Source organism: Pinus tabuliformis, chromosome 8 (assembly GCF_031772625.1).
Source record: "Pinus tabuliformis cultivar Carrire ecotype Pingquan chromosome 8, CPIR1, whole genome shotgun sequence".
NCBI classification, from domain to species: Eukaryota; Viridiplantae; Streptophyta; class Pinopsida; order Pinales; family Pinaceae; genus Pinus; species Pinus tabuliformis.
Window position 1 is genome coordinate 1,802,641,291 of NC_142294.1, and position 288,358 is coordinate 1,802,929,648.

Sequence of the window (288,358 nt, forward strand, 5' to 3'; positions counted from 1 at the left end):
TATTCATGGTAGTTGAGTCTTGGGAGTTAAGCCGGAGACTTAATACCTTTCCAGCGCATTCCGTTTGAGCTGAAACAGAGAACAGGCCCCTGTTTGGGATAAAATCTCGAAGGGGCATTTTGTCAAACATATGCCCCGCATCCTCCTCAAATTTGGCGACCTTTGCAACGGCAAGCTTAAATGCTTCCGCTCTGGTCGTCTCGTTCACATTAGACCACCAATCGACGCAGGCTTTCTTCCTCCAGAACACATTTGAAGCAAACCCTGCCAAATCTCTTCCATTTTTGTGCACTTCATGGCTATTCGCCGTAGAATTCATCCTGGAACTCCATTTCTTGCCGTGAGAATGAAGCCACGAGAGCCTCAACGAGAGCTCCAGCTTGTTGGCCACGAAAGCAGCGAGGCTGTAATAACCCTTGGCCTTCAGCCATGGCAGCTCCTCCCACTTGCAAGCCGACGGAGGAGACTTCGCACTTTTCAGAAAATCACAGTTGGAAATCGCGTCCATGTCTGTGAGAAAACTGTCACACTTGGAATTCCTGTAACCAATGTTACTAGACAGCGCCTGGCCATCTCTTACAGCGCCGACGACAGACGGATTTTGAACGGAGGCCATGGTTGTCGAAACCCTCGTTTCAGACGAGTTCACTATTCTAGTTACCTTTTGGAGTGTGAAGCTTGTTGAAAGAAAAGAAAAGAGAAATTTATTTCTTTATTAGAAGTTCCTTAGAACCTTGTAGAAATTTATTTTCATCGAAGAATGAAACAAGTGCATTTGCATATAGTTTGGTTTTTATTAATTTTTGTTGTGTTGACAAACACCACAAGTTTCACTTTCGTTTATCAAGAACAACCAATTTAAAAACAAGCACTAAATAAAATATACTAGAACCTTTTTATATTGTCAATTTAGACACACCAACAAGTTTTAGGATATTTACAGCCTTGGATTAGGTGAGTGGAGAGAAAACTCTCCAAGGCCACATTAAACTGTCAAACATAGAAGTCTGAATAATGAGTGCAAATCTAATAGCGTTAGGAAGACCAGGAAAGCTCCGGATCTGGGAGTTAAGCATGAGGGTTTTTGAAGATAAGGAAGAGAGATACCTCCTCTCCTACTTGTCGGATCTTACCTCAAGACTGTTCCGGCTGGCTTCTGACACGAGTTGGTAACCTTAGTTGCTTATCCTAGGGATCTACACAAGTGGCTACGGAGGGGAATCTTGTGGCACTTGAGGTTGACATTGTATCACTCTCAGCAGTACTTCCGGAGGGCACCCTTACGAAGCTTGGGGGCTTGCACTGGCACAAGCTGTTGTTTGGAGGTCAGCGTAATTTCCTCTGATACCTTCACTAGTAGGCTTGCGCCGTCATTATCCCAGACTATCTTTGGAAGGCCCCTACTTTACTTTCTTGTATTTTGGTGTCCGATCCTCATCACCCGGAGTGGAAATACTCGAAAGTTGTTTGACTGGTTGATTTTTTAGGAACATTTTTAGTGTGTGCTCTATGCTCCTAGTTGGCCTAGCTTTCATCTTTCTTGAGTCTTTAATTAGATCTTAATAAAAAATTCAAAGTGGCTGATTGATCACCTAGACGGTCTTAAAGACTTCATGGTCTTTCACCACCAAGTTCAGAGTTCTCTCCTAGAAGGCATAGGGGCAATACTGCCCGTGGTTTACACCCCATGGCAGCCGAGGCATCGGAGATTGATCCTCCTCTCAGGGGCATTAGTGTTCAGGATAGGCCTGGTACTTCCACAAAGCTAGAGAGGAACACCCGAGTTCTTTCTCGAGTTCTCTTCCAGTCGGAAGATAACATTGAGGTAGAAGAATTCTCAGAGTCATTAGCGGCTTCGAATTCTCCTCTAAATTCTGATCATCTAGACGTATTATTATATGTTGGGACTTCAACGTATAGACCATAAAGTCCAGGTTATTTCACGCACTTACCTTTGATGACCACCATTGGAAGCAGGACATTTATCACGAGTGCTACCACCATGCAGACTCCAACATCAGTACAAGGGGGAGGAATTGTTTCCATCCCCTCTGCATCCTTATTTGGGTCTATTGCTAGCACATCCTTAGTTGGGTCTACCTCCATTCCGTCTACGAGTGGAAATTCCCAAGCCTATGCATCCAGTTCTGGATTTTTCTCATTTGGCACCCATTCTCAGGGTATTCCGTCAGCTCCATTTAATGCCTTCACATCCATGATGAGTGGATCAGCTTCATTTTAGGGTTTTCCTTTTGGAAGTGGTCATATACCACATTCCAACCTGATGATAGGATCTATGCCTTTCTCTTCTACAGGTCAAGGCAGTAATCCCTTTCAAGGTTGGACTAACCTTGCGGTTAGTGGCATAGGAACTGGGAATCCGTTTTTCGACCAACAAGGGAATAGGTCATACTCCATAGTTAGTTCATTCCGAAGTATTCCTCCCTTAGCTACCGCTTGGAATCCTTATCAGGGGTTATCGGCTCCTTATAATTCTTTAGGAGGGAACTTTGCTGGTTATGGAGGTTTTTCGGCTAGAGTTGGTCAAACTCCAAATTTTGCTAGACCACAAGGATCACCCTTTGGTTCAGTGGGTTCTACTAGTTACTTCAGGCAGCCTAGTGCCTTTCAAAATCCAGGCCAATCTTTTCAGAACTTTGGGACCTCTGCCCAATCTAGGTGGAATCCCAAAGTTCCTCCAGGCTTCCTTTTCTGGCAACCCTGAATTTTCTAGATCTCACAAAATTGACAAATGATCCAATCATATACAATCTGGCCTATCCTCCATTCCTAACTAAACTCCCATTGGATATTCCAAAATTTGAGGGTAAGGGTGGTGAAGACCCAGGCGACCATGTAACCACATTCCATTTGTGGTGCTCATCAAACTCCCTCATCAATGACTCGATTAGGTTTAGATTTTTCCAACGCACCTTAACTGGCAATGCGGCTAAGTGGTATATAGAGTTTCCAAGGTGCAGCTTTACATCTTTCACCGATTTGGCTAACATTTTTCTAAACCATTTCCAGTTTCCCATCTGTTATGATGTCGGAACTGAACTTCTGGCCAATTTCTGTTAGGATACGACAACTCACATCTCTGATCATATTCAAGAATGGAGACGAAGAAAGAGGCTCATTAAGGCCAAAATTCCTCCTGAATACCATCTTGAATGGTTTTTGAAATCGTTACAACTTGAGATCTCCAAGGATGTCTCTCTGTCTGGAGTATATTATGAAGAGCAAGCTATTTTTCAGGCTTAAAAATTAGAATTGATTTACTCTCAGTCTGGGATTTTTTAGAAAATCTTCCATGATGATCCAAGGTCTAAGGTTGATATATCCAAGTCGAAGCCAGGTCCCCATGCAGATGGTATAGTTGGATCAATAGACACCAATGCGGTGAACCTGTTGAGCCAATTGCAGCAGTTGTCTTTACAAACTTCTCCTACCAATCAGGTCACATCGTCTAACCCTTCACCTTCTCAACCCTCTTCCATTAACACCGTCCAATATTCTAACCCCAAAGAAAATCAAAATTCCAATGGGAAGAAGAAAGGACAAGGTAAGAAGAAGAATCAAGATGGGAAGGCTAACATAAACAAACCTAGCAATAATGCTGGTGAGGGTGGAAAGTAGTCCAAAAAGAAAGTTAAGTTTCCATGCAAGTTATGCAATGGAGACCATTTGACTCATCTCTACCCCAAAATTCAAGAGGCTCCATGTCTTTTAGTGTAGCAAGGGTATTTTAGCTCTCAAGCTATATTAACCAACCCTTTTCCCTAAGGGTAGCAGTTACTTGCTGACGCAAATTCAAGCCCTGGTACCTCTACAGGGGGCAACCAGGAGGGGGACCATTCCTCAAATGTTTTTATGATGGGTTCTGACATCAATGTGGCCACACAGTCACATGATTATGGTGAAGCTGAAACATCCAAGGATAAATATGTTCCCGGAACTACAGACCCACTTCATATTGAGTGACCCTCTATCGAGTCTATACCTCGGATACCAAAAGGTTTCGCGAAGTGTGCTACTGTTAACTCTAATTTATGGCAACGTAGAACTACTCCATTGTAGAAGATCTGGCTCAGAGTCCATGTGCGATGTCTGCTTTAGAGGTACTCCGGTCATGTCCAGCTCAAAGAAGTGCTTTACTTTCGGCAATGAGGGCAGTAGATCTGAATAATTCTTTAGCTCTCACTTTTGATATGCACAATGTCAAAAAGAGACTTCCTCATCATATGGCTTTCCAGATAAAGTCTACTTACCAGAAAACCAATATTTTTCGGATGGTTATTGATGAGGGAGCTTCCACATGTGTCATGTCTATGTCATGTTGGAAGGCCATTGGATCCCCTTTGGCTGTTCCTTCACCTACCCTCCTGACAGCATTTGATGGGCATTCTCATAGGCCGCACAGGTTTATCCTGGCCTTTCCTATATGTGTTGTGGGAAAGACCAGTAATATAGAAGTATAAGTCGTTGATGCTAACCTAGATTATAATCTCCTCTTAGGACGAAACTGGATTTGCGAATTGGATGTCGTTGTTTCGACTTTGTTTCGTGTCATTTTCTTTTCTCATGAGGGGAAAATTGTTAAGGTTGATCAATTGGATTATTCTCTAGTTGATCCTCGAGCAAATTCAGATTATACTATTCCATTGGTGGATAACCCCCGTCAACCTATCGAGAACCTAGGAGTTGGGATGTATTCTTCCTTGATGGGTGTTTTTGATCTCCCCCCCCTACAGCTAGAATCGATACAATTTCATCCTCCAAGGAGCCTTTACGGAAAGAGTTTTTTTCGAAATCACTATTTTTCAGATCCTGGGACCTTATGTTCATCCGCGACCACATCAGATGAGGGGAAGGTGGGTGGAATAGAATCTTCTATGTCTACAACAAAACTTAGATATGAATTTATCGATAACTATGTAGACGATCATCTGACTCCTTTTTCAGAGGAGAAGTTAGATGGTAATGTGGCCCCGGTCTGGACCTTTGACTCTACTTCTGCTATGGATTGCTTAGATATGGTTTTATCATCTGACGAAGAAATATTCGAAGCAATGACGATGGTAGATCAACCATTGGGAAATTTACATCATCATTCATATTTTCATCCTCCTTTGCATGAAGTTGAATCTAGGTCTTCCAGTTTGCCTACTAGTGATGTTTGTACGATTCCTTTAGCTCCAACACAGTTATCTGCCAAAGGTAATATATTGATTGGCTCAATAACTATACCTATAAACATATCTAGGAGCAAACTGGCCAAGCGCCCTGATGGGCTCTACCTCAAGAAGTACTTTGCCTAGGTTTCGGCCGAGTAATGGCTTCTTTATATATTTTGTATTTTTTGTACATATCTCATTGGGAGTTTTGATATCAACACTTTTTGATCTGTTGTGGCAGGTGTTGATGGATGACTTGGTCTATTTTGGATTCACCAATGGTGCTAGTTGGCACACTTGGAACCTCGCTTCCGCAGCTTGGGTGATCTACTATCTAATTGGTCAGTTGATGGTTTCAAGGGGAGTATGCATTGGTCCTGCATCAAATAATATGGCTGAGTATACTACTGTGATTAATCTACTATTTGAAGCTATTTCTTATGGAATTGATTCATTAGTAGTATATCTTGATTCACAACTAATAGTGTCTCAACTGAATAACATTTATCAGGTTAGGGATCCATGTTTATATCACCAATATTTAAGAGTGAGGTTGTTGCAAAGATCATTTGTTTATATTACTTATTTGCACTTTCCGAGATCTCGTAATTGGTTAGCAGATTCTATTGCTAATCAAGCTTTAGATTGGCACATCATTCATTCATCAACATAAAATCAAACATCAAAAAGTCAAAACTATATATATATATATATATCTATATCTATATATATATATATATATATATATATATATATATATATATATATATATATATATATATATATATATATATATATATATATATATATATATATATATATCATAAAACATCTCGAATGTACATAAGTGTGTCCAAAATAATATACAAAAATTGGGACTAAAATTCCCATAATCATGTCCAGACTATCTATGACCCAGCTCAGGATGAGTGGCCAAGTATGTGACTACAGCGTTAGCCACACGCCTAAGAGTCCAAACCTAGTCCCATGGAATTCCAACCACACAACGTTGCATGTCCTCAGGGAAATCCTCTACTGCCACCATCGGTACTCGGTGAGTCAATCTCACCAAGTTCCGCTGAATTGTGTATAGGACCCGCTCTGTATCGACAGCCACCTCTTTGACACCTCGGCTGAAACGTCCATGTCATGGGAAACCATCTGGTCATACTGGCCCAATATCTGGAATATGATCATTACATTAGTCATTTGAATACCATCAAAAATATTTTTGAGTTCATTTTCATAATTAAAAAAAATCATAAAAATCATAAAATTAAAAATATTTGTTACCTATATCTCCTGATGCCACACCCGGTGGTAATGCTAGATCAGGATCTGCCCAGAATTCCAAGCCAGCATAGGGGTAATCATCCAATGTGATGATTTGCTGCTCCCACCAGGAGAAGAAATCATCGTCAAAAGTTGTCCATGGTATGTCCCCACATCCTAGTCATTTCATCAGATCGGCCCACCTGCCCATCCATGGATCTCGCGGGCTGCTGATCGGAACTGGTACTCTAGGGCGTAACACTGGGACCTTCTCGAAAAACAAGGAGCAAAGAATAGGCCCATACCCAAAGTTTTTGGTCTGGCCCTTTTTGATAGGTGATAGCTGGCTCTTCAAGTTGGTGAGAAGAGGTGTACACCAATCAAATATTGTGGTGAGAGAGTCTATAACCAAGCTCATGGCGAGTCGTCAAGCCTGGTGTAGGGAGGCTGATCCATTCACTCTGGCTATAATGAACAGGATGATCCTCAATGAAAAACTCTCTACGTGCTTGATTGGAATTTGGATTCCAATATTTTCTGGATGGCCCGAGCAGTATATATGCACATAGTCCTCGATAGAAAGGCTACCTCGTGAACGGCCCGTAGAATGGACTATCTCTCCCTTCTGGGAAAGGCGTGTCATAAAATAGATATCCTCAATCTCTATCCTCAATGGCATCTGATCAATCATGAATGAATCATCCTCGATACTCCAGTAGTGAATGAGCATTTCGAGTAAGCAAGTATTTGCCTTCATATTTGGCATTTTGAATTTTTTTAGCAAACCACATCCTCTTAAGGCATCCAAAGCTTGTTGATCGTTCATAACCTCATCATCAATAGTGGCATGCTCCCTTTCCCTCCATGTGATTGTCATCCTAAGAAAAGAACAAGTTTGGACCATTATTTTTTTGTTTTGAAATCAAAATGGCGTATACGTGGGTCTGTTTTATACATAATCGTGTCTAGGGCTTTTGTATATGCAGGTTGCATAAAGCCAACCTGCGTATATGCTACGACAAATCTTTTGACATAAATTCAATGATGAAACTTTAATTAAAATTCTTAAAAACAATCAAAAATTGATGCAAACTAAATTTGGGGGTTACCTAGTGGTTTTGAGAAGATTTGAACAATCGGATTCAGCAAAAGGCAAGCTTGCTTCTTTTTCTCCACTCGTGCTCTCAACTCAAACGGTAATAATGGTGAGTCAAAAAATTATTTTATAGACTTTGAAAATGTCAAATTTTTTTTCAAAATTTGATTTTTTTCCTCTCATGTATCTTTTAACTTGCGAGCTTGAATTGTCGAGGATAGGTTGTTTTTTCAAGACTTTTTGGATGCTTCTTCGAAGATTTCAAGTCGGTTCCATGACTGCTGACCCGTCATGGCAGGTATCATTTACTTAATGGCATATAGGTTAGGGAAGCCATTATTTCATTGCATTTTGCATAACTAGCCTCCATCTACCGATATACTTGCCATAGGGTCAATCCCATCATGTCATTGTTAGTAAACCAACTTCACTCGCCAATTTTTTAAACTTTGACACGATGGTAGAGCCATATTTTTCATGGGCATCGTCGTTAGCAACTCACTGACATTTGTTGCCCATGCTGCTTCATTTGAGTAGGCTCGGGAGTCCTCTTTAGTCCCGCCATGACTTATGCATTGAATACTCATTCCTCTTTGCTTCTTCGCTTTATTTTGGCCTTATACCCTACAGGCTCCTTCGTGTTGAGTTGTACTACTGCATTGCATATTGACTATTTGCACCTTTTTGCCTTTAGCCGCCTTCACTTGGACTTGTGTTTAAGCCAAATTTTGACCATGACGTCTGCAAAATCAAACTTGCATCCCCTTGACTTCTGCAACTTGACACACAATGACCCGTGGAAGGAACACACCTTTGAGTGTCTTTGACCAGTTTTCGCCTCCCTGCATTGAGCATAGGATTGTTCCAATCCCAGGAACTAGATCATCTGCTTCATCGACACTCGTTCTTTCCACTATATTATAACGTTCTTTTATTATTTTTCAAGCTTAATGAAAAAGACAAAAAAATTATATATTCTAAAAAAAGAGCGATAATGGACCATAGTTACATTTATTGTTGGCAACTAGAGTCGTGTCGCCCTTGAACAAAGCACTCAAACAAAGTCTTCTCCGTTTGGGTGGGATTTAGTTTGGATTAGGTATGCCATAACCTTGTTATTGAGTTAGTCCTCCTCTGATTGGTTATCTCTTCCAATCATATGGAGAGTTCATTCATGCATCTTGCGTGGTGAACTTATACAAAGTTATCATATGCTACCACAAAGTAAGCCTGAGTCAGCCTCTCTGCAGTGTCTCTTGACTCATTCTTTAGTCAGCCATCCCTGGTTGTTAGTCTCTTGTCTATCATCACATCAGTTATATTGGTCCTTTACTTGTGCCAGTTTGAGAAGGTCTTCATTGACTTCTTGTTGGTGGGTCTTGTCCTTATCGACGATGACACCTTGCTTTGAGGACAGGCCTAGAGCCACACCCTAGCCCTATTTTCATTATTGATAGGTCACCTTGTGCTCAGCATCAATCAGTATCATGGGTCTTTGACTAAGTGGTTTCCCTTGTGTTTGACGTCAACTTACATTATCACACATTGGGATTCGTGCAGTACCTTGGTTTCCATTTGACCCTATTGGTGGATACCTCACCTTTATGTCAGCTTTCATTATTGGTTTGTTTAGAGAGTTTCCGTCGTGCGCTAGCTACATCTTGTGTACACCGGAAACGTGCTTTGGTTGGGTTACTACATCTTTTTTGTCCGATTCCTTCCACATTATTGGCCTGCGGGTTACACTCACGTTAAATTGATGAAGGATGCCTTAATTCCTTCCTTCTAGCAGATCTTTCCCTATCGACTAAAACTCATTGCTCTTGGGAAAAGGTCTAGAGTCCATTTGGTAGTACCTTGGGGTTTGCAGTCATCAGTGGCAGATCCTTTGCTATCGACAGTGGGAAACCATCATTGTCTCCTGATCGATAAATTCTTACAGGTGTTCGACTACAGCTCATCTATTCACACTTGTTAGATTGGACTAGGTACCTTGAATCTCATTATCATTATCAGTGAGTAGTCTCGCGTTTGTTAACGGTATACATCAATGACCGGTAATCAAACGATTTCTCACATGGTCGACTTCAGCTCATTCATTTCCATTGTGTAGAAATGTACCACGGTGATCGGTGAAGACCTCAAGTTGCATCAGCATTCATTGGTTCACTGGATAGTTGCTTCTGTTGCTGCTAGTTGATACCATTCCACCTTATATGTTGTAGTCATTCATGGCAAAATTCTTATGCTGGCACCCAAGTTTGTAGTGTAGTACCATCTTATTCCATCATGTTCACTTGGTACTATTGGGATCAGTTTTTGACATCAGTGATCAGCTTCATCTTTCAGCTTCATTGATCTTCTTATATGTGATATTCAGACATGTACTTGTTCAATCGTGATCAGATGATCCATTATGTATTTCCAGTCTTCTATACTTGTATACTTAGTGGATCCACTTGTACTTGATATGCGGACATGCTTTAATTTCTCTGAGCATGGGTATGCCCGCCTTAGATAGTGTTTCTTTCTAATCTCCTTTTGTGGCTTGGTAGGCTGAAATCTGGTGAAGTCCTTCTTAGTTTTTGACAGGTTTCCTTTCCATGTACTTAATACATTTTGGCCATCATGTACCCCTTCTGACCTCATATATTAGGGGGCATCTGTTATAGCTCCAAATCTCACTCTTGATATTTGTGATGCTACATTTATGGCATATGGCAACCCCTCCTTCCAGACTTGGTCCAGATACTTAAAAATAGTGTTTTACTCCATGTACGCGACATTTCCCTGAGCTAAATGCATGTGTACGTGGGTCAATGTATACCCAACCCACGTATATGTCTTAAAACACTTAAAAAATTTAAATCTCCTTAATTTTGGGTGGAGATCATGGGTTTTACCTATTGATTTCCTATTAGTGCCCGTCGCCCAATTGTTCCCAATGAATTCCCAATTAAAAAACTACTTTGGAAGAAGTATAAAAAGGCTTCAATGGGAAGGCCTAAAGGAGAAGAGAAGAGAGAAGAATTAATCTGTTGAGATTATCCCTAATCAAGTCTGAAGATCCCTGTGCTTCCAACACTTCTCCCACTACAGGAAACCATTGTTTCCTTGAGTTATGATCTCATTTCACTAGTTGAGATATCCTTGTGTGAGTCATGGAAGGAGCCTTTTGAAGACTTGGGATTGGACAAACCCATAGGACGGTTCCACTTGGAGCCAGCGAGAGGAAGCTTCAGGTGATATCATTTCTTATTCTATTTTAGTTATCTGCAATAAAGAAACATTTTTCTTGTTCCCGAAATCAATCTTCTTTATGCATATGATGTTATTGTTATGGTTTACATATGAATAATTGTTTCAATGTATAACTAATCATCTTTCAATAAGTTATGAAGTTGATTTCTATATGATACTTTGTCCATATATTTCTATGCTTCTTTTAATTGGCTGTTTTGCAGGTTCAAGGATCAAGAGGAACTCTAAGAGGGCTTGGACCCTGGCTGGATCTACCCGAACAAAGGACCCCCAGGTGCACCTCTCTTCGCGTAGTTTTCTTATTTAAGTATCATGTCTGTGTGGAATGCTTGTCTTTTACTGTAGATAACCCTCCGCTCTACTAGGGTGTTGACCCAAAACCCTAGGGGACTTAGTCCCTCAACAGTATTTTGGAAATAGTTTTTTGGCAGCACTCATTCCCTTTAACATGGAACTCCCTCAAAAAAACCTTCGTGATGACCTCTCAAAATGAACCTTACCATCCTATGAGTTTAGCCTATATACCCTGATGTTATTGCATCTTTGTATCGTAACATTCTTTGGTGTTCATGGCTCTAGTGCTACATGGTTAAAACCTTTGTGTCGTGCCTTCTATTGTTCAAGGGATCCCTTTATCTTCTGTTTCCTCCATCAAACATATTCTTCCATCATGCCCTCTGTCGATTTGACCCAATGCTCAAACTATTCTTCAAAAAACAATCATTTTTGTCCTATTTCATGTCGACTGATGTAGGACACATTATTTCCTACAATGCGACAATTATCTTCCTATCAACTTCAACACTCTATCTAGGAATCATACAACAAAACACATCAATGCCTTAGAACTTGTAGACATCAGTGGTAGGTTACCTTGTCTTTGGTCAGGATTTTTCATCATTGGCTCTTGGTTAAATGATTCTACAAGTGTTCAATGACAAAAACATTATTCACACTCTATAGATTCTACTGTGCATCTTGGATACCATCATCATTATCGATGCCCATCCTTCCATTTGTTAACAATCTTCATTATTTATTGGTAATCAGATGATTTGTACATGTTCGACCTCAAATCCTTTATTCAAATGTATCGAAATATGCTGTTAAGGTGAATTGGAGATCAAGACCTTGGGTAAAGGCTTACATCACTCAACCTTGTTTCCTCTCCGAAGCTACGTATATTATTTTTTGGAGATAGCTCGTCAAGATGATCTTATTATGACACAAGTTCCACATTGTACTTAGCGGTGGACACGATCGTCATATCTCTTTGTTGAGAAATTTCTCTAACATAACTACCAAGCGTGGGAATGCCTGACTCAGGACATGATTTTATATTTTATATATATGTGTTGTATCAAGTTTCTTGTAGTCCCGAAGCTCCGATCCTCTCTCTCTTTTTTCTAGAACACGACAGTTATAAAGTATTTCGACCATCGTCTCTGCCTCTGATCTCACACTTTAGGGGGAATCTGTTACACAGGAAAATGACCTCCTTAACAGCTCAGAGGATAAAGGAAAGATGATTGAAAGATTGACCAAGTTCACGGGCCTATTTTCCAAGCTAACACTCTCCAGGAACTAGCAAGGTTCTTTATAAAGGTTCTGGCCATAAAACAAGTGCATTAGTCCCTAGGGTAACTCTCTGTGTTTCTTTAGGGGTGTGTTAGTCAACTTTAGTGAGTTTTTGGAGGTCAAAGGAGTGGGTGGAGTGAATTATGAAGTTGAGTTTGTTTACATGTTGATTGGTTGAAAAGATTATTGATGTTGCTGACTATATGAGGGTTCTGTAAGATAACATAATATTTTAGAATATCTCTGGTCAACTCTGTGTTTGATTCAGAATTACAAGATTTTATTTTTTAGTATATTAAAATCTGCACGCGGGTTTCTCTACAGAAAAGTGTGTATACATGCGGGTTGCCTTAAGTGAAGTAGCGTATACATTTTAACATTTGAATGATCAGGGTTGCAGTTGATTCTGTGTGTTAATGCAGTATTCTGAGTTCAGTTTTGTGTACTGGTTACAGTGATCTGACTATTCCAGTTGATTGGTTGAGTTTTGATTAAGTGTTAGTTGATTGGGTTTCAGTGATTGGTTGATTTAGTTATGTTATAGATTGATGATTGTATTACAATGATGAGTTATAGTTTGATTGTTGAGCTTAAGTGTTAATATCAGATCCAGTGTGAAAATTTATGAAACATGGTCCATAGATGTTACTGAGGGTTGGAGCCTTCAGTGAGGAAGTCAAAGATTCCTACCTGTAGTAGCGGGTGATCAGATAAGGGGGTTGGAGCTCCCTTCTTGTAGGAGCTGGAGAATGAGTGAAGGTTGTAGCCTTCATCAAGTGGGTGCCTACATATTGGTATGAGTCTGTACTAGTACAAGAATGTAATAAGTTTTTGATATTAATAAGTTTTGAAGACTGAGATGACAGCAGTGGTGGTTTCTCCCACATTGGGTTTCCACCTTAAATCTTGGTGTTCATGTGTGTTACTTATGTGTGATTTTGTTCTTGATATACCTATTTACTGCTTATCAAATTCCTACTAAATCTCTTACATTCTGGTTCAATTTTAACAGATAAAGAATTAGCTATTTTACAAGTTTACTAAGCATACACTAGTTTCTTTTACAACAGTCGTGTATATATGCTAGTTGGGTTTAGTCAAGCCACATATACATTTTAGAAAACAAGATTATTATTGTGAGTTTTATAAATACTGATTCACCCCTTCGCTCTTAGTATTTTCCCCAACAATTGGAATCAGAGCAGGTCCTTCAAAAGAAGCTTGATTGCTTAAAGGAATATCTCCCAAGATGAGAAATCAAGACAGAATGACATCTATCAGACCACCACTCTTCAACGGAAATAATTTTTTATATTGGAAGACAAGAACTAGATCATATCTTCAGTCCCTTGGAGCATATGTTTGGGCAATTTTGGAAGGAGGTTACCAATATCCAGTTGTAGTTCCCACATATGTAGCAAAAAAGGAGATGTATGAAACCAATGCCAAAGCTGCCAATGCATTATTGGGAAGTCTGACAGAATCAGAATTTGTCAAAATTATGTAGCGAAACACAACAAAAGAAATATGGGAATAATCATTCAAAGCTATGAAGGCAATACCAAGGTAAAAAGTGTTAAACTCCAAACTCTCATAATTCAATATGAAATTATCAGAATGCATAATGATGAAAGTATTGCCAATTTATTTCTATGTATAGATGAGATTGTAAATCGCATGAAAAATATGGGTGAATAAATAAAGGAAACTACTTTAGTAGAGAAAATCTTAAGGTCTCTAACTCCTAAATTCAAGTCAAAAGTGTCGGCCATTGAAGAGAAACACAATCTGCAGACTCTTACTGCTGTTCAACTTCATGGGATCCCGACTGAGTTTGAAATTAGGAAAGGAGGTCCCTCAAAAGTCAGAGAAGCCGCATTTAAAGCATTTTCAAAAGGAAAGAAAAGGAAGAACACAAGGAATCATGATACATATAAGAAGAAGATGAGGTGAACTTTATAAAGAAACTTCAAATAGGAATCAGAAGGTTCATAGGTAAGCTTCCCTTCAAATGTTTTTTTGTGGTAGAGATGGTCATTATGCTGCTAAATGTCCTCATAAAGACAACCATGACAAAGAGAAGGATACTGCAAATGGTAATATGAGATGGTTTGATAGTATAAGAAGTTATTATACTCATGAAGATAGTGATGGCTTGTCAAATAATGAAGAAGGTGAATCTGATCAAGATCTTTAATTACTCATGGCTTTTGAGAAAAATACTAATGATGCTAATGATAAATTTGTGGATGCATTAGAGGAAAAATATTTCCTTCAAGAAATTACTTAACACAAAATTTGCTTGGAAGAAAACAAAGTAGCCACAGATACTTTGAAGCATCAACTCATAGAAAATGAAAAGCATAATGAGAAGTTACAATGTGAAGTAGTAAGTCTAAGAAAGGAACTTGAGAAAATAAAAACTTTGAATCTTAGATTTGATAAAGGATCTGAAACCTTAGATGGAATTATGAAGGTACAACACTCTCCTCTTATGAAGACAGGTCTTGGATACACTGGAGAAACATATCAAACATAAAAGTCTTCAACCACCATCGGAAGCTATCTAAATGTAGCAAAAACTAGTCAGTAAAGCTTCAGTAATGCAACAAAAATCAATCAAGAAAGCTTCACTAATGTAGCAAAAACTAGTCAAGCAAAGTTTCAATCCTTAGCAAAAGAATAAAGGCATTCCATAGGTAAATCATGTTCACTCCAATCTAAGGATGAAAAACAATAGAAGCACCAATCAAAAGGCAAAAAACATGAGAATATTCTATGATCACAAGAATTTCTTCTTTAATAGACAATGTTTCTCATGTCATAATGTTGGTCATAAGGCTGCTCAATGTGTTGCATACAAAACTATAATGACTAGAGAAGCAATAAAACAAAGGAATGGCTGGAGTCAAGAAGAACACTTATAATATCTTCTCACCTCTTATAGATGAAATCAAATGCTCATTTTGCAATAACTTTGGACATGAATAATCTGAATGCTAGAGAAAATTACAACCAACATCCCAAAAGGCGAAAATATCAACAAATACCAAGGTATGGAAAAGGAAGGAGTTATAGTTTGAAAGTTGTGGCGTAACATTGTTTGCAGAAGGATAAGAAAATAAATGGTACATTAATAACAAATTCTCAAAACACTTGAAAAGTGATAAAGATAAACTTATTTCATACAATGCTTTAGAGAAAGAAAAAAATCTCACTTTTGGAAATGACTCAGCTGCCGTCATTAAGGTTAAAGGTTTTGTTTTTCTAAAAGGAAAAGTTAAACATGGTAACGTTATGTATGTTGATGGATTAAAACATAACTTGTTGAGTGTTATCCAAAAGTGTGACCAAGGAAATGAGGTGGTATTCCGATCACAAGAATGTGTGGTTCGTGAACTTGACATAGGAAGGACCACAATATAAGGAAAAAGAACCTCGAGCAATATGTATATATTGAGAGGTGGCCAAGAACAATGTTATCTAGGCAAGGTAGAAGAAAATTGTTTATGGCACAGAAGGTTGGGACATCTAAGATTCTCTCATAAGCAAATCAAGCAGGCTCAAAGTTGTTCCTGATCTACCCTACATCACCATACTAGAAGGTACCATATGTAAGTCATGTCAATTCGTTAAGAAAACTAGAGTTCAATTCAATTCTAAAGAAGGATCAGCAAGTAAGCCTCTTGAACTTATACATATTGATTTGTGTTGACTATTAAGGAAAAAGTCACCTTGTGGAGAACAATACTATATCTTATCCATTGATGAATTTTCTAGAATGTGCTGGATCGGTTTATGGACACACAAAGATGAATAATTTGATAAATTTAAAGTCTTCAAGGCATTAGCTGAAAAATAATTATATCTAAAAATAAAATGTCTCAGATCTGACCGAGGAGGATCATAAATATTAGATGAATTCTTTGATTTTTGTGAACAACATGGCATAAAACAACAATTTTTTGTAGCTAAAACTCCTCAACAAAATTGTGTGTAAAAAAGAATGAATAAAATTGTTCAACAAATGGATCATGTTATGCTTGATGAGTCTCGAACTCCTCACACCTTCTGGGGTGAAGCTGCACATACTGCAGTAAATATTCTCAATAAGGCTCATGTTCGTGTGAATAGTGATAAAACTACGTATGAACTTTGGTATGGTAAGCCTCCCACTGTAAAGCATTTTATATTTTTTGGAAGCAAATGTTTTATAAAAAATAATGATGAAAAACTAGTTGGTAAGTTTGAAGTTGAAGCATATGAAGGAATACTTCTTGGTTACACATATAGAAGCAAACGACACAAATGTTACAATAAGAGACTTTAGAAAATTTTTGAGTGCATTGATGTTGTGATTGATGAAGCATGCATTGGGCCCAAAAAGGTAACATCAGAAAAAGAGGATGATGATGACGAATGATTTCCCACATCAAATCAAAATGATATATAAAAGGAAACTAATGAAGTAGCAGAAGAAGATATATCAGACAAAGAAAAGGATCCATCCAAGTATGTTCAAAAGAATAATCCAAAGATTCAAATTCTAGGAGAAAAGGAATCTCAGGTACAAACAAGAAGAACCCTTGTAGGATCTTCTAGTTATCTAGCTTTATTACCCACCATTGAACCACAAAATGTAAATCAAGCTAGTAAAGATGAATGTTGGGTTAAGGTGATGAATGAAGAACTTGATCAAATTGAAAAGAATGATACTTGGGAATTGGTTCCAAGGCCTCATGATAAAAATGTTATTAGGAAAAATGGATATTCAAAAATAAGTTGAATGAAAATTGAGAGGTCATTAGGAGCAAAGCTAGACTTGTTTGTAAATGTTATGCTCAATAATAAGGTATAGACTTTGAAGAAACATTTGCACTAGTATCCAGACTTGAAGCCATAAGAATGTTTCTTGCATTTTCAAGTTTTCGAAATTTCAAATTTTATCAAATGGATGTAAAATATTCTTTCCTTAATGTATATGTAGAAGAAGAAGTATATATTGAACAACTAGAAGGATTCATTTTGGGAAATGATGAAAATATTGTATGGAAACTCAAAGGGGCTTTATATGGTCTAAAACAAGCTCTACGAGCATGCTATTATCATCTTGACAAATATATTCAACAACAAGGTTTCACAAAATGATCTGTAGACAACAACTTGTACACAAAAATTGAGGGTGATAAACTACTAATTATTGTTATTTATGTTGATGATATCATCTTTGGTAGTAATGAAGAATCTATGAGTCCAAACTTTGCTTTCATTATTCAGCAAGAATTTAAAATGTCTTTACTTGGTGAACTAACCTATTTTCTTGGTCTACAAGTGCAACAAGACAAAGATGACATCTTTCTCCCACAAAAAAAATATCACAAGTAGATTCTAAAGAAGTATGGGATGGAATATTACAAACCTGTATGTACTCCCATGATGACAGGATGTAGCCTCAATTCTAATGGTGATTTCCCTACAGCAAACCAACCAGCATACAGTTCTATGATTAGAAGTCTGCTTTATCTAATAGGTACCAGACCAGATATCATGCATGAAGTTGGGATTCTTGGACGTTTCCAAGCCAATCCAAAGGAATCACATCTTCAGGAAGTAAAGAGAATATTCAAATATCTCCAAGGAACCCAAGAGTTTAGTCTATGGTATCTTAAAGATGAAACTCTTACCCTTCATGTATACACATATTCATATTGGGCTGGAAATGTTAATGTCAGGAAAAACACTAGTGGAGGTGCAGTTTACATGGGCCCCCAATTGTATCTTGGTTCAACAAGAAACAAAGTTCCATTGCCTTATGTACAACAAAAGCAGAATTTGTAGTTGTTGCATCTTGTTTCACACAACTTCTTTGGATGATGCAAACATTACAAGATATTTAAATCAAATGTTCTCCACCCATCTCCATCCTATGTGATAATACAAGTGCTATTAGTGTTTCAAAAAAGCCTATTATGCACTCCAAAACCAAGCATGTTCCCATTAAATATCAATTTCTATGAGAACAAGTGCTTGAGAAAAAGGTTAAATTAGAGTATGTTCCCTCCAAAGAACAAGTTGCTGATATATTTAATAAACCCTTTCCCAAAGAAGCATTTGAATATCTTAGACAGAAAATAGGAGTTGCCTCTTGTTGGGTGCGGGATCCCCCAAGGAAAGTTTTGGGTCTTAAAGCCCAAGTTTTGACTAAGTCCGATGTAAAGATTCCGCGATTTGTGGGCGCGGAGCGCGAAGTTGTAATTGAGTCACAGGGTTGTCCACCCTTACTTTTGTAATGTAATGTCAGCTTGAGAGTTCTACCCATGGTCCATGGACCATGGGATTATATAAATAAGAGCAAGGCTCTAAGTTGTAAATGGACATCGAACAATCTAAGAGAAGGTGAAGCATTGAGTCTAAGTTGAAGTGTAAAGTTGAGTCTTTAGGTTGTAAAGTAGGAGAAGGCTCTGCAGTTGAGTGCGCAGAGGTCTAGTAGTTATCATCTAAGTGCACGGACCCCTGCAGCTGAGTGCATAGGGTGGGTTGAGTCTGTAACCGTTGGAGAAAATAATAAAGAGAAGTTTCTTATCAATCTATGTATCTTTTTCCTATTTTATGCATTGAAGTATATTGGGTATGAAATACAATTTTACTATTATTTTTCTGCAGAAACTTATATGAATGTGTTGAATATGTGAATATAAGATAACTATTTGTTTGTGCGAATTTAACTAACAATTATAAGAAGATAAGTAAGATCCACAATGTAACTTAGGGAAAGAGTGCAGATCATTGCCATAGCAGTGCGAAATCACCTTAGCCCCTGATTAGGTCTACGCGAAGCCGATTATAACAGAGCGTGAAGGCCTTGTAGGACAAGAGAGTGCATGAAGTGACCTGTGTGAAGTCATTCCTAGTTGGACTAATTCAACCCCTCAGACATCTCAAGGGTACGGAAACTTGGTTCCAACATCCCCCCATACTGCTTCGAGTGAGACCTCAGTCCATGCTTTGTGGGCTGTTGCCGAAAGGGCAAGTAGTACAGGGAATTGTTTGGCTAATTAACTCTGAACCTAGGTCAGGCCCCATTAAGCCAACACCTCAGCCTCATTTTTCTGTTAATTCAGTCTGTCCAGTCTACATGTGAAAATTTAGAATGTTGTTGTCTATACGTGGGTTTCATAAAGTATATTTGCGTATATATGGGAGTTTCTTTACAGATATTCGCGTATGTTTTTCTTTGGTAGAAAAACAGTGGGACAAACTCAAGATTAGCCTCCGACATGCTTCTGACAACTATGACTTGATTTCTTGGTCTAGTGTTGATGGGTACAATTTGCTGATATGGTATTGAGTTATGTTTTTCTCATTAATATTTATATGATTGATGAATATGCTTTTATGAATGAGTTGTTGAAAATGAACAAGTAGCACAAGTTTAGGGGGAGCATTAGCCTTGCAGAATATAATGCATTGTTGGCATTTTGGTTGTTGAATTATGCTACTTTTAAGATCTTTTGGTCTCATTTATTAATGTCATACCTTTCATTTGATGTAAAGGTAATATGGAGACCTATGATGTAATAATTGTCATATTCAGTCATGTATGGACTTTTGAGGTCATGTCAAATATGTAATCCCACTTGGTTGGGTGGTTGAGTCAAATATGTATCCCCACTTGGTTGGGTGATTGATGTAAGTATGAGTCCTTGGTGATAGAAAGGTCATACTTAGTTGAGTTATAGAGTCATTTTCTTCATTTGAAAATATTTATGAAGATTAAAAGTGAGCTCAGGGGAGCATGGACAGTATAGTTCAAATTAGATCAAAAGGGGGAGCTTTGGTCCGCCCTTTTCCCTTGATGTCAAAGGGGGAGAATATCTTGGTGTTTGAATAATGGTTATTTGATGTATCTAACAGGTTTCTACAGTTTGAGGTGATCAACACCAACATGGTTGCCATCAACTCCAAAGGGGGAGATTGTTTGCATTCTAATGCATGTGTTGTCTTTGATGGCAACCCACTTGTAATAAAACAAGTATATGGTAACTAAATGAATTCTCAGGTCAGTTCATACGTAACAAAATGTTGGAACAAAATACCAGATTTATGGGTCAAAGGTTTACAGATCAGAATCACAAGTTTGATACAGAAACATTTGAAAATCTATGTGCAAGTTTGTCAAGGCCAAGTCGCATATACACGCAAGTTTGGTGAAGAAAAGTAGCATATGGTTTTTGCACCATGGTATTCTAAATTCCAAGGGTCTTTACCATGGCATTGGCCCATAGTAATGAGCACGACAATGGATATTGATCACGTCAAGGATTAGCACTAGCTCTAGTGTAGTTTTGACCCATGGTATCGAATAAGGGCTAAACTATATAAAGAGGTGAAGGTCAAAGTGCTAGGTGTGCAAGTGAAAGGGTTTTTGATAAATACTTCAATTTGAAGTATATTTCCATTTTAAGGGCCATAATTGTCACATAGATCTAAAATAATTATGCACTGATGAAGACAATGATGGATTAGGATCATGAGACCTGAAATGAATTTTCATTGTATGATCTGCTCATGGATTGACTAGATCTAAGTAATGACACATGCATTTCCAGTACCACCTAAAGCTTTGATCCTCTCTCTCTTTTTGAAAGGAAAATTACAGTTTTAGTAAAGTATTTTGGCCATCGTCGCAGCCTCTAATCTCATACTTTAGGGGGAATCTATTATACAACAAATTGACCTCCTCATCAACTCAGAGAGGAAAGACATGATAGCTGAAACAAAGACCACAATCACAGGCCTTGATTCCACACTAACGCTGGCTGTGCACTAACAACCTTCTTTATAAAGCTTGTTACCAAGCTTGGATGTGCGTTAGTTGCTATGGGTTAAAATGCACGATGTATGGAGAATGAAAACTACCCTCAAAGGCCTTCCCGGGACCTTCGACAGACTGTAAGATTATCTGAAAAATATACCAAGCTATACACATGTTCATCTATCAAATATAAGTTAACAAAGTATGGAAAGAGGATTACCTCAAGTCTCCTTCTAGATTTGTTTGGAGATCGCTATGCAGCCAAGAAGAACTCCCTCAAAGCCGACTCCAAATCAATTCCTGCACAAAGGAAAGGAAAACACAATCACAACATACAATCTTGAAAACTAATATATGAATGCACAATGAACATCTATTTGCATACAACTAAACCACTCATCTAAACAAGTATCGAAATGAACAACTCAATGAACAATGTTACCGACACTATGGAGTAGGGAACACAACTGCAGTTCTATATTAATAATGGAAGAGTGATTACAACCATCCATTGTATCAGTCTTCCCTTTCCCCTTCTGCTTCTTCTTCTTCTTCTCTCTCTCTCTCTCTCTCTCTCTCTTCCAGCTCACTTCTTCAAGTGTATGACAGTTCACAACAACATAGTGGGATATCCTTTCAAATGCTCTAACCCTTTTCACAATGGCCCTCTCGCTTCTTATGTAACAATCGAGTTAGGGATGCCAACCTCCTCCTAGAGTTAATTAGGGAAAAATCCATGAACCTACCCTATTTTCAAGCTTTTTCCCATTTTCCTTTATTCCCATATTGGAATTTCCCCAAATAGTTCGATTTTTGGGACTTTCCCTGCTTTTCTTGAGCAAATGTAGGGATAAATATCTAGATATTTGTGAGCAGATTTGTTGGCTTAACCCATTGATTATCTCTTAGTTTCACTAAAGATCCCCCTGGTCTAACAACTTGAGTTAGCAAGGTGACTAATGCTCCTCTATGCTTGGTAACAAGATTTATAAAGCAAGCTAACAGTGCAAAACCAGCGTTAGTGTGGATTCAAGGCCTGCAATTGTGGTCTTTGCTTCAGTCATGTTGTCTTTCACCTTTGAGTTGATGAGGAGGTCGTTTTGTCCTATAACATCGAGGTACCATCATATCAAGATCATGCTGGAGGATAGAAGTAAGATGACCTTCGTAACTGAGTGGGGATGCTTTCAGTATATTGTAATGCCTCTTGGGCTGAAGAACACAACAGTGATCTTTTGATGCGTACTCATTGTGGCGTTCAAGGACTTCATTCAAAAGTTTCTAGAGGTATATTTTGACGATTGGATGGTGTTTGGGCTAGTGAAGTGCCATATAGCTAGCCTACACTTGATGCTGGATACATGTTGGAGGTATCAGATCGCACTCAATTTGAAGAAATTTTGTTCTGTGTTCCTTTCGGAATCTTGCTGGGCCATGTGGTATGTAGACAAGGATTAATGGTGGACCAAACTAAGATAGTAGTTATAATTAATTTGGAGGCACCAAGAAGTGTGAAACAACTGCATGCAACGTTGGGGCATACAAGATACTATAGAAAGTTCATCAAGAGTTATGCCCAGATTACCGCGCCAATGGAGAAGTTACTAAAGAAGGATGCTACATTCTGTTGGAATGAAGAATGTTAGTGGAGCCTAGATGTGTTAAAGGAAAAGATGGTCACCGCGCCGATCCTAGTCTTCCCAGATTAGAAGAAGGAATTTCATGTGCATGTGGACATGTCATGTATTGTGCTCGGAGCAGTATTGACACAGGTCGATGAGGGAGAGTTGGATCACCCTATAGCGTTTTCAAGTAGGAAGTTATCTAAAGCTGAGGAGAACTATTGAATGACATAATGCAAAGGTTTGGTTATGGTGTATGCACTCCATAAGTTCATACACTACTTTCTAGGTGGACACTTTAAGATGTATATAGACCATTCTGCATTAAAGTACCTGGTTAACAAGCCTATGTTGGGGGGGAAGATATGCAGATGGCTGCTGCGGTTTGAGGAATATGATTTTGAATTCATTGTGAAGCGAGGACGATTGAAACTAGGACCAGATCATCTGTCGTGCAATAAAACAGGAGAGGAGCCTACTAATTTGGAGGAAGGGCTACCTTGCACGCAACTCTTTGTGGTGCGTGTAGCTGACAATCACTTTATGGATATCATACACTTCCTGATGATGGGAATGACTCCAGAAGGGTATATTAGTCAAAAAAAGGAGTTGGTTGTGCCCGCGGCAAACATTTCTGTCATTGTAGGACATTTATATAAAATGGGATTGGAAGAAATTTTGTGACGTTATGTGCCTAAGTTTGAATGGAACAACATCCTTTCTGAAGCTCATGGAGGAGCTGCGGGAGGACATTATGTAGGAAAAGCAACAACGCAAAAGATTTTGTGCCCTAGCTTGGGGTGGCCAACACTGCATAAGGATTACAAGGCTTATTGTAAGGCACGTGAGGTGTGTCAGAGGATGGGAAAGCCATCACAGAGGGATGAGCTCCTCCAAATCCACAAGTGTCGTTACATCCATTCGAGAAATGGGAAATTGATTTTGTAGTCCCGATTCAGCCTCCAGGAAAGAAGATGGGTGCATGGTATATCATCACCGCCACAGAGTATTTGACCAGATGGGCGGAGGTGCAACCTGAAAAGGATTGTACAGGGGAAATAGTAGCAAAGTTCCTCTTTGAATATGTGCTAACTAAGTTTGGTTGCCCAAAGATTTTAATGAGTCAATGCGGTACACATTTCCTTAATGAAATGATCAGTGCACTGACGGAGGAATTCCAAGTTTATCATCAAAAGAGCATGCCATAACACCCGCAAGCTAATGGGACAGTTGAAGCATTTAATAAGATATTGGAGAACGTATTGATGAAGGTTTGAAATGCACAAAGGAATGATTGGGATGTGCGCGTACCTACGGTGCTATGCGCTTATAGAACTACTTGTAATAAGTTGACTGAACATACACCCTTCACGCTAGTCTATGGTGTAGAATATGTGATGCCAATGGAGTATATTGTACCTAGTCTATGCATAGCAGCATTCACAGGAATGGCGGATTGCGGAGCCCTGGAAGAGAGGCTCATGCAGCTAACAGAGCTTGAAGAAGATAGATTTTTGGCTTGATTCCATCAGCGAGTTCAAAAGGAGCACGAAACGGCATGGCACGATTGGCACATCAAACTACGCACCTTCAAGGTAAATGATTTGGTTCTATTATATCACAACATGTTTGATAAATTTCCAAGAAAATTTCAGATGCATTGGATGGGGCCATATGTCATCAAATAGATGACTGATGGTGGAGCAGTTCAAAGGTGAAATTGAATGGAGATCCCTTTCCCGGAAAGGTAAATCGTAGCTGATTGAAGCCATACACCGAGGATCTAGCCAAATGACTATATGATGGAAGTAAAGTCTTAGCACTCCAGGTAGCTGAAAGGAGGCATAACACTATAAACTACACTGCCTAGGTTGTCAAGCTGCATGACTGGGGGACTACACAAGATGGAAGAATGTCATAGCATCAATAGAAGCGCGATGGGAGCTACGCTATGGAAGGAGAGACCATGCAGGGCATCCATAAAGTGACCATTATGATCACTGTTCATGACCTAACAGTTAGAAAATGGCTAAGAGGAGCGGGGCCCAAGATTTAAGGCTGAAATTAAGAGTGAGATCTTTGAAAATCTATCGCCAATCTAGCATTTATGAGTGGATTTTGGGGGGAACAGTCGGATTTGAATTTGAATTTGCCTATAAATTATAGATGGCCACCCAATGAAAAACACTTTGCATTTTGAGAGCTTATGTGTCATGCTATCAGTTGTGCATGAATCCTGCGGTTTTTGAGGATTTGGTGGCTAGTTCAGTGTTTGACAAGTTACCTAAGGAAACCCAGGAGCTCCTTAATAGCCTCATGTCGGCACCCATGGAAACTGCTAGTGTTGGAGGATCTATGGCCTCTGAGGGAGCTTCCCTTGAGGTCGTAAGTGTGGAGGTTCCCGCCGCAGTACCAAAATCACCAAGGTCGCCTAGGCCGAAGCCTACGCCGGCAGGAGAGGCTTCCAAGACAAAGAAGGAAAAATAGAAAGTGACATAGTTGGTATGTGAGTCGCCAAGGAAGAATTAGAAGAAAGAGAAGCCCACCGTGTAGGAGAAAGGCAAGGTGGTAAAACTAGAGTCTGATGAGGACGCGATGACATTGATATTGAGGGAGTAGACCTTATATCAAAGATACCAGAATACATCCCTTTGTGTCAGGGTAAGGTGAAGGTCCTAAAGGACCCAGATGAGGGAAAGTTTCTACTTCATACACCCCTACTGGCAGAGAATATCACATTTAAAGGACCACACTTGGCATGCATCCCCCATCTAAAGCTTGAATATTGGGACTTGGCAGACACGGAGCGGTTCCCCCACTTGGCTATTGATACTTTTATGAAGCGCATGTTCTACGAAGATTCTGGGGTCACCACGTTGGAGCCAGTGAAGTGGATTCGGGGGGTGGAAAAGGTAGGATTGTTGAGTCTTCTATGGGTTCTGCATTTCCACCAAACCAACATAAATTTGATTGTTATCAAACAGTTGTTGTGCCTGGTGCACAATGGGTGCCTGTGGTTGGAGGAGCTAATCCCTATAACTGACATTCTGATCCATCGAATCCACTTGTTACCACATTTGGGGCTGAATTTGGCCAAGGTATTTGGTGGAAAACCAGGTGAGCGCGACCTCGCTGAGAGCATGAAGCACAAGTTTAATCTTGTCAAGAAACTGTGTGGATATTCAATTTCTAGCATAACTGATCCCGCGGTGAAGGTGGCTGCCCAGATTTTGGTGGGCAAGGTAATGAGGAAGTGTTGCATAGGTGAGGTGCCAACACCATTAATTTCATTAGCGGCCCAGTGCACGAAGGGCATACAATTCAATTGGGCACGCTATCTGTGCATCGAGTTCCTCGTGAACGTCAAGGAGGCACAAGACCAGAGCAAGACATTTCACTACTCATGGCTCTTATTTTCAATTGTGTTGGTTGCATGGCAGTTGCCAGAGGACAGTCGGTTTCCTTTGATCGTGAAATATTTACCCCAAGTAGTGAAGTTTGGTTCGCTATGGGCCACGAAGGATGTTGAGCAGGTTTGCAAGAGAAAGGTATTTTGGGTATTGATGGAGATGAGCATCAATATGGCCATCAACCGCAAGCCAAAGCTATCACCAACTATCTTTGAGAAGTTGTCAGGATATGTGGAGTTCAAAGAGGACTTCCACTGTATCTCCATTCGAGCATGCAAGGACCCAAAATAGAAGTGGTATGATCTACCATACCTCACGATGGATGATGCTAGAGTAGTGGTCCTCAATCGTTGGCCAGCCAAGTGGCACACGACCTCATATTTGTCCGCTGAAACTAGTAATTTGGTGAGAAAGTAGAAGAAGGAGAGGCCCGGTCGAAAATCCAACAGTTGGTTGAAAAGAAAAAGAAGGAGGCTTTAGAAAAATCCAGAGTGGAAGTGGAGCATGTTGCAAAGGAATGGGAGGAAGATCGTGACTCTGACAGAAGTCAGAAATATCCCTCACCATAGAAGGAGGAAGAAGAATGATTAGAGCAGGGTGGTGTGAATATGGAAAGCACTCCCTTTCGAGTGAAGCAGAACAGGGAGTAGGAGAAGGAAGGGCTGCACAAAAAGTCCAAGGCCACCAAGTAGTCACTAGACCTGATCACCTTGATAGAGGGCAACTTGGACAACATTGAGGATAAATTAAGGGATTCAATGGCGGAACTGCTGCAGTAGTTCAAGTAGAAACAGAAGCAAGCCTTGGTTTCTGCTATGGGGTAAAATTCACGGTGTATGGATAATGTAGATACCTTCAAAGGCCTTCCTGGGACCTTCGACAGACTGTAAGATTATCTGCAACTGCACAAAGTTACATGCATGTTCATAGACAATAACCAACTATCAAAGCATTAGAAGTAGATTACCTCAAGTCTCCGTGTAGATTTGTTTTGAGATCACAATGCAGCCAAGTGGAACTCCCTCAAAGCTAGCTCCAAATCAAGTCCTGCACATAGAAGAGACAAGCGTAATCACAACATACAACTCTAATAACTAATACATGAATATATAAAAGAACATTTAATTGCATACAACTAAGCTACTCATGATAGGAATTGAACAAGAAACTAAATGAATGATAGTATCAACAGCACGAGTAGATAGTACAACTGTAGTTCTATATTAATGTTGGAAGAGTGATTACAACCATCTGTTGTATCAGCCTTCCTTTACCCCTCCAACTTCTCTCTCTCTCCCTTCTTGCTCACTTCTTATGATATGAGTCAATGCTCAATATTCAAGTATGCTATCCTTTCAAATGCCCTGACCTCTTTCACAATAGCCCTCACTTTTCTTATATAGAAATTGAGTTAGGGTTGCCAAGCTCCTCCTTGAGTTCACTAGGGCAAAAGCAATGAACTTGCCATGCTTTTCATCTCTTTCCCCTTTGCCTACTTCTTTCAGATTAGAAATCCTCCAAATAGGTTGAATTTGGATGTTTCCTTGCTTTTCTTGAGTAATTTTAGGAACAAATATCTAGATATTTGTGAGTCAATTCGTTCCTTTGACCCTTGGAACTTCACCAAGTTTCACTAATGCTATTCCCATACTAGCAACATGCTTCAGTAGGGTCACTAATGTTATACAAAAAAATGACCTCCTCATCAACTCAGAGGTGAAAGACAGGATGACTAAAGCAAAGACCACAATTGTAGGCCTTGATTCCACACTAACGCTGGTTGCACACTAAAAACTTGCTTTACAAATCTTGTTACCAAGCCTAAAGGAGAGTTAGTGAGCCCACTAACTCATGTTACTAGTGAAGGGGAAGCATTAGTGAAACTAGGGGAAGTTCAATGGGTCAAGCCAATGACTAACAAATATCTAGATATTTATCCCTAAATTTTCTCAAGAAAATCAAGGAAACATCCAAAATCAAGAGATTTGGAGGATTTCTAATCTAAGAAAAGAAGGCAAATGGGAAAGAGCTAAAAAGTGGAGCAAGTTCATTGCTTTTTCCCCAGTGAACTCTACGAGGAGCTTGGCAACCCTAACTCGATTGCTATATAAGAAAAGTGAGGGTTATTGTGAAAGGGGTCAGAGCATTTGAAAGGATAGCCCACTAAGTTGTTGTGAATTGCCATACACTTGAAGAAGTGAGCCGAAAGAGAGAGAGAGAGAGAGAAGAAGAAGGGGCAAGGGAAGACTGATACAAGGGATTATTGTAATCACTCTTCCATTATTAATACAGAACTGTAGTTGTGTTCCCTAATCCATAGTGTCAGTAACATTGTTCATTGAGTTGTTCATTTCGATACTTGTTTAGATGAGTGCTTTAGTTGTATGCAAATAGATGTTCATTGTCCATTCATATATTAGTTTTCAAGATTGTATGTTGTGATTGTGTTTGCCTTTCCTTTGTGCAGGAATTGATTTGGAGCCGGCTTTGAGGGAGTTCTTCTTGGTTGCATAGTGATCTCCAAACAAATATAGAAGGAGACTTGAGGTAATCCTCTTTCACTTTGTTAACTTATATTTGATAGATGAACATGTGTATAACTTGGTAGCTTTTGTAGATAATCTTACAGTCTGTCGAAAGGTCCCGAGAAGGCCTTTGAGGGTAGTTTTCATTCTCCATACACCGTGCATTTTACCCCATAGCAGAATTTCCGACTCCACTGGGGACTATACATCTAGTTTCCAGTTTACCCAAACTCTTCTCTCTTCTCTCTTATTTCTAAGAGCTTTGTATTCTTCAGCAATCCTTTTTCTGATCCACCAAATATCTTGCTACATCCTACTAGTATACACTCATCTCAGAAATTGATCTTGGAAACCGTTGTTGTGCAAGATTTCCCACACTAACGCATGTTACCAGGCTACATAGAGCTTTATAAAGCACTGTGCCTATGTACAAGGAGCATTAGTGACCCTACTAACTCTCTATAACCATTGTTACAGAGCGTTAGTCTCCCTTTGCCTTCATTTCCAGTAGTATCTGTGGACCAAAAGGGATGGAAAATATTCTCATGGGCTAAAATAAGATCTGTAACTATATTATGTCAGCAAAATTGGTGTCCTAGAAATTTATTTTTAGGAAAAAGTTTTGGTTTTTCTCTCTTAAAAAACAAATTTTCTAAAGGAAAGACTGATATTTTGTATTCATCCTTCTGTTTAAATAGTTGTGAGTTGCTTCATTTTGGTTTTCATTAGTTGTTAGGAAATATTGGAAAAGAATATTTTGGTTATGCATGTGTTGAAAGACTATACATGCACAGACAAAACCATGAACATGTGAAAAATATGAATATGTAGAATAAGTCTTGTTTGCATCAAAATGAAAAAAAATTCAAAGCATTGTTTTTGCGTGATTTATTGAGTCAAGAGTCTCACCATATTTCATATGTCAACACCCCTACCGAAGAAAAATAATTAAGTACACATAAAATTTACATTAAAATCAATCAGTTACTCTTTTGAGCAAACCAACATTAGCTAGGCTAGGATCTTGGGATAAGCATGTGAGTGAACTACCCAAGGTTGAAAACCAAAACTAGTGTTGTTAACGAGCGAAAAATTCCTTCTGCACTCATATTACCAGGACCACTCCACTAATAATGGAGCAAAATATGAGACAACATCAGACTATAATTGAAGGTAGCCCACCTTCTCTTACAAATCGTTTGGTCATTCTGTGTACTGGGGGTCCCTTCGGGGATTTCGGAACTGAGTCGGGGACTCAGGTATCTTGCCCACACATCATGCTGTCTACGACTATGTCCCCCCTAGTGATGTCTGTGATATGAGGTATCTATAGTGGCCAAACTTATAGGGACTTACATAGGTGACTGGGATGGGCTGTCCTGGTACCTAACACGGATGGATCTACTCTGTCTTCAGTTTTTGGGAGGGTGCTTGTCTTCACGAGAGTACTTGGCCCCTCAATCTGAGGTTCGGGTGAAGCTCTAGAGTAACCGTAACCGTACATTTGGCCATCCTTCTCTATTATTCATTGAGATACTGCGTTTCATCTCCAGTGATCAGTGCTTATCAGATGAGGTACTTTCCCTTTGTTTGTTTATTGATTTATTTAGTGTATTTTTTATTTTTAGGTACCCAAATGTTATCATTTTGAGACTTTAACGAACATCACAATAAAAATTTATTTATAAACTTAACGGTCACCGTGGCTACATCCAACCCTCTTCGTCACTCTAGACGATTGTTAGGACTTCCTCCACTCATCGTGGAGGATCCGCCGAGCTCCAGTGAACCAGATTCCCCATCTTTGGGGAATCAGTCTCCCAAATCTCACACGGGATCTGTTTGGACAACTGACGATTCAAGTTTTCTGGAGGATTTCTTCATGGAAGGATTTCTTCCTCATTTTAACCCTCTACTCAAAAGTCAGTTGGACCCACTCTTGATTCCAGAGGCACTAGTACTTCCTGCTTCAGTAGTTGGAACATTTCCATCTATCCAGTCGATGACTAATGGGTTGTGGAACTTTAGGGACACTTTTGGTCCTTCACCACTCCCCCAGTCGACAGTCTCCACAACACCGGTAATGGCGAATCCCACTATCCTATTTGTCCCAGGTAAAAGCACTCACACAATACCATCTATGAGTGGAACCCAGCAGATGCTAGGTTCCACCCCTATGGTGCCACACTACATACCTTCAACAAGTGCCACATATAGTCCTCCTTATAACACTCAATGCGGCACTATGGGAGTGGTTCCTGTTTACCAACAATATGGTCGGCCGCCAATGTATTGTTCAAACCCCCATACTCATATACTTAGTGGGGTTCCCAATATGCACATGCCGGTAGGGAATGTAACAGTTCCCCCTCTGTTCTCAGGCATGCATGGTTAGTCGCTAATTTACATGAGTGTTCCCTCTGTCAATCAAGGACAAATGGTCAGTTCTGTGTCGAGCGGGAATCCCCAAGGGGTTTCCAACCAATCCATGGGGGAACCCTACTCACATACTCAAATGAGTCAAGGGGGCACCACTTATACTGGGGGAAATTTCATTCCCCAGTATCAAAATCCTCATGGACATCCACTCTACAACACCATACCGCAAAACAACTACTACACCACACAACCCATGTATAATATGGGGAACCAAACGATGGGAGGAGTGCAAAGCTCCTCAATTCATCCGTCATCACCATAGTTTGACTCAGGGGCACCTAACTCTCTACCTTTCTTAGAAATGTTGGATATACCCAACTTATACAAGTTGACAAATGACCCCATCTATCACAACTTATAATGGTCGTCGATCCTGCATAAAATACCAATGGACATCCCAAAGTTCGATGGAAAACAAGGGGAGGATCCGGGCACCCACATCACCACCTACCATCTCTGGTGTGTTTCAAACTCTATGGTAGATGATAGTGTCCAGTTACGTATTTTTCCCCACACCCTCACTAGCAACGCAGCGAAATGGTATATTGAGTTACCATGCGTGTCAATAAACACCTTTGACAATTTAGTGATGGAATTCCTAAAGCACTTCCAATTACCTATCCGCTATGAGACTGGGACAGAGCTCCTCACTTCATTTCGTCATGATATAGCCACCCACATCTCCGATCATATACATGAATGGAGACGTAGGTGGAGGTTAGTCAAAGCTCCCCTCCTAGACTTTCTCTTAATGGATTGGTTCTGCAGGTCCTTACTTCCTCAAATCGCTAGAGATGTCGCTCTAGGTGGTGCAGTCACAGAAGACCAATCCATACATAGTGCCTAGCACTTAGATTTGATATATTCACAGTCTGGCACTCTTTATGACATAATACCCAATGCTCCTGGTAACCCCAATGCTTTTGCCACTCAGCATCCCGGAGTGCATGCCTACGGGATTGTCGACGCAACCTCTGGGGCCACTATAAAACAACTCAGTGGTTCCATTGCCAAGATGGAAGTGGACCCCTCTACCAATACGATTGCTCTTCCTACCACTACGATAAGCTTTGTGCAGTCTACAAAAAGTCCCAGTGGTAAGAAAAAGAAGAATAAGAAAAGGACCGCTCCTTCTTAGGAGCAGTCAACAAAGCAGCCCAACCCAAAACAGAAGGTTGCTACACCTATTGCTGATGAAAAGGATACACTTGTCAGATTTCCTTGGAAAGTATGTGTTGAAGACCATGGAACTTGGTGTTGTCTGCAGCTTCAGGAATGCACAAATTACCTTGCCAAAAGGGATACTAGTAAGACCCCCGTTGTCCTTAGGAATCATTTTCCCACTCAGCAACAACAAAATCTTATTGCCAACCAACAACAACCCATGCGAGGGGGCAATGATGGTTCACAACATCCTTTAGGTGGTAAAGGATATTCTACCATTTACACACTTGAAATGGTATATCTCTCCACAAGAACCAAATCTTATGAAGCTCCTATCGCTCATGTAGCAGAACCATCCTCCAGTCCAAACCCACCCCCCCCCAATGATATGCAGATCGAAAGGCTGGTTGCGGACCTTGTAATTAGACCCCAAAAGGGGCACTTCGACGCACAATGCACAATACATCTGCTCATGCTATCCAACACTACAACATCGTAGAGGATTTGGCACAAGCGCTGTCGACTATGTTGGCGCTCAAAGTATTACAAACATGCCCAACACAATGGAAAGCTTTGCTTTTGGCTATTGGTGGTACCAACCCAAAGGATTCCACACTTGCTATTTTCGACGTGGACAAGTGTAAACCTCCCCTTTCTCACTACCTTGCATTCCAGGTGCATATAACTTCGAAAGGTAAAGGTATACATAGAACTGTCATTGACGAAGGTGCTTCTAATTATGCCATGTCGGCTTCATGTTGGCTCGCCCTGGGTTCTCCAACCCTAACCCTACCGTCGAACTCCCTGAAAGCTTTCGATGGTGACACCTTTATCCCAAAAGGATACCTATCTAGTTTCCCCATCACTTTGTTTGGGAAAACCATAACGGTGGATATAGAAGTCGTAGACAGAAAACTCGACTATAATCTCTTGCTGGGTCACAGTTGGACATATGCCACGACGGCCGTTGTATCTACTATTTTTCGCATCATCCAATTTCCATTGGATGGAAAGGTAGTTACAGTAGATCAACTATCTTTCTGCACCCCTGATTATTCACCATTACCAAGTGGCTTCGTACCCCTAGTAGGAAGTGGAATTGACTCTTATGTCAGTTTAGGTACCAGTCTACTAAAGGCCTCTTCCCTCATGGGTTGTTTTCCTCCTCAACCACCAAAGGTTTCATAGATGGTCAATATTCTTTCATCTATTCCTCATGAACAGACTGATCCATGGATCCTACTGGCTCCTTTAGACATTGACATGTACGGAGAACAAATGTCGCTGTCACCAGCTGAATTGGCCTACGAAGCCATTCAAATTTCATCTGAATCTCTGGTCACTTTGGTTTCGGCCAATGTTGCCACTTCCCCTCCCATAACCACTCCTTCTTTCGATCCACTCAATCAAGTCCTACATATGGATGAAGCTATTAGAGAGATCACGAGTTTAGAAGAGCGACCATGGGAGGATCCGCACCATCATGTTTCGATATCTGATTCGGAGATGATGCCTCTTCAAATCCTGCCATCTAACACACATGAAATCATTTCATCACCATATATGACTATCCAACCTGTGGATTTGGAAGGAAACAGGGGCAATATTTCAAAAACATTGCTCATCGATATTTCTATCATGACAGGAATCATGGAAAACATATAGATTGGAGCCAATCTCAATCCTGAGAAAATTATGAGCTTCACCTACCCTATTAAGGATTTCCACGATGTTTTCCCTTGGTCTTATGATGAAATGCATGGAATAGACCCTTCTATTGTCAAGCATGAGATCAAGAAGGACCAAGCATTCTTTTTATGGTAATTTTCTTGCTTGTTAATCCGAAAAATCCTCAAGTCTCCTTCTTCAAGCTCGTTAAACTCCCATGATGAAGATCGAGCATTCTTTTTATGGTATTTTTCTTGCTCGTTAATCCAAAAAACCTCGAGTCTCCTTCTTTGGGCTCATTAAACTACTACAATGAAGAATAGAATAGAGCACTTTTAGGGATATTTTATTGTTATTTAAAAAACATAAACATCTCTGAGTTTTCATCATTGCGCTCATTAAATCTGTACGACGATGGATAGAGCACTTTTTGAGATATTTTATTGCTCTTTAAAAAATATAAAGATCTTCGAGTTTTTATCATTGAGCTTGTTAAATCTATGCAACGATAGTTAGAGCACTTTTTGTGATATTTTATTGCTCTTTAAAAAATAGAAAGATCTTTGAGTTTTCATCGTTGCACTCATTAAATTCATACAACAATGCTCTGAGCAACTCTTTTTTGATCTTTTTCCAACTCACAAACTGAGAAATACCAAAGGAGCATTCTTTTTAGGTGCTTTTTTCTCTCTCTTTAAACTGAAAAAATCCTAAGCTTAGTCTTTCAGCTCGTTAAACTTGATGAAGATGACTCAAGCATTCTTTTAGGTACTTTTCTCACTTTTTAAACCAAAAAATCCTGAGTTTTTGTTACCGGGCTCGTTAAAAATATACAGCAGCAAGAGAACTTTCTTTTTTGGGACTATTTCTTGCTCTTAAATCGAAAAATCCCTAAGTTTTTCTCGTCCTTCAAGCTCGTAAAACTATGAAGAAAGGATGAGCCGTTCTTTTCCCTCTTTTTCTCGCTCACTAAACTGAAAAATATACCCTGAGTTTTCTTCATTTGACTCATTAAAAATTTTGATGAAGGTATTGAGTTTGTTGTCGCATGACTCATTAAAATTTCACGACGAAAAATGAGTTTAGTCCGTCACCTCGTACTCGTAACAAAATGAGGTCGACATCTATTGAAAATAGGTTTCTCTTTATCCGGGTTCAATAGATTAACTTACGGAAAAGTAACCGATCCGGGTATACTATTAACCTTTTGTCACACTCGGTTAACAACTATGACAAAGGGACCACCATGGAGTCTCTCTTTACGATCTTTTCAGACTCTCTAAATATGAAAATACCACTGAGTTGTCTAGTCTAGACTCTTTAAATTACACAGACAAGATATAGAGTCGTGCTTTTTACAATACTTTTTAGACTCTTAAAACATGAAAAAATCGACGAGTTTGCCTGTCTGGACTCATTAAACTAATTAGATAGGGCAAAGAGTTGTTGTTTTTTGCAATCCTTTTCAGACTCTTTAAACATGAAAATATCGATGAGTTTACCCATTTGGACTCATTAAATTAATCAGATGAGGAAAGTGGACAACACAACTGTATTCCGTATTAGAAATCGTAGTTTGGCAGCAGTCGTTCCCTTGAACATGGCACTCCCTCAGATAAATCTTCCTTTCGATGGCCTCTCAATATGAACCCTACCATTCTATGAATTTTAGCCTATATACCCTAATGTAATTGTGTCTTTGTATCCTAACACTCTGTAGTGTTCATGAGTCTAGTGCTGTCTGGTTAAAACCGTTGTCGTGCCTTCTATTTTTCAAGGGTTACCCATTTGTTTCCTCCATCAACTGATCAAACATATTATTTCATCATGCCCTCTGTCGTTTAGACCCAAATGCTCAAAAGATTCCTCAAAAAAAAATAAAAATCTTGTCCCGTTTCGTGTCGATTGATGTCGGACACATCATTGCCTACCTTTCGACAGGTTTCTTCCCATCGACTTCAACACTCTATCTAGGAAGATAACCCAGAAACACATTCAGTGCCTCGGTACTTGCAGACATTAGTGGCAGGTTACCATGTGTTTGATAAGGGGTTCTCATTATTGGCTCCTAGTTAAGCGATTCTATGGGTGTTCGATGACAAAGAAATCTTTCACACTCACTAGTTTGTACTGTGCATCTTGGAGACCATCACCATTATCAGTGGCCTTCCTTGCATTTGTTAATGGTCTCCATTATTGACTGGTAATCAGACAATTTCGTGCATGTTCGACATCAACACCTATTTTTCACATGTATTGATCTATGTTGTTCGGTGAAGTGGAAATCAAGACCTTGGGTAGAGGCTTGCATCATTCAGCCTTGTTTCCTCTCCCAAGGTGCGGATATTGTTTTTTGGAGACAGTTGTTTTAGGATGATTCTATTATGACACTAGATCTGCATTATGCATATTGGTAGACAGCCTTGTTATATCTCTTCAGAGAAGATTACTCTGACATAGCTAGTGTGCATGGGAATGCCCAACTCAGGACATGATTTTAGCAGTTTTATATATATGTGTTGTATCAGGTTTCCCTTGTCGCCTTAAGCTTCTCTCTCTCTAAAAATTTTGACAGAAAATCACAGTTTCAGTAAATTATTTCGGCCATCATCTCTGCCTCTGATCTCATACTTTAGGGGGCACCTGTTATACAAAAAAATGACCTCCTCATCAACTCAGACGTGAAATACAGGATGGCTGAAGCAAAGACCACAATTGCAGGCCTTGACTCCACACCAACGCTAGTTGCACACTGAAAACCTGCTTTATAAAGCTTGTTGCCAAGCCTAAAGCAGCGTTAGTGACCCCAATAACTCATGTTACTAGTGAAGGGGCAGAGTTAGTGAAACTAAGGGAAGTTCAATGGGTCAAGACAACAAATTAACACACAAATTTCTAGATATTTATCCCTAAATTTGCTCAAGAAAAGAAAGGAAACATCCAAAATCAAGATATTTGGAGGATTTCTAATATAAGAAAAGAAGGCAAATGGGAAAGAGCTGAAAAGTGGAGCAAGTTCATTGTTTTTTCCCTAGTGAACTCTAAGAGGAGCTTGGCAACCCTAACTCAATTGCTATATAAGCAAAGTGAGGGTTATTATGAAAGGGGTCAGAGCATTTGAAAGGATAGCGCACTAAGTTTTTGTGAACTGTCATACACTTGAAGAAGTGAGCTAAAAGAGAGAGAGAGAGAGAAGAAGGGGCAAGGGAAGACTGATACAATGGATGGTTGTAATCACTCTTCCATTATTAATACAGAACTGTAGTTGTGTTCCCTACTCCATAGTGTCGGTAACATTTTTCATTGAGTTGTTCATTTCGATACTTGTTTAGATGAGTGGTTTAGTTGTATGCAAATAGATGTTCATTGTGCATTCATATATTAGTTTTCAAGATTGTATGTTGTGATTGTGTTTGCCTTTCCTTTGTGCAGGAATTGATTTGGAGCCGGCTTTGAGGGAGTTCTTCTTGGCTGCATAGCAATCTCCAAACAAATCTAGAAGGAGACTTGAGGTAATCCTCTTTCCATACTTTGTTAACTTATATTTGATAGATGAACATGTGTATAACTTGGTAGCTTTTGCAGATAATATTACAGTATGTCAAAGGTCCCAGGAAGGCCTTTGAGGGTAGTTTTCATTCTCCATACATCGTGCATTTTACCCCATAGCAACTAACGCACCTCCAAGCTTGGTAACAAGCTTTATAAAGAAGGTTGTTAGTGCACAACTAGCGTTAGTGTGGAATCAAGGCCTGTGATTTTGGTATTTGTTTCAGCTATCATGTATTTCCCCTCTGAGTTGATGAGGAGGTCAATTTGTTGTATAATAGATTCCCCCTAAAGTATGAGATCAGAGGCTGCGATGATGGCCAAAATACTTTACTAAAACTGTAATTTTCCTTTCAAAAAGAGAGAGAGGATCGAAGCTTTAGGCGGTACTGGAAACCTAATACAACACATATATATAAACTGCTAAAATCATGTCCTGAGTCGGGTATTCCCATGCTCAGTAGCTATGTTAGAGTGATTTTCTCCAAAGAGATATGATGATGTTGGCCACCGATAAGCACAATGTGGATCCAGTGTCATAATAGAATCATCCTGATAAGCTATCTCCAAAAAAACAATATCCATAGCTTGGGAGAGGAAACAAGGTTGAATGATGCAAGCCTCTACCCAAGGTCTTGATTTCCACTTCACCGAACAACATAGATCGATACATGTGAATATATGCATTGACATCGAACATGCATGAAATCATCTGATTACCAGTCAATAATGGAGACCATTAACATATGTGAGGAAGGCCACCGATAATGGTGATGGTCTCTAAGATGTACATTACAATCTAATGAGTGTGAAATATGTCTTTGTCGTCGAACACCCATTAGAATTGCTTAACCAGAAGTCAATAATGAGAATCCTTGATCAAACACAAGGCAACCTGCCACTGATGTCTGCAAGTACCAAGGTATTGAATGTGTTTCTAGGTTATCTGCCTAGATAGAGTGTTGAAGTCAATAGGAAGAAACCTGTTGAAGGTAGGCAATAATGGTTCCTACATCAGTCAACATGAAACGAGACAAGAATGATTTTGTTTTCTGATGAATCTTTTGAGTATTTGGATCTAAACAATGGAGGGCATGATGGAAGGATATGCTTGATGGGTTGATAAAGGAAACAAAAGATTAAACTTTGAACAATAGAAGGAACAACAATGATTTTAACCATGCAGCACTAGACTCATGAACACTACAGAGTGTTAGGATACAGAGATGCAATCACATTAGGGTATTTAGGCTAAACTCATAGGATGGTAGGATTCATATTTAGAGGCCGTCATAAGGAAGGTTTATCTGAGGGAGTGCCATGTTAAAGGAAATGACTGCTGCCAAACCATGCTTTCTAATACTAAATGCAGTTGTACTATCAAATTTCCCCGTTTGATTAGTTTAATGATTCCAGATAAGTAAAATCATCGATATTTTCATATTTAAAGGGTCTGAAAGGACCGAAAAAAGTGCAACTCTTTGCCCTATCTGATTAGTTTAATGAGTCCAGAAAGACAAAATTGTCGATTTTTTCATGTTTTAGGAGTCTGAAAAAGTATCGTAAAAAAGAGTGACTCTATATCTTGTCTATGTAATTTAACAAGTCTACACTAGACAACTCAGTGGTCTTTTCATATTTAGAAGTACAAAAAGATCGTAAAGAGAAACTCCATGGTGGTCCCTTTGTCATAGTTGTTAACCAGGTGTGACAAAAGGTTAATAGTATACCCGGATCAATTACTTTTCCATAAGTTAATTTATTGAATCTGGATAAAGAGAAACCTATGTTCAATAGATGTCAACCTCATTTTGTTATGAGTACGAGGAGATAGACTAAACTCGTTTTTCGTCGTGAATTTTTAATGAGTCACATGACGACAAACTCAATACCTTCATCAAATTTTAACGAGTCAAATGAAGGAAACTCAAGGTATCTTTTTCAATTTAGTGAGTGAGAAAAAAGAGGTAAAAGAAATACTCATTCATCCTTCGTAGATTTTAACGAGCCCAAAAGAGGGAAAAAAGTAGGGGATTTTTCGATTTAAGAGCGAGAAATGGTCCCAAAAAGGAAAATGCTCTGGTTGTTGTCATATATTTTTAATGAGCCCGGTGAAAAAAACTCGGGATTTTTTAGTTTAACAAGTGAGAAAAGTACCTAAAAGAATGCTCGGGTCATATTTATAAATGTTTAACGAGCCTAAAGAAAAAACTCAAGATTTTTTCAGTTTAATGAGCGAGAAAAAGGCGCCTAAAAATAATTTCTCAATTGGTCTTTTTTAGTTTAATGAGCTAGAAAAAGATCGAAAAAGAGTTGCTCAGACCATCGTCGTATATGTTTAACGAGCCCAATGATGAAAGGCTTGAACCATCGTTGTATATGTTTAACGAGCCCAACGATGAAAAGCTCGGATATTTTTCAATATTTTTAGAGCAAGAAAAGATCCCATAAAAGAACAACACTTTTTAGTACTTTTTGGTTTTGGAATGTTTATGTAATGTTACAAAGTACATGCCTAGTGCAATACTAGGCATAATACTTTTTGAGATAGAGTCCATTTATGGCCTCCTTGAGTGGGACTCCTTCACAGTCTTACAGTTCATATACCCCTTTGGAGAGGACTTTCTTGATGACATAGGGACCTAGCCATAAGGGTTGAAGCATGCCTGCCCCCAAGAGATCATGTTTCTGGTCATAAAGCAACACAAAGTCGCCCTCTTAGTAAGAACGAATCTTAACCTTTTTTTCGTATTGGGACTTTACCCGGCGCTTGTGAGCCTCAAGTGTCAATTTGGCATCTCGATGGGTTTCTTCCAGCTGATTAAGGTATACTAAGCATTCTTCTTCGGCAGTAGTGCCGGGTAGGAGTTCAATGGCTAGTTTCAGGGAAGGGATTTGACACTCAATGGGTAGAACTACTTCTAGGTCATACACCAGTTGAAAGGGTGTGAAGCCCGTGGCAGTTTTTACTGAAGTTTGGTATGCCCATAGCTCCAAATATAACATTCAGTGCCAATTGGTTTTATGGTTTCCTACCGACCTATGAATCATGGTTTTTAAGATGCCATTTATGGCTTCCACTTGACCATTAGCTTGGGGATAGTAGGAGGATGATTGATCCTGACGACAACCAAGCAGCGACATTAAGTCAGACATCATATGGTTCTGGAAGTGAGATCCATGGTCTATAACGATTGTGCAAGGTACACCGAAATGAAAGATGACCTGATTGAACAGAAATAGCACCGCAGTTTCTCCATCGGCGCTGTAGGTAGGAAGGGCTTCGACACATTTCGTAAAATAGTCCATAGCTACTATGATATAATTGTGTCCAGCAGAAGAAATGGGATTACAGGTGACGAAGTCTATCCCCCATTTGGAAAAAGGGCCAACGGAGATCACCGGGTGCAGTAGGGCCGGAGGGGTGCACATTTTCTTTGTGAATACTTGACAAGGATGGCATTGCTGGATGGCCTTGACATAATCTTTGAACAAGGTCAGCTAGTAATAGCCTGTGCGCAAGATTTTCTGTGCAGTAGATATGCCAGAAAGATGACCACCACATGCCCCAACATGGCAGTCATTTAAAATGTGCTTTGCCTCTTCATGAGTGAGGCAACGTTGAAGAACTGTATCTGCACTGTGATGATATAACATATCGTTAAGCACTAGATAGTGTTGCGCTTGGTGACGGATGCGACGACAGTCGCTTGAAGTGAGTTCGGGGCGGAACTATTGTGCTTGGAGGTAGACAAGGATGTCTCCATACGAAGGGTCAGTGGTGTCAATAAGATAGATAACCTCATCTAGGAGAGGATCGTGGGATACCTCGTTTGGATCGACGATGGGAAGTTCTGATAAAAGTTCAGTGAAGACTAAGGAGTTCTTCACCTTGGCAGCTGTGAAAATTAGATCAAATTGTTGTAGGATTATGATCCATTTCGAATATTTTCCTCCAATTACTTGATGAGAAAAAATATGTCTCATGGGATTCTCCAAGGCGATGACAGTAGTCTATCGTAGAAATATGTAGTGTCAGAAACAGTTGATAGCAAAGACGACTGCCAATGATAGCTTTTCCACATGCGAATATCAAAGCTCGGGCCTAGCCAGGCCTTTGGACAGATAATAGATCACATGTTCACTCCAGTCATCTTGCATTTGAACCAAGACCATTCCAAGAGAGGATGGTGAGGCTGCCAGGTAAAGAATAAATTCGTGACTATAGTCGGGACCGCTAAGGAGTGGGTCTGATATAAGTTTCGTTTTTAAGGCCTCAAATGATCATTGAGCTTGATCATCCCACAAATATGGCACTCCTTTCTTAAGTAGGCGCATGAATCCTTTCATAAATTTGGCATAATTTATGATAAATCATTGTAAAAAAATTTCTTTCCCTTGCAAACATTGGAGCTGTAGAATGGATTGTGGTTCTGACAATTGAATAATTTCTTTTACCTTATCGAGATCAATCCTAATCCCGTACTTGGAGACAATGAATCCAAGTAAGCATCGAGATTTGATGAAGAAAATGCATTTATGTGGATTCAGGCAGATGTTGTAAAACCAAAACCTTAGAAAGATCTCTCTTAAATGGTTTAGGTGTTGCGTTCGTTACTTGGAATGGGCTGGAAGGTCATCCAAGTAAGCCTGAACAATATGCCTGATATCGTGAAATGTGTAGTCCATAGCTCTTTGAAAATTTGCTCCAGCATTCTTTAATCTGAATGGGATTTTTCAATAGGCAAAGACGCCCCATGGGCAGATGAAGGTAGTTTTATGCTGGTATTTGGGTTTTATAGCAATCTAGTTGTAACTTGAGAATCCATCCATGAATGAAAATGATTCACAACCGGTGCAATCGTCGATGATTTGGTCGATGAACGGTGTCAGATAATTATCCTTAGGACACATGGCGTTCAAGTCTTGATAGTCGACACATACGTGGATGGTTCCTTGTTTTTTATTGGTAGGAACCAGATTGGAAACCCATTCCATTAAAGGAATAGGATAGACGAAACCAGCATGTAAAAATTTTTCTACTTTGTTTTTTATGGTCGCTGTTTTGCAGGGATGGACCGGTCAAAGTCTTTAACGGACAGGTTTTTCATTATTGTAAAGCTTGATCTCATGCTCGATGATAAAAGGGTATATACCAAGCATTTCCTCATAAGACCAGGCAAATACATCGTGGAATTCCTTAAATAGGCAAGTGAAGCTTGCACTTTCCTCACGATTGCAATCGGCTCCAATCTGGATGTTTTCCACGATGCCTGTCGTGACAGAAATATTGATGAGCAATGTCTTTGAAATATTGCCCATGTTTCCTTCTGCCTCCAAAGTTTCGATGGTTGTATAGGGTGAGGAAATGATTTCTAGTATGTCAGGGGATAGGATTTGAAGAGGCATCGTGTTCGAATCAGATATCGAAACACGATGGTGCTAATCCTCCCAAGGTTGCTCTCCTAAACTCATGATTTCTCGAATAGCTTCGTCCATAGGTAGGACTTCATTGAGTGGATCGAAAGGAGGAGTGGTTATGGGAGGGGCAGTGGTACCATCGGTAGTAACCAACGTGACCAAAGATGCGGATGTGGATTGAATGGCTTGGTAGGCCAATTCAGCTAGTGACAACGACATTTGTTCTCTAAATGTGTCAAGGTCTGAAGGAGCCGATAGGATCCATGGATTGGTCTGTTCATGAGGAATAGATGAAAGCATGTTGACCATCTGTGAAACCTTGGGCAGCTAAAGAGGAAAACAACCCATGAGGGAAGAAGCCTTCAGTAGACCGGTACCTAAACTGACATAAGAGTCAGTTCCACCTCCTACTAGGGGTACAGAGCCACTTGGTAATGGTGAATAATCAGGGGTGTAGAAAGACAACTGATCTACTGTAACTACCTTTCCATCCAATGGAAATAGGATGATGCGAAAGACAGTAGATACGACGGTCATCATGGCATATGTCCAACTACGACCTAGCAAGAGATTATAGTCAAGTTTTTTGTCTACGACTTCTATGTCCATCGTTATGGTTTTCCCATACAAAGTGATGGGGAAACTGGCTAGCTATCCTTTTGGGATAAAGGTGTGGCCATCAAAAGCTTTAAGGGAGTTCGATAGTGTTGGGTGTGGAGCCTGATTATCTTCTATATGCAAAGGTATCGCCACATTGGATCCTAGTTCGATATGGGGGCGGCAACGCCGCCCATAAAATATTCTCTACAGGGGGGGTCCAGGGGGGGCGGCTGTGACCTTTGGGAGCCCCCCCCTGGCAGGGGGTTTCGGGGGCAGCGCCCCCAAAGCTAAAAACAGCTGTAAAATTGCCTTGTAAAAGTATAGTAATTTCTAGTCAATCTGGGCCGTTCATTAGGCGGATGATCTGACGGTAGAACTTATGTTTAGTTTAGGGTTTTTGCCCTAGAAGGCAACCGCTCTCTTTGTATGAGGGAATTGTATTTGAGGCTATGTGATAGATTTGTATTCCGTGAGCGGGAAACAGAGAGGTGAGACTGTGAGAGAAAATAGAGGATATTACAACGGATTTGCTGTAGGTTGTGTCTCTTCATTTTGCTAGATAATAGAAAGGAAGGACTGGCTATTCGGGGTGGACGTAGCCCAAACTGGGTGAACCACGTATATCTGTGTCTCTCTTGTTTTGTGCAATTTCTGTGTTTATATTTCTGCAATATTTTATGTGTTCCATTTCTCCATAATATATAATTTCCTAATAGACAGCGGGGATAGGGCTGGAGAACCCAGGGCGATCCAACACAAAGTCGACATGACGCAGCTATAAGCACCTTCATCGATGACAGTTTTGTGTATACCTTTACCTTTTGAAGTTATATGCACCTGAAATGCAAGATGGTGGGAAAGGGGAGGTTTAAACTTGTCCATGTCGAAATTTGAAAATAGCAAGCATGGAATCCTCTGGTTCATTACCACCAATAGCCGAAAGCAAAGCTTTCTTGTTGTGTTGGGCATGTTTGTAATACTTTGAGTGCTGACATAACCAATGGCACTTGAGCCAAATCTTCTACAATGTTGTAGTGTTGGGCGTCACGTGGAGATGTGTTGTGCATTGTGCGTTGAAGTGCAAGGTCTACAACTAGCCTTTTGATATGCAAATCATTGGGCAGCGGTGGGTTTGGACATGAGGAAGGTCCCGTTGCATGAGCGACAGGAGCTCCATAAGATTTGGCTCTTGTGACAAATTCTACCATTTCAAATGTGTAAATAGTAGAATATCCTTCACCAACCGAAGGATGTTGCGAACCATCGTTGCCCCCTTGTGGGCATTATAGTTGGTTTGTGATAAGATTTTGTTGTTTTTGAGTGGGAAAAGGATTTCTAAGGACAGCGGGGGTCTTACCAGTATCCCTTTTTGCAAGGTATTTTATGCATTCCTGAAGACGCGGGCAATGCCAGGTCATGTGGTCTTCAACACAGAGTCTACATGGATATCTAGTGGGTTTATCCTTTTCCTTGTCAGTAGGCACAATGTCCTTTTTTTTTGGGTTTGGCTGCTTTATTGACTGCTCCTCAGAAGGAGCGGTTTTTTTTCTTATTCTTCTTGTTCTTTCCACCAGATTTTTGCATAGACTGCACAAAGTTTATTTCAATGGTAGGAAGAGAAGTCAATTTGGTAGAGGGGTCCATTGACATCTTGATGATGTGACTACTAAGTTGTTTTATAGCAGCCCTAGAGGTTGCACCGACAATCCCGTCGGTGTGCACTCCAGGGTGCTGAGTAGTGGAAACATTGGGGTTGCTAGGGGCATTGGGGATTATGTCATAAAGAGTGCCAGACTGTGAATATATCATATCTAAGTGCTGGGCACAACATATGGATTGGTCTTCTGTGATGCACCACCTAGAGCGACATCTCTAGTGATTTGCGGGAGTAAGGACTTGCAGAACTAGTCCGTTAAGAGAAATTCTGGGAGGGGAGCTTTGACTAACCTCCACCTACGTCTCCATTCATGTATATGATTGGAGATGTGGGTGGCGGTATCCTGACGAAATGAAGTGAGGAGCTCTATCCCAGTCTCATAGCGGATGGGTAGCTAAAAGTGCTTTAGGAATTCCATCGCTAAAGTGTCAAAGGTGTTTACTGATGCACATGGTAACTCAATATACCATTTCACTGCGTTGCCAGTGAGGGTGCGGGGAAAAAGACGTAACTAGACACTATCATCCACCATAGAGTTTGAAACACACCAAAGATGGTAGGTGGTGATATGGGTGCCCGGATCCTCCCCTTGCTTTCCATCGAACTTTGGGATGTCCGTTGGTATCTTATGCGGGATTGGTAACCATTGTAAGTTGTGATAGATGGGGTCATTCATCAGCTTGTAAAAGTCGGGTATATCCAACGTTTCCAAGAAAGGCAGAGAGTGTGGTGCCCCCAAATTGGACCATGGTGATGACATATGACTTGAGGAGCTTTATGCTCCTTCCATCATTTGGCTCCCAATATTGTACATGGGTTGTGTGATGTAGCAATTTCTTTGAGGTATGGTGTTATAGAGTGGATTTCCATGAGGATTTTCATACTGGGGTATAGAATTGCCCCTAGGATAAGTGGTGCCCCCTTTACTCATTTGAATGTGTAAGTAGGGTGCCCCCATGGATTAGTTGGGAACCCCTTGAGGATTCCCACCTAACATAGAACTAACCATTTGTCCTTGATTGACAAAGAGAATGCTCATGTCAATTAGCGACTGACCATGCATGCCTAAGAACGGAGGGGGAATTGTTATGTTCCCTATTGACATGTGCATATTGGGAACCCCCCCAGGTATATGGATCTAGGGGTTTGATCTATACAATGGAGGTTGACCATGTTGTTGGTAGATGAGAACCACGCCCATAGTGCCACATTGAGCGTTATAGGGAGTGTTGTATGTGGCACTTGTCGAAGGTATGCAGTTTGACACTAAAGGGGTGGAACCCAACATCGGCTAGGTTCCACTCGTAGATGGTGTCATGTGAGTGGTTGTACCTGGGAAAAATGGGATAGTGGAGTTTTCCATCAATGGTGTTATGACGACTTTTGACTAGGGAAGTGGTGGAGGACCAAAAGCGTCCACAAAGATCCACGACCCGTTAGTTGTCGACGGGATAGATGGAAATGTTCCAACTACCGAAGTAGGAAGTATAGGTTCCAACGGATTTGTGAGCGGAGGGTTAAAGGGAGGAAGGAATCCTTCCATAAAGAAATACTCTGGAAAACTTGCATTATCGGTTGTCCAAATAGATCCTATGTGAGATCTAGGAGACTGATCCCCCAAAGATGGGGAATCTAGTTCAGTGGAACTTGACAGACCTTCCACAATGAGTGGAGGAAGGCCTAGCAATTGTCTAGAGTGACGACGAGGGCTAGATGTATCCATGGTGACCATTAATTTTTATCAATAAATTTTATCATGATATTCATTAAAGTCTCAAATGTTAGCACTTAGGTACCTAAAAATATAAAATACACTAAATTGATCAATTGTCAAACAGGGGGAAATGACCTTGTCTGATAAACAAAGATCACTGGAGATAAAACCAAGTATCTCAATGAATAACAGAGAAGGTTGGCCAGATGTACAGTTACAGTTACTCTAGAGCTTCACCCGAACCTTAGATTAAGGGGCCAAGTACTCTCGTGAAGAAGAGCATCCTCCCAAAAACTAAAGACAGAGTAGGTCCATCTGTGTTAGGTACCAGGACAGCGCGTCCCAGTCACCTTGTGTAAGTCCCTATAAGTTTGGCCACTAAAGATACCTCAAATCACAGACACCACCAGGGGGGACATAGTCGTAGACAGCACGCTGTGTGGGCAGGATACTTGAGTCCCCGACTCAGCTCCGAAATCCTCGAAGGGATCCCCAATACACAGAATACCCAAAGGATTTGTAAGAGAAGGTGGGCTACCTTCACTTACAGTATGATGTTGTCTTGTATTTAGCTCCTCTTTTATCAGAGTGGTCCCGGTAGTATGAGTGCAGAAGGATTTTTCTCTCTTTTAATGACACTAGTTTGGTGTTCGATCTTGGGTAGTTACTCACTCTGCATATCCCAAGATCCTAGCCTAGCTAATGTTTGTTTGCTCAATAAAGAGTTATTGGTTGATTTTAGGTAAATTTTATGTGTACTTGATTATTGTCTTTAGTAGTGGAGTTGACGTATGAAATTTCATGAGACTCTGACTCAATAAATCGTGCAAAAAACAATGCTTTAAAAAAAAATTCAATTCGATGAAAACAAGCTGTATTCTATAAGTGAGAGTTTTTCACATATTCATATTATTTCCATGCATTTCAGTCATTTAACACATGCATAACCAAAGAACTTCTTTCCGATGTTTCTTAATAACTACTTGAAACCAAAATAGAGCAGCTTTTAACCAGCTAAACAGAAGGATGAATAAAAAATGTGAGTATTTCTTATGTAAAAATGCTTTTAAGAAAGAGAAACAAAAATGATTTCCTAAAGAAAAAAATTCAAGACACCTATTTTGCTAGCAAAATGCAGTTACAGATCTTCATTCAATCCATGAGAAGGCTTCCTATCCCTTTTGGCTTTCAGACACTGCTAAAAATCAAGGTATTGGGAGACTAATGCTCTGTAATAGTGGCTATAGAGAGTTAGTAGGCCCACTAACGCTCCCTGTCAGCAGGCACAGTGATTTATAAAGCTCTGTGTAGCCTGCTAACCTGCGTTAGTGTAGGAAATAAGTTAAAATAAGGGCTTTCAAGATCAGATTTAGAGGCGAATACTTGTAGGCAAGATGCAGCAAGATATTTGGTGGGTCAGAAAGGGATTGCAGTAGTATAGGGAGCTCTTAGAAGGAGGAGGAAACAAAGAAGAGTCTGGGTAAACCAGGAACTAGATGTATAGTCCCTAGCGGAGTCGCCAATTTTTCTATGGGGTAAAATACACAATGTATGGAGAATGTAGATACCCTCAAAGGCCATCCCGAGACCTTCGGCAGACTGTAATATTATCTGCAACTGCACAAAGTTACATGCATGTTCATAGACAATAACTAACTGTCAAAGAATTATAAGTATATTACCTTAAGTCTCCATGTAGATTTGTTTAGAGATCACAATGCAGCCAAGCAGAACTCCCTCAAAGCTGGCTCCAAATCAATTCCTGCACATAGAAGAGACAAGCATAATCACAACATACAACTATGATAACTAATACATGAATATATAAAAGAACATTTAATTGCATACAACTAAGCTACTCATGCTAATAGGCATTGAACAAACAACTAAAGTAATGATAGTATCAACACCACAAGTAGATAGTACAACTACAGTTCTATATTAATGTTGGAAGAGTGATTATAACCATCTATTGTATCAGCCTTCCTTTACCCCTCCAGCTTCTCTCTCTCTCTCTCCCTTCTTGCTCACTTCTTATGATATGAGTCAATGCTCAACAGTCAAGTATGCTATCCTTTCAAATGCTCTGACCTCTTTCATAATAGCCCTCACTTTGCTTATATAACAATTGAGTTAGGGTTGCCAAGCTCCTCCTTGAGTTTGCTAGGGTAAAAGCAATGAACTTTCCATGCTTTTTATCTCTTTCCCATTTTCCTCCTTCTTTTAGATTAGAAATCCTCCAAATAGGTCAAATTTGGATGTTTCCTTGCTTTTATTGAGTAACTTTAGGAACAAATATCTAAATATTTGTAAGCAAATTTGTTCTTTTCACCCTTGGAACTTCACCAAGTTTCACTAACGTTGTTCCCATACTAGCAACATGCTTTAGTAGGGTCACTAATGCACCTCTAGGCTTGGTAAAAAGATTTATAAAGCAAGTTGTTAGTGCACAGCCAACGTTACTATGGAATCAAGGCCTGTGATTGTGGTCTTTGTTTCAGCTATCATGTCTTTCGCCTCTAAGTTGATGAGGAGGTCAAATTGTTGTATAACAGTTTCCATTCAGATGGGTTTGCATGAGCTGCAGATCCAAACTACTCAATTACAGGCCGGTGTAGGGCAGAGTAGCATGACATCGACTAGTTTGGTGCCAGGACCACTAGAGCAGCAGAGATGGTTCGCTCTTTGGATCCTCGAGCCATCGCGCTACCTGATGGAGCCCTAAGCACAGAGAAAAATGCTGACAAGGCTGCTTTAAGGAACATTGGTCTCAACTTGGCCACACTCCCAAGTGAATTCCTTCACATGCTGCAAGCAGGTGTGATCGCAGAACTTAGGGCCCGAGAGCAGCATGCGCTGAGTGTGATCAACGAGAAGAAGGTTAACAATGAACAATTTTTCGTTGAGAAAACATTTGCGATAGACACCTGGAAGAAGGTATAGGAGAAGAATGAGCGCACCGAAACAGTGGTAGCAGAAGCGTGTAGAACCGTTCCAGAACTGCACATCCCTGAAGAGGCACCTATGGAGGCCAAGATTCACAAGTTGGATACAGGTATGCGCGATGCACTTTACGAGATGGCCAAGGTTAAATTTGAGCTGAAACTCAAGATTACAGATCTCGAGTTGAGGGCACAACCTTCAACTTTGTCAGAGGTTAGAGGACATCATGAGGTAGCTATCAAGAATGCAGTCGATGCAGTGGATGTCGCGGTGGAAAAATGCACTATGTTCTTCAAGCAACCAATGGAGGTCCTCACAAGTTTGTGGTAAGATCCCACCCTGCAAAGGTTGAATATTGATGCAAGGGAATTATAGCCGTAGTATGAAGAAGCCAGAGTGATGGCGCGCACTGTCGCCATCACATAGAGATTGGCCAAGCTGCAAGAGGCAAATGAATTGAAAGAACAGGTGGAAGCAGCACAATGAAAAGAGGAAGTCCTCAAGGCTAGATTGGCACCTTGGCTGGTTGAGGCCTATGTACTCTTCACCACCATTGGGAAGTTGGTGAGCCTACAGACATCACAGCTGAAGATCCAGGCAAATAGCGGAGGACCAGCAATGGAGCAGCTGGTGGAGCAGGTCAAGCAAGTGGCTACGCAGTGTACAACTGAAGTTGTAGTTATACAAGTGGATTTGGGAGGTCTCCATAGCAAGATCTCCATAACCGTAGAGTGACTCAGGGGCAAGTCACCATATCTGTGTTTGGGGTCTCTTGGGACAGGGTCCCCTAAGGTCGATTTTGGGGTTAAAATCCAAAGTTTTTGTATGTAAAGTGTAAAGTCTCCGCAATTTGCGGTCGCGGAGCACATAGATGTAAAGTGTCATAAAGGGTTTCCACCCTTATTTTATGTAAGTTGTGTTGGCTTTAGAAGATCTACCCATGGTCCATAGACCATGGGATTGTATAAAGAGGAGAGTCTTAGAAGAGTCTAAGGGATTTAAGTCATTGATGGGCCAATAAGAGCTAAGAACAAAGAGTTTTAGAAGTAGAAGAAGGCTCTGAAGATGTGTGCGTAGAGGCCCTAGGTAGAATTCCACAGCCGAGTGCGTGGATCCCTGCAGCTGAGTGCACAGGGTAGTTAGAGTTTGTAAGAAGATCTAAAGTACTAATAAAGAAGATTACTCTGGAAATATTTGTGTTTTATCTATTTACTTCTGTTATGAATAAATATAGTTATGTTATGTTGAATAATGGTTTCATGATTTATTATTGTATTGATGCATGAATCTATATGTTTTACATTGTTATCTATACGTTGTTAGTGTCGGTATCTTCATCCCTCCGTCAGAGATCAAATCCTCTTGTTGCATTGCATATTAGGTGTCCCGCCCAGTCAGCTGCATTCCATTAGGTGCATGGATCATCTGATGGTAGTGGATTCTCCTACAGTTCCCCTTATGTCATTTACCTGTTGGCTCATGTTTACTCATCAATATCATGTACTGTCACTTTTTGTCTTAAAAATTGCAAAAGTCTTTTCTAGGGTTTCATTGTCATTTAGGTCTAGGGTTTCATTAGGGTTTCATCAAAAGGAGTTTCAAAGTGTCCAATAACAACCAGTAGGCCAATGAGGAGGTTACAACATCAATAAATTTCATCATCAAGTGCTCAAAAATGTGTCTTTCCTCAAAACTCTGTTTTGAGGAAAAACAGAGTATTTTTGCTTTTATGGTACAAAATTATGTAATTTGATTTTCTTCATGTGTGATTCACTCCATCTGTAACCCTAGTCTCTTTCCCTAGCCCCAGTAGCTCCAACTACCTACGAAACAAACAAAGCACAGGTCATTCAGTCCATCACAAGTACTAATAAAGTGAAAAATCTCAAAACAAAGTAAAAAAACCAAGACATTTTCAAAACATTGCAAAAATGGGTTTTATGAGCCAAAAATTTAAAAGCTCCATATATAAGTCATTTCTTCATTTGAAAAATTCATTTTCACTCCAAGACAAAGTGGAAGCAAGGCAAAGTCGAGTTAGTGAGCAAGAGAGAGAGAGGAATTGGTGAAAATCGGCCAAAAAATAGGGGCGTGACACACTAGGCAGGTGGCGCGGCGCACATAGTAGGTGCGGTGCACTGGGATTTGACCTCCAGTTCAAAATTTCACGGGTGCGACGCACTCAGCATTCGCGGCGCATTGGGTTTGATGCGCAGTGCATACAACCGGCAAGCCAAAAACTCCAAAAACTTGCTCCAAATCGCCCTAATCTCATGGATCATCACTTGTACAAGTAAGTTGGGCTTCCATCATTGCTTTTCATCCAAGGTTAGTGCTTGTTTGATGGTGGTTGTCTTATGGTGTTGGATAGAAAAATCAAACCCTACCAAGGAAAACAGTGCTAGGGTTTTGTATTAACTGTTTGGCTGCCAAGTTATTCCTCCCACCTCACATTCCCTTGCTCCATTTTTCCCTTGATTTCCCTATTCCCTAAAGTCACACACCCTTATATTCACTAATTCCATATCCCAAATCCCCTTTCCCAAAGTCCCAAATACTCTCTAATTCCCAAACCCTAGTCCTATAAAAAAACTCCCAAATCATTCCCTATTTCCCTAATTAAACCTGTCCCAATAGTCCCTAAATCCCTCATTGTTTCCCCTCCCTCATATCATTGTTTCCCTTGGTGGCAAAAGTCAAACACATCATAGCTCACCTATTTCTCATCAAGACAGCTTCAAAACAGTCCATCCACTAGCAGACATGGCATCTGATCCTTCATATGATTATGAAGAGGAGACCCACAGTGATTCACCTACAGAGGTACATGCACCTAGGAGGCCTCATAGAGGTGGCAAACATATTAGAGAAGAACCAACCACCCTTACTGAATTACAGGCCTGCCCTCTTGCCATCTCTTGTTTCCAACCTCAATCCTGCTATGCATTTTGTGAGAAGGTTGCTAGCATTCAGTTTCATCATGATTTGGCTCATTTGTTTGTGTTGCATTTAGATGATGGTCAAGCCACTCTAGCTGGTGTCACCTTTACATTAACACCAGAATCCATTTCACTAGCAACCGGTATTCCTAACATTGGAGAGCAATGGAACAAGAGGTAGCAAATTGACCGGCAGCATTATGAACCATACATCAAACCTAGCTATTTGAGACAACTTAGCAGAGTATTTCCTTTCCGGTACCTCAAAGATGCTTATGCTCCTTTGATGAAATTGATCATGAGGTATTTCAGCTATGAGGGCTAGTTTTCACGTTTATATGCTTATCATATCAGGCTGCTGATGTATCTTACCAGGGTAAGGATGATGAACATCCCTTACTTCATGTGCCAAAACATAGAGAAGATGACCACCCTTGTGCAGCACAAGATTCCTCAGCAGCAGTTCAATAGTATTTACCATTTTTCTCTCATTAAAATTGTGGTCATTCATCAGCTTGGCTTGCAGGGCTGTTATAGACATATTTGGGCACTGCAACCACAATCACATATGTCCATAAACCAAGGGCTTCTAAGTCCCTAAAAGTGTTGTTTCATACCCTAAAGGAGCAAGGTCAGCTGATTACATCATCTCCCAGAAGTTCTCCATGAAAAGCTACTCAGAACTGGTCAAAGAAGGACCATACAGACTGCCCAGTGCTAAAGGTGCAATGCATCTCACCTGCCACATGCAAAAAGTGTGATGCATACTAGAAAGCCCTTCTATAGGGTGTGATGAGCGAGAGCAGACAAATGGCACAAGTAGTTTGCTAGGTGGAAACCCAGAGAATCTTCTAGAAACTGCTCATTTGACACTTGCCTCTCTGAGTTCGCCCAGGGATGAGTAAGAGATCTGAAATCTCCATGTGGAACCAGGAACTATCAGAGAGATGACACTAATCAAAATCCCAGAAGCTGACTCACCCCCCTACAAATATCTATAAATGGATCCCTCATCCAAGAGATCCAAAGGTTGGAATTTGGTAATTTGCAAAGAGGTGCTGCTGGTTTCTCTTTGAAGACATTGTTGGGTGATCTTGCTTTGTGTGAGGTGAAGAGAGCTTTCAAGCTAGGAGGATGGTGCTGGGTCAGACCAAGTGGTTGTAATCCTCTCTTCTACTGCTTTTACTAATAAATCTATTTGAGTTTTCCTCCATATTCTTGTGTATCTCTAAATATTGTGTTGATATATGCATTTGTATGGTCAATATATATATGATCCTATATTGTTTACAGTGAAAGATCTCTATGCTTTGATGGTATTATGCTGCTATGAATCTATGGGTGCTCTTTGAAGCAAGACAAGTAAGGAAGCAGTGGCTAGATTCTATCAAAGGGGAAAGGAAACAAGCAAGGAGCCAAGCGGAAGACTGAGGTTTGTATTCTCTGCTTCTTTCTCATCTCTCTCTCGTAAAGGAAAAACAAGTGACTTTAATCTGTTTGTTTCTAAGATAGCTACCCATCTTAGTGGGACTAGCAACTCTGAATAGACACTAGATTTCCTGATAACAAATTGATGACTCCACATGGAAGCGATTAGTTTGATTTCTTGTCTCTATTTGTTTGATTCATAAACCACAGTTGGAGCCTGAAGTCAAGCTAGCTAGCCTTCGAACTGCATTTGCTATGCAAGTGCAAAGTAGATCAATGCTGCTTCAGTCAATCTCCAGGTTTGTTTATGAACTGAACAATTGACTTGCAAACATCCTAAGTTCCCTAGAGGTAGCTTGAGTAACCTCATTAGATCATCCCCTATAATTTGTAGTTACTGACTATCATTTGCTTGGCCTAAATCCCTGAACTAAACTGCAAACTGTGACCAAAAACCAAGTTAAAGTCTCGTTCCTTGACTATCGAACCCTGTCTTCTTGGAAATCTGGATGCATCACACCTCCCGTGTGCAGTAGGTGGGATGCATCCTTGTTTCCCTATGTTACAGGTGCGATGATCAGACAAGACTAGATCTGCCTCCAGATTTTGGTTTTTTCTTCACTCTCTTCAGTTTTATTCAGGCGTTTTGCTGTCTGTGATCAGTAGACCATTTTTGAAACCCCCTTCTTTGCAGCATCGAACCTCTATTGTACAAAGAATTGTGAATGTTTTTATGTATTGTGCACCATTTACAGTTCTCTTTTACAAAATAGTAGCTTAATCGAACTGTCATATTTTGATTTGAAAGTGTCGCAAGTGTCATTTTCAGTCAAAGAAAAGAATACTTCTCTTTTTTATAGTCGATTACATTGTTACTCTTCTATTTGATATGAATCTATAAGTATTTCGAGTGTCGAAAGTAGTTTTCAATTCAAAATCGCAAACTGTCGTCTTGCCTTCCTGTCGTTTTTTTGAAAATAAAATCATTAGTACTGTCACTTTGAAAGAAGAAATAATTCAGATTTGTATTTAGCATTCTTTTTGTCATTCACACATTAAGAAAGTGGAAAACAAATACATGCACGTGCATTTTCATTTAGACTGCTTGTTGATTTTGATTTAGGACAGTGCATCTAGTGTGTGTTCTCTACTCTATGTTGAAAGGATTTCATTTCTCTTTCCTTAGTAGCTAGGATTTTTCATTGCAAAAAGAAGATTAAACGACTGTTATCATCTTAGATTTCATTTTAGGAATTGTATATCTACATCACGCGGTGAACCTGAAAGGCAAATTTCTTAAGAAATATCAACTGTAAAATAAATTTAATGAACATAAAAACGCTTTGGAACCTAACGCACAACATCTAGAAGTCTAGGCTAGAGACGTATTTCGGCATCGTAAAGCCTAGTAACTGTCGCTTTCATCGTAGGTTGGGTGATTCCTCCTCTTTGAGATGATAAGTGCCAGTACAGACTTGTGCTCCCATGTACCGTCAAGTATATATTGGGAGACCACAATAGGCTATATCCTTTATCCTTAGGAAGCCATGTCTGCTGCCCTATCGATTGCAATGCACTGAACACAACATTCGGGAAGATTGACTGCCGTACCGTAAAAAGTATTCTGCAGTTTTGCGATTGGTTTGGTAATCCCTCTGTCTAGATTTCTAGAGCAGTCTCTTTCGTTCCTTTTCTGACTCCTTAAAGGAAAAGGTCCATCTCAACACTTGTCACTTCAGGCTCATTAAAAATCGAAGGCGACTAGAGTCATCTTTAGCTTTTTCTCGACACTTAAAAATTGAAAAAGCAAGTTGTGTCAAAGCGTCTAAAATTTATTTTAATCGGAATAACGTCACTATTCCCTCGTTGGTCATAGGTTGAGAAAATGGAGTCCACCAACCAAGGATTTCCCCTTGGGGGAAGTCCTAGTCCTTTCTCCTCTTGGGCAGATGTTGGTGCACCTCATATGGCCACATTGTCCCTTCCAGGACTAACAATTGGCCTGCCGGTATGGCTTTTCTCGACCTCTGTTGTTCAAAGCACCGTGATTCATGAACAATTGAATCAGCAACTAGATGATACCAAAGTTCCCCCCAACCTTCTACTTCATTTGACTATCCCTCTCCTTCTTCCTCTTCGCTTGGTAAAGATAGTAAAACTAAAAACCAAGTAACTGAGAAGAAGAAGAAGGGGAAGGAGAAGACGAAGAAGGAGACAACAGAAAAAAGGGGCAACCGTGCATTTTCTAGTGAAAATCCACACACTGCACCATCCAAACCTAAATCTCCATGTGTCATCTGCAAAGGAGACCACTATCACCAAGATTGTCCTTGCATCCCATGGATCCTAAGGGACTGGTCTCCCCGCTTGCACAATCCAGTGTCGTTAACCTCTGACGATCATGTTGAAAGTACACCGTCAACTAGTGAAAGCAAAGTCACCGGACAGAAAGGGAAATCTAAATTTCCTTGCAGACTGTGTGAAGGCGATCATGCCCTCCACTGTTGTCCCTTCCTAGACGAAGCTAAAAGAGTCTTGGATAATCATCTTGTATCACCGCAGCGACTCCCTCCTGGGTACAAGAAACTCTTTTCGAATCCATTGCTAGTTGAAAATCCAACTGACCCACCTTTGGAGTTGGTCGAAGCACCTATCATTGAAGATAGACCCTCTGAGTCCACATCAGACCAAAGTCAACAGGTCGAGATGGTAGTCGACCCCATCTTGACTTCAGAAGATTTACCTTCAGATGATACAGTCACCGAAGAGAATGAGAACGACACCGTTCAAATTCTTTTCGTAAACACAGACTCCGATGAACATGGGGGCAATCTGCCCATTCCTTTACCATAGGAAGGAAATTTGTCGGAGTTGTATCTGGCCGTTTATTCGGTCCCACCTCCAAGCAACCTAGTCGTTTCCTTCGATTGGAATCTACTAGGCAGACCCCGTTTACCATCTAATATACCATTTTGAATCATAGTGAAAACTTACAAAATGGTCATGGTTGGTACCATCATAGATGAAGGGGCTTCTGTGAGTATCCTTTCCTCAACTGCTTGGAAAGTTCTTGGTTCACCATCGCTTTTGCCTGAGATGCGATATCTGATAGGCTTCGATAAAGGAACCAGTCGGCTGTTAGGGATCCTTCCAAGTTTGCCTATAACTTTGAGAAGGAAAACCAGTTAGCTGAATGTAATGGTAGTCCAAGGACCTTTAGATTACAATCTACTCCTTGGGCATGACTACATTTATAGCATGGGAGCCATCGTCTCCTCACTCTTTCAAGTAATGTGTTTTCCGCATGAAGGCAGAGTGGTCCAGCTCGTAGACCAGCTTTCATTCCCCGGTTCACACATAGCTAATAGTCAAATGCCATCCCTAACAAGTATTTTTGCACAAATGATGTCTCATCAATCTCCAGTCCATCCACCTGATGAGCATGAGTGATTCGGTGGTCAAGACTGAAACCCAGGGGGCATGCACCCTGGTCTGCTTCGGCAGGAAAACTTCAGGTATAGGGTAGGTTTCCGCAAAGGATGTATGACTGGTCTAACACACCCGTCTGTTTAGGAAAATGGGATTAGACCAGACTAAGATACCTCTGTTAGAAGGTAGGCCTTTCCCGATAGAACAAATGTTTTGTCTGCAAATTGAAGGGTAACCTGGAAAGGTAGGCCTTTCCTGATAGAACAAGTGTTTTGTCTGCAAATTGAGGGGTAACCTGGGAAACTCTACTTCGCTATACCTGGGGGCATGCAAAATTTTTGCATGAAAGTGAAAAGAGACCATTTATTTTCTTAGTTTGTAGGTTCTTATCCCTTTAAACTCGTAGGATTGGTCATTCCTAGATTACATAATGAAAGGAGTTGGAGCATAATTTCGAATGGTGCGAGCTCCCTAAAAAATGAACCTATCGATGAGACATCCTTATTATACGACTAGCACGAGTAGTTTTACGCAAAGTTAAAGCTCGTTAAAAATTAAACCTAGCAATGAGTATATGTTCCACCAGAGTTTAAGACCATTAAAAAATGAACCCACCTCTGGTAAATAACCATTGTGAATGGATTATCATCAGATTTTGAGACTTGTTCGTATTCTTACCATCACCTCCACTCTGTTGTTTCCGATCATTCACCTCCATTTGATTGTTTACCCCTTTTTGAGGAACAGCTGCGACGAGTGATCCTATTAGCCACCTTTTACACTACTGTGATTGGAAAGTTCCAAACCTTACCTGGAACCAGATGCTATCTCAAAACATCACTCATTCCTCAAAAAACGAGTCTCCTTTAAGCTCTTTTCATCTGACTCGTAAAATATGAAAATATTGCCCAGCGATTGGCCTCTCCAACTTGTTAAAGTGATTGGAAGTGATATCCCTCCTCTAGATTTTAATCTTTTTGGACCTAAGGGATTATTACACAAAAATATCGAGCGTTTATCTTGTTCGGCTCGTTAAAACTATCGAAAAGTCATCCCTTTCACATTGTTTTATTCTTTTTCGGACTTAAGGGATTATGTTACGAAAAAGGAATATTGGAGTCTTCTTTCCATATCTTTTTAGACTATTTAAAATTAAAAAGAACCGAGTTATCCTTGTCATTAAACTTGTTAAAACAATAGCAACAAACTTGTCCATTTAGACAAGAGCAAGTTTCACCATTGCTAGGCTCGTTAAAACATAGCAACGGGTTTGCCCGAAGGGAAAATTATAGAACAAGCATATGTTATCCTCCTCAAGCTTGAAAAAAATAAAGAGGTACTGGTCAGAAATGACTGGGGAAAATTGCGAAGAAAACTTGAAGAAACTTTATTGGTAGTAGGTCGCTCTTGAACATGACACTTTCACTCTATCACCATGATTGAGTCGGGTTGTGTTATTCCGTTCACCAGTCATATTACCATTGGTCCACCGTACCATCAACTTTTGGGGTTAATGCTACCAATCCATTTCAGTGTCGCCGATATGTTCAAGAGAAGTTTCTCAGAAGATTCCCTACCTATCTTGTGTCTCATCCGCTACAATACCTTCACGCTTCATTCTTTCATGACCGCCACCCTGAACCTTGTATCATCAGATCATTTTCACCTCTACAAAATCATTTTCTCCGTTCCATGTCGTAGATGTGGGATCCATTAATGCCCTCCTATGACGGGTCACTTCTTGTCGACATCAGCTCATTATCCAAGAAGCCGATGTAGGGACAACCCTTCTAATACTTTGAAGCTTGCATGCCTCAATGGCAAGTTTCTCACTTCCGGCGATAGGTTTACACTAATGGCCTTCGACCGAAAGACTTTGCGTGGTGTTCGACATCAACTCATGTATTCACACCACGTGAATTGTACTGCAGTACCTTGAGGGTCATCATCATCATCGGTGATTCCTCTCGCGTCTGTTAACAGCTTACATCATTGGCTGGTAATCAGGCGATGTCCTTCCATGTTCGACATTAGAACATCTTTTCACATGGATCGACTTGTACTTTCGGGTGAAGATTGAATGAGTTTTGAAGACCCCAGATCTAGTTTCATCCATCTGGGCTACGATATAATCAGGAAAATAAAGACATCAAATGTACATCATTGCTGCACAGATAATCATCCAAACTAAGGGATGATGGCTCTACCAGAATCATCAGTTTGCACACAGACGGTTGTCTGTCCTATGTACATGAAAATGAATTTATCAAGCTGAGCATGGGAATGCCTGCCTCAGCTAGATCATGAAAATATTATGAAGATAATGTATTGTATTGTATCTTATTATAGGTCACCTTCCAGTGCGAAAAACCTCGGATCCTCATTATAAAGCATTTCACCCGACATCAAAAGATTTACGACCTCATGCTTTAGGGGGCAACTGTTATAGACATATTTGGGCACTGCAACCCCAAGCACATATGTCCATAAACCAAGGGCTTCTAAGTCTCTAAAAGTTTGTTTCATACCCTAAAGGAGAAAGGTCAGCTGATTACATCGTCTCCCAGAAGTTTTCCATGAAAAGCTACTCAGAACTGGTCAAAGCAAGACCATACAGACTGCCTAGTGCTAAAGGTACAATGCATCTCACCTGCCACATGCAAAAAGTGTGATGCATACTGGAAAGCCCTTCTATAGGGTGCGATGAGTGAGAGTAGACAAATGGCACAAGCAGTTTGCTAGGTGGAAACCCAAAGAATCTTCTAGAAACTGAGTTTGCCCAGGGATGAGTAAGAGATTTGAAATCTCCATGTGGAACTAGGAACTATCAGAGAGATGACACTAATCAAAATCCCAGAAGCTGATGGTGAGCCCCAGTATTGTAGAAATAATGCTACAACTCCTGGAACTCCCTTCTTTAATTTTATCAACCCGGTAGTTCGTAACAAACTTGGAAGCGACAGTGTTGTATGCACAAGTACTAGCTCTTGCCGCAGCTGTCACTTGGTCAGCTGGCACAAGTCCACTAGGAGCTTAAGCCAACTTCTATGAGCTCTGAGAAGAAGCTTTTTAATTGATGGATGAAAGCTAACTCGAAGGAAGCTAATCTAATCGCAAAAAGAAACTGAAAGCCAAAAAGAAACGCAAACCCTAGCAAACCCTAATTCTACCAGCTAGTCCTACTGACGCAAAGGAGAGCATGCAAACTACTAAAAGAGATGCCATTACTTCTATGAAGGTAAAATACATGTGTCTAAGTTATCACTATCTGAAGAAAACATCTTTTTGTATTTTTGATTAAGTTATTAGAATTATCATGCATGTGCTTTTAACTAGCTTTTCACTGTGCAGAGGTGGATCAAGGAGGAGAAGCACTTGGGAAAGGTTGGGAAGGTTCAGAGAGGGTCTAAAGGGTCCCTAACACCCTTCCAGAGAGTCTCACAAAGTTTGGCTACCAAGAAACCGTGTTTATGAGCTTCTACAGGAAGTCTGCAGGGGTTCTACAGGATGTTCAGGGATTTCTACAGGATGTTCTGTAATTTTTCTACAGGATGTTTAGTAATGGAATTTTGGAGCATGGGTGAGTGAGGTAAGGTGCATGAATGGATAGGGAGGCAGGGTAGGGGCTTGAAATGACTCAAGGACTGATGGATAGAGTTGAGGAGAAGGTGTAGATGGCTGGACTTGTTCCAAGAAGACTGAAGTAATGCTGCACAAAAGGTAGGGTTATGAGGGCAGTATGGCAACGTGAGGCAAGAAACCAAGTTAGGAGATGGAGAAGATGGGTTTGAGGGAGTCTGGGTAGATAGAGAAGTGGTACAGGTGCTCTGCAATTTGTGTTTCCAACTGAACCAACAAAGACATGCAAGAAAACAAAGATCTAGTTATGCTACCCTAATATGATCCAGCTAACAGTAACAAGAATGGACAGCAGCTTTATTTGCAAGGAAACCATGTATATTAACTATGTAATGAAGCATTCAAAGATCTAACATGTAACCAACTTCTGAAAATGAAAACAACACACTAAGGATTGCATGGTAAAGCAAACTAGTGTTTTTGTTTGGGACAACATGGTTATTCCAACTCCAGCCCCTGATCCAATAAGGAAGAGGTGAAACCAAAAGTGTTTGCTGACCCTTTTTTGGAGCCTTTTTCTTGTTATTATCCTACCAATCTATTCTAAACATGAGAAGCTACTTTAATCATCAAAAGAAATCTAAATAACAAAGCAAAATTTAAATATAAATAGCAGATTTTATTCTAAGAATGCAGCAAAAACACATAAATATAAACAAAGGAGGTACTGGGCGCTTGAGATGGGCCCAAACCCAAGAGCTACAGCCTCCCAAGAGAGATTTAGAGCTGGTGCAAAGCTGGATTCATCTTTATTGATCAAGAAATGAAGAGTTACATCAAAACTGTCCACAAGAAGAACTTGAACATGAGCTGAAAGCAAAGCTAACCTATTGCCTAAAAATCGAACTACAAAATGACTACAACAAGACTATGAAATGACTAACTACCAGCTACAAAATGACTAACCACTAGCTAACCAAAATGAGGCCCTAAGCCTTCTTATTTATACAAATTGAGGACCCCAACAGTCCTCCTAAAATTTAGGGACTCGGCTGCCCAAAACTTGTAGTTAACAGCAGTCCTACTTGACTTGCTTGGCTGCCCTTGTGCTAATTGATTTGGTGGCCTTTGAACTCCGAGATGATGGTGGAGAATTCAAGGTAAGGGCCCATAAATGAAGGGGACACCTTCCTACAAATCCTCTCCCTTGTTCTCCCACGAATTTGGCTGCCAAGTGCTCATTAAGACCTTCAATTTTGTCTCCAAATTGACCAAAAAGGCTACACAAAGCACCCATTAGACTTGTTGGCATAATGACTAACCAAATTCACTCTATTAGCATAAATATAATAAAAAACATGCAATAAACTAATGAGAATGGTGGATTAAGTCAAATTAGGAGGTTGAATGAGCCCAAATAATTATCCATTTTTGGGGTTCATCAGCTGACTCACCCCCCTGCAAATATCTATAAATGGATCCCTCAATCCAAAGGTTGGAATTTGGTAATTTGCAAAGAGGTGCTGCTGGTTTCTCTTTGAAGACATTGTTGGCTGATCTTTCTTTATGTGAGGTGAAGAGGGATTTCAAGCTGGGAGGATGGCACTGGGTTAGACCAAGTTGTTGTAATCCTCTCTTCTACTACTTTTACTAATAAAACTATTTGAGTTTTCCTCCATATTCTTGTGTATCTCTGAATATTGTGTTGATATATGCATTTGTATGGTCAATATGTATCTGATCCTATATTGTTTACAGTGAAAGATCTCTATGCTTTGATGGTATTATGCTGCTGTGAATCTACTGGTGATCTTTGAAGTAGGACAAGTAACGAAGTAGTGGTGAGATTATGTCAAAGGGGAAAGGAAACAAGCAAGGAGCCAAGTGGAAGGCTGAGGTTGGTATTCTCTGCTTCTTTCTCATCTCTCTCTCATAAAGGAAAAACAAGTGACTTTAATCTGTTTGTTTCTAAGATAGCTACCCGTCTTAGTGGGACTAGCAGCTCTGAATAGACACTAGATTTCCCAATAACAAGGGCATTACTTGGGAGGATTTCATCACTCGTGAGTTTTTCAGAGCCCCTCAGGGACCTTAATAGGCTTTGCATGAGATAGGTGGACCTTCTTATCAGCATGAGTGTCACACGGAATAAGTTGATCTTGCGGACAAGATAGACCTGCCTAGAATCTAAAGAAGACCTAATGACAAGCAAACCAATCACACACTATCTTTCTCTAAATATGCTTTTATAAACAAAGGCAAACAAGTGTTTTAGGGCCTACCTTAGGTCCAACGCGAGTATGTGGAAGCCTTCGCTCCTTCGATCCAAATGAGCTCCCTTGTTGCGAATCTGCAAACACAAACAAGCAAACAAATTAAATAGCACATGAAAAGCCAATATTATAAAGCATATTTAACATGAAAGTCAAGGAATTCATGAAACAAATAACATGAGATACTTGTTGAGAAAAATGAGTTTGATTGTATTAATTCAAAAGAAGAAGAACTTTACAACCTGATCTCTCCTCTTAAGCTCAACTAGGAAGTCTTAATTTCACCAGCATTTACCCTCAAAAATGTTCAGCTTCTAACCTCCCTAGCAACCAGCCCAATGCTTGAATTTATAGTGCAATGGAGGGAAGTTACTAGGTCCTCCTTCAAAGGGATAAAGCCCTCCTTCAAAGGGATAGCTCCTCTCATCAAGGGATTAGCTCCTTCTCTTTTGGGATGCATGAACCACCTAAGAGCGGCAAATCCACATCAAAATTCCTTCTAGAATCATCTAGAATTAACCCAAAGTGAGTTTTTTAGAATAAACTTGCACCTTTTTTACTTTCACAGGGGTCCGCACCCACACCTTTAGGGACAGAGCAGGCAGGTCCACAGTTTTTGTAAACAGAAGGTGCGGGACCGCAGGTAACAGTGAAAGAAAGTGCGGAACCAGAGTTTTATTGATTTTCAATGTCTTTCTCTCATTTTCAAACCTTGACTTGAAGAGCTGAGGTCTGAGACTTGCTTAGGAGGACAATACAAGTGATGATAGACTCATACTGACTGCAAATAATCATGGTGACGATATTTTTGTGTAACAGATTGCCCCCTAAAGTGCAAAGTCTGTAGTAGATGAGAATTTCATTTATCATTTAGGAAGAGTGAAGTACTTTATCATTTCAAGGATCATCTTGTGGAGAGCCCGGTTGGAACCTGTAAAAACATTCAATGCAAGATATATATATGAGATCATATCATCGCTGAGGTAGGCATTCCCATACTCAGATCAAAACTGACTTAGAAAACTAACTACTGCTCTGATACAGGAATGATCTTGTAAAACATCACAATTATAGACTCATGTGGACACAGTATGGACGCAACCATCTGTTTATGAATAGTCCATTGTATAATGAATACAAAATTCCTCGCAACCTAGATTGTGGAAACTAGATCCAGGGTCTTCACTTCTACTTCCCGAAACAGTACGATTCTATCCATGCGAATGAATGTGTTGATGTCGAACATGGTAGAAACCACCTGATTACCAGTCAATGATGTAAACTGTTAACAAGTGTGAGAGAAACCACCAGTGATGTCAATGGCTCTCAAAGTACCCAGTACAATCCATGAGATGTGAATAAATGTGTTGATGTCGAACATGTCACGGAATCCTTTGATCGAAGGTCAATGATGCAACCTGTCGTCAAAGGCGAGAAACCTGCCATTGGGGCATGCAGATCCAAGGTACTGACGATTTCTAGATCATCTTTCTAGATAATGAGCTGAAGTCGATATAAAGCGATTTGTCGTAGGCAAGCCCACAACACAAAATCATAGATCAAGTTGAAGAAATTTAGTTGCAAAGACTGACTCAGGGATGGTCAAGATGGATGACAGATATTTTGCAGATGAATGGCTTATTGGCAGTGACCTCTTGAACACATAACGACACGACAGATGGCTTGGTGACACTTGACCCAAAGTTAATACCCAGAAACCAGCTAAAGACTTTCAATGTGGTTTGATCAACTGTTAGGCAAAGGATTTCCCAACCCAGGTGAATAAAAGTGTCGTGTTCAAGAGTGGTTACAAAGCATGACAAACAGGCTCATTTTTCTCTCTTTTCCCCCACCATTTCTGGCAAGTACCTCTTTATTTTTGGCAAGCTTGAGGAGGATAATATTTGCTTGATTATAAGCTCATCCTTCGGATGAGTCCAACTTAGTTTAAATTCGAACCCTAAGAAGGAGTGGTTCGTTCCAATTTGTAATTGAACATGTCCTTTACTGTGAAATTTTAACGAGTCCAGTATAGGAGAAACTCGGCATTTTTCAATTTTAGAGAGTCTGAAAAAACTTAAGAAGACTCCAAGGTTGACCTTTTTCGTAAATTTGTGTCTCCCAAGCCTGAAAAAGTATAAAATAATACTTGAGAGAACCATTTGATCTTTTACAACCAAGGAGCACTTTTCGTAATTAGTGTCCCTAATCCGAAAAAGTAAAAAAGCGATCAACGACACGTCGTTTTATAACCAATATCGAATTTGAAACGACAAAAATCTGGCAATCTTTTCATGTTTTTACGGTCAGAAAAGAGTTGTAAGTGGACCGTCTTTTAATTCCATTTTAACAAATTTAAAAGAAAAACTCGGCAATCTTTTCATGTTTTAGGAGTCAGAAAAGAGCTTAAAGGTGACTCTAAATGTTTTTTCATCGAAAATGATAGATTTCGCCTGAATAATCCGTTATCCTGAACAAAAATGCAAACATTACTCATACCTGTTTGAAATGGATAAAAATGTTGCAAAAATACCTTTCCAAAGTGAAACATAAACAAATTTGCAATTTATTTACTCAAAAAGCTTATAAAAAGGGCCTTTGTAAATTCATTTTTACCGTTTGAGTTTTGGGTGAGAAAATAGTGTTTTTGTTCAAAAAACTTCCCGTGAAGATTGCGGAAAATCCAATCGTCGGAATCGAACGCCGTCTTCTCCAGGTAATCCACATCATCCTACTCTTCATTTTTAACCTTTTCATTTCTTGTTTTAGGCTTTCATTTTTTTTTGAGGGTTTTTAGGCTTAAAACCCGCGTGCGGGGGCCCGCAAGTGTACCACTGCTGACCCGCGGACCCCGACTTTTTCTCCATTGGGAAAAAGTCATGGGTCCACACCTTCCATGTAGACAAGGTGCGGTCCCACGCACTGTGTCTAACCCGGAGGGTGTGGTCCCCGTCGCAAGGGTCTTTAACCCAAAATTTCTCAAAATTGGCCCAAACAAAATAATTTCTAGCATCCTAATTTATCTTTCTACTTGATGCAGAGAGTACATCATGCTAGATTGGCATGAATGAGAGCATGAGGACGTGGATGCTGCCGCATGGAATCATCAACCTTCGCTTGATGCTTTGAAGGCATGCGGCCTGTACAAATTCTGGGCCATTCCTGGCATGAGGGCTCAGGTGGATTTCTTACAGTGGTTGGTTGACAGATGGAGCATACAGGACCAGTGCTTCTTCATTGGTGGCCACCAGACATATATTTCTTGACTGGTTTGCCTAAGAGAGGTGAAGACTTGACTCTATTTGGGGCTAGGCCGGGTGGCCAGTCTATCGATAGCCTCCGGCTAGAGTTCTGCAACAGCCAAGCTAGAGACAAAGGGATAGACATAAAAACCATATCTCGTCCTGAACTCATGGTGATCGCGTTTACTGTCACTAGACTTTGTGGGAGTGCCGCATTACATATTGCCACCGGATCCCAGATGTGTATGGCAGTTGATTGCTTTCGAGGCACCATCTTCAACTGGTGCGACGCTGTGTTGGCCAATGTGAAAGGCCAACTGACCAGGGCCAAGAACGAACAACTAAGACCTTTGGTTATGGGGCTTTGGTTGTTTGGTCTCGAGAGGGTTCCTATGTTGATCCCGCAGCACCTTACTGTTGGAGCTGGGCTTCCTCGAGAGCCCAAACTTTTGCGATGGGTTGCAGTTATGGCCCGTCATCCGGACGAGAGGACAGAGGTTGCTCGATTCAAACCTGAGTATTTCCAACGGTTGGAAAACCAGGTTTTTTCTATTCAGGACTTCCCTTACGCTGGGGTAGATTTTCGTGGTGACCCAGACATGGCTCTTCCACCTGGAGAGCAGTGGGATGACTTAGGTAGAATCATTTTCAACATTTTTCCTATTTTAATTTTTTATTATTTTTCCATCATCCCAAAACTGATAGCAAAAGTTTCAAATGCAAATGTGGGTCCATAGCGACCAGCTGCTCTTCGGCCTTATGCGAGGAAACAACCAGTTGCAGCCACGCCAGCCCCACAGGACGAATCAGCAGAGGTTTTGGCCGAGTTGGAGGGTCATCTCGAGCGCTTGACAGGAGATATTCCAGAGACCACTATAGATGACATTCCTCATCGACTTCAGCGCTATGTGATTGGGGTCCCAGGACCTTTTAGGAGGTTCCTTTGCAAGGTGGCCCGTGCAGTGGTTTCTTATCGAGACCATCACCAGTGATAGGATGATCGCCTATTGTGGGCACATATGACATTTTTGTTTTTTGTACTTATCATTTTTGCCGATCATAAGGTGTTTTTCAACCTATGATCGAGGACGATGTATTTTTTGACACACTCCTATATATATATATATATATATATATATATATATATATATATATATATATATATATATATATATCACTATTACCGGCTTATCTTGTAAATCATGTTATGGAATGGTTTTAAATTTACCTGTATGATTATTGCAAATGTCTACTTAACATTCGAGAAGCAATTGCATCTGCTAATGTATTTAAAGATCTTGGAATATGCTGATATTCAATATAATCAAATTCACGTTCCAAGAGATGCACTCTCAAAAATAATCTTAATAATATTGGATTTCTAATGGCATACACTCTATTAAGCTGTAATACAACGAGTTCAGAATCTAACCTCACTATCAAACTTCTAATCCCAAATGAAATAGATTCAGATAATAACTCAATCACTGCACTATACTCGGCAATGTTGTTCGTTGTTTGACCGAGGCTTACCCCATGCATAGATACTAATTCATCAGAGGGTGAATAGATAACCCAAGCTGTGGAAGAAATGTTCCATGTATTACGACAAGCACCATCAGCAAAACCACTGTATGTTTGGAGAGGCATCGACATCTGCAATATCAAGAGTAAAACCAAGATAAGCAGGAATAATGACGAAAAAACACTCTCTAAGCTAAGCACACTTTTTAAACTAAAACACACCAGCTAGAAAGAAAATCTATCCTAACTAAAAATCTCCATACCCATTCTTTAAGCATAATACCTCTTTAAGTAAAGACCATTCCTGGGTTTACCTAAAGAGTCCCCGTCAAAGTCTACCAATTCATAGGCCCCTTTTGCTAGCTTTCGCTTGACAACATAGGGACCATGCCACATAGGAATGAATTTTCCAGCGCCTAATTTATCATTAGCTTGATCATAAACTAAGACTAGATCTCCTTCCAAAAAATTTCGAGGGGTCACATTTCGATCATACTGAGCTTTCATACGTTTTGCGTGAGTCTAGATCGCCAATGCAGCATCACGTCGATTCTCATCTAATTGAGCCAAGTATAACAAATGCTTTTCCTCTTTGGAAGTGGCTGGAAGTAACTCGATGGCCATTTGCAGTGACGGGATTTCGCATTCAATGGGTAACACAACTTCCAGACCATAGACTAGTTGGAAAGGAGTGAACCTTGTTGATGTTTTTACTGAAGTTCGGTACGCCCAAAGTGTTGAAAATAGCATGTTATGCCAATTCGACCGATGAATCCCAATGATTCGTCGGATCATGATGACTAAAACTTTGTTGATGGATTCAACTAGACCATTATCTTGTGGATAATAAGGGGTTGAACTATCGTGACGCAAACCAAGCTGGCCTGTAACTTCGGTCATCATAACGTTTTGAAAATGATGCCCATGATCAGTGATTATCGCTTGTGGGACACCAAACCTAGCAATTATATGATTGAACACGAAAATTGCAGTTGTCTTGCCGTCTGCCTCAAATGTAGGCATCGCCTCGGCCCACTTAGTAAAATAATCTACCACAAGGATGATATACGCATGCCCCCCGGCCGAGTGAGGGCTACATGTAATAAAATCGATACCCCATTTGGCAAAAGGACCAACGACAATTATAGGGTGGAGAGGAGCAGGTGGAGCGCGCATATTTCGATCAAAAATTTGGCAGTTGTGGCATTTTCGGACCGCAGTAATACAATCTTTAAACAAAGACGACCAGAAGTAGCCAGCGCGCAATATATTTTGGGCTGTGGCATACCCAGACATATGACCGCCACATGCTCCAGAGTGATAGTCATTTAGAACCCTTTCAGCTTCTTCGTGAGTTAAGCAATGTCAAAAAACAGAGTCTGCCCCACGGTTATAAAGAGTATCTCCAATAATCCTGAATTGTTGGGACTGGAATCGTATTTTCCGACATTCTGACCTTGAAATTTCTGGCCGAAAGGATCAATTTGGGTCTGGAGATAAATGATGATATCCCCATACCACGGATCTAAAGTGCTGATTAGAAACAGGGATTCGTCCGCAATAGGCTCCTCCGCCACAGTTTCCGTGTCAGCACACGGGAAGTCACACATTAACTCCGCAAAAACTAAAGATTTCTTAGACTTAGATTTTTCAAATTCCAAGTCGAACTCTTGCAGGATAACAATCCATTTAGAGTACTTTCCCCCTAGAAATTGCTTGGTCAAAATGTAGATCATAGGGTTGCAATCCGAAATCACTGTAGTTTTACGTAGTAAAATGTAGTGACGAAAACGTTGGACAGCTTGAACAGCTGCCAATGCCAATTTCTCCACATGTGAGTATTTTAACTCGGTTGGATTTAAAGTTTGACTAAGGTAATATATCACATGCTCAGTTCCGAATTCATCTTCCTGAACTAAGACCATTCCAATGGTGGAAGGAGAGGCGACGAGATACAAGAAGTAATCCTGGTTGTAGTTGGGAGGATGCAATAACGGTGCATGGGTCAATGCGTGTTTGAGTGCATCAAAAGATTTCTGAGCTATCTCATCCCAATAGAATGGAGTATTCTGTTTCAACAACCGGGTAAAACCCTTTGTAACCTCAGCGTAGTTAGGAATGAATTGTCGTAAAAAGTTTTCTTTCCCTTGCAAACTTTGGAGTTGGCGAAGACTCGAAGGAGGAGGCAATTTGAAAATAGCTTCGACCTTCAAGGGATCGACGCGAATGCCAGCTTTCGAAACTACAAACCCCAACAATCGACCCATTTCTATACAGAAGACACATTTGTGTGGGTTCAACCGAATCCGATAATGCCTACACCTCATAAATATTGCTCATAAATGGATGAGGTGATCTGCTCGATGTAATGAATGAGCAGGCAAGTCGTCGAGATAGGGTTGCACAATGTGCTTGATGTCATGAAACGCATAAGACATGGCCCTTTGAAAAGTTGCTCTGGCATTCTTGAGCCCAAAAGGTAACTTGCAATAACCAAATGTCCCCCATGGACAAATGAAAGCCGTTTTTGGTTGATCGACAGGTAGAATATTGATTTGATTGTATCCGGAAAAACCATCCATGAAGGAGAATATTTCGCTGCCGGCACAATCATCAATGATTTGATCGATATAGGGAGTTGGGTAATTGTCTTTTGGATAGGCTCGATTAATGTCCCTATAATCGATGCATATTCTTATTGTTCTTTGCTTTTTGTTAACCGGAACAATATTCGATACCCAATCCATTAACGGGATCAGATAAATGAAACCTGCTTTGAGTATTTTTTCAACTTCTGTTTTAATTGCAGCAGCTTTTCTTGGGTGAATCTAACGCAAACGTTGTCGGACGGGTTTAGCGTCCGGGTAAGTCTTGATCTCATGAACAATAATCGAGGGATCAATTCCTGGCATTTCCTCATAGGACCAGGCAAACACATCGCGGAATTCTTGAAATAGGGCCTTATATATTTGAATTTCTTCATCTGTACACGAGGCACCTATATGAATGTTCTCAACAATTCCAGGCTTAACCGAAATGTCAATAGGAATAGTTCGAGAGATGTTTCCCAAATTTAACTCTAAATCAGGATGTTTCATTGGATTCTGAGGTTCCTTGACATATTCAGTCGTAAAAATTGATGAAAAGTCATTTTCAAAACGATCATTCTCGGGTAAAAACGAAGATCTGTGATGGAGATCTTCCCACGGTAAATCATCTACACATAGGATTTCACGAATTTGATTATCAGAGTGAACAAGTTTAGAAAACGTGATTGAATCCGAGCTTGATGTGAAAAGTGATTGCTCATGGACCACATTCATGAAGTCAATTTCGGTTGAAGATGGGTCGGTAAACGATTGCACGGCCTCATACGCAATTTCATATGGACTCAAAGGCATGACATCACCAAATGAGTCTATCTTAGATTCAGAAGGAATGATCCAAGGATCATCATAAATAATGGTGTCTGATGTAATCATATGAATGGTTGAAAATGAAGATGATGCGTTGATCGGAGGAAAAGGAAAAGTTCCCAGTAAACCAGCATCTTTAACTAGTCCTACTCCAACATCCTTATACGGGATAGTCGTTTTACCGACATGCTGAATACTTTCAGAAGAGGCTGGGTCGGATGAAAAGTAAGCCAGCTGGTCTATTGTTATGATCTTTCCATTATGAGGAAACTTTATAACCCGAAAGACCGATGAAACGACCGCTGTCATAGCGTAAGACCAACTTCGACCCAAGAGAAGGTTGTAATCTAGAGGGGCATCAACCACCTCCACATCTAGATTAACGGTTTTTCCTTCAACCCCTATAGGCAAATCCTGTAGAATGCCAAAAGGATGAAATCCACAGCCATCAAAGTGTTGTGGGGAAAAGTATCCGACTCGGATGACCCTATCCCTACTCTAAGGGTGACAGTCCTTAGCAACAACTGAAAGTAAAGCTTTGATATTTTCCTTTATGAAAGTACAGAGAGAAGGAAGAAAAGATTAACCAACCTGGTGTCTTTCGCTTAGTCGATCCTTATCCTCTCTCTTTGTCTCTTGTTCCCAGCTCCTTGCTCTCTATGCCGGCCTAGCTACACACAGATCCTGCACAAAACAAGAGAGGAAACTACAAGATACATGTACTCATAACTGATGCATGGATTAGAGTGAATCAAATATACAAGTAAATACAATACTTCAATGCAATACAAGTATATAGGAGAACATGCAAAACTTTATTGATAGAAGTAACAGGGTTCTGAGAAGGTTATAACCATTGATGGCTCCAATCCAGCAGCACCTCCCCAGCAGCAAGAACTCTCCTCTTCACCTCTAGTAAAATAATCACCCAATAGCTCTAACTGTAAACCAACAGCACCTCCTTGCTTTACACAAAATTCCAGCCTCCTTAGACCTCATAGAAGAGCTCTATATATAGGAGAGAAGAAGAGAGGATGAGTCAGCTTGAGACTGACATAAAGCTGCCTTGTGTCCTCTCCCTCTTCAGTTAATCTTTAGTTCTTGAGTCCACTTGGAGATCCTTGCTTACACATGGAGATCAAGTACCTCTTACTCATCACAGGGCGAATCTCATGAACCAAGTGTCAGTTTGGAAGCTTCCTGGGCAATTGACACCTTGCAGAATGACTGTGCCACTTGGCCAATCTCGCCCAGCGCAGGTAGCCTTCATTAAATTTGACTTCCAGCACAGGTACAAAGAGGAGCAGTTGCAATACAGCGCAGATGCTCAGTGGAGCAGCTGACATGATCCAAAAATGGCCTGTTTCTGAGTGTTTTCAGGTGGAGAACTGATGGGAAGTGCTGTGGTTTGCTGACCTTGTTCTTCTAGGGGTAAGAACAACATGTTTAGGGACTGAGGATCCCTGTAATTATTGACATTTCATGCTCCATGCTGCGAGGCACAAAAATGTCTATAACAGTTGCCCCCTAAAGTATGAGGCCGTTTATCGGGTGAAATGCTTTATCTAGAGGGTCCGAAGTTCATTCCAGTGCTGAGGAGGCGCCCTGTAATACAATACAATACAATACATTATTTTTCATTCTGTTTTCATGATCTAGCTGAGGCGGGCATTCCCATGCTCAGCTTTATAAATACATTTTGGTACATAGAACAGACGATCGTCTGATGGTAGACCGATAATTCTCTGCTGGAATTATCATCCTTTGAGTAGGATGATCATCTGCTGCAATGATGTACATGACAAATGTTTTTATATTTCCTGAATATGTATCGCAGCCCGGATGGATGAAACTAGATCTGGGGTCTTCAAACTCGTTCGATCTTTACTCTAAGTACAAGTCGATCCATGTGAGAATTTCGCTGAAGTCGAACATGGAAAGACATCGCTTGATTACCGGTCAATGATGAAAACCGTTAACAAGCGCGAGAGGAATCACCGATAATGATAATGACCCTCAAGGTACTGCAGTACAATTCACGTGGCGTGAATAAAGGACTTGGCGTCGAACGCCACGCAAAATCTTCTGGTCGAAGGTCATTGATGTATACCTGTCGCCGGAAGTGAGAAACTTGCCATTGAGGCATGCAAGCTTCAAAGTACTGATGGGGTTGTTCCTAGATCAACTTCTTGGATAATGAGCTGAAGTCGACAAGAAGCGATCCGTCAAAGGAGGGCCTTAATGAATCCCACATCAATGACACGGAACGGAGCTAATGATTTTAGTGGAGGTGAAAACAAACTGTGACATATGATTCAGGGTGGCGATCATGAATGGATGAAGGATAATGTATGGCAGTGGATGGGACACGGTTGACACTTTCAGAATGACCCCTCTTGAACATATAATGACACTGATGCGATGGATCGGTAGCATTACCCCAAAACGTGGATGGTTTGGCGAAGACCATGGTGATGAGACCGGTGAATGCAACAACCCAACCCGATGTGGTACGGAAGAAAAGTGTCATGTTCAAGAGCGACTTGCTACCATTAAGCTTTGATGTTCTCCCAATTTTTCCCCAGTCATTTCTGACCAGTACCTCTTTATTTTTGTCAAGCTTGAGGAGGATAACATATGCTTGTTCTATAACCTGCCCTTCGGGCAAGCCCATCGCTATGATTTAACGAGCTTAGCGATAGGGAAACTCGTTCTCGTCTAAAGACAAGTTTGTCGCTATTTAATCATTTTAACGAGTCTAACGACAATGAAAACTCGGTCCTTTTCATTTTTAGAGAGTCTGAAAAGGTACAGAAAGTTAACTCCATAATTCCTTTTTCGTCATCTAATCCCTTAAGTCCGAAAAAGTATAAAACAATACAGAAGGAATGAATTTTCGATTGCTTTAACGAGCCGAACAAAACAAGCGCTCGATCTTTTTGTGCAATAATCCCTCAGGTCCAAAAAGATTAAAATCTAGAAGAGGGATAGCTCTTCCGGTCGCTTTAACGAGCTGGAATGCCAAAACTCGGCAAACTTTTCATATTTTACGAGTCAGTGAAAAGAGCTCAAAGAAGACTCGTCTTTTGAGGAACGAGTGATAAACAGGGATAGCAGCAGATTCCAGGTACAGGTTGGAATTTTCCAATCACGGCAGTGTCACAAGGATGGCTAGGTGAAATCACTCTTCGCAGCTGTTTCTCAAAAGAGGTAAACACACAAATGGAAGTGAATGATCGGCCAAATGACGGTGGAGGTGACGGTGCACAAACACGACCAAGGCTTTTATGGCTGATGAATTTACGATCTCAGAAGGGTATTTACCAGTTCATTTTTTCTGAATGAGCTTGAACTCTAAAGGAAAGCCTGCTCATAAACTTATGTTTATTTTTTAACGAGCATGAACTATGCGCTAAAACTGCTCGGATCTTGCGTTTATTTTTTAACGAGCATGAACTATGTGCTAAAACTGCTCGATATACCAGTCATAATAAGAACGCCTCCTATGAGATAACTATTTTTTAAGGAGCTTTATCTCACAAAGCTATGCTCCAATTTTGGCAAATTTTACCTTTGCCCCACAGGCTTTCTTCATGCAAGGTCGGAAACGGCTAATCCTACGAGTTTAAAGGGTTAGACCTACAGGTTTAAAGGGAGGACCTAAAAATTAAAAAAATAAATAGTCGTCCCTTGCTTGCACTCCAAAAGTTTGCATGCCCCCAGGTATAGGATAGAATTTCGAGGCTGCCCCTCCTCTCCCCTACCTCTGCTTTTCTTTGGGTGTTCACAGTTATTTGTCATCTTGCTAATCTAATGTTAACGATACTTGTCTCCTCGTTATTTTAAGGGGTCTTACGCAGTACTCAGGCTTCCCGTCGGCCCACTTTTAACAAACAGCTATTTGTGACAATAGAAGAACACTTCTCAAAGACAAAACATTGGTATTATTGAGGGAGGCTTGCCTCTTTCTTATTATCCGAAGAGGGTTCTATTCGCTGCCGCAAATCAATCTCTTTCTTCGGCGGTGTCTATCATTGGGTTGTCCAAAGATGGTTACCCTCTGTCACAACAATATAGTCTCCTACTTTGTAGACTGCCCCTGCTTATCCTTCAAAACATATGTTTTAATGGGCGAGGCTTGAATTCAAAGATGGTTACTGTTCGTTGCGATAAGGGAATTCCTACTTGGGCATTGCCCACCTATTTAGACAAAGGTGAATGACTCTTTTGCCAAACACATAACTTTAACAAAAAAACACTATTCCAGAACAACCCCACTTCCTTCCACGGACGGGGTACGGACTAGTCATATTCTTCTGCGGAAATTCTTCCTTATACCCGGGTTTTCTTCTGCCCGAAGCAGACCAGGGTGCATGCCCCCTGGGTCCTAGTCTTTCTTTCCGAATCACTCGCATTCATCGGGAAGGAGGACTGGGGGTGGAGGCGTATCTTGAGTGAACAGACCATTTAGGATTGGTATTTGACTATTTGCGATGCGAGATCCCGGAAATGAAAGTTGGTCTACGAGCTTGACCATCCTTCCTTCGTGTGGAAAACACATTACTCTAAAGAGTGAGGAGACTATCGCTCCCATGCAATAAATATAGTCGCGTCCGAGGAGTAGGTTATAATCCAAGGGTCCTTGGACGACCAACACGTTCATATTAACGGTCTTTCGTTTCAATGTAACAGGTACATTGGGGAGGATTCCTAATGGTCGACTGGTTCCTTTATCAAAACCTGAGAGATTTCTCAACTCAGGTAAAAGCGCTGGGGAACCCAGTGCTTTCCAAGCAATAGAGGAAAGGATACTCACAGATGCCCACTCATCAATGATAGTACCAGCCATAATCATTCTATAGATCTGGACAATGATTCTGAATGGTATACTGGCTGGTAACCGGGGTCTGCCTAGTTGATTCCAATCAAAGGATACAACTAGGTTGCTTGGCGGTGGGACCGAATATACGGCCGGATATGACTCTGATGATGTTCCTTCCTACGATAAAGGAATGGGCGCATTGCCCTGACGCTCATCGGAATCGGTGCTGATGAAAAGAACCTGGATGGTGTCATCCTTATTCTCTTCAGTGAGGGTGTCGCATGAAGATGACTCTTCGGCGACGGTGTCATTTGAAGACGGGTCTTCAATGACGGAGTCATTGGACGATAGAACCTCTGAAGGAAGAACCGGGTCAACTGCCGTTTCGACCTTTAGACTTTCGTCTGATCTGGATTCAGTAGGTTCATTCTCAATGACCGACACTTCAGCTGACCACTTGAGCGGGTCAGCTGGATTTTCAACTATCGAGGGATTAGGCGCGAGTTTTTGGTATCCAGGAGGAAGTCGCAACGGTGAAACCGGGCGATCTTCCAAAACTCTCTTTGCCTCATCTAAGAATGGACATTTGTGGATGGCATGATTGCCTTCACACAATAGACAGGGTGATCTTGGTCCCCTTCTTCGTCCTTCACTCTCGCTAGTTGACGGAATGCAATCAACATGACAATCAGAGGTTGATGCTACCGGATTGTGCAACCTTGGGGACCAGTCCCTTAGTATCTGGGGAATACAAGGACAATCACGATGGAAGTGGATCCCTTTGCAAATGACACATGGTGATTTAGGCCCGGTCGGTGCAGTGTGTGGGTTTTTGTCAGCTTTCTTCTGCTTGCCCCCAGCCGCCTTCGCCAGAGGCTCCTTCTGCTTCTTTTCTCTCTTCTTCTTTTCCTTCTTCTCCTTGGAAGGCTGACTCTTGCCAGCTCTACCTTGCGAAGATGAAGGATCAGAGGAAGTATCATAAGAAGTGGAAGGCTGGTGGGTAGTTCTAGATTGTTCTGACTGTTGATTCGACTGCTCAGGATTAGTGGCGATCTGGACTACATTAGTTGAAAAGAGCCATACAGGGAGGCCGATTGTCAATCCTGGAAGTGACAATGTAGCCATATGAGGCGCACCAACATCTCCCCAAGAGGAGAAGGGATTTGGACTTCCGCCAAGGTTACTTCCTTGGTTGGTGGGCTCCATACTTTTCAACTGAAAGATCAACGTGGGAATAACAGGTGATTATGTTCCGCTTAAAATAAATTTTATTAACGACGCTTTTAGACACAAACTTGCTTTTTCATGTTTTAAGAGTCGAGAAAAAGCTAAAGATGACTCTAGTCGCCTTCGATGTATTAACGAGCCCGAAGTGACAAATGCTCGGTTGGACTTTTTCAGTTATAGAGTTTGAAAAAGGCCAAAAGAAACTGCTCTGGAGATCTAGGCAGAGGGTGTGCCAAACCTTTCGCGAAACCACAGAATACGTTTTACGGTACGGGTGGTCGATCTTCGTGAATGCTGTGTTCACTGCATCGCGATCAGTAGGGCGGCCGACACGGTTTCCTAAGGATAAAGGATAAAAGCCTATAGGGGTCTCCCAATATACGCGACGGTACGCGGGAGCACAAGTCTGTGTTAGTGCCACCGACTCTCAGGAGGAATCACCCACCTTCGTAGAGATCGACAGTCACTATGTTTAACGACGCCGGAACACGTCTCTACCTAGACCTCTAGATGTTTGCGTTATGTTACAAAGCGTTGTTATGTAAATTGAGTTTATTTTAATGTTGATCTTGCTTAACAGTTTGCCTTTCAGGGTCGCCACGAGATGTATATATACAACTTCCTATATGCAATCTAAGATGAGAAGCAAATCTTTTCAATCTTTCAACTTTGAAAACCTTAATCTACTGAGGGAAAAGAAAGACACAACTTTTTCCACAGATCATAGAACACACACTAAAATGCACATTTTCCTAAATCGTCAAGCACACAGTCAAATGCAAAATGCACAATGCATGTATTTCTTTTCGTTATCCTTAATGTTGATGTAAGACAGAAAGGAAACTGTTGTATAACTTTGAATCTAATTTCAAGCGAAAAATAAACAAGCTTGTCCAAAATCAAAAGACACCTTAAGATCGACTTGTTTAGACACTGGAAATGTATAGATTCAAACCATAAAATGAAAAACAAACAAACTCAAACAGCCATGAATAGTAATAAAACTAGCTCTTAAGATCACAAAGACACTTTTACAGTTCAGGATCTAAGAGGTCACAGCTATACTGGTTCGCTTTTCACAATGGGAAACTGTAACTGAAGCAAGAAATACTGAAAGAACACTCACAGTTTCATCACACAACTGAGGCGGAATAATGTCAAGGAAAGTTGGTTTACAGCAAGTAGAATGACCAGCAACCAATCAGCAAAAAATCAGTGAAAACAGGGCTCAGACACAAAGGGAAACCTTAGCAAGACACTGGCTAACTGGACCAGCGCAGGCTCTGGTCTGTCAGTTTGATTCTCAGCGCAGTTCCCGAAGGGAGTACCTGCGCTGAAATGCAGACTGCCTGTGGACAGCCTGTACTGAGACACGAGAGTTGCGTTTACAAGGAATTCCGGGTCATAAAAAGCTCAAAAATGCACTGTTTTTGCTGAAATAAAAAGCTATAGGTCAAGTACAGGCTAAGGGATGATCAAGAGGATGAAAAGCTATCACAAAGAGTAAAGAGTCTTTTGTAGATAAGCTCTTCAAATCATGAATCTGCTCAGTAAATGAGCAAGAGTAGCAGGCCCTCTACTTCGCTTTTGATATAGTCAAAAGCTTTTCGATTTGGTACTCTTTGGTTCAGGAAATGAATAGCAAAGATACTACAAATACCAACAAGATACTAGGCTCCCCAGCGGAGTCGCCAGTTTGTTGTGGGGAAAAGTATCCGACTCGGATGACCCTATCCCTACTCTAAGGGTGACAGTCCTTAGCAACAACTGAAAGTAAAGCTTTGATATTTTCCTTTATGAAAGTACAGAGAGAAGGAAGAAAAGATTAACCAACCTGGTGTCTTTCGCTTAGTCGATCCTTATCCTCTCTCTTTGTCTCTTGTTCCCAGCTCCTTGCTCTCTGTGCCGGCCCAGCTACACACAGATCCTGCACAAAACAAGAGAGGAAACTACAAGATACATGTACTCATAACTGATGCATGGATTAGAGTGAATCAAATATACAAGTAAATACAATACTTCAATGCAATACAAGTATATAGGAGAACATGCAAAACTTTATTGATAGAAGTAACAGGGTTCTGAGAAGGTTACAACCATTGATGGCTCCAATCCAGCAGCACCTCCCCAGCAGCAAGAACTCTCCTCTTCACCTCTAGTAAAACAATCACCCAATAGCTCTAACTGTAAACCAACAACACCTCCTTGCTTTACACAAAATTCCAGCCTCCTTAGACCTCATAGAAGAGCTCTATATATAGGAGAGAAGAAGAGAGGATGAGTCAGCTTGAGACTGACATAAAGCTGCCTTGTGTCCTCTCCCTCTTCAGTTAATCTTCAGTTCTTGAGTCCACTTGGAGATCCTTGCTTACACATGGAGATCAAGTACCTCTTACTCATCACAGGGCGAATCTCATGAACCAAGTGTCAGTTTGGAAGCTTCCTGGGCAATTGACACCTTGCAGAATGACTGTGCCACTTGGCCAATCTCGCCCAGCGCAGGTAGCCTTCATTAAATTTGACTTCCAGCGCAGGTACAAAGAGGATCAGTTGCAATACAGCGCAGATGCTCAGTGGAGTAGCTGACATGATCCAAAAATGGCCTGTTTCTGAGTGTTTTCAGGTGGAGAACTGATGGGAAGTGCTGTGGTTTGCTGACCTTGTTCTTCTAGGGGTAAGAACAACATGTTTAGGGACTGAGGATCCCTGTAATTATTGACATTTCATGCTCCATGCTGCGAGGCACAAAAATGTCTATAACACAAAGGCCTTTAGAATCGTCAGGGATTGATTTAGCGAAGGAGAACCAAGTGATATCCAACACTGTATCGACATAATACATGTTGAGGCTCCCTCATCAATCATAGTCCGATGAATAGGCCTGTTTTTTACTATCACTAGAATCTAGAAAGCCATTTGATGAGGCAAATGCGGTGTACTATTTTCTAGATCGAAAATTATTAGGTTCGAGTCCTGAATGTCAACAGCTCCTATAGCCGACAAAAGTAATTTACGCTATGCTGGACATGATTGCAGCACCTCCAAAGCCGACATTGCTGAGGGTGAAACAGCTAAATCCTCAACAATGTTATAGTTCTGAGCTGCTCTCGCATGTGGATTGAAAGCTGACTTTCGAAGTATACCCTTGGCGGGTGGTTTGATTACCAAGTCTGGATTAGGTTTCTCGAACTGTAGTGGATCAGAACCGGGAGCTGAGGTTGATGGGTTAGAATGAGAAGATTCTGCTTCTTTACTATCAACAGGTCTTTTACTACCATAATCATGTGATTGAGTCACAATCCTAACATGGGACATCATTAGTATGGGTTCTTCATTGGCACTCGAGGAAGAACCTATCATCTTACTGTCTTGAGCTAGAAAAGGATATTTCAAAACAGCAGGCGTTTGGGAACATTTGACAATCTTCGCAACCTCTGCACGATGAGGGCAGTCTCTTGTAAAATGTTCATCGTCACAAATGAGACAAGGATAACGAGGTTTGCGTTTTTCATCATTGTATTCCGATTTTTCAGGTTTCTCCTTTGAATTTTTGTCTGTTTTATTCTTCTTCTTTCCTTTCTTCTTTCCACCAGATTTTGATTTGGCTACAGATGACTCTGCAACGTGAATATCGGTGGAAATCGCCGCAGAAGAGTCTCCGGTCAGGGAATCAGGCAAGGTTATGATAGGAGAAGAATTCTTGGAAGACTTCTTCTTACTTTTAGTGTTAACCGTACCAATCATTCCATCGGCGGCATGAGATCCCGAAGGAGTTGCAGTGATTTGATTTTGCTTGTGAAGATTGGGGATTTTCTCGTGTAACGTACCTGACTGAGTATAGACCAAATCAAGGTACTGTGCTTGAGAAATTACTTGCTCCTCAGTAACAACTCCGGCTTTAGCTACATCTTCAGTGATCTTTGGCAACAAAGATTTTACAAACCACTCAGCCAAGATTTGATCCGGAATAAAAACCTTCACTAAACGCCATCGACGTCTCCACTCATGAATATGATCTGAAATGTAAGTGGACGTCGATTGCTTTAGCAAAGTTAGTAATTTCGTGCCATTGTCATATCTGACTGGCAACTGAAAATGAGTTAAAAACGAGGTAGCTAACTAACTAAAATCATAAAAAGTGCCTCGTGGTAACTCAATGTACCACTTGGCCGCAAAACCAATTAGAGTGCGCTGTTGGAAAAGTCTTAGACGGATTGAATCATCTGAAATGGAGTTATACGCACACCAGAGGTGATAAGTCATCACATGGTTCGATGGGTCCTCTCCTGATTTGTCTTCGAACTTAGGAATGTCACTAGGCAACTTGTTCGGCATTAGCGGCCAAAACGGAAGATAATTAATGGGATCGTTCATTAGGCGCGACAAGTCAGGCAAGTCCAAAGTTGCGATAAACGGTAACTGACGATTAGGGTCCCTAAAACTCTGGGTCATGAGACCAGCCCCAGGAGGAGGATATCCAGGATAACTAGGAATAGGAATTGCATTTGGGATATTGTATCCTCCAAGAAAACCAGGATTAACCGGACTGTACTAGGGTTGCTGATCAGGTGCTCATGTCCTAAGTGTCGTAAAATGCTCAAAATTTAAAGTGCTTAGAACTGGTTCAAAGTTGAATGACTGGAAATTTCTCGTCTTCTCGATTCTGGCACCGCAAACGATTCGAAAAACGGTCGCCATATGAGGAAGTTATGGCAAAAAGAAGAATTTGTCCATAACATTAGAAATTTTAATTTTTCAAAAAAAAATTAAAAAAGGAATATTCCGCCGGGCACGAAATCTGAGGCAACCACCAAACATTAAATGTAACTCTAGTTAAGTTGGCGGAATTTTGGCAGGAGCTCCAAATTTGGCAGACCCGCCATAATTGGCGGAGCTATCTGGAGTTAACTAAAGTTAGCTGGAGTTTTTCTAGGGAAAAACTGGAGAAACTTTAAATGGCCATAACTTTGGCTAGGAAAGTCGGTTTTGGAAGAATTTTTTTTTATTTTGAGTATTTTCGACCTTCTGAAGCCATTGGTGTATGTCTTACAACCATATGAGGTCATTTGCAGAGGTTTTGAGCCGTGAAAGTTCTAGGAGCCACTAGGGCCCAGTTTTGTGAAGACTGTATAGGGTTGCAAGTATCCATTGGAGGTGATCCAATAGTCAATCCTGAAGGATTCAAGTGTTCGGAATCCATTTTTACCATCTATTTCTCCTATAGATGCTTCTATTCAGCTGTATTTTCAATTTTAGCATTTAATAAAAACAAGGACAAGCCCAGTTGGGAGCTTTGGACCCAGCAGACGTAGCCCTGGAGGGGGTGAACTACTTTATCAACTTCTTTTGCATTTGTGGTTGATTTATTTTGCAGATCAAATTCATTTTAATGTGTTAAAAAGTAAAAGGAAATAACTCTGCTATGCTTAAATGGGTCATAAACAGCTGAAAATTTCATGTGTTTTCTTTCTGCAAGACATGGAAATCTTTTAAACATGTTTAATTCTGAATTGAATACCTTGCAAACAAATTTCAAGTAGTTTCAAATTCAGATCAAGTTGGTATCAGAGCTCAGGGTTTTTGTGCAAATATCTTCTAACTATCTTGCAAAGTATTGATGCTTACCAGGTTGAAACTTAAAAGAGGGGAAGGACAGTTGACTAGAGAACGAGAGAATCCTCAGTCAAGGAAGGCCAGAGAGCCATCACCTCCACCTTCAATTTCACCCTCAAGAGTCTCAGCAGAAGCTTCAAGGATGTCTGAACATGAAGGAGAAATTCCTATAGAGACAGATCCAAGAGAAGAAGAAAGAGTCTTCAGAAAGGCTTTCTTGGACCTCTCTGAAATGGTGAGGATATTGTACCAAGAAAGAAATGAGAAATTGGCTGGAGAAGGGTCCAAACATCCACATGAAGGAGAGGGCTCTTCAGGAGGTAAGAAGGATGATGATCATTCCAAGAAAGGACATGGAGGAAATGGTGATCCACCACCCCCATCTTCACCTTCTTCCTCTTCATCCTCGTCTTCTTCTATTCATAAGCATAGATCCTCTGGAAAAAGTCCTTTTTTGAAGCTTGATGTAAAATTCGAATTACCTATGTTTAATGGTGAAGTGAATGCAGAAAACCTTGTCAACTAGATTAGGCAGTTGGAAGTTTACTTGAGGATCTAGAATATGCATGATGATGCCACAACGATTCAGTTGGCTTCTTTGAGAATGGATGGAGCAGCACTGGTCTGGTGGGAGGCCAAGACTAAAGAGGAGATCAAGAAATTTGGTAAGGTCACCTTAACATGGCCTGAATTTCTGTTAGCCATTAAAAAACAGTTTTATCCTCTTGCTCACATGCAGAAAGCCATTATGAATTGGCAAAATTTCAGACAACTTAAGGGTCAGAGTGTCCAAGACTACACCCAAGAATTCAGGAGAAGAGCTCTCTTGTTAGGGGTAGATTTACAGACCCAAGAAACCTTGATGAAATACATCGGTGGCTTGCATAGCTACCTTAGACACACCATCTTGATGTTTAACCCTACTAGCCTGGACGAGGTTTGTGTCCAAGCTACCCATTTAGAGGCAAGGGGAAAAAACACTTTTGAAGAGGGTAGAAACAAGCCCCCCAAGGGGAAAAACAAAGAGAAAACCTCCAAGGGAAAGAGCAAAAAGAATGCATCTGTCAAACAGGAGAGTGAGAAAGTGATCTGTAAACACTGTTCTAAACCAGGCCATGAGGAGAAAAACTGTTGGAAATTATATCCTCAAAAAAGACCTCAATTTAACAAATCCAAAGGGAAACAGAAAACTGCTGCTACTACATCTACACCACAAGATTTAGGGGAAGATTCAGGTGATGAAACCAAAATTGCAACCATGGGTTTGAAAAACTTGAAAGGAAAAGAAATTGAAACTCAAGCCAGCACTAGTACCTCAAACTGCCATGTACAAGCTCCTAATGAGGAAGAAAGAATTGAACTGTTTCATGTGAGGGTGATTTCAAAACATACTAAAATTGACACACTTTTTGATAGTGGGTCACAAGCAAACCTTATATCAGAGGACTTGGTCAAGCATATTAAACTTGAGATCGTTCCACATCCGAAGCCATATCCACTTGGATGGATTTGCAAGGATGAAAATTTACAAGTTTAAAGAAAGTGCACATTGCGCTTTGCAATTACTGCACATTTTATTGACACAGTTGAACTTGATGTGGTACCTTTTGATATAGCAGGAATTGTTTTGGGAAGTCCTTACTTGTTTGATAGGAAAGCTATCTTTCATCGCCATGAAAACAAATATCATATGTTCAAAGATGGCAAGGAGTTCATTGTTAGAGCTCATCGCAAGAAGACAAATATAGTGATGGTGAATGCAGGACAGGTAAAAAGGCTGGCCAATTCAAGTAAGAATTTTGTTCTTCTTATGATTAAGCCCAAGGTTGATGTGAATCATGAGTCATTTGACAATTGTGATCCAAAACTTAAATCAGATCTGTATGATGTAGTTGATGCATATCATGAGATGTTTCAGGAGCCAACAGGTTTGCCTCCTAAGAGGGAGATTCAACATGAAATCCATTTGCATCCAGATTGTCCTCTTCCAAACATAGGCATGTACCGCATGTCTATTATGGAGAATGCTGAAATAAAGAAGCAAATCAAGGACTTGTTGGACAAGGGTTTCATAAGGCCAAGTACTTCGCCATGTGGGTCACCGATTGTATTGATTCCAAATAAAGATGGCACTTGGCGTATGTGTGTTGATTTCAGGGCCTTGAACAAGATAATGGTAAAGAATCGTTACCCACTCCAAAGAATAGATGATTTGCTAGACCAGCTGAAAGATGCTCGATATTTCACTAAGCTAGACTTGCGCAGTGGATATCATCAAGTAAGAATTGAAGAAAGTGACATTTGGAAGACAGCCTTTAAAACCAAACAAGGACTCTTTGAGTGGCTTGTTATGCCGTTTGGTTTGTGCAATGCACCTGCAACTTTCATGCGGGTAATGGATGATGTCTTGTGTCCTTTTCTTGATGATTTCGTTATTGTCTACTTAGATGACATCTTAATTTTCAACAAGTCTAGAGAAGATCATGTCATGCATGTTAGAAAAGTACTTGATGTTTTGAAGAAGAATCAGTTATTTCTTAAAATGTCAAAGTGTGAATTTGGAAAGACTTCTTTGGTTTATTTGGGACACATAGTAGGAGGAGGTGCTTTGAGAATTGATCCTGCTAAGATTGACGCTATTGTGAAGTGGCCTACTCCCAAATCCATAACAGAGGTAAGAAATTTTTTGGGTGCAGCTCAATATTGGAGGAAGTTTATCTCTAACTTCTCTTCTATAGCAGCTCCTATGCATGCTGTGACAAGTGTGAAGCATGCTTTCCAATGGGGAGGCAAGCAGCAAAAAGCTTTCGAATCTTTGAAAGAGAAGATTAGTTCAGCTCCAGTCCTTGCATTACCGGATTTGAGACAGCCATTTGAGATACAAACTGATGCTAGTGATTATGCTATGGGTGCAGTTCTTCTACAGCATGGTAAGCCTATTGCTTTTCATTCTGAAACTTTTAATTGTGCTGTTGTAAATTATCCTACAAATGATAAGGAGTTGTATGCGTTGGTACAAAGCGTCAAAAAGTGGAAACACTACTTGATGGGCAAAGAAACTGTTATACATACCGACCATCAGCCCTTACAGCACTTGCAATCACAAAGCAAGTTACAACAGTCACGACACTTCAGATGGATGGGCTTCTTGAAACAGTTCCATTTGGTAATAAGGTATAAGAAAGGTATTTTGAATAAGGTTGCTGATATGCTTTCAAGGCCTATTATTGGTGCTGTTACTTTACTTAAGAATGATTCCATTGTACATGATAGTTACATAGAACAATATGCATCTGATGATGACTTTAAAGATGTGTATGCTAACTTGAGTAAAGGGAATCATGTAGAGGAAAATGACTATCACATGCATAACAATTTGCTGTTTCATTTGGGAAAGTTGTGTATACCACAGGGGGAGAGGATAAATGTCATAAGAGAAGCTCATTCTTCTCTTATTGCTGGCCATTTTGGTGTGAGAAAAACAGTTGCACATCTACAGAGGTATTGCTATTGGCCTCGCATGGTAGACTCTGTTTCAAGGTTCATAAGAGGTTGTTCATTATGTGCTACAAGCAAGCCTAGCAACAGGAAGCTTGGTTTGTATACTCCTTTGCCGGTACCTTCTAGACCATGGGAGAGCATCTCTATGGATTTTGTAGGAGGTTTGCCAAAATCTCGAAAGCAACATGATTATTTATATGTAGTAGTTGATCTTTTCAGCAAAATGTGTATACTTATGCCTTGTAAGAAAACTATAACTGCTGAACAAACTGCTGAATTATTTTTTCATCATGTATGGATTCACTTTGGTTTGCCTACTTCCATTATTAGTGACAAGGATTCTAGATTTGTGGGAAATTTTTGGTCCAACCTATGGGAGATGATGGACACAAAGTTGAAGAAAAGTACTACTTTCCATCCGCAAACAAATGGAGAAACCGAAGTTGTGAACAGAACCATTGTGCACCTCTTGAGAGGTTATTGCAGCAAGCATCCCAAGCTTTGGGATGAACATTTGCACTACATACAACATGCTTACAATCGTGCCAAGCACTCTTCCACAAACACCTCACCGTTTGAAGCTTGTTTTGCTTACTTGCCAAAATCACCTCTTGATTTCATTCTTGAGAAAGATGTTGCCATTGAGGGACATAGTGACATTGACAAAGCTCGTTCATTCATTGAAAGAATTCAGCAAATACATCAGCAAATTCAAGAACAGCTTGAGAAGAGTCAAGGCAAGTACAAGGAAAGACACGACAAGCATAGAGTCGATCACAAGTTTCAAGAAGGAGATGAGGTATGGCTGTACATTAGTAAGGAAAGGATGCAAGGAGAAGGTAAAAAGCTAAAGCCTATTCATTATGGTCCATTCAAAATCCTCAAGAAGGTTGGAAATAATGCTTTTCAATTAGATTTACCTTCCTACATGCAAATGTATTCTGTTGTCAATGTGGAGAACTTACGTTTGCATGAACCTCCTTTGATTGTTGATCATGAAAATGCTGTTCAACTGCCATCTATAGAAGATTTCTCACCAGAATTCTTAGATGAGCTGAAAGAAGATACAATCCTTGACAGAAGGACACACACTTCAAGGAGGGGCAGTGTAGATTATGTTCGGGTTGGTTTCAAAGGCAGCAAACCGAACAAGGCAAAGTGGATGGAGGTGGACAGAGTGAGGGAGCTGTACCCTCACCTCTTTAACAGGTAGTTGAAGGCTTTTGGGGTCCAAAAGCTTCCCAATGGGGAGGCGTGATCAGGTGCTCATGTCCTAAGTGTCGTAAAATGCTCAAAATTTAAAGTGCTTAGAACTGGTTCAAAGTTGAATGACTGGAAATTGCTCATCTTCCCGATTCCAGTGCCGCAAACGGTTCGAAAAATGGTCGCCGTATGAGGAAGTTATGGCAAAAAGAAGAATTTGTCCATAACATTAGAAATTTTAATTTTTCAAAAAAAAAATTAAAAAAGGAATATTCCGCCGGGCACGAAATCCGAGGCAACCACCAAACATTAAATGTAACTGCAGTTAAGTTGGCGGAATTTTGGTAGGAGCACCAAATTTGGCGGACCCGCCATAATTGGCGGAGCTATCTGGAGTTAACTAAAGTTAGCTGGAGTTTTTCTAGGGAAAAACTGGAGAAACTTTAAATGGCCATAACTTTGGCTAGGAAAGTCGGTTTTGGACAAAGTTTTTTTTTATTTTGGGTATTTTTGACCTTCTAAAGCCATTGGTGTAGGTCTTACAGTCATCTGAGGTCATTTGCAGAGGTTTTGGAGCCGTGAAAGTTCTAAGAGCCACTAGGGCCCAGTTTTGTGAAGATTGTATAGGGTTGCAGGTATCCATTGGAGGTGATCCAATAGTCAATCCTGAAGGATTCAAGTGTTCTGAATCCATTTTTACCATCTATTTCTCTTGTATATGCTTCTATTCAGCTGTATTTTCAATTTGAGCATTTAATAAAAACAAGGACAAGCCCGGTTAGGAGCTTTGGACCCAGCAGACGTAGCCCTGGAGGGGGTGAACTGCATTATCAACTTCTTTTGCATTTGTGGTTGATTTATTTTGTAGATAAAATTCATTTTAATGTGTTAAATAGTAAAAGGAAATAACTCTACTATGCTTAAATGGGTCATAAACAACTGAAAATTTCATGTGTTTTCTTTCTGCAAGACATGGAAATCTTTTAAACATGTTTAATTCTGAATTGAATACCTTACAAACAAATTTCAAGTAGTTTCAAATTCAGATCAGTTGCTGAGGTTGTTGATAAGTGTATCCAGGGTATGGTTGATACTGATAGACTGGCTGCTGCATAGCAAGACCGAATTGGTACTGCCCCTGGTACGGTTGATAAGTAAATTGTGTTTGACTTGAGACAACCGTACTTGAACCAAGTTGTCATACAGGCATCTGAACCGAAGTTTGAATCATGGATCCAGACAGTGGTAAAGATGTCTAAGGAGTAGATATAGGAACAGTAGAAACCAGAGCTATCGATACTCCAGAAGTAGGTGGGGTATATTGAACAGATGTTGCAGCAGTTGCAGCAATCGTTTGAGGCGGAGTACGAGGCGTACTAGGCCCAGGCTGAGAAACTACCGAAGGTACAGAAGTTTGAATGTTAGAATGGACTAGTTGTTGGGGTGTACCAGAAACTAAGGGTTGTCCAGTTTGAGATGACAACTGTACATTTGGCTGCAACACCTATTGAGTTTGCGATGGATCCCACACTAAATTCATTCCGGGGTACGGACCCATAACAGGTTGAGAATATTGAGGACCATAACCGGGTTGAGGGTAGGATAGATAATTCAAAGGTACATTTCCCGTTCCTTGAACATATGATTGACCGGAGGGTGGTTGGAAACCTTGGTTCAAGTACTGACCTTAGGGTTGATACCCTTGAGGCACGTACTGATATTGGGTTTGACCTTGAGGTATAAATTGATACTGGGGTTGACCTTGGGGTACATATTGAGTCTGGGGTTGTCCTTGAGGAACATACTGTCCCGTAGGTATGTATTGTCCTTGAGGTTTCCCCCCAGATGCAAATTGGGTACCTTGAGGTTGCCCCCCAGGCGATAATTGAGGCTGCCCCCCAGGCGATAACTGGCCACCTTGAGGTTGAGGATTGGGAATAGAACTTGACATCATGAGAATATCTTCTACGCTCAACGGCTTAGTACCATTTCTTCCAGTTAATAACCCTTGCTCAATGGGTTGAGGAGATGCTCCCGAAAAAGTACCAGAAAGTGACTGATACCCAGAGGGAACATAAGGACCACCGTACAAAAAGGATTTAGGCGATTGAGTAAACATGGATGACTGTCTTGACATATTTAACAGAGGATAATAACCTCTAGGTGTTGGGTGATAAGGAACACGAGGTGGTGAAAAACTTAACCCTGGGTTTTCTAAGAAATTAGTCAAAGAAAGATACCAAGTACTGCTCCTAGGTGGACTGTAAAAAATTGATTCACGCTCCCTTAGCTCAATAACAGGTTGATTTTCAGGGATAGGGATGCCTACTTCTTCTTCTGGAGTAGCAAGTTCTTCAATAGCTATAAGTCCAGAAGGAAGATCTTGGGTGATTACTCTTTCTACCCTAGGTGAACCAGGACCACTAGAAGCTGGAGAAGCAAACCCCGATGTTGGAGTAGCAGCAAATTCACTTTCAGGCTTGGATATTTTAGGTTCCTCACGTATATCACTAGTAGATGAAAAGCTACCAATAACTTTGGAAATAAACACTAACTGCGGATTATAATCTGCTACTAAATCTTGAAAATCAGGATGTACCACCAAAGAAGACTCTCCTTCTTCAGGTGACCCAACTTTACTATCTCTAGGAGTTACGAGGACTTTCAAGCCTTCAAGCTGGCTCAATGAAAACTCAGGAGGTTGGCCCTGAAGTCTACGGGACTTCCTCGGTAATTCAGCCACGGTTAAAAACTTTTAACTACTTCACACACAAACAAAGTAAAATCTCAATGAAAACCACCTAAAGCCTCTAAAGAACCAAACAAATTTGAATCACACGCCTAAAGAATCTAGGAGGTCAAACACACACAAATAGTAACTTTCCGTACTGAAAACACTAGTTGGTGATGAAATCCAACATCGCAGAGTTCAATACAGAAATGGCGGTTGGAACAGTTACCCCGGAAACCTGCTTAATGAATAGACTGGCACAAGTTCCTCCACTTAACCGTCTCGAGGGAAGAGAACCCCCCAGAAAATCCAAGTGAGTCTAGCCAATGTCTGCTCCAAGTACATTGGGATCTTCCCACCACTGTCACCTCAGGAAGAATCCTAAAGAATATGGCCACTAAGGTTACCAACTGAAACAAATATACCTGGGGGAACAGTCTACGATCCGATACGCACGCAAGGGCAGAGTAGCAAGCTCAATCCCCTTGAAGGCTCCTTGACATAATCCAAGGTTTACCAACAAGTGACCCCAGACTCCTCGACAATGGTTAATCTGAGGTTTACCGTTTTTAATACGTGAATATCTGGCATCGTTCCCAATGAGGAAGGATTGATTTCCACACTGGTTCGGACACGATCTCGTACTTCTCCTTTAAGAGGAGCTTTCCCAGAGCATAAATGCAACAATTGGATTTCTTCCCTACCACAAGATATAGCTACTTGTTTATTTTTACTGTCTTGGAGAGTTAATTACTCTCATACTCCAAGACACTAGCCTAAGCTAAGTTGGTGTATCAGAGCCCTAGAAATAAAAATGTTGCTAGATGAATTTTACTTTAAGCGTTATTTTTTATTAGTTTTTGTTTAAGTTAAAAGGTTCGGAGATGAAACTCGTGGTATGAAGACTCGACTCAAAATCACTAAAAATGAACCTAAGATGATTTAAACAACCTTTTCTCTTCGATGAACTTCTAACTAAGAAAGAGTTTGAGAATGAAAAATACTTTGTAAACACAAATCTTTCTTAACAAACAAATTAAAAGAAGAGCTTTCGTCCTTTGCAATGCACTCAAAACGAGACAACTAGTTATTTCACAAAAATTTCCCTTTTTCATTTCAAAGCACTCAACCACTACAAAAAACAAACTTTTTTCCAAAAGAGATTTTTTATTTTTTATAAAACACTCAAAACTATGCAAAGAACTAACTTTTGAGATCTATAAACTATAAAAACCTATTTGAAGTCAAAGCCTACAATATGTATTTTTTAAGGATGTTTTACTTAGCTAGATGTAAGCTAAGGACCAATTTATACAGAATCACAAATCAGTCAAGAACAACCAATTTTGTTTTCTTTTTAAAAATGAAAATCCAAACTTTTAAACACAAGCTTTTCGAAGTTTTGTAAAGAAAAAACACAAAGCGGATTCCTCAACAAGGGGAGACTTCATAAATGGTCAGACTCATAAGAAGGCTAGTAGACGCCAAGGTGATCTGAGGTCCCTACAGCTTCTAAGCTCAGAACTACTACAAGACCAAAATGAAAAACAAGCCCAACAAGCAAAACTCCTAGGAATTTCACCTAAAACCCTAACACCAATGAAATCAACCTAAGGAAAGCTTCTAACAGGTTATATGCAAGTCTGGGCAGTGGATAATAACTTCTAAACAAAAACTAAGCTGATTAACAGAGGAAATCTTAGGTTTTTCAAAATTTTGACAGGGTCCGCGGGCCCACAGTTAACACAGGTGCGGTACCGCTCTGTGCTAAAAGCAAAGGTGCAGATAGGTACGCACTGTGTCAAAAGGCTAGGGTGCGGTCCTCTCCCAAAACTATGAAAAATGAAAAATAACCCTAGATCTACAAACTCTACCCAATTCCACACACAACAAGCCAAAAACAGAAACAAAAAAAAAAACAGTTTCTCAGGTCAAAGTAAAAACAAGGAAAAAATCAAGTCCCCAGTATGGTCGCCATTTTGTCACATGGAATAAGTCGATCTTGCAAACAAGATAGACCTTCCTAGAATCTAAAGAAGACCTAATGACAAGCAAACCAATCACACACTGTCTTTCTCTAAATATGCTTTTATAAACAAAGGCAAACAAGTGTTTTAGGGCCTACCTTAGGTCCAATGCGAGTTTGTGGAAGCCTTCTTTCCTTCGATCCAAATGAGCTCCCTTGTTGCGAATCTGCAAACACAAACAAGCAAACAAATTAAATAGCACCTGAAAAGCCAATATTATAAAACATATTTAACATGAAAGTCAAGGAATTCATGAAACAAATAACATGAGATACTTGTCGAGAAAAATGAGTTTGATTGTATTAACTCAAAAGAAGAAGAACTTTACAACCTGTGCCTTGACGCTGTACAAGCTCCTCCCAGGGTCCAGTAAGAAGTCTCCTCTACTTTGACAAGTTTCACTCTCTTCCCAATGAAGCCAAAAAGGTATGTGATCTCTCCTCTTAAGCTCAACTAGGAAGTCTTAATTTCACCAGCATTTACCCTAAAAAATGTTCAGCTTCTAACCTCCCTAGCAACCAGCCCAATGCCTGAATTTATACTGCAATGGAGGGAAGTTACTAGGTCCTCCTTCAAAGGGATAAAGCCCTCCTTCAAAGGGATAGCTCCTCTCATCAAGGGATTAGCTCCTTCTCTTTTGGGATGCGTGAACCACCTAAGAGCGGCAAATCCACGTCAAAATTCCTTCTAGAATCATCTAGAATTAACCCAAAATGAGTTTTTTAGAATAAACTTGCGCCTTTTTGACTTTCAGAGGGGTCCACACCCACACCTTTAGGGACAGAGCGAGCAGGTCCATAGTTTTTGTAAACAGAAGGTGCGGGACCGCAGGTAAAAGTGAGATAAAGTGCGGAACCAGAGTTTTATTGATTTTCAATGTCTTTCTCTCATTTTCAAAGCTTGACTTGAAGAGCTGAGGTCTGAGACTTGCTTAGGAGGACAGTACAAGTGATGATAGACCCATACTGACTGCAAATAATCATGGTGACGATATTTTTGTGTAACACTAAAATAAGGAAGCAATGGCGAGATTATGTCAAAGGGGAAAGGAAACAAGCAAGGAGCCAAGTGGAAGACTGAGGTTGGTATTCTCTGCTTCTTTCTCATCTCTCTCTCATAAAGGAAAAACAAGTGATTTTAATCTGTTTGTTTCTAAGATAGCTACCCATCTTAGTGGGACTAGCAGCTCTGAATAGACACTAGATTTCCCAATAACAAGGGAATTACTTGGGAGGATTTCATCACTCGTGAGTTTTTCAGAGCTCCTCAGGGACCTTAAGAGGCTTTGCATGAGATAGGTGGACCTTCTTATCAGCATGAGGGTCATGAGACACAGACCACTAGCATGCCGGTGTTTATCACCTATCAGAAGGGCACTAGACGGTTGTTTGCAGCAGCTAAGCGAGTGTTATCTCCATCCGAGGTGGAAGGGGCCTCATTTCTGTCATCAGCACAATAGGTTCAGGACAAAGGAAAGAGGCCACTACAGGAGGAAGGACCATCAAGTGAGCGGGAGACTGATTTCATTCTCATTGAGGGTGATGATACTAATATGGGCCCGCAAAGCACAAACCTCAGAGAAATCATTCAAGAGCAGCAGGCGGACATTGATGCATTGTCTATAAACTTGGATAGAGCCCAATGGACAATACAATACCTAGATCAAAGGAATAAGTAGCTTGAAGATCGACAGGTGATTATGGAGTTGCAAAACATTCGGGAGAATCACCAAGCTGCCTAAAGGAGGAGGGTAGAGTTCACTTCACTTGAGCAGGAGGTTAATGCCGATAGGGAGTCATGGCTTGAAAGAGCCAATATCCACTTGGAGAGGAAGCTAGAAAAGGCCATCAATGAGAAGAATATGCTTAGAAACCTGTCATATCATTACTTGTCGAGGAACTTGGTGTGCCAAGCTAGAATCAGGAGTTTGAAGGCAAAGTTGAAGAGAGCATCAAGGAGGAAAAAAGAGCATGAAGGACTTCAGATATTGGCTGAGGCTTCCTTGGCCCAACACCATGTTTTATCAAGAAGACTCAGCCCAAATTTCAAAAAAAGTTGAGCACTTTTTTCATTTTTGAAATTTTTGGCACAAAAAATAGAATTTTCTGCCCTATGTGCCGCGCCACGTGGCACTCGCTTTTGCTAGGAGCCTCCAAAGCACAAAAACTCAGAATTTTTGGATTTTGCATGAAAAAATATGCTTTCCTACCAATGGCCAAGAAATTTGGACAGGTTTTGAGCCCTCAAAAAGGTCAAAAACACTCAAAAAATGACCTCACTGCCCCTATTTTCACACACAAGAAGTAGTGTTGGGAGAACTGACTTTTGGAGGGGCAAATGGAGGTCAAATTAAAATATTCCACTTGGATTGAAAATTAGATAGGAAAACCTTTCCAACAAGAACACTTGGAGATAATTTGGACATCGGGAAGGCCTTCAAAAGTGGCTCCAAACAGGTACTATTCATAGAGAAATCAGGCGCAGCGCATAGAGCAAATTTTGCCAGTTTGACCAAGTATACTCTATTTTTCGCCTAGCTTTTGCCAGTTTGACTTTTTCACCTTCTTAGTGTCAAATTTGTGAAGTAATTAAATGTACATTGATGGATCATGATGTAAATATGTTAAATTTTCACTTGTAGAGGTAGATTCATCAGTTTAAAAGTTTTTTGAAACTGAATGAATCAGTTCCCTTGTTTCTAGAGGCATGTTGTTCTATTGCCTGATTTCTAGTTCTCAGTTTAGAATTAGTTAAAACAGCTCCTAAACATGTGAGCTCGACCCCTAGAGGCTAGGATGAGCTATGGTTTGTCTATATTATGTTGTTTTTCAGTCATTAGCATGGTGGGACTCTTGAGAAAGCCTTGAGCTTCATTGTACACTCATATCAGCATTTTGGCTAAGGAATTGAGACCAGAATTTGCAGCACTTTTTTGGATCCATGTGGCAATATGTCTTGGTATAGTGCTTTTCTCTGTAATTGTGAATTTTCTTATGTGTTATGCATGCCATTCTCTTTCTTTTTTCTTCTGAAATAAACAAACAAGAGTGTAAGTAGAATCCATTGAAATTGCAATGCTCTACTTGAAGTTTGCTTTAGTTTCTTGATGTTTTTAGTTGTTTGGGTAGGATCCATGATTTCTCTTGCCCTCTTCAACACCTCAGCTGTCTATTCCTTCCATCTCATTCAATTTTAAGTGCCAAAAAAAATTGCCTACCTTGCCCCATTGAGATCTCTGTAGGACTGAGCCTCAATCCTCGAACCCAAAATCTATCTTTCCATCTGAGCCAATAGAACATCATTTTATTAAATCAAACTCTTTTGCACTTATACCTAACCTAAGATCAGTATTTCTATCAGTCATCTCAAGCCCTCATCGATCATTATTTGCTGAGATTGACCCGGAGAGAGCCCTCTCCTGACCTGGTAGGGCTAGCTACCAGGATGAGCATGGTTTGATGTTGGCCCTGGATCCTACCTTTTTAGCCTGAGGTAAATCTACGCACTAACATACACAAGTAATAATATTTGTTTACACGAAGAACATATTAATGCATAATGAATTTATCAGATACCTAAGCCGATCTGGGTAAATACAGAAGTAAGAATATTTACAAAAGCCTGTAAGTGGTTGATTCATCTAGTTAGGGTTTGCGGACGATAGTCGTTGACCTTTGCAAAGGTTTAGAGGCCGATTAAGAGAAGTATATCGATAAGCCCTAAAAGGCTTATCTATCTACGCAAAGGTAGAGTTAGGGCATAAAACAACATCACTACCATCTTTGGGTGCGAAAACTTTGTTCCAGCATCCCCCCATACTGCTTCTGGTGAGACTTCAATCCGTGCTCCACGGATTGATGCCGAAAGGGCCAGTAGTGTAGGGATTATTTTGGCTAAATTAATGCTGTAACTGGGTCAGGGCCCACTAATCCAACACTTGCCATGGCTAGTAGGGGTCTAATTAAGGTCTTCTTCAACTTATTTATTTTTCATCATTGTTTCCCATTTCTTTTACTATTCCTGAGTTTTCATTCCATTCTGGCCAGTGACCTGGGCTCTAGGCCTGAAAAAGTGGCTCAAATATCGAAGTTGTTGGCATAACACTAATAAATGTAGTCTTTGGTCGCTAGCAGTCAAACCTGTGAGAGTGATTTTAGGTTTCTAGATGCTCTCTTTCCTTTAGAATGGGAGTGACTGAGACCAAATATGTCCAGAACATCAGTGGGACCCAGGGACACGATGTCTGAGTGGCTAACATGTATCCTGAGGTTCCCTTGCTGATGTGGACAGGTTGGTTGATGATTTCTGTCGATTCCACTTCCTTAAGGTCACATAAGAGGTCAAATCCAATCATAGTAGCCTCTCATCACATGTTTACCTGGTTGGCTTGGTTCCTTGGGTAGATGTGGGAGGAGGGTGTTATAGAATGTAATGGTATATTCTAAAGAAAAGGAAAAAATGTAATGTTTGGAATTCGAAGAGTCATATGTGGAATATCAAGAGTGACATAGTCATATATGGCCAAAAGAGTTGTATAGAAGTCCAAAAGTCACATAGAGAAGGTCAAAAGTACTTTAGAAGCTCAAGAGTTACTTAGAAGTCAAAATGTTATAATAGAAGTCCAAGAGTCATGAGTCTAACTCAAGAGTCATGGGTATATGAAATTTCATTCCTCTTATTATGAAATCAAACTCATAACTCAAGCAAAGGGATTTTGGAGGCTTAGGCTTTGGAGGCCTATTATTGGCTTCTCTACTTGGCATAGGAGAGAAAACTATTCTTTGGAGGAGCATGAAGTGACTTAATGTTCCACTACCATAGTTAGTGGTTCACCATTGTAATTGATGTACTTGAATTTTTGACCTTATAATTGAAGCTTGGCGAGGCAACACATTTTCTTGCATGCATCATGAATGTTTTGTGACTATTTTTTGGATGTTTTCAATATATGTGATTCTCATATGTATTAAGGAAATTTAACTACTTCTTTGGTTTTGGTACTTATCTTGTTGAAGGTGTGTTTTATCAGGTTTAACGATTGCGTTTTCTATGTGAAGTATTTCTCCAATATAACTAACGAATATTTCCTTGCTCCTGTGTGCCACTCTTAGGATAGTGCTATTACTTTCTTCCAAAGACTCACTCGTGCCTCCCCTTTTATGAAAGTTTCCTTTTACACATTGGAATCGGTGCTTCACATGTTAGCTTACTTGCTTGTTTGAATATTATGTGTATAATATCTTATGTTATCCATTGAACCAAGGAAAACCTTAAAGTTATGGTGGTTGGGTCAATATTCTGGATGGGGCTCCTAGTCTAAACACTGTGAGATCTAATTGGGACTCCACATTTGGGTGACCCCTTGTATGTTGGTGGTATCGAACATCATCAACATTTTGGTGCTAGAAGGAGGGACATGTGACAAGTTGTTCCTATTGAGTCGTTTTGAATCTCTTATCTTAAATGGATCATCCCTAAATCATAATCCTAGGATGTTTGTCCAAGGATATCGATTTTACCATCCATGATGAAATTATTCATAACTTGTCTCAATTTAAGTTTGATGGCGAGAGTGAAGTAACTTTCCTTGGACACTTATTTCAATTTATTGATTTTTGTATCTCTATCATAATTCATTGTAAATATGTTCAAAGAATATTTTTCACCCTCACATTTGAATGTAGAGATAAGAAATGGTGCCATACGTTAATTGTTGATTTTATCTACTCATTTGAGAAACTTGTTAAGGAGCTTCATGAAGCCTTTGATAGGTATGATTATCAAGATGTACATAGAATTGATCTTCTTAGAATGAAACCTGGTGAATCTACAAACAATTTTCTTAATTGGTTTCTTCATCTTTGCTATGAATTTCCCAAAGGAGTGGTTGACTCATATTTCATCATGGAAAAATTTGAGATTTTGATTCTTCTCACACTGAGATATTTTGAATCTGAACCCCCAGATGATTTATCCTCCCCAAATTTTGAAAACCATGAGACATCTCAACCTCTTGAGGAGGAGCCTACTATTTCTTTTGTTCCTTTTCCTCATTTTCGAGTAGCAATTTGGGTGCCTCCTAGTAATGATGTTAAAGTTGGGAAATTTGAAAATCAAATTATTGTTTCATCCATTCAACCTCCACCCATTTCCCATGATCTAGATATTATTGAGGAAAACTTGGAATGGTTCAATACTTGCATGGAGCCTAAAGTGAAATTTGATCCCTTTGGTTTTCAAAATCATATTAATAAGCCCGATCTTGGATCTGATACAAATGTAAGTTTTATTACCTCTATGGATACATTAAAGCCTATATTATCTATTTCTTATGATTCCTTGTTTCATGATCCGCTCAATCAACTCACTTAAACTCTTAATTATGTTCAACCTCTTGTTTCAAGTATTGATCATATATAAAGTATTGGTATTTCACATGCAGAGGAGTAAAGTGTTCGAGATATGTTCCATCATTCTCCTCTCTTTCAGAATGCTAATCCTATACTCTCAGTTGATCATGAATCAAACAATATTGGTAATGTGTCAAATGACTTTGAACCCTACATTCAAGTTGATAGTTTAGATAACCATCACCATGAAATCCTTGTTTCTATTAACATATATGGTGGTGAATATCCAAGTAAAATGGATGATGTCTTTCCTCATTTAGAGGACTTGGACTTGCAAGGTATCAATTCAAAATATGTTTCTCATATATTACATTCTCCATTTGTGAATTGGGATGCTCTTTTCAATTCAAAATGATCCAGAATCCCCTCTAATTCATATATCTTTAGATGCCAAATCTGAAGAATTAAGTTGTCGGGTTGTTGAATCATTGAAATATTATAGTCAATCTAAATGTCTCAATGGTATGTCTGTCTTTGATCATTATATTGATGACAATGATATTGATTCATTATTCTCAGTTCAATCTGATTTAATTACAATTGGTTCTCCTCATCCCAATTATTTTCATCTCCCTCATATTTAGACCACTATTCATTGTACCCAAATAGGTTTGTCATACAAGAAACCCATCTAAATCCTTCATATATTTATCTGGTTGATCATGGTTGTAATCATGTACAGGATGGTGTGATGCTACAATTAGAGGATGAAAAGTTTCAATCAATTATTCCTGATTGTTTTGATTGTAAATCTTCATTACTCAGGAGGAAGATGTTCCAAATTTGAATGATCAAGGGAGTTTTTCGATAAATTCATTTAGATGTGCTATCCATCAAGAGTCTAATATGTTTAATATTAAACCTGATCAAACCAATGGAACTAACAATGTTTACATTGATGCATTGGATGATAGTGGTGCATGTCTACCTACTGATTTTCTAAGCTACCTAAATGTGATGATTCATCATTAGAAAGTTCAGAGAACTGTCAAGAAGTCGATTCACTTCAGCCCCTACTGATGGTTATGTCTGGTTCTCTCAATCCTGTTGAGATCCCTTAACTAATTTGGATTGAGATTTTCACACATAATTCTTTATTTAACATTTATCCACTGGTTGTGAGTTCATTCTTAAAGGAATTTTAGTATTTTCAAGTTGATCCTCATGCTATTAAAGATACAATTTATGATCAAAATAAGGATTCTTGTTTTCTTAGTCCCTTTTCATCTATATCCCTCATGTTATACCAAGGATTGGAGATAACATCTTTCATGGATCCTTACAGTTTCAAATCTTGTCATTCTACTTATCGATATAGAAGTCATTTTGGATTGAAGGATTTTACCTTGTTAAGTTCTCCTGTGATTAATCATCTCCTTATATTCTTTATTCATATCATAAAGTTAATCATATTTATAGCACCATAAATCATATTGGGTGTTATGAAATTCTTGAATCATTCAGTGGATTAGAACCCTTGTGCTATTACAAATATTGGGTCTGATCTAATGCATGTTTCCCATCTTTTTTTTAACTTGGTATTCTAAGTGGTTTCGTGGATTTATGACGTCAAAAATTGTTTTAAATTCCGTAAGATTTCATATTGCTGATTTTGCGTGGAATTGGATACAAAGGGAACCAAGAGAGAAACAAAAACCTTATGTGTTAATTGACCAATCCAATCATAATATCATAGATTCTCTTTGTGTCTAGAATGTGTTAATTGGAAATTTATCTTCTTATCAGTCTCAGGATTTTCAAAGAAGTTGTTTTAAATATCAATATCCAATCCGTGAATGGTTAGAGAAATATTATTTGGAAATATTTGTTGTAAACAATAATTTTCAATCTTTCTTGATTTTTGTAAGAACTCAAAGCACAAATGAATGTGTATTCACAATAAACTTACAAGTTTTATATGATCGACATTTCAATCAACATAGTAAAGCTCAAATCTAGTTATAATCATTTGGTATGAAACATATTTTTTCTAATAAGAAAGACCTTCCGTCCATTATGCAATTTTCTCAAGTTGTTATCATTACTCTTGCACATTTTTTTATATTTCTTTTAATTGTTCACATCTTTGTAATTGCAGGTTGAGAGAAACTACGATGGCTATACGGGAATTTCCATTACATATAGTCCTAACCTTCTAGTTGGTTAGGTTAGGAGTAGGTCTAGTTGCATGTTAGTTTCTCTTTCACATTCATCCCGTACTCGCTCTCCATCTAGTCTTTGCATTTGTTTCATTTTCTTATTTTTTATTCTGCATGTTGCTTTTAGTATAGTTATATATTTGCTTTTTTTTTTTCTTTTGGTCTTCTCCTTTATTTTTTCAGGTCTTTTCTTTTGTGTTTGTTTAATAATATTTTGCATGAAAAGATTCTCCTTTTGGCTCAAAAAAATGTGGAAAAACTTGAAAAGGGAAATTGTGACGAAAAATAATTCTTGTCTTATCTATTATCCTCTTATCCATCTTGGGTTTATATATATTTAAAGTTAAGGATGTCCGAATGGAAAATGTGATTTCTTCTAGACAGAAAGCCTTTGGTCGAACTATGAAGTTGATACTTTTATTAACATCTTCATTCTCATTTAGCCTTTATTGAATGGTGTTCTCATTTGTCGACTCGATTGAGTAGAGAAGGGAAACGAGAACAAATCTAAAGGAGCATATTATCTTCAACTATCTTTCAAATCCCTTGAATAAGGAAAAACCTCTGCTACTCTCAATAATTCAAGATCCCTCTTCCACTTGTGCTACAAAAGATCAATAAATACTTCAAGTATATCTTCAATAAAATTATATGAAGAGTGAAGAAGAGAAAGGCTTCCTACATAGAGAGGTGAAGCAAGAAACTTTGCCAGCGTTCTAAACAAGCCTGCTGGTAGCAAAGTGATGCTTGTGATTCCTTGAGGTCACCATCTTGGGGTAATGAACATGCTCATTGGCAATAAAGCAACACTGAGGAATGTGCTTAACCCTGGATATGAAAATTTTAGTATACTCATTATCCTTCTCCCATATCGAAATAGTTGAGGTATGACCACTCGTATGCTGAAACATTCTGAGATGAGTAGGGAATAAAAGGGACTATATCTTAAATCGATATAATTGGAAAATCCAAGGTATTCCAATTGGAAAATCAATACTTCCTAAAATAATGAGACCTTGCACTTAAATATAGAACTTGAATAGAGAAGATAAAGTTCTACCAGTGTGTCTCCAAGTGTTGGCATTGCAATCAACACCCCCTAAAAATTTTCCTACACTTCAATTTTGAAGCCTACTGAGGATCTTACGATCTATTGTCTATGATCAATTCATTGTTGATATATGTTGTAGTAACGGTATAAGTCTTCTTCCTAGTCACTTACTCATGCATGCTTATTCCTTAATTAATGCATAAGCGCACTTATTTTATGAAAACTTGAACAAGCATAGAACATTCCATCAAGATAGTGTTTGTGCAATGATCAACCTATGTTGACAATAAATGTGCCTTTTCTATTGATAGTCTCCATCTATTTAGTTGAAATTGTACCTCTATTTCACACATTTTCCTTCACAAGTGTCACTTTCATGTTTATGACTGTCACTTTTGCTTTATTTCACTTTAACAAGTGTCATTTTCATATTATATTCATTCTAAAATGTGTTTTTTTCATTGTCATTTTCATTGCAAGTGTTGTTTTCATGTTTTTGTACTATCACACATGTCGCTTGTGTTGTTCTCACTCTCGCATATCTCATATCTTCGCTCATCACTAGAGTTGGTTTTGGCGCACCCTTCTTCATTACATGGTCCTACATATCATTATAATATGCACTAAACACATTCCAATAGGTTAGCACACCTTTTTGTCACAATCATCACTTTTGTCATAACTGGTGTTCTAAGTGTCGTAATGTGTCATTTCAACTATCACAGTTAGAAATAGGTGTCATTTTGTTGTTGTTTTAAGGTGTGACTGTTGTTAAAGAGTCCTAGGTATTATCTTGGCTTAAATTGTTGGTATTCATGTGTGTGATCCATGTTTGAGTCATGTTCAGATGCATTTCTGTCTCTTACTAAAAGGGTCCCACACTTAGCCATTTTGAAGTTCTTGTTGGTCCTCTTACGTAGTGAAAGTTTCTAAGGAATTAGCCCTCTAGGTGATGAGAACAACTTGTTCATGAGCCTTATTGATGTAATCTTTCCAACCAAGACTTGTGCATTTAGTCCCTCTCATGGTCATTTCCAATAATTACACATTGAGGAACCTTCTTGACCTAAGTGACCTAACTCTTGTTTCCTCCCCCAGTGAAAAGAACATTCCATATGAGAAAGAAAACATTGTTGATTAAAACTATGCTACTATAGAAGGAAATGTGCATTCTAGATGAACAGTGAGCCCTTATCAAGTTAAATTGCACTATCATAGGGACTCCCCTTAAGATCAACACATGATGTAGAAAAAGGGATAAATATTTGATCTGAATTGGATCATTATATTCTTTTTCATCCATATCAATTCATTTGGTGTGAAAATAGTGGAGGAATTATCTCATGAGACCGTTTTTATTCGCAGGACGCAGTTTGGTGAAACGGGGTCTAAAATATTCCAGGAGCATTTTGAGGCATCAAAAAAATTCTTTTTTGGGGGTAAAACTTTGCCACTTTAATGAGCACTTTTAATGATATTATACACAAAGAGACCTTTCCAATGGCACAAGAAGTGCATCAATCAGAGTTCACAGGCAAAATTTATGCCACTCAGAAATTGACCTTCCTATTTTCAGACCTATAGTTTGCAAGGATGTCACGTTAGCCCCCATTATTCATGGAAAATGGGCTAGCCACATGTTTTTCATGTAAAATACTCTAGAAGAGTATATTTTTTAACTCTATTTAAGAGTTGATTTAGCGAAACTTAACCACTAGTAGGCTATTGGGATGTGTTATAACCAGGCCAATAGGAGGAAGAGGCATTCCATTCTTTTGAGAGAATTTTGTTCCATAAGTAAGAAAAGATAGCAAAGATAGATAGGAGGTAGAACACACAAAGAGGATCTATGCGCTATAGCAACCCATGGGCACATGCACTACTTATTTGTGCCTGTAGCCATATTTCTAGACAAAGAAAGAGAGTGAAGCGATCTCACCTTCCAGCTGGGTTTTCTCCTGAAAGGATTTCCTAGAGAGAATATATTGTGTCTTGGTTGTGTGTGTTCTTATTTTTTCATTATCTAATTTTTTGCATAATTTCCATTCACATGCATGCAGTAATATTGGCTTATGGGGGCCTGACCTAGTTTCGGAGTTATTTAGCCAAAAAAATCCCTACACTAATGGCTCTTTTGACATCATCCCGCAGAGCGCAGACTGAAGTCTCACTCGAAGCAGTATGGGGGGATGATGGAACCAAGTTTACACACCCTTGAGATGTCTCTGATGTCGATTTAGTCCAACTATGCATGTCTTTGTGTAGGTTGCTTCGCACACTGTTCCAACCTTCAGTACCTTCACGATCTATTACAATCGTCTTTTGTACAACCCTAATCAAGGGTTGAGATGCTTTCGCACTGCTATGGTAGTGAACTGCACTATTTCCCCAAACTACACCGCGTATCTTACTTATCTTCTTAACAGATCTTAGTTAACTTTGCGTAAATAGATATTCTATCTTGCATTCACTTAATCAATACAATTATACACATTCACGCATCATATAAGTATTAGAAGTGAATTTCATAGCCAAGATAACAGATGCATAAAATAGGAAATAAATACATATAAATGATAGGAAACTTCTCTTTATTAATACTTCCAACTATTACAGACTCGTCTCACCCTATGCACTCAGCTGATGGGGTCCGCACACTAAGCTATGGACTACTACGCCTCTGCGCACTCAACTGCAGAGCCTTCTCCTACTCTACGACCCAAAAGTAGACTTTACAATTCAGATCTATCTCGCACACATCATAAGTTCTTCATTTTCATTATGCTATCTGTTATAGACATATTTTGGCACTGCAACGCCAATATTATATGTCCATAAACCAAGGGCTTCTAAGTCCCTAAAAGTGTTGTTTCATACCCTAAAGGAACAAGGTCAGCTGATTACATCATCTCCCAGAAGTCCTCCATGAAAAACTACTCAGAACTGGTCAAAGTAGACCATCTCACTTGCTCCATGGTCAAAGTGCGATGCATCCCACCTAATGCACACGGGGGGTGCGATGCATACTGAAAATCCATTCTATGGGGTGCGATGAGTGAGAGTAGACAAATGGCAGAGGCAGTTGGCTAGGTGGAAACCCAGAGAATCTTCTAGAAGCTGCCCATTTGACACTTGCCTCTCTAAATTCACCTAGGGATGAGTAAGAGATCATGAATCTCCAAGTGGAACCAAGAACTATCAGAGAGAGGACACTAATCAAAATCCTAGAAGCTGACTCACCCACCTGCAAACATCTATATATGGATCCCTCATCCTAGAGATCTAAAGGCTGGAATTTTGTATTTTTGTAAGGAAGTGTTGTTGGTTTCTCTGTGCAACATTGTTGGGTGATCTAAGCTTTTCATGAGGTGAAGAGGGCTTTCATGCTGGGAGGATGGCACTGGGTTAGACCAATGGGTTGTAATCCTCTCTTCTACTACTTCTATCAATAAAGCTATTTGAGTTTTCCTCCATATGTTTGTGTATCTCTGAATCTTGTCTTGATATATGCATTTGTATGGTTAATATATATCTGATCCTATATTGTTTATGGTTATAGATCTCTATGATTTGATGGTATCATGTTGCTTTGACTCCACAGGTGTTCTTTGAAGTGGGACAAGTGAGGAAAGAGTAGTAAATTTCTTTCAAAGGGGAAAGGAAACAAGCAGGGAGCCAAGCAAAAATGAGGTTGGTACTCTCTGCTTCTTTCTCATCTATTTCTCATAAAGGAAAACACAAGTGACTTTAGTTTGTTTGTTTCTAAGATAACTACCCATCTTAGTGGGACTAGCAGCTCTGAATGGACACTAGTTTTCCCGATAACAAAAAGGCAACTCCACTGGGGAGAAAGTAGCTTTCTTGCTTGTTTATATTTGTTTGCTTTATAAACTACAGATGGAGCCTAAAGTTAAGCCAGCTAGCCTTCGAACTGCATTTTCTATGCAAGTGCAAAGTAGATCAATGCTGCTTTTGTCCATCTCCGGGTTTTGTTTATAAACTAAACAACCAACTTGCAAACATCCTAAGTTCCCTGGTGGTAGCTCAAGTAACCTCATTAGATCAGCCCCTACACTTTGTATTTACTGACTATCATTAGCTCAGCCTAAATCCCTGAACTAAGCTGAAAGTTGTTACCAAAAACCAAGTTAAAGTCTCGTCCCTGGACCATCGAATTGTCTCCTTTTTACAGTCTAGATGCATCACACCTCCCGTGTGCAGTAGGTGAGATGCATCCATGTTTCCCCGTGTTACAGGTGCGATGATCAGATAAGACTGTTTCTACCTCCAGATTTTGGTTTTTTCTTCATTGTCTTCAGCATTATTCAGGAGTTTTGCTATCTGTGATCAGTATACCACTGTTGAAACTCCCTTCCTTTTCATTATTCAGCCTCCATTGTACAAAGAATTGTGAATGTTTTTTTATGTATTTTTCACCATTTACAGATCTCCTTTACAAAAAGTATCTTAATCGAACTGTCGTCTCTTGATTTGGAAGCGTCGCAAGTGTCGTTTTCAGTCAAAGAAAAGAATCCTACTCTTTTTGATGGTCAATTACATTGTTACTCTTGTATTTGATTTGAATTAATAGTATTTCAAGTGTCGAAAGAAGTTTTCAAATTGAAGTTGAAAGTGTCACTCTTAGCCTTCATTTCACTTTTTAAATTCAAAATTGCAAAGTAGTCTTCCTTTCATTTTTTGAATTCGAAATCCCAAAGTATCGTCTTAGTCCTCCTTTCGTTTTCTGAATTTGAAATCACAAAGTGTCGTCTTCATCTTCCTTTCATCTTTTGAAGAGAAAATTGTTAGTACCTATTGCTTTGAGAGAAAAGATAGTTCATATTTGTACTTAGCATTCTTTTTGTCACTCACACATTAAGAAAGCAGAAAACAAATGCATGCATGTGCATTTGCATTTAGACTGCTTGTTGATTTTGATTTAGGACAGTGCATCTAGTGTGTGCTCTCTGCTCTATGTTGAAATAATTTCACTCCTGTTTCCTTAGTATCTAGGATTTTCATTGCAAAAAGAAGAGTAAACGATTGTTTATCATCTTAGATTGCATATTTAGGAATTGTATATCTACATCATGTGGTGAACCTTAAAGGCAAACTTCTTAAGAAATATCAACTGTAAAATAAATTCAATGAACATAAAAATTCTTTGGAACCTAATGCACAATATTTAGAAGTCTAGGCTAGAGATGTATTCCAGCATCGTAAAGCCTGGTAACTATCTCTTTCATCATAGGTTGGGTGATTCCTCCTCTTTGAGACAACAAGTGCCAGTACAGACTTGTGCTCCCATGTACCATCGAGTATATATTGGGAGACCACAATAGGCTATATCCTTTATCCTTAGGAAGCTGTGTCTACCACCCTATCGATCATAATGCACTGAACACAGCATTCAGGAAGATTGACTGCCGTACCGTAAAAAGCATTTTGCATTTTTGCGACTGGTTTGGTAATACCTCTATCTAGATTTCCAGAGTAGTCACTTTTGTTCCTTTTCAGACTCCTTAAAAGAAAAGGTCCATCTGAGCACTTATCACTTCAGGCTCATTAAAATTCAAAGGCGACTAGAGTCATCTTTAGCTTTCTCTCGACTCTTAAAAATTGAAAAAGCAAGTTGTGTCAGAGTGTCATAAAATTCATTTAAATTCGGAATAACTTTTTCCCCTTTTTATTTTGAGTTGATCAAGTAATCTGCAATCGTGGAAGAAAGTCAATCGAAACCCCATCATTCGTGGAGACTAACAATTCAACCGTCTTTGACTCCAGAAACGAAATCATTCCAGGCCAAGTGAACTCGTTTAACTCGATCAAAGTCTCCTGGTCTATTTGAAACTTGTGTTTCAACATCCTCAGAGACTTCAGTTACTCCAACTATTTCTGGTATCCCTGCCTCTACAAAAGAAGTTCTACAGTTACAAGAGGAAATTAGAACTGATCCTAGTGTAATAGTAAACACTTCTATTCTTGAACCAGCTCCATCTAGGGTTGATTTGGAAGGTGTTACCCCTCCAGCATCTTTTGCTGCAGAGTCTATACCTTCTTCGGCACCATAAATATTTTACGGACCTGACGGTCTACCTCTTCCACCTGGAATGATTGCTATAGAAGAGATTATGGAGGATATTCCATCCAGTACTCCATTGCATTTTGGAACTGGGATCCACCTATATCCTTCTACTTCAGAAGTTAGACTCCCTTCATCGCAAGTTCGTGTGGAATTGCTAGGAATTCTTTTGGATAGACTCGATATGTTTGAAAAACCATCGACATCTAGGACTGTGTCGTCCGACACAACAGCAGCAGAACCTCCTGTCGCCACTCCGACAATGTTCGCTGGTGTACCATCTATCCCAACTAGTTCTCAACCGCTAGATGGAGTCCATCCAGGGACTATCTCGACAGTATGGTCCGTTCCTATTTGTTCATCTGGAACAATATCTGGAATTTCTTATGTTGAGTCTCAGCAAATTGATCCTTCACAACAGTATCAATTTGGGTAGTCCAGTCTCCAAAGGACAATCTTTCCTTTGAGCACTGGATTGCCGCCATATGGGGGGCAGTATGCCCTTTCATTGTTTCCTTTGGGAGAACAACCATATGAGAGTTCACAACAAAATTCGGGTCAAGTTGGAATAACATCAAATGTTTGGGTGCTAATACTGCCTCAACAACCAAGAGTTGTATACTCAATGCAACCAAGTCTACCTGTGTCGAATATCCCCACTACACCAGCTATTGTGACGGTGTTGTAAGTATAAGCGTTGCCTGTTGTATGCCAACCTCAAGTTTCTCAGGTCATAATACAACAACCTCTTGTCTCCACAACACAACCACAATCACTGATTAGTGGCTCCTTAACTGGAGCGACTCAGGCTCAAACAGGTACTATTACCCCTCATCTTGGTCAGACAACCAGTATTGGACAACAACAAATGGCTTCACAACCATGGCTAGTACAATATCAACAACCGCATTTCCAACAAACTTACCGAGGACCTGAGCAACAAAGCTTTGTGGGTAATGGGCAGCTGTATATTCAAAATAGTCACCATCAATCATATCATAATGGTTATGCCCATCAACCTTATCAAATTTATCAACATCAGATACATTATGCTGGTATGCAAAGACCCACTGCTCAGGCGATCCCATCTTATCTTGGGTATGCTTCACCAAACCTGAATCAACAGTTGCCCTTCGTAGCAACTTTAGAATTACTAGATCTGAATCGGTTAACAAATGATCCAATTGCTTATGCCCCTTGGTGGCCGGTGATTCCTCATAAACTTCCATCAGATATTCCTAAATTCAATGGAAATCCGGGTGAAGATCCATCGAATCATGTGATGACCTTTCATCTGTGGTGTTCGTCCAACACTCTCAATGATGATTTGATTAAGCTTCACCTTTTTCAACTAACGTTAACTGGTCCAGCAACAAAATGGTACATCGAAATGCCTAGAGCTTCATTTGATAACTTTAGTGCCCTTGCCACCACCTTTTTAACCCATTTTCAGTTACTAATAAGGTATGAAATAGGAACGGAGCTTCTTACCAATTTTAAGCAGACTACAGCCACTCACATATCTGATCATATTCATGAGTGGCGGCTTCGTCGTCGAATGGTGAAACATATGTTCCTGATCAGCTGCTAGCTGAATGGTTTATTAAGTCATTGTTACCTTCTATTACTTGTCACTGAAGAGCAAGTCATCGCTCATGCGCAATATCTAGACTTGATCGATACTCAGTCTGGCACGCTCTATGAAAAAATCCCTGATGCTCCTAGACCAGAGTTTTCCATTCCTCCTCCTCATAAATCGAACAAAGGATCTCATGCCAGCGATGGCGTGATAGGTACAACAAGCACGAAAACCGCAAAGCCTACATCTAAGAAAGCTCGCATGGTTTCCAGTCAAAATGCAAATGAAGAACTTATTGCCTTGGAGGTTAATGATGTGTCGACTGACAAAGGAAAAGAACTGAAGCAACTGGGGTGCAAGAAGAAAAAGAAAGGCAGAAAGAAGAAACAGGACGATTCGTCTCTGAAAAATCTTCTGAAAACCCTTCTGGGCAAAAGAAACCTGGTCAGCCGTGTCTCATATGCGATGAAGACCATTGGACGAGAAATTTGTTGGCATTATGATACATATGTTGTACTTGATGGCAACCCACTCATCTCAGATAATAAATTATAGTGTAGAGAAAAGTTCACGCACTTTTATGCAGAGAAAAGTTTATTTCACGTAGAGAAAAAGTTCACGCACTTTCATGCAAGGAAAAGCGCGTATATGTTGGAGAACTTACCTTTGGTCCATGGTAGTTAGTCCTTGGTATTTGAACCTATGAGGAAAAGAGCATATATGTTGGAGAACTTACCTTTGGTCCATGGTAGTTAGTCCTTGGTATTTGAACCTATGAGGAAAAGCGCGTATATGTTGGAAAACTTACCTTTGGTCCATGGTAGTTAGTCCTTGGTATTTGAACCTATGGTTTTGGACCATGGTACTTCGTCAAAAGTGTTGATCTCACGTACTTTCATGGTTGGTTAATGGTATTAGTCCAACAGTTTTTTGATCCTATGGTTTTGGCCCGTGGTATTGTGAAAGGCCTAAGCCTATATAAAGCAAAGGAGATCACTTGGCTAATTCATTCTTGCAAATCGAATATCTTAAGATCTGAAATATTGGGTTATTGTGAAGGGTGATCTCTCGAGCGCTGCAGCTGCAGAAGTGCGGAGGTGCCACAGAAGGTGCAGTGCAGAGGCGCCACAGAAGGCGCAGTGCGGAGACGCCACAGAGGTGCCACAGAAGGCGCAGTGCGGAGGCGCCACAGAAGGCGCAGTGCGGAGGTGCCACAGAAGGCGCAGTGCGGAGGCGCCATAGAAGGCGCAGTGTAGAGGCGCCACAGAAGGCGCAGTGCGGAGGCGCCACAGAAGGCGCAGTGCAGAGGGGCCACAGAAGGCGCAGTGCGGAGACGCCACAGAGGCACCACAGAAGGCACAGTGCGGAGGCACCACAGAAGGCGCAGTGCGGAGACGCCACAGAGGCACCACAGAAGGCGCAGTGCGGAGACGCCACAGAGGCGCCACAGAAGGCGCAGTGCGGAGGCACCATAGAAGGCGCAGTGCGAAGACGCCACAGAAGGCGCAGTGCGGAGGCGCCACAGAAGGCGCAGTGTGGAGGTGCCACAGAAGGTGCAGTGCGGAGACACCACAAAGGCGCCACAGAAGGCGCAGTGCGGAGGCGCCATAGAAGGCGCAGTGCGGAGGCGCCACAGAAGGCGCAGTGCGGAGGCACCACAGAAGGCGTAGTGCGGAGACGCCACAGAGGCGCCACAGAAGGCGCAGTGCGGAGGCGCCATAGAAGGCGCAGTGCGGAGGCGCCATAGAAGGCACAGTGCGGAGGCGCCACAGAAGACGCAGTGCGGAGACGCCACAGAAGGCGCAGTGCGGAGGCGCCACAGAAGGCGCAGTGCAGAGGTGCTACAGAAGGCGTAGTGCGGAGGCGCCACAGAAGGCGCAGTGCGAAGGCGCCACCGAAGGCGCAGGTGTGGAAGTAGTACAAATATCCGCAGATCTATACCAGTGAAGTTGCGATCCCTGCTTAAAATTTGTTTTAACTGCCTTTGACTATTCTGCAGGGTTTTGGGTGCATAACTGATGTTTGGTTACTGGTATTGAGTTCAGATAACAACATGATTAATGACTTATCTTTATGTACTAGATCTGGTTGATAACTCTCATAATATCATTGTATATGTATGGATCTGGTGATTGGGTGATTCAGAAGGTTGTTTGATTATGAGCTTCAATGTTGTTGTTGGGTCCAGAATGAAAATTGGATGAAAATTGGCCTTTCAGATTATGTGTTGTGCTTCAGTGTATCCAGTCTAAAAATTGATGAAACGTGGTACCTGGAGGAGAGAAGATTGTAGGCCAGCGCCTATGTACTAGTATCTAAGCTAGTACAAAAGCTAAGGGAGATCTTTGGAGCAATTGTAGCAGGTAGCAGCCTGCGTACTAGTAAATGGATCGGCTAGTACAAGAGCAAAGGGGGTTGTAGCTCCCGTACTGGTATAAGATTGCACCAGTACAAATATTGTAAAAGGATTTTCTTATTAAGAAGAAGATTGAGATGACTTGCAGCAGGTGGTTTTTCTCCCGCATTGGGTTTCCACCTTATATCATGGTGTTCATGTGTGTGCCTTATGTGTGATGATCTATTCTCTATTACGGCATCTGTTATCTGATAATATGGTTGATAATGTTCTAATGCACTCATTGAAGATCAATTAAATTAATCATAAGAAGTTGTGGAAGTAGCATATATGAATCTGATTATGGAAATGAAAAAGTTTTATTAATGTGATAATACTGATTCACCCCCCCCTCTCAGTATTATTTCCAACAATTGGTATCAGAGTAGGTCCTTTGATAGAAGTTTGATCGCTTGAAGGAGATCTGTGGAACAATGGGAAAAAAGCTTAAGAAGAAAGCACCTAAGAAAAAGAAGTCATCTCAGAAGAACTATGACAGTGGGAGAATCGATTGGGGATTAGGTATAAGAAGCTCTTCAGATTCAGAATCATTATCAGGTATGAATATATTATCCTTTGATGTTCCAGCTATCTTTCCTTTTGGAAGAGATGAAAGTGATAGCGAAACTACTGAATTTGCTCTTAGGGGTGAACAAGAAAGATATCAAATAGAGGCAGAATTTAAAAGGATGACAGACAAAATTAGAGATCAACAAGATCTATTGAACAAAAGGGAATGTGATTTCAAAGAAGAAGCTACCAAACTAAAGGCCCAACTAGAAGAAGGAAACAAGGTAAGAAAGCTACTCAAGGACAAGGAAGACCAATGTCAAAAATTGCAGCATGAAGTGACATCATTAAGAAAAGAAGTCAACAAACGAAGCACAACCATCAAGAAACTCAAAGATAGATCCAGCTACTATGAAAATCTTGAAGCTACAATCCTCTCACTAAAAGGAGATCTTGAAGAATCAAAGAAGTAGAATACAAATCTACTCCAAGCTATTGCAAAACAAGAAAACGAAGTCACCAGCTTAAAATCTCAACTAGAATGTGCCTTCCGAGTTCGTCAAATGCAGAAGGATCTGAATGAAGAACAAGAAAAGGAGATTCTCAAACTAAGGGAACAAATGGAAGAAGGAAGGAAAGTTGAAGAAGATTTGAAAAAGCAATCTCTTGAAAAGGAAGAACAGCTTCAGGTTGAGGTAAATATCTTGAAAGGTAAACTAGAAGAAAAGGATAAGCTTTTACGATTTCAAGATAGTTCTAAAGTCTTGGATGATATTCTTAGTAGTCAAAGGTCTCTCGCTATAAAGACTGGTCTTGGTTTCCATGAATCTATTGAAGGTGAATCTAGTTCACAAGGTGAGGCAAGGAACTCTAAAGAGAAATCTAAAGTGATCAACGAAGAAATGAAAGATCAATCTCATCATCAACCAAGAAAAGAGATTCCTCAAAGAAAATCCTTTACTCCTCCTATGAATAATGTTGAATGTTATGTAGGTCATAATCTTGGACATGTTGCAACTAGATGTAGAAGAAGAAGAGTTCAAGACCATTATGCAGAAAGATCATCACATTCAAGGTACTTTTATGGATATTGCTTTGCTTGCAATATGTTTGGTCACAAAGCTGCTGATTGTTACAGGAGGAATATGAAACATGCAAGATGTTATGCATGTAACAAGCTTGGACATATAGCTAAGGAATGCAGGAACAAAGTGTGGGCACCATATCAAAAGGAGAAAATGTCATCATCACGCTTGAAGATATGGAGGAAAAAGGAAGTACAGTCAGAAAAAGGCGGCACTGCACAACGTACAGACATACCAGAATCAGAGGGAGCTGAAAGTACAAAACTTCAGTGTCCTGAATCTCATATGCAAACTCCATAAAGGAAAGTTGCATATATACGCGAGTTAGTTACTGCACAATCGCGTATATGATTGTTTGAAGAAAGGCAGTAGGGACAGATTCAAGAGAAGGATCAGTTTTGCTCTAGTTAATAATAATGATGTGTGGATATGATGCTTAGAAGTGTTTTGGTTCTAACTTGATATTGATGATGTCTTGATACTTCTTATTGATATGCATGATCAGACAGATGGCACAGGTTTAGAGGGAGCATATGGACTTAATGCATTATTGGCATTATGGTTAATAGTCCTTGGTGATGATACTTATATGGATAAATGATTCATCTTGCTATGGTTATGAGTTGTTCACATGGTTCTTGGATCAGATTTATGGTTGATTCTCTAATGATGCTTGCATGGGAAGCACTTAGCTTGAATTCACATCTTCTTGATGTTGAGTCACTCATATGCTGCTGTCGTCATATGCATAAAGATCATATATTACAGTTATGATTCCTTTCATTCTTGGCACAAATGGATGAGGATTGTTGGCTGGATACAGTGATGATTATTCAAAGTTGCATTGTTGGAGACATGATGATAATGAGCTCTTATCTATATGATGATAGGATTGTTTCATACATATGTTGATTAATGCAGATATTCCCAATTGATGATACTTGATTCATGTAGATCTGGATGGCTATGATGGTTCTCACATAGAATGTGAAATTCTTTTGATGTGGACATACCTTGATGATTCATGCACTAATACAAGTTGCTGGTCTAGTTGCTGTTGACAGATACTATGGAGTAGATCATAAAGTGTTGTTGCTGATGTTCATCTTATTTAGGTGATGTCATATCAAGACTCATGATGTAATAGTGTCATCTCTTCAGGTCATGTAACGACCTATGTTGGTTTCCCCACTATGCCTGGGATGAAGATGTAATGTATTTGGTTTTCATTTTTATGATATATCCCCACTTGGTTGGGTGATGGATGTATGTATTGAATCTTTTAGGAAGGTCATTTGTGATGTAGAACATCCTTTTGTAGACCTTGCTTACAGTCAGGGGGAGCCTGAGCATGAACATCACTATATAGCAGAGCAGACATTTCAGCTTGTTCTCAGAAAGAGCATGATCAGATTGGTGCACCATGACATATACAAAGGGGGAGCTCATTCAGAGATTTCAACAACTCAGGGGGAGCTTATAATGCATTGTTGGCATTATGGAGGACATACAGAAGGAGATCTTGGATGTTGGTCTGATTATTGTTGCAATCTATCTCTTTCATGGTCATTTATGGTGTTTGGTGGATTATGTTTCTTCTTTACAGATCTGGTTCATATTCAGGGGGAGCATGTTCTTAGGGGGAGCATAACCCTTTGCCCTTGATGTCAAAGGGGGAGAGTGATTGGTTGTTGTTGCCATCAAGTCCAAAGGGGGAGATTGTTGGCATTATGATACATATGTTGTACTTGATGGCAACCCACTCATCTCAGATAATAAATTATAGTGTAGAGAAAAGTTCACGCACTTTTATGCAGAGAAAAGTTTATTTCATGTAGAGAAAAAGTTCACGCACTTTCATGCAAGGAAAAGCGCGTATATGTTGGAGAACTTACCTTTGGTCCATGGTAGTTAGTCCTTGGTATTTGAACCTATGAGGAAAAGCGCGTATATGTTGGAGAACTTACCTTTGGTCCATGGTAGTTAGTCCTTGGTATTTGAACCTATGAGGAAAAGCGCGTATATGTTGGAAAACTTACCTTTGGTCCATGGTAGTTAGTCCTTGGTATTTTAACCTATGGTTTTGGACCATGGTACTTCGTCAAAAGTGTTGATCTCACGTACTTTCATGGTTGTTTCATGGTATTAGTCCAACAGTTTTTTGATCCTATGGTTTTGGCCCGTGGTATTGTGAAAGGCCTAAGCCTATATAAAGCAAAGGAGATCACTTGGCTAATTCATTCTTGCAAATCGAATATCTTAAGATCTGAAATATTGGGTTATTGTGAAGGGTGATCTCTCGAGCGCTGTAGCTGCGGAAGTGCGGAGGCGCCACAGAAGGCGCAGTGCGGAGGTGCCACAGAAGGCGCAGTGCAGAGACGCCACAGAGGCGCCACAGAAGGCGCAGTGCGGAGGCGCCACAGAAGGCGCAGTGCGGAGGCGCCACAGAAGGCGCAGTGCAGAGGCACCACAGAAGGCGCAGTGCGGAGGCGCCACAGAAGGCGCAGTGCGGAGGCGCCACAGAAGGCGCAGTGCAGAGGCGCCACAGAAGGTGCAGTGTGGAGACGCCACAGAGGCGCCACAGAAGGCGTAGTGCGGAGGCGCCATAGAAGGCGCAGTGCGGAGACGCCACAGAGGCGCCACAGAAGGCGTAGTGCGGAGACGCCACAGAGGCGCCACAGAAGGCGCAGTGCGGAGACGCCACAGAGGCGCCACAGAAGGCGTAGTGCGGAGGCGCCACAGAAGGCGCAGTGCGGAGGCGCCACAGAAGGCGCAGTGCGGAGATGCCACAGAGGCGCCACAGAAGGCGCAGTGCGGAGGCGCCACAGAAGGCGCAGTGTGGAGGCGCTACAGAAGATGCAGTGCGGAGACGCCACAGAGGCGCCACAGAAGGCGCAGTGCAGAGGCGCCACAGAAGGTGCAGTGCAGAGGCGCTACAGAAGGCGCAGTGCGGAGGCGCCACAGAAGGCGCAGTGCGAAGGCGCCACAGAAGGCGCAGGTGCGGAGGTAGTACAAATATCTGCAGATCTATACCAGTGAAGTTGCGATCCCTGCTTAAAATTTGTTTTAACTGCCTTTGACTATTCTGCAGGGTTTTGGGTGCATAACTGATGTTTGGTTACTGGTATTGAGTTCAGATAACAGCATGATTAATGACTTATCTTTATGTACTAGATCTGGTTGATAACTCTCATAATATCATTGTATATGTATGGATCTGGTGATTGGGTGATTCAGAAGGTTGTTTGATTATGAGCTTCAATGTTGTTGTTGGGTCCAATATGAAAATTGGATGAAAAGTGGCCTTTCAGATTATGTGTTGTGATTCAGTGTATCCAGTCTGAAAATTGATGAAACGTGGTACCTGGAGGAGAGAAGATTGTAGGCCAGCGCCTATGTACTAGTATCTAAGCTAGTACAAAAGCTAAGGGAGATCTTTGGAGCAATTGTAGCAGGTAGCAGCCTGCGTACTAGTAAATGGATCGGCTAGTACAAGAGCAAAGGGGGTTGTAGCTCTCGTACTGGTATAAGACTGCACCAGTACAAATATTGTAAAAGGATTTTCTTATTAAGAAGAAGATTGAGATGACTTGCAGTAGGTGGTTTTTCTCCCGCATTGGGTTTCCACCTTATATCATGGTGTTCATGTGTGTGCCTTATGTGTGATGATCTATTCTCTATTACGACATCTGTTATCTGATAATATGGTTGATAATGTTCTAATGCACTCATTGAAGATCAATTAACTTAATCATAAGAAGTTGTGGAAGTAGAATATATGAATCTGATTATGGAAATGAAAAAGTTTTATTAATGTGATAATATTGATTCCCCCCCCCCCCCCCCTCTCAGTATTATTTCCAACAAAATTGTCCGCATAAAGTTGAGATTAAGAAATTCTTTAAGAACTCAAAAACCTCAGTGGTATTGACTGACCCATTTACAAACCTAGAAACCAATCTGGTTGCTAACGACAATACTTCCCCATCCCAAGTGCTTATGTTGTCCATTTCGAAACAACAAAATGATGCTTTGATATCGACAAGGAATAAAGATTATGGGAATCCACAGATGTCGAACAACAAGGCCATTGAACAACCTAGTAGTTCGACAACAACTTCGACCGAAGTTGTGCCACTCATCATTCCTGAACTAACGATAAAGCCTCCAAAGGGAGTAGTACAAAAATTGACATTTAATCCTTTCCAGAGCAGCACAGAATTATAATATAGTAGAGGACTTGGCCCAATCTCCATCCGCTATGTCGACACTTGAAGTACTGCAAAATTTCCCCTCCCAAAAGCAGGCTCTATTATCGGAAATAGGTGGGATTGACCCAGCAGATTCCAAACTTGTGGCCTTTAATAATAAAGGATATGAAACTCAGTTACCAACTCAACTCGCTTTCCTCATTCAAGTGAAAGCCCTCAACAAAACTGTTCATCGAACGATTATTGATGAGGGGGCATCTACATGTATTATGTCAATGAGTTGCTGGAAAAATTTAGGCTCACCACCCTTTTCACGATCGTTAGTGACATTAAAAGCATTCGATGGATGGACATACACCTCGTACGGGATTTTAAGTAACTTGCAAGTTGAACTGGGGGACAAAACTATAGAAATTGATGTTGAAGTTATCAATGGAAACCTCGATTACAACATCCTACTGGGAAGGCCCTGGATTTATGCTATGGCTATTGTTGTGTCAACATACTTTAGAAAGATTGCATTTCCTTTCCAAGGAGGAATTACAATCGTTGATCAACAAACCTTCCTCCCCAATAGTTCACAAGTTACGGGAAGCATTCCAATGATCCATGGAAGCTCTCATTCGCTTCAAAATATCGGAGTAGGCCTCCTAAAAGACCCTACTTTAATGGGTACTTTTTCCCTACCGCCTCCGAGTAATCTAGCGGAAGTGGCCACAGTGGAAACCTGCAATATGATATCTTCTATATCTAAAAGATTCAGAAGATTCCTGAACATTTTTTCAGAATGGATCATCGCCAGGTATTGCCCCCAAGCCCAATAGAAATATTGTAGCAATCAATTTTCTTGGCCTGGGGGAAAACCCAAATCAACGCTCATCGAGTGTTTGGATACATAGGTCTAAGGAATATGGCACCTTTTCAGACCTTGGTCGCATGTACATTATACAGATGAAGGAATCATTCAATCAATGATGATAGGAGAGGCACCATGGGAAGATTACCACCATCGTTCCCATCTTCCGGATTACCATGAAGATTATTCCAGCGACCTTAATCATCCTTCAGTTTTTGATTTTCTATCAAATATTGTAAATATGGTGGATTCCGAGGACGGTTCTTATCTCGTGTCGACCTCGTTAAAAAATGAAACAAGGAGTCATGAGGATAGTTCTTTTACTATGTCAACCTCATTAAAAAATGAAACAAATCCCTTTCCAAGTCGAGTCTTTCAAAGATCTCAAAGGTAAACCTTCATTCCAACCACCTCGTCGAATGCAATGAAGCTTGGGGGGCATGCACCTTGATTTGCGTCACTATGCCGGGGGCATGCGAACTTATAACAAGCATAGTTTTTCATTTCAAGCTTGTGTAAACATGAAACTGAATCTGAGCGTATGTTGTTGCATGGTTGAAGCTCATTAAAAAATGAACCAGGCCACGAGCAGTTTTACGTGAAGTTCAAGCTCATTAAAAAATAAACCTAGCGATGAGCATATGTTCCACCAGAGTTTAAGCTCATTAAAAAATGAACCCACCTCCGGTAAATAACCATTGCGATCGCATTATTATCATCTTTTGAGCCTTGGTCATGTTCTCACCATCACCTCACTCTTTTTTAGCCAATCATATGCCTCCATTTGATTGTTTACCCCTTTTGAGGAATAGCTGCGACAAGTGATTCTGTTAGCCATCTTCTTCACACTATCATGATTGAAAAGTTCCAAGCCTCCCCTGGAACCAGTTGCTACCCGAAAATATCACTCGTTCCTCAAAGATGAGTCTCCTTTAAGCTCTTTTCATATGACTCGTAAAATATGAAAATATTGTTGAGTAATTGGCCTCTCCAACTCGTTAAAGCGATCAGAAGTGTTATCCCTCCTCTAGATTTTAATCTTTTTGGACCTGAGGGATCATTACACAAAAAGATCGAGCGCTTGTCTTGTTCGGCTCGTTAAAACTATCGAAAATTCATCCCTTTCATATTATTTTATACTTTTTTGGACTTAAGGGATTATATTATGAAAAAGGATTACTGGAGTTTCCTTTCCATCTCTTTTCAGACTCTCTAAAATTTAAAAGGACCGAGTTATCCTTGTCATTAAACTCGTTAAAACAATAGCGACAAACTTGTCCATGCAGACAAGAGCGAGTTTCACTATCACTAGGCTCGTTAAAACATAGTGACGGGTTTGCCCGAAGGGAAAATTATAGAACAAGCATATGTTATCCTCCTCAAGCTTGAAAAAAATAATGAGGTACTTGTCAGAAATGACTAGGGAAAATTGGGAAGAAAACTTGAAGAAACTTTATTGGTAGCAAGTCGCTCTTGAACATGACACTTTCACTCCATCACCATGATTGAGTCGGGTTGGGTTATTCCGTTCACCGGTCATATCGCCATTGGTCCACTGTACCATCCATTTTTGGGGTTAATGCTACCAATCCATTTCAATGTTGTCAATATGTTCAAGAGAAGTCGCTCAGAGAATTCACCAACCCAGCTTGTGTCTCATCCGCTGCAATACCTTCACACTTCATTCTTTCATGACCGCCACCTTGAACCATGTATCATCAGATCGTTTTCACCTCCAACAAAATCATTTGCTCCATTTCGTGTTGTAGATGTGGGATTCATTAAGGCCCTCCTACGACAGGTCACTTCTTGTCGACATCAGCTCATTATCCAAGAAGTCAACTTAGGAACAACCCTTTTAGTACTTCAATGCTTTCATGCCTTAATGGCAAGTTTCTCACTTCCGGTGACAGGTTTACACCAATGGCCTTCGACCGAAAGATTTTGCGTGCTGTTTGACATCGACTCATATATTCACACCACATGAATTGTACTGCAGTACCTTGAGGGTCATTTTCATTATCGGTGATTCCTCTTGCGCCTGTTAACAGCTCACATCATTGGCTGGTAATCAGGCGATGTCTTTCCATGTTTGATGCTAGAACATCTTTTCACATGGATTGACTTGTACTTCGGGTGAAGATTGAACGAGTTTTGAAGACCTCAGATCTAGTTTCATCCATTTAGGCTGTGATATATTCAGGAAAATAAAGACATCAAATGTACATCATAGCTGCACAGATAATCATCCAAGCCAAAGGATGATGGATCTACCAGAATCATCAGTCTACCATACAGACGGTTGTCTATCCAATGCACATGAAAATGAATTTATAAAGCTGAGCATGGGAATTCTCGCCTCAGCTAGATCATGAAAATATTATGAAGATAATGTATTGTACTGTATCTTATTACAGGTCACCTTCCAGTTTGAAAAACCTCCGATCCTCATGATAAAGCATTTCACCCGACATCAAAATATTTACGACCTCATGCTTTAGGGGGAAAATTTTATAGACATATTTGGGCACTGCAACCCCAATCTTATATGTCCATAAAATAAGGGCTTCTAAGCCCCTAAAAGTGTTGTTTCATACCCTAAAGGAACAAGTTCAGCTGATTACATCATCTCCCAGAAGTTCTCCATGAAAAACTGCTCAGAAGTGGTCAAAACTAGACCATCTCACCTGCTTCATGGTCAAAGTGCGATGCATCCCACCTAATGCACATGGGGGGTGCGATGCATACTGAAAAACCCTTCTGTGGGGTGCAATGAGCGAGAGCAGACAAATGGCAGAGGCAGTTGGCTAGGTGGAAACCCAGAGAATCTTCTAGAAACTGACCATTTGACACTTACCCCTGTAAATTCACCTAGGGATGAGTAAGAGATCATGAATCTCCAAGTGGAACCAAGAACTATCAAAGATAGGACACTAATCAAAATCCCAGAAGCTGACTCACCCACCTACAAACATCTGTATATGGATCCCTCATCCTAGAGATCCAAAGGCTGGAATTTTGTATGTTTGTAAGGAAGTTCTGTTGGTTTCTCTATGCAACATTGTTGGGTGATCTAAGCTTTTCATGAGGTGAAGAGGGCTTTCATGCTGGGATGATGGCGCTAGGTCATACCAATGGGTTGTAATCCTCTCTTCTACTACTTCTATCAATAAAGCTAATTGAGTTTTCCTCCATATGTTTGTGTATCTCTGAATCTTGTCTTGATATATGCATTTGTATGGTTAATATATATCTGATCCTATATTTTTTATGGTTATATATCTCTATGCTTTGATGGTATCATGCTGCTTTGACTCCATAGGTGTTCCTTGAAGCTGGACAAGTGAGGAAAGAGTGGTGAATTTCTGTCAAATGGGAAAGGAAACGAGCAAGGAGCCAAGTGAAACTGAGGTTGGTACTCTCTACTTCTTTCTCATCTCTCTCATAAAGGAAAACACAAGTGACTTTAGTTTGTTTGTTTCTAAGATAGCTACCCGTCTTAGCGGGACTAGCAGCTCTGAATGGACACTAGCTTTCCTGATAACACTATCAAACTACTTAGAGCCTCACTCTATTTATACAATCCCATGGTCCGTAGACCATACGTAGATCTCTACAGCCGACATTACAATAAAGAAAATTAAGGGCGGACAACCCTATGACTCTTTAACAAACTACATGCTCTGCGCCCACAAAATGTGGAGTCTTTACATTGAAATTACAATTTTTGACCAAAATCTAGGCTCTAAGCCCCAAAATTTCCCTTGGGGCATCCCGCGCCCAACAACTAATTACAGTTAAATCCATAGATCATAAATTTTAATAAACTATAATAGTGTAGAATTTTCATAGTTTTAATATAATATAATTAGATCTGTTGTGATGACATGTCTAGTGGAATATCCACGACAATTTACAGATCGTTTGTTAACAGAGCTAGTTTCCTTGGTTATTTGTGGATATTTACAAGGGATCTAGGTCGACAAGGTTGAAAATCATAAAACCTCAATCATGACCGATGAATCTATAAATGAACCTCGTGATCCTAAAAAGGTGAGGTTTTCATGGCTTGAACAACAAGTCGCGGATATAAACCGCAATGTAAACCTCCTCCCGATGGCTCTAAGCAATAATCTAGGGATATTTGGAGAATATGGGGGTTCAAATGTAGAGAAAAAATCAGAAAGGGGCATTGGTAGATTGAGAAGACAAGGAGAACCAACTGAAGAAAGAACCTATAAAAGATCAAACTGGTTCAAGTGTCGTGAATCAATTGCTGTTCAAAATGGAAGAAAAAGTCGATATCAAGTTGTACCATGGTGAGATTAAAGCTATGAAGCTAAACCACTAGTTGCAGCAATTGGATGTTTATTTCATCATCCATCAGATTGAGGAAGGGAAAATTTTCTCATTCACGCGGTTGAAATTAGAGGGCCATGCACTGAATTGGTGGGAGAGCCACACAAAAAACTTGAGGTTGGAGGGAGAACCTCCAACGACTAAGTGGGAGGATTTCAAAACCCTCATTAAGTCACAATTTTATTCCATTGGGTACGTGGACGACCACTGAATCTAGTGGCATTACTTCAGGAAAAATCTAGGCCAAAGCGTGCAGGAGTACACCAAGTAATTTAGAAAGATGGCTATAATGTTGGGTATCTCTCCAAAGAACCCAGATGTACTCCTCAAGTATTTGGGGGGTCTACACCGCCATCTGCATGACCAAGTGATATTGTTCAAGCCCAAATTAGTGGACAAGGCTTGTGTACAAGCCCAATACTTAGAGAACATAGGCCTGAAAAGAGAACAATCAAGTGGATCAAAGTAGATGGATCAAAAAGAAGATTCTAAGGAGGGGATGAAGAAGAAAAAAGGTGGAAAAGATAAAAATATGAAAACCAAAACACACTAGTGCAAGTATCCTAGAAACCACTACAACATTGATGGTCATACAGAGGAGAAGTGTTGTAACTTTCATCCAGAGCTAAACTCGAAGAACAAGAAGAAATATAATAAAAAGAAGAATCTCATGGCCACTGATTCGAGGAACCAATTTGAATGTAGCTCGACAACCAAGTTGAAAGAAGCTTGGACGTCGATGAGAAGATCATTTGTACATCAATGTAGAAGGAGGTGAGTTTGAGTATCATTCAGAAACAAGAAAATAAAGAAATGACCAAACTCTTCCATATAAAGATACAGGTCAAGAAGACAAGGATTTATGCTCTCTTTGACTCAAGATTGCAGGCGAATCTCATTGTAGCAGAGCTGGTGAAGAATTTTGGGTTGTAAGTTCGTGACCATCCAAATCATATCCATTGGGATGTGTAAATAAGGATGCATAGATGAAGGTAACAAAACAGTGCAAAAATAGATTTTCTATTAGTGTTGATTTTATTGATGAAGTAGATCTGGGCATGATTTCCCTTGATGTATCTAGAGTCATGTTTGGAAGTCCATAAATGTACATGTGTGATGAAATATTCATGATATGAGCTAAATAGGACTGACTCATCAAGGACGGAAAATCGTTCATAATCAACACGCACAAAGGCAAGTTGAAAATTTCAATGGTAACTGATAACCAGGCCAAGAAATTGATCAATTCTAGTAAGAATTATGTTTTATTGTTTTTAAGAGAAATTTAGTTTGAGGAGGAGTTAATAAGAGGCAAGGCAGCCCTAGAGGAGTGTACTAAGAAATAGAAGCAACAATTGGAGGAGTAATTATAGACATACAAGGATGTGTTCTTAGAGCCTAAAGGGTTACCACCTAAGGGAGAAGACAAGCACTAGATCCAATTATTGCCAGACTCCCCATTGCCAAATATTGGGTTGTACAGACAGACTGTTATAGAAGCAAGTGAGGTGAAGAAACACTTGCAGTAGTTGCTAGAACAAGGTGTCATTCGACTGAATACATCACCATGTGGGTCACCCATCATCATTGTTTCAAATAAGTATGGGACTTCACATGTGTATAGATTACAAGGCATTGAATAAATCACACTCAAGAAAAATACCCCCTACCCAGGATAGATGATCTGCTAGATCAGTTGCAACAAGCAAAGTATTTCACCAAGTTGGACTTGAAGCTTCAATATCACGAGATTCGAGTCAAAGAAGAAGATACATGGACTCGCCACCTTCAAAACTAGGCAAGGTTTGTATGAGTGGTTAGTTATGCCATTTGGCCTATGTAATGCACCGGCTACATTTATTAGATTAATGAATGATATATTGTGCCCTTTTATATATTCATTTATTATTGTCTATCTAGATGATATAATAGTATATAGTGCTACCTAGGAGGAGCATATTTCACATTTCATGCAGGTGTTAGAAACATTGAAGAAGCACCAGCTGCTATCAAATATCAAGAAGTGTGAGTTTGTGCAACAGTGCTTGGTGTATCTAGGGTATGTGATTGGTCGAGGAGAGTTGAAGATAGATCCTTCCAAGATGGATGCCATCATGAAATTGTCAGTTCCTACTATTTTTTATGAGGTCATGAGTTTCATTGGGGTAGCACAATACTTGAGGAAATTCATAGCCTCATTTTCAACGGTAGTAGCGCCTCTCCATTCCATAATAGGAAGGGGTAAGAGTTTCCAATGGGGAAAAGGTCAACAGAAGACTTTCGAGAGATAAAGAAGAAGAGAAATCAAGCACCAGTCCTGGCATTACCAAACTTGTGGTAGCCCTTTGAAGTGGAGATAAATGTAAGTGGGTATGCTATGGGAGTTGTCTTGATGCAAGGAAGAAGGCTTGTTCACTATCATTCTGAAGTATTTCATGGGGAAATTCTTAACTACCCTACCTATGATAAGGATCTATATGACATGGTGCAAGTTGTGAAGAAGTGGAAGAAATATCTGATGGGAAATGAGATAATCATCCACACAAATCACTAGCCATTATAGTACTTGCGGGACTAGAGTAAGCTACAATAGACTAGGCATTACAAGTGGATGTAGTGTTTACACCAGTTTCATTTGGTGATCAAGTATAAGAATGGAAACAAAAACAAGTTGTTCGATATACTTTCAAGGCCACCCACATCAAATATTAGAGCTTTGGGAACTATTATGCACATGGAGCCATTCACCCATGATGCATACAGAGAGACATATTTAGAAGACGAGGAATTCAAGGAGGTGTATCAGCAATTGCAGAGTCATATTCATGTGAATGACGGCGAAAACACCATTGACTACCATCTCTAGGATGGGTTACTCTACAGGCTAGATAAGCTATGTGTTCCTAAAGGTGAGCATTTGTAGCTGATTAGAGAGGCTCACACCTCCAAGGTTGCAAGGCACTGTGGTGTAGGGAAGACCATGGCTAACTTGCAGAGGTATGTTTATTGGCCCAAGATGTAAGAGAAGGTAGCTAGGTTCATCAAAGGATTCATAATTTATTGTACCAACAAGCCTAGCAACATGAAACAAGGTTTATATCATCCCTTACCAGTTTCTACTCATCTTTGGGAAATAATTTCCATGGACTTTGTGAGAGGTTTACTGACAACCAGGAAGGGACATGACTACCTATTTGTGGTAGTTGACAGGTTTAGCAAGATGTGTGTTCCGATGCCTTGTAAAAATACCATCAATGGACAATAAGCAACAAACTTGTTCTTTGGACAAGTCTGGGTGCACTTTGGGATACCAAGGAGCATCATTTTAGATGGGGACACAATATTTCTCAATCATTCTGCACTACATTATGGGAAGACATAAGTAGTCAATGGGTATTTGGCGCAACTTCTGAGGGGATACAACTAGAAGCATCCGAAGACCTGGGATGAAAATATGGTACATATACAACATTCTTATAACAAAAAAGTCCACACTTCTATAATAAAGTCCCCATTTAAGATTTGTTTTGGATATCTTCCACCTTCACCTTTGGATATTTCATATGGGCAGCAAGGATGGGTGAGGGAAGATCTTATAGGAGATGCTTTGAGGGATGAAAACATTATAGAGAAGATCAGGTAGATCCATCTATAGGTACAAGAAACACTACAGAAGTCATAGGAGAAGTATAAGGCCAGACATGATCAACACAAAATAGAGAAATAATTCAAGGTGTGAGATAGAGTATGGATATAGTTGAACAAGGAGAGGTTGCAGGGGCCTGGTAAGAAGATCAAGACCCTAAGGTATGGTCCCTTTGAGATATTGGAAAAGGTGGGTGATAATTCCTATTGACTCATTTTACCACCATATATGTGAATTTGCTCAGTTGTGAGTGTAGAGAATTTGAAACTCTATGAGCCTTCCATGCTAGATCAGGAAAAGGAACATGTCCTACCTTCTGTGGAGGATTTGGCGCCAGACGCTCAAGCAGAGTTGACAGAAGATACAGTTTTGTAGAAGAGGTCTAGAACTACAAGATAGGGGTAGCATGACCTTTGGAATATTGGGTTGAAGGGACAAATTTTAGGAAAATATAAATGGTACAGTAGAGAGAAGGTGGAGGAAAAATTTCCTCACCTCATTCAATAAAATATTTTACGAACCAAAAGTCTTCCAAAATGGGGAGATGTGATCATTATATTGTTTGGCATCCATCTCAATGCATTTGGAGTGGAAAAAGTGGAGGAATCAACTCATAGGACCATTTTTATCGGCAGGACCCAGTTTGGTGAAACAAGGTCTGAAACCTTCCAGGAGCGCTTTGAGGCATGAAATGAAATTTTTTGGGGGTAAATTGTTGCCTCTTTCATGCCACACCTTTTCATGCTACTATACACATAGAGATCTTTCCAATGACACAAGAAGTGTGTCAATCAAAGTCTATATACAAAAGTTATGCCACTTAGAAGTTGACCTTCCAATTTTCACACCTATAGTTTGGGAGGATACCAAATTAGCCCCCATGATTCATGGAAAAGGGACTAGCCACGTGTCTGTGATGTAAAATATTCTATAAGAGTCTATTTTATAACTCTAGTTAAGAGTTGACGTAATCAAACTTAACCACTAGTAGGCTATCGGGTTGTGTTATAACCAAGCCACTAGGAGGAAGAGGCATTCCATTCTTTCAAGAGAATTTTGTTCCATAGCTGAGAAAAGAGAGCCAAGAGAGATAGGAGGTAGAGCACACAGAGATGATCTATGCACTTTAGCAATCCATAGGCCATAGTCATTACTTATTTGTACTTGCAGCCATATTTCTAGACAAATAAAGAGAGCGAAGCGACCTCACCTTCTAGCTAGGTTTTCTCCCGAAAGGGTTTCTCAGAGAGCATATATTGTGTCTTGTGTGTGTGTGTGTGTGTGCTTATTTTTTCGTTATCTACTATTCTGCATAATTTCCATTCACATGCATTCATTAATTTAAATTAAATCCATAGATCTTAAATTTAATAAACTGTAATAATGTATAATTTTCAGAGTTTTAATATAATATTATTAGATCTGTTGTGATGAATTTTCTAGTGGAATATCCACAGAATTTTATGGATCAATCTTGCTTCCAATAATCATTTTTTTCATTCTATGATTTCAATCCTTATCCTTTCAATCCTCCCTTATTGCATGGTGTAGCCTTAATAGACAATGAGCCTTTGTTGAGAAAACTATGCTTTACTTAAGGCTCCCTCTCCCTTCGAGTGCATAAAGAAGTCTCAAGCAAAAAGCCTTCAACATTGTTCCTTGTGCTTCCCCTCTATGTTGAGCACTTTCTCTAGCCACTCTTTCTCAACACATGGCATGATAACAAGGCTTATTAAGGCATCCTGTTAGTCCTTGTCTAGTCAAATTGTGCTTTCCTAGTCTTCCTCTCGTTCCTTCTTGGTGCATGGCGTAGTCTTAAGAAAAAATCTCATCAAACATGTTCCTTGTTCTTCTTCACTGCACTGGACCAATGAAAGCTCCTTCTTCATATTGCATGGCACAGTAACAGTGAATAGTGGTGCTCCCTTATGCCACTATTGACGTCAACAACACCTTCCTTATCAAGATTTCCTCTTTCATGCCTTACATAGGCCTATCATAAACACCTTCTTCCATGAGCTAATAGGCATATGATAGATGATATTAAGATTGATTTCTCCCTTTAATGAGTAATATTCATTGTTAGGTGTACCCTCTCAACATGAAAAGGTGATGCTAAAGGAGGATGTCAAGGAGAAGAAGTAAAGAAACACTTGTAGTGAAGAAGCATAAAGAAGAAACATCATGAAAACATGGAGAAGGTCCTAAACTAAGACAGAACGGAGACATTTCATGATGAATCATAGGATTTCAATGGTTGTTCAAAACCATTTGGATGGTGAATATGAAGAACAAAGAAGATTTTTTCATGAATATGAAGCATAGATGAGATATACCATCAAGAATGCAATACAAAGAAGCAAAGAAAACATCTTGGTAATGCTACCTCATCATGAAGTCCATGTCATCATTGTCAAATTTTGACTTGTACAAGTGTCATCACAATGGTCAATATGTCCACGTGTCTTGTGACATCAGCATGTGGAATGTAACAATGTATTATCAAGAAAATGAAAAAATGTAATGTGTGGAAGTCCAAGAGTCATACGTGGAATATGAAGAGTCCATAGTCATATATGGACAAAAGAGTTGTATAGAAGTCCAAAAGTGATATAGAGAATTCCAAAATTGATTTAGAATTTCAAGAGTTGCTTAGAAGCCCAAATGTCATAGTAGAAGTCCAAGAGTCATGAGAGTAACTCAAGAATCATGGGATATGAAAGGCCATTCCTCTTGTTATAAAAGAAACCTCATAACTTAAGCAAAGGGATTTTGGAGGCTTAAGCTTTGGAGAGCTAGCCTTGGCTTCTCTACTTGGCATAGGAGAGAAAACTATTCTTTGTAGAAGAAGGAAGTGATTTAATGTTCCACTACTGGAGCTAGTGGCTCACCATTGTAATTGATGTACTTGGATCTTTCACCTTATAATTGAAGCTCGATGAGCCAACTAATTTTGATGCATGTATCATGAATGTTTTGAGACTATTAGTTGGATGTTTATATTATATGTTATTCTCATATGTACTAAGGAAATTGAACTACTTCATTGTTTTTGCTACTTATCTTGTTGAAGGTGTGTTGTATTTGTTTAACGATCGTTGTGTCTATTGGTGGCTGAATTTCCATATTTTTAGCCACCTTTTTACCGTGTTTCCTGTATCCATTTTACACCATTGTTGGTCAATTTATATTCTAAACACACATGGATATCTCATGTCATGTCAGTATTAATCATTAACCAATGAAGCATAGTCATAGGGGATTGTTTCCTAAGTGGCTTGCTAATATTATTATTCTTGTAGATTTGGAGGAAGAATGACCAGTACCGTGGTATAACGAATAGTGACCATCGAGTTGGCAGTGCTATCTTGGGGTATCAACTGCAACGGTAGATGAACCTCTCAATAAATGTATTGATATATTAATATTATGTTTTACTTTGGAAACCACTATGTAATTGTAGGTAGACAACTATCATAATTATAGGAGTTGTTAGTCTTAACAAATTGTATAAGTAGAGTTAAGGGGCTGTGAAAGCCAATGGTTAAGATCGTAAGATAATTACACTAACTCTGAGTTTGTAACAACATACTTTGTAATGTCCTTTTTTAATTAATGAAATTCTGATCTTCTGAGCATTTCGTGACTTCTTGATCTTGCCACAACCCTAATTAGAGAGTTGGGCCCACTCTCCTAACCAAGTGTTGTTGGAATAGATGTGTGCATAAGTTTATTTCAGTTGAGTTATTTATTGCTGTGAATGATTATCAGTGTGTTGTTGTGATTCTTAACTTGTTGTTACTTTTATTGTTGTTATAGTTATTTCTTGTTGTTATACACTGTTAAGTTTATAGTTGAATGTTAAATGTTGGGTAGGGAAATTGTGGCCTACATATAATTTTCATGATAGCCTTGAAATATATCATAGAGCCCTGGGTTGACAATTGATATGGAATTCAGTGAATTGCATGATTCATATCTGAACACCAACATTTTTGCGTCATTGCCAGGGAGGCTATCAAAGGTGCGAAATTATGACCAGTATTGGCCATAGGACTGTTCTCTTGTCCTACGGAGGGAGTTTTTCACCCTGTTCGAGGTCCTGAGCATTAGATCATTTTGGTTTCTTTGATTTCTTGTTTTTTTCTAGGATCACTCTCTCGTCTTGGGGAGGGAAGTTTTCACCCTGCTCCAGGTCCTAAGCATTAGATTGTCCTATTTTCTTTTTCATAGGAACTGCTCTCTCGTCTTGGGAAGGGAAGTTTTTATTTCACCCTGTTTGAGTTCCCGAGCTTAGATTTTGTGATTGGTCTATTTTATTCTTTTTTATTTCTTTTTAGGGGCCACTCTCTTGTCTTGGGGAGTGAATTTCTCACCCTACTATAGGTCCTGAGCTTTTGATTTGCTTGAATTTTTTCCTTTTATTTTCTAATTTCATGAACATAAATAAAAAATAGAAAGGGAACAGGAAGACCACTGAAAAGAAGAGGGAGAGACATAGGCAGAAATACCTACATCCAAGAAATCGTTTCAAGAGTTGATTCAGGAGCATTGTCACGAGTCGTTGTTAGGGTGAGATCTCATATGAGATCTAGAGGGAAATTAGTTTCACAACCAAAACCTCCCCCTATAACAAAAGTACAATTCGGGGAAGAAGAAGTAGAAAGTAGAGGATCTGAGGAACTGCATATTGCAAGTTCAGAGGAAGAAAAATTAAGGGAATTCTCTACACCATTTGATTGGAGAAGTGTTGTTAAACAACCTCAGTTGCATGTTATAGAACAAACAAATCCAAAACCTATTGATATTCCAAGTGAATATTGGAAGATATTCATGTCTCTTGCAACTTTTTCGATCGAATTCCCAATTGGATATATCAGAGGTGATGTGCCTATGTAGCATATTCCTTTGACAACATTACCTAATTTCCATGGCCTTTCTTCTAAGGACTGGGACACATTCCTCTTTGAATTTGACGTTGTATTTCAGGGGTATGATTATATTTATGATGCTCAAAAATTGAATATATTCCCCGCTACTTTGAAGGGAAAAACTTTGAGATGGTTTATGGGTTTAGGGAGGCAATCTATTACTACATGGGATGATATGAAGACAATTTTCCTCAAAAAATATCAAGACTACTGCAAATCCTGAGATGTGAAGGAAGAAATCTTTAAGATTATACAGAAAGAGGATGAGAACATGGAGGAATTTGTGGAACGTTTTCAATATGGCTTGCAAAGATTAGGCCATAGTTGTCTAGATAATAATATCTTGAAAATAATCTTTCTCCGGGCACTAAGGGAGGAATATTTGGAACTATTAAATGTAGTAGAAAAAGGAGACATATCAAAAGAGAAATTTGATACCACCTGCAAATTATGCATCAAGTGTTCATGAGGAGCTGCAAGGCATAGGCAGGGGATCCAAACTCTCAAGACATATAGGGGTGGAGTTACACAAGCAGAAATTGGGAACTTGCTGGACAACTGGAGAACTGATATCCTAAGCACATTGTCATCACAATTTGATGTTTTGCAGGAAAAACCGAAGTAGATGGAAGCAGAGAAGGCTATGTCCATTTTCTGCCATTAATGCAGGAAGAAGCACCCACTGAAGGGGTGCCCATTGAATTCCATCGAGACTTGTGCAATATGTGAACAAAGTCATTCCACTAGCACCTATCTATCTCTTCCTGGGTTAAAGGCGGTTTTTCAGGGAACAAATGAAGAAGTATATCAATTGTATTTCATGGGATTAAGGAAACCATGGCAACCAAGGCCACAAACCATGAATCAAGATATACCTCAAGACCCTTCTCAGTATTTTAATAATTTGAATTTTGGGCCTCAGTCTGTACCTTTTTCACCTTCATGGCCACAACCTTATCAATATACAATACCTTGACAACCATGGTGCCTTGAATTTGGTCCAAACTCTTCATGGTCCTAGAATTGGCATGGACCTCCTCCTCCTCCTTCGAGACAATTATCCCAACCTATGCCACAACGACAAATACAACTGCCTTCTAATATGTCCACTAGTAATACTCCTCTTCGTCCACAACTGCATGTTCAATCCAATCCAAATCCAAACAATAGAGGGGCTCAGTATGTTGAGGCACTCAACCTACCTGCATATAGTATTTCCACCATGGAATGTAACAAATTAAATCTTCGATCTGGTTAGGTGGTTAATGTTGAGACTTGACCAATAATTGTTGAACATACCGATGATGAAGTCTCAGAACCAGAACCTAGAGATTCTACTAGAACAACTGGGGATGAGTCAATACAAATTCCTATGAAACAACAAACCCCTTTGCAAACAATGGATATTAGAAGATGTCAGACCGGTCCACCTTATCTTGAGAGATTATTCTTGAGCAAACAAATTCTTCGTCTTGAGTTTGACTTTTTAGGGGAACTGCAGTATTTGTTTGTCAAAAGCTCATTATTTCAGGCTATGAAGTATGTACCGATTTATGAAAAAAAATTAAACCTGGCAGAAAACCAAACGATCGACTCATTATTCACATTATGGGAAAACTCTCAGATATAATGTTGGGGAAGCCTATACCTATTAAATACGGGGATCCAGGGAACCTTATTTGGACAGTACATATTAATGGGGTTGATATCCCAAATGTACTGGTAGATTTAGGGGTAGCAATTAATGTCATTTCCTCTGCAATTGTGATCACCTTAGGTATGCGAGACCTTAAACCAACTCCCACCGTCCTAGAATTGGCAGATCAGTCTATTATAAGACATGTAGATAGGAAGCTCGAAGATATAACTACTTCAGTAGAATCATGGTAATACCCCGTTGACCTTTTGGTTTTACATACCTAATCCCTAGTCGGTGGGCATCCTTTAATTTTAGGAAGACCTTGGCTTGCGACTGCAGATGCTTACATTGGGTGTCAGTTTACAAATATGGTAATATCCGATGCGGAAGTCATAATGACTATTGTCTTCTACCCCCTGTAGAACCAAGTTCATCAGATAAACCAAGATTTACCTTGATACAAAAAATCTCTACCTATGAAAGAGCCCGAACCTCAGAAGCTAGAAGTCAGGCCTATCCTTACCATTAGTAAGGCTCTCTATTTTAAGGATGAAATGGAGGATGATTCCATTAGCACTTTCCTCAGCAGTCCCAAATCCATTTCCAATCCAACCTACCAACTATTAGAATCTGTCATGAGTTGAAATGTTCAAGAAGATATGGAAACAAAAATAGAAGTTGGAAATATTCTTGTAATTGTACCTCATGACAGTATTTATGTAGAGATTGAACCAAGGAAAACGTTGAATATTAACCCTGACCTTTCACCGTCCCAAACTAAACATTTATTGAAGGTCCTTCGGGAACATAAAGAAGCATTTTCCCTTGGAGTATACATATATGAAAGGCATCCTTGTTGATTTATGTACTCATCACATATACATTAAAGAAGAATGTCGATTTGTTAGGAAACCACAGAGAAGAATGAATCTTGCCTTAAAGGACATTGTCAAAGATGAATTACATAAGCTATTAGATGTGGGTTTTATTTATTCGATATCGGACAGTCAATGGGTTTCCCCGTTGATCATTGTTCTTAAGAAGAATGGCAAGTGGCAGATTTGTGTTGATTACAGGGAATTAAATAAAGTGACTTTAAAAGACCATTTTCTTTTACCCTTTATTGACCAAGTCCTTGATACATTAGCTGGGAAATTTTTTTCTCCTTTCTAGATGGATTCAACAAATACAATCAGATACAAATAGCTCCGGAGGATCAAGATAAAACTACATTCACATGCCCTTAGGGAACCTTTTCCTACCAAGTCCTCCCATTTGATCTCTATAACACGCCCATTACCTTCCAAAGGGAAATATTAGGAATTTTTTTTATCTAATCAATGATAGTGCTGAAATATACATGGATGACTTCACCCCATATGGGGATTCATTTGAATAAGGTCTAGAAAACTTAAATAAAGTACTTAACAGATATAAGCAAAAACATGTTTCTCTTAGTAAAATAAAATGTCATATGATGATGAAGGAAGGAATAGTGATGGGACACCTGCTTTCAGCTGTAGGAATTTGGATTGATCTTGCTAAGATAGAGGTAATATTGAATTTTCCTAAATCTAAGACAATGACAAAGGTACATATCTTTATTAGTTATGTTTGCTATTATAAGTGTTTTCTAGAAAAAAAAATCTAAGACAACATTCCCACTTTTTCGATTGTTACCTAAAGATGCATAGTTTGTGTGTACAGATGAATGTGAAATAGCCTTTATGGAAATCAAAGAACTAGTTTGTAAAGCTCTGATATTACATGGTCCTAACTGGAAGCTCCTGTTTCACATCTCTACAGACGCTTCTCAAACAACAGTAGGGGTAGTCCTGGGAAAATAAGAGGACATGAAACCATACGCGATATATTATTTCAGCAAGAACTTGGCTCCTACTAAATTGAACTATACAGTAACTTAAAAGGAGTTCTTGGTTTTTATTTATGCTATTAATAAGTTTCGACATTACATTACAGGGTATCCTACTTGTGTGCACACTGATCATATAACTATCAGGTATCCGATGAATAAACCGATAACCCCTGGTCATATTACAAGATGGCTATTGTTAATTCAAGAATTTGATATTACCATGGTTGATAAGCCAGGGAAAAATAATGTACTTGCAAATTCCCTATCTAGGATGGATACTAGTGATGAAGGTACACTTGTAGAGTATAGTTTTCTAAATGAACATCTCTTTGCAATTTATACTCACTCTCCGTGGATTGCAGATATTGCTAACTATCTTGCTACAGGAAAAGTGCCTCAACACCTACCATATAGAGAACAAAAAAATATTATCCATCATAATGCCCACTATTCATGGATAGAAGGATATATCTTTTATACAGGACCTGACCAACAAATCCGGCACTGTATAAGTGAGGATGACATCTATGATGTCCTAAAAGCTACTCACAAGGTGTTACAAATGGGGTACTATTGGCCTTTTATTTTCTGCGATGCAAGGAAATATGTTCGAGGGTGTGATAGTTTCCAACAGATGGATCAACCTAGTCAAGAAGATGATATGTCGTTACAGCCCCAACTAGCTCTTGAGCCCTTTGAAAAAAGGGGTATCAATTTCATTGGGTCATTCTATCCACCTTCACATCAGAAAGTTCACATTATGGATTGCACAGATTATGTGACAAAGTTGGTAGAGGCCAAGGCTATTTTGAAAGCAACAAAACAAGTTGTCTATGACTTTTTATTTGAAGAAAATTTTGCTTGTTATGGAGCTCCTAGAGAGATATTTTTAGATGGATGGTCGTAGTTTACATCACATATTATAGCAAGACTTATGAAGAAGTATGGAATCAAGCATAAGGTAGCATCTCTATATCTTCCTCAGGAAAATGGTCAATTCAAGAGCATAAACAAGGTACTGGAGAATATTCTTACAAATCTTATACAAAACCATCACCAAAATTGGGTTGAAAATCTTCCTGAGGCATTGTGGGTGTATAGAACAATATGACAAAACACAATAATATTTTCACCATACGAGCATTTCTATGGGAAATCCCCTTTGTTTCCAATGGAGTTCAAAATTAAGATGCTCAAGATAGGCCATGAAGTAGGTTTGGATCTTTCAGAGGCCTAGAAACACCGACTTGAATAATTAAATGAGTTGGATGAAATTCGTTTGGTAGCTTCCCAGAATACTACTGAAATTCAACAACAACAAACTAAATGGCACGAAAAAATTATTAAGAAAAAGGTGTTTCAAAGAGGGGATTGGGCATTTCCCTATGATTCTCGGTTCAAATATTTTAGAGGAAAACTTTGCTCCAGATGGATGGGACCATATGAAGTTACCACGATGTTTGATAACGAGACTGTTAGAATTATAACAATTGATGAGGCACGCACTCCCTTGAGTGTAAATGGACACTTCCTCAAATTTTATCACCGTCCAGCTTCTAAAGACTCCTTTATTAAAAATTTCTCTGATAATTATGTTTTTTAAGTTGTTAGTGCAGAGAACTCTTCCTCTGCACCTTTGATCTAATATATATGTGTGTGTGTGTGTATAAAATGTTGTTAATACTCTATAAATATTTTTCTTGTAGGTACTTCACAGGTGTTATTACTGCTCCGGTGTTGTTACTTCGTGGAAATTTCGTCTAAGTACTCCACTGGTTTTGTTACTCCTTCGATGTTGTTACTCCGTTCATGGTGATTCCAGCTAAGTGTTCAATTGGTGTTGTTACTCCTCGCATGTTGATACTCCCCCTGATGTTGTTACTCCTCGGGTGTTGTTACTCCCCCCAATGTTGTTACTCCTCAGGTGTTGTTACTCCCTCTGATGTTGTTACTCCTCCGCTACTGTTATTTCGTCAAGGTAAGTCTCTAGGTACATCCCCGATCGACTTTGCAGATTTGATCGATAATTCATTTGACATGACTCAACATGACCATGGATGGTCATCCCTTAATTGGGGAGAGGTATTATAATAAATAAAATTATGCCATAATTAAATATTAGTAATGACTTGTCATTATCACCATTGAACCCTGTGCTAGCGCATACACTCCATGACCCCACCATACCTCACATGGTGACCCATACACATCAGGACTTGAAATAAGTATGATTGTATTAATGGACGGTCCTTTCCAATGCTATGAAACAATTACCATAATTTCCACTCATTATTACCATAATCTGCCATGGATTTTTCCATATTTCACTATTACCTTCCCAGATTTCACTATCACTGCACCCCGTCGCCACCACAACCTTGTCACCACAAATTTACCTGCTAACACTCTTCCTCAATGGTCTTGTTGTTACACAAAATTGTTGCTACTGAGCAACTATACAATTGATGGGCAAGCTGATAGGCACAAACCAGAAAACACAGTGTAGGTTCGGCACAATCCAAATGTATGGTAGGTCTTATGTCATGTGTATTTAGAGAGGCTGCAGGGATTTGATTAACCTATCATAGTAAAATTCACATTAAACATGGATGGAAATCATTCCAGAGTTCATGGGTTGGATATTTCCGTCACAGAGGAAGTAATTTTGACTGTCAGTGGGTTTCCACAAGGGGGGCATAAATGGTTTGCTTGGAAATCTCCTTTTCCAGAGTTTCGGGAATTGTTTTTTAGGCTGTAGAAACAACGGTTTAGAAGGGTATGGGGTATGATTGAAATTATTTTCCACACCCATGGGCTGAGGTTGCATATTTTTTCATGAGGTATATTACTTGTGAAGGCCGGTTTGCTACCCTGTTTAAATATCATTTCAAGTTTGTTACATGCCTTCGGTTCCGACATCTGCAGGTTCATTCTTTAGATATGCCATATTTTTTATGTAGTCTTCAGCTAATGACATAATCTGCTCATTTGTTTCAACAAGCATTAGTGGTCCTTAAAAATCATGGGTTGGTGAGACTATTGGTGGTGTGTGCTCTGTCTCAAACTTTTGTGGCTTGGCCATAATTCACTAGCTAGCAGAGGAAGAACTTGTAGCTATGATGCATGTAAAGGAGGATGAGGAAGAATTAGTGGCGGAAGAAGAAGAGGCCGCAAATGATGTTGTTCCACAAGAACCAACATCGCCTGCTAGCCCAATGGGAGTAGAAGAAATGGATACAATGCAGTTGATGCTACTCCACAAGAACCAGCGTCGACTGCCAATTTGAGGAGAGAATTGCCACCCTTGGGTGAAATTGCAAGTGGTGCTGACACACAAGAACCAGCATCACCTTCCCAACCAAATGAGGAACCTTTGGATGAAATTGTAGGTGATTCTGATACACAAGAACCTGCATCACCTACTCGAGTGAATAAGGAACCATTGTAAGAAACAAGGGCTGTAGTCGACACTACTCCATAAGAACCAGTGTCGACTACTGAGCATGAGGAAAAATTGGAAGAAGCACAGGCAGAGAAAGAAAAAGGGAGTACAGACCAGCCAGTGGACACAAGAGAAGGAGAAGAAGGGCTTGAGGCAATAGGCACTGAGAAAATGGAAATTGAAGAAAATATCCTTCGTTCTCTGCTTATTTCATACATAGTTAATCAGGTTAAGTGGAAGAAGTCCTTTGACACATTTGAAGAGAATCAAGCAAACAGACCACTTTTCCTTCAGATGGAGAATTGTTAGTATGTGAATTTCTATAACAGAAGTCATACCTTATTGGATATCAAAGGATGGAAAGGATAGATGATGGCAACCCAAAAATGGTGTGCTGACATGTGCACAAAACAAATTTTACTTGTTAGGAGGAGGCCCGGATAGTTGTAAGAAACGGTGGATGCTATCATCGTCATCTGTCATGACATGTTAACATTTTGGGGCCCCCAACTTCGCTTGGGCTTTAAATAGAGTAACTCATTATATTTCATGCATGTAGCTTCGTGGGATCCGATGGATGGGTTTGAGGTTCCGTTTCCCCATTATCTAGCTTCCAACCAACCAGTATACCCTAGCTTATGTGGTAGGCGAGGATTGGTGGAAGGAAGTCCTCAGGATAGATGGATATAAGCTTCTGGGAACAGAATTGCCTACAAAATATGATCTCACATGACTTCATGCTGATCACCACAACTCCAACCCAAATCTCCATCGGCGATGAGCTGCATGAGGACATGCAGAAAGACTAGTTGGGGGGGATGTTGGCGGCTGAATTTGCATATTTTTACACACCTTTTCACCCTATTTCTTGTATCTATTTTACACCATTTTTGGTCAATTTATATTCTAAACTACACAGGTATATCTCATGTCATGTCATTATGAATCATTAATCAATGAAGCATAGTCATAGGGGATTGTTTCCTAAGTGGCTTGCTAATTCAATTATTCTTACAGATTTGGGGGGACAATCACCTGGACTGTGGTTTAACGAATGATGACCTTTGAGCTGGCAGTGATGTCCTTGAACATCAAATACAATGGTGGATGATCCTCTCAATCAACACACTACTATCTTTATATTCTGTTTTACTTTGGAAACCACTATGTAATTGTAGGCAGACAACTTTCGTAATTATAGGAGTTGTTAGTGTTAACAAATTGTATAAGTAGAGTTATGGGGTTGTCAAAGCCAGTCGTTAACATCACAAGAGAATTACGATAAATCTGAGTTTGTAACAACATACTTTGTAATATCCTCTTTTATTAATGAAATTATTATCTTCTGAGCATTTCATGAGTTTTTGATCTTGCCACAACCTGTAATATCCTCTTTTATTAATGAAATTATTATCTTCTGAGCATTTCATGAGTTTTTGATCTTGCCACAACCCTGATCAGTGAGTTGGGCTGTTATGCTCTTAACCTGCAAGACGATACCAGAATACCAAATATGCAAAGAAATATACCCAGAACATAGAACAATGAGAAATAACAGCAAGTATTTTATTATTTAGAAATCAATGTTCACTTGCTTCTTCGAGGGCACAACCTCCAATAGAGCTAAGCTCAATTATAAAATAAGACACGATGCTCCTCGAGGGGAGTCTCTATCCTTTATATAGGATTCATACATGCAATACCATGGGGCAATACCATGGTTCTTATTAATACCATCTATCTAATACCATGGCCCATTTGCAACTAACTGTGGTCTCTTCATTAAATGCGGGTCAACCACTTAAAATTATTAATATGGGCTTTAGTGAATCTTTACTTAACTATAACTATGACACGATCCTATTACATAAATAAGGGGGTTAGGGTTTGATCCTAACATGCCCTCCCCCATAAGAATAGCCTTTTCCTCAAGGCTGAAGCTCCAGAAACTGCTAAAGGATAGTGGCTAGTTCCCAGGTCGCATCTTCCGGAGAGGTGTCTTTCCACTTAACGCAGACTTCCTTGATCATGCGACCGTGCAAGTGTCGTTCTCGTGTGTCAAGAACCTGTTCAGGTTGGAGCCATATTAACCCTTCTTCATCCACTTCAGGTAGACTGGTTTGAATTCTGCAATGGTTCCCAATCACTTTCTTGAGGCATGAGACATGGAAGACTGGATGGATTTTTACAATGGGTGGCAAAGCTAGCTTGTAGGCGACTTCTCCAATGCGTTGAAGTACTTGATACAGTCCGTAGAATTTTGGAGATAATTTCTGACAACCCTTGTCTTTGAGTGATGTTTGCTTATATGGTTGCAGCCTCAAAAATACCTGATCCCCTTCTTGAAATTTGTGTTCTGAGCGATGTTGATCTGCCTGTTGCTTCATGCGGTTTTGGGCTTGATGAAGATTCTCTCAAAGGTGGGATAGCATGGTTGTGCGGTTCTATAGGAGTTGATCCACTGCTTATACCTTCGAGCATCCCTTGATATAAGAAGTAGGGGAAGGAGGGAGTTGACCATAAACTGCTTCATATGGAGTCATTTTGGTGGTGGCATGATAGTTGGTATTATACCACCATTCGGCTAGAGGTAACCACTGTACCCAGAGATGTTGCTTTTCGAAAGTGAAACACCTCAGGTAGGTCTCCAGACATTTGTTGACTGCTTCAGTTTGACCATCAGTTTGTGGATGATAGGAAGTACTGATTTGTAGTTGGGTACCTTGTAGCCGGAAGATTTCTTGCCAAAAGTTGCTAGTGAAGATCGGGTCACGATCACACAAAATGGAAGTGGGCATGCCATGCAATTTGAAGATCTGATCCATGAAAGATTGAGCGACAAAATTCAATGTAAAAGGGTGGGGTATGGCGCAAAAATGAGCATACTTAGAAAGTATGTCCACAACCACCATGATGACTGACTTGTTTCCTAACTTTGGAAGACCCGTAATGAAATCCATAGAAACCTCCATCCAGATTGAGGCCGGGATGGGCAATGGCTGTAATGTGCCTGGGGATTTGACTATTTCTCCTTTGTGGCGCTGAAAAACGTCACATTTAGCTACAAAAGTAAGAAAGTCCTTTTTCATGCCTATCCAAAAACATGATCTTGGAGTGCAAGCATACATCTTGTAAAAGCCTGAATGTCCTACAGTGGGAGATGAGTGCAACTCTACCAAAATGCGACTTTTGAGGGTGGATGTTGGTGATATTACGAATTTGTCCTTGTAGCGAAGAATCTCATCCTGCCACGAGTAGCCCGTTGTGGAATTTGGATCCGCCTGCAATTAATTAATGAGCTCGGAGAGCCACGGATGTGAAAACCATTCCTTCCGAGCCTCTTCAATCCAGTCTGGAATGGGAAGCGAAATTGCAAGCAGGGTACTTTCCTCCTCAAATTGGCATGATAACGCATCTGCTACAATATTTTCGCACCCTTTCTTGTAAATTATCTCATAATCATATCCTAGAATTTTGGCGAGCCATTTAATTTGTTGTGTCGAGGATAGGCGTTGCTCCAAAAAATATTTAAGGCTTTGATGGTCTGTGCGGATTTGGAAACGTTGCCCCAATAAGTATGGTCACCAGGTATCTACTGCATGTAAGATGGCCATCATCTCTTTCTCATAGGTAGATTGTCCCAGATTCTTCCCACTTAGTTGCTGGCTCATGAAGGCCAAGGGTCGACCTTCCTACATTAAGAACGCCCCAATACCCGTACCAGAAGCATCACATTCAATCACAAAATATTTGGTGAAGTCAGGTAGTGCTAATACTGGAGTGAAACACATGGCATGTTTGAGAGCTATAAAGGCCTGTTGTGCTTCATCATTCCAGAGGAATGAATTTTTCTTGAGGAGTTGAGTGAGGGGCCTAACAATGCGACCATAATTGTGACAAATTTGCGATAGTAGCCTGTGAGACCCAAAAATCCTCTCAAGCTCTTCAAGGTCTTTGGTTGAGGCCAATCCTGCATTGCCTGGATCTTTTTGGGGTCCACCTTGACACATTCACACCCCACAATGTGGCCCAAATACTCAACTTCTTCCATGCCAAAAGAGCACTTGGACATCTTGACAAATAATTTATGCCTGCGGAGCAGTTGCAAGAGTAGATCTACATGCTGAAGATGTGTGGCCCAGGTGCGACTGTAGATGAGGATGTCATCAAAGAAAACAAGGACAAATTTTTTGAGATATGGTTTGAGCAGGTGGTTGATAAGGCTTTGAAAAGTGGATGGGTTATTGCAAAGACCAAATGGAATGACCAGAAACTCATAGTGGCCTTCATGAGTTCGGAAAGCAATCTTTGGAATGTCTACTTCTATCATGTGAATTTGGTGATAGCCTGAGCAAAGGTCGAGCTTAGTGAAGAATTGAGCCCCATTTAGTTCATCCAGCAAATCATCAACAACTGAGATGGGAAATTTATCTTTGACCATCAACTTATTGAGGGCCTTAAATTCTGGACCCATATGCCATTCCCCATCTTTCTTGAGCACCATGACCACGGGTGATGAATAAGGACTAATGCTTGTATGAATGATGCCTGCCTCCAAGAGTTCCTTGATGATTTTTTCAATTTCATTCTTTAGGGTGAACGGATATCTGCATGGGTGCACATTTGGTGGTTGAGCCCCTGGGACCAAAGTAATGCTATGATCATGTTCCCCTCTCGAGAGTGGAAGCTCATGAGGCTTGTCAAAGACTGGCAGATGGTTGTTTAAGATCTGTTGCATTTTAGGATGAATATGAAGAGAATTGGGTTCACAGGCCTGGATGGCATTAAATTGGGTTATAACTCCATGGTGGCCCTTTTTTAACAATTTTTCCATCCTATGTGAGTTGATGATAGAGGGAGCTCCCACTTGGAGTCCGTGGAGGGTATGTTTGTGGTTGTTCTGCTTAAATCTCATATATAACTCCTAGAAATCCATTGTGATTGGACCAAGTGTGCAAAGCCATTCAACACCTAGGACAATGTCGCACCCTCCCATGTGTATGGAAAACATGTGGGTCTTTAACTGATAATCCCCCATTTGAAGTTTGACATTTTCACAGCGGCCTTCACATTTCATTGTCCCCCCATCAACAATTTGGACCTGGAAGTTAGAAACTACTCGGACAAAACAATGCACTACTTCTACGACTCTTTGATGGATAAAGTTATGTGTACTGCCACTATCAATCAAGACTACTACTGGGCGATGCTTGATAAAGCCTCTGATTTTGAGAGTTTGGGGAGAAGAAATCCCTGCCAAAGCATGCAGCGAGATAACTGGTTCTTCAGGTACATTGTCCTGCTGGTTGTCCTCTTCTTCCTCCTCTGGTTCCTCAAGTGGTGGGGCTTCCTCCGATGAACTGTGATCAGTAGCATCAATTTGAAAGAATTTGGGCTCCTTGCATTTATGCCCGGGGGAGTATTTCTCATCAATGTAGTAACACAATCCTTGCTTTCTTCTTTCAACCATTTTTGCTGGTGACACCTTTTTAACCTTGAGTGTTTGAGTAGCACTTTGAGCCTGGGTGGGGTGACCCTTGGCTATGAAATTTGGGCGACTGGACTGGGCTGCTAATGCATGTTCTACTTCACGAGCTATCCTGCAAGCATGCAACCATGAGATAGGGTGTTGCAGTCGGACGTGAGCTTGAATGGCTTCTTTGAGACCACTCACAAAACATTCCAAGTAGAACTCATCGTGTAGACCTCTTGTGCGGAAAGCTAAGGCTTCAAAGGCTGTAATATATTCATTCACTGTTCCTGTCGGAGCTTAGTGAGACGACCCAAAAAGTTAGATTCATGGTCAAAGCAATCCGTAAGAGCTTTTTTGAATGTCTTCCAAGTCAAGGGCCTTCCATAGCAATGTTGATGCCATTGCCACCATTGCCATCTTTCATTGTCCAAGTACATGCTACCCACACTAAGATGAGTCACATCATCCATAATGTGATTCATGCAAAATATAGCTCCATTTGTGCTATCCATGTGGCCGAGTGAGAGCCATCAAATTTATACATGTCCAGCTTGGGTGGTTGCGGTTAGGATTGTTGGTGGGTGCCAAAGAGGTGAAGAGACTGGCTAGACTCGCCCTCAATGTTTTCATTGCCAATATATGCCTCCGCGCGTTCCTCCATCTTACCCTTTGAGAGTGTTTCATGTAAGTTCTTCAGCTGCGATAGTACATCATTCCATGTTGATTCAAGGTTGTCGATCCTCTCATTGGCCATAGCTTAAGCTCTAGTTTGTACCATGCACCGATCCGTTGCACTTGAAATTTGGGACCACCCGAAATTTTTGGCACTAAAAATTGAATGGTACCACCTTGCTCAGCTTATCGACCTGATTCTTGTGGGCTAAGTCTCCAATAAGCGCCCCGAGGGGGGTCTCAAACTTTTTTTTGTTTAACTCCGACCGGAGTTTTACTCCTTGCTTTGGAATACTGCAGTAGCTAAATCCCAGAAAATTCAATGCTACCCAAAGTCCTGTGAAAATCACGCCTAGGTATAGGAGCCCATACAATTAGTCCGATCTGAATCACAGATCTGATTGTTGCGACTGCTACAGAGCCCAAACTGCTAGATCTAGATGGCGGATCTGATGGATCTGATAGATCTGAATGACTGATCTGATAGATCTAAATGGCGGAACCCCACCTGCGAGATCTGATCTGGCAAACATGATGCGTGATCCAGAGATATAGAAGGGAACTATGGTCTCCAGGAATGTCAGGTGCTACAGATCATAATATACATAAGGGTCTGACAGTAGTACTTGACCCAATCTTTCAGGGCACAAACCAAGGAGGATCAATCGTACCCTTAGTCGTACAACCCAACTACCATATCATATGCATGAGTAATCTACCTGAGTGCTATTCTCGGTGTACTATAGCAACAAGACGGCCAACGGTTTATCTATGGCGAGGTTTCAAGGGAGCCTAGGGGTCTTCCAATATACCCAAAGGGTACCTGGAAGACAGTCCGTGCGCGATTCTATCTAATGCACTACTACTCAAAGGGGTACCCATAGGGGTTACAAGGGAGTTTAACAAGCATGACCACCTCTTGTATTTCCTGCATACATGCCTCCCCAAATCCGCAGGATTATGTGCTCAATGACAGATCCCATGGTTTAAAGATGCCAGAACACCTCTCTAGCCAAAAATAAAAATTGCTAAAAATTGGAGATCTGACCGGCCTAGGAAAGCGCTCTGATACCACTTGTTATGCTCTTAACCTGCAAGACGATACTAGAATACCAAATATGCGAAGAAATATACCCAGAACATAGAACAATGAGAAATAACAACAAGTATTTTATTATTCAAAAAGAAATGTTCACTTGCCTCTTCGAGGGGGCAACCCCCAATAGAGCTGAGCTCAATTACAAAATAAGACATGATGCTCCTCAAGGGGAGTCTCTATCCTTTATATAGGATTCATACATGCAATACCATGGGGCAATACCATGGTTCTTATTAATTCCATCTATCTAATACCATGGCCCATTTGCAATTAACTGTGGTCCATTAAATGCGGGTAAACCACTTACAATTATTAATACGGGCTTTACTAACTCTTTACTTAACTATAACTATGACACAATCCTATTACATAAATAAGGGGGTTAGGGTTGGACCCTAACATGGGCCCACTCTCCTAATTAGGTGCTGCTGGAATAGATGTGTTTAATTAATTATTCCTAGAATATAATTAAATAAAAAGTGATTTATTTAATTATTCTTCATGGGTTTAATTATAAATTGTTTAACAAATGTGGTTTATTAAGTAATTTCTCACAATGAAAGCAATTTTACTATGGTAAAATCGGCCTTACATGGTTTACTTCGATCCATCTAGTATATAATAGCTAGATGATCAATTTTTTGTGATAACAAATATTTTAGCCCTTGAAATATATGTAATGATTAATAGAATACAGGTTCTTCATGTCAGTTTCAAAAGATAAAAACATTTTTGGCTCCAAAGTTGTCAAGTCATCCCCCCTTCAAGTCAAGTTGGCCCCAGTGGAAGTGGCACCCATTCAACCACCCAGAACACTATATATACTCCACTCGTCCTCCTCCACAAGGAATAATTTGGATCACACAACAAAAAGATATATTTTGGGCATCCAAGCCAAGGAGAGGAAGACAAGAAGGATAAAGAAATGAAGAAGAAATATCTAGCTCTCTCTGTCTCGCTCTCTCTCTCTCACACATGTGAAAGCCTCGTTATGCAACTTCCCAGGTGTGGTATTCTAGACAGTTTCTGGGTAGTGGGCCCAAAGCTTTTGGGCAACAGGGTTGAGCTTCTAAGTAGTTTCGGGGCATAGAAGAATTCCAAATTTTCTCTAGGAAAATCAAGAAGGTCTGTGTTTGTTGGGTAGATAAGAAACTTGACAAAAGGACAATTTGACCAATTTTGAATAGAGTTGTATTATTTTTCAATTTAAACTTTGTATTTGACTAGAAGAACTATGTGTATCTCTTGTTGAACTAAAGAATTTCTCTAAAGAAAGGTTGTTAGGTTTTCCCCCAAGTTGTTTTCCCGAGGTAAATCTTGTGTTAATTTTTTGCATTATGCTCTCTATTGTCCTACTTCTTTATGGTTTAATTTCTAAAGTGTAATTGCTTAATGATAAATTGGAAGTGCTAAAATAATATCTATGTCATTGGAAGTAATTATTAGTTTTCATAAATTAGTTCTTGTATCTATTGCACTTGAAAAATCAACATAGTTTCAGAGATTTGGTCAAGGAAAGGGCATTGAGATCACTTATGAAGAGACCTACATCTGAAATTTGATTGTTTATCTATGACCATGGTTTCCTCTATGAAGTGAGAGAACAATTTTGAAGGAGATACTACTTTCAAGGCCTAGAAAACAAGGATTGACCTCATTCTTGCAAGGAATGATGTTTTGGGTCTTATGAAGGGCAATATTACTAAACCTACAGATAATGAAGGGAAAGAAAAATACAATAACAATGACATAACAACCATGAGTATTATTGTGGATTCTATCAAAGATCATTTGATTCCATATGTCTCAAATATTGACACTTCAAAGAAGATGCATGATTCCCTGGTTGGATTATATACCATCAACAACATTGGTCAAGCAATGACTTTGAAGAATGAGCTTCATAATGTTAAAATGATAAGAAATGATACAATGGCCCCATATTTCATGATGATCTCTAAACGAATAGATCAAATTCAAGAAATTTATGAATTTTTTTTTATAAATAACTTGTGACTACAACAATTAATGGTTTTCCTGACTCATGGGACTCATTTGCATCTAGTATTTATGGTAGAGAAAAGTTTCCAAGAGCGTTGAAAAACTATGGACCTCATGCACTGAAAAATAATCTAGACTTATATCAAATGGAAGGATTTATAGATCTAAAGGAGGTTACTCTCAAGAACTTGCAGTATGTTCCAAGAAGGCTAGAGGAAGAAAGAAGTTTGGAGTTCAGTGAAGAAATTAAGGTAGAAGACCTACTCCTCAAGGGAAGAAAGATATGTCGAAGATTCAATGCTATTGTTGTAATAGATTTGGTCATTATAGAAACCAATGTCATAAAAGATTGAATGATAGTAAGAGAAAGGGAAAGTGACATGCTATCACAACAAACATCAATGAACATCTAAAGACATCTGAGAATGGAAATCAAGGTGAAAGATATTTATTTTTTTTTTTGCTCTTACAAACTCTATTATAGATAGAAATGGCATGTGGTTGGTAGATAGTGTTGTTTCAAGACATATGATAGGCGATGCAGGAGCATCCGGACTTAGCCAACAATGTGATTGTATGTTCACATGTTGTGGCTAACAAGAGATGGATTTTATTGACCTGAGTGGTCAAAATCAATTCTTAGGAGAGAGGGTTGGATCTCTCGAATTGATCTTTACTTCAATTATTGTAACAATTAAATCATTGTATTATTTTTAGAACATGAGATAAGTGTTAGGATAGGTGTGTATCAGAGCTTGAGAATAGGGATTTAATAGTTGAGCTGATAAAAATAGAGATTGAGTTGTCAATGTTGTTAGGATAGGATTTGATCCATAAAAGAAAGGAAAAAAATGTAATGATAGAGATTGGATGGAATAGGAGAGTGAGTAAGCGAAATATTGAGAGAGAGATAGGGTTTGTGAGTGAAACAGAGGTCAGACAAATTGTTGTAATTGAGCTGAGAGGGCCAAGACTCTGTAATTTCTATTTTATTGAAATAATTGATTAAGTGTGGTGTTGCGTATTATTCCTGGTGTGAAATTCTCTCGAATCTGTGTATCAGCATTCTGGACCCTAATCGGGTATTATTTTCCATTTATGTGTTTCATTGATAATTACAGCCAAATAGCGTTAAGGGTTAATACCGAGATTAGGTGCTAAATCTTATTAAGTATATTTCTTAAAGGTTCTGTATTAAGCAAGTGGGTAGTATTCGGAAAGCCGTAAGTGGTATATCATGTGGAAAATAAATGGTAAATGGTATTTCTCCAAATCATGTGATTAACCTAACTTGTTGACATGTAGCATGGAGAAACCACTTATCTCGTGTTCTCTCAGCCTGATATTGATCATGCAAGAAATTGCGCGAGATTGCGTGATAACCGTTGGATCGAATGGGATAGATTGACGATGGAAATCAGTTTGACTAGTTGGCAAGTAGATACGACATGATATCTAATGGATCTGAAGAAGACAGATCAACAGTGAAGATTGAAACACTCGGGGAGTAAGAATTCAAAGTAGGACCAACAATGATTGGTCAGGAAATCAAGACCCTCGAGAGGGAATACATGTACAAAATATGTTTAACGCACATCTGATTGGTTTTTAAGTGAACCATTAGTCTAATTCTAGACTACCACATCAATTTTGGTAACCATCCACATCATTTGGTATCAGAGCTCAAGGATTAAGTCTACTACAATAAACATGCCACCTAGGAGAGGAGCTGGCATAGGTCGGGGGGAGACCTGTAGTGAATGCAGTTTTGCTGTAAGATGTTCGAAACCTGCATTCAAGGATGGAGACAATGGAAATTTCTCAAAGGAGAGCACCTGATGAAGGAGATGCCAGTGCTATAGAGGAATCTTCCGAGGAAGAAGAAGAGGATGAAATCAAAGCTACCAAAGTTCTTAAAATTTTGACCAAAGTAAGTGGAAGACCAAAGGTGGAAATATGTTTGTATGACGGGAATCCCAATGCAGAAGAGTTGATGGACTAGATCAATTCATTGGACAAGTATTTCGACACTGAAGAGGTTGATGATAGAAAGAAGGTGAAATTTGCAGTTACCAGATTGAAGGGTCATGCAGCTATCTGGTGTGATGAACTACAGACATCCAGAGAAATAAAGGGGAAGCCCAAGATCATACAATGGGATAAAATGGTGAGTAGGTTGAAAGGTAAATTCATGCCAAAATATTATCAGTTAAATATTTTCAGACAGGTATAGAATTTGAGACAAAAGGGGATGACTGTCAAAGAATATACATAAGAGTTTTATAAGGTGAGCATTAGAGCAGGACATGCAGAGGATGACATAGAAAAGGTAGCCAGATACATCAATGGCTTGAGATATGACATATAGGATGAAATCAGCTCGATGAGTCTGAAGACAATTGAAGATGCCTATCAAGTAGCTTTGAAAGAAGAGGAGAATATGTTGAGGAAACAAAATTAGAGGAACAAAGGGAAAAGTTTAGCAAGAGGTAGAGGAACTACCAGATCAAGATTTTAGCACCCTTAGGGTGAAGCAGGAGGTTCAAGTAGTAGACCACCACAGAGAGGAGACTTTAGTAGAGGAAGATTTTCACCCAGAGGAAGAGGTCGAGGAAGAGAAATTCAGTGTTATACATGTGGAGAATGGGGACATGGATCATGGGACTATCCTCATAATAAAGAAACAAATCAGTGGAATGTGAATGTGGCTGAGGAAAAGGAAGAAAAACCTCAAATTGCAAATAAGGAAGAATCACCCAAAGTAGGAGAATCTTTGTTATTGAAAAGGGTATTGCTTAAAGCAGAGAAAGAGATAGGAGAACCTGGTTAGAAGAAAATTTTATTCAGAACTACATACAAGTCCAAAGGAAAATGCTACAAAGTGATAAATGACAGTGGAAACACTAATAACCTAGTTTCTATAGAAATGATGGACAATTTAGGATTACTGAAAACAGTACACCCTACTCCTTACAAAGTATCATGGCTGCAAAAAGGACATCAACTTATTGTGACAGAACAATGCAAAGTAGAAATCCAGATTGGTACTTATAAGGATGTGGTATTATGTGATGTAATGCCAATGGATGTATGCCATGTATTGCTAGGAAGACCTTGGCAGTTTGATCAGAAAGATATACATGATGGGAGAAGAAACACTTATACTCTAGAGAAGGATGGAAATAAACATACACTACTTCCATTGAAGAATGAAGCAGACAAAGAAGCACCTGGAAACAATGTTATGCTGATAAGTGGGAAAGAATTGCTGCAAGAAGTCAAGAAGGATGAACAAATACATTTTTTTGTCATAAGGAGACCTAAGGTAATTTTGACTTCCACAAACTTAGATGATTTATCTAAAGAAATCAAAACTTTGTTGAATGATTTTTCTGATATTATTGTGGATGAACTACCAAATGCATTACCACCAATTAGGAGTATTAGTCATCACATTGATCTAATACCTGGAGCAAGTTTGCCAAATAAAGCAGCATACAGGTTAACTCCTCAAGAAAATGCAGAAGTTGGGAGACAAGTGCAAGAACTGATGGATAAGGGATTAATCAGAGAGAGTCTTAGTCCATGTGTTGTACCAACAGTACTGAGTCCAAAGAAAGGAGGTGAATGGCACATGTGTATTGATTCCATAGCCATAAACAAGATTACTATCAGGTATAGATTTCCTTTACCATGCATGGATGATTTGATGGATTGTTTAAGTGGGTCAAAGTATTTTACTAAAATAGATATGAAGAGTGGATACCATCAAATAAGGATTAGAGAAGGAGATGAATGGAAGATTGCATTTAAAACAAACAATGGATTGTATGAGTGGTTAGTGATGCCTTTTGGACTCACTAATGCACCCAACACATTCATGAGATTGATGAATGAAGTCTTGAAGGAATATGTAGGCGAGTTTGTCATTGTTTATCTTGATGATATTCTAGTTTTCAGTAGAAGCAAATAAGAACATCTGGAGCATCTTAAGTTGGTTCTAAGAACTCTGCAGAAAGAGAAACTGTTGATAAATCTGAAGAAATGTAGTTTCATGAAAGAAGAATTAATCTATTTGGGGTTTTTAGTTTCTAAAGAAGGTCTGAAAATGGATCCAAAGAAAGTCCAAGCAATTTGGATTTGGCCTATTCCAAGCAACATATTGAGGTAAGAAGCTTTCATGGTCTTGCAAGTTTTTATAGAAAATTTATCAGAAGTTTTAGTCAAATTTGTGCATCAATTATTGAAACAATCAAAGAGACTAATCAGCCATTCAAGTGGATAGAAGCAGCAAACCGAAATTTTAAGTTGCTGAAGAAGAAAATTACAAAAAAACTAGTTTTAGCTTTGCCTGATTTTGGAAAAGTTTTTCAAGTTGAAACTGATGCTAGTGGAGTTGCAATTGGAGCAGTTTTAAGTCAGGAACAGAGACCAATAGCATACTTTAGTGAGAAACTAAATGAAGCTAAGAAGAAATATTCTTCTTATGATAAATAATTTTATGCTATTGTGCAAGCTTTAAAAAAATGGAGATATTATTTACTACCAAAAGAGTTTGTATTGTATTCTAATAATCATGCATTATAGTTCATAAACAACCAACCAAAATTAATCTAGAAGCATGCCAAGTGGGTATAATTTTTGCAAAGTTTCACTTTTTTGATAAAACATACAAGTGGTATGTTGAACAAAGTTTTTGATGCTCTAAGCAGGGTAAATTTCATTTTTCAAGAATTAAGAGTTGGTGTTGTAGGATTTGAAGAAATGGTTGATATGTATAAAGATGATGCAAAATTTAAAGATATTTATGCAGTTGTACAAAATCTAGCAGTTCATAATAGAAGCCAGTGGTTAGATTATCTTATCCAAGGAGGTTTACTATTTAAAGGTAACAAACTGTGTATTCCCAAATGTTCTATGAGGGAAAACATAATCAAGGAGAAACACAGTGGAGGGTTATTTGGGCACTTTGGACAAGACAAAACCTTTGCTTAGGTAAATGCTTTTTACTACTGGCCAAAGATGCAAACTGATGTTAAGAAATTTGTTGAGAAGTGCAGGATCTATCAGCATGGTAAGGGGAGAAGCTAAAACACGGGATTGTACCAGCCATTACCAATACCAGACCGACCATGGGATGTAGTTAGTATGGATTTTGTTTTGGGATTACCTAGAACTCAAAGAGGAAATGATTCCATTTATGTTGTGGTAGATAGATTTTCAAAAATGGCACATTTCATTACATGCAAAAATACTAGTGATGCAACACACATTGCTAATCTATGTTTTCCAGAAGTTGTAAGGTTACATGGATTGCCTATAAGTATTGTGTCTGTTAGGGATACAAAATTTGTTGGGAATTTCTAGAGAACTCTTTCGAAGAAACTAGGTGCCAACCTTAGTTTCAGTTTAGCATATCACCCTCAAACATATGGACAGACCGAAGTGGTAAACAAAAGCTTGGGAAACAGATTAAGAAGTTTAGTGTATCAAAATCCTAAGCAGTGGAGTTTGCTTATAATGACACCCCAAAATGAAGTACTGGGATGAGTCCATTTTAGATTGTTTTTGGAATAAATCCAAGAGATGTGTATGAGCTCAAAAATTTGGGCAAACAAGAGACAATAAGTGCAAAGGCCGGAGAGTTTGCAGAGAAGATGCAGAGACTACAAGAAGATGTCAAAGACAGATTGTAGGAAAGTGGTGGAAAATACAAATAGAGGGCTGATATGAGGAGGAAAGAAAAAGAATTCCAAGTGGGAGATCTAGTGATGGTGTACTTGAGGAAATAAAGATTTCCTATTGGGATTTATAATAAACTAAAGATGAAAAAGATAGTGCCATGCAGAATTGCGAGGAAGTTTTCAACCAATGCTTATGAAATTGAGTTTCTAGAAGGGATTGGAATATCACCTATGTTCAATGTTGCAGATTCATATCCATATAAGGAGATAGAGGCAGAGTTACAGAAGGAATGTACAGAAGATGAAGTTTAGACTTTAAATTGGGAAGAACAAATGCCAAAGACAGTCAAGAAAGAGGTGGAAGCTGTTTTGGAGAAAAGAGTATCCAAAAGAACCAGAGGACAAGATTATTTTCAATATCTAGTCAAATGGAAGGGACAACCAATGGAGGATGCCAGTTGGTTAACAACAGCAAAATTACAGAAGTATGGAGTCAATCCTGATAGTTTGATGAATGATTCTTTTCTTCCCCGGGAGTCTGATGCAGGAGCATCCAGACTTAGCCAGCAATGTGATTGTATGTTCACATGTTGTGGCTAACAAGAGATGGATTTTACTGACTTGAGTGGTCAAAATCAATTCTTAAGAGAGAGGGTTGGATCTCTCGAATTGATATTTACTTCAATTATTGTAACAATTAAATGATTGTATCATTTTTAGAACATGAGATAAGTGTTAGGATAAGTGTGTATCAGAGCCTGAGAATAGGGATTTAATTGTTGAGCTAATAAAAATAGAGATTGAGTTGTCAATGTTGTTAGGATAGGATTTGATCCATAAAAGAAAGGAAAAAAAATGTAATGATAGAGATTAGATGGAATAGGAGAGTGAGTAAGCAAAAGATTGAGAGAGAGATAGGGTTTGTGAGTGAAACGAAGGTCAGACAAATTTTTGTAATTGAGACAAGAGGGCCAATACTCTATGATTTCTATTTTATTGAAATAATTGGTTAAGTGTGGTGTTGCATATTATTCCTAGTGTGAAGTTATCTCGAATCTGTGTATCGGCATTTTGGACCCTAATCGGGTATTATTTTCCATTTATGTGTTTCATTGATAATTACGGCCAAATAGCATTAAGGGTTAATACTGAGATTAGGTGCTAAATCTTATTAAGTATATTTATTAAAGGTTTTGTATTAACCATGTGGGTAGTATTCAGAAAGCAATAAGTGGTATATCGCGTGGAAAATAAATGGTAAATGGTATTTTTCCAAATCGCGTGATTAACCTAAGGTGTTGACTGTAACATGGAGAAACCACTTATCTCGCATGCTCTCTTCCTGATATCGATCATGCAAGAAATCACACGAGATTGCATGATAACCATTGGATCGAATGGGACAGATCAAAGGTAGAAATTAGTTGGACTAGTTGGCAAGCGGATACGATGCAATATCCATTGGATCTGAAGAAGCCAGATCAACAGTGGAGATTGAAGCACTCAAGGAGTAAGAAGTCAAAGTAGGACTGATGGTGATTGGTCAGGAAAGTGAGAGCCTTGGGAGGGAATACACATACAAAATATGTTTAACATGTCGCTGATTGGTTTTATGCAAAAGAGATCGTCACAAAAGGTAGAGCTTAGGGATCACAACAATTATGCAGTCAAAGGCATTAGATCAATAACCATTGAGCTAGATTCAAGTGAAAATGTTCATCTTAGAAACATAATATATGTACAAGGTTTGAAAAATAGTTTTGTTTCTATGTCACGTTTGGAAGAGAAAGGATCTAGAGTAAAATTTGTTGATGGTTAATTCTTTGTATGGCCTAAGGGCTCAAGTATAGACTATACTAGAATAATTGGAGTTAGTAAAGGAAGGTTGTATAGATTTTTGGGATAAATAGGTCAAGAATTAGTGCATAATGATATCAATATATGTGAACTATGGCATAGAATATATGGTCACCTTAATTATAGTACTCTGCTAGTCCCACTAAGATGGGTAGTTATCTTAGAAACAAACAATCAATTCACTTTGTGATTTCCTTTATATATGATAGTGTTAGAGTCGGTCTGTTCAGCCCTCCGTCAGAGATGAAAACCTCTTTTGTTGCATTTCATTTTAGGTGTCTCATTTAGCTCGATCATCTACATTCCATTAGAAGCATCGATCCTCTGATAGAAGGGTCTTGTCTCCATACTTCCCTCATGTCATGTACCTATTGTTTCGTGTCTGATCATTAAAGTTCATCAAAGTCAATTTTACAGTCATTATGGATGGTCTTTTGGTCAGCCAAGAGTCATGTCAGTCATTAGGTTTAGGGTTTCGCAAATTTTGTCTTCAAAGTGTCCAATAATACTAGCAGGCATATGAGGGAGGTTTGAAATAAGTTTTCATGATATAAATTTCATCGTCAATATGCTTGATCATGATTTTTCTTCAAAACTCTGTTTTGAAGAAAAATCGTCCATTTTATCTTTGTAATAAATATGTAATTCTCAAAGCTCCTTCAGTTGTGAAATTCTTCAAGCGCAGCCCTAGTCTCCTTTGCCAAATCCAATGATAGCTATCCCTGCACAAAAAGACAAGAGGTTCATCATTCAGCTCAAAAAATCATAAAGGAAGCAAAAAACAGAGTTTCAGAGTGAAGTGTCAAAGTTTGCAACATGACAAATTGGTTTTTGAAATCAAGAGTTAAATCCTTGGCATATATATCATTTTTGTGTTCCAAGAGTTCATTTGCATACTAAATACATCAAAGAGCTAAAGTGGAAACGTGGAGAAGCAACATAGAGAAATTTTGGTAAGCAAGTGAGGTTATTGGGTGAAAATCGCTCCAATTCAGCGGTGCGGCACACTGGGCAGGAGGCGTGGTGCACCCACCAGGCGTGGCGCATTGGGCTACATTTTGCAGTGTAAAACAACACTGGTGCGGCGCACTAGGGAGGCGCGGTGCATTGGGCGTCCTGCGCGGCACATACACTTAAAGGCCCGAAACTGCTCAAAATTCCTCCAAATTGCCAATAATTCGCACGGATTTGCCAGGTAGAGCCTCAATCATTGCATTTCATTCAAATTTGTCCTATGATATGGTGATTGATCAATGGTGATGGTCTAAACCCTACCATGTCAAAGTTCTCATATAAAAATGGCTGCCTAGGGTTTTATCAACTATTTGCCACCAAGTTTGCTCTTTCCATCATTCTCTTGTCTCCCTTATTCCTTTTTTCCTTGATTTCATTGTTCCCTACCCCCCTAAAATTACTAAAACCCCATCCCATATCCCAAATTCCCTTTCACAAAATTTCCCAATGTAAAACCCCAGAATCCTAACCATAAATCCCCAAACCCTAATTTCCTCTCCCACTGAGCTAGGGTTGGCTATGGGATCAGAGATATCTGAGTAGAGGAGGTGTAAGGGATATCAAAAGGTATGAGATCATTTCATATCGTTGAACATCAGATCTCCATCATTTGTCGAGAAGTCATTCCAAGGAGCAAGCCATTCATCACACAAAAGAGATGGTTTTTCTTCAAATTGTGTTTCTGATCTAGAAAGGATGAATTTGGAAAAGGTGAGAGAGTTTTTTGTCCTTCAATGACCCAAGAAGAAAAGCCTCTTTCATTTTTTACATAGCTGTTATGGTTTTAGAGAAATGTCAAAAAATACAATCGCCTCGGGAGAATTGATGCACCTCTAAAGTGACCTTGGGAAAATCACGTTTTTTCCTAGCTTGGTTGGCCAAATGAATTGCATGATGAGTCAAATAATAACTATACACAAATATATTTCCAATGAGCTATCATAAGCTCAATTTGGAGTTGAGGAAGGCATTACAAAGTTGACTACAACAGCACTCTGCCTTTAGGCAACCTCATTTGGCACATTTTGACCAGGCTTTGGAGATTTGATTTCTGACAAGGAAACTGAACTCCAAATTAACATATTCTAGTTGTTTTGGAAATTAGACTCAAAGACCTTTCCAACAAGCTATCCTGCCTCCAATTTGGACACCGGGAAGGCCTTCAAAACTGGTCTTCAAAAAGGCGCTATGCACAGCAATTCTTAACACAGGGTTTTCCTCCCTATGCGCCACGGCACGTGGCACTCGCTTTTGCTAAGGAGCTCCAAATCTCAAAAATTTTACATTTCTAGATTTTTCATGAAAAATCATGATTTCTAGTGCATGGCCAAGAAATTTGGGCAAGTTTTGAGTCCTCAGGAGGCCAAAAACACCCAAAACATGACTTTACTGCCCCTATTCTGACATACAGGAAGCAGTCTTGGGAGAATTAAGTTTTGGAGGGGAAAATGACATTAAAATTAAGAAATTCCACTTGGGTTGGAAAGCATACAGGCAGGGATTTCTAACAAGCACACTTGGGCTCAATTTGGACTTCAGTAAGTTACTCAAAATTATCTCCAAAGTGGCGTGATGCATAGAGAATCTGGCGCGGCGCATAGAGGATTTTTGCCTATTTTTCACTATTCAGCTCAACAATTCGCCCAGTTTTAACCAGTTTTGCTTCTTGAAGTTACTCTTGACCTTTCATGATGTAATTTTATAGCCATGATATAATATTGGCACATTTTTACTTGTTATAGAGGATTCATTCACTAAAAGGTGAAAATTGAATGAATGAATCAGTTTCCTAGCATATAGGGGTAAGCTGTTTGATTACCTAGATTTCAGTTCCTTGTTTAGAATTAGTTCAAACAACTCCTAGAATGATGATCTCGACCCCTAGAGGCAAGGGAATAGGTTGGGATAGTCTATATCATGTAATTTCTAAGTCATTTTCAGGGTTGGACACTAGGGATTGCTTTGGCATATCATTGTACATTCTATCTATGCATTTTTGGCTAAGGAAAGACCAAGGTTTTGCAGCACTATTTGGGATCCATGTGGCTTTATGTTTTGATGGTTTTCTTCTCTAAGTAATTGTAATTTTATTAGTGTTATGTGTATCATTTTCCTGTCTCTTCTTCTAAAGTTGAACAAATGAGTGATTAAGGTAGAATCCATTAACTGCTATGCTCTGCCTTTGAATTTGTTTAAATTTCCATGTTTTCATCTGTTTAAGGAGAATTATTGAGACTCTCTTTCTCTCCTTAGCTCCTCACCAGTCTGATCTATCCATTCACTCACTTTAAAGCATCAAAACGATTGTCTTCCTTGCCCTAATCAGAACTATGCAGAAACTGTGCCTCATCCCCGAGCCCAATTTGCCTTTCCCTGTTTCCAGCACAAAACCCCCAAAAACTCAAATCAAAACCTTGTACTTCATACCTAGCCTAAAATTAACTTTTATTTCAGTCATCTCGAGCCCCATCGCTTGTCTTTTGCTGAGATTGACCCGGAGAGAGCCCTCTCCTGTCCTCGTAGGGCTAGCTACGAGGCTGAGCGTGGTTTAATGTGGACCTAGAACCTTGTCTTTTCAGCCTGAGACAAATCTAGGCTCTAACAAAGTGGAGACTCCACTGGGGAGAAAAAATGGTTTGCTTGTTAGTGTTATTTGTTTTACAAGCTACAGACAGATCCTGAAGTTATGCTAGGTAGCCTTCGAAACGCTTTTTCTTTGCATTAGCGGAAGTAGATAAACACTGCTTCAGTCAATCTCGGTCTAGCTTGTAATCGTGACACTTGACTTGTTAATTGCCCCAGTACATGTATCAAGTTCAGATCTGATTGTTGATGGTGGACAACAATCAGACATAAGAAGGCTGAAATAATTCACCTGGTGACTCCTGTAAAGACTCCACTGGAGGACTAACTCTTTCTCTGAGAAAATGGAAGGATCTTACACAAAGTTTGGGTATCTAAAGTGGAATGGTATTCAGGATCTACTCTGCTTTCTTGTAAATTACTTCTTTGCTATTCTTGAATCTGTCCTGAAAGTTTTTTAGAATTTGTTGTATGATGAAGGTGATCAAAATCTTCACTCGATCTATTCAAAAAGTGTAAATACTGAGTTTCCCTTTGATTCTGGCCTCCTTACTTTTCCCACATCTCATGCTGACTCTCTTCAGCGTGATGAGCCTAAAGAAAACAAACCTGATCTTGTAGCTCTTGTATATACTCCTACACCTTTTATAGTCCCAGATAGGTATAAACCTCTTGTTTTACCTTTTGTTCTTCATGCTTTCCCCAAAAACTATGATCTATACTTGCCGAGGTTTGATGGTGAAAGTAAGAATGTCAACGCGGAGCAACATGTGCAGAATTTTGAGTCTTTTCTAGAACTTTTTGAGGTTGATGAAGAAGATGTCAATATTAGGCTTTTTGCTCTTTATTTGCAAGGCAAATTCAAGAGTTGGTTCAAAACCCTGCCTGATGCAAGCATCTCAGATTTCCGGCAATTCGTCAAAGTTTTTCTCGACAGGTGGATGATCAGACAGAACCTTTTCCTTATTTTAGAAGAGTATAACCAGCTAAAAATACTGCCAGGGGAGACAGTACAACAATTTTCTGACAGATTTAACCAAGTTTATTATTTGATTCCAAATGATATAATACCTCCTCCTAGATCTTCTCTCTTGCACTACCCGGGTGCGTTTGATCCAGAAATGGAGTTTCAGCTGAGAGAAAGGAATGTTGCAACACTTGAAGAGATGCAGAACAATGCAGTAAATGTAGAGGCTCATCTGTGGATCCGAAGAGCAAGGTTGAAGGAAGAAGAGACGAAAAACATAGATCCAAAGGAAACAACATCTCTAGAGGTAAAGCTTGACATTTTGGTAAGTGTAGTAGAAGAGATGATGCAGAGAATCACCACAAGGAATGAATATGATGTTCAAGACCATGGCTCGCTGACTGAAGAAGAACAAGTTTCTGCTCCAAAACATATTCTTTCTTATCCTAGTTGTCATAGATCTGATAATGATTGTTTTGGAGAAGAGAGATCTGTTGATATGACATGCATGCTTGATGATGTGTTTTATACTGATGATTTGCCTCAGTTTGACCAATATAACGATGATTATGTTCTCCAAACAGAAGCTAATCTTGCAGACAAATCAACAGCTAGTTTGTGGGAGGAAGAAGTTCACTTTCAGCAGCTCGAGTATAGTGATCAACTGATGCATATCAGCTATGACAATGATGAGGAAAGTTCAAAAAAATTTGAAGTAAGTGAAGGATCTTTGCCTTTTTGTTTTGATTCATTTCAGTTCATCAGAGACAATTTCCATGCAATTAGAAATCAACTGTCAACAAGTCTTGATCTGGACCTTCTTGAAGGCAATAAAAACCTTGTCCAAGACTTCTCATATTCAAATTTCCAGCCCCCAAATGCCATTGATTGTCAAGTTGCACATGAAGACATGGAAGCTGGAACATATGATCAAATGATACAAGAAGATTCCATACCATTTTGTTTTGAATCATTTCAGTTTATAAGGCAGAATCTTCGTAATATCTCTAAAGAAAAAGATGAGAAGCTAGTAAAATGTCATACAGTTTTAATGGATACCTTGCAGCAGTCTTCTCAAATTTTTGATGATCCTATTTCTCGTGTGTTGGATGATGTTTTTTGTAAAAGTTCTTCCCCATCGGCTAACCATGTGCCAGATAAGAATGTTGATAATAATCTTATTCAAAGGTTGCCTTCATTGTCTTGTTTAACAGATTTTTCATTACAAAGCTCAGATCAAAGTTTGCAGTCATATGAGGAAATTGATAAAGGAGACTTTTGTTCTGTTTGGAATCAACAACAAAGTTTGGTTATTCACGAAATTCAGGATCCTTTTGGCAGCTTGTTGCAATCACGAAAGAAAGACAGCATAGAGGTGAGGAAAATCTTAATATCCATATATGAAGATTACTTGGACCAGAGTAGTAATGTGTTAATGGAAATCAATAACAATGTTTATGAAGATCCTTTTGCATTATTATAGAAGTCATCTAGTCAATTCATGCTTTGCAAGTTTATTAGCAGTCAACTTGATTCCAAGTTTCCATGGGAGTTGCCTTTCGATTCTTCCCTTTTCCTGCGCATCAAAAAGAATTTGGGAAGAAATCAAATAACAGCCAAGATGCTAACATGGTTGCATTGGTTGTTTCATTTCACTTGATCTGGCAGTGAAAAAGAACAATTAGAGTAGGTTTTGATGAATAAGCTTTATTTTGAGCATCATTTCCAGTTTGTCGATTGTGTTTAAGTATCGAGTCAGTTTTTAGTTGAGTGAGAGTCAGTTTGTGTCGTCAAGTCGTCAGTTTTCAGTCATGCATTTCAGCTTGAGTTTTTGACTCCATTGCCCAATGGATGAAGGCACTGTCTACTCACCAAAATATTTGTAGTTCTTGGCACCTCCAAGGAGCTACCATCCCCATTGGAGCCAATGTTAGAGTTGGTATGTTTAGCCCTCCATCAGAGATCAAAACCTCTTTTGTTGCATTTCATTTTAGGTGTCTCATTCAACTCAATCATCTGCAATCCATTAGGATCATCGACCTTTTGACAGAAGGGTCTTGTCTCCATACTTCCCTCATGTCATGTACCTTCTATTTTGTGTCTGATCATTAAAGTTCATCAAAGTCAATTTTACAGTCATTATGGATGGTCTTTTGGTCAGCCAAGAGTCATGTCAGTCATTAGGTTTAGGGTTTCGCAAATTTTGTCTTCAAAGTGTCCAATAATACTAGCAGGCATATGAGGGAGGTTTGAAATAAGTTTTCATGATATAAATTTCATCGTCAATATGCTTGATCATGATTTTTCTTCAAAACTCTGTTTTGAAGAAAAATCGTCCATTTTATCTTTGTAATAAATATGTAATTCTCAAAGCTCCTTCAGTTGTGAAATTCTTCAAGCGCAACCCTGGTCTCCTTTGCCGAATCCAATGATAGCTATCCCTGCACAAAAAGACAAGAGGTTCATCATTTAGCTCAAAAAATCATAAAGGAAGCAAAAAACAGAGTTTCAGAGTGAAGTGTCAAAGTTTGCAACATGACAAATTGGTTTTTGAAATCAAGAGTTAAATCCTTGGCATATATATCATTTTTGTGTTCCAAGAGTTCATTTGCATACTAAATACATCAAAGAGCTAAAGTGGAAATGTGGAGAAGCAACATAGAGCAATTTTGGTAAGCAAGTGAGGTTATTGGGTGAAAATCGCTCCAATTCAACGGCGCGGCGCACCCACCAGGCGCGGCGCATTGGGCCGCATTTCGCAGTGTAAAACAACACTGGCACGGTGCATCAGGGAGGCGTGGTGCATTGGGCGTCCTGCGCGGCGCATACACTTAAAGGCCCGAAACTGCTCAAAATTCCCCCAAATTACCAATAATTCGCATAGATTTGCTAAGTAGAGCCTCAATCATTGAATTTCATTCAAATTTGTCCTATGATATGGTGATTGATCAATGGTGATGGTCTAAACCCTACCTTGTCAAGGTTCTCATATAAAAATGGTTGCCTAGGGTTTTATCAACTATTTGCCACCAAGTTTGCTCTTTCCATCATTCTCTTGTCTCCCTTATTCCTTTTTTCCCTGATTTCATTGTTCCCTACCCCCCTAAAATTACTAAAACCCCATCCCATATCCCAAATTCCCTTTCACAAAATTTCCCAATGTAAAACCCCAGAATCCTAACCATAAATCCCCAAACCCTAATTTCCTCTCCCACTGAGCTAGGGTTGGCTATGGGATCAGAGATATCTGAGTAGAGGAGGTGTAAGGGATATCAAAAGGTATGAGGTCATTTCATATCATTGAACATCAGATCCCCATCATTTGTCGGGAAGTCATTCCAAGGAGCAAGCCATTCATCACACAAAAGAGATGGTTTTTCTTCAAATTGTGTTTCTGAGCTAGAACTGATGAATTTGGAAACGGTGAGAGAGGTTTTTCTCCTTCAATGACCCAAGAAGAAAATCCTCTTTCATTTTTTACACAGCTGTTATGGTTTTATATAAATGTCAAAAAACTACAATCGCCTCGGGAGAATTGATGCACCTTTGAAGTGACCTTGGGAAAATCACGTTTTCTCCTACCTTGATAGGCAAAATGGCTTGCATGATGAGTCAAATGATAACTATACACAAAGATATTTCCAATGAGCTATCATGAGCTCAATTTGGAGTTGAGGAAGGCATTAAAAAGTTGAATGCAACAACACTCTGCCTTTAGGCAACCTCATTTGGCACATTTTGAGCAGTCTTGAGAGATTTGATTTTTGACAGCTAAAGTTAACTCCAAATTGAAATATTCTAGTTGGGTTGGAAATTAGACTCAAATACCTTTCCAAATAGCTATCCTTCACCCAATTTGGACACTAGGAAGGCCCTCAAAACTGGTCTGCAAAAAGGAGCTACGCACAAAAATTCTTAACAGAGGGTTTTCCTCCCTATGCGCTGCGCCACGTGGCACTCACTTTTGCTAGGGAGCTCCAAATCTCAAAAAGTTTACATTTCTAGATTTTTCATGAAAAATTATGATTTCTAGTGCATGGCCAAGAAATTTGGGCAAGTTTCGAGTCCTCAGGAAGCCAAAAACACCCAAAAAATGACCTTACTGCCCCTATTTTGACATACAGGAAGCAGTCTTGGGAGAATGAAGTTTTGGAGGGGAAAATGACATCCAAATTCAGAAATTCCACTTGGGCTGGAAAGTAGACAGGTAGGGATTTCCAACAAGCACACTTGGGTTCAATTTGGACTTCAAGAAGTGCCTCAAAATCAGCTCCAAAGTGGCATGATGCATAGAGGATCTGGCGCGGCGCATAGAGGATTTTTGCCTGTTTTTCACTGTTCAGCTCAGCAATTCACCCAGTTTTGACCAGTTTTGCTTCTTGAAGTTACTCTTGACCTTTCATGATGTAATTTGATAACCATGATGTAATATTGTCACATTTTTACTTGTTCTAGAGGATTCATTCACTAAAAGGTGAAAATTGAATGAATGAATCAGTTTCCTAGCATATAGGGGTAAGTTGTTTGATTACCTAGATTTCAGTTCCTTGTTTAGAATTAGTTCAAACAGCTCCTAGAATGATGATATCTACCCCTAGAAGCAAGGGAATAGGTTGGGCTAGTTTATATCAAGTAATTTATAAGTCATTTTTAGGGTTGGACACTAGGGATTGCTTTGGCATATCATTGTACATTCTATCTCTGCATTTTTGGCTAAGGAAAGACCAGGGTTTTGCAGCACTGTTTGGGATCCATGTGGCTTTATGTTTTTATGGTGTTCTTCTCTAAGTAATTGTAAGTTCATTAGTGTTATGTGTATCATTTTCCTATCTCTTCTTCTGAAGTTGAACAAGTGAGTGATTAAGGTAGAATCCATTAACTGCTATGCTCTGCCTTTGAATTTGTTTAAATTTCCATGTTTTCATCTGTTTAAGGAGAATTATTGAGACTCTCTTTCTCTCCTTAGCTCCTCACCAGTCTGATCTATCCATTAACTCACTTTAAAGCATCAAAACAATTGCCTTCCTTGCCCCAATCAGAACTCTGCAGAAGCTGTGCCTCATCTACGAGCCCAATTTGCCTTTCCCTGTTTCCAGCACAAAACCCCCAAAAACTCAAATCAAACCCTTGAACTTCATACCTAGCCTAAAATTAGCTTTTATTTCAGTCATCTCGAGCCCCATCGCTTGTCTTTTGCCTATATTGAACCAGAGAGAGCCCTCTCCTACCCTCGTAGGGCTAACTATGAGGCTGAGCGTGGTTTAATGTGGACCTAGAACCTTGTCTTTTCAGCCTGAGACAAATCTAGGCTCTAACAGATAGATAAGAGAGAAGAAAAGAGGGCCAACCTGGATCTTCCACTTGACTCCTTGCTTGATTTCTCTCTCCCTTGATGGAACTTGCAACTCCTCTCCTACTTGTCCTGCTTTAGAGAATACCTGTAGAGACAAAGTAACAAAATACCATCAAAGCATCTCAATCTATAATATCATAAACAATGCAGAATCAGAAATACATTGACCATACAATTGCATTCACAAATAACAAGATTCACAAATACATGATTGTATGGAGGAAAACTCAAAGAACTTTATTAATAGTAGAAGAGAGAATTACAACCCAGCTGTCTGATCCAGCATCATCCTCCCAGCATCAAAGCCCTCTTCACCTCATGAAAAGAAATATCACCCAACAATACAATGCTTCTTCTCAAAGAAAAACTGTCAACACTTCTTGGATCTCTTACTTGGAGATTTCTTGGATCTCTTACTCATCCCTGGGTGAATTCAGAGAGGCAAGTGTCATAGAGGAAGTTTCTAGAAATTTCCATGAGCATCCACTTAGAAAATTGCCTTAGACATTTGTCCATTCTCGCTCATCGCACCCCACAGAAGGCTTCTTCAGTATGCATCGCATCTGGCTAGTGTAGGAGTCAATATGCATTGCACCCTGACCATGGAGCAGTCAACATGGTCCAGTTTTGGCTAGTTCTGAGTGGTTTTTCAGGTGGAACTTTTAGGAAATGATGTAATCAGTTGACCATGATCATTTAGGGTATGAAACAACACTTTTCCTTGGTTTATCAACATATGTGATTGGGGTTGAAGTGCCCAAATATGTCTATAATAGTTTCCCCCTAAAGCATGAGGTTGTAAATCTTTTGATGTCGGGTGAAATGCTTTATCATGAGGATTTGAGGTATTCGAACTGGAAGGCGACCTGTATAAGATACAATACAATACGTCATCATCATATTATTTTCATGATCTAGCTGAGGTAGGCATTGCCATGCTCAGCTTTATAAATTCATTTCATGTACATAGGACAGATAATCATCTGCAGTTGCAGACTGGTGATTCTTTGTATGTAGAATCATCATCCCGTAGCTTGGATGATCATTTGTGCAGCTTCTGTGTACATTTGATGTTTTTATATTCCTGAATATCTCGCAGCCCGGATGGATGAAACTAGATCCAGGGTCTTCAAACTCGTTCAATCTTCGCATGATGTACAAGTCGATCCATGTGAAAAGATGTTCTGAAGTCGAACATGGAAATATATCGCCTGATTACTAGCCAATGATGTAAGTTGTTAATAGGCACGAGAGGGATCATTGATAATGATAATGACCATCAAGGTACTATAGTACAATTCACGTGGTGTGAATATATGATCTGATGTTGAACACCACGTAAAATCTTTCGGTCGAAGGCCATTGATGTAAACCTGTCGCTGGAAGTGAGAAACTTGCCATTGAGGCATGCAAGCTTCAAAGTACTGAAAGGGTTGTTTCTAAGTCAACTTCTTAGATAATGAGCTGATGTCGACAAGAAGTGACCCATCGTAGGAGGGCCTTAATGTATCCCACATCTACGACATGAAACAAAGCAAATGATTTTCTGGAGGTGAAAACGATCTGATGATACAAGGTTCAGGAATGGCGGTCATGAAAAATGGAGGGTGAAGGTATTGCAGTGGATGAGGCATTAGCTGGGTGGTGAATTCTCTAAATGACTTCTCTTGAACATGTCGGCGACACTGAGATGGATTGGTAGTGTTAACCCCAAAATATGGATGGTACGGAGGACCAATGGTGATATGACCGGTGAACGGAATAACCCAACCCGACTCAATCATGGTGATGGAGTGAAAGTGTCATGTTTAAGACCGACCTGCTACAAATGAACTTCTTCAAGTTTTCTTCCCTTTTTTCCGCAGTCATTGCTAACCAGTACCTCTTTATTTTTGTCAAGCTTGAGGAGGATAACATATGCTTGTTCTATAATTTTCCCTTTAAGGAAACCTGTCGCTATGTTTTAGCGAGCCTAGCGACAGTGAAACTCGTTCTTGTCCGAGTGGACAAGTTTGTTGCTATTGTTTTAATGATTTTAACAATAAAGATAACTCGAGCCTTTTCATGTTTAGAGAGTTTGAAAAGGGACAAAAAGGAAACTCCAGTAGTCCTTTTTCGTAGCATAATCCCTTAAATCCGAAAAAGTATAAAATAATATGAAAGGGATGAATTTTTTATCGTTTTAGCGAGCCGAAAAAGACAAGCGCTCAATCGTTTTATGGGATAATCCCTCAGGTTCAAAAATATTAAAATGTATAGGAGGGATGGCACTTCCCCTTACTTTAACGAGCTGGAAAGGCCAATAGCTCGGTAACCTTTTTATATTTAACAAGTCTAAAAAGAGTTTAGAAGGGACTCATTTTTTAGGAACGAGTGATGTTTTCGGGTAGCAACTAGTTCCAGGTAAGTTTGGAACTTCTCAAAACATGGCGTTCTAAAGAGGGTGGCCAACAGAATCACTCATCGCAGCTATTCCTCAAAAGGGTAAACAATCAAGTGGAAGCATTTGATTGGCCAAAAGGATGGAGGTGACGATAGAACACAACCAGGGCTCAAAAGGCTGATAGCATGGCAATCATAGAGGTCATTTACTAAAGGCAGGTTTATTTTTTAATGAGCTTAAACCTTGCATTAACATATGCTCAGTGGGTTTATTTTTAACGAGCTTGAACCTTGTGGAAACATTGCTAATGACAGTGGTCAAAGAGGTTGAATTCACCATTTAACACGTTAGATTCTTTCATCGGTCGTTCAACCTACTCAAATGCTCCATCAAATTGATTAGAAATACATATACATGCTCGAAAAATGAGTTAAAAACTAACATTTTACTTGAAGCACGTGAATAGTAACATAAAAAGTAGTTTTACCTCTCATTTTTACCATTTCATTTCAAATTTGGGTTATTGGAACTCTGGAGTGGTTTTCCCCCTCAAATTTCATCAGCTAATTTCGGGAGATCCAATGGAATATTTTCCACGCCTTCAGGACCAGGTAGGAGATAACCCTGAGCTCTTCATTTGCATTCCATCCTTTTTTGATTTTGAGCAAGTTTTGCCCTGCTTCTGGGCCCTTGGGTTTGAAGAACTCATTCTCCCTCCATCACACCTAGCCTGCATCAAAAAGTGCGATGCATACTGAGCTGGACACTGGCCAGTCAGTATGCATCTCACCCTGTGCACAAGCAGGGTGCGATGGGCGCAGAAGGGAAACTTTGCACAATGATTTTTCATGAAATTTTTGCCTGTTTTTTCTCAAATCAAGATCCTAATTCATCTTTTGTTTTTTTTTTTGGATATTTGTTGGATCAAGATGGTCGTCACATGGCATGAACGTGAACATGAAGAAGAGGACATGATTTCCTTACACGATTAGGGTACAGTTACTGCACTACGAAACTGTGGCTTGCTAAAATTCTTCCGCATATCCAGCATGAGGCAACAAATCAGTTTGTTGCAATATTTTCTCGATGCATGGGATCTGATCAACCAGGTATTCCAGATTAGAGGCAAATCCATTCCATTGATAGTCGAGGATATCTACTTTTTGACGGGGTTATCGAGGCATGGTGCCCCTCTCTCACTACTAGGATCTGCCCGTGGGGGTGAATCTGTGAAGGATTATATTCACCATTTTTGTAAAGATGGATCTCAGCCCAGTAGGGATGGCAAGAAAAATATCCAATATGTCACTAATCATCCCTTGAGGACCATTTTATTCACCTTTTCTAGATTGGCTGGTAGCGCGGCTCTTCATTTGGCCAACAGATCTTATATGCAGTACGCCCTGGAATGCCGGGAACCAAAGGTATTCAACAGGTGTGAGGTGGTACTTCCGGTCATAAAAGAATATCTCTCCAAGTTAAATAATGGAAGATCCAAGAACTTTGGCTATGGTTCCATTTTGGCTGCTTTTGCCTTGGAGAGGATTCCATTGATGCAGCCACAGTACATTTCATTAGGATTGCCAGCACCGAGGGAACCATGGATGCAGAGGTGGATTGATCTCATGGCCAGACATGTTGGTCAGTCACAAATTTCTTTCTCTGATGCCTTCTTTGAGTGGTTTGACTGTCAGGAGATGGTCTTTGCAGAGTATCCATACATTGGGATGGATTTCCGAGGCGGCCTTGATTTGGTCTTACTGGCTGGCGAGCAGTGGAGTGTTATGGGTAAAATGATTTGACCATATCTTTGTTTATCAATTTTAAAATGTTTTTTGTGTTTTTAAATGTTATCAAGACTAATCAAACTCATATATTTATGCAGATGTTGGGCTAGTGCAACCAGCGGCACGCCCAAGGGCAACAACTAACGTTCCAGCAGGAGAGGCTATAGGGAGGGTCGTCCTTTGTGATCTGGACATAACAGAGACCCTGGCAGTGATGCAGGATCAGATCGAGGGTCTCACTCTTGGTTTTTAGGATGTGAGGACCAACAAGTTACCTCTGAGGTTACAGCGACATACTACTTGTGTACCGAGTCGGTGGACTAGGCTCTTGCGTATGATCACACCAGCAGTGACATGCTATCACTAGCACCATTAGTCTAGGGTGCTTTTCTGCATTCATTTTTGAGTTTCTTGGTCATATGACTGATTTTGTCTTGGACACAAAACATTTTGTAAAAACTATAAACAGTTATATATTTTTGATTTTCAGAGTTTTATTTTGGTTAAGTTATGTGATCCTAATGCAAAGGTTAATGTGAAATGCTTTTCTTTAAAAATGCTACAAATGTCTATCTAACACATAATTTGCTAATGAATCAGTTAATGTGTTTAAATTTCTAGAAATGTGTTGATATTGAATGGAATCAAACTGCCTTTCCAAAATATTGACTCTTAGGAACATATGATAGATAGCTGGGTTCCGAATGGAATAGACGCCAGTAAGCTGTAGAATGACGAGTTGCAAATCTAGCCTGACAATAAGTCGGCGTATGCCATATGAAATGGCATCAGAGAGAAGCTCCATCAACGCGCTATACTAAGCGATGTTGTTCGTTTATTGACCAACACATATCCCTTTGAAACTAACTAACTCACCACTTAGAGAAAAAATGGCCCAGGCTGCAGAAGATATGTTCCATGTACTACGACTAGCTCCGTCGGTGTACCCAATAAATGTTTCCAAAAAGTCTGACATCTGCAAAAAATGAAAAGTGGATTACCTAACCAAAATGACAACTCTTGACGAAAACAAAAATGTAACAAAAGCATATTTATAAAGAGATTACTACACTTAATCAAGCATAGTAACGCTTAAGATACAACCCGTTTCAGGGCTACGACAGTGGAATCCCATCATAATCTACCAACTCGTAGGCTCCTTTTGCTAATACTCATTTAACAATGTAGGGGCCCATCCATAATGGTTCGAACTTACCTGCTCCCAATTTATCAGAGTCCTGATCGTAGAGCAAGACCAGGTCACCTTCCGAGAAGACACGAGGTTTGACAGTTTTGTCAAATTGCACCGTGACTTGTTTCTTATGTGCTTCATTATCCAACGCAGCATCATGACAGGTTTCATCCAAGTGGATTAGTTCCAGGAAATGAGCCTCTTCTTTTGAAGTTTCAGGAAGTAGATCGATTGCGAGCTTGAGAGATGAAATTTCACATTGAATCGGTAAGACAACTTCCAAACCATACACCAACTGAAAGGGTGTAAATCTGGTCGCATTTCTTACCAATGTCCTATATGCCCACAGAGCTGAGTATAGGATTAAATTCCAATTCCGTTTGTGGACTCCAATCATCCTTTGTAGCATGCGCTTTAGGAATTTGTTGATGGCCTCAACTTGTCTGTTAGCTTGTGGATAATATCGAGTAGAACTACCATGGGACAGTCCTAATTTGGCAGTCAATTCAGCCATCATGTGATTGCAAAAGTGTGATCGATGATCTATGAATATAGCCTATGGAACACCAAATCTAGAGACTACATGATTGAAAAAGAAAAGAGAAGTCGTTTCGCCGTTGTTGTTTAATGTAGGCATTGCCTCGGCCCATTTTGTAAAATAGTCGACAGCGACTACGATATACCCATGCCCCCCGACCGAGGTGGGATTACATGTCATGAAATCTATGCCCCATTTAGTGAATGGCCCAATAGCAACTACTGGATGCAGTGGTGCAGGTGGTAATCTGGTTTTGCGGTCGAAGATCTGACAAGCATGGCAACTTCTAATTGTAATTATGAAATCATTGAATATAGTGGGCCAAAAGTAACTAGCTCGTAAGATCTTTTGTGCCGTAGTGTAACCAGATTGATGCCCCCCACACGTACTTGAATGACAATCATTCAGGACTTTTTCAGCCTCCTCATGCGTGAGGCACCTTCGCAGAACTATATCGACACCATGACGGTAAAGTGTATCACCGATGATCATGTAGTCTTTGGCTTGGTATCGAGTACGTCACTATTCAGAGCGAGAGTTGTTAGGCCTAAAGGTTTGGGTTTGGAGATAGATCAATATATCTCCATACCATGGATCGCTTGACGATATCAAAAATAGATTTTCATCCACGATTGATGTTTTGGATGTTAAATCGTTGGACGATGATGGGAGGTCGCAAAGTAACTCCGCGAAGATGAGAGATTTCTTTGATTTGGATTTGGTGAATTCTAGCTCATACTCTTGCAAAATGGCTATCCATTTGGAATATTTGCCCCCTAGTAATTGACGTGATAGAATGTAGGTCATAGGGTTGCAATCTGACAAAATGGTAGTTTTGTGAAAGAGTATATAGTGTCGAAATCTCTGTACTGCTTGAACAGCTGCTAGAGCCAGCTTTTCAGCATAGTTGTACTTGCTTTCTATATCATTTAATTTATGGCTTAAATAATATATCGGATGCTCTATTCCATTGTCTTCTTGTACTAAAACCATTGTGATGGTTGTATCTGTAGTGGCGAGATACAAGTTAAAGTTTTTTTGATAGTTAGGAGCGTACATTAATGATTCTTTTACTAGGGAATCCTTTAAAGCATCAAAGGAAGCTTGCACGACCTGATCCCAGTTGAAGGGTACTTATTTTTTCAAAAGATGAGTATAACCTTTAGCAAGTTCGATGTAATTTGGAATGAACCTCCTTAGAAACTTTGCTTTCCCTTGGAGTTTCTGAATTTGAAGCAAATTTGAAGGTGGAGGCATGTCAATAATTGCCTAAACCTTACATGGGTCGAGTCGAATTCCGTCTTTAGAAACTAGGAAACCAAGTAATCAACCAGAACCAACACAAAACACACACTTGTGTGGATTGAGTCGTATCTTGTAGTGTCAGCAACGCAGAAATATAGCTCTCAAATGTTGTGGATGATCAGTCCGCTTTCGCGAATGAGCTGATAGATCATCAAGATACGGTTGAACAATGTGCTTGATGTCATGGAAGGCATAGTTCATTTCACTCTGAAAGGTTGCCTCTATGTTCTTCAAACTGAAAGGTAATTTACAATACGCGAATGTGCCCCATGGACATATAAATGCAGTCTTTGACTGGTCCTGTGGGCGGATATTGATTTGATTGTATTCGGAAAATCCATCCATGAACGAAAAGATTTCGCATCTGGCACATTCATCAATTATCTAGTCACTGAAGGGTGTAGGATAGTTTTCTTTTGGACAAGCTTGATTTACATCCCTATAATCAACACACACTCTAATCGTTCCTTTCTTTTTCATCACAGGAACAATATTTGATACCCAATCAGTGAGAGGAACAGGGTAAATGAAACCAGCATGTAAACGTTTTTCAACCTTTGCCTTAATGGCAGCGGCTTTCTTCGGGTGAACTGGTCAAAGTTGTTGTCGTACTGGTTTGACATCTGCATACATATTGATTTCATGTTCAATGATGCTCAAGTCGATGCCTGGCATTTCTTCATATGACCATGCAAAGACATCTCTGAATTCGCGAACGAGAGCACAATATATTTCTAGTTTTGAAGGAGAACAAGTTCTGCCAACAATATTATCTACAACATTAGGTTTGGTCGAGATATTAATGGTGATAGTCTCTTCAATATTGGTTAGATTTCACTCAGAATCCACCGTATTTACAGTATTTGATAGAAAATAAAAAACCGAAGGATGATTAAGGTCGCTAGAATAATCTTTATTTTTATCTTGAAGGTGGGAATGATGGTGGTAATCTTCCCATGGCACCTCCCCTATCATCATTGACTGAATGATTCCTTCGTCTATAGAATGTATACGAGACCAAGGATCGGAAGAGGTGCCATACTCTAGAGACCTGTCTATCCAAACACTTGCTGAGTGTTGATTTGGGTTCGCTGCCCAGGCCCAGAAAATTGATTGCTACAAAATTTCTATGGGGCTTGGGGGTAACACCTTGTGATGATCCATACTACCAAAATGGTCAGAGTTATTCTTAATCTTTAATGATGTAGAAGATATCATATGACAGGTTTCCACTGTGGCCACTTCCGCCAGATTACTCGAAGGTGGGAGGGAAAAAGTACCCATTAATGCGAGGTCTTTTAGGAGACCTACTCTGACATTTTGAAGTGATTGAGAGCTTCCATGGATCATTGGAATGCTTCCAGTAGCTTGTGAACTATTGGGGAAAAAGGTTAGTTGGTCAACGATTGTAATTCTGCCTTGGAAGGGAAATTCAATATTTCTAAAATATGTTGACACAACAGCAGCCATAGCATAAATCCAGGGCCTTCCTAGTAAGATATTTTAGTCAAGGTTTCCATCAATGACTTCGACCTCAATTTCTACTATCTTGCCCCCTAGTTCAACTTGCAAGTTACTTAATATCCCATACGGCATGTATGTTCTTCCATCGAATGCTTTTAATGTCGTTGATGATCGTGACAAGGGTGGTGAGCCTAAAGTTTTCCAGCAACTCATTAACATAATACAGGTAGATGCCCCCTCATCAATGATTGTTCGATGAACAGTTTTGTTGAGGGTTTTTAAGGAAAGCGAGTTGGGCCAGTAACTGAGGTTCATATCCTTTATGGTTAAAGGCCACAAGATTGGAATCTGTTGGATCGATCCCACCTATTGCTGATAACAAAACTTGTTTTTGGGAGGGGCAATTTTGCAGTACTTCAAGCGTCGACATAGCGGATGGCGATTGAGCCAGATCCTCCACTATATTATAATTTTGTGCTGCTTGAGCACGAGGATTAAATGTCAATTTATGTACTACTCCCTTTGGCAGCTTTATAGTTAATTCAGGAATGATGGGTGGAACAACTTCTGGTGAAGTTGTTGTCGAACTACTAGGTTGATCTGTAGCCTTGTTGTTCGACGGTTGTGGATTCCCATAATCTTTATTCCTTGTTGATATCAAAGCATCAGTTTGCTGTTTCGAGATGGATAAAATAAGCACTTAGGATGGGGAAGCATGATTGATAGCAACCAGATTGGTTTCTGGGTTTGAAAACAGATCAGTCAATAATACCGAGGTATTTGAAGTCTTTAAAAACTTCGCAACCTTAGCTTGATGTGGACAATCTCTCGTGAAATGATCCTCATTACATATGAAACATGGCTGATTAGGTTTCTTTTGCCCAGCAGGGTTTCCAGAAGATTTCTCAGGAGTCGAATCTTTCTGTTTCTTCTTCTTTTTTTTCCCTTTCTTCTTGCCCCCTAGTTGCTTTGGTTCTTTTCCCTTGTTAGATTACACGGAATTGACCTTCGAGGCAAGAAGTTTGTCATTTTATTTTTGACTAGAAACTGCAAGGGCTTTACCAGATGGAGCCTTAGCGGTTTGCGTACTTGAGGTACCAATCACGTCGTCACCGACATGAGAGTCCCTGTTTGATTTACGAGGGGGAGGAATGGAAAATTATGGTCTAGGAGTGTCAGGGATTTTGTCATAGAGCATGCCAGGCTGAGTATAGATCAAGTCTAAATATTGTGCACGAGCAATGACTTGCTCTTCAGTTACAACTCCTCCTTTCACCACATCTTCAGTAATAGAAGATAATAATGACTTAATAAACCACTCATCTAGGAGCTGATCAGGAACATATGTCTTTACCATTCGACGATGACGTTGCCACTCATGAATATGATCATATATGTGAGTGGTTGTTGTCTATTTAAAGTTGGTAAGGAGTTTTGTTCCTGTTTCGTACCTTATGGGTAACTGAAAGTGGGTTAAAAAAGTAGTTGCAAGGGCGTTGAAGTTATCAAACGAAGCTCTAGGAAATTCAATGTACCATTTCACTGCCGGACCCGTTAGCGTTCATTGAAAAAGGTGAAGCCTAACTGAATCATCATTTAGGGTGTTAGATGAACACCACAAATGAAAAGTCATTACGTGATTCGATGGATATTCACCCGAATTTCCATTGAATTTAGGAATATAAGAGGGAATTTTATGAGGAATCACTGGCCACCAAGGGGCGTAAGCAATTGGATCATTTGTCAACTAGTTCAGATCTGGTAATTCTAGAGTTGCTACAAAAGGCAACTGTTGATTCAGGTTTGGCAAAGCATACCCATGATAAGATGGGATCGCCTGAGCAGTAGGTCTTTGCATACCAGCATAATGTATCTGATGCTGGTAACTTTGATAAGGTTGACGGAAATAACCAGTATAGTATGGTTGTTGATAACCGTTCTGAAAATGCGGTTGCCCATTACCTACAAAGCCTTGTTGCTCAGGTCCTTGGCAAGCTTGCTGGAATTGCGGTTGTTGTTATTACACCAGCCATGGTTGTTGGACCATTTTTTGTTGCCCAACACTGGATGGTTGACCAAGATGCGGAGTGATAGTACCCATTTGAGCCTGAGTCATTCCAGTTAAGGAAGCACTAATATGAGGTTGTGATTGGGCCATAGAGACAAGAGGCTGTTGTATTGCAACCTGAGAGACTTGAGGTTGACATACAATAGGCAGTGCTTGTACTTGCGACACAATCACAATAGCATCTGTAGTGGTAATATTCGACACAGGTTAGGCTGGTTGCATTGAATATACAACCCTTGGTTGTTGAGGCAGTATTGGTACCCAACCACTGGATGTAACTCTAGTTTGACCTAAATTTTGTTGTGATCTCTCATATGGTTGTTCTCCAGGAGGGAACAATGAAATACCATACTGCCCACCATATGGTGGCAATCCAGTGCTCAAAGGATAGATGGGTCTTTGAAGACTGGGCTACCCAAATTGAAACTGGGATGCATGATCAATTTGTTGAGCTTCAACATAAGAAATGCCAAATAGGATCCCAGAGGAACAAATAGGAATAGACCATGTTGTCGAAACAGTCCCTAGGTGGACTCCATCTAGTGATTGATAACTAGTTGGGACAGATGGTATACCAACAAACATCGTCGGAGTGGCAGTAGGGAGTTCTGTTGTGGCTGTATCAGATGACACAGTTCTAGATGTTGATGGTTTCTCAAACATATTTATTCTATCCAAAAGATTTCCTAGTGATTCAATAGGAACTTGCGATGAAGGATGATTAAAAGAACTAACTTCAATAATAGAAGGATATAAGTGGATCCCAGTTCCAAAATGAAATGGAGTACTGGATGGAAGATCCTCTACTATCTCCTCTATGGAAATTATTCCAGGTGGAAGAGGTAGACCGTCAGGTCCGTAAAATATTTTTGGAGCCGAAGAAGGTATAGCTTCTGTAGTGACAGATACTGGAGGGGTGACACCTTCTAAATTCTAGAACTCAACTTCCAAATGTTTAGGTAAGTGAACTTCAGTATCTGGATCAGCTCTAGCTAGAGCTATTTCAAGAATAGAAGTGTTTATTGTTACACTAGGATCAGTTCTAATGTCCTATTGTAACTGCAGAATTTCTTCTGTAAAGGTGGATGTACCAGAAATGATTGGAGTAATTGTAGTCTCTTATGATGTTGAAACACAAGTTTCAAATAAACTAGGATAAGTGGACTCAGTTAAACGAGACTATTTTTCCCGGAATGGTTTTGTTTCCAGAATCAAAGACGGTTGACTCACTAGTCTCCACAAACGATGGGGTTTTTATTGACTTTCTTCCACGAATGTGGATTACTTGAACAACTCAAAATTAAAAAGGGGAAAATGTTATTCCGAATTAAATAAATTTTAATGATGCTTTGACACAACTTTGCTTTTTCAATTTTTAAGAGTCGAGAAAAAGCTAAATATGACTCTAGCCCCCTTCGATTTTTAATGAGCCTGAAGTGACAAGTTCTCAGATGGACTTTTTATTTTAAGGAGTCGAAAAGGAATCAAAGTGACTACTCTGGAAATCTAGACAGAGGGATTACCAAACCAATCGCAAAACTGCAAGATACAACTTGGTAGTAAATTAAAGAGAAATTACCAAGGACTTATGTATGGAAGTCAATCTTCCCGAATGCTATGTTCAGTGCATTGTGATCAATAGGGCAACAGACACAGCTTCCTATGGATAAAGGATATCAGCCCATTGTGGTCTCCCAATATATACTCGACGGTATGAGGAGCACAAGTCTATACTAGCACTTGTTGTATCAAAGAGGAGGAATCACCCAACCTTCGATGAAAATGATTGTTACCAGGTTTTACGACGCCGGAACACGTCTCTAGCCTAGACTTCTAGATGTGTTACATTAGGTTCCAAAGTGTCGTTAAGTTAATTAAGATTTATTTTAGAGTTGATCTTGTTTAGAATTTTTCCTTTCAAGGTTCACCTCGTGATGTACACGTAAAATTTCTAAATATGCAATCTAAAATGATAAACAGTAGTTTAGTTTTTTTAGCAATGAAAATCCTAGCTACTAAGGAAAGAAGATAACGATTCTTTCAACAAAGAGCAATGAGCACACACTAAATGCACTTTTCCTAAATCAGTTTTGCACACAATCTAAATGCAAATGCAAATGCATGTATTTGTTTTTCATTTCCTTAATGTGAGAATGCCAAAAAGGAAAACTAAGTATAGATCTGAATTATTTTCTTCAAAGACACATTTCGACAATTTCTTTTCAAAATGAAAGGAAGACTAAAACGACACTTTTCGATTTCGAATAGAAAAACACTTTCAACACTTCAAATATTAACAATTCAAATCAAATACAATGACAAAACTACAATCAACTATTTAGAGGAGGAAGAATTTATGACACTCTTCTTTTTGACTAAAAATGACAGTTACGACACTTTTGCATAAAAAACGATAGTTCGATTTAAGCTACTTTTTGACTAAGGATCGTAAATGATGGACAAATACATAAAAATATTTACTAAGCTTTAATCAATGGAGGTTGAACAATGTAAAGGAAGGAGGCTTTAGCAATGAGATACTGATCATAAGTAGCAAAACAAATGAATATAGCTAAAAACAAGGAGAAAAAACCCAAATTTCAAAGAGAGAAATAGTAGTACTCAATCATCGCACCTGTGCTTCTCAAAAATAGGGATTCATCTCACCTGCTACACATGGGACATGCGATGCATACTGGTTTCCAGTTACAGACAGTATGATGGGCCAGGGAGCGAACTTGAGTTGGGTTTTTGCTCAAAATTTGCAGCTAAGTTCAGTGATTAAGGTTGAGCTATGACGGACAGTAAAACAAAGCACAGGGCTATGATCTCAGGAGGTTATTGAGCTACCACAAAGGGCATTTAGGATGCTTGTAAGTTAGAGGTTCAATTCATAAACCAACCCGAAGATTGACTCAAGCAGCATTCATCTACTTTTCAATTGTATAGCAAGAGCAGTTCGAAGGCTATCTAGCTAACTTCAAGCTCCATCTGTAGTTTATAAAGCAAACAACACTAACAAACAAGAAAACTATTCATTCCCCAGTGGAGTCGCCATTTTGTTTCCAGGAAAACTAGTGTCTTTTCGATCTACTAGTCCCACTAAGATGGGTAGCTATCTTAGAAACAAACAATCAAAGCACTTTGTGATTTCCTTTATATATGATAGATAAGAGAGAAGCAAAGAGGGCCAACCTGGATCTTCCACTTGACTCCTTGCTTGATTTCTCTCTCCCTTGATGGAACTTGCAACTCCTCTCCTACTTGTCCCACTTTAGAGAATACCTGTAGAGACAAAGTAACAAAACACCATCAAAGCATCTCGATCTATAATATCATAAACAATGCAGAATCAAAAATACATTGACCATACAATTGCATTCACAAATAACAAGATTCACAAATACATGATTGTATGGAGGAAAACTCAAAGAACTTTATTAATAGTAGAAGAGAGGATTACAACCCAGCTTTTTGATCTAGCATCATCCTCCCAGCATCAAAGCCCTCTTCACCTCATCGAAAGCAATATCACCCAACAATAAAATTCTTCTTCTCAAAGACAAACTATCAGCACTTCTGTACAAAGTACAAAATTCCAGCCTCTAGATCTCTCAGATGAGGGATCCATTTATAGATGTTTGCAGAGGTGTGAGTCATCTCTGGGTTTTTTGTTAGTGTCATTCCACTTGTAGTTCTTATTTCCACTTGGAGATTTCTTGAATCTCTTACGTATCCCTGGGCGAATTCAAAGAGGTAAGTGTCATAGAGGAAGTTTCTAGAAGATTCCATGAGCATCCACTTAGCAAACTGCCTCAAACCTTTGTCCATTCTTACTCATCACACCCCACAGAAGGCTTCTTCAGTATGCATCGCATCTGGCTAGTGTAGGAGACAGTATGCATCACACCCTGACCATGGAGCAGTCAGTATGGTCCAGTTTTGGTCAGTTCTGAGTGGTTTTTTCAAGTGGAACTTCTGGGAAATGATGTAATCAGTTGACCATGACCTTTTAGGGTATGAAACAACACTTTTCCTGGGTTTATCGACATATATGATTGGGGTTGAAATGCCCAAATATGTCTATAACAATGAAGGAGTATGTAAAGGTTGTGCACTTGGGAAGAATGTCAAGAAGTTTTTTCCAAGCAATGATAGTAGGTCAAAGGAGATATTGGATCTAGTTCATTTTGATCTGTGAAGTCTAATTTTAGTAAAATATTTCAAAGGCTCTTTGTGCTATGTAACTTTTATTGATGACTAATATCACAATACATGGATCTATTTTGATCGACCATGATACTAGAATGGAAATTACGACAAATCCTGGGGTTTTCATTAGATACAAGGCCAAAGGATGATTCCCCAACAAGTTCCTTATCTCCCTGGTTGGTTTCAATCGCTTTTGGCATGGATTGGACAAGCTCGTCTCTACTCTGGTCCAAGCTTGGGTATTTTGTGGACTTTTGGGTGGGGGTTTGGGGCTTTCCCTATGAAGTGGTGCTAAAAAATTCAGGGAAGAGAGACACACACATGGCTCTCAATTGTCTTCTACTATCTGAGCTCTATATTATGATGATATTCATCTTCAACAAGACGAAACCCCTAATTTTTATGATCAATTCTAGAGTTGCCACGATAGGGGAGGTATTTGTTTATGATGTTACAAATTTTTGATATCTATACATTTTTTCCTAGGTTTACCATCAACTGCACATGTTGGATCTATCGACAAAGTGGGATGAGGTATTTTTCAATCCTAATATCATGTCTACCTATATGTGTTGTTTTCTCTATTTTGGCTATTGAATGGTCAGAGGTTTTAAATTAGCCCACAAGCTATTCTTTGGGCATTGATCAGGATGTGCTAAATCAGATGAAGGATGGTGGTCCCAATACCTGTGGGGCTATATATCCACATAAAATGAAAACGAGCCATCTTTAGATGGAGACTACTGTTCCTCTATCGTAGGATAAATTTTTACTTTCTAGGTTTCATAAAAAGCATACGTGGGTGGCCAACTCTATTTTGGATAAATGCTTCAGATACCATTTTTTACCTAAAATAAATATCAAGAACAGTTTTTTATTCCTATTAAGTACCAAAATCTCATATATGTATGGGTTATACTACATGATTTCACACAAATCAAAGACAAATGTGTCTACAGGAATTTGACTATTATCTTGAATTTGCAGTTGCGCAGTAGGGCTCCAGAATCTAGGACACAAAATGGATCATCTTCATACAAGGATGTTGCCAAGTTAAAGTCATCCCTTCCAAATGGTCTTCTTCAAAATATCACTAGACCTCATATTTAAAATAATTCCAGACCATACATTGTTGAACAAATGGATAATGCCCCCAACATGGATGTAAATATTTCATAAGTAAACACTCTCTTTTCTACTCTCAAATCAAAGGTTGTCATTTTTATATTTAATGGTTTTTGGTCCAAACTTTAGGCTCTTCACAAATGGATATTAACCCTATGGACACCAAATCACGACATTTACCTATGCTCCAAAGGTTTTTTCATTTTTCAATTTGACACACAAAAATAAATGGGCACTGTACTAAATGATAGACCATCGCTTTGAGATAATGCAGGCCTTTTCATCACACCATGATTTACTAAATTTTATGCCACAACTATGGTGATTTATACTATGCCAGTTTGGGTGAGATTTCCAACTCTTCCCCTTCCATTCTGGCACCCTAAGGTCATAGAGGACATTGGCAACACATATGGGAAATTCAAGAAAATGGTCAATAGAAGGACAAAGAAAGGTATCTTTACATTCATCATAATATGTGTAGAGATTGAACTCAGTACTGTCCTTCCTGGACATATTTAAATGAAACAACAATACTTCACTTGGAACCAAGTTTTAGATTATGATAACATGGCTTTCAGATGCCAAAAATGTTTTCAAATTGGATATTTACAAAACACGTCCCATGGTAAAAAAATAACCCAAAAAATAAGAAGAGGCCATCAAATAAATGAGAAGGTTGGTAGTATACTGATCCTTGCCTACCAAGTTATGAGGAGGAGGACATCTGAGAAAATCAGCCAGCCCAACTAGAAGAGGATGCTCAAATACATCATGGTTTACACACTATTGGGGGTGTGGTGACACAGGGTAATGCTTCTCCTAAATAAAACATGGTAGATACTGAAACTCTTATGGTTCTAGAACAATAGACTAATGATTCATAGATAGTGGATGGTTTGGGAGGGAAAAACATGTCCATGTATCTTAGAGATCCAACTTGGATAAGGATCATCCTTCGTATTTTTTTGAGTTCTATTTGGATTTGGTTCCATTTGGCACCAATTTAGTGGTTTGGCAACATTTCTAGAAAAATAAAGGAAAGAACAAGAAGATCAGTGCTTCTTGATCTCCCCCATTATTTACTTTTTTTTTTATGTTTGTTACTTGCTTTGTATGTACATATTATGGAACTTTTTGTCTTTACTGGTTATGATTTTGGCATATGATTTTGACTTATGTATGCTACTCATGGATCGAATCATATCCATGGAGAATGCACATTTTTATAGCATGTACATACAAAGTATATTTTCTATCTATTATTGAATGAAAATATTGATAGAAAATCAGAAAGGTGGAAATATTTTCTTATATTGGCAATTACTTATGATATTCTTGTATTCTTATTAACTTTCTTAATGTTCTTGTTTTATCTTCTTCTCATCAAGCAATAATAATAAAAAATATAAATATATATATATATATATATATCAATGACACTAGATATAGGCACTCAGCAAGGGATAAAACCCCTATGAAGGGGAAAACCCAATCAAACTCTTCTACTACTAGATTCAAATCAATTCAAACAATCCAAGACCTTAGACTAGACCAAAAGACCCTCCTCACTCCACCAAGTCAGCCTTATAGAATGATTATTCAAACTTCATTAGTCTCTTCTAGTTAAACAACTTCAACTCAGCTATAACATATAATTTTGGCCCTCCAACTTCCATAATTTCAGCCCTATAGTAGATTTGAAATTTCAGTCTTTGACTAGAAAACCAAAATATCACATGTGTGGTAGAAGAGAGAGAAAATAAAATTCTTATTTCTTTACAAATGTCTCCTCCTTCTTCGCTAAGGTTTTCTCCTTTTATTTAGGTAATTCACTCTTCTTTTTCTTCTCCAGCAACTATAGATCAAACTTGTTTATCTTATACTCCAAATGAGGTTGAGGTGCTACCTATATATAATGGTTTATGGCTACCTTTGAGGCTTACTTGGTGGAGGATGCTTATTTGACTCAATTTACATCAAAATAAATTTCTTTCTTGATAAAAAAAGCCCAAGAAAGGTATATTATGTGATGACAATGACTAGGACTCAAGACACAAATACTATAAACCTATAATGGACGCTTTGACCTAAAAATAAAATAAATAAAGCAAGAAACCCATGCTAATAAATAAATTTAATTTTCTTTATTTTAACAATACATTACATCGTGACTCGAATACAATTAGTAATACTGACACTAGTTATATTTTTTCAACGCTCCCTCTAAAATAGGGAGGTATTCATTATTACATATATACAGAGTTACATGGAAGATATAAAAATGATATGTTCTATGAAGAGTCATAGAAAATGCAATGCTATAGATTAAATACTTGACCAAGGTATCTAATCGGTTGGGACTAAGGTGTGTTCCAAGATTTAGCCATTGTAGGTACAGTCAAGCTTCCACTCTAACACCAACCTAGGGATCTAGGTGTGTATCTAAGGTCGGAGCTCCAATGCCAATGTCACCCTCCCTACTTTGGAATCTAAACATCATCACAAGCTGACCATATGTCCTCCCAAACATCATGTTGCCTCAAGATTATTCATCTCTTCATATAAACTAAATCAGGTATATCCACCAATCCAAGCATGTTTTAAAACGTTCAACCTTCTTTTGGAGAGATCCTACATAATCACAACCCCAATTAGTAATAAAATTTTAATATATATACATATTTAGCACAAACATCTAGGGTCCTTAATAATTTTGATGCTACTTAGATCATCATCATATTATCCAAATACATCTCGTTAGAATCTTTCTTCTTTAACTTCTTCAGCAGCACCAAACATCACCTCAACACTTCTTAGCATAACTAGGTATTTGTTTGCAACTTCATGAATCAAGAACATCCATATGTAGTACTTTCATTTATTCTTTGATCTTATTATTTCTTCAAATTATTTATTATGGATTTCACAATATACCCTCGCTCTCAACTATGGATATATACTTTCTTTATCCCATCTCCCTCTTAACTTAGGAAGATCAAATTGTTACAAGTTCTTTATTATATCATCAGAGAAACTTCAAAGCTTCTTTTTCTTTAGGAACATAATTCTTTATTATGGAAGTGAAGTTATTTATTCATATTTTATGTCATCATTATTCTTACAGCTTCTTTTATCCATTATCATCATCATTATTGTCAAGTCATCTTTAATTATGAACACCTTCAACATCTTGAAGATTATGTGCCTACAAATTTTCAACAACAAGTACAAACAAGTACAAATATATAGCAGTATGAAGTCAACTATATCAAGATCATGTCATTACAATGGAAACATCAAAAGAATCAACTTTAGACATCAAATACCTAAACCTAATTAGCTTCATAGTTAACAAGGGTTACATCTTTTTATGTTTTGGACTTTAAAAATTGCTAGGGTTTTGTCACAAACACTAGATTCCATCATCGAGACTTAAAGCCTTAGATATCAACAAGTAAATCAAGTTAAAAATTCAATCATAACATTTTACATCAATGGATTCAATATTATGTTTTAGAATTTCATGTTAAACTCTACTAGGTTTTTATTACAAATCATAGGTTTCATCAAACTAAAACATGAATAATAATCAAGTTCTTTTTGAAGATTTTTGTGGTGGGTTTTAATAGGAGAGAATTGAGAGGAATATCCACAGTAGTAATTTTATATATCTAAGTTTCGAGTCACAAACAAGACTCATCATCAAGAAATGATGTGAGAGAAGGATAGAAGGGAAAAAAAAAAAACAAATAAATTAAAATTAAAATTAAAATCCAAAAATCAAGGAAAGGCCGACATAACAATTCAAAGATAAAAATAAGGAGCAAATTTTTATGAAGAATAAGATGAAATAAATAAATAAAATAAGAAAGAATAAGATAAAAAAATAGAATGAATAAGGGAAATAAGAAGAAGAAATAAAATGAAGAATGACAAACAAAAGGAATAAAATAAACAAATAAATAAAAAGGAAGCAAAGAAACAAAATAATAATAATAATAATAAAAACAACAACAATAAAATATAATATAATAATAATAAAATAGGAGAAGGTATGCATAATAAAAGAAGAAATTATAATAATGATAAAGAAAAAGGAAAATGATAAGAGAGAGAAATCCAAGAAGAATGAGAGGCTCAAAGGGATGAAAGAGCCCTAATGAAAGAAGAAAGGAATAAGATCATAGAGGAATAAATGAATAAAATAACAAAGGAAATGAATAAAAGGAAGGGATAGAGAAGGGAAAATAAAATAAAGAGAGGGAAAAAAGTGAAAATAAACAAGATAAAGCAATAAATAATAATGAATAGAATAAAATAGGACTAAAACAAACAAATTAAAATAAAATAATATGATAACCAATTTTTTTTAATAAAGTAAAACAAAGGGGAGAGTGAGGGAAGAAATGAAAGGATGGAAACAATCATTGGATATATGAGATTAAAGGGCTCCAGCTAGTGCTCACCTAAGTACCACCATCTCTTTTTAGATTGTTTGTGTACTTGATGATCTCCAATGGTTCTCTAATTTTGCGTTTGAAATGATGATCCTCTTTAGTGATGATGTTAGAATATTCAAGGCATACATTGTGCTTAGTTTTGGAGGAATGCTCAACAAGTGTTGAGGAGCATATCCTTTCACTCTTAACCCTAGCCCCATGTTCTTTGAATCTGATCTTGAATGATTGACCAATCTCCCCAATGTAGCAATTTCCCTAAGAAAAATTGATCTTGTAGACACCCTTGAATTGAAGCTGATCAATCTTATCTTTAACTGATCTCAGTTTTTGTCTTATGGTCTCAAGGGGTTTAAATGATGTAGTAATACCATTCTTCTTGAGGACCTTAGAAATTTTATAAGTGGTATCATGAATGTAAGGGAGGAATGTTTTCCCATTGGAGGGGGAGGGGAATTTGGGGAAGGAGGGCCCTTGTTTGTTCTTTTGATGGCTTTGCAAATGTCACTGTGGCTATAAACAATATCAAGAACAACCTTATTGAGGTCGTCAATTGTTTGCTGGAGATGCTCCTGGTCACATAATCTTGATGCTATAGTGATAAGTTTGTTAAGGATCCCCATCTTCTCAGCGGGATGATGATGAGAATCAACATGGAGATAACTCTCTGTGTGAATATTCTTCTTGTATAGTTGATGTCCAATGCTATTGTCATTTAATTTAGAGATAAGAAAATCCAAAAAGGGGATGTTATTATTATCTTCCAATTCCATGGTAAATATAATGTCCTCATAGATTCCATTAAGATGTTCCAAAAACTTGTTAAGCTGTAAATCCCCATGAGGCCATTTTACATTAGTATCACTGACAAATCTCTTCCATATTTTTGGTTTTAAGGGTTAAGAGTTTATAGCTTTATTTTTTAACATTCCCATATAGATATTGATGACAATAGGTGACAAGGGGGAACCTATAGCAACTCTAGTGCTTTTCTCAAAGAATTCACCCTAGAAACTGAAGAAGGTTGCTCTAAGACAAATTTCAGTGAGTTTGGTAGTGAGGGGTCAGTGACATTTTTTACAACATCTATAGATTCATTAAGAGGAATTTTAGTGAATAAGGAGACAAAATAGAATATTAATAATAGTTCATTGGGTTGCTACTTATGATCTTTAATCAAGTCCACAAAAATTTTAGAATCTTTAATGTAGGAATCAGTATTGCCAACAAGAGGGTTGAGAATTCCAACCACATATTTGGAAGCATATAGGTGCGAGAGTCGATGGTGTTTACAATGGGCCTCAAAATAATTAGTTATTTTTTTTATTTTAGGAAGACCATTGATCCAGGTCCGGGTGTGACAAAGGACCCTTCCAAGACATTTTACTTTCATGATGTGTTAAATTGCATTTTTAAAAGAACATGAGTGAATACATGTGCATGCTATAAAGAAGAGGAACATAACAATCATCAACAACATAAAAACATAAGTTGTTGATAACGGAGTTCGTCTAGGAGGGACTACATCTCCAAGCCTCGATATCAAGATGGTGTAGGTCGCTGCATTAAGTGTTGTCAATAGTGATGATGTACATAGAGGTGACGTCTATATCATACAAGGATAAATGTCCTCACGCAGGAGTGGCCCTAAGAGATGTTCCGCTACAAGAACTCTCAACCAAAAGACTCCTATCGGTATGACATAAAACTCACGCATGATGAGCATCCCACCAACATGCATAAAAGGTATATCAATGCAAAACATGCATGATGACAACAAGAGTATCCCATCAACATACAATAAGGGATCTCAACACATAACATGACGAATCATGACAGCAAGTACATCACATAGACGATTCCACGTCACATCAAGCAGGAATCATAAGAATGAGTAAGAAACATGATCCCACATCAAACATTAATCAAGGACCCATGCGACACAATGCATACAAAAAGAAGTACATGAACACTGCATATACCTCACAACCAAGGGCCATCTAAAGAAGTAGATGTCAAACTACTGAAGTTGTTCGGACCATCGATCTCACGGCATCAATCACATAACTACTCGCACATGGAGGTTGACACCTGAAATCCACTTAGAAAAATGGCTAAAGAATAGAATGAGAGAATGAGAAATCTGAACGCACCAACAAAGTTTATGACGTCGAATAGTGCAAAAACGGCTGCCCAATTTTTGAATTCTGAGAAGTTGAGAATTTAGGGCTCAAGGAATATTTTAGATTCCCCCTAGATTCCTCAAAGATCATACTCCATGGGTGAACTAGAAATCTACAACTCAAATGGTGAATCTGACCTCGCCATTGTGATCCTTACGGAAAACCGTGAAAAACAAGTATAAACTTGACTATATTCCGACATGGAAAAATTTTACCTCTTTGGGAAAATTTCAAGGCTCATGGTTCTGCTCCCTATTTTTGTAGCAATCATGGTTCCACATGCATTCTGAAAAATGACCAAAAAAATGTAGAACTCTGATGGAGAAACGAACAATGCCATTGCATTCATGGCGATGAGAGGTGTTGAATCCATATAAAATTTGTCAAAATCTGACAAAGTGGAAATTTGGCCCTCCTGCAAAATTCATGGTTCCTGCATTAAAAATTAATTAATTTTCTTTGATTTGTGCGCCTGCTCCTGATCCCTCCATCTACCTTGAACTTCGTGCAATAGTAAAATATCTCGAGTTTATATAATTTTATGGGTGGATTTACCAATGAAATTTGTTTGGTGCAATGGTAAATCTGGCAAATTGGTTGAGGAGGGGTTGGGTGGTCAAACCCTACCCCTCTCATTTTACCACCTTATGGTTATAAACAAACCAAAATTTAGTTGAAAATGGGGGTCAAGTCTACATGGGTAGACCACCCCAAAATCCCCGCACGTATTTAATTGGTTGTATAATATGTTTTAAGTTAGGCATATAATAATTTTGGGGTCGCCCGGTTGGGGGCCAACCACATGGGCCAAGCAGGTTCGACCCCCACTGGTCCCATATCCCATGTGATGGCAACGTTTAAAGGTGTCGGGGTTTGGGCAGGGTCGACCAAAGGTGGCCCGTGCCCACCCTTATTAATATAATGTTTTAACGTTTTATGAGGGCTCATAGTGTGAGGGCTCGGCGAGGTGATGGCCGCCGAGCCAATATATTTTGACTTTTGGGTAAGGTTGCAGGAGGGCTGGCGGGGGTGATGGCTCATCAGCCTAAACAAATTATAATTTTTTATGATATATTTGGGGGTGGCGGGGGTGGTGGCCCGCCACCATATTAATAATTTTTATTTTTTATTTTTATAAATAGGGGTCATTTTTAATTTTTTAGAAAATAAGGGTCATTGGGAAAATTAATGAGGCTACAAATTCAACTGATTTCGGGAGCTAGGTTTATGCCTTGCGGTCGGTCAAATTGTAGGACACTTTAAACCTGGCCCACAACCCACTTTGACCAAAACTTTGACTGGCTCATTCTCCCTCATACGAGCTCGGATTGACGAACCGTTCACACCTCCACGATTAGGACGATGAGATATATGCTCTGGTTGGGTCGAAGTCATTCTAAGCACTTTGATTTTCAAGTGTTCATAAGCCCTCTGTATCCTATGTGTCTCTCTAGAGCCACCTGGATCAATCCTCCCCATTGAGGAGCTTTTGGTCCTCCAAAAGCATGAAAAATAATCTACAACTCCTCTATACCTTGTCTGCGTCACAATCATCTTGAAAAGGTCTCGCTTCCATCTCCTTCACCTTTGTTCTTTGGAGCCTTAAGTGACGAACCGACACCTGCAACTTCTACAAATTGTAGTACATTATTTGCAAATTACATGCTTGAATGACATGACCAGCTAATGACCCAAACGTGCCACACTTTCCACGAGTTTATAACACATACTTGGTAGTCAAGTTTACATTAAGATGGACACAATACCCCAGCTACGACAACAAGACCAACCTATCATTGTTGCTTCACCAAGTGATGGAAAACACATCATCACTTCAACACATGATTTACAAACATAATACCAAACACTATTGTTTTGAAAAGTGATGGAAACATAACATCACTTTGAAAGTTTAACATGCGACACCAAATAGGACCAGACATCACTATTTCCAAATAAGTGATGGAAAACACATCATCACTTTTACATCTTAAAATGCAACAAATGATTTACAAAAGCATGACCATGAAATGATAACATGTCTAGAAACCATTTTTCACTTATCAATGTGAATGGGTCACCTCCTTGTGGTGGTTTTGCTTGTCAAACAACTGCTTCACCTAGTTCACGCACTGACACTTTGTCTTTAAGGCTTTGCTCTGGATGGAGCCTCCAACAAGTGGCTCTTTGATGGCCACTTCTATCGCAATGACTGCAATACATATTCTTCCTCCAGATTTACTTAACCTGTTTCTTTACATGCTATTGAGAGGGTCTTTCATGCCTCATCCTTTTGTGTGCTGCAATTCTTTTCCAACACTTAGAAAATGTATGATAATCCACAAAAGGGTGCATGTTTTTCGATGCCATGTTTTACATTCATTATTAACAACATGATCATAATTGAAATGAACATTTGAAGATCGAAAGTGGTTATACATTCCCTTGTTGTCTCTGATATCAGTATGGCAATGAGAATTTGCCTCAGCTCCCTCCCTACAATGGGCACTGTCGTGGGATGATGAGGATGTGTTCCCATAATTCTCTTTCCTCCATGATTTCATCGATGTCTCAGACGACTCTGACACCTTCGAGCACTATCTTTTAGTGTATCTCAAGCCTGCAAAGCGATGTTTATGCACAACCTCTAAAGGTTGAGTTATATCTTGGTTATTAACACCAAGTTCTTCTTCCTCCTCGTGCCTCATCCTTCTAAGGAGCCTCTTGTTTGTCTCTGTAATTGGGATCTCCAAATCTCCAACAGAAGTCATACTATGTGACAATGAAACTGAAAGGAAATCAACATATTTTACCTCCTTTGTCGATTTGGAAAGAACTGATGAGGGTTTCTCATCATCCATTTTTGGTGGTTCGCTAACTGTTGTGGCGCATTCCCCAACTTCCTTTCTAACATACCCAAGTCCTGTTCGACATGGTAATTCCTCTACTTTGACGCGGTTGACAATGCCTTGACCATTAACACCCAATCCTTTTCCTTCATACCCCATTCTCTTCAATAATTTGGAGCCAATTCCTGCGGTATGATTTTCGAAAATACCAAAATCATCGTCAGGACACATACATGAATTTGGAGAATTACATTTTACCTCACATGAGTCATGTTGCAACTTTTCCAAGGCCTGGTCCCTTGCTTGTAGCTGTTGTAGTAGACTACGTTTCTCCTCTTTCTCTTCATGTAGACACATCTTCAATTCAGTGTTCTCTCTTTGAAGATTATGTTTGTTTTGCTTCAGTTCCTCCATGGCCTCTTTTGTGCTTTGCAACTGAAGCTACAATCGCTCCTTTTCCTTTATCTCTTTCTGTAGAGTTTCATACATTATTTCTACCCTTTTGGAAATGTTGAGCATGGTCTCGTATATCGCTTTTTCATCCTCTATCGCTACACGTTCCATTGTTCATGCTGCAATTCACTTCAACACAAAGACTGCTCTGATACCACTTGATCCAAGTCCAAGTGTGACGAAGGACCCTTCCAAGACCTTTTACTTTCATGATGTGTTAAATTCAATTTTTAAAAGAACATGAGTGAATACATGTGCATGCTATAAAGAAGAGGAACATAACAATCATTAGCAACACAAAAACATAAGTCGTTGATAACGGAGTTCATCCAGGAGGGACTATGTCTCTGGGTCCCGGTGTCAAGATGGTGTAGGCCACTACATTAAGTGTTTTCAATAGTGATGATGTACGTAGAGGTGACATCGATATCATACAAGGAGAAATTCCCTCACGCAGGAGTGGCCCTAAGAGATGTTCCGCTACAGGAACTCTCAATCAAAAGACTCCTATCAGTATGACATAAAACTCACGCATGATGAGAATCCCGCCAACATGGCATAAAATGGATCTTAATGCAAAGCATGCATGATGACAACAAGAGTATCCCATCAACATACAACAAGGGATCTCAACACATAACATGATGAATCATGACAACAAGTACATCACATAGACGATTCTTCATCACATCAAGCAAGGATCATAAGAATGAGTAAGAAATAGGATCCCACATAAAACATCAATCAAGGACTTGTGCAACATAATGCATACAAAAAGAAGTACATGAACACTGCATATACCTCACAACCAAGGGCCATCTGAAGAAGTGGATGTCAAACTGTTGAAGCTGTTTGGACCATCAATCTCACAGCATCAATCGCATAACTGCTCGCACATGGAGGTTGACACCTGCATTTCGCTTAGAAAAGTGGTTGAAGACTAGAATGAGAGAATGAGAAATCTGAACGCACCATCAGATTTATGACGTCGAATAGTGCAAAAAAAATTGTCCAATTTTTGAATTCTGAGAAGTTGAGAATTTGGGGCTCAAGGAATCTTTTAGATTCCCCCTAGATTCCTCAAAGATCCTGCTCCATGGGTGGACTGGAAATCTGCAACTCAAATGGCAAATCTGACCTCGTCATTGCAATCCCTGTGGAAAACCGTGAAAAACAAGTATAAACTTGACTATATTCCGACATGGAAAAATTTTACCTCCTTGGGAAAATTTCAAGGCTCATGGTTTCACTCCCTATTTTTGCAACAATCATGGTTCCACGTGCATTATTAAAAATGACTGAAAAATGAAAAACTTCAATGGAGAAATGAACAGCGCCATTGCATTCATGGAAACGAGAGGTGTTGAATCCATATAAAATTTGTCAAAATCTGACAAAGTGGAAATTTGGCCCTCCTGCAAAATTCATGGTTCCTGCATTAAAAATTAATTAATTTGTTTCGATTTGCATGCCTACTCCTGGTTCCTCCATCTGCCTCGAACTCCATGCAATGGTAAAATTTCTGGAGTTTATATAATTTTACGAGTGGATTTACCAATGAAATCTGTTTGGCGCAATGGTAAATCTGGCGAATTGGTTGAGGAGGGGTCAGGTGGTCAACCCCACCCCTATCATTTTACCACCTTATGGTTATAAACAAACCAAAATTCATTTGAAAATGGGGGTCGGGTCCACATTCGACGGCCCACCCCAAAATCCCCACATGCATTTAATTGGTTGTATATGTTTTAAGTTGGGCCTACAATAATTTTGGGGCTACCCAATTGGGGGCTAGCCTCGTGGGTCAAGCGGGTTTGACCCTCGCCGGTCCTATATCCCATGTGATTGCAGTGTTTAAAGGTTTTAGGGTGTGGGCCGAGTCCACCAGAGGTGGCCCGTGCCCACCCCTATTAATATAATGTGTTAATGTTTTATGAGGGCTTATCGTGTGAGGGCTTGGTGGGGTGATGGTTGTTGAGCAAATATATTTCCACTTTTGGGTAAGGTTGTGGGAGGGCTGGTGGGGGTGATGGCCCATCGGCCCAAAAAAATTATAATTTGTTATGATATATTTGGGGGTGGTAGGGGTGGTGGCCCACCACCATATTAATATTTTTTTTTATATAAATAGGATTCATTTTTAAATTTTTAGAAAATAAGGGTCATTAGGCAAATTAACGAGGCTGCAAATTCGACCGATTTCAGGAGCTAGGTTTATGCCTCGGGGTCAGTCAAATTGTAGGACACTTTAAACCTAGCCCACAACTAACTTTGACCAAAACTTTGACTAGCTCGTTCTCCCTCATACGAGCTCAGATTGATGAACCATTCACACCTCCGCGATCAGGACGACGAGTTCTACACTCTAGTCCTCGATCGAAGTCATTTAGAGCACTTTGATTTGCAAGCATTCATAAGCCCTCTTTGTCCTATGTGTCTCTCTGGATCCACCTGGATCAACCATAAATCCTAGGGGTTATTTCACTACATAGGGTTAGCTTCTTTTTTATTTTGTCATCAATATCTTATTCCTTTATAGATTTCTTAACCCTCTTATTTATTTTTGAGATAGGCGTATTTTGAAGCTTCTTGTAACAACCACCATTATAGAGGTGGTCCTTCATTTTGGAGTTGTAGTCTTCCTTATCCATAACCACTATGGCTCCTCCCTTGTTATCCTTCAAGATAACAATTTATCATTATTCCTTAAGTTTTTGAGAGCCAATAATAGTTTGGGATTTAAATTGGACTTGGTTGGTCTAGCTTTCCTCATGATGAGAGAGTATTCTTGGTGAATACATTATTTTTCAACATCATTTAGCCCTTGAATACTATATTCCACACTACAAATAATATTTTTGAAGGGAATCTATTTGGGGGAAATGGCAAACCCTAGGCCTTTGTTCAAAATTTTGATTTCATCATTAGTCAACTCATGAGAGGAGATGTTGATGAATTTTTTGTTTGAAGAAGGTGGAGTACCAATAGGATTCAAGGAAGCTTGACAAGAAGGAATGCCAGAATCCTCCGATCTATTTGAATTGTTAACTATTTCAAATCTTTTACAGAAGTAAGCATTGTTCACAATAACAGTTGAATCCACAGATGCAAGATTAATGATGGTTCCAACATTATCAGATGAAATGCCTGAGGAGACCATACGATATGAATTACTTACCCAGGGTGTAGCAATATCTTCAATGAGTTAAACGAGTTTATTTTGGTTATGCATCAAGTCACCTTCAATGCAATATGACGAACTAATATTATCTAAGCATTTAAAATTCAAGGATATTGAGGAGATTCCACTGTGATTTCCTTTAATATCAATACTATCATTTTCAATAACATTTTCGGTATGGAAATTTGGATCCTTTTCAATTTTTTCTAGGAAATTATTTATATTATAATGATTTCCATCACCAGGTTCTAATGGTTTAATGGAAATATTTGAGGAGATTCCACCAAGATTGCTTGTACTCTAAAGACTGCCATTCTTTATGGCCACAGTAACATTGTCTTCATTCATAGCCGCTATGCCAGTTACATTGAATAATATTGATCTTGGATATGTAGGGTATTAGATTGTCCCTCACTCTATCTACAATTATATTCATGGCCAAGATGTTAGTTTCCCTATACATTTCCTTTCTTGCATCATCTATTGGTTTCTCAACTTTTCCTAGAACAAAATGCAATACTTTGTGCTTAGAAAATATGAGACCTATACTCGTCTTCCATGCTTTATAGTTGGAGGCTGATTTTAGCTTATTTTTTGTCTTCATTGAGGTTTAAATAGACTTTATAATGTCTTCCTTATAGATGAAATGATTTCATATATCCCATATGATCTTCCTTGAAACCTTGTTCTCAACCCTTATTTCAATACACCATCAAGTTTCCTTTTTCTTTCCTTCTTCACCTTAGCTCTAATACCATGTTAGAAAATCAAACAGGAAGAAATATTTTCTTATACTGACAATTACTTGTGATATTATTTCATTCTTATTAAATTTCTTAATGTTCTTCTTTTATCTTCTTCTCATAAAGAAATCATCAAATCAAAAAAATAAGATCAATGACACTAGATATAGGCACTCAACTAGGGCTAAAACCCATATGAAGGGGAAAACCTACTAAAACTCTTATACTAGAAGATTCAAATCAATTGAGACAATCCAGGACCTAGACCAAACCAAAATACCCTCCTCACTCCACCAAGTCAGCCTTCCAAAATGATTACTTAAACTTCAGAAGTCTCTTCTAGTTAAACAACTTCAACTTAGATACAACACAAAATTTTGGCCCTCCAACTTCTAAAATTTCAACCTTACAGTAGATTTGAAATTTTGGTCCTCCAACAACAACCCAAAAACTCACATGTGTGGTAGAACAGAAAGAAATTAAACTTCTTTCTTGCTTGACAAGTGTCTCCTTTATTAGGGTTTTATCTCCTTAGGTAATTCAATCTTCTTTTTATTCTCTGACAATTGCATGTTGAAATTGCTTGTCTTATAGTGCAAATGAGGCCGAGTTGTTTCCTATATATAGTGGTTTCTAGATCCCTTTCAAGCCGACCTGTTTTCTTTGAGGCTGACTTGGTGGAGGAGGCTTATTTGACACAATTTACATCAAAATAAATTTATTTCTTGATAAACAAAGCCCAAGAAGGGTCTATTACATAATGAAAATTACTAGGACTCAAGACACAACCCTAGAAGCCTACAATGGAAGCTTTTACCTAAAAACAAAATAAATAAAGCATGAAACCCATGCTAATAAATAAATTTATTTTCCTTTGTTTTGACAAATACATTACATCATGACTGAAATAAAATTATGAAAACTGACACTAGTTACATTTTTTCAACAAATACGAGTTTCTTTTCATAGGAAATAGATGGATATACTTCACGAATATCAAGGACGAATTCTTTAGCAAATTTCAAGAATTCAAGGCTAAAGTAGAGAAATTGACCAAAAAGAAAATCAAGATTCTAATATTAGATAATGGAGGATAATACACTTCCAAGGAACTCATTTCCTTTTGTAAATAAGTTGGGATTAAGAGGGAATCGATAGTCCCTTACAATCCTCAACAAAATGCAGTTTTTGAAAGAAATAATAGGTCCATTGAAGAATCTAACAAGGAAATTATGCATGATCAAGACATACCCATGTTCTTATGGAGAGAAGCATCCATGTCAATAATCTACATTCAAAATAGAATTCCTTATCAAATCTTGGAAGATAAGACTCCTGAAGAAGAATTCACAGGACAGAAACCAAAGGTTAGACATTTGAGAATCCTTGATTTGATAGTTTACATACATTTAACTAAAGCTAAGAGGAAGAAACTAGCACCTTTAGGAAAGAATTGAATATTTTCTAGATACAAAAATTCATCAAATACCTATAGAATCTATGTTCCAGGACAATGAAAATTAGAAGTCAACATGGATGTTACCTTTGATGATAATGTTTCTTATTGGAAGTCCAAAGAACATCCCATGGACTCTGATGATGATGAGAAACATGAAGCTTTCAAGGAAGAGGGTTCAAGTCCTTCCAATTATATAGAACATCTCATAGATAATCATGAAGATCAAGAAGGGAATAGTGAACAAATGGATCTAGTTGTTTTTCCTGAGATCAAGAAGAGGCTAGCTTGGCTTAGATCTACCTTGTAGGAAGTAGAAGGACATGCATCTCTATGTGGAACCTTCAAGGAAATAAAGAGACCTCATAAATATTATAAATATGTAGCATTGATAGCTAATCTCATTGATATTGAACCTTCCATCTATGAGGAGCCAACTATCCAACAAGTTTGGAAGGATGCTATGATGAAATAATATGAATCTATTATGAATAATGATGATGGGAGATTGTACCAAGACCTGAAGTGAAGTTAGTGGTGAACTTGAAATGGATATATAAGATTAAGCATGTAGTGGATGGCAGTATTAACAAGTGAAAAGAAATATTTGTAGACTAGAGGGTTCTCTTAGAAAGAGGGACAGGATTATGGTGAGACATTTTCCCTAGTTTATGTTGAAGGAAATGTAACTAGGTTCAGTCTTCATAAATGTACTTTTGATATTTGTATTTATTTAAGAAAAGAAATAGTATTTTTATAATATAATTCAATGAGTTTCTTTCTCATTGAAATATGTCTAGCACATGTTAAAGTGCTATAGCTGAGTCAAAGAGTCAAAAGAATTATATTGAAGACCTTAACGAAATGTTACACTAGGTATACTTATGTATTAGAGTCAAAGAAGACACCTCCAAGCAAATTCAAGTCTCCTCCAATCAAAGGCACCATCAAAGGAAGAAATCTGTAGCAAAGAACACATGTCGGCCCACAATCAGCATGTCGGCCTTCAAATCAGCCTAAAGGAGGGAAAAACCTCTCTATATAGAGGTTTTCCACTCCTCCAACATCAAGGATTCATTCCTCTGCAATCAACAAGAAAGAAAGACGAGTTAAGGGTAAAGAGAAAGAAAAAAAAAGGAGACTCTAGTGCAGTGAAGGAGGAAGAAATATCGAGCCTTGGGAGTATGTTCTAGGTCTAAAAGACAGTCACATGTGTGAAAAGGAGAGGGTCTCCCTGCTGTCATATCAACCCTCTATCATAGTCACATAAACTTCATTTTTTGGGCTAGATAATTATGCCTATAAGGCCTCTCATTCAAGCAAAGAAGGATCTCACTCAAGCGAAGGAAGAGGCCTATCTCACAAGGAATCCCCTCACACGTGCAAAGAAACAGGGCTACACTACTATAATAACAGGTTTGCAACTATATCTCAATTAAGAGCTCGTCTGGGCAAGCGAGAAAGGTTTCCTTATGTGTAATAAGGATCAAGGATAAAAAAAATTCTTGTAGAACAAGTGCAACAAGGTCTACCAACCTTTGAAAGAAGAATGAAGTGTCGAAAGAAGGAGGATGAAGTGTCGAAAGGAGGAGGATAAAGTGTTGAGAAAACAAGGTGCAGAAAGGAGGAAGGACTTGATTTGTGCTTGGAGGACATTATTCCCAAGGGTCTAGGTTCTGGCATTGATCAATAAGAACATTCAATAAGAGAAATTTACCAAATGGTTTTCCTCTCAAGAGAAGAGAGGTTTTGTTCCTAGCAAAGAGCCAACAACTTGTGTTTTTGTTCTTATGTTTTTGGTAGCAGTTTGATGAAGTACACACACATGCATTAAGAAGAAGAAGAAGAAGAAGAAGAAGAAGATTAAGCTAACAATAAAAAGTAAAAATACTACACAAATTTTTATCAAGTCAAGAATAATCACACTACACCTAATTTTCCTTGATTCTTCAACATGGTATCAGAGCTAATGTGACAGATCATGGAAAGGGCATCTCAAGAACACTCGTCAAGAAAGGACATCTACAAAAGTTGAATCATCAATCCAAGAAGTATAAATCATTTCAAGAACAAGAAGGTCTACAATCTATCATTCATCAAGGAAGACTACAAAGAAAGAAGAAGAAACTTACATAAAGGTGCCTACAAGAAGCGAAAATCATAGAAGGACCTACATCAAACTATAAGACATCAATCAAATCTCATCATCAAGAAAGCCCACTTGGAAAAAGAAACTTGAAGGACATAAAGATATAAGGAAGGCAAGACATCAAGTCTTCTAGGAGAAATAAAGTCCACTACATCTCAAAATCTATCAAGTAAGTATATGTCCCCTTATGAATATACATCAATGTCTTTTTGCAAGGAAATAAAAAAATTGGTAGGTACCAATAACTTTCTTTCATTGAAGAAGAGGAATGATTTACTTCTCAAGGAGAATGAAATTCTAGAACACATCAAAGGGAATATCACTATCCCTGCCAAGGAACAAACTCAAGCCTTATTCAAGTAAAATAAGGATGAGACAAGAGAACAAAGGATTCTAATAAAATCCATCAAAGACTCCCTTGTTCCTTATGTCTCAAAACTTGAAACATCAAACGAAATCTATGATGAACTAGTAGAGCTATTCTCAGTAACCACAACTAGAGAAGTGATATCTCTACGAAATGAATTGTACAAAATTAAAATATCAAAGGAAGGAATAGCTCCCTACTTCATGAATATATTTGAGATGAGGGATCAACATCAATAGCTAGGGGAAGTCATGTTCGACAGGGAAATGAAAATTGTAGTACTCAATGCTCTACCTAAGGATTGGAGCAACTTCACATCAATCATATATGCAAAGAAGGAAGCCACCCCACTAAGTGAAATGCGGTATCTATGTAAGATAGAGGAAACAAAAATCAAAGCAAAGGAATATGTGGGATCAAAGGAGGAAGAATTTTCTACCATGGCCAAGAGAAAAGGAACATTTGGCTAATTTGGTCCACAAAGAACAAACAACAACGATATGTCCAAAGTTCAATGCTTTGGATGCCAAGAATATGGACACTACAAAAGGAATTTTCCTAAACCAAAGAAGAACAACAATAGCAAAATAAAAATGGAAGAACCTCATGTTACTAAAGAAATTAAAGAAGAATACAAGAAGCAAAAGAAGGAAGATCCTCCAGATCTCTACCATGACTAAGTCTACTTCTTTACTTAAAGTCTTCTTTCAAATTTTTGAGTAGTATAGAAGCATGTAGGAATAGAATAAAATTGCATGGATAGAAACATCTTCTAGAATCTAGAAGTATGATGTACATAGAGTTCCAAATACTCATATAGAAGGGGTATTTATAAATATAACAAAATTCATGGTTAGAAATACTTCTAGAATATAGGAACATGGTAGATATAGCTCAATATATTCATGTATAAGGACCATACCTAGTATAGGACCTCATCCACAATGAAAGAAAAATGGATCATGATTAAGAATCTTAGAAGACCTGCATCATCAAAATAAAGAAACATTTGCAGGGTAAGGGTCTTCAAGATCCTCTGATGGAATCTTCAAAAGAAGATTCATAAACAAAATCAAATGTCTCATTAGGAGTCCCATTCATGGGATTCAAGAAAAAGATGATATGTAGGCAAGCTAAGATGAAGCAAGAAGGGCCACACCAAGGACAACCAAATGAATCTAAGATCATATAAGGAGAATCAAGATGCATTATGTATGCATCAAAGTTTAATTCATGTTATTATATGTATGGTATTGAGTCATGGGAATATTTATATGACATGATAAAGTAAGAAAGAATCTCTTTCACTAATGACATGCTCGAATGCATGTAATACAATGCAATGAAGGTCAACAAAAAGAAATACTCACGTAAGGAGTATAAGATTGTTGACTAAGAAGCAAGTGAAGAAGGAATGTTGACTAGTCCTAGAAGAAATCAATGAAGAAGTGCTCCCACAAGGAGAATAATGTGGTTGACTAATCTATCCAAGAAGAAAAAAATGAAGAAAGAGATCAAGAATGTGAAGAACACCATGATCACAAAGAATCACTATCTGACAAGATACTTTGAAGAAATATCCGGAAAGAAGGCATGACAACTATGACAAAGGAAGAAAAAGATCAAAGGACCCTTAGCACCTGTGAAGACCTTGGAGATATGAAAGGTGGAAATAATTGATTCTAATCTACAAAGATGTCATGATGAAGAATTCATCCAGCAAAAGCACCATTTAATATTGAAGCAATATGAGGATGAAGTCATGAAGGGCTATTAAATCGAAATATGGAAACAAGCAAGTACAACAAAGCATCCATGAGAAGAGTATTCCAAAGCATGGATAGATGAAAAAGGAGTAGCCAGATGACAAGAGAACCTAATATATGACAAGAAGGCCACTTTCCACGAAGGAAGCAATGACATGACAAACCAATATGGAAAGTGATCGATGGACGATACCCTACCAAGAAGAATATTCGAACAAGGACTTCATGACATCGAGGGAAGGAAGGAGATCAAGCAGCTGGAGGACCCACGAAGAAGACATTGTTAATGAATGGAAAAGTCCCTAGCTAAGAGGTAGTTATAAAAATCCCCCAATTAAAAGGAACTTGGACAAGTACCTTAGCAAAGGATACTTGGGCATGTCTTCCTCAATTAAAAGGAAGAGATAGACACAACATTCTTTTCTTCACTTAAGAATAAAGGATGATTGGATTGGGTAATCATTTGGCATCTGATACTCTTTGAGGATATGTAGGGAATCCAAGACAAGAGTAGGCAAGAGGACTGATATTATTTGAGGGTTGGGAACCCAAGATAAGAATAGTATTACAAGGTCATACTCAGTGAACACCTGGGTGGGTATGTATCTTGAGAGACAATGACTAAGGTATCTATAAGTCATTGGTCTTGCCAACATTGTGCTCTAATCTATTGAGAGATAGAGCTTTTAGTCAGGCCTTGATGTGGAAACATTGTTGGTTAGTATGATGCTATAATAGATGGATTGCTAATATGGTTTCTCTTATGTGAATTCTTCAAGATTGAAACATAGACAAAGGTGAATGGGGTGATTCCCTTCACATAACCTACATGGAAACTTAACTTTTCCCTTCTTTCCATGAACTTTACTATCACTAGTTGATGGTGTTTCACCAACATGGTCTTCAGAGGTTTATGACATAGGATGATGTGAACGAGAACACCATTCTTCCAAGATCCGAGGAATATCAGGACAATTTTGAAGAAGATGGTCTCCCACACAAATTTTGCATGGATATTGAACTTTGTGTGCTTTAACGGATGGTTTCTCATCAGCATTTGCATTCAGAGCAATGGTTGCTTGGTTGCCCCTCTGTTGAATTTGCTTCTTCTTCTTCTTCCCTTTCTTCTTCTTCTTAGCCACCTGGTTACTAGTACCAACACTTTCACCAAGCGAAGAGGAATAAGGGGAGGAAGAAACAAACGAGGAAGAAGGAAAAGGGTCAACTTTAGGATCAACTAGAGGTTGATTTTTTCTAGTTTGAGGTGTACTCGATTGCGGAGAAATCATGACATTTTAAACCAAGGTGGTTGAAAACAACCATACTGGCAAACCAATGGTAAATCCCAGAAGGGACAATGTAGCCATATATGGAGCACCAATATTTCCAAAAGAAGGAAAAAGATTAGGATTTCCATCAAAATGAATTCCTTGATCGATGGACTCCAGATTTGTTGCCATATGTCTCAACCTAAGATCAACTAAGGAATAGGGATGTTATTCGCAATCAATTAATTTTAACAACACTTGGACACAACTTTTATTTTTAGTTTTAAAGAGTCGAGAAAAAGCTAAAGATGACTCTAGTTACCTTAGATTTTTAATGAGCCTGAAAGGACAAGTGCTCAGATGGACCTTTTCTTTTAAGGAGTCGAAAAGGAACAAAAGTGACTACTCTGGAGAATCTAGACAAAAAGGTTTACCAGACCAATCGCAAAACTACAATATACACCTTGGTGACAAATTAAAGAGAAATTACCAAGGACTTTACGTACGACAGTCAATCTTCCCGAATGCTATGTTTAGTGCATTGTGATCAATAAGGTGGAAGACTCGGTTTCCTATGGATAAAGGATTTAATCCTATTAGGGTCTCCCACTATATATGCGACGATACAGGGAACACAAGTCCGTGCTAGCACTTGTCATATTAAAGAGGAGGAATCACCCAACCTTCAATGAAAACGATAGCCACTAGGTTTAACGATGTCGGAACACGTCTCTAGCCTAGACCTCTAAGTGTGTTGCGTTAGATTCCAAAGCATTGTTAAGTTCATTGAGGTTCATTTTAAGTTGATCTTGCTTTAAAATTTTCCTTTGAAGGTTCACCACGTGATGTATGTTCGCAATTCCTAAAATGCAACTATCATGATAAACAAACTTTTGATTTAGTTCGAACGATGAAAACCTTAGCTACTAAAGGATAGAGCAATCAGATCTTTGACAAAGAGCAAAGAGCACATCTAATGCAATTTCCCTAGCTATTCCTATCAAGCATTCACAAACCTTAATATGCACAATCAAAAATGCATGTAATTTTTTCAGCTCTCCTTAATGTGAATGATTCAAGAAGGAAAACTAAATGCAGCAATGATTCAAACGGTTTCACACAAAATGGCAATTTTCGACAAGTTTTCTTCAAAGAGGGAAAGGAAGACTCAAAACGACACTTTCAAAGTTGAAGAAATATCTTTTCGACACTTTGAACGAACTCAAATCAAATCAAAATCATAAAAAAAAATTAATCAATAAGCTATGAAGGAGGATTTTGCGACACTTCACTTTTCGACGAAAATGGAAGACTTTATGACACTTTTTCTATCAAAAATGACAAATCGACTAACACTACTTTTGATAATGGATTGTAAATGAAGAACAAACACACAAAAAAATTCACCAATCCTAGTGTAAATACAGGCTGATCTAAGTGATGTAAGTTGACTTCAATGATGAGGTATTATTCAAATTCAGAAAATAACCAAACAAAACTAAAAACTAGCCACAAATCCTCAACTCCTAGATGGGAATGTTGAGTCCAGAAAGTCATTGCACCTGGGCTTCACAAAAAATTAGATGCTTCACACTTTTCTCTTTTGGGAGGTGAGATGCATACTGAGTCACAGTGGAAGATAGTGTGATGGTCAGTGAGCGCTGCTGAAGATGATTTTGGCTCAAATTCACAGCAATTTTCAATGAATTAAGGTTGATTTTGAGGAGTAATGGTAAGCAAAGTATGGTGGAATGTGTTAGCACTTGAAATTTCACCTCAGACTGAGAAAGGTAAACTCCAAGGCAACATCAAACCACTTAGCCTCGTAGCTAGCCCTACGGGGCAGGAGAGGGCTCTCTCCGGTCTATCTCGGTAGGGATCTTCAACGGGCGAGATAACCAATGAGGAAACACTGATTTTAGGCTAGTAAACTGATAAAAGGTTTGATTTGGGATTTTTAGGGTTTTGGTGGAAAGTTGGGGAAAGGCAATTTTGGGTGCGGGGATTGGACACAGTTTTTGCAGGGGGTTCTTTGGGGCAAGGTAGGAGACTGTACTGATGCCTTTGAATTAAGTGAATGGATAGGAATGACCGGTGAGGAGCTAAAGAGAGCAAGAAATCTTCAAGGGTTCTCTTTAGACAGATGAAAACATAAATATTAAGCAAACTTAAAAGCAGAGCATGACAATCATGAATTCTACTTTAACACTTCATTCGCATAATTTGCAGAAGGAAAAGTAAGATGATGAATCACATAACAAATTTACAAGTACAAAGAGATACACACCATCAATACATGTAACCACAGGAATCCCAAAAAACACTGCAAAACCCTGGCCTTTCTTCCTTTGCCAAAACTGCAGAGATACAATGAATAATACAATAGTAGCTTCTCCCTCAAGAGTCCAACCTTTTTCCAACCTCTGAAAATGACTAAGAAAATACATAATATAGGCAAGATAACACCTTTCCTTGCCTCTAGGGGTCGAGCGCATCCTTCTAGGAGCTGTTTCAACCAATTCTAAACTGAGCACTAAAATTTAGGCAGTCAAAACAACTTGCCTCTATAAGCTAGGAAACCAATTCATTCATTAAATGTTTGCTATTTCATGAATGAATCTTCTAGAGTAGGTAAATAAGTGTCATGTCAACATGAAAATACATTAATTACATCAAAGAGGGTGAAAAATCCCATCACAAGTCAAAACTGGTCAAAGCTGGGCGAATTCCTGAGCTGTAGATGAATTCCTGTGAAAACTGCCCAACAGGTCGCGCCCTCTTCCTGAACGGGTCACGCTACTTTGGAGCTGATTTTGAGGTACTTCCAGGTGTCCAAATTAAGCAAACGTGGGCTTGCTGGAATGGTCTGGAGGTCTACGTTCGAACCCAAGTGGAATTTCTGAATTTGGTGGTCATTTGCCCCTCCAAAATTGCAATCTACCAAGACTGCTTCCTGTGTGTCAAAAAGGTGGCAGAAAGTCATTTTTTGCTTGTTTTTTGACTTTCTGGAGGCCCAAAACTTGGTGAAATTTCTTGGCAATGACTGAGTAAGTGTATCTTTGCATGAAAAATCCAAAAATTCTGAGTTTTCCCAAAAAGGAGTTGCCCAACGAAAAGGTCGCGCGCGGCGCGCGACCCGTTGGTGGAGAAAACCTGTTTTTTGCCAAAAAATATCACAAATGACCAAAAATGCTCAAAATTTTTAGAATTTTGTGCTGGAAGTGAGTTATTTAACACCATGATCCTTCAAAGAAGCCTCAGCCAAGATGTGGAGGGGATCGGGCCTTTTCCTTTGTTTTAGTGCTTTGGTTAACCGCCCTTGGATCACCTTCATTTTCGCCTTGCATACATGCATTCGGGCCCAATAGTGGTTTCTCATGTTCCGGAGCAGGTCCTTATCTTTATTGGCCTTGGCCAGTAACCTCTCCAAATGAGCATTGACCTGGAGAAGCATAGCCTCTCGAGAGATAAAATCCTCCCATGGGATACCCTGCTGTTTTGACTGTTTAAATGCTGCTCCAAGGGGACAAAAACACAAGGGAGATGTTAGGGAGGGGGACTTTTGAAGGGATTTATGGAAAATACATATGAAAGGGGAATTTAGGGAAGCAATTATGAAACATATACCATCACATAATCATATTTTGTAGGGGTTTCATAGGAGGTAGGGTTTAGGGACTTTGATATTTTTGGTAAGGAGATTAGGTGAAAATGACAAGGGAGATGGTTGGGATGTGGGGAAAAAATGGGAGTGAAAGGGATGACCTTGAGAGCAGCAAAACAAAACCCTAGCTTTACTTGCACTTTGACATTTTTAAACAAAATACACATGAACTTCTCCTTTCAAATTGATGGCATTAAAACACATTTTCATGCTCATGCAAGCTTTAGCAAGCAATAAACCTTGATGATTAGAGGCCTACCTGCAACCTTGAAGAGATTTGGGGTCAATTTGCAGTTTATAAGCAATTTTTTGTGGATGATTTCCCAACAGGTCGCGCCAGTGTATTTTCTCAACTGGTAAGACCCCCCTGACAGGTCGCGCTCACCCAACAGGTCGCGCACTTTTGCAGGAGGCTTTTGGAGGCCTTCCCAGTGTCGGAATCAGGTACAGGATAGCTCGTTGGAAAGGTATTTGAGTCTAATTTCCAACCCAACTGGAATTTTTCAATTTGAAGTTAATTTCGCTTTCAAAAATCAAATCTCCCAAGACTGGTCAAAAAGTGCCAAATGAGGCTGCCTCAAGGAAGAGTGTTGTTTTGCAGTCAACTTTTGAATGCCGTCCTCAACCCCAAATTGAGCTCATGATAGCTCATTGGAAATCTCTTTTTGTCTAGTTATCATTTTACCCATTAAGCAAATCATTTGGCCAACCAAGCTAGGAGAAAACTTGATTTTCCCAAGGTCACTTCAGAGGTGTCTTTGATTCTCCTGAGGCAACGGTATTCTTGACATTTCTCTCAAACCATGACACCTGTGAAAAAAGTGAAGGATATTTTTCTTCTTTGGCATGTTGGGGACAAAAACCTCTCTCAGTGTTCCAAAATTCATCTTTGATTTCTCTAAAACATCTTTTGAGTGAAACTTATCTCGATGTGTGGAACAAGGGATTTTGCCGAAATGAAGCAAAATGAAGGGGATAAGGGGCTTCTAAATTCTTGGGGAAATTTTTGGAAGTAGGGAGGGATGTTAGGAAGCAGGGGAAAGTGTAATCGTGGAGATCAAGTGAGGGGAAGGGGTCGAAAAGGGCAAAACACAGGCCCAACCTAGAAAATTGTCTGGTTGTAGCTAGAAACTAGGGTTTGTGCAAAAATGAGGATTTTGGGGGATCTCAGTGATGGGAAGCATTTGATAAGGTATATGAAGGATAGGGGAAGGTGTATGAACATCTGGATACAAGTTTTGCTAATGATTTGACCATTCAAGAGAAATTAACTTTCAAAACCCTAGGAGAGGGAAATGACCTTGCCTAGGTGCAACTGAAGCATGAACAAGGTGTAAAATGACTTATTAGACACTGACATGATAATGACAACCCTATGAATGATGATAGACTCAGCTGAATAGTGACATAGATTGGAATTTGGGCAATTTTAGAAGGAGTGAAAGCAAACCCTAGACCTAATGCCTAGTGACCAAATTTTGCTTGAAAACTCTTTGAAATGACAAAATTTGACCTTGACACTCAGAGACCACTTTGTAAGAGCATATTTGATCACTGGAGGAAGGCTGGAAAGACTGACACTAACATTGGCTCCAATGGGGATGGTAGCTCCTTGGAGGTGCCAAGAACCTTTGACCTCTGGGAGAGCAGACCAGTGTTTTCCAACCATTGGGCAATGGAGTCATTATTTCGGCAAACGACACAAGACTTTGACTCATTTATTGACTGAAACCTGACTCAAGCCGACACAATTATGAAACCAACATGACTGAAAACTGACTCATAAATGACTCATGACTGACTTAACGAAAACAAGAACTTACAAAGCTTATTGAAGGGCAGCAGTCCATCAAGATTTGAAATCATGATGACAACCACCTTGTTTCTTACAAGACAATATACCATCAAACTATATCAAAATGCCAATGCAACCAATCAAGCAGATGCCTTCTTGATTGATTCTCCTGATCAGATCTTCTGGTCAACAGTACAAACCTATCACTGGGCATCCAAAAACATAGTTGACCATGGCTGCAACAAAACACTGTAAAAAACACTTTCACTGCTGGTTGCAACAAACTTGCTAGAGGATCGTAAAAAACATGAAGATTCGCCATTGCCACCTCCTGCTGAAAGATCAAGGTGTCCTTTGTTTCAATTTCTGATTTGCCTTCCTCATGTGCTTCGGTGAAAGTATGCTCATGGGCTTCAAAAAACTCTGAACAAATGGATGAGCAGATCTCTTCTTGGAAAAGCATTTCAGCACATGAAACATATGAAGATGAATCTGAATGGAAATCCTGAATGTTTTGTTCTTCTATGGTGTGAATGTGCTGTAGGTCATCTTCATATGATATCACAACCAAATTATCAAGTTCCTTATTACATTCTTCAATATTATCAAGCACAGTATTATCATTTAGATCGTTTGCCACAAATTCACTCAAAGAAACTTTTTCACTTGCTTGAGCAAAGATCTCACCTTGCTATTCATGAGCTGACTGAATGACCTCCTCATGAAGACTCGGTTCTAATGACAGACTGGCAGCACGACTGAGAACATTTGAATCCATACCGATGTCTATGATCTCAACAACAAAATTCTCCTTTTCAGGATTCAGCACAAGGTATTCTTGGTCATCATGATCTGAATGTTGATCTGAAATAGCTGACTTGACTGCATCACATTCTGAAATTGAATCTTGACCACCCTGCACACTGTCTTCTTCTGTGGACAGATCTGAAATAGAACCCTCTCTTTCATCATTTTCAACCATATGGCCATCTTCAACCTGCTGATATTGATTCTGCTGCAAAATGTCCTGATCATCTTGATGGGAATTCTCTAAGTTTTCTTTATGCTGCTGAAATGGATTCTCATACAGAGCCTCCATAATCTCAACGTCCATAAAATTATCATCTTCATAATATTTCTCAAGGCTTTCAATAAAAGTTGAAGCATGTTTGCAATAGTCATGAACTAAATTTAATGATGGATAAGATGCTTGATATCTTTCAATGAACATAGCATGAAAATCTTTTAAACAGTAAATACAAGCAGGCGGAAAACTTTCATACCAAGATTGGGCTTCACCTTCCAGAGTGGCCAAGAATATCTTCATCAAGCAATCTTCAGGAAAATCCACCTTCAACTTGCAAATATGCATATGAAATCTAACTAGATGTAAAGCAACATCCTTCTTACCATCATCTTTAAATGTAGGCAGATTCCTTGACCAATCTACCTTCGGAATTTTATTCGGAAAACCTGGAATGTGATCTCGGCTCATGGGAGCATATCTTCTTGTGATTTGGTCCATCTTGAAAATCTCAAAGCTACTGATCTCTCTGCAGTGAAGTCACCATGAAGCATTGATCTCTGGAGTTTTCAGTGAAGGAGTCGCCAGTGAATGATTTCAGCCTTTCAAGTGTCTGATCATTGTCCACTATCAACAATCAGATCTGAACTTGATACATGTACTGGGGTAAAATGAAAATGAAGTGCTGTATTCACAAGCTCACGGAGATGGACTGAAGCAACGTTTATCTACTTCCGCTTATGCAAAGCAAAAGAGTTTCGAAGGCTACCTGGCATAACTTCAGGCTCCGTCTAAGACTTATGAAACAAACACATCAATCCACAAACAAGTTTGTTCTCCCCAGTATGGTCGCCAATATGTTAGCGCTTGAAATTTCACCTCAGGCTGAGAAAGGTAAACTCCAAGGCAACATCAAACCACTTAGCCTCGTAGCTAGCCCTACGGGGCAGGAGAGGGCTCTCTCCGGTCTATCTCGGTAGGGATCTTCAACGGGCGAGATAACCAATGAGGAAACACTGATTTTAGGCTAGTAAACTGATAAAAGGTTTGATTTGGGATTTTTAGGGTTTTGGTGGAAAGTTGGGGAAAGGCAATTTTGGGTGCGGGGATTGGACACAGTTTTTGCAGGGGGTTCTTTGGGGCAAGGTAGGAGACTGTACTGATGCCTTTGAATTAAGTGAATGGATAGGAATGACCGGTGAGGAGCTAAAGAGAGCAAGAAACCTTCAAGGGTTCTCTTTAGACAGATGAAAACATAAATATTAAGCAAACTTAAAAGCAGAGCATGACAATCATGAATTCTACTTTAACACTTCATTCGCCTAATTTGCAGAAGGAAAAGTAAGATGATGAATCACATAACAAATTTACAAGTACAAAGAGATACACACCATCAATACATGTAACCACAGGAATCCCAAAAAAGACTGCAAAACCCTGGTCTTTCTTCCTTTGCCAAAACTGTAGAGATACAATGAATAATACAATAGTAGCTTCTCCCTCAAGAGTCCAACCTTCCAACCTCTGAAAATGACTAAGAAAATACATAATATAGGCAAGCTAACACCTTTCCTTGCCTCTAGGGGTCGAGCTTATCCTTCTAGGAGTTGTTTCAACCAATTCTAAACTGAGCACTAAAATTTAGGCAGTCAAAACAACTTGCCTCTATAAGCTAAGAAACCAATTCATTCATTAAATGTTTGCTATTTCATGAATGAATCTTCTAGAGTAGGTAAATAAGTGTCATGTCAACATGAAAATACATTAATTACATGAAAGAGGGTGAAAAATCCCATCACAAGTCAAAACTGGTCAAAGCTGGGCGAATTCCTGAGCTGTAGATGAATTCATGTGAAAACTGCCCAACAGGTCATGCCCTCTTCCTGAACGGGTCACGCTAATTTGGAGCTGATTTTGAGGTACTTCCAGGTGTCCAAATGAAGAAAAAGTGGGCTTGTTAGAAAGGGCTGGATGTCTACTTTCCAAACCAAGTGGAATTTCTGAATTTGGTGGTCATTTTCCCCTCCAAAATTGCAATCTCCCAAGACTGCTTCCTGTGTGTCAAAAAGGTGGCAGAAAGTCATTTTTTGCTTGTTTTTTGACTTTCTGGAGGCCCAAAACTTGGTGAAATTTCTTGGCAATGGCTGAGCAAGTGTATCTTTGCATGAAAAATCCAAAAATGCTGAGTTTTCCCAAAAAGGAGTTGCCCAACGAAAAGGTCGCGCGCCGTTGGTGGAGAAAACCTGTTTTTTGCCAAAAAATATCACAAATGACCAAAAATGCTCAAAATTTTTAGAATTTTGTGCTGGAAGTGAGTTATTTAACACCATGATCCTTCAAAGAAGCCTCAGCCAAGATGTGGAGGGGATCGGGCCTTTTCCTTTGTTTTAGTGCTTTGGTTAACCGCCCTTGGATCACCTTCATTTTCGCCTTGCATACATGCATTCGGGCCCAATAGTGGTTTTTCATGTTCCGGAGCAGGTCCTTATCTTTATTGGCCTTGGCCAGCAACCTCTCCAAATGAGCATTGACCTGGAGAAGCATAGCCTCTCGAGAGATAAAATCCTCCCATGGGATACCCTGCTGTTTTGACTGTTTAAATGCTGCTCCAAGGGGACAAAAACACAAGGGAGATGTTAGGGAGGGGGACTTTTGAAGGGATTTAGGGAAAATACATATGAAAGGGGAATTTAGGGAAGCAATTATGAAACATATACCATCACATAATCATATTTTGTAGGGGTTTCATAGGAGGTAGGGTTTAGGGACTTTGATATTTTTGGTAAGGAGATTAGGTGAAAATGACAAGGGAGATGGTTGGGATGTGGGGAAAAAATGGGAGTGAAAGGGATGACCTTGAGAGCAGCAAAACAAAACCCTAGCTTTACTTGCACTTTGACATTTTTAAACAAAATACACATGAACTTCTCCTTTCAAATTGATGGCATTAAAACACATTTTCATGCTCATGCAAGCTTTAGCAAGCAATAAACCTTGATGATTAGAGGCCTACCTGCAACCTTGAAGAGATTTGGGGTCAATTTGCAGTTTATAAGCAATTTTTTGTGGATGATTTCCCAACAGGTCGCGCGCACCCAACAGGTCGCGCCAGTGTATTTTCTCAACTGGTAAGACCCCCCTGACAGGTCGCGCTCACCCAACAGGTCGCGTGCTTTTGCAGGAGGCTTTTGGAGGCCTTCCCAGTGTCGGAATCAGGTACAGGATAGCTCGTTGGAAATGTCTTTGAGTCTAATTTCCAACCCAACTGGAATGTTTCAATTTGGAGTTCATTTTCTCTATAAAAAATCAAATCTCCCAAGACTGGTCAAAAAGTGCCAAATGAGGCTGCCTCAAGGAAGAGTGCTGTTGCAGTCAACTTTTGAATGCCTTCCTCAACCCCAAATTGAGCTCATGATAGCTCATTGGAAATATCTTTGTGTCTAGTTATCATTTTACCAATTAATCAAATCATTTGGCCAACCAAGCTAGGAGAAAACTTGATTTTCCCAAGGTCACTTCAGAGGTGTCTTTGATTCTCCTGAGGCAACGGTATTCTTGACATTTCTCTCAAACCATGACACCTCCTTCTTCTTTGGCATGTTGTGGACAAAAACCTCTCTCCATTTTCCAAAATTAATCTTTGATTTCTCTGAAACATCTTTTGAGTGAAACTTATTCCGATGTGTGGAACAAGGGATTTTGCCGAAATGAAGCGAAATGAAGGGGATAAGGGGCTTCTAAATTCTTGGGGAAATTTTTGGAAGTAGGGAGGGATGTTAGAAAGCAGAGGAAAGTGGAATCGTGGAGATCGAGTAAGGGTAAGGGGTCGAAAAGGGCAAAACACAGGCCCAACCTAGAAAATTGCCAGGTTGTAGCTAGAAACTAGGGTTTGTGCAAAAATGAGGATTTTGGGGGATCTCAATGATGGGAAGCATTTGATAAGGTATATGAAGGATAGGGGAAGGTGTATGAACATCTGAATACAAGTTTTGCTAATGATTTGACCATTCAAGAGAAATTAGCTTTCAAAACCCTAGGAGAGGGAAATGACCTTGCCTAGGTGCAACTGAAGCATGAACAAGGTGTAAAATGACTCATTAGACATTGACATGATAATGAAAACCCTATGAATGATGATAGACTCATCTGAATAGTGACATAGATTGGAATTTGGGCAATTTTAGAAGGAGTGAAAGCAAACCCTAGACCTAATGCCTAGTGACCAAATTTTGCTTGAAAACTCTTTGAAATGACAAAATTTGACCTTGACACTCAGAGACCACTTTGTAAGAGCATATTTGATCACTGGAGGAAGGCTATAAAGACTGACACTAACAGAATGTATTGAGAGGTTACTGAGCTACCAAAAGGGCTTCTAGATGTGTTTTCAAATCAGATGTTCAATACATAAACTAAACCAGAGATTGACTAAAGTAGCATTCATCTACTACGCAATTGCATGATAAGAAAAGTTCGAAGGCTTCCTGGCTAGCTTTAGACTCTGTCTATAGTTTATATAACAGAACAACAAACAACAAATAAACATTTGGTCTCCTAGTGGAGTCGTCAGTTTGTTTCTGGGAAAACTAGTATTCATAAAGAATGCTAGCCCTCGAGGCTTGGTACCTAACCTAGAAAAAACAGTCAAAGCAATTCAAAATATTTCCTATGAGTAATAGATAAGAATGATATAATAGAGTACGAACCTGTATCTTGCGCTTGAATCCTCGTTTGATCTCCTTCTCCTTTGGTTAATCCTGTAACTCCTCCATGTACTTAATATTCTTGGAGAGTACTTGCACACTACAAAAACAAAGACCTATCAAAGCATCGTGATCTATTACAACATAAACATTATAGAATCAGAAATATAATGAACAACTGAAATCATTTACAATTAACACAATCAATTAGGAAAAAATCTCAAAGAACTTTATTAATAACAAGGAAGATTACAAACCAGTTGTCTAACCCAACGCCATCCTCCTAGCTTCAATCCTTCTTCACCTCATGAATTAGCAAGAACACACCAACAATACAATACTCTCTTCTCAATACTGAAAATAGCAGCACTTCCTTACAATTCATAACTATTCAGCCTTCTAATCTCTTAGATGGGAGATCCTTTTATAGATGTTTGCAAGGGTGTGAGTCATCCATGGGAATTGATGAGTAATTCCATTTGTTGAAATTGGTTCCACAAGAGAGGGAAATTGGAGATGGTTTCCTAGTTCCCTTGGTCATCCTTGGGTGAATTCAAAGAGGCAAGTGGCATAGGAGAAGTTTCTAGAAGATTCCATGAGCAACCAACTAACAAACTATCCCAGAACTTTGTCTAACCTCGCCCATCACACCTACTAAAGGGCCAAAGTGCGATGCATCGCACTTAGCTAGTGCAGCAGTCAGTATGCATCTCACCCTAACACAGGGCTTTCTGATATGGTTCAGTTTTGGCACTTTTCTGGATGATTTCTTAGATGGAAATTTTGTGGAATGAAGCATTCAGATGACTAAGATTCTTTAGGGTATAAGACAACCATTTTAGGGGTTGATGAGCCCTAATATCATCAACATATGAGTTTGGGGTTGATGTGCCCAAATATGTCTATAACAGTTTCCCCCTAAAGCATGAGGTCGTAAATGTTCATGTCGGGTGAAATGCTTTATCATGAGGATCCGAAGTTTCGAACTGGAAGGTGACCTGCATAAGTTACAATACAATACATTATCATAATATGATTTTTCATGAACTAGCTGAGGGAGGAATTCCCATGCTCAGCTCTATAAATTTCATTTCATGTACATTGATTAGATAGTCATCTGCAGATACAGACTTGTGATTAGATAGTCATCTTCAAACTCATTCAATCTTCGCTCGATGTAGAAGTAAAACCATGTGAAGAGATGTCCCGAGGTTGAACATGGAAAGACATCACCTGATTACCAGCCAATGATGTGAGCTATTAACAGACACGAGAGGGATCACCGATAATGATAATGATCCTCAAGGTACTATAGTACATTTCACGTGGTGTGAATACATGATCCAATGTCGAACACCATGCAAAATCTTTCAGTTGAAGGCCATTGATGTCAACCTATCACCGGAAGAGGGAAACTTTCCATTGATGTAAACAAGCTTCAAAGCACTGGAAGGGTGTTTCTCAATCAACTTATTGGATAATGAGCTGATGTCGACAAGAAGCGACTCGTCATAGGAGGGCCTTGACGTATCCGAAATCTATGACACAAAACGAAGCAAATGATTTCTGGAGGTGAAAATGAACTGACGACACAAGGTTCAGGAATGGTGGTCATGAAAAAATGAAGGTTGGAGGTATTGCGGTGTATGAGACATTAATTGGATGACTTCTCTTGAACATGTCGGCAACACTGAGATGAATTGGTAGCGTTAACCCCAATAGATGGATGGTATGAAAGACCAATGGTATGATGACCAACAAACGGAATAACCCAACCCAACTTAATCATGGAGATGAAGTGAAAGTGTCATGTTCAAGAGCGACTTGCTACCATAAACTCTTCAAGATTTTTCCCCTTTTTCCCCAATCATTGCTGACCAGTACCTCTTTATTTTTATCAAGCTTTAGGAGGATAACATATGCTTGTTCTATAATTTTCCCTTCGGGCAAACCCATCTCTATTTGATGTTTTAACGAGTCTAGCAACGGTGAAACTCGGTCATGCCTAGATGGACAAGTTTGTCACTATTGTTTTAACGAGTTTAACGACAAGGATAAATCGGTTCTTTTCATGTTTAGAGAGTTTGAAAAGAGACGAAAAGAAAACTCCATAAGTTCTTTTTCGTAAAATAATCCCCCAGGTACGAAAAAGGATAAAATTGTACAAGATGAACGTCGTTTCCAATACTTTAATGAGCTGAAAGAGACAAGCGCTCGACTATATTTTCATGTTTAAATAGTATGAAAAAAGTTTAGAGACGACTCCATTTTGAGGAACGAGTGGTTTCTAGGGTAGCAACTAGTTCCGGTGATGTTGGAACTTCTCAAAACATGTTGATTTATGTGAAGAGGCTGGCTAATAATACCAATCATTGCAATTGTTCCTCAAAAAAGGGGTAAAACACCAAGTAAAAGCGTATGATCGGCCAAAGAGATGGTGGTGATGGAATGATACCAAGGCTCATTTGATAAAAGAGGCTGATAAAATGGCAATCAAGAAGGTTAAAATGGAAATGGGTTAATTTTTAGACAAGCTTGAATCATAGGGAACTATGCTTGGATTCAGTTTCATGTTTACACAAGCTTGAAACGAAAAACTATGTTTAGATTCAGTTTCATTTTACACAAGCTTGAAATGAAAAACTATGCTTGAAAATGGTTTGCATGCCCCCAATATGATGAAAGGGAGAGTCTCCTGTAACCATATGGAAGTCACTGCGATGAAGCAGGATGGTTATCCAACACCTCTTTGGCTTCGTCCAGATAGACAAAGGTGAATGGGGTGATTCCCTTCACATAACCTATAGGGAAAATTATCTTTACCATTAGGTGCATGCCCCCCAAGCTTCATTACACTCACCTAAGTAGACTACTCATGGCTATCAAGCGGATGGAAAGAAGGTTCTTTTACAAGATCAAGTGAAATACTCGACTGGGATTTTACGAGATCTACTTAAAGACTCAACTTGGAACTTTGCTCTAGGGGACCTTGTTTCATTTTTTAATGAGATTGACACAAGACAAGGAACTATCCTCATAGTCCTTGTTTCATTTTTAACGAGGTCGACACAAGACCAGGACTTATCCTCGAACTCCTTGTTTCATTTTTTAAACGAGGTTGACACAAGACAACAAACTATCCTTAGAGTGTTGTTTCATTTTTTAATGAGGTTGACACTGTAAAAGAACTATCCTCATAACTCTTGTTTCATTTTTAACGAGGTTGACACAAGATAAAAAAACGATCCTCGGATTCCTTGTTTCATTTTTTAACGAGCTTCACACAAGACATGGAACTATGCTCAGATTCCTTGTTTCATTTTTTAACGAGGTTGACACAAGACCAGGAACTTTCTTCATAGTTGTTTCATTTTTTAATGAGATTGGCACAGTAAAATAAATATCCTAGAACTCCTTGGTTTCATTTTTTAATGAGGTTGACACAAGAAAAGGAACTCTCCTCAGGAACCCTTGTTTCATTTTTTTAATGAGGTTGACACAAGACAACGAACCATCCTCGAACTCCTTGGTACAACTCATAAAATGTCATGAAGGAGAGATCTAGTTCCAATTCCCCCAGTACATGATGTACGACACCACTGAATTGATCGTCAATTGATGTAGGTATGGAACAGGTTTCCACATAATTAACCCATGGTACAAATGGACCATTTAGGGACAATGGTTGACTAGGAGATATATTTGGACCAGGAAATGAAAGCTAGTCAACGGTGACAATATTTCCTTCATGCAGGAAACAAATCGCTCGAAAGAGTGTTGAAACAATAGGTCCCATGCCATAAACATGGCTACGCTCTACAAGTAAATTATAATCTAAAGGACCTGGGACTACCAACATGTTCACATAAACGGTTTTCCCTCCCAAAGTAATAGGTAATTGAGGAAGGATCCCTAACAGTTGACTGGTTCCTCTGTTAATGCCCAATAAATTCTGTGTAATAGGCACAAGCAGTGGCGAACAAAGCACTTGCCAAGCAGTTGAGGAAAGGATACTCACTGATGCACCTTCGTCTATAATAGTACCAGATACAGTCATTTTACAAACTTGTACTATGATCTGGAAAGGCACATAAGAAGGAAGGTGGAATCCTACCAGTCGATTCCAATCAAAGGAAGTGACTAGACTACCTGGAGGGGGTACCGTAGAAACAAGAGAATTAACCCCTTGAGTTACAAGAACTAGAGGATTTTCCTCCTGTCTTGATGGAACAGGTGGATTTCCCCCAAGCTCATTTGGATCTTGAAGAAACAAAAAGAACTTAAGTGGTATGGTGTTCACCCTCTTTGGAAAAGGTACGATTTACCAAAGGTGAAATCGGGTCAACGGTTACCTCGACCTGTTGATTTTAGTCGGGTATAGACTCATAGAATTCACTTTCAGAGAGAGTGGGTCCGACTGACGGTTGATTTTGGTTAGTCGGTTCATCAACTAGTGAAGGATTTAGGGAGAGTTTCCTGTAACCATATGGAGGTCGTTGCGGTGAAGCAGGACGATTATCTAACACTTTCTTGGCTTTTTCCAGATAGGGAAAAAGGTGAATGGGGTGATTCCCTTCACATAAGCTACATGGAAACTTAACTTTTCCCTTCTTTCCATGAACTTTACTATCACTAGTTGATGTTGTTTCACCAACATGGTCTTCAGAGGTTGATGAAACGAGATGATGTGAACGAGAAAACCATTCTTCCAAGATCTGAATAATATCAGGATAATTTCGAAGAAGATGGTCTCCTGCACAAATTTTGCATGGATGTCAAACTTTGTGTGCTTTAACGGATGGTTTCTCATCAACGGTTGCATTCAAAGCAATGGTTGCTTGGTTGCCCATCTATTGAATTTTCTCCTTCTTCTTCTTCTTCTTCCCTTTATTCTTCTTCTTAGCCACCTGGTTACTAGTACCAACACTTTCACCAAGCGAAGAGGAAGAAGGGGAGGAAGAAACAAACGAGGAAGAAGGAAAAGGGTCAACTTTAGGATCAACTAGAGGTTGATTTTTTCTAGTTGGAGGTGTACTCGATTGCGGAGAAATCACAACATTTTGAACCAAGGAGGTTGAAAACAACCGTACTGGCAAACCAATGGTAAATCCTGGAAGGGACAATGTAGCCATATATGGAGCACCAATATTTCTGAAAGAAGGAAAAGGACTAGGATTTCCATCAAAAGGAATTCCTTGATTGGTGGACTCCAAATTCGTTGCCATATGTCTCAACTTAAGATAAACTAAGGAATAGGGATGTTATTTGCTGTCAATTAATTTTAACGACACTTGGACACAACTTTTATTTTTCAGTTTTAAAAAGTTGAGAAAAAACTAAATGTGACTCTAGTCGCCTTCAATTTTTAATGAGCCTGAAAGGACAAGTGCTCAAATAGACCTTTTCTTTTAAGGAGTCGAAAAGGAATGAAAGTGACTACCCTGGAGAATCTAGACAAAAAGGTTTACCAGACCAATCGCAAAACTACAATATACACCTTGGTGATAAATTAAAGAGAAATTACCAAGGAATTTATGTACGGTAGTCAATCTTCCTGAATGTTGTGTTCAGTGCATTACGATCGATAAGGCAGCAAACTCGGTTTCCTATGGATAAAGCATTTAATCCTATTGGGGTCTCCCACTATATACGCAACGGTACAGGGAGCATAAGTCTGTGCTAGCACTTGCCGTATCAAAGAGGAGGAATCACCCAACCTTCAATGAAAACGATAACCACTAGGTTTAATGACGCCAAAACACGTCTCTAGCCTAGACCTCTAAGTGTGTTGCATTAGATTCCAAAACGTTGTTAAGTTCATTGAGGTTCATTTTAAGTTGATATTGCTTAAAAATTTTCCTTTGAAGGTTCACCACATGATGTATGTTCGCAATTACTAAAATGCAACTATCATGATAAACAAACTTTTGATTTATTTCAAACGATGAAAACCTTAGCTACTAAAGGATAGAGCAATCAGATCTTTGACAAAGAAAAAAGAGCACATCTAATGCAATTTCCCTAGCTATTCCTATCAAGCATTCACAAACCTTAATATGCACAATGAAAAATGCATGTATTTGTTTTCAACTCTCCTTAATGTGAATGATCAAGAAGGAAAACTAAATGCAGCAATAATTCAAAAGGTTTCACACAAAATGGCAATTTTCAACAGTTTTTCTTCAAAGAGAGAAAGGAAGACTCAAAATGACACTTTCAAACTTGAAGAAATGTCTTTTCGATACTTTGAACGAACTCAAATCAAATCAAAAGCATCAAAAAAGTTTAATCGATAAGCTATGAAGGAGGATTTTACAACACTTCACTTTTCGATGAAAATGGAAGACTTTACAACACTTTTTCTATCGAAAACAACAAATCGACTATCACTACTTTTGATAATGGATTGTAAATGAAGAACAAACACACAAAAACATTCACCAATCCTAGTGTAAATAGAGGCTAATCTAAGTGATGTAAGTTGACTTTAGTGATGAGGTATTGTTCAAATTCAGCAAATAACCAAACAAAACTGAAAACTAGCCACAAATCCTCAACTCCTAGATGGGAATGTTGAGTTCAGACAGTCATCGCACCTGGGCTTCACAGAAAATTAGATGCATCACACTTTTCTCTTTCGGGAGGTGAGATGCATACTGAGTCACAGTGGAAGACAATGCGATGGTCAGGGAGCACTTCTGAAGATGGTTTTGGCTCAAATTCACAGCAATTTTCAATGGATTAAGGTTGGTTTTGAGGAGTAATGGTAAGCAAAGTATGATGGAATGTCTTGAGAGGTTACTGAGCTACCAAAAGGGCTTCTAGATGTGTTTGCAAATCAGATGTTCAATACATAAACTAAACCAGAGATTGACTGAAGTAGCATTCATCTACTACGCAATTGCATGACAAGAGCGGTTCGAAGGCTTCCTGGCTAGCTTCAGACTCTGTCTATAGTTTATATAACAGAACAACAAACAACAAATAAACATCTGGTCTCCCCAGTGGAGTCGCCAGTTTGTTTCTGGGAAAACTAGTATTCCTAAAGAATGCTAGCCCTCTAGGCTTGGCAGCTAACCTAGAAACAACAGTCAAAGCATTTCGAAAGATTTCCTATGAGTAATAGATTAGAGTGTGTTATGAAACCAACTCACAAAAAGATAGAAACGATAAATCAACTCCTTATAATTTAGCCTCTTCAAGGGGGCAACAATATGGGGACTACATGGGCACAACAATATACTAAGAGGGTTGTACTAATAACAATAATGGGTTACACTAGTAGTATATGGGCCTAACAGAGTGAGATAATAGAGGACCAACCTGTATCTTGCGCTTGAATCCTCGTTTGATCTCCTTCTCCTTTGGCTGATCCTGTAACTCCTCCCCATACTTAATACACTTGGAGAGTACCTGCACACTACAGAAACAAAGACCTATCAAAGCATCATGATCTATTACAACATAAACATTATAGAATTAGAAATACAATGAACAACTGAAAGCATTTACAATTAACACAATCAATTGGGAAAAAATCTCAAAGAACTTTATTAATAACAATGAAGATTACAACCCAGTTGTTTGACCCAGCACCATCCTCCTAGCTTCAATCCTTCTTCACCTCATGAATTAGCAAGAACACAGCAACAATACAATACTCTCTCCTCAATACTGAAAATAGCAACACTTCCTTACAATTCACAACCATTCAGCCTTCTGATCTCTTGGATGGGAGATCCTTTTATAGATGTTTGCAAGGGTGTGAGTCATCCATGGGAATTGATGAGTGATTCCATTTGTTGAATTGGTTCCACAAGAGAGGGAAATTGGAGATGGTTTCCTAGTTCCCTTGGTCATCCTTGGGCGAATTCAGAGAGGCAAGTGGCATAGGAGAAGTTTCTAGAAGATTCCATGAGAAACCAACTAACAAATTGTCCCGGAACTTTGTCTAACCTCGCCCATCACACCTACTAAAGGGCCAAAGTGTGATGCATCGCACTTAGCTAGTGTAGCAGTCAGTATGCATCTCACCCTAACACAGGGCTTTCTGATATGGTTCAATTTTGGCACTTTTCTGGATGATTTCTTAGTTGGAACTTTGTTGGCATTATGATTCAAGTGTTGTCCTTGATGGCAACTCACTCAGAGGTTGGTACAGATGCTCAGAAGTTGGTACAGGTAATGGCAACTTAATCAGAAGACAGATCCTAGTACAGCTTACCAAGGAAGTTCATACACGCAGGTTTTTTAAGCCCAAGTCGCGTGTACACGCAGGTTGGCTTCAGAAAAAGCGCGTGTATGTGGAAAAGTACCTTTGGTCCATGGCGGTTAGTCCTTGGAAGTTGTGCCTATGGTTTCGGACCATTGTGTCTCGACGGGCGTGTCGATCCCTAGTTTTGAAGTTGATGGTATTGTGTTTCTATGGTTTTTGCTCTTGGTATTGAACAAGGCCTAAGGCTATATAAGGAGAAGATCACTAGGCAAAGATAGGTGTGTGGGTGTCTGACGCAGTGAGAGGATCTGGTATTGCTGGTTATCTGTTCGGGACGCTTGGCAAGGGTCGGATCTGACAGCAAAGGCAGAAGTAATCATTTCTAGATCTGCACGCGGGTTGCCTTTGGATAAAGCGCGTATACACGCGGTTTTGGTACAGTGAAGTAGCGTATGCATGATAAGGGTTGATATTTCAGGTTGTTGCTGATTCTGGTGGTTGTTGCAGAGTTCTAGATTCTGGTTTGGGTTCTGTGTTCTTGATGACAGGGTTTCAGTGATTCGGTATTGGGTTGTTTAATGAATTATGATGCAAGTATAAGTTGATGATTGTATTGCGGTAATGTTTGCTTTGTACTCTTGGATCCAGTCTGAAAATTGATGAAACGTGGTCCCTGAAGGTTGTAGGGTCAGCACCTACGTACTAGTAAATGGATCAGCTAGTACAAGAGCTGAGGGAGTTGTAGCTCCCTTCCAGAAGTAGTTGGAAAACGAAAGAGAGGGTTGTAGCCCTCTGCAGGTTGTAGCCTGCATACTGGTAAAGGACTGCACCAGTATATTGTAAAAGAAGTTTCTCATTAAAGAAGAAAGAGACGAATTGCAGCAGGTGGTTTTCACCCACATTGGGTTTCCACCTTATATCATGGTGTTCATGTGTGTGGCTCTTGTGTGATGTTCTGTTCTGTTATACTGCACCTGTTTACTGTTAAATTGCTTAATAATGTTCTGATGCATTTACTGAAGATAAGATTAACTGAATCATAAGATATCTGCATATACGCTAGTTGCTTTAGACACAGTCGCGTGTACATGCGGATTCACTTAACTGAAGTCGCGTATATGTTTCTGAGTATGAAATTGAAAAGGTATTATTGATCTGATAATACTGATTCACCCCCCCTCTCAGTATTATTTCCAACAATTGGTATCAGAGCAGGTCCTTCAGAGGAAGCTTGATCGCTTGAAGGAAAAGATCCATCAAAATGGCTAATCCAGAAAGAGAGGCACACATCAGGCCACCAGTCTTTGACGGGAACAATTTTACTCACTGGAAGATAAGAACCACTGCATATCTACAGTCTCTTGGAGCAGAAGTTTGGGGACTCGTAGAAGGAGGATACAAATTCCCATCAGCAACTCCTACAGATCCAGCAGAGAAAAAGCAATATGAGCTCAATGCCAAAGTAGTTAATGTCCTGTTGAGTACTTTGACTCAATCAGAATTTATGAAGATCATGCATCTCAAATCAGCTAAGGAAATATGGGACAAAATCGTTACAAGCTACGAAGGAGATGATCAGGTAAAAATAGCGAAGCTTCAAACTCTCAGAATCCGGTATGAAACTCTTAAGATGCGAAGTAATGAAAGCGTAGCTAATTATTTCCTGCGTATGGATGAGATTGTGAATTGTATGAGAGATCTGGGTGAAGAATTTGAGGAAGTTGTCTTAGTTCAAAAGGTTTTGAGATCTCTGTCTACTAAATTTGATTCTAAAGTATCTGCCATAGAAGAAAAGGAGAATGTGCGGAAAATTACCATGTCACAGCTTCACGGGATCTTAACTGCTTTTGAAATGCGACAAGAGGTACCACCAGAGGCCGCATTCGAAGTGTCAGAGGAAGAAGATGAGGTAAATTTTGTCAAGAATCTTGAACGGGGAACTGGACGGTTCAAAGATAAGCTGCCTTTCAAATGTTTTCTATGTGGTAGAGTTGGTCACTATGCTGCTAGATGTCCTCATAACAAAGAAAGGATATATGAAGAAGATGGTAGAAGCTATTATTCCCATATTAAAAGTTCATTAAATGATAGTGAAGATATTAGAAGTCTCATGGCGCACAAGAAGAAGAATGCTTCATCCAATAATAGCGAGGATATTAAAAGTCTCATGGCACATGAAGAGAAGAATGCAGAAACTGAAGAAGCTGCCAAATTAAAAGAACTATTGGAAACAGAAACCAGGGTAAGGGAGAGATTGCAGGATATAGCAAAAGATCAGAGCACAACTATTCAGAGACTTGAATCAAAGATCCTCTCTCTAAAAGAAGATCTTGAAGATCAAGAACATGAAGTGATCAAACTAAAGCGACAAGTGGAAGAAGGGAGAAAAGTTGAAGAAGACCTAAGGAAGCAATATCTGAAAAAGGAAGAACAACATCAGGTTGAGGTAAATATCTTGAAAGGTAAACTAGAAGAAAAGGATAAGCTCTTACGATTTCAAGATAGTTCTAAAGTCTTGGATGATATTCTTAATAGTCAAAGATCTCCTGCTATCAAGACTGGTCTTGGTTTTCATGAATATGGTGAAGGTGAATCTAGTTCACAAGGTGAGGCAAGAAACTCTAATGAGAAATCTGAAATGCTCAAGGAACAACCAAGGAAAGAAATTCCTCAAGGAAGATCCTTTACTCCTAACTATGGACGTGATAGACGATTATTTCCTCCGCTGAATAATGTTGAATGTTATGTATGTCATAATCTTGGACATGTTGCAGCCAGATGCAGAAGTAGAATGGTTCAAGAAAGATCATCGCATCCCAAGTATTTCAGAGGGTATTGCTTTGCCTGCAATGCATATGGACACAAAGCAATTGATTGTGATAGAAGGAACATGAAAAATATAAGGTGTTATACATGCAACAACTATGGGCATAAAGCAAGGGAATGCAGGAGCAGATTTCAAAATTCAAGACAAGGGGACCATACATCATCACAGTTGCAGGAATTGAAGAAGACAGAGACAGAAAGGTGTGGGACAACTCAGTCAGCTGACATAACAGACACAGGGGAATCTGAAAGTGATGAGATTCAGTATTCCATCCTGCATACGCTGAAATAATGAAGACAAGTCGCGTATATACGCGAGTTACAGGCTGCAAAGTCGCGTATATGGAGAAAGGGCAGCAGAACAGACCCAGGTTCAGTCATGGTTGGCTCAGGCTCAGGGGGAGCAGAACAGACTCAGGAAATGGTTCAGACATGGTTGGCTCACACTCAGGGGGAGAATATCCTTCAAATAATGCATTGTTGGCATTATGGTTAGAAGTTGTTCATAAAGTCTATGAAGCTAAATGATACATCTTACTGTTTAGGAATGGGATTGCAGGCTGATGCTTATGGTACAGATCATGATGCTGTTGGTGGCTTTCATAAGTCTTGGTCTAGATATTTCGTCTCTATGTCATGTATCTCTTGTGATATCTCTTTTTATGGTGTCAAGGTCATGTAACGGCCTATGTTGGTTTCCCCACTATGCCTGGGATGAATGATGAATGTATGTTGAGTCTTTTGGTGATAGGAAGGTCTTCTATGATGTATAAGTCCTTGTTCTTCTTGAAGAACATCTTTTGCAGATCTTGCCTACAGTCAAGGGGAGCATGAACAGCACAATTCAGCAAGAGCAGGATGGATAGATTGGTACACTTTGGCATACACAAAGGGGGAGCACAGTTGGAGATTTCAGCAAGTACTCAGGGGGAGTATGGACAGCAGAAGGTATACCAAAGAAGAGAATATCTTGGTCCGCCCTTTGCCCTTGATGTCAAAGGGGGAGAGTGACTTGGTGTAGTGGTTGCCATCAAGTCCAAAGGGGGAGATTGTTGGCATTATGATTCAAGTGTTGTCCTTGATGGCAACTCACTCAGAGGTTGGTACAGATGCTCAGAAGTTGGTACAGGTAATGGCAACTTAATCAGAAGACAGATCCTAGTAAAGCTTACCAAGGAAGTTCATACACGCAGGTTTGTTAAGCCCAAGTCGCGTGTACACGCAGGTTGGCTTCAGAAAAAGCGCGTGTATGTGGAAAAGTACCTTTGGTCCATGGCGGTTAGTCCTTGGAAGTTGTGCCTATGGTTTCGGACCATTGTGTCTCGACGGGCGTGTCGATCCCTAGTTTTGAAGTTGATGGTATTGTGTTTCTATGGTTTTTGCTCTTGGTATTGAACAAGGCCTAAGGCTATATAAGGAGAAGATCACTAGGCAAAGATAGGTGTGTGGGTGTCTGACGCAGTGAGAGGATCTGGTATTGCTGGTTATCTGTTCGGGACGCTTGGCAAGGGTCGGATCTGACAGCAAAGGCAGAAGTAATCATTTCTAGATCTGCACGCGGGTTGCCTTTGGATAAAGCGCGTATACACGCGGTTTTGGTACAGTGAAGTAGCGTATGCATGATAAGGGTTGATATTTCAGGTTGTTGCTGATTCTGGTGGTTGTTGCAGAGTTCTAGATTCTGGTTTGGGTTCTGTGTTCTTGATGACAGGGTTTCAGTGATTCGGTATTGGGTTGTTTAATGAATTATGATGCAAGTATAAGTTGATGATTGTATTGCGGTAATGTTTGCTTTGTACTCTTGGATCCAGTCTGAAAATTGATGAAACGTGGTCCCTGAAGGTTGTAGGGTCAGCACCTACGTACTAGTAAATGGATCAGCTAGTACAAGAGCTGAGGGAGTTGTAGCTCCCTTCCAGAAGTAGTTGGAAAACGAAAGAGAGGGTTGTAGCCCTCTGCAGGTTGTAGCCTGCATACTGGTAAAGGACTGCACCAGTATATTGTAAAAGAAGTTTCTCATTAAAGAAGAAAGAGACGAATTGCAGCAGGTGGTTTTCACCCACATTGGGTTTCCACCTTATATCATGGTGTTCATGTGTGTGGCTCTTGTGTGATGTTCTGTTCTGTTATACTGCACCTGTTTACTGTTAAATTGCTTAATAATGTTCTGATGCATTTACTGAAGATAAGATTAACTGAATCATAAGATATCTGCATATACGCTAGTTGCTTTAGACACAGTCGCGTGTACACGCGGATTCACTTAACTGAAGTCGCGTATATGTTTCTGAGTATGAAATTGAAAAGGTATTATTGATCTGATAATACTGATTCACCCCCCCTCTCAGTATTATTTCCAACAAACTTTTGTGGAATGAAGCATTCAGATGACTAAGCTTCTTTAGGGTATAAGACAACCATTATAGGGGTCGATGAGCCCTAATATCTTTAACATATGATTTTGGGGTTGATGTGCCAAAATATGTCTATAACAGGTGTGATTGAGGAAGAAGTGTACATACAAAAACCTTAAGGTTTTCAGGTTCATGGGAAAAATTCTCACATTTTCAAATTGAAGAAATACTTGTATGAACTTAAGCAGGAACCTAGATCCTGTTATTCTTGAATTGATAGCCACTTAATGAGACTTGGTTTCTTTTTGGCATGGATATTTTCACAGTCCATAACTTGATGTTGATAACTTCTGGTAAACTATGTATTGTGTTTGTTTATGTGCCTAACCTTTCATGTTAACATTGTTGGTGCACTATCTCCTATTACAAACAATCTCAATGCCTACATTCATTATCAACCCAGGGAAAGTATTTTTATTTCAAGAGTGTCAACACTATATATGCAGTGAATTCAGAGGTCAATCTATGTTGGAATCATTGTAATTGCTAATGTATATTTATCTAAATTCAATCCAAACACTTCTGAAAGGAATTCATAACACACTTTGCAATTCTACTTAACCTATTCTGAAAGCAAATGAATCTGAATACAAATAGAAAGAATCACACTTGGCAATCTTAACTAGAATTGAAACTAACTTATTTAACATGAAAGGGAGCTATGATAATTGAAAAAAAAATGATGATTAGACAACAAATGATAATTGAATAGCGAATGACCATATAAGCATCTCACAGAAAGTAATCAATTCTAGCTTCAAAATCTATGATAACGTTACTTAGAATGAATATAAATCTAATGCTCGAATTAACATAACCAATTCGGTAAAGAGAATCATGCATATGTAACACACAGATAAATCTTGAATCTTGAATAAACAGCAAATGTAAATCATAATCATCAATCCTCATGGTAATCAAAATGATATTAACTTAACAATAACAAATAGTAAAGAATAAACATAAATGATTATAACATAGGTGAAGCAGTAGATCTTCTCTTGACTGGGCCCAAAGTCTCCAGAAGTCCCCGCTATTAGATACTCAGAATACGATTATGAATTAAATGCAGTCTTCTTCATTAAAATAAGTAACAGAGTTACAACATCACCAAGATGAAAGTATTATATGTCCAAAAGAATAGTTCCAAACTATGAAGTTCTAGACTAGCTATTCAGCTTGCCTTATGGATTTATATAACATTTAGAAAAGTAAATAGATAAAAGTGAATCCTCAGGATCAAGGGATCTTGAGGATTTCACAATACTCAATTTGATTTCATCATAAAATAGCATTGGTCCCCCTGGTCTTCTGCTTTCTGCTTGCCCCAAACATTGCCTTTTCCCTTTACTAGTTGTTGTTGTTCTGTCGATTGGACATCCATCGTCCAATCCGCATCTCTACACATAAAGATAGTAAAAGTGAGTTTTCCATGCCTAGATTTATATAATGTGTTACTAATCACTTTTACCCAACTTCAGTTGTTGTTTCCTCTCTTTTGATCCATAAAATGAAGATAAACATATGAATACAAATGCTAAATTAGGGTATTTTCGAAGAGAAATCATACCTTTTTCTCATCCCAACATACTCACAAGATTACCTTATTGCATGTCCACATGCAATCAAATGTTTAAGGTGTAATTAAGTTAAGGAATAGGTGGAACCATTTTTCTTTTTAAGCACTGCAAAGTCCTAGTTCACTTGATGATCTGACAAGTTATAATCACTGCAGTACCCATTTGGAGGATACCATATAATTGGGCTTCTATACCGACACCCTATCCACTCAAGCCCCATGGTTAATACCATGTTACTATATTTGTGTAAGCGAGAGGAGGCAACTTTAAAATTCTTGAATCCAAATGGTTCTATGTTCTTAACAGTATTGTTGGTGTCCAGATATGAATAATTTATCCACTTCTTTTCCTACATTAATGTATCAATCCGAGTGCGTATTATTTTCAAGGTAACACGCAAGGTATATGCAGGGGCAAGGTTACGATTTTCCCTCAACCAAGGGTTCATGATTGACAATCAAAACATTATCAAGACAGAAGTAAAAATCAACTGCAGAATGTAAAAAGGTATTCATAGTTATCTAAGAGATCTGTAGTAGTAACAAGAAATAAACACAACAAACGGAAAATACACACAACACAAGGAAACATGCAGTGCCTGATCAGAAGAGCGAGCCCAACTCTCTGATTAGGGCTACGTTACTCACAGCGAATGATAGATCATTAAAAGGGTTATATCTTATTAATCTGAATAATGTTGTTACAATATCATACCAGTGTCCCTTTGATACAAGAATGACCCATCTTTTATACAATATAAAGGAGAGTAATTCTCCCTGAAACCTGGAAACTCTATGCCCAAATATATACATCAGTTTTATCACAGCACTAGAGCTAAGAGAACCAAGAACAGGAATGGTGAAAAATGGGTTGAGAGTAGCTGCAATCAGTTATGTTGTTTTGTCGTGGTCGATCAGCTACTGTGAATCACGGAACTACTGCGATATGCTAGGCGGTCAACACCTGTACTCCATAATTTGCGGTCATCACAAGTTTTAGTGGTTTGTGTAGGTAGAAACCTTCATGACTCTACTTCATTAATTAAATATCCCAAGAGACGATAAAGGGGAATTACCTCATAATGTTACACAATAAATATATGCAAATGAATGGAAAAGGGGTGAAAAGAGGAGTGGAAATGCAGGGAAAAGATAGGCCAATTTGGTGCCCAACATCTCCCCCAACTAGCCTTCTGCATGCCCTCGTGCAGCTCACCGTCTCTGCAGGTCTAGGTTGGATAGGCTATGTGCTTCCTGAAGCCGGGTGAGATCATATTCCTCGACCATTTCTGTTCTTGGAACCTTGAACCCTTCTGAGAGGAGAACTTCCTTCCACCAATCATTTGGTACATTATAGGCTGGGGTGTAGTGTTCTACTAGAAGCCATAGAATGAGGTACTGGAATCGAATTCCCATCGATCAGACCCCATAGATTTGGATGCATGCCACATATCTTGGCACCCTGCTAAGTGCCCATGAAAAATTTGGTGCTCCAAACGGTTCCCTAATCCGAACAAATATGGGTGACATCATCCACCTCTTTTGACAACTATCTAGGGCCTTAGCCTGCAACGTGACTAATTGTTTTACACAGAGATTGATGCACCACTTTTGGGTCCGCAGCATCGATTCCTTGTTTCCCATAATTTCCAAAAATGTAGTGTGCTTATTATACATAGTCATTGATCTCTCAAGTTCTCCTTTTACCATAAAAGGCTTCGTGGCCTTATTTGACTCGAACGTGTCAGAAGCCTTCTGCCAACTTATTTGATTAAAAGTGTAAGAGGTGAGGGCCCTTAAGTGAATGTCCCTCACATATGGGACCTGATTAAATTCTCTCTCAACACACAAGAGATACCCATGCATATAAAGCTCGGACATCAAGTGCTGAGTTGGCACATCATGGGCTCTCAATATCTGGAGGAACTGTACACCATCCTCAATATCATGACTAATTCCTTTCTGGATGCTTTCCAAACAAAAGAAAAGAAAGCACTCATGCAAAAATAAAGAGTAACAGGAGGCAGGAGGGCAACATGCCATCACTTCCTGTGCTAAATGGAGCATCTGCTCTTTGTCGGCTTTTATCAACTTTTAACTCTGCCACTTGTCCTTCCAAAAACTCCACCTTGAATTGATGCTTTGCATGCCTCAATCGCATTATATCAATGCACTCTACATATTCAAAGATAGTCATGGATGCTCACTCTTGGGCTTTCTTAGCTTCATTCCGATATCGCGCCACGGTGGATTTCTAGGTCTGAACTTCAGCCGAAAAAGAAAATTCATAGCCCTCAAACAAATATTCTATCGGGTCTGTCTGAGTGGCAACAGAAGTTGTTGCCACTTCCTCTACCTGCATCCCTGCTTCGGTAGTCATGGGTTTGGGCTTCTTAGCCTGTCACTTATATTTCTTCACTTGGTTCTTCAACTAGTGCATCTATTTCCTCAGCATCTTAACCTCTATTTTGAGTTGCACCATTTCTTTAAACTGAAGCTGACATTTCCGCTTCATAGGCAGCCTTCATTTTTCACACAACTCCACCCATTCTTGTTTAACCACCACCTCATCTGGTACTGCAGTAGGTTCGACAAGTGGTGATTTACCTAAGGAAGTATCGACAAGGTTACTTGACAGGGCTTCTTTGCTTGGTTTCTCTACCTAGGGAGCAGCCATTTTCTTACTGTCTCCTACCTCACCCTATTGTTAAGCTATCTCAATAAGTTCTGGGCTTACTCGGTGAATGTCCATCAATCGTTTAGCCACAATTTCCTTTCCAGGTTCCCTTGTGTCAAAAACATCTGCCTCTTCCTCTATTCTAGGTCCTTGAGAAAGGTCTCTATGAGGGTCTGTGGCCAACTAGCCTGTGGCAGCTGGTCCCTTCTTCGAGCTATCATATTTCAAAATTAGCAGATTTACCACCTCCCCTTCTGTATTTCAGGTAGAGCAAGACACCCTTGCTCCTTTTGGAATGGAGAAGTAAGAGGAAAATTGAAAGAATTCTCCTACCTAATCTGTCTCGGCCCCAGTTGTGGTCTCGGGCTCTTTCCCTCTGTCTGCAACAACTCTACTCTGGGTTAAAACCCCTGCCTGTGCAGTTCCTTGTTCTAAGGTTGACACTGGTTCCTGTGGAACAACGTCAATCCTGACATTTACTTCCTCTGTGGTCTCCAAAGTCAGACAGGTTGATGGTGGTTCTTGTGGGACACCACCTTCCATGTCTGGCATTTCTTGAATAGATGATGTTGGCATTGTTTCTTCTAGCATGGCATTGGTCTAGATGGATTCTTGCATAATCACATCAATTCCATCCATTGAACCCCTATCCTCTTCTTCTGTTGGCCCCACAGTTCTTTCAGCTTCGAGCCCTTCTCGTTTTGTTTCTTCCTCCATTGGTTCTACGATCGAGGGTGGTTCTTGTGGGACACCCCAGTCGTAATATTAATGAATTCCTCCACCTCAGCCTGATGTGGTCCCTCTTTTCTTATTATAGTGTTGCTGCTTTGCTCTACTGGCTCTATAGTCGAGGCTGATTCTTGAAGGACAACCTGGGTCATGGTGCTAGTGGCCCTTTCTATATTGGCCCCTTGCTACAGCACTTCTTCTTCCATTGGTTCCAAGGTCGAGGTTAGTTCTTGTGGAGCAGCCTCGACTGTCTCTCCTGGTTCACACTCCTGATTCTGTTCCCGCTCTTCAAGTTCCATCTCCATTTCCTCTGGTTCCTCTTGATCTATGTATTCATCCTTTGCTCCAGTTCCTTCCTCCATTGCTTCCGGCTCTTCCTCTCTAGCAGCTCTAGCAGCAGTTATTTCTTCCTCTGTAGAATCCCATAATGTTTCCCATGGGATTTGAAATCAACCAATTGCATGCATGACTAGCAGCTAGACCAGGCCATGGTTGGTAATGACTGCTACCACTTTTCGTGAACGCCGAGCAGAGTACGCCATCAGCTGGAGACTTCTTAACAGGAAGAAACACATATTCAATGAGAAGGCTTCCACCTATGGGAACGGGAGATGAGCCAATATTATGAAATGGTATTTAAATGTGGTGGTATACCTCCCCTTGCAGGTTATGTATCTCATTACAAAACCTGCTACCTCACCCCATGGGTGTGGTAATGAGTTTCGGTCGTACCCCCAGCCCTTCTGCACAACATTTTCTCCAGCCTGTAAGAATGCTTCAAGGAACTCCGGGAGGGTGGTTCTCCATGAAAACCATTTATGCCCCTGCTGGGGTAGCCCACTGACCTCTGCAATGGTTTCTTCTGTGACAGGGTTTTATATCCCCCAGACCCGAGAGCTCTCTTCTTATAAATTGAGTGCGAATTCAATTGTAATTGCCTCATTAAATCCTTGAAATCTGTCAAAATAAATTTTCCACCTTGCATTTTCGAAGACCTACCATACCTTTGGATTATTTCTGACCATTTTCGTGCCCTCTGGTTCATGGCGCACAGCCATTCCACCCATCGTTGTAAGAACTGGATCAACACGATGGGTACAGTCGGCTGGTATGGGGGAGAGTAACAGCAACCCAACTGACGATGACAATATTATTAGCATGGTGGTTGTGGGGTGAAAGGATAATAATGACTGGTACACCTTGAAAAACACAACAATTAATGGCAGGGTGTGGCAATACAGGTGAATGATTATGGAAATTGAATACAACATACTGGGGAAATGACCGGTAAAGTTCTTGGCGTACGTTTTCAAATTCCAATGTGTGGGAATCATGATTAAAAAAGCGCAAAATTTTTTTGGGTTCCATTTTCATTGGATTTAGTAATGATGTGAAATGATTACAGTTTTAGGTATGTCATCATTTCTTTATGACAGGACCCCCCCCAACTTAAATGCAATCATCTGCGACACGTACTAGTCTCTTTTTGGAATATTTTAATTAAATCTATAAGAGTCAATGAAGGTGTAACTGGTGACCTACCTAATGGTGGAGTAGCAGCAAAGATAACTAACGGAGTAACAACAATAGTGGAGTAACAGCATCGATGGAGTAACGGCATCGGTGGAGTAACATCACAGTGGAGTAACAGCATCGACGGAGTAACAACAATAGTGGATTAATAGCACCAGTGGAGTAACAACACCGACAAAGTAACAGCAACAGTCGAGTAACAGCACTGACAGAGTAACAGTAACCAATGGAGTAGCAGCAACAGTGGAGTAACACCGACGGAGTAAAAACAATGGAGTAACAGCACTAGCGGAGTAACAGCACCAGCAAAGTAATAGCAACCAGTGGAGTAACAACAATAGTGGAGTAATAGCACCAACGGAGTAACAACAACTGGCGGAGTAATAGTACCAGTGGAGTAACAGCACCAGCAGAGTAACAACAACCAGTGGAGTAACAACACTAGCAGAGTAACAACAACCAGTGGAGTAACAACAACAGTGGAGTAACAGTACCAGCAGAGTAACAGCAACCAGTGGAGTAACAACACCTGTGGAGTAACAACACCAGCTGAGTAATAGCAACCAGTGGAGTAATAGCACTAACGGAGTAACAGTAAGGGCTATTACTTGAAAAATTTCTCTGTTTCTCCTTGTCATAATTCAGTTCTTATTCCTGCAAAAAGACAAACAAGTAAGTAGTAACAACATATTATTATTATTATTATTATTATTATTATTTTATTTTTTATTTTTTCCAAAGGCAGAGGGAACATTGTATGCATCAAGAACAATCAAACCAGATGTATCAAAAAGATGTTTTATGAAGGCATCTTTAGACGTTGGACGGTGGTATAACTTCAGACAGTGTCTGTTCACCAGAAAGGAAGTACAATTTTCATCTACTGTAACCAATCTAACTGTGCCATTGGTGAATACAGTGTCCACTTCATAGGGTCCCATCCAATGAGTGTGAAGCTTTCCTTTAAAATCTTTGAACTGGGAGTCATATAACAATGCCCAGTCCCTTGTATGAAACACCTTATTCTTGATAAATTTATCGTGCCATTTCATTCTCTACTGTTGGACAACAATAGTTCTCTAGACAACTTCTGAACGAATCTCGTCTAACTCATTGAGTTGTTCCAGCTGGTGTTTCTGGGCCTTTGATAAGTTCAATCCTACTTCCAAAGCCGTTCTGAGGGTACTGATTTTGAATTCAACCGAAAACAAGGGAGATTTCCCGTAGACTAGCTCAAATGGTGAAAACTCGGTTGTATTTCACCATGTCATCCTATACACCCAAAGAACTTCTGGGAGTTTTTGTGACCAATCCTGGTAATGACTTGCTACAGTTTTTGTCAAGATATTCTCCAACACCTTGTTTGTACTTTCTACCTGTCCATTCACTTGGGGATGGTAAGGAGTTGTCACTCTGTGTTTGACCCCATATTTCTGCATAAGCTTCTCTATCATGTGGGATGTGAACTATGCTCCTCCATCTGAAACAATTTCTCTCGGGGTACCATATTGGGCAAAAATCTCTTCAAAAAGGAAGTCTTCCACCACCTGTTCTGTTGCTTTCGCAATCACTCTGGCTTCCACCCACTTAGTCACATAATTAGTATAGACCAAGATGTGAACCTTCTGATGGGAGGGTGGGTTGATGGGTCCAACAAAATTGATGGCCCATTTCTCAAAAGGTTCCAAGACTATCTGGGGCTATAATGGCATTTCATCTGATTTCCTAGGTTGTCCCATACATTGACAGCTATCACATCTTCAGACATAATCTCTAGCATCTCGAAAGATAGAAGGCCAGTAGTATCCCATTTGCAGCACCTTGTGGCTTGTTCTTTTATCTACAAAATGTCCTCCACAAGGCCCACTATGGGCAGCCTTCAATATCTCATAGATATCATCCTCTGATACACATCGCCAAATTTGTTGATCCACCCCCGTATGAAAGAGGTATCCTGCCATCCATGAATATCAAGTACTATGATGAATAATTTTCTGTTGGTCCTTGTATGACAAATGATGAGGTACCTTTCTTGTAGCAAGATAGTTAGCAATATCTGCATACCACAGAGTGTTAGCGGAAATTGCAAAAAGATATTCATCTGGAAAGCTATCTTCGATAGGTGTACCTTTGGTATTGCTTTCTAATCTAGATAGAAAATCCATAACCACGTTGTCCTTTCCTGGTTTATCTACTATGGTAATATCAAACTCTTGAAGTAGCAAAATCCATCTTGTAATACGACCGGGAGTAACAGGTTTATTCATTAGATACCTGATGGCTGCATGATCCGTGTGTACAAAGGTGGGGTAGCCAGTGATATAGTGTCGAAACTTGTTGATGGCATAGATGACAGTGAGGAATTCTTTTTCATTCACTGTGTATTTTAACTCAGCAGAGGCCAAGTTCTTGCTAACATAGTAAACTGCATATGGTACCTTATCCACTTGCTACCCTAAAATTGCCCCAATTGCTATTTGGGAAGCATCAGCATGAATATGGAATGGTAATGCCCAGTCTGTTCCTCTAAGGATCGGAGCACTACAGACCAATTTCTTGATCTTGACAAAGGCTGCATCACAGTCATCTATCTACACAAAGTCTACATCTTTTGTCAGTAATTGAAAAAGTGGATGTGTTGTTTTAGCAAAATTTTCTATAAAGCGCCTGTAATAACTAGCACAACTAATAAAGCGACATACCTGAGTGGGTGTTATGGGCATTGGAAAGTGTTGTATTACCTTTATCTTGGTTGGATCCATCTGGATTCCTACAATTGAAAGCAAGTGTCCCAGGACTATTCCTTCATTCATCATCATATGGCATTTTTCCGTACTTAAGGAGACATGCGCCTACTTGCATCTTTTAAGAATTTTTTCTAGATTTCCCAATGCTTCTTCGAATGAGTCTCCATATGCCATGAAATCATCCATATAGATTTCAACACTATCATCCATCAGATCAGAGAAAATCCACAAAATTTCCCTCTGAAACATTGCAGGTGCATTACAGAGATCAAATGGGAGGACTTTGTATGAAAATGTTCGCCAGGGGCATGTAAATTTGGTCTTATCCTGATCCTCAGGAGCTATCTGGATCTGGTTGTACCCACTAAATCCATCCAAGAAGGAAAAAAACTTCTTCCCCGCTAATGTATCCAAGACTTGGTCAATGAATGGTAACAGAAAATGGTCTTTCTGAGTTTCCTTGTTTAATTCTCTATAGTCCACACATATTCGCCATTTACCATTTTTCTTAGGGACCATTACCAATGGGGAAACCCATTGGTTGTCTGAAATGGGGTAGATAAATCCCACATCCAATAGCTTTTGGAGTTCTTCCTTAACAAATTTTTTTCAGGGTAGGGTTCATTCTTCTCTGGGGTTCCCTTACAGGACGAAAGTCCTCCTTAATGTACATGTGATGAGTGGACAAATTAGCAAGAATTCCCTTCATATCTGAGTAATCCTAGGTGAAGGCTTCTTTGTGTTTCCAAAGAACATGCAGGAGTTGTTTTTTCTGGGTATCTAACAACTCTGGATTGATATTCAGGGTTTTTCCCGGTTCTATTTCCATGGAAACACTATCATGGGGCGTGGTTGTGGGTAGCTCCTCGAATCCTTCTGCTGCTCCAATACTTTCCCGAGTTTCACAGCTCAAGACGGACTCCAGGATTTGCTAATTCAAATCTGAAATAGAATAAGAATCACTGAAAAAGGTAGTAATTGCGTCATCTTCTGTTTCATCTTTCAACTAGAGGGCCTACCCAATAGTGAAAACTAGTCTTAACTCCTCATTTCCTGATTCAGGCTCTTTCCTATGTACAGATTTCTTGTGGCTTGTTGGTTTTGCTAATGGGTTAGGTTCTGTGGGAGGATATAACACCAGATTCTTAGTGTTTTGCCCATTTTAGATGATGATATGCCTAGACCAACACCTAATATAAGCATCTACGGTTGCCAACCATGATCTTCCCAGGATCAAGGGATGGCCTCCAGCTGGAGATTATGTTTGGAGTACTAGAAAGTCCACAGGGTAGTGCCATGAATCCACTAAAATCGTGATATCTTCTAATTTCCCTACTGGTTTAACTATAGATCGATCTACCAGTTCTAACACCGTAGGTGTATGTTTCAAGTTACGAAGTCCTAATGCATGCATGGTTTCAGCAGTGATGACATTTATGGCAGTGCCCAAATCTACCAATACATTTGGAATTTCTACCCCATTAATGTGCATGATCAAAATTGGGTTCCCGGGATCCCCATACTTTATAGGCATGGACCTTCCCATCATGAAATCTAATAGTTTCCCCATTACATGAATGGTGAGAGAATATATCGATTTATTTTTAGGCTTCTTAGCACAATATTCCCTAAGATTTTTCGCATATATAGGTACATCCTTCATGGCTTGCAGTAGGGGAATCTTGACAAATAAATTTTGTAGCTCCCCTAACAAGTCAAACTCAGTTTGAGGGGTTGGTTTACTCATAGCCAACCTTTCTGGATAGGGTGGTTTATCTTGGTGTTGCTGAGTAGCTAGCGGTTGAGGAGGTCTATGATTTTTGTTAACTCACTTTGGTTCCTCTCCGACCATTTCTGGTTCCTTCTCCTCACTGTCAATATGTTCAATGATAACTGGCAAGGGTTGGGTGCCTACGGGCCACCCAGATCATAAATGCATCTCATAGAATTCTGCAGTGGAGATGTTGTATGAAGGCAGGTTGAGGGTGTCAGCTTGTTGAACCCCTTTATTGTAGGATTCATATTGGATTGGATAGGGAGTTGAGGACAAATAGGCTGATTACCAGGGGGCACATTAGAGGGCAGCTGAAGTTGTTGTTGTGGCATTGACTAAGAAAACTAATGAGGAGGGGAAGGTCCTCGCTAGTTTGGAGCCCACGAGGAGCTTGAACTAGCTTGAGGAACCCACTGCTGCCAGTATGGAAACTGGTATTGGGGCCATACAAGCAGATAAGGCATAGTCTGGGGACCCATATTAAAATTTCTAAAATATTGAGATGGATCTAGAAACATACCTTGATTTCCCATCAATAGCCGAGGTTGCCATGGCTTTGTAGGTCCCATAAAGTATAGCTACTCCATATCTTCTCCTGTCCCTTGAAAAGCGGATTTTAGTCCTGGCAAAGACGGGCATGAACTTGTCACGTGCTTTAGTTCACAGATTGCACACTCCTCTACAGAGTTCAATGGGCATTCCCTCTGTGGATGTTTCTTTCTACATGTGGGGCAAAATATGGCCATATTTCTTTCTAATTCTAGTTGTTTCTATTTTACCTACAGTGTGTCCATCTGTTTAGACAAGGTACTTAGGATATCAGTCCTCAAGCTATCTAGCAGGTTCCAAATTTCTGCTTTTGTAACACCTCTGCCAGATACCTTTGTTGATCGAATCCCTCATTTATTTCTTGCAACCCCTCTTGAGCACTGAATACACAAATCACAGATGGTATCAAAGTCCTCCTTTGATATATCCCCTTTTTCCGACTATATTCAACAATTCGAAAGAGTCTTCTCGGAAGGCCCAGAGGAGGATAATTTTCAAAATGTCTTTATCTAGGTCAGAGTGACCTGACCTCTGCAATGTGTATTTGAAGCATTCCACACAGTCTTCCATATTTTTGTCCTCTTTCTGTATAAATTTAAAAAGCTTTTCTTTAATATCCGGTGATTTACAGTAGTCTTGGTATTTCTCCAAGAAAGCAGTTCTCATTGCTTCCCACGTGGTGATAGACCTTCCCCGGCAACAGAGCCAAAATGTTGATGTCCATATATGAATAATTTATCCACTCCTTTTCCTACATTAATGTATCAATCCAGGTGCGTATTCTTTTCAAGACAACATGCAAGGTATATGCAGGGGCAAGGTTACAATATGCCCTCAACCAAGGGTTCGTGATTGATAATCAAAACATTACTGAGACAGAAGTAAAACTCAACTGTAGAATGTAAAAAGGTATTCACAATTATCTAAGAGATCTATAGCAGCAACAAGAAATAAACATAGCAAACAGAAAATACACACAACACAAGGAAACACACAGCACCTGATCAGAAGAGCAGGCCCAGCTCTCTGATCAGGGTTGTGTTACTCACAGTGAACGATAGATCAACAAAAGGGTTATATCTTATTAATCTGAATAATGTTGTTACAATATCATATCAGGGTCCCCTTGATACAGGAATGACCCATCTTTTATACAATACAAAGGAGAATAATTCTCCCCGAAACCTGGCAACTCTATGCCCAAAGATATACATCAGTTGTATCACAGCACTAGAGCTGAGAGAACCAAGAACAAGAATGGTCAAAAATGGGTTGAGAGAAACTGCAATCAGTTATGTTGTTTTTTTGTGGTCAATCAGCTGCTGTGAATTGTGGAACTGCTGCAATATGCTGCACGGTCAACACTTGTACTCCATAATCTGCAGTCATCACAAGTTTTAGTGGTTTGTGTAGGTAGAAACCTTCATGACTCTACTTCATTAATTAAATATCCCAAGAGACAATAAAGGGGAATTACCTCATAATGTTACACAGTAAATATATGCGAATGAATGAAAAAATGGTGAAAAGAGGAGTGGAAATGCAGGGAAAATATAGGCCAATTTGGTGCCCAACAAGTATTGCCAGAGGCTTCCCACCTTTGTCTAGCTGCAGACAAAGCTTCTTCTTTGATATCCTAGAAGTATTCCTTCCCTGCTTGTATAATGTCTATGTGGAATGGCCCTAATTGGCCAACAACACCCATTCGTTTCAGGAATTGGTTTTGCTTTACAGAGAGATGCAGGGGTTTTGTAGGTTCTCCCCTCACCCAAAGGTTGATGCCATATTCTCTCTTTTGAAAAATATTATGGGATTTAGCCCATTTGATCTAGTTAGTAGGAAAGGAAAGAGAGGGTTGGAATTTGATATCCCCGATAAAAGGGCCAGGATTGTTGTCTCTATCATCTTCTAAAAAGAAATTATGCATGTAAAGTTCACACAAGAGGAATTGTACCTTCTCATTCTATTCTCTGAAACACTTGATGAAGTCTGGGGTGGTCTTGATTTCCACAGACTTTCCATCTTTAATAGCTTTTATCTTCAATAAGAGGTACCTTTCTAGGAGGAACAATTCATAGTTTGTAGCAGGAGATTAGCATGATAGGGTATCTGAGTAAAGAGAGTAAATAGTCTCCAATTGCTCTTTAGCCTTATGTAACTTGACCTGTGCTCTTTCAACCTTCTTTTGCTCAGCCTTATAATTTGCAAAAGTTTCATCCTCTGTGATCGTGAGTGCCTCAAATGTTGAGTGTGGAGCATGATTGTTCAGAGATCTTTGCTTCAGCTGGATGTATACTCCAGGAAGTTTGTACACCCCTCCACGCGAGGGGGTGCGGGGGGGAGTGGGGTCTGGGGGCCAGCGGTCCCCTGGCGGGGGTTCGGGGGAAGCCCCCCCAAAACTACAACAGATGTAAAATTGCCTTGTAAAAGTATAATAATTTCTAGTCAATCTAGGCCGTTCATTAGGCGGATGATCTGACGGTAGAAATTATGTTTAGTTTAGGGTTTTTTGCCCTAGAAGGCAACCCCTCTCTTTGTATGAGGGCATTGTATTTGAGGCTGTGTAATAGATGTGTATTCTCTGAGCGAGAAATAGAGAGCCAAATGATATTACAACAGATCTTCTGTAGGTTGTGTCTCTTCATTTTGCTGGATAATAGAAAGGAAGGACTGGCTATTCAGGGTGGACGTAGCCCAAACTGGGTGAACCACATATATCTGTGTCTCTCTTGTTCTATGCATTTTCTGTGTTTATATTTCTGCAATATTTTATGTGTTCCATTGCTCCGTAATATATAATTTTCTACAACTGGTATCAGAGCCGAAGGTCTATTTGGCTAATAAACTCATAGGAAAGAAGGGTTCCTCGTTCGAGTGGGAGCAATGGTGGAAGATGGTAAGTTTAGGGTCGAGAAATTTAACGGCCAAAACTTCTCGCTGTGGAAGATGCAAATGGAAGATTATATGTATCAGAAAGATCTATACCTACCATTGGGCAGAAAAACAAAGATGCCGACGGGTATGACAGATGAAGAATGGAACCTTCTCGATAGAAAGGCACTCGGAAAAATACGGTTGTGCGTCGCAGCATCAGTCGCCTTCAACATTTCGAAGGAAAAAACAATAGAGGGTTTGATTAAGGCGTTGGAGAAACTATATGAAAAACCCTCAGCCTCAAACAAGATATTTCTTATGAAACTGTTATTTAATATGAAGATGTCGGAAGGTGGATCTGTTGCAGACCATTTAAATGATTTTAATACTGTTACAAGTCAGTTACGTTCTGTAGGGGTAAACTTTGATGATGAAGTTAGAGCTCTGTTATTCTTGTGCTCATTACCAGAAAGTTGGAATGGTTTAGTAATGGTCATTAGTAACTCTATTTCTGGATCTAATACTTTAAAGTTTGATGATGTTTTCGGTGCTATCCTTAGCGAGGAAATGCGACGGAAAAGCTCCGGTGACATCGGGTAATGCTTTGAGTGCAGAGTCTAGGGGAAGAAAAATGGAAAGAGGAAAGAGCTTAGGATATCACAATAAATCAAGGAAAGGCAGATCCAAGTCCAGATCGGGGATAGTGTGCTGGAAATGTGGAAAGAAAGGACACCTAAAGAAAGACTGTAGATCTCGAAAGGGAAAAGAAGGAGATGCACAGCAAGAAAACAATCATGAAGCAAATGTGACAGGTGAGGTGTTACAAGATGCTTTGATTCTTTCTTTCAAAAATATTACTGATTCCTGGGTGGTAGATTGAGGGGCCTCATTCCATGACACACTTGATAAGAAATACTTTCATGACTATGTTCAAGGAGATTTTGGACAAGTTCGTTTGGGTGATGATAAACCCTGTAAAATTGTTGGAATGGGTAAGGTTCTTGTAAAACAGTAGAATGGAAACCAATGGCTACTAAAGGAGGTAAGGCATGTTCCAGATCTAAAGAAAAATCTGATTTCAATAGGGTAGTTAGGAGGTGAAGGTTGTGTGACAACTTTCATAGATAAAGCTTGGAAGGTCACCAAAGGAGCCCTAGTAATAGCAAAAGGCGAAAAGGTTGGTACATTGTATTTATGCAATGGTATTTCTAACTTTGTTAATGCTTTAACTTCCAAAGTAGCAAATGCAACATTATGGCATCATAGGCTTAGACACATGAGTGAAAAGGGGATGAAGATTCTTCACTCAAGGAATTTGTTGCCGGGTTTGAAGAATGTTGATCTAGACTTCTGTGAGAATTGTATTTACGGAAAACATAAGAGAGTCAAATTTCTCAGAGTTGGGAAAGAAAAGAAGAGCGAAAAACTAGAGCTTGTGCATACAGATGCATGGGGACCTGCTCAGGTATCATCTCTCGGTGGCTTTCATTATTATATTACTTTTATTAATGATGCAACTAGAAAAACTTGGATTTATTGTATTAAGAATAAATCTGATGTGTTTAATACTTTCAAGAAATGGAAAGCTTTGGTTGAGATTGAAACAGGAATGAAATTGAAGTGTCTTAGATCAGACAATGGAGGTGAATATTGCAGCAAAGAGTTTGATAGGTACTGTTCAGAGCATGGAATTCACAGAGAGAAGACAGTTCCAAGAACACCACAAGAAAATGATGTGTCAGAAAGGATGAACAGAACAATCATGGAGCGTGCAAGGTGCATGAGATTGCATGCAGGATTGCCTTTACAGTTTTGGGTAGATGCTGTAGATACTATTGTTTATCTAATAAATAGAGGGCCTTCACGTTCCTTGGATGGTGGTGTTCCAGAGGAAGCATGGACAGGTAAAAAGGTAAACTACTCTTTTTTAAAGCCTTTTGGTTGTGATGCCTTTGTCCATATTGATATGGAAAATAGAACAAAGCTTGAGGCAAAGTCAAAGAAATGTACCTTTATTGGATATGGTGTTAATGATTTTGGTTATCGCTTATATGATTATGAAAATCACAAAATCATTAGGAGCAAAGATGTAATATTCAATGAAAAGGTCTTGTATAAGAATCAGTTGCAGGAAAAGAAACAGGAAAAAGAAAACAAGGAATATGCAGTCCTTGATGAAATCACTGAAAAAGTAAAGGTGCCTGAAAATAATAATAATCAACAACCACAACAACAACAACCACCACAACAGCAACAAGCACCCCAAACACCTAAAAGTGGTGTTAGAAGATCTACCAGGATAAGTAGACCCCCTGAACGATACTCTCCTTCATTATATTATTTATTGTTGACTGATTCTGGTGAACCTGAATGCTATGAAGAAGCAATGCAGGTTGAAAGCAGGAAGAAGTGGGAGGTAGCCATGGAAGAAGAGATGGACTCCTTAATGCATAATCAGACTTGGGACTTAGTCAGGTTGCCTACAGGAAAAACTACATTGAAGAATAAATGGGTTTACATGTTGAAAGAAGAAGATGGAGGAAAATAGAGGTACAAAGCTAGACTTGTGGTGAAGGGGTTTGCACAGAAGAAAGGTATTGATTTTGATGAAATATTTTTTCCTGTTGTTAAAATGAGTTCAATCAGAACTATTTTAAGTCTAGTAACAGTTGAAGATTTACATCTTGAGCAGTTAGATGTAAAGACAGCCTTTCTCCATGGGGATTTGGAGGAAGAGATATATATGCAGCAACCACAAGGATATGAAGTTAAAGGGAAGGAGAAACTAGTGTGTAGGTTGAAGAAGAGCTTGTATCGCTTAAAACAGGCTCCAAGGTAGTGGTATCTAAAATTTGACAAGTTTATGTTTGAACAAGGTTATACTAGATGTCACTTTGATCATTATGTTTATCTGAAAAAGAAAAATGATGGCGACTATATTATATTGTTATTGTATGTATATGACATGCTTGTTGCAGGGTCTAACATGCAAGAAATAAATGTGCTCAAAAGAAAATTGGCAAATTCATTTGCAATGAAGGATTTGGGAGCTGCAAAACAAATCCTTGGTATGAGAATCACTAGAGACAGGAAAAATTGCAAATTAACATTGTCTCAGAATGAGTACATACAAAAGGTGTTGAAAATATTTAATATGCACAATGCAAAACCAATTAGTACACCTTTTGCTAGCCATTTCAAACTTAGTAAGGAAATGTGCCCAAAGACCCAAGAAGACATGGATTATATGTCTAAAGTTCCATATGCATCAGCAGTTGGAAGCTTAATGTATGCAATGGTCTACACAAGGCCTGATATTGCACATGCAGTGGGAGTTGTAAGCAGGTACATGAACAATCCAGGAAAGGAACATTAGATGGCAATGAAATGGATTCTCCGATATTTGAAAGGTACCACAAATCAAGCATTATGCTTTGGTGGTTCAAACATTTCTCTACAAGGATATGTTGATGCAGATATGGCAGGTGATAGAGATAACAAGAGGAGCACTATAGGATATGTATTTACTGTTGGTGGAACAACTGTCAGTTGGGTTTCAAAAATCCAAAGTGTTGTTGCACTTTCAACAACAGAAGCAGAGTATGTTGCTGCTACAGAGGCTAGTAAAGAAATGATTTGGTTACAAAGGTTTATGGGTGAATTGGGTAAGGAGCATGATATGGGCACGTTATATAGTGATAGCCAAAGTGTCATTCATCTTGCAAAGAACTCAGCATTTCATTCCAGGACTAAACACATACAGCTCAAGTACCATTTCATATGATCAGTGTTGGAAGATGGAGAGTTGAAGTTGGAAAAGATACACACTAGCCAGAATCCTACAGATATGCTAACAAAAGTTGTAACCAGGGAGAAACTGAGAATATGCTCAGTTTCAATTGGTCTTCAAGGATGACAATGAAGATGAGAAATACCCAAGTCCAAAGAGGATTCATTGTCCAGCAAATGAAGCAGCGGTGGAGTTGCTACAATCATTCTCCAAGTGGGAGATTGTTGAGTGTGGAGCATGATTGTTTAGAAGTCTTTGTTTCAGCTGGATGTATACCCCAGGAAGTTTGTACACCCCTCCACGTGGGGGGGTGCAAGGGGGACTTGTCCCCCCTATGGGGGTCTGGGGGAGCCAATCCCCCCAACTGGGGGGTCCAGGCGCTAGTGGTCCCCCGGCGAGGGTTCAGGAGCAGCGCCCCCAAAGCTTAAAACAGATGTAAAATTGCCTTGTAAAAGTATAGTAATTTCTAATCAATCTGGGCCATTCATTAGGCAAATGATTTGATGGTAGAACTTATGTTTAGTTTAGGGTTTTTTTCCCTAGAAGGCAACCCCTATCTTTGTATGAGGGCATTGTATTTGAGGCTGTGTAATAGATGTGTATTCTCTGAGCGAGAAACAAAGAGGTGAGACTGTGAGAGAAAACAGAAGATATTACAGCAAATCTGTTGTGGGTTATGTCTCTTCATTTTGCTGGATAATAGAAAGGAAGGACTGGCTGTTCGAGGTGGACATAGCCCAAACTAGGTGAACCACGTATATCTATGTCTCTCTTGTTCTATGCATTTTCTGTGTTTATATTTCTGCAATATTTTATGTGTTCCATTGCTCCGTAATATATAATTTTCTAACATCAAATTTCTTTCGTAATTCTTAGTGTACTTGCAAGGGCACTACTTCCACTTTACGCCATGTCAATTATTGTTGAGTCTTAACTAATTCATTCTGAAATTTCCTAATAAACGCTTCCCTTACTAGGTGAATGTAGGCATGTGTCTCCTCTATTTGGACCTCATCATCTTGTGTTTCCATAGGATCAATCTGAACAACAGCTTTGGCTGCTTCTTGAATCATGCAACAATCAGCTTGGGTGTTTTCTTCAGATTAGTTCGAATAGCAACATCAACAGTAGGGATGTTCGTTTGAGTTTCCTGTGGGAAAACACAAGGATACTGTGTCTGCATTTCACTGTGTTCTAAAAGACATGGCTCTGTTTGGGTTTCTTTTGAATAAACCAATAGGGTTTCAGTCTGGGTTGCAGCATTTTCCCTAGGGAAATCTTCAGTTTAGGTCCTTGTGGTCTCCAATTCTGCTTTCACTTTCTTAACCATGTCTGCTTCCTTCAACCACTGTCTTAGCTACTTAATTATTTTATTTTGCATCCTATATTTCTTGAGAATTTTCCTAAGTCTGTCCTTGTATGTTTGCATTTTTGTGAGGCTTCTTATCGATGGCGGCATGACTGTGTTTACTTCAGGTCCCTGTTCAGGTGGAATTGTGTCGACATTAGGGTGGGGTTCTATTGGAACCATATCTCCCAATGGATATTCACCTTCCAGGTCTCTTTCGTTATGAATTTCTTTCTCGAGAGACCCCAATGGAATGGTGTCTCCGGAGCAATTATTGTTTTTCAGGGATTTCTTCTAGGTGGGCCTCATCCTCAAGGGACTTCATAAAACTAGTATTTCCTTGTTGATTTTCACCTCCCAAGGTTTCATATGTAGGGTTTTCTTCAACTGGGGGTCCAGTGGACCAGTAGCTACTACTTGATTTCCTTCTCTAATGGTTTCTTTTGCATGCACTTCTGCTTCAAGGGGTTTCTCCACAAAAGGGATTGGTTCCCTTTGTTCTTCCAAATTATCAGTAAACGATAAGGTTTGATCATTACCAGGACTACCATCAAGGCTAGACTAGTTGGGGGCACAATTTTTCCCTTCATAATTCCTTGATTTCTCCCTTCCGTCACCAAATATCCCCATGTTTTCTGGTACTCTTGGCACCTCTTCCTCATAGTCTTGTAAGGACTCATCCTGCAGACTTGGAGGGGGTATGTGAGATGGCCCAGCCTCATTTATTTGAATTGGGGTGTGTCACTGTGACTTCACCCACATAGAGCATCTTCATTTTGCTGGGTTCGAGGCCACATAGAAATTATTCCTTTTCTGTGTCCTTTTCGGACTTGTGGCTCTTGGCCCTTGTTGTTCAGTCACTGGGTTTTCTATAGGTGGAGTCAGAGTAGGATTTAGAATATTATCCCAGGTTAGTTATAGCTGGGCCAGTCCATGAATGATAATAAATTTGATCATACCATGATTACTAATGACTGTATGTGGGTCCTTTTCTTTTTTAACTTGATGAGCAACATCATGCAATAGGGAATTTAAATAAAATGACAAGTTAACTCTAATTTTCTGTTTTAAAATACCTAACAGTTTAAGTTGGCAGGGCTTTACCACATCCTGTCGTCCGTCACATGTGATATGACTCTACACAATGGCTGCCATTCCTGCCATGGCTATCTCAAGGCTGTAGGGTGAACCCCTTTTTCCTGTTCGCACCAATTTCTCGCCTGGGTCCTGTTAGCTTTGTTGGAATTTGGCCCAAAAATGGATCCAAAACCCTCCCAAAGTCTCCAAAGTTTGCTTTAAATCATGCAAATGGATCCAAATATGCTCCAAAGCACTCCCTAAGTCTTCAAAAGTGCTTAAGATCATCTAAAGATCCAAACAAGCGAGGGAGGAGAGCCCTTGGAAGGGCAGAAATGCACTAATAGGAGGCAAAAAATGCATTAGAATAGTCAAAAACCATTATCGCAGGCTTAAAACTCAAGAATGCATAGCAGTCGTTAGATCTGGCTGATCAACAACATAGATCTAAGCTGCAAAACACAAATCGGCAATTCTAGGTAGTGGCAATCGGCACTGGACACTGCCGATTAGCGATCACCGATGATCGGATTGACGGGTCGCAATTGATGGAGTCAAATCGACGATATCGGCATAGACGATATGTAAGTTGTGACTGCGATCAGCGATTAAACGTGGACCGTTGATCACGCGCACAGATCGACGGCCCACGTTACATCACTAGATTACTATCAGTGGAAACCTTGGGGTAGGTCCTTTGCATATATATATATATATATATATATATATATATATATATATGTGTGTGTGTGTGTGTGTGTGTGTGTGTGTGTGTGTGTGTGCGACCCAATTTTGCGGACCCGATGGTATTATAAACAATGTTTCATAAGATTTCAGGTCCACGCCAAAGCCAATTTTAATGCATTTTTCGTGTATTTCCTTATATAACGAAATACAAAGGAACCTCAAGGTAGCACCGATTGCAATGAAACCTAGACCCGAAAGGGTCCGGGAAGTGAAATATGTAAAATTTGAAGTCCGCAAAAGGCCAATTTTCAATGCATTTTGTGTATTTTCGTTGTTTAAATGAAATACAAAGGAAACCTTGGGAATTACGATAGCGATGGAACCTGGACTCGATGGGTTTCCAGAATGAAAATGTATCATATTTGAAATCTGCGGAAAGCCATCTTTCAATGCTTTTTCGTAGTTTTTATGTATTTTCATTGTTTAACGAAATACAAAGGGATTAGGCTGAATACGACTTGCGATAACCCCAAGGGCGGAACCGATAAAGGAATTAATCATTTTTTAGGATTTTTGAAGTTCGAAAAGGACAGAGAGGGGAAAGAATTCTTAGTGTTGCTTTGTTTTCTGTTTAAAACAAAAATATTCATTATTTTCAATAGAGGTCCACAATAGGGTAGTGTTGTTCTGTTTTAACAGAAAGCATGCATTGTTAATCCATTGAAAGGGCCACAGCACACACAGCTCCTCCCCAAACCAACATAGATACCGAGAAGAAGCATAGTGCATCAATAGCCCAACACAGCTCATCAAAACAAACATTATGGGGCATCTCTGGCATGAGAGAGCCCTCAGACAGTGCATCAAGCTATCCAAAATATCTTAATACAGTTATTCCTCTATTAGAAGGAGAAAACCTCTGAGCCACACTTTCCTATTGAGGAAATCAATCAGTTAACAAGGCAGATCAGACAAATCAAGACTTTGAGCCTCTTAGAGCTCAGGAGCATTGTAAACAGGATATAAATAGCTGAAAGTAAGATGTAATACAAGTTCAATTTCTAGATATTGTTCCTCCTCTGTTCCTTCAAGCTTCTCATCTTCATTCTAGCAATACAAGCTTCTTTTGCTATTATATGTTCAATGTCCATTCCCTTTGTTGTTCTATGCTTGGACTTGAACATTTCGTTCAGGTTTTCTTTTGTGTCTAAGGCTAGATAACTGTCATCTTATCTCTGCTTTGATAAATTAGATTTGCAAGCTTCTTTTACTGCCTGTAGCTAGCCATTCATATGTGGTCATATATGCATCTACAGGTACAGTCAATATTCTCTTTTGCTGCCTGTAGCTAACCATTCGTTTATGTTTATGTATGCAATCTGTTGGTACAATCAGTATTCTCCATCTATTCATTGAATCTATAAATTATTGAGCATTAGTAGTCTAAATCCTTGTATTGGTGAGAGTGTTCATGCATGTCTTGAGTGAGAATAGAGCTAAAATGGTTATCTGACTTGATCCAAACCATCATCCATTCCAATAGTTCTGAGAACAATATTGAAGATTATATGTTACTAGGCATCTCCGAGCTATAACCTAGGAGAGTTTCCTAGAGTGATAACATAATTGGCGTCGTTGCTGGGGAGAGGAAACTGAAGCTCAACTTCCTTGGGAAACGACATAGATCCAGCTTTGATGATAGACAAAGTCTGGGCACATTTTTAGTTGTAATCATCTATCTGGCGACTCTACTGGAGGTCGAACCTCTTGGCGACTCCACTTCATAGTTTTGGCTCAGTTTGTGAGGCATACTCAGAGAAATCCTCAGAAGTCACAAGCTGACCCAGTACCTGACCCTGAAAAGATCATCAAAGAAAGAAAGGTATTGCAAAAAGGAGCATTAGGTTCAGGTAAACCTAAACAATCTCCTATATCTCTTCAAGAAAGGCCTGTAATAGAACAAATATATGTTGAGAGTATAGCTTCTAATACTAGCAGTGAAGAAAAACTCTTAGAGATTCATAAAGCTCCTTATTCTTTAGGTTTTCCTTTTGTTGTATGCCCAAAGGAAACCTCACCTCCTATCCATCATACTCCTTTAGTCTTATCAGTCACTCCTCAACCCTCTATCATTCAGACTGCCAATACTCTTTTAGCCACCACAGCTATGGCAGGTCCACAAGCACCTACCAAAATGGAAAGAATCATAGCTGCTAGGTATGGACCTCTAATACTGCCCACTCCTTTGAATTCTATGCCTACTGGAGAATATCAAAAGTATATGCCTAAGTTCACTGGAACTGAAGGTGTTTTAGCTTAAGAACATCTTGAGTCATTCTATAGTTATGATGATAACCTGGACATTAGTGAAGATGACGTCTGAATGAGAGTCTTTGTCCAAAGCCTAAATGGAGAGGATAGAAAATGGTTCAGGGAACTAACCCCAGCATCTATAGCAGATATTTAGGCCTTAGATGATACATTCCTAAAGCATTGGGGGGATAAGAAGGATCTCCTTTACTACCACACTGAGTTTGGGAACTTACAAAGGGAAAATGGTGAGCTGCTATCTAATTTTAATAAGAGGTTTAATCACGTGTACAACAAGATACCAGCTGAAGTAAAACCCACCACTACCTCTGTTAGACTCATCTATGCCAGTGCCTTTGATTCTGACTTCTGTTTATTGTTGAGGGAGAGGCGATGTGCTTCTTTGGATGATATGCAAGATGCAGCCCTGGAAGTAGAATCAAACATCATGGTTGCAGAAAAGCTCAAAGGTAATGCTAATAGAAGGAGACAGAGGGGTGAGCCTTCATCATCTTCAAATCCCAAGATCGATAAAATGGCCAAGATGATAGAGTCATTAGCCTCTGAAGTTTCCAAATTGAAAGTTGAGCAACATTTTGGGAAAGGAAGGGTTCCTAATACCTTTGCTCCTCCAAATCCAAATCCATATAGAAGAGCAAATGAGCAGTTGCAGATTTTGCAAAGAAACAAAGATGCCAATGAAGACCAAAGGGTGAAGAACCCTCTTCAAAATGTAGTCATGGAGGAAGAGCAGTTTGAAGAGGACAATGAGATCCATTGTATGGAATACAAAGGCAGTGCCACCTTTTTAACCAAAGCTGCCATTGAGAAGTCATTATTTAATGACCATATTAGCTAAGAATGGGATGGTGAAGTTGTTCTACAAACTAAAGATCAACACCAATATAATTTGATGTCGATGATGAATAATGTCAAGGAAACTCCTGCTTATAAAGTTGTTGTCCCTGTAGAACAGCAAGCTAATAAGCAGAAGCAACCAGCAGTTGATCCTATCATCCTCAAAGCTCCAGCCATGGAGGTAAGAGTCCTTGACAAGTCCCCTTCTTCTTTTAGTTTTCAATTAGAAATTCAGAAGCCAAGAATACCTATGCCTCTGATTGAACTATTGAAGAATGAGTCCTTCAAAGCATCCATCCTTGAGGATCTTGAGCCTAAAGCGATCCAAGCCTCCACTGACTATGTAAATCTGCAAGATGACCAACCAGCTGTTATTCTCAGCCCAATGATTGAAAATTGTGAAGACAACTCCCCATCATTCTATGTTTCATTGTCTATTCATGATGAAATCCTTCATAATTACCTTATGGACACTAGAATCATTCATAATCCAATGCCCAAGGTTGTGATGGATAAGCTCGGTCTTGACATTACCAAGCCTTATCAGTTGGCCTCTATGCAGCTTAAAAAACTAGTTTGCTAGATCACAGAGGAAGAAGGCCCACAGATTTGGGACATGTTCTTTGATGGGGCTTGCTCTAAGGAAGCTGCAGGAACAGGTGAATTCCTTGTGTCCCCCACACAAGAATGCATTGATTCATCTTTTATATTAACTTTTTAGGTCACAAATGACACATCAGAGTATGAAGCAGACCTTATCATTTAGCAGGTGTACAAAACCTTCCAAGCAAAACATCAAAGGCCGAAATCATACAGAGATGAGGTGAAATATAGGCCATATCTGCCTGATAATGTTGAATGTTGGAAAGTTTTTGAAGTAGGTGATAAAATCAATAGGATTTTGCAAGATTTTGATGATATACACATTGACCAAGAGAAAGAAACCTTTGATAGTAAGGTAAAAAGGGTCAATTTTTAGTTTGGTGACTGCTTTCTCAAAAGGGATACATTAAATGAAGGAGGAGATGTTTTTGATGGCCCATTCAATGGGTTGTTCTTCAAACTTTATTTCAGTTAAGGCTTTCAAGCCTTGGTGTTGTAAATATGTTGTTTTCAAGTTTTTTATTTCATGCTAAATAGACTCCATGCCCAATGCAACACTAGGAGGAAGATTTGATCTTGTTTTTTACAGGAAAGGCATTGTTCTGTAGTTCTTGAAACCTCACAGGGAGGCTTTCATCCCTAGAAGGAGCTAGTGTTAGCTTTTTTGGCATTTGGCCCAAAAATGGATCCAAAACACTCCCAAAGTCTCCAAAGTTTGCTTAAAATCATGCAAATGGATCCAAATATGCTCCAAAGCACTCCCTAAGTCTTCAAAAGTGCTTAAGATCATCTAAAGATCCAAACAAGCAAGGGAGGAGAGCCCTTGGAAGGGCAGAAATGCACTATCAGGAGGCAAAAAATGCATTAGAACAATAAAAAACCATTCACAGGCTTAAAAATCAAGAATGTATAGCAACCATTAGATATGTCCAATCAACGGTCTAGATCTAAGCTGAAAAACACAAATTGATGGTCGCAGGCAATGGCAATTGGCATTGGACACCGCCGATTAGCAATTACCGATGATCGGATCGGCAGGTCACAATCAGCGGAGGAAAATCGGTGGTATCAGCGTAGACAATATGTAAGTTGCAACTGCAATCGACGATTAAACGTGGACCATCGATCACGCGCACGGATCGACGGCCCATGTTACATCGTCGAATCGCTATCGATGGAAAACTTGGGGCAGGGCCTTTACATATGTGTGTGTGTGTGCGCGCGACCCGATTTCGTGGACCCGACATTATTATAAACAATGTTTCATAAGATTTTAGGTCCGTGCCAAAGCTAGTTTTAATGCATTTTTCATGTATTTCGTTATATAACGAAATACATAGGAACCTCAAGGCAACTGTGATTGCGATGAAGACCGGACTAGAAAGGGTCTAGGAAGTGAAATACATAAAATTTGAAGTCCGCAAAAGGCCCATTTGCAATGCATTTTGTGTATTTTTTTTGTTTAAACGAAATACAAAGGGACCTGGGGCATTGTGATAGCAATGGAACCCAAACTCGATGGGTTTCTGGAATGAAAATGTATCATATTTGAAATGCGTGGAAAGTCGTCTTTCGATGTTTTTTCACAATTTTTATGTATTTTCGTTGTTTAACGAAATACAAAGGGAGCGGGCTAAATGCGACTTGCGATAACCCCAAGGGTGGACCCAATAAAGGAATTAATCATTTTTTAGGACTGTTGAAGTCCGAAAAGGATAGAGAGGGGCGGGAATTCTAAGTGTTGCTGTGTTTTCTATTTAAAATAGAAATATTCATTATTTTCAACAGAGGTCCACAATAGAGCAGCGTTGTTCTACTTTAACAGAAATCATGCATGGTTAAACCATTGAAAGGGCCACAGCGCGCGCAGCTCCTCCCCAAACTGACATAGAGATTGAGAAGTAGCACAGTGCATCAATATTCCAACATAGCTCATCAAAACAAACATTATGGGGCATATCTGGCACGAGAGAGCCCCCAGACAGTGCAGCAAGCTATCCAAAATATCTTAATACAGTTATTCCTCTGTCAGAAGGAGAAAACCTCTGAGCCATGCTTGCCTATTGAGGGAATCAATCAGTTAACAAGACAGATCAAACAGATCAAGGCTCTGAGCCTCTTAGAGCTTAGGAGCATTGTAAACAGGCTATAAATAGTTGAAAGTAAGATGTAATACAAGTTCAACTTCTGGAGATTGTTCCTCCTCTATTCCTTCAAGGTTCTCATCTTCATTCTAGAAATATAAGCTTCTTTTGCTATTATATGTTCAATGTCCATTCTCTTTGTTGTTCCATGCTTGCACTTGAATAGTTTGTTCAAGTTTTCTTTTGTGTCTAAGGCCAGATAACTATCATCTTATCTCTGCTTTGATAAATTAGATTTACAAGCTTCTTTTACTGCCTGCAACTAGCCATTCATATGTGGTCATATATGCATCTGCTGGTATAGTCAGTGTTCTCTTTTGTTGCATGTAGCTATACATTCATTTATGTTTATGTATGCAATCTGTTGGTACAGTCAATATTCTCCATCTATTCATTGAATCTATAAATTATTGAGCATTAGTAGTCTAAATCCTTGTATTGGTGAGAGTGTTCATGCATGTCTTGAGTGAGAATAGAGCTGAAATGGTTATCTGACTTGACCTAAACCATCATCCATTCCAATAGTTCTGAGAACAATATTGAAGATTATATGTTACCAGGCATCTCTGAGCTGCAACCTATGAGAGTTTCCTGGAATGATAACAGGTCCCAAAATACTGTGATTGCATTGTGCAGAAGAACATGTTTTTCCATCCACCTTGTTCCTTCTATTGGAAGTCCAGTGACTTCAGCTATGATTGCTTCGAAGACCATTATGTTCTTGCCTCTTACTATGGTGTTTCCATTTTGAAATTTCTATAGAAATTCAAGTGTCATCTCTTCGTGAAATCCCTGTAATTTATTCAAATATTACAACCACCCAGCGTGCTCAAGAATTTCACGAGCTTGGTCTGATACCATAAGCACTATGGGTCCATATCGAATGGATCTTCCTCCCATGGCTGCTACTTTCCTATGATTGGTTCACTTGCATGCACTTCTCTCACACTTTCGCAGTTTAGAACAGCAGCAGAGAACGTTAAAGCTATTGACAAGGAAATGACAATGTTTTGAGAATTAATATCACATACATTCAAGTCATTTGTCTCGTCAGCAATATTTGACGCAGGATCATAATTAATCCGCATGCTATCCATAATGGTTGCCATCCTTCCTCCAATCAGAAATAGTTTGATAATTATTACACATACACAATCATCATGCAGTCCTTTAACCGGAAATCAGTTTAATAATTATCACACAACTATCCATAAATTGTCACACATGTTGTTCATATGCAGACCATCCCCCCTCCAATGAGAAAATGGCATCCACATCCGCCAATCATGGGAAAAAGAAGAGAAAGCGTCGGTAAATCATAAATGTAGGCAACCAATCAATAAAAGTGGTGCAATATACGACAACGGAAATTAAAGCAGTACACATCAACAGATTTGAAACGCCGGTAAATTAAAATAGAGATTTAAATCATTATGTCAAAAGATTTTTACCTTAAGTGGAAAAGTAACAAACACATGATCGGTCGTAAGTATTAATGACTGTCATTAAAGTGATTGGAAAAATATGATATAATGAATATAAGATATAAGTTACCATGCATGTTGGCTTTTTAGGAATGTTGTTCAAATGGGAAATTTTCCTTTAGAAATGAATCCATGGGTGGTAATAGGATAGAAAGAATTTGGCAGTGTCACATAGTACTTCAATACCAAAAGCAGAGCCACTACTGCCAACAAGCATCCATAGCCTCGACAGGGTTGCTTTTTAACCCTTCAAATGAGCCAGAGTCCTCCTTTTGATTTTTAGATGATTCTCTCTTTTCTTGCTATAAAGAGACCATTATGTTGGCATGGTAACCAGATAATCATAGTGCCATTCACCAGGATATAACAAAGTGATCAAGTTGCCTCGTGATGAGACCCCCTGTCCTTCTAACAATTTTAATTATCAAGAAGGTCATTACCTTGGTTTGGTGGCCAAAATGGAATGTCACCCATTACATCCTTATGATCATGGTAGGCTAGCTCATACTAAGACCCCCTATCCTCTTTAAGACAATGTTTGTTGCATTTTCATATTTCTATATTTTCATGATTTCATATTTTGATGTTTTTATTATAAATAGAGGGAGGCTCATTTACTCCTTAAGAGTCATGGATGGCGTAATAAGTAAAAAAAATGCTAATTAAAGTTATACTTTTACCCCCATATCATCATATCAAAGGGGTTTACCCATTTGAAAGTGTGAAAGATAAAGCAGCATGGTATTAAAATAATAAATCATTTTATGATGTGTCCAAAGGGAAGATATTCAGCCAGTCATTATAGATATGCACCATGTAAACTTTTAAATAAAGATAAACATCAAAAGGTTTCATGGGTCATGATGGTATTAACATTATTGTTTTTCTTTATCTTAGGTGCAAATCCAACCAGATGATTTTTATTCAAAACGTAAAAGAGAAAATGTAAAAAAGAATGACTAGCGATAAAACAACAAAAAGAAATCACAGTTTATTGATTCTACCAATTTAGACAACAAACACACAAAAATAAAAATCAATGATGTTCAATTGATTGAACAACAATCATTCAAAAAGTGTTGTTCAATTGATTGAACAAAAATCGTTCAATCGGTTGAACAACAACACAAAAACGCAAAAAGTGTTGTTCAATTTATTGAACATCAATCATTTAATCGCTTGAACAACAGAAAAAAAATCAAAAAATGCAAAAAGTGTTGTTCAATTGTTTGAACAGCAATTGTACAATCCTTTGAACAACAAAATTGAAAAATGCAAAAAATGTTGTTCTATTGATTGAACAACAATTGCTTAATTTATTAAATAGCAAAATCATAAAAACACAAAAATTGTTGTTCAATTGATTGAATAGCAATTGTTCAATCGATTGAACAAAAAAAAAACAAAAGTGTTGTTCAATTGATTGAACAGCAATCGTTCAATTGATTGAACAGCAAAACACACAAAGTGTTGTTCAAGTGACTGAACAACAATTGTTCAATCGATTGAACAACAAAATTGAAAAAACGCAAAAAGTGGTGTTCAATTGATTGAACAACGATCATTCAATTGATTAAATAGCAAAAAACCAAAAGTGATGTTCAATTTATTGAACAACAATCGTTTAATCGATTGAACAACAAAACACACAAAGTGATGTTTAATTGATTGAACAGCAGTTGTTCAATCGATTGAACAACAAAACACCGAAAGTGTTGTTCAATCGATTGAACAACAAAACATACAAAGTGTTGTTCAATTGATTCAACAATAATCATTCAATCGATTGAACAACAACTCACACACAAAAATAAGTGTTGTTCAACTGATTTAATAGAAATCGTTCAATCTATTGAACAACAACACGCACACAAAAAATAAGTGTTGTTCAATTGATTGAACAACAATTGTTCAATTGATTGAACAACAATTGTTCAATCGATTGACTAGAAACACACATGCTAAAATAAGTGTTGTTCATTTGATTGAACAGGAATCGTTCAATGGATTGAACAACACATACCAAACACCTAAGAAAAATCCTCATATTTACACGGTGATGCCTAACTAAATTGCAATCAACCATAAAAGAATATATACATTATTTACAGCTAAAGAAAGATACAATTTTACGAAAGCAAAGTTGTCAGGTCATCACTCCCTGCAGCTAAAATTTGCATGGTGGGTTCCTCACGTACTTGTTGCTAGAAAGACTCCTTGGTGGGTGGTTTGTGATAAAGACGCACCCCATGCCCATTCACCTTGAAAGAATGGCTAGACCCATCAATGATAGTCAAAGTGAGAGTAGCTTTGTTATGTACTTCTTGAATTTCACAAGGGCTGAGCCACCTTGTTTGTAACTTGCCCGAAAAGTCTTGGAATATGAAGTCATAGAGGAGTGCCCAATATCCTTTTTGAAAAGTATTTTTTTTATAAGACTGTCATGCCACTTTACCCTTTGCTGCTGAATAATTTCAATCCGTTGTAGAGCAAGTAGTCGATCCTCATCCAATTCGTTTATTTGTTGAAGTCACTTGGTTTCTGTTTCTGTTAGGTCCAGTCCCACTTCCTAAGCTGTTCTTAGAGTCTTTATTTCAAATTCAATAGGAAAAATAGGTTCTTTGCCAAACACCAGTTGGTACGGAGAATATTCAGTAGTATTTCGCTAAGTGGTGTGATAGGCCCACAAGGCCTCTGGCAGTCTAGAATCCCAGTCTCGCCGATGTGTTGAGACTATCTTGGTCAGAATTACTTCGATGGCCTTATTGGTGCTTTCAACCTACCCATTCACCTGCGAATGATACAGGGAAGTGATTATATGTGTAATGTGGTGGTTTCTGAGAGTGGTTATAATCTTGTGTCCTACAAATTTCTATCCCCCATCTATTATCACTTGTCGTGATAAACCATACCGCACAAATAGCCCAAAAAGGAAATTAATTACATCTTCTTTTGTAGCTCTTGGAAAATCTATTGTTTCTACCCACTTTGTCACATAATCTGTGGCAACCAATATATAGGCATTTTGGTTTAATGGCAGTTGAAATGGGACAACAAAGTCCAATGCCCATCATTCGAAGGGTTCTATGACCAGTTGGGGTTGCAGCGACATTTCATCGGATTGGGCAAGCCGACCCATCCTTTGGTAGCTAAAACAAGCCTGTGCATATTTCTTAGCATCTTTAAAAATAGTGGGCCAATAATAGCCCATCTGTAGTACCTTATGCCATGTCCTACGATTTGCAAAGTGTCCCCCACAGGGCTTGTCATGGCAAGCCTTCAGGATGTCATAAATCTCATCCTCACAAATGCATCTGTGTATACACATATCAGACCCTGTGTGAAAAAGGTATCCACCAATCCAAGAAAACTGGGTGTTGCGCTGGACAATCTGTTTTCTTTCCCTTGCTGTCAAGTGCCTGAACAGCTTCCCTACTGCCAAATAGTTTGCTACATATGAATACCATGGCATTTTGACTGCTACGGCAAACAAATTTTCATATGGAAATTGGTCGTCCACTGCTAGTGGATCATTTACCTTTGGAACTCGAGACAAAAAATCAACAACTGGGTTTTCCTTCCCCAAACGATCCTTGATGGTGATATCAAACTCCTGCAAAATCAATAACCAATGAGTCACTTGACCATTTGTAATAGGTTTGTTGGCTAAGTACCTAATGGCAGAATGATCAGTATATAGAAAAATTTGATAACCAGTTATATAATGTCTAAATTTGTTTATAGCATAAATGACAGCTAAGAATTCCTTTTTTGTTAATGTATAATTAAGTTTAGCAATAGTAAGATTTTTTTTTATATAATATATAGCATAAGGTTTTATGTCCTCCTCCTGGTCGAGGACAACACCTATTTCTAAATTTGATGCATCTGTGGATATGTGAAAAGGCAGCTCCCAGTTTGGTCCACGTAATACTGGTGCCGTCGAAACTTGTTTCTTAAATCTGTAAAAGTCGTGTCACATTTGTCAAACCATTTAAAACCAACATTTCTAGTTAAAGCATATAAAGGTGCAACAATTTGTTAAAAGTTTTTTTATAAACCTGTGATAATAGCCTACATATCCAAGGAAGCTATGTACCTCCATTTGAGTACAAGGTGTAGGTAGTGTTATCACCCCAAGAAACTCTCCTAGGTTGTAGCTCGAAGATGCTCGGGAACATTACAAACTCAACTTAATGTTGGAAATGGATGAATGGAAGGAATGATGCTTGTTCAAGCCAGATAACCACTTCTACTTTTCTTGACTCCAGACATGCGTGAACACCCCCAGACTACAAGGCTTTAGACCACCAATTACTCACAGTTTAAGGATTGGGTGAATATGGAGAATACTGACCACACCAGCAGATGCACAAGACCTTGTGATGGCCGGCTGCAACCAGTAAAGAGGTCTGCAAATCTAATTCCCTAATGTACAGACAGGATGACAGCTCTCTGTCACTAGGTGAAAGAAACCTAAATAACTCATTCACTGATACATGCAAGACTTTAACATAGAGGTAGGATGATAGCTCCTCCAATGCCAAACATCAAGAGTTCAAGAAAACAGCATATCAGGCACAGCCTAGAATAGAAGATAAATGGAAGGTAAGCAATTAACAACAAAAGAAGCTTGTATTAGCTGAAAATGAAGACGAGACACTGCAAGTATCAAAGCAGTTACAGTCTCCAGAAGTTGAACCTTGCATCAAAACAACAACCATCAACCCTGATTACATCTAGTTTCTAGGTATATATAGAGTTCATTACAAAGGCACTTGGCCATTCTAGGTATGGAGGGGCCATAATTGACCACCAACCGCTTTAACTACCTGATGGAGCTTCTGAGTGCATTTTCTTGCTGTAGAGGATGGATTTGATCTCCTCAGGTGCTCTGCTGTACTCTCAAGTGGCTGGAGTGTCATAAAGGATGAAATTCCATAACCGTTAAATGCATTTATCTGCTCGAGGTCCATCCTTTTCCTTCTTGGAAATCCTGCCTGTTGAATGTGGTTGTTGAGGAGCAACTGCGCCGAGTACTAGACACTGGCCACCTTCGTCCTTTCGGGAGCATGGAATGGTTAAGGTACGTGGACTGATAGTGGGTGGAATAGTCGGATGGGGAAGTAATATCGACCGTTAGATTGGGCAGATCGACGGTGGGGATTGTTTGGCAAGGAGTATTGGGAGATATTGGAGCGGAGTGGACATAGGCCATTGGATCTCGGGCGGACAGATCCAACGGTCATCGAGCGTCGAAGATGCGTGGGTGTTACCAAGCAGGAAAATGGGTTTGAGCGGTAAGTGGTATTGCTCGCACCGCTTTCGGATGATGGGTGGTAAAGGTACAAGGGCACGTGATACCATTCAAAGGGTGACGCATGGCGGCGGGAAAAACAAAAACTGCCCTCCATCGCATGTTATCATGCTGTCACTTCACGGGTGCGAGGAGAGTGAACGTTGTCCAATCGTGGTAGAGGTGATCGGACGTTGGGGAAAAAAATGGGCAGGTTATTCATTGAATGCGGCGAGGGACCGTTAGATCAAGGTGCGGTGATCGGCGGCCATGATTAAAAGGCGACAATGGGTTACGAAGGCGCGAGGCCATGTGGAGGAGATGCTGTGGGGCTTGAAGAAACAGGGGCTTATGCCGAGTTTTGGAGGAAAAGCAGAGATAGCGAGGTTAAGGGAGAGTAAGTGGAATGAAGGAGAAGAAGGAATATGACTGCTGCAAGCTCTCTTTTGAGCATAACCACATGGCCAAGCTTGAATTTGGCTCTCCAAACGTCGAGATATGTAGCAGATCTAACACTAGCTCCTTCTAGGGATGAGATCCTCCCTGTGAGGTCTCAAGAACTATAGATTATTGCCTTTACTACGAAAACCAAATTAGCAAAATTTCCTAGTGTTCCATTGGACATGGAGTCTAACTGAGTCTACATTAAAAACTAATAAAATAAAATATTTACAACCTTAAGGCCAGAAGACCTTAAGTAACATAAATTTTCAAAAACCGCCCATTAACTAGGCCATCAAATATTGTTTCCCCTTCCATACTTTGCAGCATGAAAGTATTGTTCCCTTGAATCTGAGAAATGATAAAAAGCCCTGTCCAGAAGGCATCAAACTTCCCATGGTTTCCTTTCTTCTCTTTCAATGCATCCCACTTAAGAACCAAGTCTCCAACCTAAAAATTATCCGTTTTTGTCCTTTTGTCAAAGGCTTCCTTGATCTTCTTCCGATGTGCCATAGACCTTTCAACCAGCTGTTCTCTGATTTGATGTACCTCTGCTAAATCAGTGATCCTTTTTGCCATGTCTTCCTTCTCATTCTGCTCTTCTTGTAGGAACTTTTCCATAGGGAGGGTTAACTGAATTGAAAACACAGCCTCAGTGCCATATACCAGCTTGAATGGAGAATTCCCTGTGGATTTCTTAGTGGTCACTCGGTCAGCCCACAGTGCATACTTGAGCTTAGAATCCCAATTCTTTTTGTTGTTTTCCAGTAGCTTTTTAATCATCTTTATCAGGCTTTTGTTGGAAGATTCTACTAGGCCATTGCCTTGAGGGTAGTATGAGGTGGAATGGACCAGTTTAATAACCATTGAATTGCACATGTCCACCAACTCTTTTTCCTTGAAGGCTGCTACATTGTCTGTAACTAGTTTATGTGGACAACCAAATATGGTGAAAATGTTCTCTGTCAAAAACTTCATGACCACATGGTGATTAGCCTTTCTGGTAGGGATTTCTTCAATCCATTTAGTGAAGTAAGTTGTGGCTACTAGGATCCATCTATGTTGGCCACTGGAATGTGGATTGATTTTTCTAATGAAATCCAAGCCCCACTGCTGAAAAGGGCCACTAGCATGTATGGGTTTTAAGGGCAGGGACTTCAATTGTTGCTTCCCTTCAAATCTTTGGCACTTGTCACATGATTTAACAAATAAAAAGACATCAGAAAATAGGGTGTGCCAATAGTATCCAGCTCTGAGGATCTTGTGGGCTATAGTTTTCCAATAGTGATGCCCTCCACACATACTTGAATGAAACTGCTGCATAACTTCCATGGATTGTTCTTTGTCTAGACACCTTAGCAGAATTCTAGAGGGATCCCTCCAGTAAAGCAATTTTTCATGAATGCATTATTTGGCTGCCCTGAGCTTAACAGTTCTGGCTTGGCTTGAACGAAGGCCGGGAGGAATTTCTAGATTCAGCAAAAATTGAGCTATAGCAGAGTACCAATCACAAGAAGCTAAGTTTTCTGCCAATGACTGATTTTCCCTAGTTCAACTGTTTCTTCTTTTGTTTGACTATTCTCTGAAATCGTGCTCATGAGATTTATGTCCAGCGTTCTGCAATTTTCTTCTACCATCAGTCTGACAAGGCCCTAACCTTTGACAAGCTTAGTGGGCTTCACTTCTATGTTAAATTCAATCAGTTTTGCAATCCATTTAGCCCTTCTTCCATCAGCATTAGGCTGCGTTAGGACATCTTTTATTGAAGCAAAGGGTACATATGCAATTATCTTAGCATGCAGAATGTAAATTCTGAAAGATTTCAAAGACTTGATAAGAGAATATGCTTGTTTTTCAATTATATCATACTTTAGTTCAACATCCTTTAATGTTTTGCTGAAAAATGCCACTGGATGCTCTGAACCTTCTTCATCTGCTTGCAATAAAACTACTGCAAGGGTGTCATTAGAGGAAAAAGAAAATATATGGAACTCCTTGTTGTAATCCAGACTGCTTAACGTGGGAGCTTCCATAATAGCTTTCTTAATGGACTCAAAGGATCTTCTTGTTGAATCGGTCCACTTGATCTCTGACCCCTTTTTCAACATGGAGGTGATGTGTTTTACCAGTTCTGCAAAGTTTGGGATAAACCTCCTCACAAAATTTATTTTGCCCAGAAAGGACTAGATATCTTTCTTTGATCTCGGGATAGACAAAGTCTATATTGCTCTTACTCTTTCTGGGTCAATTCTAACACCTGCAGCAGAAACAACATGGCCCAACAACTTGCCTTCTTCTAAAGAAAACTGTGATTTTTTAGGATTGACTGAAATCCAAAACCTTCTGCACTTCAGGAACACTTTCTTCAAATGCTGCAAATGGTCTAGATGGCTGCTGGAGTATACTATTATATCATCTAGGTAGATGAGGACAAACTTATCCTTCTCTCCCGCAACTACTATATCCATAGCTCTCTGAAAGGTGGCTCCAGCATTCATCAGCCCAAAAGGCATCTTGGAATACATAAAAGTGCCCCAAGGAGTGGTGAATGTAGTCTTCTCTTGATCATCTGGATGCATAGCAACCTGGTTATACCCTGAAAATCCATCAAGGAAAGACATCACTTTCGCTCCTGAAACCTTTTGCAGAAAATGCTCCATCTTGGGTAGAGGATAATTGTCTTTCTTAGAGCATTTGTTTAAGTTTCTGAAATCATCACAGAGCCTGATTTCTCCACTTTTCTTCCTCACCACAACCAAATTGGCTACCCATTTTGAATATCTGAGAGGGAATATGACTTTGGCAGCCAGTAATTTCTTGATTTCCTTTTCAATCAGAGGAAGGAGCAAAGGGTTTATTGGTCTCAGCTTCTGCTTGAAAGGGATGGTGTCTTTCTCTAAAGGAATTTTATGCTGGATGATTTTTTTGTCATATGTTTTCAGGTCACTATATTCCCAGGCAAAGACATCAGCAAATTGCTTCATTAAATTCCATTATTCGGAACATTGGGCAGCAGACAGATGGGTGGACAGATTTATGTATCTTGGATGATCTGGCCCTATATTATGCCTATGGACTGCAGATTGGTCTTCTTTTTGGGAAACCTTATAGGGCACATCATTCTGGTCAAACATCTTTTCTAAAGGAACTAAACCATTAGGTATATGATTGCTGGGCAGTTGGACAATGTTATATTTACCAATTTTGTTTCTAAGCCGAGGCTAGGGGCTTTCTTCCAAGGCTTCATTCTCTTGGCCGATTTGCATTTCAGAGAATTCATCAATGACTTGGAGAGACCTATTCACTTCATCATCATCCTCAAAAACTTTCCAATGATGGACATTGTCAGGCAAGGATGGTCTATATTTCATCTAAACTTCATAAACTAGTCTGGGAGGCATGGGAGGGATAAACATGCTAGCAGACACAGCAAGGGAATCAGCAAGCTAATTTTTTACTCTAGGGATGTATGAGATACAAAATTTATCAAAAGAATATTTGAGTCTCCATACCTCATCTCTATACGCTTTTAGCCTTGGGTTCTTTGCTTGAAACGTTTTGTTCACTTGCTGAATGATAAGATCAGCATCTCCAAACACTGTTATGTTCCTGATTCCTCTGTCTTTTGCTGCGTTAAGACCCAATATCAGAGCCTCATACTATGCGATATTATTAGTGACTTGGAAAGCCAACTTAAAAGACAGATGTGTGCTTTCTTGTTTTGGAGATATCAGCACCACCCCTGCTCCTGCAGTCTCCCTATAACTTGCTCCATCAAAGAACATTTCCCAAACCTGACTTCCTTGCTCTCCCTCGGCCTAGACTATTGGTTTCTTTAGCTGCAATAAGGCCTTCTGGGATTCTTCTTTTTGGAGGATACATGCTCCAAAATTGGTGTCCACAGCATAAATGGGATGATTAGAAGGATTCTTCTCATCACTGATGATGTATTCCAGTTGTACTTCTCTATACAATATCCTGCTTTCTCCTCCAAAAACTGGGACAGTGGCATAAGATAAATCATTCTGCAATGTCCCACCCAGTCTCTTAATCCATCACCTAGATAGCAGCATGCCAAATTTAGGAGGGACATCTGCTACCACAATGTCCATCACCATGCTCTTCATGGGCAGCTGAGTTAGGGTAATGGCCAGGTCTTTGATTAATCCTAGGCATTTTAGTTTCCTTGAATCAAAAGAGAATAAATCATGATATGGTCTGGTGATATCAAGGCCTAACTCCTCCATGACAGCTTTTGGCATCAGATTGTGGCTAGCCCCAGTTTCTAGCAGGCAATTGTGGAGGATTTTGTCATGAATGGTCAAGGAGACATAAAATGATGAAGAATTATCATCAAAAGGCTTAGTCATGGGGATAAGCACAACTTTTGACTTATCATCTTGCAAATCGACATAGCCAGTGGGGTCTTGTATGCCTTTTAGCTCAAGAGCCTTAAGGATAGGCTTTCTAAAAACTTCACTCTTTACAAGTTCTATTAGAGGCACAGATATTTTTAACTTCTGGACTTCTGATTCAAAGCTGAAAGGGGAAGGGGACTTGTCAAGACCTCTTACCTCTTGAGCTGATGCTTTGAGGATGACTGGATCAGCTGTTGGTCTCTTCTGTCTGATATTCTGTTGCTCTGTGGGAACAGCATCTTTTTGGGCAGGATTCTCCTTGACATTGTTTGCTTTGGACCTCAGATTGTATCTTTACTGCTCATCAGTTTGCAGAACAGCCTCTCTATCCCACCTTTGATTGGTTTGGTCCTGCAGCAATGATTCTTCATATGCAGCCAATGTCAAAAAGGCAACATTGCCCTTATCTTCCATGCAATGAATTTCATCCTCTTCTTCAAACTTCTCCTCCTCCATGACTAAATTTTGAAAAGGAGCCTTAACCTTTTGATCTTCGTTAGCTTCTTTACCCCTCTGAATGATCTATAATTGATCATTTGCTCTTCTGAATGGATTTGGATTTCTTGGAGCAAATGTGTTTGGAAGCCTTGCCTTCCCAGAGCTTTGCTCAATCTTCAGCTTGGATATTTCAGCAGCCAATGACTCTATCATGCTAGTCATTTTGTCTAACTTAGGTTCGGAAGATGAAGCAGAGGAAGAAGAATCCTCACCTCTCTGCCTCCTTCTATCAGCATGACCTTTGAGCTTTTCTACAGCCATAATATTAGATTCTACTTCCAGGGCTGCATCTTGCATATCAGCCAGAGTGGCACATCTTCTTTCTCTTAGTAGTAGGCAGAAATCAGAGTCAAAAGCATTGGCATAAGTGAGTTTGGCCGAGGTGGGGGTAGGCTTTACTTCAGCTGGTATCTTACTATACATACGATTAAATATTTTATTAAAAGCAGGCAAGGATTCCCCATTTTCCCTCTTTAGGTTACCAAACTCAGTATGGTAATATAGCAAGTCTTTTTTATCCCCCCAATGTTTTAGAAATACATCATCTAATGCCTCAATATCTGTTATAGACCTAGATGTCAGTTCTCTGAATCAATTTCTAGCCTCTCCATCAAGGCTCTAGACAAAAACTCTCATCCACACATCATCTTCACTGATGTCTAAGTTATTCGCATAACTATAAAAAGACTCAAGGTGTTCTTCAGCTGTTACTCCCTCTGTACCAGTGAATTTAGGCATATATTTCTGGTATTCTCCTGTAGGCATGGCATTTAAAGGAACAGGCAAGACTAGGGGTCCATACCTAGCAGCTATGATTCTTTCCATCTTGTGGGGGCTTGTTGGCCTGCCATGGATGAGGTAGGTGGAAGGATACTGGTAGATTGAGTGGTAGGGAACAATGAAATGGATGACAAAAACAAGGGAATGTGATGGACTATATGGGAGACTTTCTTTTCACTGAGATCCAAAGGGGAATTAAATGAACAAGGAGCTTTATGAATCTCTGAAGGTATTTCTTCACTAACAATGCTAGGCTCTATATCTTCAAACTGTCTATTCTCAGCTATAATCTTCTCTTGCAGAGATACATAATATTTCTTGGGCTTACCTGATCCTGATGCTCCTTTCTGTGATGTTTTCCTTTGCTTAGCAATCTTCTCAGGGTTAGGCACTAGGTCAGCTGGTGATTTCTAAGGATTTCTCCGAGTGTGTCTCACAAACTGAGCCAGAACTGTAATGTGGAGTTGCCACTAGGTTAGTTCTCCAGTAGAGTCGCCAGATAGATGATTACAACCAAAAATGTGCCTAGACTTTGTCTATCATCAAAATCTGGAACTGTGTCATTTTCCCAGGGAAGCTGAGCTTCAATCTCCTCTCCCCGACAATGGCGCCAATTAATTTTATCACCCCAAGAAACTCTCCTAGGTTGTAGCTCGGAGATGCTCGGGAATATTACAAACTCAACTTAATGTTGGAAATGGATGAATGGAAGGAATGATGCTTGTTCAAGCCAGATAACCACTTCTACTTTGCTTGACTCCAGACATGCGTGAACACCCCCAGACTACAAGGATTTAGACCACCAATTACTCACAGTTTAAGGATTGGGTGAATATGGAGAATACTGACCACACCAGCAAATGCACAAGACCTTGTGATGGCCGGTTGCAACCAGTAAAGAGGTCTACAAATCTAATTCCCTAATGTACAGACAGGATGACAGCTCTCTGTCACTAGGTGAAAAGAAACCTAAATAACTCATTCACTGATACATGCAAGACTTTAACATAGAGGTAAGATGACAGCTCCTCTAATGCCAAACATCAAGAGTTCAAGAAAATAGCATATCAGGCACAGCCTAGAACAGAAGATAAATGGAAGGTGAGAAATTAACAGCAAAAGAAGCTTGTATTAGCTGAAAATGAAGACGAGACGCTGCAAGTATCAAAGCAATTACAATCTCCAGAAGCTGAACCTTGCATCAAAACAACAACCATCAACCCTGATTACATCTAGTTTCTGGGTATATATAGAGTTCATTATAAAGGCACTCAGCCGTTCTAGGTATGGAGGGGCCATAATTGACCACCAACCACTTTAACTGCCTGATGGAGCTTCTAAGTGCAATTGATTGTTGTAGTGGATGGATTTGATCTCCTCAGGTGCTCTGCTGTACTCTCATGTGGCTGGAGTTTCGTAAACGATGAAATTCCATAATTGTTAAATGCATTTATCTGCTCAAGGTCCATCCTTTTCCTTCTCGGCCATCCTGCCTGTTGAATGCAGTTGTTGAGGAGAAGCTGTGCCGAGTACTGGACACTGGCCACCTTCGTCCTTTCGGGAGCATGGAATGGTTAAGGTACGTGGACTACACAATGGGTGGAACAATTGGATGGGGAAGTAATATCGGTCGTTAGATTGGGCAAATCAATGGTGGAGATTGTTTGGCAAGTAGTATCGGGAGATATGGGAGCATAGTGGACATAGGTTGTTGGATCTCGAGTGGACAGATCCAATGGTCATCGGGCATCGAAGATGCACGGGCGTTACCGAGCGAGAAAATGGGTTTGAGCGGTAAGTGGTATTGCTCGCACCGCTTTTGGACGATGGGTGGTAAAGGTACAAGGGTGCACGATACCATTCAGAGGGTGACATGTGGCAGCAGGAAAAACGAAAACCACCCTCCATCGCACATTATCGTGTTGTCACTTCACAGGTGTGGGGAGAGCAAACGTCGTCCGATCGTGGCAGAGGTGATCGGACGGTGGGGAAACAAACGAGCAGGTTATTCATTGAATGCAGTGGGGGACCGTTAGATCAAGGTGCGGCGATCAGTGGCCATGATTAAAAGGCGACGATGGGTTACGAAGGCTTGAGGCCATGTGGAGGCAGTGTTGTGGGGCTTGAAGAAATAGGGGCTTATGCCGAGTTTTGGAGGAAAAGAAGAGATAGCGGGGTTAAGGGAGAGTAAGTGGAATGAAGGAGAAGAAGGAAGACAACTGCTGCGAGCTCTCGTTTGAGAATAACCACATGGCCAAGCTTGAATTTGGCCCTCCAAATGTCGAGATATGTAACAGAGCTAACAGGTAGCAAGAGAATTACCTGTATGTTTGTTGGATCTACCAGTATCCCTGTTGCAGAAATGTAATGTCCCAGGATTACACCTTTGGTCATCATCATGTGACACTTGACATTGCTTAAACACAACCTGGTAGCAATGCATCATTCCAAAACCTTCTCTAATGTTTGTAGCACTTGATCAAATTCATCCCCATACGAGGTAAAGTCATCCATGTAAAATTCAAGCCCTTCATTTATCAGATCAGCAAAAATACTAAGTATGGCCCTTTGAAATGTAGTTGGGGCATTGCATAAGCCAAATGGTAATACTCTATAAGCGAATGTACCCCATGGGCAGGTGAAGGTTGTTTTGTCTTGGTCTTCAGGGGCGATTTGAATCTGATTGTAGCCGTTGAATCCATCTAGAAAGGAAAAGAATTGCTTCCCTGCCAGAGTATCAAGGACTTGATCAATAAATGGAAGAGGGAAGTGATATTTTTGTGTTGCCTTGTTTAATTCTCGATAATCCACACAAATACACCACTTCCCATTTTTCTTAGGGACAAATACCAATGGAGAGACCCATTTGCTATCCGAAATGAGATAAATGAAATTCACGTCTAGCAACTTCTCTAACTCTTCTTTTACAATGTCCTTGAGATGTGTATTCAATCTCCGTTGGGGTTGCTAGATAGGACGAGCATCCTTTTTGGTGTAGATATGATGCGTACACAACCATGGGTCTATAGCCTTCATATTAGGATAATCCCGGGAAAAAGCCCCTTTATATTTTTGCAGAACCTGAATGAGATTTTGTTATGAAACCAGCTCAAGAAAAGATAGAAAAGATAGATCAATGCCTTAGAATTCAGCCTCTTCGAGGGGGAAACCTCCTTTACATTACATAAATGAACAATTCTTGGATGATACAAATGGCAAAACCTCCTTTCTATATATAGGAGTCTAAGGAGTCACAATATAATCCAGCCGACCTAACAATCATAATATAAAGCCACAAGAATAACAATAGAGGGATTCTATGGGGCACAGAAATAACAATATGGGGGTAATAGGGGCACAACAATATAAATAAGGGGTATAACTACAATAGTAATGGGGTAATCACTAGTATTATAGGGACCCAACATGCCCCTCTCCTTCAAAAAAGTGTTGTCCTCAACGCTTGAGTAGTTCTGGATACTTCTGCATAAAATTCTCATCCTCCCATGTGGAATCTTCAGCGGATAAGTTCTTCCACTTGATAAGATACTCTGAAATTGATCGATTTCGTAGCTGTTGAGTTCTTGTTTCTGTGACTGCTTCCGATTCCAATATAATTTTTCCTTCCTCGTCAAGTTCTGGCAATATTGTTTGAATTGGGAGTTTGTCGCCTATAACCTTCTTTAAACATGAAACATGGAAAACTGAGTGCAATCGAGAAGCTGCAGGAAGCTCCAATTTGTATGCCATAGTACCAATCTTTTGCAACACCTTATACGGACCATAATACTTTGGTGATAATTTATTATCCTTCTTAGCTTGCTTTAGGGACATTTGCTTATATGGTTGTAGCCGTAGGAATACCCAATCACCTACATCAAAACTTCTTTCACTGCGATGTTGATCTGCCTGTTGTTTCATTCTATTTTGTGCCAACACGAGGTTATCCTTTAAGAGTTGGAGGACTTGTTGTTGATGTTCGATGTGATGTTCCACTGACTGAACCTTAGAATTTTCTCTTAAATATGATGTGATGGATGGTGGTTGATACCCATAAAGTGCCATAAATGGGGTCATTTTTGTTGCTGTATGGAAGGAAGTGTTATACCACCATTCAGCCAAAGGCAACCATTTGACCCATTGTGTATGTTTATTAGATACAAAGCAATGAAGATATCCTTCCAAACATTTGTTTACTATCTCAGTTTGCCCATCAGATTGAGGATGATAAGATGAGCTATGAGCTAACTGAGTACCAAGACAAGAAAATAATTATGTCCAAAAATTTCCAGTGAAAATGGGATCTCTGTCACTTACAATAATCTTTGGGTTTCCATGTAGCTTTTGAACTGTTTCCATAAATGCAGTAGAAACTGTACTGGCTTTAAATGGATGTGATAATGCACAAAAGTGTTCATACTTGGTAAGTCTGTCAACTACCACCAAGATTACACTCTTTCCCTCAAACTTGGGTAAACCTGTGATAAAATCCATTGAAACCTCCTCCCAACGTTGGCTTGGAATGGATAAAGGTTGTAATAGAACTGGTGTCTTAATTGTTTCAACTTTACTTTGTTGGCAAACCAAACATTCCGCCACAAACTTTTGAAAATCTGATTTAAGGCCATCCCAAAAAAATTCCTTCTTAACCCTGTGGTAAGTTTTTAAAAATCCTGAATGCCCTCCTAAGGGAGAAGTGTGCAATTCCATAAGAATCTTTTGTTTTAGCTGGGAATTCTTACAGAGGTATAAGCGATCTTTGTACCATAACGAATCATTTTGCCAGCTAAATGTATCAGAAGTACTGGAATCTTGTTGTAGCTTTTGAATAAGTGCCCACACTTCTTCGTCATTCTTCCATTCCTCCCTTGCTTCGTTTATCCAATCTGGTTGGATAATAGAAATGGCACACAACAATGCTTCCACATCCTCATCCTTTCTTGAGAGTGCATCTGCCACCACATTTTGCTTCCCTTTTTTGTAAATGATTTCAAAGTCATAACCCAACATCTTTGTGACCCACTTTTGTTGCTCTTCAGAGGATAATCTTTGTTCTAAAAAGTATTTAAGGCTATCATGATCCGTTTTTACCTTGAAGTGTCTTCCCATTAGGTAGGGTCGCCATTTCTTAAGTGCATGGAGTATTGACAACATTTCCTTCTCATAAATAGCTTTGCTTAAAAACTTTCCCTTGATTGGACGACTTTCAAAAGCAATGGGTCTTTCATCTTGCATTAGAACAGCACCAATTCCATTTCCTGAAGCATCACATTCCACAATAAAGGTTTTTGTGAAGTCCGGTGTAGCTAAGACCGGTGCTTGGCACATTGCCTCTTTAAGATGTTCAAAGGCCTTTGTTGCTTCCGGAGTCCATGAAAATGAATCTTTCTTCAATAATGTTGTTAGAGGTGCTGCTATTCTCCCATAATTCTTAACAAACTTGCGATAATACCCTGTCAACCCAAGAAATCCTCGCAGATGCTTTATGGATGTGGGGATTTTCCATTCCTTAATGGCTTTAATTTTGCTAGGGTCTACCTTAACTCCTTCATGAGATACAATATGACCCAAATATTCCACCTCCTGGACTCCAAAGAAACATTTGGATCTTTTTGCATATAATTGTTTCTCCTCCAATAGTTGTAGCACCCTGTCAACATGTTCAACATGATCCTTCCAAGACTTGCTGTAGATTAGTATATCATCAAAAAATACTAACACAAATTTTCTAAGGAATGGTTTGAAAATTGAATTCATCAAACCTTGAAATGTTGAAGGTGCATTGGTAAGGCCAAAAGGCATGACCAAAAATTCATAATGACCCTCATGAGTTCTAAATGCTGTTTTCGGAATGTCTTCAATCTTCATTCTGATTTGATGATATCCCGAACGAAGATCCAACTTGGTGAAGTAAATTGATCCATGCAATTCATCCAGTAATTCATCAATGACAGGAATGGGGAACTTATCTTTAATAGTGAGCTTGTTGAGCTCCCTATAATCTGGACACATGCGCCATGATCCATCCTTCTTGTGCACCAATACTACTGGAGCTGAGAAAGAACTTTGACTCGGTTGAATTATACCAGCCTCTAGCATTTCTGCAACCATACGTTCAATTTCACTTTTTTGGACATAGGGATATCTGTACGGCCTGATGTTTGGAGGAACACTTCCTGGAATCAGATGAATAGCATGATCATGATCACGCATAGGTGGGAGACCTTTGGGAGTCTCAAATACCTTGGAATGATTGTCCAGGACTTTTTGGAGATCTGGAGAAATAGATGATTCCAATGTGGAAACATCTAGCGAACATAATTGTGCAATTACACCTCTTTGCTCCTTTTTTATAAGCTTTGTCATGCCATTAGAGCTGATTATCTTTCCTGGTTTCCCTGCAATACCCCTTAATTCAACTTCCTTTCCTTCCGTAGAAAATTTGATGAAAATTTCTTGAAAATTAAAAGCTATTGTACCCAAGGATTGTAGCCATTGGACTCCTAGTACAACATCAGCACCTCCCATTGGAATGGAAAGCATTGGGCTAGTCAATACATATTCTCCCATGGATAGCTTGATATTATGGCACTTTCCAGAGAAATTTATTGTTCCTCCATTTGCAATCATCACTTGACACTCTGGTGCTGGATATAGGAAGCAATTCAATTCTTTTGCTACCCTACAATGAATAAAATTGTGGGTGCTTCCTGAATCAATCAACACTATTACCTTTTTCTTCTTGATTTGTCCTTCTATCTTGATGGTTTGAGGAGTGGTAATTCCCGCCAATGCATTACAAGATATGGTCGGATTTATTTTTCTTCATCTAGGCTTTGTTCCTGGAGTATATCCTCTTCTTTTGACCTTTCTTGCTCCTTTTCTTCTTCCTCTTCACAATCTATGTAGAATAATTTCTTCTCAGCACACTTATGACCTTTTGTGTATTTGCTATCACAATTGTAACAAAGCCCTTTTGCTCTTTTTTCTTCCAATTGTTGTGGTGTCAACCTTGTAGGTTGTGGAAGACTAGGGGCAACAACACTTCCGTCTTTATAGTTGTGAATGGTATGCTTCCTAGTTGCCATAATTTTGCTTTCCATTTTTCTTGCTAACCTGAATGCCTTCTCTAATGAATCAGGTTCCCAAAGGCGATCATGTTGGATATTATCCTTTAAAGACCCTATGAACACATCAATCCTATGCTCCTCTGGAATATCTTTTACCCTTATGTTCAATTTTTGGAACTCCTCAATGTGCTCCATTATTGAACCCTTTTGTTTGAGACTTATCAATTGGCTAAAAAAAGTGTTGCTTTTTGTATCCTCATAATGTGCTATCAATTCTTCCGTAAAAATTTCCCAAGTGATAAATTGTTTACGAGAACAAAGCCATTGATACCATACAAACTGATTTGGTTCCAAATATACAGTTGCCATACGTACCTTTTGTGTGTTTTGCACATTATTGAGATCGAAGAATTGCTCCATCTGTAATATCCATGTGGCGGGATCCTTGCCATCAAACTTCCTCATATCGATTTTTGGAATATGGTGATTCTTCGATCCAACATTAGTGTCTATGGAATCATGATTAACATTTCTTTTATTCTCATCATGAGTTTCCTTTACTACCTTTTCACCATTAGTAAGTATTTCTTGTAGAAAATTTGTCAAATCTGTCTTCAAATCTGCCATGCCTGTCTTCAAATTTGTGTTCAAATCTATCTTCAAATTGTCCATCTTAGCTTCCATGCCATTCATCTTAGCTTCCACGCCATTTATCTTAGCTTTTGTTAACTTTTGTGAGCGTGACATTTGTTGCACTTGTTCTTGTAATTTTGATATATCATGTAGCATTTCTTCCTCTTCTTCATGAGTCATGCTAGAGCTTTCAGGTTCCTTACTAGGTGTTTTCATTTTCTTTCCTCGGGGCATCAGTTACCAATAATAATTCTCTACTATGCCCTTTGAATTCCTTCAAAATAAATTTTTCAAACCAAGCTTAAGCAAAAATTTAAAAAAATCTACACACCTTTTTTCACTTTGTAGGAGCTTGATATTGCCTCTGATGTATCTCTGTACTTTCCAATCATCTAGTTTTGAATTTGTGACTTGTAGTAGCTCTCTATGTCCTCTTTCCAATGCCACCAGTCGGATCCAAATTGGATTCTCCAAGAAAGAGTTATGCACAATCTCCCAAGATGACCTGATTATAGACCTTTCCAAAAGAGCGAACTTGTATGAAGTGCCACGTGTACAATTTTTGATCTTTGGTTTTGAAAAAGATATACAAGAAACTACAGTCCGTCCTCTTTCTGTACCTTCTTACGAAATTTCAATCTTATTCCCAGAGAGAAAGTTATGATGATTTTCCACAGGTCACCTGTTTTGAATGTAATTCAGGAGTCTGCAAAAAGACCAACTTCCTTAGATCATATCTCTACAAATATCGCGGAAAAAGCTCTGAAATTTGGACCCAAGGTTCAGCACAATTTCTTCTCAAATGGGTTTTTTTTGCGACTTCTGAAACGTCACAGAAAAAAAGTTATAGCGAAAATTCCACGATGACCTGTTTGGAGCAGCGAAACCCTAGAATCCAAAGCTCTGATACCAAATGTTATGAAACCAGCTCAAGAAAAGATAGAAAAGATAGATCAACGCCTTAGAATTCAGCCTCTTCGAGGGGGAAACCTCCTTTACATTACATAAATGAACAATTCTTGGATGATACAAATGACAAAACCTCCTTTCTATATATAGGAGTCTAAGGAGTCACAATATAATCTAGCGGACCTAACAATCATAATATAAAGCCATAAGAATAACAATAGAGGGATTCTATGGGGCACAGAAATAACAATATGGGGGTAATAGGGGCACAACAATATAAATAAGGGGTATAACTACAATAGTAATGGGGTAATCACTAGTATTATAGGGACCCAACAGATTTTGTTGTTGATAATTGTCCAGGCTACCATTAATGTTTAAAACCATGTCTAGTTCGATTTCAACAGGTTTGCTATTATGAAAAGTTGTTGTCTAGATACGTTGATCATCAGTATCCTTCAAACGGTCCTCCAAGGCTTCATTATCAAGAATTTCTTTTAACATCTGACATTTGACATTGTTCACATTCGGTGGTTGGTTGATAAAGTTGTTGATAAACATCATCTTTAGTCTAATCCTTGAATTCAAGTGCCTCTACTACTATTAGTGGTGAATGAATGCTTTTTTCTAGGTATGCGGGTGGTTGTTTACATATTTTTACAATGGGTAGACTTGGTTTGGCAAGAGGATATAACAATATTTTTTACAGCATCCCCCTTAGCAATGGTCATGCTGCCCTCTCGGTAGCCTACATAAGCATCAGCTATTGCCAGCCAAGGTCAACCCAGCATCAGAGGGTTGCCATCCAATTGACTCTTTGCGTTTATAACAAGAAAATCTAATGGATACTCCCATGAATCAACAGAAACCATAATATCCTATAAAGTTCCCTCTGGACTTACCATCGAATGATCAACAAGTTCTAGTAGAGTGGTGGTTGGTTCCAGAGCCGTAATACCAAGTGTCTGACAGGTTTCTGCTGTTAAGATGTTAATGGCTGCACCTAGATCAACTAGCGTGTTTGGAAAGGAGTGGCCATATATTTGAATTGTAACAATGGGATTCCCAAGATCTTCATATTTTACTGGAGTTTCCCCTCCCAAGAGTAAATCAGATAAGGTCCCTACAACATGAATGGTGGGTGAAGTTTTTGCTTTCCTCAACAGCTTCTTTACACATAGCTCTTTAATCTTTTAGCATAAATAGGAATATCTTGGATGGCCTAGAGGAGAGGAATTTTAATACAAAGATTTTTTGTTTCCCCTACAGGATCAAAATCTGGATATATAATTGGTGTAGGTATTGTTAACCTTTTGGTGAACCAAGAAGAAGTGACTATGAGTTTCTCATCTTTATTCTGATTTGTATCTTCTCATTGTTTTATTTCAGTGTCAATTACAGTTGATGGCATATGTACATGTGGGGTTTCCATCTTAATTGATGGTTGGTACCTATTTTCCTCAGGGGTGATGATACGTCCCGACCTCAATCTAATTTCATTACATTCTTTTTGTTCAATCTCATAGTCTGAGCTTTTGACAATTTTCACCAGTTGAACCAGTTTGGTATTGGGATTCAGATTCAGTTGAGCTGGCAATTAAGGGTGCAGAAGAGGCTGAGGATTTTGCTATAATTGATATGGAGCTGATAATGTAGGTTGAGGTTGAAGACTTGTCCCCATAGGTGTATTGGATATCCCCAAAGGTCGCTTCCAATTCAGAGACCAATTCAGATTTTTAGAAGTAGAGGCAGGCCACTGGGATGGATAGGGATTACCTTGCCAAACAGGAGTAAAAGGAGAATTTGGCCAACCATTACCTGGAAAGGATTGAGTTGGCCAAGGTGTCATAGGAAATGGCTGGGATTTCCAATTCGAGTAAGGTGATTTGCCTTGCCATGCTGGCCCAAAGTTCTATTGTTGATTAAATGATGAAGAAGGAAAGAACTGGGATGTGTCTTGTGACATACATGTAGGCTTGGCTTACCACTATCGACTTTGTTTCATTAAATATACTGGCTCTGTCTCTTCTTCTACTTCCTTTAAAACTGCTTTCAACCCTGGAAGTAATGGACATTGTTTAGTGGTGTGATCCTTGGTGCAGATGGTGCATGTCTAGATCATGTCCAATGGACACTCCCATTGGTTGTGCTTCTTCCGAAATCATGGGTATAAAATGACCAAATTTTGTTCTACTAAAGCTTGTTTCTATTTAGCCTACAAGACATCCAGCTGCATTGTGAGGGTGCCTAGGATGTCCATCTTGAAGTCTTCTAAGAGGTTACCGATTTCCATTCTTGTTACACCTCCACTGTGTGGTTTGCTTCCTCTGGTTATAGGATCTTGGCTTCCTGACCCTATGCGTGTGCTACCTCACAAACAGCCAATACACAAGTGAACGATTTCGTCATAAAATTCTTGAGAAATATTTCCTTTCCCCATCAAATTTAGAGTTTCTATCCATTGTTCTTTAATTCCCTTAATTAAGATAGCTCTCAGGACTTCTTTTGGTAAGGTGGTGTGAGGAGATCTCTACAAATTATAGTGAAATCGTTCGACATATTCTTCTAGAGTTTCATTATCCTTTGCAGCCATCTTAAATATTTCATCTTTTAATTCCCTAGTCTTGCAAAAGTCTTGGTATCTTGTGAGGAAGGAATTTTTCATGTCATCCCAAGAGTTAATAGTATGTCTGCCCAGACCCATGAACCATCTCAAAGCTACTCCTTTCAGAGTAGAAGGGAACAGTTTTAGTTTTTTAGGGTTGGTGGTATAGTCATATCCTCTGTAGAGCACATCAAACTCAAATAAGAAGGCATCAGGATCCTCTATGATCATCACATGAAAATTTGGGATGCTTTGTAAAGGAATGGCTTTCATTGGGACATTGGCCACTTGGTCGACTATGGGGTATTCCAATGTCGAGGTCTGACCTTGAGGTGGTTGATTTTCCATCTGGTAAAAAATGTGCCAATATCCTTCAAGAATTTCAGGGGCTGCTTTTTGATTAAGCGGAGGATTGGCAATCCAAGTTGGTTTTATAACACTGCCTAGATTTGGGATCACAGGAGATCCTTGTTCAGACAATTGAGGTCCCACCTTAGCAGTCCACTGGTTTCTCCCTCTCCTTCTCTTAAGTTACACGATTTTCCCTCTTATAGAGGATCAGAATGTAAATTTGTTGTAACTTGAAAACTCTGTTCAAATCCTCCAATTTGGCTATGAATCTCAGCATAGGTTGCAGATGGTGAGCCTGCTGCTTGAGGGATTACAGTAGGGATTTTTCCAGTGACAGTCCAGAATTCTATTGATGCCTGAGACTCTGCTTTTCTTATGATTTCATCTATAAAATTTGTTCTCCCAAGTTTTACCGATCCCTTAGGTTTTGTGGATTTAGGTGGGGGGTTCTAATATTTTTCTATCTTTCTATTCCTAGTCATTCATAAAAAATATTTATATTTAACCTCTATGCTTTTGTTAAAAACCGGGTTGATGAGCAAGCACTTTACTTGTTGGTCACACAGGTTCTTACCTCTAATTTTTAAAACCCAATTCTCTTACAGCAAGATAAAATGAAATCACTTTTAACCACTCTCCCCAACAGCGACAGCAAAATGTTGGTGCACTAAGATGTCCTATTACAAACAATCTTAATACCTACATTCATTATCAACCTAGGGCAAGTCTTTTTATTTCAAGAGTATCAGCACTATATATGCAGTGAATTCAGAGGTCAATCTATGTTGGAATCGTTGCAATTTCTAATCTCTATTTATCTAAATTCAGTCCAAACACTTCTGAAAATGATTCATAACACACTTTTCAATTCTACTTAACCTATTCTGAAAGAAAATGAATCTGAATACAAATAGAAAGAATCACACTTGGCAGTCTTAACTAGAATTGAAACTAACTTATTTAACATGAAAGGGAGCTATGATAATTGAACAACAAATGATGATTGAACAACAAATGATAATTGAACAACAAATGACCATATAAGCATCTCACGGAAAGCAATCAATTCTAGCTTTGAAATCTATGATAACGTTACTTAGAATGAACAACAATCTAATGCTAGAATTAACATAACCAATTCAATAAAGAGCATCACGCATATGTAACACACAACTAAATCTTGAATCTTGAATAAATAACAAATGTAAATCAGAATCATCAATCCTCATGGTAATTAGAATGATATTAACTTAACAATAACAAACAGTAAAGAATAAATATAAATGATTATAACACAAGTGAAAAAGTAGATCTTATCTTGACCAAGCCCAAAGTCTCTAGAATTCCCTGCTATTAGATACTCAAAATACAATTATGAATTAAACGCAGTCTTCTTCATTAAAATAAGTAACAAAGTTACAACATCACCAAGATGAAAGTATTATATGTCCAGAAGAATAGTTACAATCTGTGAAGTTCTAGACTAGTTGTTTAGCTCGCCTTATAGCTTTATATAACATTTAGAAAATTAAATACATAAAAGTGAATCCTCAGGATCAAGGTATCCTAAGGATTTCACGATACTCGATCTAATTTCCTCATTAAATAGCATCGGTCCTCCTGGTCCTCTGCTTTCTTCTTGCCCCAAATGTTGTCTTTTTCCTTTACTAGTTGTTGTTGTTCTGTTGATTGGACAATCATCATCCAATTCGCGTCTTTGCACATAAAGATAGTAAAAGTCAATTTTCCATGCCCAAATTTATCTAATGTGTTACAAATCACTTTTACATAGCTTCAGTTGTTGTTTCCTTTATTTTGATCCATAAAACGAAGATAAACTTATGAAGACAAATGCTAAATTAGGCTATTTACGAGGAGAAAACATACCTTTTTCTCGTCCCAACAAACACTTCACCCATCTTTAGGGAAATGACCCTGAAGATGGGTCAAGTGTTCACCGAAATGTCATGCATATAAATGAACACAATACACAATTTACCATAAGTTATCATATTCTGTCCCTCTAGGCTATAAAATTTGAGTTGCCTTCTAAGGCATACTCGAGCCAAAAACCGTAGAACGCCATCTGCAGATCCTGAAGTATGTATTGAAAATTCGAATTTCACCCGTAACCCAAAATTCAAAACTTCGAAATCTCCTCTAACATATTTTTCTCAGCTCTGATGCCATGTAGAAAATCCTGTAGATTCACAAGCTCATGCAATGTACTAAATCATGGGACAAGAATCTACTTCTACTTTCAACCAACGGAAGCCAGTAGATCGATGAAAAAAATATGAACAATAAGAAGATAAATCAATGGCACATAACACAAGATGTATCTGGGGAAATATACTGCTCAAAACCCCGCTATTTGTATTTTATATATCAGAAATATGAGTGAAGATACAAATCTTGTTCTCACTAGAACAATTCTGCACAAGTATGCTCAACTCTCTCAGCTCACAAGCTAGCACTTGGCCAACAATTAGCCAATTATGTAGCTCTCCAAGCCCCTAATCTCTTGCGTAATTCATAGGATGAATAACCTGAATTTAAAGGGAATTCATGCTTCCCAAACCACGCTATCCAAACATAGGATCAATCTTTGATGCATGCATGATGTTTACACTCTAGTAAATAATACAGCTGATAGTACACTATCCCTGCACTCTAGTCTCAATTGGGTCTTTCTCATAATCGACATGCATGAGTTTCTGATGAGGGAATCTTCATTTTACTAGAGTGACACTTGTGGATGCACTAGTGTATCAACTAATTGTTAACTCTCTATTAGTTCCACAAACAACTTGGAACTAATTTAACTGAACATAACTCAGTAAACTGAGTGATCTAATTTCCAACTCCATTTAAACTCATATTGGACCCCTAAAACTGAGGGAGAACATATACATGACTACAGAAAGACTTCCAACTTAAAATTCCTAAGCTAATTAAGTTAATTAACTATTTACAAGTTTCTATGAGAATAGAATTCAATTTTAATTCTCAGTTTAATTCAAGGACAAATTAAACTAGAATTTCTTGTTGCCATTTCTCAACACATGCTTCTCGTAGGATGGCCCACATGAGACAGTAAGGTCTTCATCTATTAATAGTTAGTATTTTAGTTTATATTTCCTGTGGATTTTTGTCAATTCATTTGAGTATTTGAGTTTTGATTCTTAGATACAAGTTTGAGATAGTTTTGCTAATCATTTTATTGTTCAGGAGAAGAGATATTTCAAATGCACATGGATAGAGTATAATATAATATAGAAGTAGAAGTATAAGCTTTACATTGTAGTGATTTTCAATTATAGAACTAATCCTTCTTTAAATTAAAACACATTCATTTGTAAGGTGATTTTATTTTAGGTATGATTCTGTTCATAAGCAAGAGTGATTTTATTCGAGTACAAGTGTGATTTCCATTTTAAAAAGTGTGATTTTCAACAGTGATTTTCATTTATAAGCGAGTGTGTTTTTCATTCAAGAAAGTGTGATTTTCAAGAGTGATTTTCATTTCTAAGCAAGTGTGATTTTCATTCAAGCAAGTGGGATTTTCATTTAAGCATGTGTGATTTTATAAGCAAGAGTGATTTTATTTTAAAGCAAGTGTGTGAGTGATCCTATGAGGCAAGTGTGAAGTTTCTTTTAAGAAGAGTGTGATCATTATTTAAGAAAGGAAAGTAGAATTGATTTCATGAGTGATTTATTTACTTACATAGCTATAGAGAAACATGTGGATTTTGATAACTCAAATTAACTTAGAAATTCTATGAGTGACAAAGACTCCTAGAACATACAGTGCACATACATTTCATCAGTTTACTAGCCCTAGTTGATAATTCATGTAATTAATTTAACATCAATTAAATTACCAAACATTTTTGCATCGTTTCCAGGGGAAGTGTATATAAGAGTCTTTTTCTTTTTCTATTCATTAAAAAAAATGATATGCATATGGAAAGAGATTCTAGAGGTAGATTTTTAGGTAGAGGTAGAAGTTTGTTTCCAACATCATCACTCACCCCACCACAACCTCATAGTGCAACACCATCCACCGAAACTCATATTCCATCCATTGCAGGTAGACACAAAATTCCTGAGGTACTTATATCTGAAATTCAACTTAGAGATTCACCAACCTCATCAACCGAAGCCATAGTGGAAAAAGAGGATCCTACATCCCCAAGAAAAGGAGTAATTTTTCTATCTTCAACCAGAGAAAAACTTCTAGGACAAGAACTAGAAATCCCTAGTGAAGAGGAAGAAGAAGAAACCTATTTTAATATTCCATTGATAGAAGAACCAGAGGAGCTAGAAGAGGAACTAGAAAATCCAATTTTGGAACCTTACATTAGTTCTAAAGAATCTACAATGGCGGGAGAAGGGGAAGGAGAAGTACATAATGTGAATGGTGAACAACCTAGGATTGGAGGTGGAATAGGAGGAAATAGAGGAGGCAGAAGAGGTGGAGGTAGATGGAGAGGAGGAGGTAGAGGAGATCCAGAACCTTTTTGATTTCCCATCATTGATGAAGATACTACAACCACAATGAAAAATATCTCACCCTCTATCCTCCCTAATTTTCATGGATTAAGGAATGAATATCCTGAAACATTTCTCTTTGAATTTGAAGTCTTTTGTAGATCCTATGGCCACTTGCTTGATACTAAAAAATTTAAATTGTTTCCAGCCACTCTTAAGGATGCAACGTTAAATTGGTTTATGGGCTTAGGAATACATTCTATAAGAGCATGGGAATAAATGAAAACTACATTCTTAGAGAAATACAAGGATTATTGTATGCCCCATAATATTAAAGATGAAGTCTTTAAAATGATGCAAAAAGAAGATGAAAATCTTGAAGATTTCATTGAAATATTTGCTTATAATGTTAAAAGGGATAAAATGCATAATCTATATGAAGAAACTTTAAAATCTCTCTTACTAAAATCTATTAGAGATGAGTGGATTGATCTTCTCAATTTGATGGGTAAAGGAGATATTTCTCAGTTATCATTTGGAGATATTTGTGAATTATGCATACACATTTCAAGAGGTAAGGAAAGAACTGGGAAAAATCCAAGAGATCTTGTTATGTCTAGGATTAATAAATTTCTAGCTGGGACAATAAGTAGGGCTGAAATAGACAATTTTCTTAACAACTTTAAAAAAATTATTTTGGGGAGTCATACTCAACAAATAGATACCCTTAAAGTACAAAAGTAGCAAAAGGCTAAAAATGTTGCATTATCTATTTTTTGTCCAAAATGTAGAAAGAAGCATGCCTTGAGAGAATGCCCTCTTAACCTAAAAAAGTGTAGAAACCTGTGTTATATGTGTAAAAAGTCATGATACAAAGGAATGTGCTTCAATACGAGGTCTTAAAGTTTTCTATCAAGAGGAAGTAATACCAAATCAAGTAGAACCCCTTTGTTTTATTGCTAAGAGACCATGGCAAAATCCACAATCAAATATGACCCAAGGTTTCGACACTCAAATGTATGCACAACCATCACAAAGTAATTGGACTACACCCATGCCTTGGCAACCTTGGCCTCAACCTTGGGCACAGGGATGGAAAAATCTTTATGGCATGTGCCCTCAATATCCTCAGTTTCAACAACCTTACCATGTTTTTCCACCACAATATTTTCCTCAGCTTGTTCAACCCTCTCAACCTCAAAATCCAAATCCACAACTTTCATTACCATTTCCACAAAGACCAAATAAACTTCTTGCCCAGCCACTTCCAAATCTAAATAATAATAAAAATTCACAACCTGTTTACAATATGGAAGGACATAATTTCCAAACTTACATGATAACTCCATTAGATATAAACAATGTCCTCCTTAGATCTGGTAGAGTATTGGAAAAGAAGTCACCATCTATTGTTATTCAGGAATCTAAAAAAGAAAATCTCTCTGAGGAAGAGATTATTACACAGGATTTTGTAACACTTCACATCTCGTATCCTAAAGTGTTAAAATAACGAAAGTTGTTGGGGTATTCACCATGAAACATATACAGAAGCATCCCTAAAGCAAAGAAGAAAAAATTCCCTGAAAGAGTTTATGAGAAAACTTGTCAAAAACCCAGTTTTCAGGATCGACGCGTTTTGCACCACTGGTGACTCATGCTGGTAACTTGTTGCACTCTGTTGACCTAGCACTGCCAACACGGATTTTATAAGTAAAACCTATGTTGAACCTCTTTAGATAGATTTTCCTAAAGTAGAGGAGAAGCTTCTATTACTAGAAGTCTCAAGAACGACGAGCTGGTTACAGGTGAATAAGGATTAGAGAGGGATCTCCCATTCTTGGTCCTTGATCCTACTTTCATGTATCTTTCCCTTGAGTTGTGGAACCTCTCCCTCCTTGTATGGATCCTTAACTCTCTCTCCTTCCCTATAAATGAGATCCCTACTATCCACAAATGTTTGGCTATTGCTTGGTTGCCTTCCTATGCTGAAACTATGCCTAAATGCTGCCCATTTTGCTAAGGAGAAATGAGTGCTTGAAGGTATTGGCTAAGACTTGGAAAATCACCTAAAGGAGACTTCCAACTTCAAGGCTTAAGTGTTTGTATGCTTCCCCTACTTTATATTAATAATACATTATGTGTTTGTTTTCCATAAGTGTGTAAATAATTACTCCTTTGGTGTGATACTCCTTGATCTGTCACATAGTTTATGTTAGAATGAATTATTCTATGTATGCCTTGGTTGTCTCTGTTTGATCTTCCTTGTAGTTATTCATCCACAAAGGCATAGAGAGTATTTAACTTGAAAGCAAGAAGATCGAGAATGACATCAATGGGTGTTAGAATCAGAGTGAGGTCGGGCATCTATCTTCCTTTGTATTTCTAACATAAACTAGGAAAATTTGCACATATTTGTGTAGTTTGTTGCTAGATCCTCCCATAGGACTAGAGGGATCATTTTAGTCTGCAGAAAATATTTCCTGCACAATAAAATGGTGACTCCACTAGGGAGATTATAGCCCTTCAAACCTCATTTTTATGTTTGGTCTTCGTGATTAGTTTGACCAACCTCCTAGTGATCTGTAATTTAGATTCATTATGGGTCTGCATTTTGAATAGTTTGTTCTTTAGACTGTCAAGTTTGGATCTATCTTTGGAATTATTTTTATTCTTCCAAGTATTTCTTTCCTAGCTCATTTTACCCAGGAACAGTCACACTGTCAGCGCAGTTTTTTCAATTATAGTAGCGCTAAAAGCCCTGTCAGCACGAATTTTGACTGTTACAGTCAAGCAGATCCTTAAAAATTGAGAATTTTTAGGCTTTCTCCTAGAAAGGTCTAGTGTTCCTTGATCTCTGAAGTATCCTCCTGCTCTATGTGCTTTGAATTTGCCAATACTTTTGTTGATTTTTAATTGGTTTGCAAAAATCCATCCCATGTTGTGAAGTAGTGAAAGTGGATTTTGGTCGAATCTTTAGGTCTTTAGGTAAATTGGATTTACTATTTGTTACTTATGTGTGGAAAGAATATTGATTTTCTATTGATTAAAGAATTATTAGTTCTTTCGTAAATCACAAAAGAAACGACATTTGCATTTGCTTAGATTTCATCTCAAGGTTTACTTTTTGAATTGCATTAGCTTACAATGTGTTGAAAAGTTGTTTTTGGGATTTTAATTGAGTATAAATTACATTGCTTAGCTATGAAATATGGAAGTGCATTATCATTCATTGAAAAGAAAAAGTGAAAAAAATTCATGTTGTTGGGCATGACCCAACTTAATCTAGTTTTGGTCAAAGACTTTGCATTTTGAGGAGTGGAGTGCTTGCAACCCATGAAATTCTATTTACCACACAATCTCTAGGGGCTTCAGGGTGGGTCGAAGCCCCTAATTTTATAACGGGTGTCAAGGTTTTAGTTCATTGCTTTGTTGAGTCCATGGTATGTGGACCATGGTTTTGTAGCAATGTAATGTATTTAAGGACATGTAAATCTTTATCAAAAATGAATCATAAGATCATATCATAGAGAGAGCACAAGTGATTGAGTCTTTTATTTTGTGTTTTGGGTCTTAAGGAAAGGCTCTGCAACTGAGTGCGTGGAGGCCTTGGAAGAGTTTGTAGTTGAGTGTGCAGACCACCTGCAACTAGGTCCGCAAGTCGAGAAGTTGTATGTACTCAAAGATCTATCTTAATAAAGAAGAAGAATTTTGGGTGAAAGTTTTTCTATCTATATCTGTTATTTATGTTATATTTGTTTATGCAAAGTAATTGCAAGTAATTGGTATGTTATTGCAACTGTTATTGTTCTGTAATGTGTTGATATTAAAATAAATGTGACAAAGTCTATATTTAGAATACATTGCACAATAATTTGATGAAGGTTAGAAGGATAATTAAAATACAAAAAAGCTGAGTGCGTGGATGCCTTGGAAGAGTCTAAAGCTGAGTGTGCGGACAACCTGTAGCTGGGTGCGTAGACAGCCTGCATCTGGGTGCACAAGTTAAGAAGTTGTATGTACTCAAAGATCTATCTTAATAAAGAAGAAGAAGTTTTGGTGCAATATTTTGTATATGTATCTGTTATTTGTGTTCTATTTGTTTATGTGAAGTAATTGCAAGTAATTGGTATGTTAGCCAACTGTTATTTTTCCGTAACGTGCTGATATTAAAATAAATGTGACAAAGTCTGTATTTAGAATACACTGTGCAATAATGTTATGAAGGTTAGAAGGATAATTAAAATACAGAAAAGCGAAGTTAAGAACCACTTTGTGTAGTTCCTAAAGGTTGCAGAAACATGTTTCTGCAATCACCCATAGCCACCTTGGGTGAGACTTCGACCTTCTTGCGGCTCGTTGCCAAAAGGGCCGGTGTCTGAGGGTTTTGTTGGTGCAAAATACAAGCCGAAACACATAATTTTGAGGAAGAAGTCGAGGATGATAGTTACTGCTAAGAAATCAAGGATGAGTAACTTGGATGTCCTTGCTCAAGTATCTGAGGAAGTTCAGTAACAAGAAGGACTCACAAATTTCAAAATTTTTCATGAGATCATGCAATGTCTTCCATGTGGGGGAATGTTGAACCCCAAAATTGCTTCTTTTTTACAATACTTTTTTACTCCAACCCTTCCTTTTTGACCTTCATAACTACAATTGGGTATCAATTTACAAGGTTGATAGCATAGCAAGTACATAATCATCTTGTATTTCA